The sequence below is a fragment of the Caretta caretta genome, chromosome 5 (genome assembly GCF_965140235.1).
Source record: "Caretta caretta isolate rCarCar2 chromosome 5, rCarCar1.hap1, whole genome shotgun sequence".
Lineage (NCBI taxonomy): Eukaryota > Metazoa > Chordata > Testudines > Cheloniidae > Caretta > Caretta caretta.
In genome coordinates, this window is record NC_134210.1 from 61,728,651 (window position 1) to 62,005,539 (window position 276,889).

The 276,889-nt window shown below is 42.2% G+C and overlaps 4 protein-coding genes and 1 long non-coding RNA gene across 19 annotated transcripts; 2 read left to right on the forward strand and 3 right to left on the reverse strand.

Moving 5' to 3' along the window:
- Positions 1–31,724: 31,724 nt before the first annotated feature.
- Positions 31,725–130,351, forward strand: FAM81B (family with sequence similarity 81 member B). Of its 11 annotated transcripts, none has more exons than XM_048850613.2 (11): positions 31,725–32,086; positions 36,010–36,072; positions 56,982–57,234; positions 64,263–64,381; positions 73,568–73,675; positions 74,643–74,772; positions 78,759–78,865; positions 83,363–83,498; positions 88,833–89,022; positions 123,724–123,795; positions 128,260–128,346. In XM_048850613.2, exons 2-10 carry the CDS (start codon positions 36,032–36,034, stop codon positions 123,771–123,773), a joined length of 1,134 nt encoding a protein of 377 aa, XP_048706570.2. In that variant the 5' UTR covers positions 31,725–32,086; positions 36,010–36,031; the 3' UTR covers positions 123,774–123,795; positions 128,260–128,346. The 11 variants fall into 11 exon arrangements, 10 of the variants coding, with proteins under 10 accessions (XP_048706570.2, XP_048706568.2, XP_074984684.1 ...); XM_048850611.2 differs by lacking the exon at positions 128,260–128,346 and adding an exon at positions 125,295–125,669; XR_012668473.1 differs by lacking the exons at positions 83,363–83,498; positions 88,833–89,022 and adding an exon at positions 129,540–130,348 and having other exon boundaries at positions 128,260–129,217.
- On the reverse strand, positions 96,735–179,126 carry SKIC3 (SKI3 subunit of superkiller complex). 3 transcript variants are annotated; one of them, XM_048850559.2, is made up of 41 exons: positions 179,032–179,126; positions 176,400–176,497; positions 174,326–174,469; positions 172,301–172,392; positions 171,246–171,321; positions 169,704–169,844; positions 167,613–167,711; positions 167,404–167,512; positions 159,480–159,620; positions 157,073–157,174; positions 156,029–156,174; positions 153,837–153,923; positions 153,644–153,747; positions 153,424–153,550; positions 151,802–151,981; positions 150,078–150,202; positions 149,047–149,300; positions 145,056–145,158; positions 138,451–138,627; positions 137,824–137,968; positions 137,592–137,670; positions 137,437–137,498; positions 137,260–137,316; positions 136,107–136,175; positions 134,177–134,251; positions 133,245–133,386; positions 132,118–132,211; positions 126,104–126,181; positions 124,351–124,475; positions 123,466–123,589; positions 117,736–117,957; positions 116,705–116,777; positions 116,258–116,311; positions 116,031–116,142; positions 108,939–109,067; positions 106,577–106,698; positions 104,261–104,419; positions 102,212–102,364; positions 100,272–100,402; positions 99,008–99,131; positions 96,735–97,625 (listed from the first exon to the last, which is right to left on the reverse strand). In XM_048850559.2, the coding sequence occupies exons 2-41, from the start codon at positions 176,487–176,489 to the stop codon at positions 97,548–97,550; spliced, it is 4,704 nt and encodes a 1,567-aa protein (XP_048706516.2). In that variant the 5' UTR covers positions 176,490–176,497; positions 179,032–179,126; the 3' UTR covers positions 96,735–97,547. The 3 variants fall into 3 exon arrangements, with proteins under 3 accessions (XP_048706516.2, XP_048706515.2, XP_048706517.2); XM_048850558.2 differs by having other exon boundaries at positions 179,028–179,126; XM_048850560.2 differs by having other exon boundaries at positions 176,400–176,494; positions 179,028–179,118.
- Positions 179,127–179,277: 151 nt separating this feature from the next.
- Positions 179,278–239,020, forward strand: ARSK (arylsulfatase family member K). 3 transcript variants are annotated; one of them, XM_048850603.2, is made up of 8 exons: positions 179,279–179,699; positions 189,990–190,119; positions 194,679–194,838; positions 214,517–214,799; positions 218,773–218,944; positions 224,483–224,707; positions 237,579–237,803; positions 238,353–239,020. In XM_048850603.2, exons 1-8 carry the CDS (start codon positions 179,523–179,525, stop codon positions 238,631–238,633), a joined length of 1,653 nt encoding a protein of 550 aa, XP_048706560.2. In that variant the 5' UTR covers positions 179,279–179,522; the 3' UTR covers positions 238,634–239,020. The 3 variants fall into 3 exon arrangements, with proteins under 3 accessions (XP_048706563.2, XP_048706562.2, XP_048706560.2); XM_048850606.2 differs by lacking the exon at positions 237,579–237,803 and having other exon boundaries at positions 179,278–179,699; XM_048850605.2 differs by lacking the exon at positions 224,483–224,707 and having other exon boundaries at positions 179,278–179,699.
- A 5,632-nt stretch (positions 239,021–244,652) lies between these two features.
- Positions 244,653–258,760, reverse strand: LOC142072144 (uncharacterized). The gene is made up of 2 exons (XR_012668474.1): positions 258,211–258,760; positions 244,653–245,235 (listed from the first exon to the last, which is right to left on the reverse strand). It is a non-coding gene; the product is annotated as an uncharacterized LOC142072144 (long non-coding RNA).
- Positions 255,310–257,860, reverse strand: GPR150 (G protein-coupled receptor 150). Its single transcript, XM_048851790.2, has one exon. The coding sequence runs from the start codon at positions 257,596–257,598 to the stop codon at positions 256,306–256,308; it is 1,293 nt and encodes a 430-aa protein (XP_048707747.2). The 5' UTR covers positions 257,599–257,860; the 3' UTR covers positions 255,310–256,305.
- Positions 258,761–276,889: the final 18,129 nt, after the last annotated feature.

The window sequence follows — 276,889 nt, forward strand, 5'->3', positions numbered from 1 at the left end:
TCGAGCCTACACTACTCCATGCAGTGAGTGCCGATGCCTACAGGTGGTGTCCAAAATTTTGTGAAAGAAAATAGGACAGTAAAGGGTGACAGATTCAGAACAGATAAATTCAAGAGAATGACATTCATTCCAACAGACAGACTGCTCTACATTCCATGATATTCAGAGTGATACCAACTATGATGAGATCTCCAGATCAGTAGACTCCCTTGGTCTTCTAGGACCAAGCATAAATTTTCTGTAATGTCATCATTTCACTGAAAAGTTGTTATAGTTTAGTTCCATTTTTTTTTTCTAAATAGATTAAATAGTCTAAATTTTAGGGGACATGTGTTGGTGAAATAGGCACTAACAAGAAAATGAGACTAACAAAAATCAGGAAGGATTAGTAACAATTACTCAAATTCAGTAACCTAGTTAAGTTATTTTTTGTACCTCTACCCAATCCGACCTTCATAAGCAGATAATATTTCATACTGCATATCTGAATTAAGTTACAAAATTGGTAACTATCATGATCTCCATTTTATAGAAACTGAGGGTTTCAAAAGGGTTACATATTTTACCCAAGGTCCCACAGAAATCAGTGTTAGAACCTAGGTGTTCTTATTGTGACACGGACGCCTAGTCCACTAGGCCATAGCCTTTCCCAGCTAAACCACATGACATTAAGCCCAATTTATTTTCAGATTTCCCCTCTGACAAATATACATACACACCAAAATACTTTTGGGAAGTTTGTAGATATTATCTGAGCAACAATGGATTTCCCCACCTGATTCTTTCTCGTATTACTACCTTGTGTATAGCTTTGGAAGAATGTCTCCACATTTTTTAAATATAGTGTTTCATTACCTTTCAATAAAAATCTATATTTAAAAAATGTGGAGACATTCTTCCAAAGCAATTTGGTTTCAAAGTAAACTGTTTAAATCAGCAAAACTCCACGTGATTGTCATACCCAATTTCTCTTCCAGATAACATTACATAATTCTTGATAAACTTCATAATGTTCAGCCAACAAATATAGCATAGAAGTTACACACTCGAACTATAAATAGAGTACAACAAAAAATCAATACTAATGCAGTTAGACATGTCTCCAAAAAGATTTAAACTCTCAGTTTCGAGTTGGGGAAAAGGCTGCTAAAATGGCTGAATGGAGTTCTTTCTATTTTCAGTTCCACTGGCTATGTTTTGTTTCTGTCTCTTCTAGTGTGGAGCGGGGAAAGGTCTCAAAGGTTCTGCTTTCCTCAGCCTGCTTCCAGTGCACTGGCCAGAAGGCAAAAAGGGACTGCATGGCTCTCCTTGATCAGGACTTGCAGGCAATGAGGACAGACACAGGAATGGATTTAAGCAGCAGGTCACAACTTTATTAACTTAACACTGGGGAGGGCACTAGCCACCCCACTTCCCCTGACTTTCACATACCATTTAAGTGGGTCCAATGTGGGAGTTATGGGCGGTCCCACCATGTAACCCATAACTGGCTGGTCTCTCTTTTCAGCCTATCCTTAGGATGCAGCACACTTTTCTGAATCTTCTCTCCTTCCTCTCCATGAGGGGGACAGAGGGTACCAAAGGGGCACCTCAGGCTGCAAAGACTTGAGGTCTCCCCTTCTCCTATAGTAGGCACAAGGTCCACCAGCAAAATCCCAGGTCCCTTGTGCTTCTAGGAGCTGGACCTTTTGGCATTTATTTCCCTGACAAGATAGCAAAGAGGAGCTCAGAGGCTCCCCTTTCCTCTGGCTGCTTCCACTGCCCTTTGGTGGTAGGGGGAGGAAGGGAAGGGGAATGAGAGAGTTCCAGGGCCCCCTTCCCATCTCTTTTCATCCTTTTCTCTCTCTCTCTCTCTCTCTCTCCCTCCCTTTCTTTCCCTTCTCTATCACATTTCTTTCTGCCCCTCCTCTCTCCCTTTCACATACTCACAAAGCGAAAGGGAGGGACAGGAAGAGAGGGAGGGAAAGGGAGAGGATGAGTGAGGGAAAGGAGAAGATAATAAGCATGGGGTAGGCCCTGAATGAGAAGGGAGTGTGAGTTAGGAATGAGTGAATCAAAGAGTAGATGGAATAAGTGGGGGAATGAAGTGGGAGAGGCTGAGTTCACAAGTTCTAAATGTGAATGCCGCCAGCCTGTCATTCTGTGCACAGAAAATGTACAGGGATCATTTATAAACATAACTATATACTAAGAAATTGGAATGACATGGCAGTTAGTTAAAGTATGCCACTTCCAACACTAACACCTTTTTATACCTCCTTTGTGTTTACTGCTCAGTTCAGCTCCTTAGGGTGTGAGGCCTGGTCTACACTACGGGGTTAGGTCGAATTTAGCAGCATTAGGTCGATTTAAAAATCACTGCATCCACACAACCAACCTCGTTCCATCGACCTAAAGGGCTCTTAAAATCGACTTCTGTACTCCTCCCCGATGAAGGGAGTAGAGCTAAAATAGACCTTGCTGAGTGGAATTTGGGGTAGTGCAGATGCAAATTGATGGTATTGGCCTCCAGGAGTTATCCCAGAGTGCTCCATTGTGACCGCTCTGGACAACACTTTGAACTCCGATGCACTAACCAGGTACACAGGAAAAGCCCCAGGAACTTTTGAATTTCATTTCCTGTTTGGTCAGTGTGGTGAACTCAGTAGCACAGATGACCATGCAGTCCCCCCAGAATCATAGAGCGTAGAATGTTTCTACGCTCCCCCTACCATCTCCGTCCCTGAGATTATCGCAGATTAGAAGGTGAAAAAACGCACTCGCAATGACATGTTTTCCGAGCTCATGCAGTCCTCCCACACTGATAGGGCACAGCTTAATGCATGGAAGCATTCCGTGGCAGAGGCCAGGAAAGAATTAAGTGAGCGCGAAAAGCGGAGGCAGGACGCAATGCTGAGGCTAATGGGGGAGCAAACGGACATGACGAAACGTCTGTTGGAGCTGCAGGGAAGCCAACAAGAGCACAGACCCCCACTGCATCAACTGTATAACTGCCTACCCTCCTCCCCATGTTCCATAGCCTCCTCACTCAGACACCCAAGAACGCGGTGGGGGAGGCTCCGGGCACCCTGCCATTCCACTCCAGAGGATGGCCCAAGCAACAGAAGGCTGTCATTCAAACAGTTTGATTTTTAGTGTGGCTACAATAAGCAATGTGGCCTTGTTCTTCCCTCCTCCTCCACCCCACCTGGGCTACATTGACCGTTATCTCATTTTTTTTTTAATTAATAAAGAAAGAATGCATGGTTTCAAAACAATAGTAACTTTATTTCAAAGATGGGAGGGTGGTTGGCTTACAGGGAATTAAAATCAACAAAGGGGGTGGGTTTGCATCAAGGAGAAACACACACAACTGTCACACCGAAGCCTGGCCAGTCATGAAACTGGTTTTCAAAGCCTCTCTGATGTGCAGTGCGCCTTGCTGTGCTCTTCTAATAGCCCTGGTGTCTGGCTGCTCAAAATCAGATACCAGGTGATTTGCCTCAACCTCCCACTCCACTATAAACATCTCCCCCTTACTCTCACAGATATTATGGAGCACACAGCAAGCAGCAATAACAGTGGGAATGTTGGTTGCGCTGAGGTCTGACCTAGTCAGCAAGCAGTGCCAGCGAACTTTTAAACGTCGAAAGGCACATTCTATCACCATTCTGCACTTGCTCAGCCTATAGTTGAACTGCTCCTTACTACTGTCCAGACTTCATGAGCCATGGGAGAAAGGGATAGGCTGGGGTAAGTGCGACCGTGCGGTACCGCCAGCTGGGAGAGCAGCCTGAGGCAGAAGCCTCCAGCTCACATGATATTCCAGGCAGGACTGAATCTCCATGAGATGAAACTTAAAGAAGAGAATGACTTGGAGTCTCTGGCTCCCATTCAGTGCTCTAAGAGGAGGATAGCCATGTCTGTCCAGGCGCCCCTGATTGACCTCACTGAGCTATCAGTCCTACTGCACCATCTGCTGCGAAGGCAAGGAGCTGCTGCTGTGTAGCAATGCAGTACCACATCAGCCAGCAGCACCCAGGAGACATATGGTGACGGTGAGCTGACCTGGTTCCATGCTTGCCATGGTATGGCGTCTGCAAGGGTAAACCAGGAAAAAAGGCGCGAAACGATTGTCTACCGTTGCTTTCCCGGGGGCGGGGGGTGACGACATGTACCCAAAACCACCCATAACAATGTTTTTGCCCCATCAGGCATTGGGAGCTTAACCCAGAATTCCAATGGGCAGTGGAGACTGCGGGAACTGTGGGATAGCTACCAACAGTGCACCACCGCTCTGTAAGTCGATGCTAGCCACGGTAGTGAGGATGCACTCTGCCGACTTCATGTGCTTAGCGTGGACATATGCAATCGACTGTATAAAATCAGTTTCTAAAAATCGACTTCTATAAAATTGACCTAATTTCGTAGTGTAGACAAGGCCTCTGAGTTACTTATACTGCCTTAAACTTACATGGCCAAACTCAGACATAAAGTACAAAATGGAGAGTGAGTTATACATTGGTAAATGGGTGTAGTCTAAGTCAGTAAGTCACAGTTTAAGTAAGCATGAGAGACCTAAAGTGGATGTAACAAACAAGACAAGGAGCCGGAAGAAGATATAAATTATACCAGCTTAAAGCAAATTCTTAAACTATCAAACCCTTTTCTGCATTTGATCCACTACCTTCATAATCGAAAGTGTGATGCATTGAGCTCCAGGCTACACAGCTTTCATTGAGCTTTATGGATATTTTGAAGTATTTCTCTGCAGAAATATATTGAAAAGTAAAAAGAAAATTAATTTAAAAAACCAAATATGAGGTGACAGAGTCTCACCAACAAAATCTGCTCTGTAGTTTATTCTCAGGTCTATTTGTTTACAAAACATAATTCAAATCAGACTTAATTAATTATGTTTTGCTTCTGGAAAAAATGAAAAGATCCTCAATTATAACAAGAGTGTTCTTATATTTTAGAAATCAATTTGAGTAAAATGGCATCTAACAACACAATTTTTGGTATATGGTGACAGTGATTAGATGTGTACATGCTAATTAAAATTTCAACCTAATGCTCTTATTGTATCTTATCATTAGTTACTATTAGAACTCGACACTCAGTTGTCTTAGTCTGTGGGCCAAATCCCTCAGTTATTAGTATTGCAAAAATGGAAGTTTTATCAGAGGAAGGATGCATGTTTGGGGTCAGTAACACTACTAGATGCCTTGGAGACAATGAAGGGTGGTCTAGTGTTTATGGCACTGGCTTATGACTCAAAAAAAACTTGGGTTCAGTTCTGTGCTCTGAGACAGGACCACCTGTGTGACCTTGAGCAAGACATTCTGTCCTGCAGTTCCCCATCTGTAAAATGGGGTAACAGTACTTCCCAAGGACATTGTGAAGATAAATACACTAAGGATTATAAGGTGCTCAGAAACTATAGTAATAGGAGCCTTATAAATACCTAAAATAGGTAGTATTTCCCTCGGTTCCAGTTTTGGTATGATATTGCTTAGAGTCTACATGGTTCCTTTTGATGCTATTCAAACATTTTGGTTTATTTTATCATGGTTTACATTTTCAGCTTTCGATAACAAAATCACTTAGCCTCATTAAATGTGAATCAGTATGTGTGTCTCAAAACTTGGTATTTAGATGACTGAAATTTTAAAAAATCAAATTTTTTTTGGCCCCGAACATTTATCAAGCCCTTTTCCCCTTCTTTGTTCTGCCACCACCACTTAACAGCTGCAGTGTTACTTCAGTTTCATCAGTCAAAAGTCCTTGACAGAGTTCTGTGTGTAGGAACATATTAAATCTGTCTCCAAGTGTTCTTTCCACCACATTAGGAACACTCCCAGAGTGTACTGCTCTCTCTCAAACTGACATGAAGACTATTTCATACCTTTATTACTTCAAATTTAAACTACTGTAATTCTCTTTCTACCAGGCTATCAACAGAGTCCACTCACAGGTTACAATCTATATAGAATGTAGCTATGAAACTGTTTTTTTAAACACTATTCCAATAGATGAATAAATTAACCATGCTTTTATCAAATCTCTCAAACACCCCCTTTCTTTTGGGATACAAATACAAACAAAAACGGCAGCAGTATAAAACTTTGGGTGTGTCTACACTTGCAGATGGAGGTGTGATTACCAGCTCAAAGAAACATACTTGTACTAGCTCTCATCAAGCTAGTGTGCTAAACATAGAGTGTAGCAGCAACAGCAGTACCATGAGCAACGGAAGGGGCTAGCTGCCCTGAGTATGTACCAATCCGATACCCTAGAAATGTATTCAGGTCAGTTAACCAATCCCAAGGCTTGCACCACTGCAGCTGTATTCTATTTTTAGCATGCTAATTCGATGACAGCTAGCACAGGTATGTCTCCTCCAGCTGGGAATCAAACCCCCAACTAGAAGTGTAGACATACCCTAAGAAAACATCCCAATACTGATCCCATAAGAACTGCACTTATTTGTAAACTATGTTACATAATCCTTACAAAATAAGCTAAAGTTATACTCGGCAGATATTGAAAGTAAACAACATAATATAATTAGTGTCAATGACATGTTAACAGAAAGATTATCTCTCAGACAACTCCCCTCCCACATGCAATCAGAAGACCATCTCTCCTTCCGTGCACAATTATATATGTATATAAGAGAAAGAGAGAACATGGTGATTCCCAAACTGTGATCTGTGGACTGTTGGTGATCTGTAGATACTTACTGGTAGTCTGTGATGAACTGTCTGGTCACATGATGTTGACTCTGCTTGTCCGCAGCTCAGAGAATCAGAAAAGACGGGAAGCAGAGATAAATAATTAACTCTTTTCAAAAAGAACAAAATACTTATTGCACTGAAGTCAGCTAAGAATACATTTCCCATGTGTAAGCATCACAGGAATAACAAGTGATTGTGAATGGGTGGCCTGTGTATCAGATATGTGTCTTTTTCCATCCCCATGAAAATCTGGCCAAAGTTAGCCAAGCAATATGCCTTTGACAAATCATAGTTTGTATATGCTCAGTAGAGATTTATTTGATTTAGCTGCTAAAGTCTCTGAGAAATCCGTCCTCACAAAGCATGTTCCAGACCCTTACAGCTGCTTTTGTGACCACATTGTGCATACACCTTCCCCACAGAGTGACTCAATATGCTCACTCCAGCCCAGGGCTACCAAGGGGCAAAGCCAGATTGTATTTGTAATGGCTGCTCCCAGCTGCTCTAAGACAGATGGGACTGGCCACTGAAACTGAAAGCAGGGATCCTGTCTCTCCTATGCACTCAGTGATGCCCATGCTGCTGGCCAGGCAGTGCCATGAAGATAAATTAGTTAATGTTTACAAAGCAATCAAATAATTTGCTGATGAATGTCATAGACAAGCCCATGAGGAAATTACTAATACTGTCTTTTTACTAATACTGCCTTAATTACTAATACTGTCTTAAAAAAGATGTGAACAGCATGCAGTAAGGCAGGCCGAGGACCATACACCGAACAATGAAGATAAAACAAAATGTCAAATAGCTGCTTACTAAGTGAGCACCCTCCATCCTGTGCACAGAAGGAGGCAGGGGTCAGGTGTAAAAAAACAGTATGTGAATGTATAATTAAAGACTATTATACTGCATTCTCTCAAGGGGGCCAAATTAAGATTATGCAGGCAACCTTAATTTAGCATTTCCTAACTTCTGAGTGCTTGATTTTGTAACTTAATAATGTTCTTTTAATGTAGTTTTTTTGTGTATATTTACACACATGCATGCAGAAATAGATACATGGCATAAATATGTGCAACATCATTTATTACACAAACACAATAACAGATATGAAGCAGTGTATACTTTCTTGTATTGAAAAACAATCTGTTTAGCTCTATTAATTTGACAATGCTGTCAGTAACAGTGCATCTTTATCCACAGTACATGCCTCATATTTTTGTGACTCACTCATGGTACATAAAGTACTTTTACTGACAGTATTAAGATTATTCTATTGTGAGTATTGTACCATGCATATCGCCCCCTAATGCACACATATAATGTCAGTAATTGCAAAAAATGTTCTTCTCATCTTTTTAGGATTAACCTAGTTTGGAATTCATGTTCTTTGTGTTTCATCAACATTATGGCTACTAATAATAATCCTTTTCAAATGTGTTGTTTGAAACAATACACAAAACTGAAAAAGTGCACCCTGATTTCTATGAGGAAAGGGGAGACAGTGGTATGCAATGCCAAAGGGACCAAATGCATATAGTGCCTGCACTAAATAAAGTGAGAAAATAAGGCTTGTTAGGTAGAGATAAAATTGTGAATAAATTCCTTTCCATCTTGCAAAATAAAACCTTTTCCTAACCTCTTTTTTTTTTTTTTTGGCCCAGTGGCTCTTGGGATTTATTTCTGAGAGTACATAGTGCAAAATCTATTTTCCAGCCCATCTAGTCCCGACTCAATTATATAGCTCAGGGAGGGCAAAAAAAGGTTAGTGATTTTGCTTATATACTATACCCACAACTAGACACATACTGCTAAATTAATTTTCCCTGTCTTCAGTTCATTCTCTATTATGGGCATGTCTACACTTACCTCCGGAGCGATCGATCCACGGGGGGTCGATTTATTGCGTCTAGTGAAGACGCGATAAATCAACCGCCGAGCACTCTTCCCATCGACTCCAGTACTTCACCAGAGCAAGAGGCGAAGGCAGAGTCGATGGGAGAGCGGCAGCAGTCGACCTACCGCAGTGAAGACACCGTAGTAAGTAGCTCTAAGTATGTCGACAACAGCTATGCTATTTTCGTAGCTGAAGTTGCGTAACTTAGACCGACTTAGCTTGGCCCCCACCCACAATGTAGACCAGGCCTATATGACTCAGCATTACGTATCTTAAAGTACATCCTATTGCTAGACTGAAAAGTAAAAAAAGATATAAAAACTGAGGTTTAAATGTAGATTAGTCTGCATCAACCATCAAATACTATTTTTTCTATTTCCTGCAAGTCTTATACACCTTTTCTTCCACTCTCATTCTATTCTAAAATAAACCTCACTCATATGCCTTATGACTTTGAGGAGAAAATTACATTAGATCATAGTGGCACAAAAGTTCTGCTCTAGTTCACAGAAGGTAAAGAGGTACACAGAAACACAGGGTGGAAGAAATCAGTAAGACATGCAGGAGACAGTAGTTCAGATTCAGTTGCCTGAACCCCATCCACTTGGCCACATTACATGATCTAATCATGGAAGAAATTTAACAATATTTCACTTAGCTTTGCTTTCTGAAAGTACAGTTTAATAATCAGAGGAGTACAATGTGCGCTCATGTATTTATTTAATAAACATTTATATGGTGCTGCTCATTGAAAAATATTAGTGCCATGTGCATGGCTAAGATTGTGGCAAAAAAAACCCATTTCTCATTTGTAGGGAACTACATCCAGGTGACCATAAAAATGAACTGGAATTGCTCTAATCATCTAACAAATTACTCAAAAATGTAAGCAGCATTGCACACCTTTGTACTTGACTGAGTACTCCCACGTATAGAAGTATCAGTGTTATGGTGCAATTTTTGCCACAAGGAGGAGTTAATATCAAGTGATTGGGATTTTAAGGGATCACTTTAATGTTCCGATAATTTTCATTAGTACAATATTTTATCTCCAGCTATCAGGTTCCTTGGTCACTACACAATAATCCCTACTTCCATTACAATGGACATATTCCTCAGCTCAGTTTGCTCATTAATCATTAGTACCAGACTGCACTGACATTAAGGTGCCTGACTTTTGTTTATTTGAATGTAAGAAAACCCAACAATTCTTCTATGATCATTACCGCTATCTCGAGGTTTTTTCTTTTTCAATCAATTTAAGAATGATCAGAAATGTTGTCTTTGAGTTTCAAAAGTAGGTTTGCAAATAATGGGCCTACCCCTGCTCCAGTTTAAGGGATTTAAGTACAAGTGTTGCTCCAATTTAAGTATGAGTATTGATATTTATTTCAGCCAGAGCAGCCACAGGCCCAATGTGAATTCAGATATAGTTAGTCATGTATCATGAAAAAATAAATATCATAGGGGTGGAAAAATAAATATGGGTGGAAAAAATCTTAGGTGATTACAAATCATTTTAGTGATTCTCTTTGATCTTTCCTTTCTGTACTAAACTCTCTCTGGAAGCCTGATCCAAAGCCTATTGAAGCCAATTGGAATCTTTCCTCTACCTTCAGGGGGCTTTAGATCTGGACAGTCTTGACTCCTAGAGCTGTCTATAGCCCCAGAACTAGCCTTAACCATCTTTTTCTGCTCCAAGGCACAATCTCTTTCTTTGCTCTTGCATGCAGGGCACAGTTTCTGCTTACAACTGAACAACTTAAAAATAATCCAGCAAAACAGTATTTTCCCTTGTCATTCAGTAAGAAATAATTGAGATGTCTATGCTGTCCCACCCTCTCCCCCTCAGCTACTCACCCCTTCCACTCACCCATTATAACTAATTTCTCTTCTAATTTCCAAGACTTCATTTTCTCTTCTAGGCCCTTCTGTTCTAAGACATCCTTTTGTTTTTGTCACAACAAAACCCCATTTTAAACCTTTTTTTAAAAAAACCAGACATAATATATATGTTCTTTAAGTTACTGACAAAATCTTTCCTAAAATCTTCCCCTCCCCGCCTCGCTCTCATTCTCTCTTTCACATACAGGGTCCACTCCCAATCATGGCTTTCAAGTCTTTCAACTTAGCAGCCTGAAAATAATAAGGAATCATAGAATCATAGGATGGGATGGGACCTCAAGAGATCAAGTCCAGTCCCCTACACTCATGTCAGGACAAAGTATTATGTAGACCATTCCTGACAGGTGTTTGTCTAACCTGCTCTTAAAAATCTCTAGTGATGGAGATTCCACAACCTCCCTGGGCAATTTATTCCAGTGCTTAACCACCCTGACAGTTAGAAAGCTTTTCCTAATGTCCAACCTAAGCCTCCCTTCTGCAATTTAAGCCCATTGCTTCTTGTTCTATCCTCAGAAGTTAAGAAGAACAATTTTTCTCCCTCCTCCTTGTAACAACCTTTTATGTACTTGAAAACGGTTATCATGTCCCCTCTCAGTCTTCTCTTCTTCAGACTAAACAAACCCAATTTTTTCAATCTTCCCTCATAGGGCATGTTTTCTAGACCTTTAATCATTTTTGTTGCTCTTCTCTGGACTTTCTCCAATTTGTCCACATCTTTCCTGAAACGTGGCACCCAGAACTGGGCACAATACTCCAGTTAAGGCCTAATCAGCACGGAGTAGAGTGGAGGAATTACTTCTCGTGTCTTACTTACAACACTTTTGCTAATACATCCCAGAATGATGTTTGCTTTTTTAGCAACAGTGTTACACTGTTGACGCATATTTAGCTTATGGTCCACTGTAACCGCCAGATGCCTTTCCACAGTACTCCTTCCTAGGCAGTCATTTCCCATTTTCTATGTGTGCAACTGATTGTTCCTTCCTGAATGGAGTACTTTGCATTTGTTCTTATTGAATTTCATCCTATTTACTTCAGACCATTTCTCCAGTTTGTCCAGATCATTTTGAATTTTAATCCTATCCTCCAAAGCACTTGCAACTCCTCCCAGCTTCATCAGCAAACTTTATAAGTGTACTCTCTATACCATTATCTAAATCACTGATGAAGATATTGAACAGAACTGGGCCCAGAACTGATCCCTGCGGGACCCCACTCATTATGCCCTTCCAGCATGACTGTGAACCACTGATAACTACTCTCTGGGAGTGGTTTTCCAACGAGTTTTTCACCCACCTTATAGTAGCTCCATCTAGGTTACACTTTCCTAGTTTATTTATGAGAAGGTCATGGGAGACAGGATCAAAAGCTTTACTGAAGTCAAGATAAACCACGTCTAACACTTCCCTACTATCCACAGAGCTTGTTACTCTGTCAAAGAAAGCTAGCAGGTTGGTCTGACACAGTTTGTTCTTAACAATTCCATGCTGACTGCTACTTATCACCTTATTATCTTCTAGATGTTTTCAAATTGATTGCTTACTTGTTTGCTCCATTATCTTTCCAGGTACAGAAGTTAAACTGACTGATCTATAATTCCCCAGGTTATCCTTATTTCCCTTTTTATAGATTGGCACTATATTTGCCTTTTTCCAGTCTTCTGGAATCTCTCCTGTTTTCCATCACTTTTCAAAGATAATTGCTAATGGCTCAGATATCTCCTCAGTCAGCTCCTTGAGTATTCTAGGATGCATTTCATCAGGTCTTAGATTGAAGACATCTAACTTGTCTAAGTAATTTTTAACTTGTTCTTTTCCCATTTTAGCCTCTGATCCCATCTCATTTTCTCTGACATTCACTATGTTGGATGTCCAATCATCACCAACCTTCTTGCTGAAAACCAAAAAGAAGTCATTAAGCACCTCTGCCATTTCCACATTTTCTGTTATTATTTTTCCCCCTCATTGAGTAATGGGCCTACCCTGTCCTTTGTCTTTCTCTTGCTTCTAATGTATTTGTAGAATGTTTTCTTGTTACCCTTTATGTCTCGAACTAGTTTGATCTCGTTTTGTGCCTCAGCCCTTCTAATTTTGTCCCTACATACTTGTGTTATTTGTTTATATTCATCCTTTGTAATTTGACCTAGTTTCCACTTTTTGTAGGACTCCTTTTTGATTTTTAGATCATTGAAGATCTCCTGGTTAAGCCAAGGTGGTCTCTTGCCATACTTCCTATCTTTCCTATGCAGTGGGATAGTTTGCTCAGGTGTTCTTAATAATGTCTCTTTGAAAAACTGCCAACTGTCTTCAATTGTTTTTCCCCTTAGACTTGCTTCCCATGGAATCTTACCTACCAACTCCCTGAATTTGCTAAAGTCTGCCTTCTTGAAATCCATTGTCTTTATTTTGCTGTTCTCCCTCCTACCATTCCTTATAATCATGAACTCTGTCATTTCATGCTCACTTTCACCCAAGCAGCCTTCCACTTTCAAATTCCCAACCAGTTCCTCCCTATTTGTCAAAATCAAATTTAGAAAAGCCTCTCCCCTAGTATCTTTCTCTACCTTCAGAAATAAAAAATGGTCCCCAATACATTCCAAGAACTTGTTAGATAATCTGTGTCTTGCTTGTTATTTTCCCAACAGATGTCCTGTGCTTTGGATGATTTTGTTAGTTTAAAAAAAAGCCTCATCCACCTCTTCTTCTTGATTAGGTGATTAGCTGATTAGGAAGCTCACATCTGTTACTACCCAAATAAATATAAAAAAGTGTATTTATACTTTTGGTTTACACTGGCTTTTTCAGTGACTGAGGGTCCATGGAGCCATTTACAGGGCTAAAATAGCATGAAGCCTGAACTACTTATAACATTTCACTAATCATGAATTAATTACCTGAAGAAGTCCAAATGAATGGCTCTTGGAGGCATTAAAAAACTCATGAAAAGTTTAAATACACATGAATAGAGATACTAGAAACACAAATATAAATACAGGACTGCACACACAAACACACACACACACACACTCTACTAGATGCTACTTACCCTGATGAAATAAGGCACAATGATATGTTGCCAGGAAAATGTCATGTGCCAAAAATGGACTATCACAGAAACATGAATCTGAGGGATGTAAGGACAGTCTACCACTCTGGTGAAACTATATTATTAATGAAAACCCTCAATGATAAAAAACAAACTACTTTTTCCCCAAGAGTATACCTAATCACCATTTAAACCATTCGGAGATGCATACATCATTTTAATATTGCGGGAATCTAGTGTACAGAAGCCCAATCTGAACAGTCCATCTGTTCATCCCCAGACTAAATATATCACACAGGAATCTAAAGTACAGTGCTCAAGAGGAACTTGTTCAAGAAACACATGGTTATTGCAAAGCTATGCCAAGCCCTAGAGAGTTTTCTGAGATACCGGAGATGTGGAGTCCATCTGTCTAAAAATATCTCTTGTCAAATGTACCATGCTTTATTTTATTGTCGTTTTTAAAAAGTGACTGTAGAGTTGTGAAAGGTCTTGGCTGGCAACCTGAGAGATGAAAGTCTCCGTCCACAAAATAGATAGGCATGGTCAGCGACAAGCCATGCTTCCCCACTCTTCCCTATGAATATACCTCACCCTGACCTAAAAAGACTACTTTAAAAGGTTAGCAGTCTGTACCCATTTAAGCTATCTTCTCTGTTATGATTCCCAACAAGAATTCTAACTGTGATAGTGGTATTTTAATATGAAATGGACAGAGGAAATGGATTGGACTCTAGGAAATTGACAGACACCACCATCCTCATTCACACAGACCATTGAACAGCCATCAAATAGTAAAAACTTTTGATCCCTTTCAACCTGGATCAAATTTGAACTAACAGCCTAGAGTCCTGTTAACTGTCCAGTCACCCAATATCATTGTTATGGGCAAAAATATTAAATCAAGCAAACCGTCAGTTCAAACATAGAGGAAGTGGTGATCTGCTGGCAATTGAGAGAAACATAGGAAATCATAGGAAAACATAGGAAAGGGAGTTTCCAATGCACCCCTTGGGATTGCTCCTCAGAATCACTTCAGCCTTCCTGAGCATGTAGTTTTGTAAAAGCCAGAATGGGCCTCATTTTGTGGGAATTCAGAATCTTTGAAAAGCAAATGGCATCCCTAAATGCACACCTGCCTCAGAAACAGTGAGCCAATTGTTCTCAGTTACATTGGTGAACTAACTCCATTGGCTTTGCACTGAGGTAACTCTATTGAACCCAATAGATTTACTCCAAATTTACAAGTATAGCCCAGCATGTATATGGCCTCTTTTCTTCCTCCTTGCTTTTATAACGTATGAGTGGTGGGAGGAAGTGCTGCTGCTCTGAGATACAGAGAAAGGATGCAGTCTATAGTCCTATCCCAAGTTTAAGGGAAACTGGCAAATGTACGTTCTCTCAAGGTTAGTATGCCTTTTAGAATGTTAGTATATCTATTGCTTTTTATTTCTCCAAAACCACTGAAGATCTAATTTCTGAAATAGTTTTTATTTGCAGCTGAAAAACCTTATTAAATAATGATGGATATAAGCATCACAGAAACCAAAATATTCTAGTTATTTGTCTACTTTAGCAACCTTCATACTACCACTCATTGTTGTAGCATCTTTCAATTAAAATAGCTTAGCAAAAGCAAAGTCTCTACCAGACTTCTTGCAGTCTATGTCTTTTTGCCTTTTTAGGTTATAGAAAGTTTTGCTTAGGGTAGGTATTTCTGTGTGTTTGTTTTTAAAGGAGGATGATGTTGTAAATTGTTTTGATAATCTAGTTACAAATCCATTACAGTATTTTGGAGCTACGTTTATAAAGTACAATACCCATAAAGACTTTATCAGTAGCAGGGAGGCAGTAGTGCCAGTCCCAAACGTTCAAAAATAGTAAGTCTAGCCCCCCAAAGCCATGAGGGTTTTTTTTTTTGTTTTTTTTTTTAAAAAGATAAATGTTGATTTCTTTTTATTTGCCTTTCTGGTTTTTGAGCCTTTTGGTGAACTCACTTCACACTTAAGCTTTTCTCTGCAACCAAGAGGCCTAGAAACATACTCTTTTCAAAATGAAAGTTGAGATTCATGGGGTATCTCTACACTGCAAATAGACAACTGTGTTTGGCTCATGTCAGCTGACTCATGCTTGCAGGGCTGTTTAATTGCAGTGTAGATGTTTTGGCTCAGGCTGCATCCTGAGCTCTGGGACCCTCCCATCTCATAGGGTCCAAGAACCCAGGCTCCAGCCCAAGTCCAAACGTCTACGCTGCAATTAAACAGGCCCTTTAGCCTAAGTCAGCTGGCACAGGCCAGCCAGAAGTTTTGAATTGCAGTGTAGACGTACCGATTAATTCCAAGGCCAGAAAGGACCACTGTGATCAGTTAATCTGGTGATTTTCAACCCATGTCCTGTGTGCTGTATGGCCAAATCAGCACACAGCTACAGTCCATGTGACATCCTCAGGGACATACAGGTAGTATATGTATTGTGTGGATGCGTTCCACATAACAAATAGAGAACTGCATATGTAGCCCACAATGGTAAATAGGTTGAGAACCGCTGATCTAGTCTGACCTCCTGTATAACACTGACCACAGGTTAGCAGTCTGTACCCATTTAAGCTATCTTCTCTGTTATGATTCCCAACAAGAATTCTAACTGTGATAGTGGTATTTTGATATGAAATGGACAGAGGACATGGATTGGACTCTAGGAAATTGACAGACACCACCATCCTCATTCACACAGACCATTGAACAGCCATCAAATAATAAAAACTTTTGATCCCTTTCAACCTGGATCAAATTTGAACAGCCTAGAGTCCTGTTCCTCAAAATAATTTTGAACTTCCTCAAAATAATTCCTAGAGCAGATCTTTTAGAAAAGCATCTAATCTTGATCTTAAAATTGCCAGTGATGAAGAATCCACTATGATCCTAAGTAAATTGTTCCAATGATTAATTACCCTCACTGTCAAAAATATACACTTTATCTCCAGTCTGAATTTGTCTCGCTTCCCCTTCCAGCCATTAGATTGTGTTATACCTTTCTCTGCTAGATTTAAGAGCCCATTATTAAATATCTGCCCACTATGTAGATACTCATAGACTGTATCAAATCACTCCTTAATCTTCTCTTTGCTAAACTAAATGAATTGAGCTCTTTGAGTCTACCACTATAAGACATGTTTACTAATCCTTTAATAATTCTCATGCTCGTCTCTGAAGCCTCTCCAATTTATCAACATCATTCTTGAATTGTGGGCCCCAGAACCGGACACAGTATTGCAGCAGTCATACAAATGCCAAATATAGAGGTAAAATAACTCTCTTCTCCTACTCAACATTCCCCTGTTTACGAATCCAAGGATTGCCTTAGCTGCTGTCAGGGTTCCCTCCCCACTCTGAACTCGAGGGTACAGATGTGGGGACATGCATGAAAGACCCCCTAAGCTTATTTCTACCAGCTTAGGTTAAAAACTTCCCCAAGGCACAAATCCTTCCTTGTTCTTGGATGAGTACTGCTGCCACCACCAAGTGAGTTAGACGAAGATTTAGGAAAAGGACCATTTGGAGTTCCTGCTTCCCCCAAATATTCCTCCAAGCCCCTTCACCACATTTCCTGGGGAAGCTTGCGAATGAACTACCAACCAGATAGGTAAACAGGGTGAGCACAGACCAGACCCTTGGGTTTTTAGGACACTAAAAACCAGTCAAACTCTTAAAAAACAGAACTTTATTATAAAGAAAAAAGTAAAAGAAGCACCTCTGTAAAATCAGGCTGGAAGGTAATTTTACAGGGTAATAAGACTTAAAACACAGAGGATTCCCCCCTAGGCAAAACTTCAAAGTTACAAAAAATAGGGATAAACCTCCCTCTTAGCACAGGGGAAATTTACAAGTTAAAACAAAAGATAATTTAACGCATTCCTTGCTATTACTTACTATTTCTGTAATATTAGATGTATCATTTCAGTAGGAGCTGGACTACTTGCTTGGTCTCTCTCTTTGTCTCAGAGAGAACACACAGCACAAAAACAAAGCCTTCCCCCCCCCACCAGATTTGAAAGTATCTTCTTTCCCCATTGGTCCTTCTGGTCAGGTGCCAACTAGGTTAATTGAACTGATTAACCCCTTACCGGTAAGGGGATTCTGTACCTCTGGCCAAGAGGGATTTTATATTACTGCATACTTAAAGGTTGTTACCCTTTCCTTTATATTTATGCCAGCTGCTTTGTCCACAGCATCACACTGATTATCCACTATGACCCCCAAATCTTTTTCAGAGTCACTGCTTCTCAGGATAGAGTCCCCCATCCTGTAAGTGTGGCCTATAATCTTTGTTCCTAGATGTATACATTTACTTTTAGCCATATTAAAATGCATATTGTTTGCTTGCGCCCAGTTTACCAAGTGATCCAGATATCTCTGAATCAGTGTCCTCTCCTCTTCATTATTTACCACTCCCTCAATTTTTGTGTCATTTGCAAACTAACCAGTGATGATTTTATATTTTATTTACGACACTGATAAAAATGTAAAGCGTAGGATCAAGAACTAATCTCTGCAGGACCCCACTACAAACACACATGCTTGGTGATGATTTCTCATTTACAGTTTCATTTTGAGACCTATTATTATCCAGTTTTAAATCCATTTAATGTTAATTTTATATCATTCTAGTTTTTTCATCAAAATGTCATGTAAGTATATTGGTCAAACAACTTTTAGACATCTACATATATTACATCAGTACTATTACTAACCAAGCTAGAAATCTCATAAAAAAAAATCAATTCTAATCCAACATCATGATTTCAGCAGCTGGAGCTAGCAGAATAAAACATTAAAAAATCACGAGACTTGCTAAATCATGAGACATGATAAAAACCAGAAGAGCAGTCATACCATTGTCTGAAGCTTTATGGTCCAATATGCAGGCAGCTTCAGTCCTTGTCTCCTACATCTTCTGTCTGGGAAAGGAATTTCTGCCACTTGCTTTGAGTGATAAAGATTTTTGATTTTGAAGGAAATCCAGTTCCTTAAATAAGATAATTTTTATTGCTAGAATGGCTCACTTTGCTCTTTCCTTGTATTCAGACCAATTTGGAATGCCCAATCAGCATTTCTCTTGTTAGATTGTTACAAATATTTTCCAAACCTGGCGGATGGACATAAGGATCTGTGTGAAGCCAGGACCACCTGCACAGAAGGCCTGTACCCTTGCAGTTCATAGTGTTCTTTCTTGCCACAAGATCAGAATATAATAACCTATGACAGCATTAGCTTCTAATGTAGTCAGTTTTCAATAAGGAGTTCTTTCAATTGGTCAAAAGGTTAGCCTTCCACTAGCTCTTAAATTGTCTTCATTGTTATTCACTGGGTTTTACTTACCATAGAACTGGACAATTATATTCTTCAGTGCTCGGAATACATTCAGATTCTTTCCTTTAAAAAAATATTTGTTTTACAAGCAGCTTTGTATAACTTACAACAGTGAAAGTGCCACATGGGCAGGGAGGGACAGACTCATGGACAGGCAGCATATGCATTCCCTACAGCATATGCATTCCCTTCCAGTAACAGGCAAAGAAAGAGAAATTCAATCTGTATTTGCTCTCATAGCAATAAATAAAAAATAAACTTATGCTTTGATGCTTTATTTTCAGAGAGTTGCTCTAATGAAAGGCAATCATCATCAGTGGTTGACTCCTCCTCATGTCTTTGACCATGCCCCCCAATTGTTGCATCTGTATAGGATGCAGCTGCAGCTAAAGGAGTTCAGTGGAAGTTTTTCCTGACTAAGGATTGCATGATTGGGACTTTCACCAGCTGTAAAAGTGCAAACAGAGTCCTGAATTCAAGTTTGGAGAAGTTAGGAAAAGAAGAAAATGTTTTATTTACTTTGTTTAAAATATTGCTTAACTCTAAAAATATATTATGTACATTTAAGAAAAAGAAAGACTTTCCTTTGTTTTGCCTTACGGGTTGATGAATGTAGTGTTCTATCATCTTTCTGTTTATAAATGTTCCCTGTAAGATTTGGGACTGAATGTGGGGATGAGTTACTGATCATACCTCACCCTCAATTTAGTTTATAGATTAAACAGTGCTTTATTGACACAATCAGGAAGAGCTGACTAGTGTCTTTGCCTCCAAAACGTCCCCTTGCTACCAGCAGTTGATACTGAGTATTGGAGAGAGAAGTATCTGGGATGTCTCTTCAGTAAGTCATTATATTTCAAAATTATGGACATGAGATATCTGGAAATGAAACAGTATGGAGAGAAATCAAGCCCTAAATTATTGTGGTGTAGGCTGTATAGAGGACCTTTCACATCTTCTGGTGAGTTAGTTCTCCAGTTTACTGGGCTGCATCTACACTGAGAAAAAAATGGGACCAGTAACAGGCTATCAGAGTCTACCAGTGTAGCACCACTAAGAGTAGCAGTGATGGAAAATCTAGCATAAACAGACAGATGTCAGATGATATGGTGATAGAAAACATGCCTTACTCACACTACAGCTTTCACTGTTGTAGAACTGCACTAGCAGACTCTGGTAGTGAGTTACAGGTTCCATTTTTTCCAGCGCAGACAAGACCTTAGTGATCAACTAAGGACTACTGCTCTGGATTGAACCATCTGAACTAACAGACGATAACTAGAATCTCTACTCTATAATGGAAAGGAAGATAAACTTAGAGCAGTTATCCACATATAACAAGAAAACAATTTCTAGGTACAGCGATAAGGGAGGTTTGAAATTGCGGGGGGATGGTGGAATTTGCAAGAAATTAATGAATGCCCCTTGTAATTACTGTTTTTCATTATTGATTGAATACTTCCATGTATGTTATGGTAAGGCCATTTGACATAAATTGCTAGCACTATGCTATAGATTTTTCACTAAGGAAAAAAAAATGATGGGTATGGAGGACCTTGAATGGAATGCTGCAAAGAGGGACATTGCAAAACTGTTTAGGTTTTACTGCACAAGGCAATCAGGATACCAGGAAGGTTTACAGAAGGGCTCTACTACATGCTAGTGGAGCACAGCGCCATAGCCGGAGTTATGGAGAAGTCTTTTGGGGAATGGCTGGAGAAAGAGTTGGGCTGGTGAAAGAATGGTTGTACTAACATTGCACAACATGCCCATGACCCTTAGTGATCTCTTTAGCCAAATGGGGTAATCTTTTTCTGTTCATTAGTAAAAAGGCCAACAGTTTAGCAGCAAATCTTTCATTGGCTTCAATAGAAGTAGGATCCAGCAGTAAAACATTATGTCTGATTATGTGTGGCACCAAGGGGCTGTTCTAGCAGACAGAAATAGTAAGAGCACAGATGTGTAGAGCCCTCAAATCTGCTGACATATTCTTTATATCTGTGGATCTCTGCACCCACAGATGCAGATACAAATATCTGTGGACCATATTTGTGGATCAGGTGTGGAAACAAATTTTGTATCCACACAGGGCTCGACAGATGTGCCTCAGCCACAACATCCTTTCCCAGGCCATAAGCTGGAAAGATGGTGCTATGTGGCCTCTATGCCATTCTCAGATTCTCCCTTATGCTAGGGGAGCCTCTGGGTAGTTGGCTAAGCTTGTTTTACGGCCCCTTTTGTGCAACTGAAGCAAAGGTTCTGGAGTAGACTTGAAAAATCAGTTCCCATGTGTCAAAGTTTGACTCAGACTCACAATTTATCAGACCACTCTGTTTTATTAGCAAAGCTGCTCTGCTAATACATTTAGAAGTGAGGCTTGTCTTTTAATTTATACAGCTTACTGGGAGAACAAGTAACAGAGAAGTTACAGACAAAAGAAGAAAAAGATTTTAGTCACCACCCTTCGAGATCCCTGAGACCAGTCACGTATCTTCAATTACCTGCCATCCTTAACAATCTCCTTTAACAGCTTCCAGTTAACTTAACTAATTGCCCTTCACACCTTCCATTCTGATGCCTGCTTCTTAGACGTGCTGGCTCTATCTTAATTGCTTCTCCATTCAAAAGCTAACTGTCCCTACGTGTGCTCCCTCAGATACTTTGTAACATATTTTGGCATGCCCTCTCATATACAATGTATCCAGCATGTCCCCTTATACAACGTTATACTTATACAATGTTATACTTCCACACATGTATTCATTTTTGGTGCAATTTGGTTGTACTGGTGGGTTTGTCCAATTACCACTTGTATGATATATTATTTTTACAATGCCACAGAATGACTTAAAGCTTTTTTAATCCATTCCATTTTTACCAAGATACAATATTGTTTATTATCACCCAGGGATGTTTCTTCTCATCTGCTATATTCCACAAGGGCTTTTTATTTTTATTATACATTCAGCTATTGCTTTTTGGTGTATGTTTGTAAAGATTCCATAGTCATTCTCCATTTACAGCAGCAAAAAATAAAAATCCAGAAAGTCATAATTGTCATTTTGCATTGCTTCTGCTCTAACAGATATTGTCAAGTCTATGAATATTACATAAGGCAAGCAAAACACCTACGGCCTCTGGATGAATTTACTGCTGTGGAGAGGCATAGTCAGTTCGGTTCTCTTATTTTATAACTATCTGTAAACAGACCTCTCAGAGTAGGGCTATCATGTTATAATTTGAAATACATTCAAGGGTCACCCCATGCCAAAACCACCAGCCAAGATTTAGTAATGGTCTGACACAGTGGTGGTATAGTTAAGGAGGAAAGACCTGTGGGGAGGGGGCACTGGGGATGTGTAGGAGGGGAAGAAATGTTGCACCATGATAAAAGGTTATTTAATGATAGCCAAGCTAATACAATGGGTTGTCAAAATAAATAACATAATGGGAATTTATTTAAACCAGAACAAACAGAACTGGATTCCACCTACCTACAAGAACATTAAATGGACAAAGAATATCTATAATAAAAATGTATAATCATTCAAATACACACACCACACACACACACACACACACACTCTATAAAACTTTTTTCAGAGTAGCAGCCATGTTAGTCTGTATCCGCATAAAGAACAGGAGTACCTGAGGCACCTTAGAGACTAACAAATTTATTAGAGCATAAGCTTTTGTGGGCTACAGCCCACTTTATCGGATTCATAGAATGGAACATATAGATAGATAGATACATAGATATAGATATAGAGATAGCTAGATAAGTTGGAAGTTACCATACAAACTGTGAGAGGCTAATTAGTTAAGATGAGCTATTATCAGCAGGAGAAAAAAACTTTTGTAGTGATAATCAAGATGGCCCATTTAGACAGTTGACAAGAAGGTGTGAGGACACTTAAGGAAATAGATTCAATATGTGTAATGACCCAGCCACTTCCAATCTCTATTCAAACCCAAGTTAATGGTATCTAGTTTGCATATTAATTCAAGCTCAGCAGTTTCTTGTTGGAGTCTGTTTCTGAAGCTTTTCTGTTGCAAAATTGCCACCCTTAAATCTTTTACTGAGTGCCAGAGAGGTTGAAGTGTTCTCCTACCGGTTTTTGAATGTTATGATTCCTGATGTCAGATTTGTGTAGATGTGCAGATGAACGAGCCCCTGATGGCATGGCTAATGTGATTAGGTCCTATGATGGTGTCACTTGAATAAATATGTGGACAGAGTTGGCATCGGGCTTTGTTGCAAGGATAGGTTCCTGGGTTAGTGTTTTTGTTGTGTGGTGTGTGGTTGCTGGTGAGTATTTGCTTCAGGTTGGGGGGCTGTCTGTAAGCGAGGGCTGGTCTGTCTCCCAAGATCTGTGAGACTGAGGGATCATTTTTCAGGATAGGTTGTAAAACTGATGATGTGCTGGAGAGGTTTTAGTTGGGGGCTGAAAGTGACAGCTAGTGGCATTCTGTTATTTTCTTTGTTGGGCCTGTCCTGTAGTAGGTGACTTCTGGGTACTCTTCTGGCTCTGTCAATCTGTTTCTTCACTTCAGCAGGTGGGTACTGTAGTTGTAAGAATGCTTAATAGAGATCTTGTCGGTGTTTGTCTCTGTCTGAGGGGTTGGAGCAAATGCAGTTGTATCTTAGAGCTTGGCTGTAGACAGTGGATTGTGTGGTGTGTCCTGGATGGAAGCTGGAGGCATGTAGGTAAGTATAGCGGTCAGTAGGTTTCTGCTATAGGATGGTGTTTATGTGACCATCACTGTCACCTTCAGCCCCCAACTAAAACCTCTCCAGCTTATGCTCTAATCAATTTGTTAGTCTCTAAAGTGCCACAAGTACTCCTGTTCTTTTTACTCTATAACTTATTACTAAGTGTACTTAACTAAATATAACCCTCTAAATAAAGAAACAAATCCATATCTATCTCTGTATGCACAAGCTATTATCTTATGGGTTATTATTCTTTTATTTTTATTTTTTAGTCCAAGGATCTCCTTTCCCCAAATATCTCACTGGGTTCTGTCTAATGCCCAAGTCAGTCTTTGAACCTCTAGCGACTTTCGTGACTTCCTGAGAAGACTGACTTGATTCCAGTGATGCTTGCTTGTGGGGGTGCACATTAGGACAGACCAATTCTGGGATCTCCAGGACCACATGGATCAATGATAAAAGACAACTGGAACCAATGATCAGAAACAAACAGGAACAGATGTTCAGGAACAAGCCATCAAACATGGACTGACCTAATCAGCCAGCTTTAAACTAAATGGGACCCTCTTCTGCATGTCTGTTTGTCCTGCTCAACCTTAGTCTCTTCACTTACTGGTTTCCCTCAATCCTTCTCTCTGCCTTTTCTCCCTCTTCCTTCGGCACTGCACTGCCTGCCTCTGTCCCTCCATCATCTCCCTCTTTTCCAAGTGTCACTTCCCCTCCCTTTGAGGGAAGGGGCCACCTCCTCTCACTTTCTCAGAGGGAGAAGCTACCTCCTCTCCAGCAAAAAGAGATTGCATTTACCCTGAACCCACCCTAAATCATATATCCCCATACAGCGTTGAGTCCCTTTACCATATTTACATGTACATTACTCATATCTAATAGCTGACTGGTCACACTGTCATCTCCCTCCAACACATGCTTACTTAGTGTTGTTTTCTAAGTACTGTCAGGCTGACAGCAGCCCTGCTAAATTATTGACTTCAGTCTGTTCTAGTTATAAACAAACTCAGTGAAATGAAGTACATTAAGTGAGATAGCACAGCTATCACAGATAGGCATCTGTGATTAATGAATAACTCAACTTGTCCATGGAGACTACAGAGAGAAGGCAATATTCTGGCTTTTGTTGTTGTTGTTTTATTTTGTTTGCCAGACACACACACATTGGAAGCAGGGTGGACAAAGCAGTAGTGTTCAGGCAGAGATGCCCCAAGCCCCATTCTCCCTGCGCAATGCAGATGCACGCAAAGAGACTCCGTGGACCACAGGTAATTTATTTAGCAGAGCTCCTTACAGAAGGTCCTTCAGAAAGAAGCAGCATGCACCGCCCCTTGTGCCTGCCTCAGGACACAGCAGCTATGCCAAGTGTGGGGCAAATGGCTAGACAACTCTCCCACCCACCTGGAGCTCCCTCCTTAGGAATGAGGAGAGTCATGGATATTTTAGCCAGGCCCTCTGTGAATGGGTGAGTACATCTTCTGGAAACCCTCTGGAAGGGATGTGGGGTCTGTTCAGGAACACCTCGTTGAGCCAGTCAAGGGATTGGGGGGTTATTGGTGTTGGAAGACAGCTGAGGGTTTTACTGCCAACTGGAAAATAAGTATGTGCAACTGACAGGTTTCAGAGTAACAGCCGTGTTAGTCTGTATTCGCAAAACGAAAAGGAGTACTTGTGGCACCTTAGAGACTAACCAATTTATTTGAGCATAAGCTTTCGTGAGCTACAGCTCACTTCATTGGGTGCATACTTTGGAAAGTGTAGAAGATCTTTTATACACACAAAGCATGAAAAAATACCTCCCCCCACCCCACTCTCCTGCTGGCAATAGTTTATCTAAAGTGATCACTCTCCTTACAATCATAGAATCATAGAATATCAGGGTTGGAAGGGACCTCAGGAAGGGACCTCAGGATAGTCCAACCCCCTGCTCAAAGCAGGACCAATCCCCAATTAAATCATCCCAGCCAGGGCTTTGTCAAGCCTGACCTTAAAAACTTCTAAGGAAGGAGATTCTACCACCTCCCTAGGTAACGCATTCCAGTGTTTCACCACCCTCCTAGTGAAAAAGTTTTTCCTAATATCCAACCTAAACCTCCCCCACTGCAACTTGAGACCATTACTCCTTGTCCTGTCCTCTTCTACCACTGAGAATAGTCTAGAACCATCCTCTCTGGAACCACCTCTCAGGTAGTTGAAAGCAGCTATCAAATCCCCCCTCATTCTTCCCTTCTGCAGACTAAACAATCCCAGTTCCCTCAGCCTCTCCTCATAAGTCATGTGTTCCAGACCCCTAATCATTTTTGTTGCCCTTCGCTGGACTCTTTCCAATTTATCCACATCCTTCTTGTAGTGTGGGGCCCAAAACTGGACACAGTACTCCAGATGAGGCCTCACCAATGTCGAATAGAGGGGAATGATCACGTCCCTCAATCTGCTCGCTATGCCCCTACTTATACATCCCAAAATGCCATTGGCCTTCTTGGCAACAAAGGCACACTGCTGACTCATATCCAGCTTCTCATCCACTGTCACCCCTAGGTCCTTTTCTGCAGAACTGCTGCCTAGCCATTCGGTCCCTAGTCTGTAGCTGTGTATTGGGTTCTTCCGTCCTAAGTGCAGGACCCTGCACTTATCCTTATTGAACCTCATCAGATTTCTTTTGGACCAATCCTCCAATTTGTCTAGGTCCCTCTGTATCCTATCCCTGCCCTCCAGCGTATCTACCACTCGTCCCAGTTTAGTATCATCCGCAAATTTTCTGAGAGTGCAATCCACACCATCCTCCAGATCTTTATGAAGACACTGAACAAAACCGGCCCCAGGACCGACCCCTGGGGCACTCCACTTGACACCGGCTGCCAACTAGACATGGAGCCATTGATCACTACCCGTTGAGCCCGACAATCTAGCCAACTTTCTACCCACCTTATAGTGCATTCATCCAGCCCATACTTCTTTAACTTGCTGGCAAGAATACTGTGGGAGACTGTGGCAAAAGCTTTGCTAAAGTCAAGAAACAATACATCCACTGCTTTCCCTTCATGCACAGAACCAGTAATCTCATCATAGAAGGCGATTAGATTAGTCAGGCATGACCTTCCCTTGGTGAATCCATGCTGGCTGTTCCTGATCACTTTCCTCTCATGTAAGTGCTTCAGGATTGATTCTTTGAGGACCTGCTCCATGATTTTTCCGGGGACTGAGGTGAGGCTGACTGGCCTGTAGTTCAATGTGTATGTGTATGTGTAGTACAATGTGTATGATAATCAAGTTGGGCCATTTCCAGCACAAATCCAGGTTCTCTCTCACACACACACACACACACACACACAAACCCACTCTCCTGCTGGTAATAGCTTATCTAAAGTGACTACTCTCTTTACAATGTGTATGATAATCAAGGTGGGCCATTTCCAGCACAAATCCAGGGTTTAACAAGAACGTCTGGGGGGGGGGGGTTAGGAAAAAATAAAGGGAAATAGGCTTGAATAGAGACTGGGAGTGGCTAAGTCATTATGCAAGGTAACCTAAGTTAATTTTATCAAATTTGCAAATGAATTCCAATTCAAACAGTTTCTCGCTGGAGTTTGGATTTGAAGTTTTTTTGTTGAAGAATTGCAACTTTCATGTCTGTAATCGCATGACCAGAGAGATTAAAGTGTTCTCCGACTGGTTTATGAATGTTATAATTCTTGACATCTGATTTGTGTCCATTTATTCTTTTACGTAGAGACTGTCCAGTTTGACCAATGTACATGGCAGAGGGGCATTGCTGGCACATGATGGCATATATCACATTGGTGGATGTGCAGGTGAACGAGCCTCTGATAGTGTGGCTGATGTGATTAGGCCCTGTGATGGTGTCCCCTGAATAGATATGTGGGCACAGTTGGCAACGGGCTTTGTTGCAAGGATAGGTTCCTGGGTTAGTGGTTCTGTTGTGTGGTATGTGGTTGCTGGTGAGTATTTGCTTCAGGTTGGGGGCTGTCTGTAGGCAAGGACTGGCCTGTCTCCCAGGATTTGTGAGAGTGTTGGGTCATCCTTCAGGCACTGGACTTCAAGCACTGGAGGGGATATAGTAGCTAAATTTTGTGCAGCTACATGTGTGACATTTAATGCAAATTATTTACTAATATGTAAACTCGCTTATTACATAATTTGCTAATTATTCAGCCATAAACTTCATTTTCAGGTCAATCGACCCTGCCCCAAGCATCAGTGGAGGGAAAACACAGAACTTCATGAAACTTGGCAGCATGCTATACCAGGGTGCCTGAGCATGGGCAGCTAGGTTTGTGGGGGTATCTGCACAGAAGATGGGCTTTCTGGGAGGTGGGGAAGAGTGTCTGATGAGGGGGGTAGCTGGTTGCAAGAAGGGAGCCTAGGGCCAGGACTGGGTCCTCTACATTGTCTGTCTCTGGCGCCTCTTGTCTGCTCCTCTCAGTTCTGCTTCCCTGCTCCCATCAGGGAGAGCAGTGAGACAGACATAGCCTCACAGCCTGCAGAGAAGGCATTGCAGTGGTCTCTGTCAGTCACAAGATGAAATTGCAGTCCGGTCCTGCAGGCCCAGGGTTTGCATGAGTATCCACAAGGGGCAGCAGCCTGCATGCATGAGTGCCCTAGAAGATGTGTTATACTTGACAGGTCTGAGAGTGGAACTCTCATAGGAGAGATAGGTGTGGACTAGAAAGCTGGGCAGAGAGCACTGGGGAAAGAAAAGCTACCCTCAATGCTCTGTACTACTTCTTTTGTATTTTTGAGTTCACTGCTTATAAAGCTGCATGGAAAGAATAGAACTGGAGACTTTTTCCCAAATTGGTGTCAATTAGATTAACCTAGAACCCCTCCAATAAATCCCAACTGGGAGAGGGTGATTTGTGCATTCAGCTCAAGGAGGGTGCAACAGGGGAAGCCTCCTGATTCATACTGAGAAAGTAGGGCAATCGGCTAGTTATCTTAGGTTCCTGTACACAAACACAAGAAGCCAGGAAAACAAGCAGGAAGAATTGCAAGCCCTGGCACAGGGAAGGAACTCTAATGTGATTGGAATAACAGAGACTTTGTGGAGTAACTCACATGACTGGAGCCCTGTCATGGGTGGGTATAAACTGTTCAGAAAGGACAAGAGAGGGAGAAAAGGGGAAGGAGTTGCGGTGTATGTAAGAGAGTGGTATGATTGCTCAGAGCTCCAGTATGAAACTGGAGAAAAGCCTGTTGAGAGTCTTTGGGTTTAGTTTAGAGGTGAGAGGAACAAGTGTGATGTCATGGCTATAGCCCACCAGACCAGGAGGATGAGGTAGACAAGGCTTTCTTCAGACAACTAACAGAAGTTTCCAGATCACAGGCCCTGGTTCTCATGCGGGGCTTCAATCTCCCTGACATCTGCTGGGAAAGCAATACAGCAGTGCACAGAATCCAGGAAGTCTTTGAAAAGTGTTGGGGACAATTTTCTGGTGCAAGTGCTGGAGGAACCAATTAGGGGCTGTGCTCCTCTTGACCTACTGCTCATAAACAGGAAAGAATTGGTAAGGGAAGCAGAAGTGGGTGGCAACGTGGGCAGCAGTGACCATGAGACAATCGAGTTCAGGATCCTGACAGAAGGAAGAAAGGAGAGCAGCAGAATACAGACTCTGGACTTCAGAAAAACAGACTGACTCCCTCAGGGAACTGATGGGCAGGATCCTCTGGGAGGCTAATATGAGGGGGAAAGGAGTCCAGGAGAGCTGGCTATATTTTAAAGAAGCCTTATTGAGAGCACAGGAACAAACCATCCCAATGTGCAGAAAGAATAGCAAATATGGCAGGCACCAGCTTGGCTAAACAGAAAAATCTCTGGGGAGCTTAAACACAAAAAGGAAGCTTGGACAGATGACTAGGGAGAAGTATAAAAATATTGCTCGAGCATGAGGGGTGTAATCAGGAAGGCCAAACCACAGTTGGAGTTGCAGCTAGCAAGGGATGTGAAGGGTACAAAGAAGGGTTTCCACAGGTATGTTAGCAATAAGAAGGTGGTCAGGGAAAGTGTGGGACTCTTACTGAATGGGAGAGGCAATGTAGTGACAGAGGATGTGGAAAAAGTTGAAGTACTCAATGCTTTCTTTGCCTTGGTCTTCACAGACAAGGTCAGCTTCCAGACTGCTGCATTGGGCAGCATAGTATGGGGAGGAGGTGAGCAGCCCTCACTGGTGAAAGAACAGGTTAAGGACTGTTTAGAAAAGCTGGACATGCACAAGTCCATGGATATGGATCTAACGCATTGAAGGGTTCTGAGGGAGTTGGCTGATGTGATTGCAAATCCATTGGCTATTATCTTTGAAAACTTGTGGCAATTGTGGGAGGTCCTGGATGATTGGAAAAATGCAAATATAGTGCCCATCTTTAAAAAAGGGAAGAAGAAGAATCCAGGGAAACACAGTCTGGTCAGTCTCACCTCAGTCCCTGGAAAAATCATGGAACAGGCCCTCAAGGAATCCATTTTGAATCACTTCAGGAGAGGAAGGTGATCAGGAACAGTCAACATGGATTCACCAAGGGCAAGTTATGCCTGACCAACCTGATTGCCTTCTATGATGAGGTAACTGGCTCTGTGGATAAGGGGGAAGGGATGAACATGATATACCTTGACTTTAGCAAAGCTTTTGTTATTGTCTCCCACAGTATTCTTCACAGCAAGTTTAAAAAGTATGGATTGGATGAATGGACTATAAGATGGATAGAAAGCTGCTAGATCGTCGGACTCAGCAGGTAGTGATCAATGGCTCGATATCTAGTTGGCAGCCAGTAGCAAGCAGAGTGCTCCAAGGGTTGTCCTGGGGCTTGTTTTGTTCAACATCTTCATTAATGATCTGGATGGTGGGATGGACTGCACCCTCAGCAAGTTCGTGGATGACACTGAACTGGGGGGATAGGTAGATATGCTGGAGGACAGGGATAGGGTCCGAGTGACCTGGACAAATTGGAGGATTGGGCCAAAAGAAATCTGATGAGGTTCAACAAGGACAAGTGCAGAGTTCTGCACTTATAAAGGAAGAATCCCATGCACTGCTACAGGCTGGGGACCAACTGGCTAACCAGCAGTTCTGCAGAAAAGGACCTAGGGATTACAGTGGATGAGAAGCTGAATATGAGTCAACAGTGTGCCCTTGTTGCCAAGAAGGCTAATGGCATATTGGGCTGCATTAGTCGGAGCACTGCTAGCAGATCGAGGGAAGTGATTATTCCCCTCTGTTCAGCACTGGTGAGGCCACCTCTGGAGTATTGAATCCAGTTTTGGGCGTCCCACTACAGAAAGGATGTGGACGAATTGGAGACAGTCCAGTGGAGGGCAAAGAAAATTATTAGGGGGCTGGGGCACATGACTTCTGAGGAGAGGCTGAGGGAACTGGTCTTATTTAGTCTGTAGAAGAGAAGAATGAGGGGGGATTTGATAGCAGCCTTTAACCCCTGAAGGGGGGTTCCAGAGAGGATGGAGCTAGGCTGCTCTCAGTGGTGGCAGATGACAGAACAAGAAGCAATGGTCTAAAGTTGCAGTGGGGGAGGTTTAGATTGGATATTAGGAAAAACTTTTTCACTAAGAGGGTGGTGAAACACTGGAATGCGTTACCTAGGGAGGTGGTAGAATCTCCTTCCTTAGAGGTTTTTACTGTCAGGCTTGACAAAGCCCTGGCTGGGATGATTTAGTTGGAGTTAGTCCTCCTTTGAGCAGCGGGTTGGACTATATGACCTCCTGAGGTCTCTTCCAACCCTAATCTTCTATAATCTGCATGTCAGTTCAACTTTTCTCTCCTGTTTCACCACAGCACTGTGATACCCTCTACCCCCGGTGCAATCCTCATTGAACACTTGTGTTCCTACTTGGCCTGACGCCTGCACTGCTGCAAGAGGGCAGAGGCTCCCTGCGCTCTCTCCCCAAATCTAGGGCATCCTCCCACAAAAAGGATGTGAGATCCTTTAACATTATTCTACAGAATCGTCATCAGTGACTGTCAGCATAAGACAAAAACAGCAGCTCATTTTCCTGTACACTTCCTTCTCTGAACAGGCATTTTGGTTACCTAGAAACAAGAGTAAACACAAGTGTCTCAGCAACAGTGATCCAAGAGACTCAGGAAACTTGTGACTCCTGTGTCTTCTACAAGTCCAACAGCCTTTTCTGATTTTATTTTCATTTCAAAATACTGTCACTGCTCCCAGAAATGTGCAGAATTGTAGGGAGTTTACCAGCAGGTATTCCTGGGTAGTTTGCCATTTTTCTGAGCTGCCCAGCGAACTTGCAGATGGACTGATGATGGTATGGGGAATTTGTGTTTGGGAGAGTTTAGCTGTTTCCTTGACAACAGCATTTGGGGCTCCCATGCACTGTGGGACTGAGACAATTAATGGGAATGACTTAAAGAGTTAAAAGAAGAACAAAGAAAATGTCAGCTGCAAGGTAAAGTATGATATCAACACAGAGAATGTATTCTCAATGCTGGACTCACTGGCCTTCCAAAGACTTACAGTAGCTAACATCAAATAGGACAATTACAGTGTTTTTCAATGTCCATCTGGTAGAAAGTGGTTTGGTTATCTTTGTGTAATGTCTACAACAAAGTCAAAGTATGCAATTCTAATATCCTGCTAATATTTTTTCACATTTTTTCCTTCATTATAAGAGAATTTATTTTGTCTGTGTTATGGTTATATGTATGCAATACTATTTAAGTTATTTCTTACAGAAATGGTTAGTGAAAATTGTTTCTCATCATACAGAGATAGAATTTCTAGTAAGTCGCATGCACAGTAAATAAGGTGATACAGTGCAATTAACTGCAAATAAGCAGATGTGGTGAACAGCTAACTGCTACCATATGATTAAATATCTAATAACATTAGAAAAAGGGTTTTGCATTCAAAATAACTCTTGGGAATCCATCTCTTCTGTCACTATGATGACAGGGCTGCAGTGTGTGCAACCTCATTGTCTCTGATGAAATTGCATCTGGATTTACTGAGAGCAGAATTTGTCCCATGTGTGTAGGAGTATGTGTGTGTACACGTCTTTTAATTATTACTAGGCATCTTTACCAGTTGGGTTACTCTTTTTTCTTTTCTCTATGACTTGTGTTAGTTCATGTCAGCCAATAGTTTTCTGCTTTTACATTATTTAATAAACGCTTTTCATTTGTATTCTTTGAAAATGACTTCAGTAGAACCTCAGAGTTATGAACACTTCGGGAATGGAGGTTGTTCGTAACTCTGAAATGTTCATAACTCTGAACAAAACATTATGGTTGTTCTCTCAAAAGTTTACAACTGAACATTGACTTAATATGGCTTTGAAACTGTACTATGCAAAAGAAACATGCTGCTTTTAACCATTTTAATTTAAATTAAACAAGCACAGAAATGGTTCCCTTACCTGGTCAATTTTTTTTTTTTTAACTTTCCCTTTTTTTGTAATTTATGTTTAGCACAGTACTGTACTGTATTTGCTTTTTGGGTGCGTCTCTGCTGCTGCCTGATTGCGTACTTCCAGTTCCAAATGAGGTGTGTGGTTGATCAATCAGTTCATAACTCTGTGTTCATAACTCTGAGGTTCTACTGTACTAGTGTTTGTGAAAGATGCTCGATTGACAGCCATAAAAACTGAGAACCTGAAGACTGGAAACCAAGAAGTGCAAGTTTTCAGCACAACTCCAAAACGTGTCTGAAATCTGCTCATAAGAGCTCTGTCCTTTGTCTCTTTGCTGCCTTCAGAGTGTGTATACTATATATGGAGAGGATACAGTTACATAAAGGTGAAGTTCAATTCACCTGCATTTGAAACTGAGTGTCTTTCTAAAATATATATAACAAATTGTTGTGTTTGCTACCATAGCAGAAAATAATATTTCCCTCCACTGCCACAATTAGTGAGTGGCTTGTTATGCAGAAAGTCAAACTAGATGACCACAGCGGTCCAATGGATTTTAAGGTCAGAGAAGCCAAAGCATCAGGCTCCAAGGAGGTGAAGTGCAGGGCAGATGGGCTGGGGAGGTAAGACCCATTCCCCTTGCTGTCCTGGAACTAGGATTAGAGCATTGGTTGCAGTCTCTATGTTATCTGCCTAGTATGATGGTGGAGCCACTGAGAGATCGTCATAGACACAGATCCCATGGCCTCTGCCCTAGCTTGCCTTTGGCCTTCTCCTAATGCAACACTCTACGCAGCCCTTGGTGAAGCTATCACAGAAACCACTCCTGCAGCATACACGGAACTTGGAGGCATACTGGAGTGGATGCTCCATCAGTTTCTCCACAGACAGTCCCAACCTGGGATTTAAGTGTTGTGGAAGATCTTGCACTAACTCTCCCTAACACAGGTTACAGTTTAGCATAGATGCTTGCCACAGCTAATTAACCCTGCCCCTAAAGGGCTAGTTCATTCTATACACATGAACTAAATGGAATTCCATTGAGCAGTTTTCTTTCTTTTCTATGGGAAGAGACAAAAAAATTATATATATTGTTTGCAACTATTGGTTCAGCCTGGATTTAGTTGTTATTTTACCTAAAATTCTATTCGTGTCTAAGAGCTGTTCTGTTTCTATTTGAGAAACACAGTTAAAGAGCAATGGAAGAAGCACTAAATAAAATAAAACTAAATTCACCTCCTCACAAAAATACAGCTAGATCACAGGGTATTTATAAACAGCTCATTTTAAGGAGGTGCAATGTGCTATCTGAAGGAATTCAGCCCATCAGTGGGATCTGGTTCACAGGTATGTAATGGAACCCAATTGGTTAAAAGTTCTGTAACTGGTCTTGTGCTTTACTCACTGAACTTCAGAGTTTCAACTATGTGCCACAGAACTGGAAAGATGACATCACAGCATCTCCAGGGAAACAGATGCTCATTCTAAGCATCTTTTAGAATGAGGGCAACTGCCTCAGCATTTAATGCAATGCAGGACACCCACTGGTTGATGAACAGGCATACTTCTCTTCCTGAGTTTGAGGTAGAATAGGAAGCCCTTTATTTATCCATTTCCTGATTTTTGAGGGATTAAATTTATAATCTTTAGTTCTTTATTTTAATGTAGTTTTTGCAATGAATTATATGTATCATATTTGTGCACTCTTGTAATAAATGCTTAACTAAAGTGTTTCCTTCTGTCCTATGTATATACATTAGTACAGTATATAATTCTGTGAATGTTTTATGATCCCATTTTTGTTCATGTATATCTCTTTATGATGATCTGTTTAGCACCAACAATGAGCTTAATGCTGTACAATGCGCAAAAGTAGAGATAGCTCAGAGATCATATGGAAGAACTAAGAATAAACCACTTTGCAAATTTTCACTCCCTTTATATGTTGGTAGTTATAAGGAACAATAATTTTAAGGAGGGAATAAGTCTTAATGTGAATACCCAGGGATACATGCCAGTACTATATCAGTATAGAGGTATCAGGTGACAACTCTTAGCCCTAATCAGTTTATCCGAATCGGACAGTCATTAGCTGCTTGGCAGTGAAAACAAATTCAATGTGACTCTTGAGAAGTATTCACGTATTCTCTCGTTAGTCACCTTTGGGTCTAGAGGATCCAGTCTTACCATGTCACAATTGTGAAAGGTAGGGCCAGTTTCTCTTCTATGTCTGAACTCCACTCAGCTCAGGGCAATAGGTGTCGGAGAGTGTGGTGTCAAGAATCTGATTATTGTGGTCTTTTGATTAAAGCAATGAGAACCTGTATTAACAGCCAAGGTGTTTGTAGTTAAAGATTACGTAACTCTTACCCAACAGAAACCAGAGCCTGTTGTTCACTGTGACCTGCAGTTCATGCACAGTCCCTGTATGGAAAGTCACAGCTACACTCTATATCCTTACACAACAACAGCTATTCCACATATTCCCTCATCCTATGGGCTATGCCCATCTATACTACACCTGACTTTGGTGCAAGTAGGCTGCTCTAACTTGCACTACTGGCAACTGAGGGACCAGAGGCCAGTGGAGAATCATGATTGAGCAGAGCTCAGCCATGTCCCCTTCCTGACTTGCTCTGACATGCCTCTTCTTCTAGAACAGGGGATGACATTGGTACAGGAGTTGGCTCTCCTGACTTTGTGCCTATGTTCCCCTTAGCTAGGGGAATTATCTGCTGATCAGATACAGTCAAAGTCCAGCCTTTTGCTCTCCCTGAATGGAAATCAGAAACTGCTCAATACTCTTCTGATTCTGCTATAGCTTCTGGAAAGTTTGCTGTGTCTATGAGATATATATTCGTGTATGAAGCCCTGTCCTGAAATATGGACTGTACAGATTGTAAACTCATTTGAGTCATGTACATGGAAACCACAAATAAACACTTTAACCTTTGCTTTAGATAAGATTTTCTTCAAGCAAAAATGTCAGAGAACTCCACTGAGTTGGTTAACTACCCTGACAAGTAAGTCTGCAATTACTTAAAATCACAACTATTACCACAATTTGAATGGAAGTTTATTCCGGTCAAGTGCTTATTTAATGGATTGCAGAGTCCCAGACATAAAGCACGGTTCACTCTCTTGTACTTACTACCACTGCTGTGGCGAACAGAGAACAATGTAGATTTATTGGTACGTACTTGCTAATTGTGATTGGCGCTCTACATCAATGGTACTTAATCTGTGGACCTTGAATTGAAGAAAGGAAGAGAACCATTGCTATGTATGGCTCAGGTTCTATTGCATGTATTGCCTGTAGTGTATCAGACCATTTTCTTCAGAATGGAATAAAATCACTCAACTGGTTGCTTCCATGGTCCATGTCGCTATGCAAGAGTGGACTTGCCAAGTTCTTTTGAAAGTAAGTATATTAGACTTCATAATCAAATTCTGAATATGTGAATAACGGGAAGATATCATAAAATCATAGAAGTGTAGGATTGGATGGGACCTCATGAAGTCAGAGTCCAGCCCTCTGGTCTGAGGCAGGTCCAAGTAAACCTAGACCATCCGTGCTAGGTTTGTCTCACCTGCTTTTAAACCTTCCAAAGAGAAGGATTTCACAACCTTCCTTGGAAGTCTGTTCCAGAGTGTAACTATCTTTATAGTGAGAAAATTTTCCTAATATCTAACATAAATCTCCCTTGCTGCAGATTAAGCCCATTACTTCTTTCCCTACCTCCAGTGGACACAGAATAATTGATTACCATCTTCTTTATAACAGCCTGTGACAGGGCCACTCATCTCATGTGAACGCCCCTGCCAGCCAAGTGTGTCTGCACCTGCTTTCTCTCAGCTTTGTGATCCCTGTTGATAGTTAAACTTTTTGAGCAAGTTTTCAGTGAGAGCTGAGTCACACAGTCTGTGAATATACAAAAAAAACAGTTCAGATAAATATTGGCTCTCTTTGAGGTCTTCTGCCACCTTCTCTGGGCTTAGGCCACTCCACCTGTGGCTGGTAGAGGGGACCCAGGCCTGCCCACTACTCCGGGTCCCAACCTAGCTGCTTCCTTTTAACTTGCTGTTGCATTTCCCTGGGCCACTTCCCTTCTTAGCCCCAGCATTTTCAGCTTCACCCTTACCTTCGACCTGAAGTCTAGCTTGAGTCCCAGTCATCAGCCAGGAGCACCTTCTTTGCTCCCCTGGCTCCAGCTAGCAACTGATCTGCTCTTGACAGCAGCTTCTGTCACATGATCTTGCTGGGCTCCGATTGGCTGCTTCCCTGCAGCCTCTCTAGGCAGTCTGGAGGACCCACCTCTACTGCTCTTTCCTGGGCATTGTGTGGAAGGACCACAAGGCCTCCAGCAGAGGGCCTCAAAGGACCACCCCGTCACACATCTGTTAACATATATGAAGAGTTTTATCAGGTCCAGACTCAGTCTTCTTTTTTCAAGACTAAACATGCCCAGTTTAACCTTTCCTCATAGGTCAAGTTATCTAAACCTTTTATCATTTTTATTGGTCTCCTCTGAACTGTCTCCAATTTGTCCACATCTTTCCTAAAATGTGGCACCCAGAACTGAACACAATACTCTAGCTGAGGCCTCACCAATGCGGAGTAGAGTGGGACAACTCCCTTCCGTGTCATACATGCAACACTCCTGTTAACACATCCCATAATGATATTAGCCTTTTTCTCAACAGCCTCATATTGCACCTTTTTCTCAATTGCACCAAGAAGGCCTCCATTGCTTTTCTCCTCAAAAACAGTGTAATAATTATCCATGGGTATAAGTTACCACCCAGCCCTTTCTAAGCAAGCATATTTATTCTTAAGGTGAAAACATTACAGAGAAAATATTAAAACAGAAGAATCTACATGCATGCTAATAAGCTTACCAGGGATCACCCCAGATCCAACAAGAGCTCTGGCAGTTGAGCAGTCCCTCAAACTCCACCAAGGAGTTTTTTTCTGTGGTCACAAGTTCACAACAGCTGTTAGCTTAGAACAAGCACACCCATGAATCTGAGTCACGTCGTTATACAGTTTGGGTCTTTGATCTGCAGAGACCAGGAATAGTTAGTTAGCCAGACAATAGTCCCCTATTCAGGGCGAAGCGTCAAAAGGTTGGGTCTTGCATAGCTGAGCATGGTAATTTGCATTCACCTCCTTCCAGATATTTCCTAGAAAGCCCACTTCACTTGGTTTGTCTGGCACATTGTTTAAAATAATCCTTTGACGCTCATAACCCTTCCCAATGTTTACATTGACTATCTTCTGTCTAGAGAAGTTACACGCAATCCCAAAATAATACATAAGCTTTGCATTTTTAATAAATGGAACTCCTAAAACACTTAAACTTAATTCAATAAGGTTTAGTATAACTCAATTAGGTTTATCTCGAATATTGCAGGAAGTTACTATAGGTGGCCCATCAGCCAGCAGAACTAGGTTGGAGTAAGGAGGAATGCACACTGCATCCAAGTGAAAGGAAAGCAGAAATCACTGCTGTGAAGTTTCCTGGAGGCATTGTGCCTGCCTCATAAATGATTCTGCGCACACTTGATTGTGCACAATGGTTGCTGCATAATCCCTCCTCCTCTAGCTAGCTGGAGCCATTTAAAGATGAATAGAAATGAAGTAATCATTGCTGACATGAAGGAAATGCAAGACTGAATCAAAAGTACAAACTGTAGGATTTCTCTTAAATTCTACCCCAATACAGATTTCAAAGAACCAAACAGGATAAATGATTTATGATTTCTCCATGTGAGTGAACTCAGTCATGCAACAACTGAGTGACAAATACTATTTTTCAAACTTGATAAGGAATATCTTTATTTTTTTAAGGATTGTACTAAGCCTCCTTTTTAGCCTTTTACTGCATATTTTGCACGCTAATACTACCAGTAACAATGTGTTAAGTAGGCTGGCCCCTGTGGTTAGTGAGCCACACTCTGATGAAAGATTCTGGTTCAGTTTCCAGGCTCAGTTTTGCCTTCACAAGTGCAGAGAGTAGGGTTGCCAACTTTCTACTTGCACAAAACCGAATACCTTGCCCTGCCCCCTACCCAGCCCCTCCTCCGAGGCCCACCCCGTTCATCCCCTCCTCTCTGTCACTCGCTCTCCCCACCCTCACTCACTCGCTCATTTTCAAATGGCTGGATCAGGGTATTGGGGTGCGGGGGAGGGGCTGCAGGCTCTGGGATGGGGCCACAGGCTCCAGGGTGGGGCCAGAAATGAGGAGGTCAGGGTGAAGGAGGGGGCTCTGGGCTGAGGCCGTGAGTTGGGATGCAGGAGTGGGTGAAGGCTCCTTCTGGGGGTGTGGGCTCTGGGGTGGGGCCAGGGATGAGGAGTTTTGGGTGCAGAAGGGGACTCGGGCTGGAAGGTGAAGCCAAGGGGTTCGGAGTATGGGAGGGGGCTCCGAGCTGAGCCAGGGGCTGGGGTGTGAGAGAGGATATAGGCTCTGGACTGAAGTTGTGGATTCTGGGGTAGGGCCAGAAATGAGGGTGAGGGAGGGGGCTCTGGGCTGGGGCAGGGGGTTGGGATGCAGGGGGTTGGGGTGCAGGGGGTGAGGGCTCTGGCTGGGGTGTGGGTTCTGGGGTGGGGCTTGGGATGAGGGGTTTGGAGTGCAGGAGGGTGCTCCAGGCTGGGATGGAGGGGTTCAGAGGACAGGAGGGGGATCAGGGCTGGGGCAAGGGGTTGGGGCGTGCGGGGGACACTGAGGGTTCCGGCTGGGGGTGTGGGCTCTGGGGTGGGGCTTGGGATGAGGGGTTGAGGGTGCAGGAGGGTGCTCCGGGCTGGGGCCGAGGGATTTGGAGGGAGGGAGGGGGATCAGGCCTGTGACAGGGGGCTGGAGTGTGGGAGGGGCTCAGTAGTGCAGGCTCCGGGTGCTTACCTCAAGCACCTTACCTCAGGCAGCTCCCGGAAGCAGTGGCATGTCCCCCTTCTGGCTCCTATGCAGAGGTGCAGCCAGGGGCTCTGCATGCACAGGCGGCACCACTGCAGCTCCCATTGGCTGGGAACCACGGCCAGTGGGATCTGTGGAACTGGTGCTTGGTGCAGGGGCAGCACGCAGAGCCACCTGGCTGCACCTACACGTAGGAGCTGGATGTGGGAGCCTGCCTTAGCCCAGCTGTGCTGCTGATTGGACTTTTAATGACCCAGTCAGCAGTGCTGACTGGAGCTGCCAGGGACCCTTTTCGACTGGTGTTCCAGTTGAAAACTGGACACCTGGCAACCTTAGCAGAGAGCTACAATTTTCATTCTCCTATCCCTGTGCCTGTAAAGCAGCTGGGCTGGAAGGTGAATTCACTCATGTGGAAAGGCAGCAGTGGTCCTCACAATGCCCTTTGAAGTAGAATGCCCACCACAGAGCTGCACTGCCTAAATCAGTCAATCCCTGTGTCCCGTCACTGAGGATTGCAAAGTTTGGAGCACTGTTTCCATAACATGCTAAAGCCTATGGCAGAAAGAATGCAAAGTTCTGCAGTGACCCAACACTCAGCCAGTAGGAAATCACTGTGACTCTAGGTTTTAATGAGGATTAAACTAGACAAAAAGTAAGATGGAATCACTGGGAAATCAAATGTTATGTGGTACTGTTAATTATGCTAGTTTGGGGGTCAAGGCAATGGACCGTTCATGCACATAAAGTGTTTTATGGTTGGATATCAAATGAAGATGTATTTACTTCTAGACTGAACATTCAAGGTTCATAGGAGTTGAATATAAGGAGCATGTTTATTGCTCATGACTGTGAAGTACCCCATGCTAAATTATTCCTTTTTGGAGAAATGAGAGAAGGCCTTGAAGTAATGGAAAATTGATTAACTACCCCTAGTATTACATCTATAAATATTCCTCTCATGAATTTACTTGATGTGTTTGTGTGTTAATTTTTTCTTCAAACTTGGTTGCCTAAAGTTAGAATTGTCAGAATTCTAGAATTGTATTATAATTGACTGTTGTGGAAATGATTACAATGTCACTGAAGAATAATTTTTAGTTCAGATAGAAAATAAGTAGCAGGAAAGAATTCTAATGAAACAAAAATCTTGTTTTCATGCAAATAAAGGAAGAAATCCAGAATAACATATTAGCAGAATTGCTCCCAATAGAAAATGTCTCAGTTTTCCCATTGTTTTTCTTAAAAGTATTCTGGTTGATAGGTTGGGGCAAAGGTCACTAACGACCCAGGTGAACCCTGAGGTTCTGCTCTCCCCCCGTCGCCCCCCATATTCCAAAGAATATGTGATCTTAATTGATCAGCTGTGTTTGGGATCACAAACATGTACATTTTGGCATCTGTACTCCTTCAATGACATCATGTCTATGATGCCGGAGAGGGTGGGACAACACTACTGATCACTGGGAGATCTAACACTTTCTAGAGATCTCTCAGATTCCTAACTGATGTAGGGAATGCAGTATAGCTGATTCTCTGACATACTCCTTCCTGAGGGATCAGGAGGAGAGTGAGACAGGAGGAAAGATATTTCTTTTATAATAAACCTAATTTTTCACTAGCCTATGCCTTTGGTCCTAGAGTGCATTCCTGAATTCGTATGTCCAGGTTGATTGTGCAATTTGCTGTTGCTTGCTCGCTGAGCCAGTTAAATGAGGTGATGCTGGTAGGCAAAGGAAAGTATTTTGAAAAGCTTGCAGCTACAGTACTGTCTGTTTAATCAGTTCACTCCATGGTCTAGGAGTACTTGTGGATTCCTCACCTATGCTGAGCTCTCACATAGAAAGCATTACGCACAGATGCTATTGCCATCTCTGCTTGACTAGGAAACTCTCTCTCATCGTGGCAGGTGAAGGCCTGGCCTCAGGTATTCATACCTTTGTCACCCTGTCGCTGGATTACAGCAATGCAGTATACTGGGGCATGAAGCCTTCAGCATTTAGGAAACTCATACTAATACAGAATGCTGCAGTGCATCTCCTCAGCAAAACAGGCTACCACAAGCACATCAAAGCTTTCTATGCTGGCTTCCCATAGAATTTCAAATCTAGTTCAAAGTTTCACTCCATATCTTCAAAGTGCTTCATGACTTGGGCCCAAGATATTTAAAAGATGCCAAAAGCTCTGTGATTGAAGGCTGTGGTTGACAATTCCGTTCCTCTGGCACAATGGAACTGTCAAAACAAAAGTAATGCTCATCTGTGCAGGAGACAGAACTTTCTATGGGGATGGTCTGAGAGTGTGGAATGAACTCCCCCAAGAACTAAGGACAATCACAAACCCACCACTTTCCACTCCAAATCCAAGGTGCATTTTGTTGACCTTGCCTTCTCTAACACAGACACATAGCAACAGGTATATTTATATAAAACAACAAAACAAAAAACACCCCCTTCACCACATACCTCCTATAATAGTATCCTTGTGTGCAGTGTAGTATCCTACAAGATACTACACTGCACACACCACTCCCCCTAGGAAGAGGATGACAGAACAAACAGCATGTGACAGAAGTTATTCACATTGTTTAATGCACGACTGGAAGGTGCTCACATACTACAGTGAGCATAGCCAAGGAAAGTGTGGGGCCCTTACTGAATGGGGGAGGCAACCTAGTGGCAGAGGATGTGGAAAAAGCTAATGTACTCAATGCTTTTTTTCCCTCTGTCTTCACGAACAAGGTCAGCTTCCAGACTACTGCACTGGGCAGCACAGTATGGGGAGGAGGTGACCAGCCCTCTGTGGAGAAAGAAGTGGTTCAGGACCATTTAAAAAAGCTGGACAAGCACAAGTCCATGGGGCAGGATGCTCTGCATCCGAGGGTGTTAAGGGAGTTGGTGGATGTGATTGCAGAGCCACTGGCCATTATCTTTGAAAACTCATGGTGATCAGGGGAGGTCCTGGATGATTGGAAAAAGGCTAATGTAGTGCCCCTCTTTAAAAAATGGAAGAAGGAGGATCGTGGGAACTACAGGCCAGTCAGCCTCACCTCAATCCCTGGAAAAATCATGGAGCAGGTCCTCACGGAATCAATTTTGAAGCACTTAGAGGAGAGGAAAGTGTTCAGGAACAGTCAGCATGGACTCACCAAGGGCAAGTCATGCCAGACTAACCTAATTGCCTTCTATGATGAGATAACTGGCTCTGTGGATGAGGGGAAAGCAGTGGATGTGTTATTCCTTGACTTTAGCAAAGCTTTTGATACGGTCTCCCACAGTATTCTTGCCAGCAAGTTAAAGAAGTATGGGCTGGATGAATGGACTATAAGGTGGATAGAAAGCTGGGTAGATCATCGGGCTCAACAGGTAGTGATCAATGGCTCCATGTCTAGTTGGCAGCCGATATCAAGCGAAGTGCTCCACAGGTTGGTCCTGGGGCCGGTTTTGTTCAATATCTTCATTAATGATCTGGAGGAGGGCGTGGATTGCACCCTCAGCAAGTTTGCAGATGACACTAAACTCGGAGAAGTGATAGATACACTGGAGAGTAGGGATAGGATACAGAGGGACCTAGACAAATTAAAGGATTGGACCAAAAGAAGTCTGATGAGGTTCAACAAGAACAAGTGCAGACTCCTGCTCTTAGGACGGGAGAATCCTATGCACTGCTACAGGCTAGGGACCAACCGGCTAGGCAGCATTTCTGCAGAAAAGGACCTAGTGGTTACATTGGACGAGAAGCTGGATATAAGTCAACAGTGTGCCCTTGTTGCCAAGAAGGCTAATGGCATTTTGGGCTATATAAGTAAGAGCATTGCCAGCAGATCGAGGGACGTGATCATTCCCCTCTATTTGGCATTGGTGAGGCCTCATCTGGAGTACTGTGTCCAGTTTTGGGCCCCACACTACAAGAAGGATGTGGAAAAATTGGAAAGAGTCCAGTGGAGGGCAACAAAAATGATTAGGCGACTGAAACACATGACTTATGAGGAGAGACTGAGGGAACTGGGATTATTTAGTCTGCAGAAGAGAAGAATGAGGGGGGATTTGACAGCTGCTTTCAACTACCTGAAGGGGGTTCCAAAGAGGATGGATCTAGACTGTTCTCAGTGGTAGCAGATGACGAGGAGTAATGGTCTCAAGTTGCAGTGGGGGAGGTTTAGGTTGCATGTTAGGAAAAACTTTTTCTCTAGGAGGGTGGTGAAGCACTGGAATGGGTTACCTAGGGAGGTGGTGGAATCTCCTTCTTTAGAGATTTTTAAGGTCAGGCTTGACAAAGCCCTGGCTGGGATGATTTAGTTGGGGATTGGTCCTGCTTTGAGTAGGGGGTTGTACTAGATGACCTCCTGAGGTCCCTTTCAACCCTGATATTCTATGATTCTAACCTATATAGAACAGAATTCAGTCTCCTCCTTTACTGTTTCTCCTTTAGTTTCTTCACGTTGTATCTATTAAATGACCCAGTATGGCCATTGTTATGTTCTTATGTTATGTACTTAGCAAAGAAGGGGGTCTGTCTGGTGGAGGCATTGGTTCGCTTTGTTATAGTCAAACTTGGCATGAGGGATCAAAGACAGCCAATCATCTCAATCATTTAGAAAGCAACACTGGTACTGTTCTAGCCCTCTGGCTGCTCAGTGCTCATGCCCACCACTGTGACTATTCTTGTGTTTCCTTGTTCTTGCTGCCCCTATCTTGCACATATCTTTGCCTCAGCCCTGTCCCTGCATGAGATCTCCCCCTTGCCTTACCCTGCTTGCTCCTGGTGATTCCAGTTTTGACTCTTGGCTCTGGGCTCTCATTCCAGCTTGACTCTCAGCTCTGAGTCCCAGTGTCTGACCTCCACATGACAAGGCCCACTTTACTGAAGCCAACGTTTCTGGCAGGAAAATGGAATGAAAATTTCACCTGTCTTTACAGTTTTATGACCAGAGCCTGTGCAGCCGGATTTCAGGAGGGCTTTGAGTTTATGGCACACGCTTTCAGATATTTTGAAGAATTTAATTAATACGGCAAAGTGGTTTAGAAATATAGCATAAGGAGTTCTTCAGTTTATATTCATTTTTCCAAAAGCATGACCAAACACAGATTGTAATTTCTATTTCAAACCAGCCAGACCAAAAAGATTAATATCAGTGACAATAATTTATGGTAAATGAATTACCAAAATCTTTGACAATTCAAAATCCCATAATAGCTCCAGAATCCAGGCTTTGGATTCTTTGACCATGGGATGGTGTTCTATGAAGGAGGAGTGCTGGGCAGAGACGGGCTCCACCTTACGAAGAGAGGGAAGAGCATCTTTGCGAGCAGGCTAGCTAACCTAGTGAGGAGGGCTTTAAACTAGGTTCACCGGGGGAAGGAGACCAAAGCCCTGAGGTAAGTGGGAAAGCGGGATTCCGGGAGGAAGCACAGGCAGGAATGTCTGTGAGGGAAGGGCTCCTGCCTCATACTGAGAATGAGGGGCGATCAGCAGATTATCTCAAGTGCTTATATACGAATGCACAAAGCCTTGGAAACAAGCAGGGAGAACTGGAGGTCCTGATGATGTCAAGGAATTGTAACGTGATTGGAATAACAGAGATTTGGTGGGATAACTCCTATGACTGGAGTACTGTCATGGATGGTTATAAACTGTTCAGGAAGGACAGGCAGGGCAGAAAAGGTGGGGGAGTAGCACTGTATGTAAGGGAACAGTATGACTGCTCAGAGCTCCGGTACGATACTGCAGAAAAACCTGAGTGTCTCTGGATTAAGTTTAGAAGTGTGAGCAACAGGAGTGATGTAGTGGTGGGAGTCTGCTATAGACCACCGGACCAGGGGGATGAGGTGGATGAGGCTTTCTTCCGGCAGCTCGCAGAAGCTACTAGATCGCATACCCTGGTTCCCATGGGTGACTTTAATTTTCCTGATATCTGCTGGGAGAGCAGTACAGTGGTGCATAGACAATCCAGGAAGTTTTTGGAAAGCGTAGGGGAAAATTTCCTGGTGCAAGTGCTAGAGGAGCCAACTGGGGGGGAGCTTTTCTTGACCTGCTGCTCACAAACCGGGAAGAATTAGTAGGGGAAGCAAAAGTGGATGGGAATCTGGGAGGCAGTGATCATGAGTTGGTTGAGTTCAGGATCCTGACACAGGGAAGAAAGGTACGCAGCAGGATATGGACCCTGGACTTCCGGAAAGCAGACTTCGACTCCCTCAGGGAACGGATGGGTAGGATCCCCTGGGGGACTAACATGAAGGGGAAAGTAGTCCAGGAGAGCTGACTGTATTTCAAGGAATCCCTGTTGAGGTTACAGGGACAAACCATCCCGATGTGTCGAAAGAATAGTAAATATGGCAGGCGACCAGCTTGGCTTAACGGTGAAATCCTAGCGGATCTTAAGCATAAAAAAGAAGCTTACAAGAAGTGGAAGGTTGGACATATGACCAGGGAAGAGTATAAAAATATTGCTCGGGCATGTAGGAATGAAATTAGGAGGGCCAAATCGCACCTGGAGCTGCAGCTAGCGAGAGATGTTAAGAGTAACAAGAAGGGTTTCTTCAGGTATGTTGGCAACAAGAAAAAAGCCAAGGAAAGTGTGGGCCCCTTAATGAATGAGGGAGGCAACCTAGTGACGGAGGATGTGGAAAAAGCGAATGTACTCAGTGATTTTTTTGCCTCTGTCTTCACGAATAAGGTCAGCTCCCAGACTGCTGTGCTGGGCATCACAACATGGGGAATAGATGGCCAGCCCTCTGTGGAGAAAGGTGGTTAGGGACTATTTAGAAAAACTGGACGTGCACAAGTCCATGGGGCCAGATGAGTTGCATCCGAGAGTGCTAAAGGAATTGGCGGCTGTGATTGCAGAGCCATTGGCCATTATCTTTGAAAACTCGTGGCGAACCGGGGAAGTCCCGGATGACTGGAAAAAGGCTAATGTAGTGCCAATCTTTAAAAAAGGGAAGAAGGAGGATCCTGGGAACTACAGGCCAGTCAGCCTCACTTCAGTCCCCAGAAAAATCATGGAGCAGGTCCTCAAAGAATCAATCCTGAAGCACTTACATGAGAGGAAAGTGATCAGGAACAGCCAGCATGGATTCACCAAGGGAAGGTCATGCCTGACTAATCTAATCGCCTTCTATGATGAGATTACTGGTTCTGTGGATGAAGGGAAAGCAGTGGATGTATTGTATCTTGACTTTTGCAAAGCTTTTGACACAGTCTCCCACAGTATTCTTGTCAGCAAGTTAAGGAAGTATGGGCTGGTTGAATGCACCATAAGGTGGGTAGAAAGTTGGCTAGATTGTCGGGCTCAATGGGTAGTGATCAATGGCTCCATGTCTAGTTGGCAGCCGGTGTCAAGTGGAGTGCCCCAGGGGTCGGTCCTGGGGCCGGTTTTGTTCAATATCTTCATAAATGATCTGGAGGATGGTGTGGATTGCACTCTCAGCAAATTTGCGGATGATACTAAACTGGGAGGAGTGGTAGATACACTGGAGGGCAGGGATAGGATACAGAGGGACCTAGACAAATTGGAGGATTGGGCCAAAAGAAATCTGATGAGGTTCAATAAGGATAAGGGCAGGGTCCTGCACTTAGGACGGAAGAACCCAATGCACAGCTACAGACTAGGGACCGAATGGCTAGGCAGCAGTTCTGTGGAAAAGGACCTAGGGGTGACAGTGGACGAGAAGCTGGATATGAGCCAGCAGTGTGCCCTTGTTGCCAAGAAGGCCAACGGCATTTTGGGATGTATAAGTAGGGGCATAGCGAGCAGATCGAGGGACGTGATCGTCCCCCTCTATTCGACATTGGTGAGGCCTCATCTGGAGTACTGTGTCTAGTTTTGGGCCCCACACTACAAGAAGGATGTGGATAAATTGGAGAGAGTCCAGCGAAGGGCAACAAAAATGATTAGGGGTCTGGAACACATGAGTTATGAGGAGAGGCTGAGGGAACTGGGATTGTTTAGTCTTCAGAAAAGAAGAGTGAGGGGGGATTTGATAGCTGCTTTCAACTACCTGAGAGGTAGTTCCAGAGAGGATGGTTCTAGACTATTCTCAGTGGTGGAAGAGGACAGGACAAGGAGTAATGGTCTCAAGTTGCAGTGGGGGAGGTTTAGGTTGGATATTAGGACAAACTTTTTCACTAGGAGGATGGTGAAACACTGGAATGCGTTGCCTAGGGAGGTGGTGGAATCTCCTTCCTTAGACGTTTTTAAGGTCAGGCTTGACAAAGCCCTGGCTGGGATGATTTGATTGGGTATGGGTCCTGCTTTTGAGCAGGGGGTTGGACTAGATGACCTCCTGAGGTCCCTTCCAACCCTGATATTCTATGATTCTATGATAGAAGAGGGAAATAGATTTTCTTTGTGTGTTATAATGCTGAGTCATGGTTTGTTCTTTTGCAGCTGTACAGCCATCTACCCAGTATGGTTCTAGGGTGCAATACTACATAATTAGTAATGGCAGAATAATACTGATATGTTTCAGGAGTGAGCTGTACATTTCACCTTTCTCTGGTTCCCAATGGTCACTTCTTTCAAGTGACAGGCCTACATTTGCACTTCACCCAGGGTGGAATCCCACATTTCACCCCACTTTTAGACTGGATCATCAGGCTTCAGCACCCCAGTTTACCAACCCTTAGTACTTTGACAATACCAGCTGGCTTTGATACATGCCATTTACATCTCTCCAGGAGCTTTGACCAGTTTGAGAATGCAGCTTGTTCAAAACAAAGTGTTATTTATCCACAGAACATAAGCAGAGAAAAAAGGCGTTATCACAACAAAAGCATAAACACACATTGTCTTATCTAAACATAAGCATCTGCTCCTCCCTTCATTTTTCTGGGGATCAAGTTCCAGCCTGCTTTTCTGCAGACTGTCTCCCCTGTCTCATCAGAGGCTCATTTTTAACTGCTTCCAGTCTCTGTTTTAGAGTTCCCACACAAAAATGTCTTGGGATTCAAGCTGGGGTCTTTCTTACCACCTTCCCTTCCCCTGCAGAACCTGTCAAGTCCCAGTTCCATATTAGGGGAGATAAACTTCAAATTATCACCTCAATTGTATGTTTGACTATCAGTAGTCAGGACTGTCTCTGCTCATTAAGCTTTTGGTTCCAGTAATCCCAGGTTAACCAAAACTAATTTAACTTTTTGTTACCTGTTAGCCAGCAACTCAACCACCAAGTGCAGAGATATATACATAGCATCCATAAAATTACTACAGATCTTTCACATTCCTCAGATACCATAGTGCAACAGCTACCCATTATAAAATAAATAATAATAGCTCTTACATAGTGCATTCCATCCAAAGTGTTTACAAAAGAAGTTAGGAACATTATCCCCCACTTTACAGCTAGGAAAACTGAGACAGAGCAGGAAAGTGACTCATCCTAGGTGTCCCAGTAGCAGAGCAGAGAATAGAATAAATATTTCCCCATATAGTTCAAGTCTTAGTTAAAAGATATCTGTAACATGTATTGCTTTCAATCCATCTCTGACTCCTAGTGGGATGGGGACAGAATGGAAATCTCAGTGTAAAAAAATATGAAACGGAAAAAGAGCTGTCATAAATATAAAGGGAAAGGTAACCACCTTTCTGTATACAGAACTATAAAATCCCTCCAGGCCAGAGGTAAAACCCTTTCACCTGTAAAGGGTTAAGAAGCTAGGATAACCTTGCTGGCACCTGACGAAAATAACCAATGAGGAGACAAGCTACTTTCAAAGCTGGGGGGGGCGGAAACAAAGGGTCTGTCTGTCTGTGTGATGCTTTTGCCAGGACCAGATCAGGAATGCTCCTTAGAACTTCTGTTAAATTAGTAAGTAATCTAGCTAGAAATGCATTAGATTTCCTTTTGTTAAATGGCTGGTAAAATAGGTTGTGCTGAATGGAATGTATATTCCTGTTTTTGTGTCTTTTTGTAACTTAAGGTTTTGCCTAGAGGGATTCTCTATGTTTTGAATCTGATTACCATGTAAGGTATTTACCATCCTGATTTTACAGAGGTGATTCTTTTACTTTTCTTTAATTAAAATCCTTCTTTTAAGATCCTGATTGCTTTTTCATTGTTCTTAAGATCCAAGGGTTTGGGTCTGAGTTCACCTATGCAAATTGATGAAGATTTTTATCAAGCCTTCCCCAGGAAAAGGGGTGTAGGGCTTGGGGGGATATTTTGGAGGGAAGATGTCTCCAAGTGGTCTCTTTCCCTGTTCTTTGTTTAACATGCTTGGTGTTGGCAGCATAGGGTTCAAGGACAAGGCAAAGTTTGTACCTTGAGGAAGTTTTTAACTTAAGCTGGTAAGAATAAGCTTAGGGGGTCTTTCATGTACCCTAGAGTTCAGAGTGGGGAAGGAACCTTGACAAGAACCTTGGGTTTTCAATTTGGCATATTGAGGAATTTCCATCAGACTCTTGGCAAATGACTAGATAGGTCATCAGAAAGATAGGTAAATGAAATAATAAAGCTCCAAATATCAAATAATTAATGTCTAACCAGCAAGCTCTCTGAGATTTAGTGAGTGGAACTCTAAATCTTTCTCTAGTCTGACAGCTAATATGTCAACAGGCTTTATTAGAGTTTCATTTTCATATAATTAACAGGAGCCACTTTCTTTGTTAAACAAGATGATCTGTGGGAAACAGCAATGTATTTATAAAACTAAGTAAGATTTTAAATAAGTCTGACCGACAGTGCAGGATTCTCAATCAGTCTTCTGTGACTTTGGTTCAGCAGCCACTGATAAAGCACAGCATACACAATCTCAAGAAGTCAGTTTGATATTTAAAGTTTACAGAGCACTGACTGACAATAAATGTTTACTTTCAGTGCTGTTTCATGTTTGGCAATGGTTGTGTTTATTTTTAAATCCTCATTGCACAGCTAAATGTAAAATAGCTTTTGGTAGAAACAGCCCAGGAGCCAGAATATCTTTATAGTCCATATGGTTGTAAAATTTATTGTGGATTACCCTTAGGCACACATCAATCAGTAAACTGTCATCTTTGCATTTTCTATATTGACAAGCAGGACAGTTGAACTTTCTTCTCCTCCTCTTTCTTTAAGTTATTTTTATATCAGGACATTTATTTATAGCAATCTAAAAGCAAAGATCACAATAAGGGAAAATGCATCTGATTTCTTTCCAGATTACTATCTGGCTATTTTTCTTTATTATTAAATTACAGTTTTCAGCTTAAATCATGTTATAGGGTACTGTGCCTATGCCATTGTGGTTAAATTAAGAGACACATAATACAAGTGGTCTTTTGGATGAGATGTATATCCAAGGTTCTGACCCACTTGCAGTAATTAAAGATCCCATGGGACTTTTTACAAGAATAAGAGTGTCTTGACCAATTCCAGACGGGGCCTATCCATGAGTCCATTTCAAAAGGATATGATATTCTTCCTCCCTTCCAGCTCTAGACAACTGCATAGTTTTGCTGCATGCTCCTAAATATCTGGTTCATTCCACCCCAGGGATGGTTGCATTTCAGTGTGTGTGTGTTTCTGTGAATGATTCCTTGGCCACAGTCTTGTGTTCCCACATCCACAAGCAGCTGGGCCCTGAATCACAGTAGAATTAGCACAGTTCTTCTGTGCAGGGTAATCAGGTAGGTGGCAAGCCTGAGAAAGGTGGCCAGGCTGCAATCATTGTAGACCATAGAGCTGTGTTCTGTGGGGATCAGGACACCATCTGCAGCAGCATCAAGACGGTTTTGTGTCTGTGAATAGACAGAGGTATAATTTATACACACACAAATATCTTCCATCTCTGTGCAAAGCCCAAGTCCTAATTCTTTGTGTGGGAGCTCTTCACAGGCCAGGGAATGGAATCTTCCTCACAGGTGATTCTAAAGCAGCTGCATGTGTGGAGATTAGTAGTGGACCCACATAGCTGCTCAGATACCATGATGATGGACCCAGCATAAGAACCTTGAGGTAATCAAGACAATTATGCAATATGGTCCCCGTTTTTCACTATGACAGTAAGTGAGAATTGTAAACAAGCCAGGCCTTTAAAATGAATAAACTTCTCGTACATGAAGAGGTCACTACAGAAGCAGACCTGATATCAGAATCTGTCCACAGTAAGGTAAATGAAGCCTTGATCCAAGGCCAAGTTTTATTTGGATTGATTTTCTTTATTGACAAAGGTAAGCTAACAAAAGAGACATTAACCAGAACAAGTACAAATTGTGCAAGTCCAGAACAGCTACCAGTTCTGACCACACTATGCATTATGGAACAGTTCTGCATTAAAACTACATTGTTTCATTGTTGTTCTGTTGGGCTTTATGCAACTGTGTGAGTAAAGTTAAGATGAAGTATTGAACGCCTCACGGGACTGGTAATGGGACATAAGGGGGTTTACTTCCAGGTTCCCAGTTCAAACCCAGTCAACATCAGTAATTACTAGAAATGTTTTCCATTTGAAGGCTGTTAGGGGGTCTTATGTGAAAAGAGTTCGGGATCTCAGTCCAGTTTCCAATGGAAAAGTGTCAGCATTAACCAAACACGCACCATCACAATTGACATCAATTAGCACCCTACAGAGGCACAAGGGCTGAACTACCCCTCTCAAAGGAAGAGATTGTCACTCCAGGTAAGGGCTGAGGCATAATGACAGGACAGAGAGAGATAGCTTGCACAGCTACTGCCCAGACTGCACTTGTTCTGCAGATAAACAGCAGACTCTAGTCTTCAGGGCTGTCAGACTGGCATTTTTTAAAAATAAGAACATTGTGATACGGTGTTTGAAGGGCCGGCTGCCTAGCAGTTAGCATACCTGACTTCCAGCCCATGGTTTCTCTGACCGGACAGCAGGGGTGACTAGTTCCTGACCTTAGGCTGGGAATCTTCTGGCCTTCACCTGAATCTGGGCCTCAGCCCTTGGGGGGGGGGGGTGTAGTAGTGAGACCCCAGCCCTCCCTCTCTACCATGACCTAGCCCAGGGCTCCGTGGGAAGCAATGCCAGCAGGATCCTCTGAACGGAGAATTCAAGTCCACTGCCCTGGGCTACTTCCTACCTATGTCCCTTCAGTTTGCGGCATAGCCCCTATCGTCCAAACAGTCTGTAGTGGCTCAACTTGAGAAGCGCCCCCTCGTAGAGCTTCTGCTGCATCCTGCCACAGCCTCAAGTCCTCTGGGCAGGGTGGATGTAAGCCCCACAATGTCTTGAAAGTCAAAATAGTAAAGTTCACTCACTGCTGGATGCTCCCCAGTCTCCTCAACAGTCTCTCCCGGTCAAGAGTGCTTCTCCTACAGCAGTTGTCCTGTCTGTCAGGCTTGTAGTGATGGCTCCCCTCCAGTAGAGAGGCAGGACTATCTTCAGCCTCTTCACCAGTCAGCCCTAAACTGAGCCAGCTTCTCTCCTTTTCTTCCCCCTCCAGGCCTGCCATTGGACTATCTGGGCCCATAGGCTCTCTTTAACCTCTTTTCTGCTGGTGAGAGGTTTCTCTGATCCATCACACACATTTACAAGAAAAATATGAAATTGTGCCATGCCTTGTATTTCTGTAACCTGCTCAGTTAGGGATGTTCCCCTTGGTCTTAATTTGACACTAAATGAAGGTATAATTATAAAACTTTATTAAATATTTCTATTATTTGTATTATAGCAGCACCTAGGAGCCCAAGTCACGGACCATGACCCCATTGTGCAAGACATTATACATCCTTTGAGCCCTACACACAGTCTATACCATCCCCTATATCACAGTCTTCTCACTTTTCATGGAAAGCCTTATCTTCTAACCAAATAGAAGTTTTGCCATTGCCTTCAGTGGAAGTCAGACTGGGCACCCGGAGAAGATGTACTATGTTTGTCCAAGGTCCACATATGTCTTATTTTGCTAGACTGTGATTTGTGTGTCCATGGGCATTCATGAGACTAACTCCTCCGTTTTCACACACCTGCACCTGCAAAAGGCTTTGTCTTGTGAAGGCATTCTTATGGTTTGCATTGAACGGGTGGATGGGATGTACAAATTATTACTGTTATTCATTATTTGTATTACAGTAGCATCTTAGAGGCCTCAGTTAAGAAGCTGAACCGGGTGTACTACAAGCTTGTGACAATCCCGGTCCAGACACCCCGAAGGAGAACAAGGGATTTAAACCCCAAAGAATAAGGAGTTGAATCGACTGATTGTATAGAATGTTTTTGTGCTATAAAAACATGTTGAGTAAGGTCTTTTATGAAAGCTTGTAATGTTCTAAACTTTAATAATCGGAGGATTTGTATACAGACTATGGTTATGATTTTATGTATTTGTGAATATAGAGAACTGTGCTCATAAAGCTTTGACTGCACCTCACAGTAGGACTGTGAGTGATCAGACCGGTAGAGACACCTCCCAAGCCAGTTGTTTACATGAAACCACTTCAAGTACCCACCCATTGTCCAGCCCAAGAAAGGACAGCCATGGCCCGCTAAAGTTAATGGAAAGACAGACATTCCAGCTCTGAAATCAAGAGGAGTTTTCCACAGTTTGAATAAACATGAGTCACCAGGGACCAAGAGGGAGGAAAACAAAAGGAAAAAAAGCCTTTAAAAAACAGACTTGTGCCTGTGGTTTGACATCCAGAAACTGAGGGACAGTCACTTGGCAGACTCTGTACATGAATTGCTGGATCCTCCCTATAGCTAAAGGGTATGCTGGGAAACAGTTCAAAGGCAATAGGTAACTTGTATTAGAAAAGAGATTTTATCTCATATGGAAGCATAAAGTCTGAGGTTGTGCCCATAATCTGTATGTTTGCTTTCCCTTCCTATTTCATCTCTGAATCTCTGACTTTTCTATTAAATAAACTTTTTGTCTGTTTTTACCCCAGGCAGGTCTCTGTTGTACAAACTGTGTGGAGTGTGTCCCCCAAAGTGAAGTGATGACTGTCAGGCTGGTTTCACACACTGGGGGTGATGAACCAGAGGGGGAACAGTCAGGGTGTGTGATAGTTAAGAACTTGAGAAGGACAGATTTAGGGAGACTCAGGACTGAAGGGCTGTTGGTTTCACCCTGCAAGGAGTAATAAGCTCGTAAGACCTTGGGTGAGACCTTGTGCTTGTGGGGTGGCTATTGGTGTCAAGGAATTAAACCAGAGCTGCACAGAACAAAGGGCCCTAAGATTACTGGACTGGCAGTGACAGAAAATCTTATTCGTCTAGGTGATCCCCAAAGCATCACAGTGCTGTACAAACAGATAAAATAAGACCGTCTAGGCTCCAGAGAGCTCAAAAAAATCTTTCCGAACAAAGGGAGTCACATGTCACTTTGCGCAATGTAGCTATGTTATTCCCACAATCAATAGGGTGATAAAGGTGATATTTTCTCTTGCAGAACAGGTCTCTATCGTTATCAGCTTCTCCCCCCATTACACTCTTGTTGCTCTATGACTTTAGGTATTTATGTTCAGTCAATTTATAGATAGGGCCCTACCAAATTCAGGGTCCATTCTGGTCAATTTCACAGTCATAGGATTTTAACAATGGTAAATTTCATGATTTCAGCTATTTAAATCTGAAATTTCACAGTGTTGTAATTGTAGGGGTCCTGACCCAAAAAAGAATTGTGGGGGGATCGCAAAGTTATTGTAGTGGAGGTTGCGGTACATCTCTGCCTTCAGAGCTGGGCAGCTAGAGAGCGGTGACTGCTGACTGGGAGAGATGCCGCCAGCAGCAGTGCAGAAGTAAGGATGGCATGGTGTGGTAGAATCATAGAAGATTAGGGTTGGAAGAGACCTCAGGAGGTCCTCTAGTCCAACCCCCTGCTCAAAGCAGGACCAACACCCACTAAATCATCCCAGCCAGGGCTCTGTCAAGCTAGGCCCTAAAAACCTCTATGGATGGAGATTCCACCACCTCCCTAGGTAACCCATTCCAGTGCTTCACCACCCTCCTAGTGAAAAAGTTTTTCCTAATCTCCAACCTAGACCTCCCCCACTGCAACTTGAGACCATTGTTCCTTGTTTGGTCATCTGCCACCACGGAGACAAGCCGAGCTCCATTCTCTTTGGAACCCCCCTTCAGGTAGTTGAAAGCTGCTATCAAATCTCCCCTCACTTTTCTCTTCTGTAGACTAAATAACCCCAGTTCCCTCAGCCTCTTCTTGTAAGTCATGTGCCCCAGCCCCTAATCATTTTCGTTGCCCTTCACTGGATTCTCTCCAATTTGTCCACATCCCTTCTGTAGTGGGGGGACCAAAACTGGATGCAATACTCCATATGTGGCCCCACCAGTGCCGAGTAGAGGGGAATAATCACTTCCCTCGATCTGCTGGCAATGCTCCTACTAATATAGCCCAATATGGTATTGCCACCTTTATTTATGTGCTGCTGCCTGCAGAGCTGGGCCCTCAGTCAGCAGGTGCTGCTCTCCTGCCACCTAGCACTGAAGACAGCAGTGCAGAAGTACGGGTGGCACGGTATGGTATTGCCACCCTTACTTCTGTGCCGCTGCTGGCAGAACGCTGCCTTCAGAGCTGGACACCAGCCGCCACTCTCCGGCTGCCCAGCTCTGAAGGCAGCGCAGAAGTAAGGGTGGCAATACTGTGACTCCCTTAAAATAACCTTGTGACCTCCCTGCAACTCCTTTTTGGGTCAGGACCCCAATTTGAGAAACACTGGTCTCCCCTGTGAAAGCTGTATAGTATAGGGTAAAAGCATACAAAAGACTAGATTTCACGGGGGAGACCAGATTTCACAGTCCGTGACATGTTTTTCATGGCCGTGAATTTGGTAGGGCCCTACTAATAGATTAATCTGCTTCTTTAAAAGGTTTATCAGCTAGTCACATTACTCCATCATCTAGGCGGATTTACATGAATGATTATTATCATGGAGCTTGTATACTACAGAACCAGGGCAAGAAAAAGGGAAACTGTTATTATTCCAGTACTCTTGATGTCAAATTTTGATCTTACTGTAACTATTGTAAGATGAAAGTGTAACATGCAGCATATTTCAAACCTAATGTACACTGGCCAGTCTTCAGCCTCATTCAGACATTACCCTGTATTGTGTTTTTCTGGACAGGAGCCAAGCTTTCCTTCCTGCAATTCCCATGATTCCTGGAAACAGAGTGAATCTTCTAGAAAACCGGGTGTCCAGTCAGGAGAGGACCACAGCTGTTCTCTTAGATCAGGCCTTTCGAATCAAAGATGACATTGTTTCTTATCTTCAAGGAAGTAAGGGCCATCAACAAGGGGAGGCAACAGCACGACAACTGCTGGAAAACCACATACAAACTATTACAAGCATAGTTAAGAAGCTCAGCCATGATATAGAGGTAGGTCTGCATTTGTTTTTGGAGCTGGTGGGATTTGTTGCATCTCTAGTTTCCTATGATTCAGTCAGGACCAATATATTTTTCAACTATAGAAAGATACTTAATATTGTATAAGCAGCTAATATTAATATATTTTTGCTCTCCCTGGGAGGCCAGCTACCCACTTCTGCCCCAGTTACTGAGCATGGTACAGTTCTCAGAGGATTTTTGGCCTTCTTAAAAGGTTAGATTTTCTCCTGTGGCTAAGATCTGCCTCAGCAGGGACATCAGGGAGCTAATTACAGTTCCCTGATTCCCGTATGCAAGGAGCATTTACAACTGGCCAGATATGGACAGATTCAGGCCCCATTTTGTTTCCAGAGTGGCACAAATGGCCTGGAAAAGGGAAATAATTTGGCCCAAAGACTCTGCTCATGAGAAGTTGGAACATGCTTGGACTTGTTAAAAAACACATGGAGACATAGCATACAGGTTGGCCTGATGAACAAACACACCCATAGTTGTTTAGGGCTTTGTGATGGGGTGAATTTCTAAAGATTTGTATCCAAACCCTTTAGGGATGGATATCTTTCAGGATCAAGTTTTTCATCAGATTTCTAATCTGTCATTATTTCAGCTGGACCAGGGAACACCCTCTCTCGCCCTCTAGGAGTGCTTGCAGTTCCATGTGAAACCAGGAAATGCAGAGGCTTGTGAAAGTAAAAATAAAACAGTTAATAGAGCTTAAGACTGTGGTAGTTAAATGAGAAGACTGAGAATTTTAAACTATTGAACCCTTAAGAAAAGCTAACAATAAAGTTCTCAGTGGCACTCACCAGACATACGGAGGATTGATAGCAACTCCAAGATTAATTGTACTGAAATTTTCACTTAAAATTCCTCTGTTCCACACTTCAGCACTTGAATTTGGTCTCCAGATTTGCTGCAGCCTAGCTTCCCAGCACACCAAGACAACAGTGCCATGGGGAGACCTTGAAGTACTGGTGCCTTAACTCAAGGGCACTTGGTTCCTTCAGTGCCACTGCCTCAGCAGTCCTGCACCCCAGGCAGCTGTGCTGGAGGAAGCCAGTGTCTCTGCACCAGGGCACTAGAATTTGAAGGTTTCCCTGGCATTGCTACCTCAGCTCCGTGGAGCAATAAAGCAACAGAGGCCTTTGATAGGGCACTTCAAGCCTTGGTGCAGAGCTCCCTCACAACCCAGGCCACCTGGATAGCACCCATCCCTCCATCCAGGCATCGACAAACAAACCACTCATCTTCCATCCCGTATGCTCACTGACCCACCTTCATTTCCCCTGGTGCACCATCAAAATTGTACTGAGACAATCCCTTCCCCAAAGAGCTTACACTTCATTTGTTCTGTTTATAAAGTGCCTAGCAAAAGGGGGGACCTGGTCCATAATGGGGGCTGGTAGGTGCTCCCACAATACAAACATTATTAATTATTATAAGGAGCTGGGGTGAGCATACATATGCTTAAAATCTTCATAAATTATAGCCTTAAAAAAAAGGTATACAAATCAAGTAATTTACCCTCCACCCCCAAAATCTGAGTACTTTAAAATTGTTAAAATCTTGGGGTATTCTGGAATTCATTTTTTTAACTCCACCACAAAATGTAATAGTTACTATTAATTCAGATCTTGGCAAAGGCAACTGATAGGAAGAATTTAAGTTAACAAACTGTTCCCAGAACCATCCTGACATTTTGATGACATCATTAACGATGCTCAGCAAAAGAAGTAACCACAATACAGTCATCAAACAGTTCTGGCTGGTGTTGCATAAGAAACAGCAGGACAAACGCAATCAGTGTCATATGGAAAACAACAAAACCATTAGTGAAAGAAACGCTTAAAAATGATTGAACACTGACTTTGACAAGCATTGAAGAGCTTTCACAGGTGCAGTTATTTGAATATATTTCACTTCCCCAAGGTTGGCAAGTTGTGGGAATTTAATACTGTTTGGAGTCCAGGGAATTAGATGAAGAACTGGAGTAGTGATTTCTCTCAATAAATAGGATATTGGTGCTTTCCATCTTAATAAACGAAAGAGAGATACTGCTTTTGTCAACCAAAGAGCAGGTGTCTTTCATCCAACATTTCATCTTTGTGAGTTTATCACACCACATTTGCCTTGTTAGGCATACTACAAATGAATCATTTGAGCAGTGCTAATGCACTTGAACTTTTGAGAATAACATTTTTCTACCAAAGAACAAAAATAAATGTATAGTCAGGGCTCACTATTTCGGATGCATGCCACGTGCATTGTCACTAGAGCTGTGAAGACAGAATGAAAAGATTGTCATTACATTTTGCTCTCCAAATTTCTCAGCCCCCTCAGTTCTCCCATGCGCCATCTCTCTCGGGCCAATGCTAGAATGCCTCCTTCTGCTGCAGAGATGGTAAAGAGCTGATGTAGCGGCCACTTACGTTAGGGGTATCTTCTGGTGGAAGTAGGGCCCTGATGCCTGCCCTATGACCGCTTTGCACCAATCTAAGTGGTATAAAAAGAGCCACAGGGCAACGATAAATCAGGCCTATAATTTTTTCTGACTGTTTGACAGTGCATTAAAACAAGTCAAAAAAATTTCTGTTAACTCTCAGAAATACATGGGATGAGCTCAGACAGTCAGGGATTCAGAACAAGGGCCATGTGTCTTTCATCTATATCACTTCAACAATGCAACCAAAGTCAGCTCAATATCTGCAATGCATCACAAAAGCTGCCTTCAAAACTTTTGCTAAGTTCTGTGTAACAAAGATAAAACTGTACCCAGCTTCAATAATAATTTTACTGATTCAAAAATGTTGCATTAAGCACTGCGTGTTTGAAGAAGCTCCAGGAACTTGACAACAGGCAAATCTCAAATTACTCTGATTTTACATAGAATGCTTTACTCAGCTCTAATCAATGGATAGCTTGAAAAGTCTGCTACAGTGTTTGCACAGTATGGGAGTTTTCAATGTATGTGTCCTCTCTCCTGCTTAAATTGGAACTCATCCTAAAATGTTTACTCAACTCTGTTAGTTATATCAGACAGCATCAGAGGTGGGGCTGGTAGCACAGTTTCATGTTAAGGTTGCCTGCCAGTTCCCATTAGATGACCCTGTTTTCAGTTACTTATAACTTTGCCAAACCTTATCTGTTCAAGCTCAAATTTCCCATGCTGGGTCTGTGCCTCAGCTTCATATACATATATATACACACACACACACACACACACACAACTTCAGCCAAAATGGAATAGCCACTTCTGAGAACAATGCTAATGAAAAATATGTTGTTTTTCCCATGTTAAAATTACAGAGCTGTGCTTTGGATGTATTAACTGCTATATAATGCTAAGTCTCTGGGAAAAAAAGTCAGGTCCTAGACATCTCATTGACTCATAGATTGTAAGGCACAAAGAGACCATCATGATCATTTAGTCTGTCCTCCTGCATATCGTAGGCCACAGAACTTAACCCACCCATTCCTGTAATAGGCCGATAACTTCTGGCCAAGTTACTGAAGTCCTCAAATCTTCATTTAAAGACTTAAAGTTACAGACCATCCACCATTTATTCTAGGTCAAACCAGCAAGAGACCCTTGTCCTATCCTTCAGAGGAAGGCTAAAAAAACTCAGGGTCTCTGCCAATCTGACCTGGGGAAAATTCCTTTTCAACCTCAGATATAGCAATCAATTAGACCATGAGCATGTGGGCGAGATCCACCAGCCCAACACCTGGGAAAGAATTCTTGGTAGTAACTCAGAGCCCTCCCCATCTAGTGTCCCATCTTGTAGTAATTGGAGATACTTGCTAATAGCAATTGCATATGGGCTATATGTCATTGTCAGCTCTCTCTTCATACCATCCCCTCCAAAAACGTATCAAGCTCAGTACTGAAACAAATTAGGATTTGTTTTTTGCCCCCACTACTTCCCTTGGAACTTCACGTTTCTGATGGTTAGAAACCTTTGTCTAATTTCATGCCTAAACTTCTTGATGGCCATTTTATATACGTTTGCTCTTGTGCCAATATTTGGCCTTAACTTAAATAATTCCTCTCCCTCCCCTGGTGTTTATCCTCTCATGTATTTATAGAGAGTAATCATAACTCCTCTCAGCCTTCATTTTGTTAGGCTTAACAAGCCAAGCTCCTTAAGTCTCCTCTCATAAGGTAGGTTCCCCATTCCTCTGATCAGCCAAGTTTCTCTGCACCTGTTCCAGTTTGAATTAATCTTTCTGTAACAAGGGAGACCAGAATTGCACACAATATTCCAAATGAAGTCTCACCAATGCCTTGTATAATGATAACAACACTTCCCTGTCTCTACTGGAAATACCTCATCTGACACATCCAAGTATTGCATTGGTCTTTTTCATGGCTGCATTATATTGGCTGCTCTTGATCATCCTGTGATCGACCAAAACACCCAGGTCTTTCTCCTCCTTTTGTAGCTTCCAACTGATACATCTCCATTTTATAGGAAAAATTCTTGTTAGTCCCTAAGTGCATGATCTTTCACTTTGCATTGTTAAATTTCACCCCATTTCTATTACTCCAGTTTTCAAGGTTGTTCAGATCTTCTTGTATGATACATCCCAACTTTGTGTCACCCACAAATTTTATTAGCGCACTCTCACTTTTTGTGCCTAGGTCATTAGTGAAAATGCTAAGTAAGATTGGTCCCAGCACCAGTCCCTGAGGAACTCCATTGGTAACCTCTGTAACCAAAAGCATCCCTGTATTCACACTGCACACACCATTGTAATAGTCTTAGCACTAAATATGCTTTGGGAGGTATCATTTGAAAACTGATAACTTGCTGGTCAATAATATTGTGGTAAAATATGTGTAGCAAAATTATATGTGAAGTTATTAATTCCCCCATATAATGTTGCTGGCACATGTTCAGACCCACACAGTCTTGACTAGCCAAAAGTTGTTAAACAGTTCTATCCTAAACAAAGGAATGTGTGTTTACTTCGGTTTACCTATAAGCAGTATACAGGGTCCTTGAGGCAGCAGGAGGGGAAATTACAGGAAACAAGGCAAATCTGTATTTCAGCATACACAGGTAGAAGAAAGAGCATGGAGCCAACTTCACCACCAGACTCCACATCACCTTCTTTATGGTTTGAATAAACTTTGCTTTGAGGGGTAATCCTCAGAAGAGTCCACTTAAAAGGGTGACTGGACTATAAAAGTGAGTATTGGAATCAGGCATGGAGATTGCATAAGCATCTCCCAGATTCCTAGTTTAAAGCTCTTTCAATCAGTAGTGCCAACCTCCTTCCCAGAAGTCTATTTCCCTCCCTGCTCAGGTGGAGTCTATCCCATGAGAACAGTCCTCTGTCCGTTAATGCGTCCCAGTGGTCGAACATCCCCAAACCCTCCTTACAGCACCACTGCCTAAGCCATTGTAATCTTGTCTCATCTTCATTGTCCTGTTCTAGGGACAGGTAGAATTCCACTGAAGATCACCTGAGCTCCCATTTCTTTTAAGTGTCTTTCTTGGCCTGGTGTAGTCTTCCTTAATGCGCCCCAGCAAAAATCGAGCAGTATCATTTGTTTCCACGTGAAGGACAATCAGTGGATTCCTTCCTTCTCCCATTAGGATTCTCTTCAGCCTCAGGTCCATATCCCATCTCTTAGATTCCAAAATGTTGAGCACCCAAAATAAGTAGATTTTTTTACCTTAATCTTTCTGTGCCTTAGTCATCCATCTGTAAAATGGGAGTAATACCACACCCTTACCTCACAGAATGGTTTCTAAAATAAATTAATGTTTGAGAAGCACTCAAGACGTTATAATGATGAGCGCCTTTGAAAAGCACATGAGACAATTAATAACTCTGTCTTCAGAGTAGGGTTTGAATAGAATATAGTAATTAAGGTATGTGCCCACTGTAGCGGGGTAGTCACCCTGCTCCAGCCCTGAAGGGGTTAAAACAGCCCTGAGAGAGGGCTGCCCTGGGGAGCCAATAGTAAAAGCAGCCCTGGAGATGGCTGCAGCTGGGGGAAGAGGAGTTCAGAACAGCTGGGAGAAGCTGAGTGAGTAGATGACCACAGCTGTGGCCAGCTCAATCAGGGGGGCAGCTGACCCTTATAAGAGGGCTGTGGGCCAGAAGCAGAGGAGTCTCACTCTATCCCTGGAGTAGGAAGGGCTAGCTGCTTGGGAGTAAGGTACCTGAGGCAGAGCAGGGCTGGGTAAGGGGAGCTCCAGCCTAGAAAACCCCCAGGCTGGAGGCCTTGTTAAAGGCTTACAGCAGGTACTGGGGCTGCAGAGGTGCAGCTTGGGGATAGGCAAAGGCAGCCGGTCCTATCCCCTTGTCAATGATGAGTGGCCATTACAGACTGCAGTCTGCCCCAGTGAAAGGGGGCTAGATGATGATGACTGGCAGTAGCCACTGAGTCAAGGTGGGTTTGGAGGGCTGGAGGTTCCCCTTAGAGGGGAGACCCAGATTGTGGGTTACTGCTAAGGGCAGAACCCTGAGGAAAAGGGGCACTAGGGTCTGGAAGAGACATGGGGCTAGGGACAGGTGAGACACTGGCCTGCAGAGAGTGCTCTATATGCTGGAGAGCTAATTCCAGATGACCAGCAGGAGGTGCTGCACTGGTGAGTCCTTGCCTTGTTATACCCATAGATTGAACAATGAGGATAAAACAGTTCATGCTGTATGCTTGAATGCACCCTGGGTCCTATGGAAAAAATAGCATGTGATCGTATAATTAAAGACTGAATCATAATGCATATGCACAAAGGGGGCAAATTAAGTTTTAATGGGCAACCTTCACTGGGGATTTCCTGACTTTTGATTGCTTGACTTTGCAACCTTAATGTTCTTGCAATGTAGTTTTTATTTGTCTAATTTAGATAGACACTATAAAGGAGTACAGCTGTGCTGTAGAAATTGAAATGAGAACTTTCAGAACTCCTTCTTTAAAGGATCTTTTGGCTAAGCTTTGAAATATTAATAAATGAAGTAGTTAAACTAAACAAGCTCATAGGATGTGACCTATGAATTTATAGGTTTTGGAGAAACAAATAAGAACAAGAGATAATGTTGCAACAGGAACTACTTTTGCTGTTCAAAGTTTGGACCATAAATACCTACATGGATTTGGAGACCTGCGTGGAAGGGTGGCCAGGTAAGTAAAACATAGTGGGCCTGATTCTCATTTATACTGCTCTAGGTGGGTAAAGGGGCCTTAATGTGGGTATAGGGACAGCCATACTGGTTCAGACCAAAGGTCCATCTAGCCCAGTAGCCTGTCTTCCGACAGTGGCCAATGCCAGGTGCCCCAGAGGAAATGAACAGAACAGGTAATCCTCAAGTGATCCATCACCCATTCCCAGCTTCTGGCAAACAGAGGCTAGGGACACCATCTCTGCCCATCCTGGCTAATAGCTATTGATGGTCCTATCCTCTATGAACTTATCCAGTTCTTTTTTGAGCCCTGTTATAGTCTTAACCTATGGAACTCCTTGCCAGAGGATGTTGTGAAGGCCAACTGTGCATTGTGTGAAGAAATATTTCCTTTTGTTTTTTTTAAACCTGCTGCCTATTAATTTTATTTGGTGACCTCTAGTTTCTATGTTATGAGAAGGAGTAAATAACACTTCCTTGTTTACTTTCTCCACACCAGTCATGATTTTATAGACCTCTATCATATCCCCCCTTAGTCATCTCTTTTCCATGCTGAAAAATCCCATTCTTATTAATTGCTCCTCATATGGCAGCCTTTCCATACCCCTAATTTTTGTTGCCCTTTTCTAAATCTTTTCCAATTCAAGCATATCTTTCTTGAGATGGGGCGACCACATCTGAATGCAGTATTCAAGATGTGGGTGTACTATGGATTTATGTAGAGGCAATATGATATTTTCTGTCTTATTAAATATCCATTTCTTAGTGATTCCCAACATTGTTAGCTTTTTTGACTGCTGCTGTACAGAGTGGCTGTTTTCAGACTATCCACAATGACTCAGATCTTTCTTGAGTGATAACAGCTAATTTAGACCCCATCATTTTATGTCTAGTTGTCTAAATTATGTTTTCCAATGTGCACTACTTTGTATTTATCAACATTGGGCAACAAAATGGCAAATTAAATCACCTAGTTTTGTGAGATCCTTTTGCAGCTCTTCAGTCTGCTTTGGACTTGACTATCTTGAGTAGTTTTGTATCATCTGCAAATTTTGCCACCTCATTGTTTACCTCTTTTTCCAGATCACTTATGAATATCTTGAATAGGACTAGTCCAGTACAGACCTGTGGGGGGCATCACTATTTACCTCTCTCCATTGTGAAAACTGACCATTTATTCCTACCTTTTTGTTTTCTGTCTTTTAACCAGTTACCAATCCATGAAAGGACCTTCCCTCTTACCCCCATGACAATATACTTTACTTCCTTTTACACTGCCAGAGCAGTGTGAAGTGTTTTTAGTGTACATGAGAATTGAGTTCAATGTGTTTGTAAACCTGGTACTGTATTTTACTATGGTGCCAGGCCCACACTCGGAAAGCACCCAGACTGTGGACCTGCCCATGCTCTGTCCAGAGGGTCTGCCCTCACTCTGCCTCTTCTCCCCCGCCACCCCGCCCCAGGCTCCACCCACAGCTCACTCCTCTCTGATCCCAGCCCCCCTGCTCACTCCTCTCTGTCCCTTCCCCACCATGTGAGCAATGGGCAGGGCCTCGGGATGAGGCCAATGGGAGTGGGGGCCTTGGGGCGGACCACAGGCAGGGCCTCGGGGAGAAGAGGCTGAGCGGAGGTGTGGCCTTGGGGCAGAGCTTGGGTGGAGCAGGAGGTGGGGTCACGGTCCAGTACTAGGGCCAAAAAGATTAATCCAGCCCTGGTAAAATATATAATGCTAATGAATAATTAAATCTTCTCAAAAACATAACATTTCAGAGATATTATCCTTGATGTGCTGGCTAGATTTCAGCTTGAATAATTAAATTTTCCCCCATGTAAATTCCCCTATAGTTTCAATTATATATGGCATAGAATTCTTCATTTCCTCTCCTAAAACTGAGAACAGCAACACTACTGTATGACAGCTAAGTACCACTGTGTTCCACCCCAGAGATGGATGCATTTTAGTTGTGGCTGCAGGGATAGCTGTAGTCTGTAAAGTGAATTCAATATTTTGGAATATGTAGATGAGTGTGCTGGGGAAATTTTCAGGGTGCTAGGGAAAGATAGACTTCTTCACCTCAGGCTAGGCTGTAGCAAATATTGCCCAGATAACTTGCACCTAATAAAGAGTTGGCTGAGGAGCTCTCTGGTCCACTGATCTTCATTTTTACTAACACTGGAATAGTGGGGGAATTCCAGAAGACAGAAGGGTGCCAGTATTTTATCAATATTAAAAAGGGTAAGCAGAATGTCCATCTGGTTAGTCTGATATCAGTGGTGGTCAAAAGAAAGGAAAAGCAGATATGGTAGTCAACTGATAAAGGATTAAAAAATAGTAGGAATATAATTAATGTTAGTCAATATAGTTTTATGGTAAACAGGTCTTGTCAAACCTGATTAATCTCTTCTATGAGATTATAGGTTTGGTTGATGAAGGCAACCCTGTAGATGTAATAGACTTTTGTAAGGTGTTTGGCTTAGTACTGCACAACATTCTGATTTAAAAAATACAATACACTATCCAATAGCTATAGAGCACATGATGAATGCATTGAGAACTGGCTAGTGCACAGATCTCAAAGTAAGGGAATAATCATTGAATGGGGTGTCTCTAGTGTGGTTCTGCAGAAATTGGTACTAGTCCTGACTCTGTTCCACATTTTTATCAATGATCTGGAAGTAAACATAAAATCACTGCTAATAAAACTTGCAGATGGCACACAAATTGGCAGGTTGATAAATAACCATGACAGTGTGGTCTGGATTGCTTGGTAATGTAGACTTATGCAAACAAAATCTAAACTGCATTAGACTGCACATTTTCATCTCGAACAATGAATGCAGGCCATGCCTACAGGATGAGCGAGCTGTATTGTGGAAAGCAGTGACTGTGAAAAGGATTTAAGGGTCACAGTGGACAGGCAATTAAACATGTGTTCCTAGAGCAATGCTGTGGCAAGAAGAACTAATGTGATTCTTGGCTATTTAGACAGGGAAGTAGTGAGTACAAGTAAGGAAGTAATTTTACCTGTGTATTTGGCATTGGTGAGACCAGGAATACTGGTGTCAACACTTTAAAAAGACCTATTGAAAAATTGGAGAGGGCCCAGAAAAGAGCCACAAAAAATGATTCAAGGTCTGCAGAAAATCTCTTACAGTGAGACTTAAAGATCTCAGTCTGCTTAGCTTATCAAAGTTTGAGAGGTGACTTGATCAGTGTGTAAATACCTTCACAAGGAGAACATACTGGTCCTAAAGGGATCTTTACTCTAGTGGAGAAAGGCCTAACAAGATCCAATCCCTGGAAGCTGAAGCTAGACAAATGTAAGGTAAGTACAAAATTTTAACAATGAAGGTGATTAACTACTGGAACAAACTACCAAAGAAGTGATGGAGCCTCCAGCTCTTGATGTCTTCATATCAAGACTGGCTGCTTTTCTGGAAGTCGTGCATTAATCAAACCCAAATTACTGGGCTCAATACAGGGACAACTAGGTGAAATTTAATGGCCTATGGGGTTGTCCATGACTTTTATGTGACATATTACAGGGTGGGTCCTTAATTTTGTGGAGTTTTTGTTTTCAGTGTTACAAGGGTGCAGTCTTGGAAAAAAACATTAAAAATGAGCCCCATAAATTGGGGATAGCCCCTGTGATACTCAGGCGTTGAGACTAGGTGACCTAATGCCCCCTTCTAGTTTTAAACTCTAATAATCTATTGTACTTCTAGCCCTGTGGCTTCTCCCAGAGAAGAATCGTACCCCTTCCAGAAGGGGAATGGTCACAAGATTAATTGTATAGGGATGGATCCACTAGTCATCCACCAGGCCTGACAGCAAATGTGTCCCAATTAGCTCCAAGGAGCTCTGTATTCCATGCATCTGCAATCCTCCCTCTTCTCCACCACTCTTTCCTCACTCCCTCACCAGGGATAGAACTACAGTAGTTTGCCAGCATTTGGGGCTCCCAGCCTTTGGAATGAAGTATTTGCCTCTGAGGAAGCCAAATTTTCAGCTTGGCAGTGCTGGAAACCTATTTTCAAAATTGTACATATTGGGCCAGATTCTCTACTAGTGCAAATCAACACATTTCTCTTATAGTCCATGGAGTTATGCCAATTTACACCAGCTGAGATTCTGGCCCATTATATTTATTTGATAAGCAGAAGGTTGCAAAACTCCATTTTTCAATTGCTCAGAACTGTCCTAAAATTTCACTTTGGGGTGAAATTTTCTATGGTTGTACTCCACCTAAAGGTGAATTTTATTTGTTTTTGTTTTTTTTAACTTAGGGGAAAATCCATTCAGCCATATGTGTTAATCAAGGCTAAGAAAAGAATACTTTTACCATTGTAAAAAATTATTGGCACACTTTTTTCACACAAATAACTCAACAGCTGAAGTTGAGACTTGGTGTGTGAATAGTGCCCACTGAGGTATACAGCCACACTTGCAATTTAGCTTGTCACTGCAGTTCACACCTTGCTCTCAAAGGAAACCTGCACAAAACCTTCAAAAGCGAAGTCTGGGAGCTTAAAGTCCTAGCTTGCTAGACACTAAAAATCATGGTCTTAATACAGGCAATGGATTTATGGCTTATTACAACAATCTGTAACCCACCAACCCCCTTTTTTGTACTATGACTGGAGAGGTACTAACAGGCCACTTCACCTTGAATGGTCTCTCAGAATGTGGGTAACTCCTATTCTGACCAATCTGTTCCCCCTTAAATTTAGATCTGAGTACCTTTCCCAGACCTGAAGAACAGCTCTGAGTAGCTCCAAAGCTTCTCTTTCACTAACAGAAACTGGTCCAATAAAAGTGATTACCTCACTCACATTCTCTAATATAGTTTTAAGCAATTGAAAAATCATTTGTGAGCATGCTCACCTAGTAACTGCTGAGGTTTTTCATTAGTGTCTAATCACACCTTGTCCTGTGACTTCCCAGTGCATACTTTCCCTTATGCACCTTGACCAGTATAAGGGCTGCTACCTTTAGACTACTGCTGAATGTTGGACAACTTGCTTGAGGTTTTTCTGCACAGGATGGGCCAGCAGAATAGCTTCACTGTCAGCCTGCTGCAGGTTCTCAACTTCATCTCTCTTCCTCCACAGACTCATGGGTTTGCTCTCCCAGTAGGATCTTTGGGATCCCTTAGTGTTCCACACTCCTCTGCCCACAATGGTGTTTGATCGCTCCCAGAGCTCTCATGGCAAGCACTGTAATCCTGTCCTCTGGATGGAATGATGCCTTAAACTCTGAGCTTTGATGTTAAGCTAAATCCTACCCTTGCAAAGCTTTACATGTGGGATAGTACAATTCAACACCACCCCCTAGGATATTTGTATGTAAATATGTGTTTTCTTTCAGTCAGCCCCATCTTCCTCCTCCTGCCTTATCCATGCATTGATGTCCTAACCTATTCTGCAAGGCTGCAATAGTTACTCCCATGGCAATTTCTGTGATGTCACAACAAGAAGATTCTGACACTAGCTCAAATGGAAAATTAAAGACTCTGCCGTGTGCGACCATGGTCACCCAGAACAGACCATGGAACATATAACTCCTCAATGCCCCATTCACAAATATGAAGGATGCATCACAGCAATGCTCTGCTACTCCAGATGCAAATATCTGCCTTAACCATCTTAATGAAATATAGTTGTTGGTCAACATTTACATCAGACATATGAGGAAGAAGAAGCGGAGTTCAAAGTGGGTGGAGGCAAATTTGCATAGTTAAGTGACTAATTTACTGTTTACTTTCTCTTCACTCCACCTCTTCCCCAAACGATTACCTCCATAATACCTTTTGTCTAATCCAGAAAGATCAGATACAAGATCTGAATTTTCTCCCTCAGTATGGTGTATAAGTTTCACTACTAGCAAATGCATCATCAAATAATTCTTGAAAGTTCTATAGGCATTTCTGAACAACCGGGAAAGCCCACCCCCAGCGCAGAATCCTAGAATAGCAGGGTTGGAAGGGACCTCAGGAGGTCAGAGTCCAACTCCCTGTTCAAAGCAGGACCAATCCCCAACTAAATCGTCCCAGCCAGGGCTTTGTCAAGCCTGACCTTAAAAACCTCTAAGGAAGGAGATTCCACCACCACCCTAGGTAACCCATTCCAGTGTTTCACCACCCTCCTAGTGAAAGTTTTTCCTAACATCCAACCTAAACCTCCCCCACTGCAATTTGAGACCATTACTCCTTGTTCTGTCATCTGCTACCACTGAGAACAGTCTAGATAATCCTCTTTGGAACCCCCTTTCAGGTAGTTGAAAGCGGCTATCAAATCCCCCCTCATTCTTCTCTTCTGCAGACTAAACAATCCCAGTTCCCTCAGCCTCTTAATCATTTTTGTTGCCCTCCACTGGACATTTTCCAATTTTTCCACATCCTTCTTGTAGTGTGGGGCTCAAAACTGGACACAGTACTCCAGATGAGGCCTCATCAACCTCGAATAGAGAGGAATGATCATGTCCCTCGATCTGCTGGCAATGCACCTACTTATACAGCCCAAAATGCCATTGGCCTCCTTGGCAACAAGGGCACACTGACTCATATCCAGCTTATCATCCACTTAACCCCTAGGTCCTTTTCTGCAGAACTGCTGCCTAACCATTTGGTCCCTAGTCTGTAGCAGTGTAGCAGGATTCTTCCGTCCTAAGTGCAGGACTCTGCACTTGTCCTTGTTGAACCTCATCAGATTTCTTTTGGCCCAATCCTCCAATTTGTCTAGGTCCCTCTGTATCCTATCCCTACCCTCCAGCGTATCTACCACTCCTCCCAGTTTAGTGTCATCTGCAAACTTGCTGAGGGTGCAATCCACACCATCCTCCAGATCATTAATGAAGTTATTGAACAAAACCAACCCTTGGGGCACTGCACTTGATACTCCATTAATTGTTGTGTTCCCATTTTGTTTGCTCTCAATTATATACTAATTTCCTGATTTTTAAAATGAGCCCAAGCACAATTGTCATTGTGACATACGTCCATATGCGCAAAAATACAAAACAAGCTGACAAATGTAAACAAGAGACCCTCCCCATAAACATAAAAGTACTCTCCTCAACCCACCAGCAAAACACTGAACAAGGAGATGGACTCTGCACTTCCTTCTGAAGGTTAAATTCTGCCTGTTTTTTTTCTTGCATACTTCTCTGTATAACAAAGCAATGGAAATCAGAAAAGTCCAGAACTTTATCAGATTATTACAAGCCATGAATGAAGTTTACAGAATGAGAAACAGTTACTACGTGCTTCAGAATTTTTTAATCCTCTGCTAGATACAATGGTATAACAGAAACTGTTCCTTTCATTGTACTCCCTATAATTGTAAAATTGAGGTCCTTCAGGATACAGTAGGAAACTTTGGGGCTATATTTATGTCAATAACAAAATGCATAAATTTATCATTTGAGGTTTACTTATTCATATGCAAATAATTTAAATCTCATGGAATTGTAGTGTCTTGGTCTTTTGATAGTCTCTTTCATTGCAGTCGGCACTCTGTCTAGCCCCTCCCTGTCTGTCTGACCAAGAAACAGGAACCTCCCCTTAGGCAACTCTTGTCTTCCTCTTTTATAAACAATTAATTAGATCAACATGTTAAACAGTTTCCTGTTTCCTTATCTTCTTGCTCCAATAGCATACAAGCTTTTTAGTGATCCAATTTTCCTTTCTACAGTATACCTTCAGGCCTGAATCTTTGTATATGTATGCAAAAATGTGCACACATTTTCCACATACAATTATTATGCAATTGTGTGTGCAGCCAGAATAACTGCATCCATAAACACCCTAGACATCTATTTGGTTATTTGCATACATAATCTTGCTAATAATGCTATCTAGAGAGAACTTTTCCTCTGTCAATTTCAAAGTGCTTTAGAAAGGAGGACTCCGTATCCCCTTTTTATAGATGGGGAAAACTAAGGGCTCGAGAGGTGCAGTGACTTGCCCAAGGCCACCCAGTAACCCACTGGAAGAGCCAGTAAGAGAACACACATCTCATGGATCCCAGTCCAGAACTCTAGCCACCAGTTATGCAAACACAGTTATCTTTACCCAATGATGAAAATCAGAACCTTCATCTGCTAGGACTGTACTCTTCACATCTTGCATTAAGCATTCTCAAATTTCTCATCTTTACGTTTTTTCAAAACTCTTCTACTTATTGCTTAGAGTTGGGATTTTGAAAAGGAGTCTAAGGGAGTTAACAGCTAAATGGGAGCCGGGTGCCTAATTTTCACAGGCTCTCTTATAGTATTAATAGTTATGCAAATCCCAGGCTGCATGTTATCTTTTGCCAGGTTTAATTTCAGTTGCATATAGATGTTCTCTCCCTGATGGTCTGACTCTTTTAGAACTCTGTCCTACACATTATAGAACAGAATTAAAACTGACTTGGCTTTCCACATGCCAGCAAAATCAACATTTTAAAAGTTATAGGACCAATCTTTAAGCAGGAACAGCTCTCTCAACTTCCACAGAGTTGTACCCGCTTACACCAGATATAAACTTGATTCACCCTGCCTAGAGTTTTTTTCCCATTAGTTCTTGCTCTCACAAGAAACTTACAACAAATAATTCCATAATCTTTAGATTGTAGATGCTTTGTACTTGTGGCACCTTAGACTAACACGGCTGCTACTCTGAAACCTTTGTACTTCATATTATTCTTGGCTTCGTTTCCAGGGTTTGGGACAAAAAAGCTGCTGACCAAGTAAACAATTCAACAAACTGTAAGAAAGAAACCCTGCTGTCTCTCTAAACGTATGTTCACCTTCTTGGTTGTTATGTAATTGTTCTCCAAGTCAATAATCCCTTTTGATCAAAGTTCTGGCCTACTTACAAGGTCTCTATCTACAATGACATTTCCATTTTATCTAAATGCTCTGGAGGTCTATCACAATATCCAAGAATCATCAGAGTAGCTTTGTCATCTTTTATTTAAACACTTAAAATCTCTCTCCAGACTTTTATCTAGCAACAATGTTGACTCTCCTTCTGCTGTTTCCCTCTGTCTAGTCCTTAGGAAAATAGTTCATTCAAATATTTAAAATGTAGTTGATTTCCTTACTCAGCTTTTATAACATTGCATAGTGTGTAGTGTCCTTAAAGTTCTATTTCAACTATCTTATAAGTACTCTTAACATTTGAATAGAAAAATCCTCCTATAGGGCCAGCTGCTGCAGCCTACAGAGAGATTGTGGGAGTGCTCTAATGCAGAGAAACCGGCATGAATATCCTGCACAAGGGAGGGCACCAACTGTGAAGATGTGGTGCAGGTACCTTCTGCTTCCCCTCCATGCTGTGTAACAGGTGCATTGGCCACCCCTCCCACATTGAAAGACATGCACAGAAGTGGTAGATGTGACTCCACCTGAACATCTTAGGCATTTTGTTAACTTGTATTTAAATACAACAGATTCAAGAGAGGGAAAACAGCACTTTAAAGTGCCTTAGAAGTTAAGTTGATTAAATATTATTCAGTCATTCTATTGTTCAACAAATGTTGTCATTGTCAAATTTTCCCATTTTGAATTGCCACACAGATTTTGGTGAATGCAGTTGAGAGAGTTGAAATAGATGGTGACAAACTGCTTATAAAGCAGTATACTTCTGTCAGTAACAGCACTAAAATTGCTCTTCCTTAGCATCTGCCTCCAAACTAGGTATGCTATAGTCACAAGCTAGAACATCAGTTGCAGCAATGTATCATCTCTGTTCCTAGGCATTTGTTTCTAATGCAAACACAGCAGCACCTGGACCCCAACTTAGCCCATGGGCATACATTTTAGAACTCATTTAACTCTTTAATTGTTGGATTATTTCACTGTACAAAACCTGTAGAACTGGGTCCTCTAAGTTGCCGAGCTTCGTCTGTTTCCATTGCATCAGTGGGAACTCTGCGGTTAATGAGATGTTCAGCATATCAGCCCTATGCTTCACAGTTGCAAATTAAGGGCCAAATGCTGACTGTCTTCAACTCCTGTTGACTTCAATTCTTACAGAAAAGAAATGATATCCCTAGCCAACCAGAACTGGAAGCAGGGTTGGTATCAGAATTATTGTATCAATGTTTGTCTAGCTCAGGGTATCCTGCCACAGTCCGGATGCTACGAGGGGACATGGGGCAACTGAATGGTGGCATGGTGAGGCTAGCAATTGTCTTCAAGTGCAAAAATAACATCATTATTCTATTATTGATACTCTTCATGTTTTGTAGTTAACCTCTTTTTTTTTTTATTCTAGATGTGATGCGAGCATTGCAAAGCTATCTGGAGACATAAATATCATCAGGCACGAGATCCAGAGGCTAGAGAAAGAGATTGGTGGCATCCGCTCTACCTCAGAAAGTTATGCTAATAATTTAGAGATGAAGGTGAGCAGATGAATACAATGAAAATATCTTTTGGCTGTAAGATATGGGATATAAGTATCTTTCTCATCACAACTGCTGACTAATGTTAATGGAGGATGTGATATTGACATTGGTTTATTGATTTGTTTGGACAAGCCCCTTTCCATTCCAATAACATTATACAATAGCATCATGGCAGTGTGTGTATACACACACACACACTAAGGAGAAATGCAAACTAAACAATGTAATCCTGGGATGTGGGGATCATGAAATGCTAAAAAAAATAATAATCCCATTATAATTTGCTAATAATATTTCATTACACAAACCTTAGAGCCTTGAGCCCTTTCTTGTTTTAAAATGCATCTTGAAATTTCAGATCCAAGGACTTTGAAGTTGGAAAATACCACAGGAAACCAGGATTTTATTCTTTAGTTTCAGCTTCAGAAAGTAGCTGGGACAGATCATCACTAATTAGCCATGCAAATTTTGGAACCATTCCAAAGTGCTCTTGAACTTGTCATTCTTAGGGTAAAACTTTCACTTTTGTCAGTCACTTTAGCAGAAAAAGTATTTTCTTCTGCAGTGTATATAGCATGGATGTATGGATATTTTCACAACCAACAGTGCTGTATGGTATTCCTAGCATTTGACCTCTCCTGTCAGAGATTAGCACCCTCAGCTCCCTTTCCCTTCAATACAAATACAAGCTGATTCGCATCCTGCAGGATTGAGTACATAAATAATATCTTTACACAGGGGTAATTTGCCTCTTACCAAGTAATAACTGCCGGTCCCTCCTTCCACCCCAGTGAGTACCCACCATATTCATTAAAGGTTTCTATTTAGATGAAATTTACTATACCTTAGTCTTTAATTTCCTTATTTAAAATAGTCAATTCACTGCATTCTGCATGAATGTGCTTCTATGTAAAACAAGCTTCCAGTCATTTCATATAGTGCAAATATCAGCTTCATCTGCTCCAAGGCAGAACTACCCATGGCAGTTCAGATGAAGATATTTTACCTGTTATAAGATACTGTTTGGAAATCTGTCTCTTTCAATACATGTAAAAACATCCTGCCTCCCTACTAAATGGAAAACGGAACAGGTATATGCTAAAATCACATGAAGCAGCATACAAATGTGTGTTTAAAAAAAAAAAAAAAACCACACCAAGTCAGCCACCTCATATAGAGACATTAAGCAGAAAATGGAACAACAGTGTCCACTGAAGAGAACATATCTTGTCACAGAATGACCCTAAATAGAATTCAGAAGAACAGAATCTGAATGCAAGTTAACCTATTGATCAGAAAACTATATTGGAAAACTATAGTAAAGAACAGAATTATCGGACAACATAAACTAACATGATTTCTTGGGGAAGAGTCAACCTGGTTTTTGTAAAGGGAAATCATGCTCACCAATTTACTAGCATTTTTTTTTGGGGGGGAGGAGGGTCAACAAGCATGTGAACAGGGGTGAACCAGTGGATACAGTGTACTTAGCTTTTGACAAAGTAAGCTGTCAGGGATAAGAGGGAAGGTCCTATCATGAATCAGTATTTAAAAGATGGGGAAACAAAAGGTAGGAATAAATGGTCAGTATCCAGAATGGAGAGAAGTAAATGATGGTGTCCCCCCAGGAGTCTGTACTGGAAAAAATACTGTTCAACATATTCATAAATGATCTGGAAAAAGGCATAAACCATGAGGGGCAAAATTTTCAGATGATACAAAACTACTCAACATAGCCTGATACAGGAGGGCTAGGAAGCAGTGGAAGAGGGGAGATGTATAAACCCTAGGCTAATTAAGGCGTAGTTTCCTGTAGACTAGGGAGAGTTGCTACAGGTTAATTGGAGCACCTGTAGTCAAGTAAGGCCCTGTCAGGAACCTAATAAAATCACCTGCTTCAGGCAGTGAGGGTGTATGAGGAAGGAAAGAGGACTGGAGTTTGGAGGTGCATTGCTGAGACTTGGAAAACCAGAGAACTGAAGGAAGGGAGACCCTGCCTCAGCATCAAGGACCAAGGGTAACCCTACCCAAGGGGGAAGAGGGTAAGAAATCTGTGCACACAGTATTCAAGATGTGTGCATACCATGGATTTATATAGAGGCAATATGCTGTTTTCTGTCTTCTTATCTGTCCCTTCCTCAGTGAGACCCAACATGGTTAGCTTTTTTGACTGCCACTGTACATTGAGTGGATGTTTTCAGAGAACTATCCAGAACATCATAAATATTTCTTTCTTGAGTGGCAACAGCTAAGACAGACCCCATCATTTTATGTCTAGTTGGGATTATGTTTTCCAGACATATAAAATGATGGGGTCTCTTAGCTGTTGCCACTCAAGAAAGAAATATTTATGATGATCTGGATAGTTCTCTGAAAACATCCACTCAATGTACAGTGGCAGTCAAAAAAGCTAACCATGTTGGGTCTCACTGAGGAAGGGACAGATAAGAAGACAGAAAACAGCATATTGCCTCTATATAAATCCATGGTATGCACACATCTTGAATACTGTGTGCACATGTGGTTGTCCCATCTCAAAGATATACTGGAAAAGGTTCAGAAAAGAGCAACAAAAATTATTAGGGGTATGGAAAAGCTTCCATATGAGGAGAGATTAATAAGACTGGGACTCTTCAGCATGGAAAAGAGACAACTAAGGGGTACATGATAGAGGTCCATAAAATCATGACTGGTGTGGAGAAAGTAAATAAGGAAGTGTTGTTGTTTACTCCTCATAACACAAGAACTAGGGGTCACCAAATGAAATTAATAGCCAGCAGGTTTAAAACAACAAAAGGAAGTATTTTTTCACACAGTGCACAGTCAACCTGTGGAACCCCTTGCCAGAGGATGTTGTGAAGGCCAAGAGTATAACAGGGTTCAAAAAAACTAGATAAGTTCATGAAGGATTGGTCCATCAATGGCTATTAGCCAGGATGGGCAGGGATGCAAAACCATGCTCTGAAGTTTCCCAAGCCTTTGTTCCCCAGAAGCTGGGAATTAGGGTGACCAGATGTCCCGATTTTTGGGTCTTTTTCTAATATAGGCTCCTATTAGCCCCCCCACTCCCTGTCCTGATTTTTCCACACTTGCTGCCTGGTCACCCTACTGGGAATAGGTGACAAGGTATGGGTCACTTGATGACTACCTGTTCTGTTCATTCCCTCTGGCATTGACCACTGTCAGAAGACTGGATACTGGGCTAGATGGACCATTGGTCTGACCCAGTATGGCTGTTATGTTCAGAAAACAATGTAATCACTGTGGGTCTTATTTGACTCACCTTAAGTAGTCCTGTGGCTATCAATGATCCTACTCCTATGGATTAAGGTACTAACAGTATATAATGGTGGCAGAATTGGCCCTGTTTAGTTGGGATTACATTTGCCATATACAGTTGAATTATAATTTCCCAGTAGGTGATTTTTAGCTCATGATTAAAGTCTTGCATGAACTTCAAAAAAGCCTTTACATTAGGGCCTAATTAAATTCATCTGCCAAGTGTACTGAACATAATCAAACTCATGATATTTCAAATTTTCTCAGATTTGGTCTCCCAATTTAGGTAGACCTGCATCCTGGATTCTCTACATAAAACCATCATTTAGCATCAAGTATTTGGAATGCTATAAAGAATGCTACCAGTGAATCATCATGCGTTGTAAATAGAGTTGGGAGCCACGATAGGTAGCTGTATATACGAATTTTACCTTTATAAAGGGCTCAGTCCCCACTGACCTCAATAGGAGTTAAATGGTGGTCCGCATCTTGCAGAATCTGGTCCAAAGAGAACAGAGTATACAGCCAGAAGTTTGACTGCTAGACTTTAGCATGCCGTGAAATTACTTTTGGAAAAAGCACTTTCAGTTGCACACCCATCTTAAGTTCAGGCTGATTTCCCAGCTCCTGTAGCAATAATGTGTAGTTAATGTAAGTGCTGATAGTTTGGCTCATGAAAACATTCCCTGTTGAATTTTCATTAGGTAATGCGGCTATTAGACAAGATCGAGACTTCCAACTCTGAGCAAAGCTCTCATTTAAAGACAGTCCAGGGGGATCAACACCATGAATTGCAACTTCTGGATTTCAAGTAGGTGATGGAAAGTTTGGGTTTTTTTAATTATATTAATGCACTCTGAATGCTTTCATCTGATGATGGAGTTGGCATGAAACAGCAAAACGGATTGATTTATATACATGCAAAAATGCTGAGGGAAGACATACACAATACAGTCATCTATTCAAAATATAGAATTGAATAATATTGTTTTAAAAACTAATCCTTAAAATGAAGAGCCACTAAATGCCACCCCAGAAAAAACAACAAATGGAAAAGTCAATGAAGCTTACCATACTCAAAAAGGCACTAGCCACATTTGTTCAATTTACCATAACATTTATGGCTGACTTGCAGCCTGGCTAATGTGGCAGCACAGGGGCGTACAGGAAATCAAGGTACCCCCCCATACCCCTGTTCTGGCTACCCATGCCATTGGAAGCAGCATGGGAAGGGAAACAGGCTCCATAGAGCTGCTACTTTACCCATTTGTGCAGGTGGGCAGGAAGGGTGGGGAATAGGTGGACCTTTAGGTCTGGCAGACACTGTAGCTATGCTAGGGCATCAGGAAATATATGCTGGTCATGATCACCTGCACCTAGGCAACCATCAGTTTTTAGTGGAGTGACCAATTCAGCTTTATCGATCAGAATGAGGTCTACTATAGAATTACCCCCACCTTGCTTACAATACTTTGTGTTAAAATAAATTCTCACATTTTTCTTTCTACACCTTATAAAAAGATGTTTAAGGAGCTGTTCATCCTGCGTTTGTGTGGTTTGGTGGTAATGCAACCTTACCCAGTAGCCCTGTCACAGCTCTAGATGAGCTCCCCCTCCTGGACACTCACTAGACTGCTCTGAGGGGATCCAAATGCTGAATCCCTCCAGAGTCTGAATGGAGCCCAGGCACTGCCCCAGCTCGAGGTGTCTAGGCTCACACTCAGTAAGGATCCCTTACTTAACTTTCTGCGAACTGAGACCCTGCAGTCCCACTGCCTAGCCCAGTGGCTGCTCTAGCTACAAGCAAACTAGGCAACTGCCTAGGGTATCATGGCAGCCAGGCCAAACCTGAACTGTGCTGCAACCCCATGCACCAGGTCACAATGCTGCTCACTCAAATTTTACCCAGCCAGCCCCTCCCCACATCATGATGGAGAGACACTAGGCTAAACTTGAGTGAATGGCACTGCAACCTGGCACTTGGCTCCCCCAATTCTACTACAATCACTGGAAGGCTCACCACACTCCCCACCAAAAAAGTCCAATGCGCCTTTTCTAGGAGGTGGAGGGGAGTCGCACACTGAACTTTTGCCTAGAGGAGGCAGATTGTCTTGAGCAGCCTCTGGACCAATCCTTGTTACCAGTGGTGACACCTCTGGTTCCCCCATAGCTTAAACACACCTGCTAGGTTTACAGTTTGTCTTCAAGGGGCATGTGAGATGTCTACACAACAGACACTTTGCACAGGAGTCTAAAATACATTTGCTCTTACTTAACATGAGAAATTTACAGATCCAGACAAAAATAAACCCTATATGCTTCCCTCCCCTCCCCCTCCAACTCACTCAGTTTCTTTACCACTCTGGACCATTCTTTGTGCTGGTGCCAGGGTCCTCTGGGAGACCCAGGACCCTTCCCCTGCAGTGACATGACTTATCTGAACCTTAGTGCATCTCTCTCTCATTCGCTCACTCTGCAGGCCAGTTTGCTTTGATCTTGGTTGGTCCCACAGCTAAATTGCCCCCACACCCGCACTAAGAAAACACATCCATCTCTTCTCCTTGGTCCTGTGTGACTCTGAGAATTCTTCTCTCTCTCTCTCTTCTCTCCCCCACCACCCCCACCCCCGACCTTTTCAAAATGTTTGCCATCTCTTGCTTTGTCCTCTCTGGAAATTTTCTACTCTCTCCTTCACCAGCCCCCTTCAGAGAGATAGGATATGACAGGTTCTCCTAGGCTTGAACTAACCTATTGTCTCAAGATACTTCTACCTGAACAGGTAGCTAGCAATTTCTAACACCTTTTGAACCTGGTCAGGGAAGGATGTGACACAGCCCACGTCAGCAAGGATGGGAGCCACATGCACCTAGAGGTATTCAAAAATACAGTCCTTTCAAAAGAACCACTTCATATCCTTGATCAGAATTCACAACTTGTACAGGCAAATTCCCCATCTTGTGATTTCAGTTAGCGCATTGATCTGTACATATAACAGATCCTGCCCTTCTGAATTGTCAATTCTAAAGCATGTAATGGTATCTTTGACATAGAATGCCATTCTCCCCCACCATCTTCTGCCCACTCTTTCCTAAATATGAGCTTTAGCATTCCAGTCAAGTGACTCACCCACTCACTTTTCAGTAATACCAATTATATCTCCCCTCCTGACTCCCTTTAAATTGCTCAGGTTGACCACTGTACCATACTATCTGTATGATCTCAATACACTCAGTGTATTTTCTCAGGAGCAAGTAAAAACATTTCCAGGAAAAGCACTTAAGCAACACCACTTGGCAAAAAAATGTATATTATCTCCCTGATTACGATTTGCATTCCAGTGGTACCTAGGGACCCCAATTGTGTGCTAGGTTCTATAAAGCACAATGAAAATACAGTCCCTCACCCAAAGAGCTAACAGTAAAACAAGAGATAACAGGTGGATACAACAAACAGTGGGGAAGCTCAAAGAAATAGTTAGACTAGTGAAACGGTCATAGCATGCCAACTGACCAATCATTGTTGAGGTTTTTTATAGACATCATGCAGAGGAGAGCGTTTTAGGGGGGGCTTTGAAGGAGGCCAATGAGGTAGCTTAGTGGTTGTTTACAGGGATCTTTTATGTGGGAGGGCTGGCAAGGGAGGAAATGTGAAGATGCTTTTTGAAAACTTTACAAATGGATGCTGAAGAATGGCATAGTGGAGGCAAGAGTGGTGTCTCAGTAGTAATATAAAAGATGATGGGTAAGGCAGGGATAAACCATGATGGGCCTTAAAGCAGAGAAGATTAGTTTGTGTTAAAGGGGAGCCAGTGGAGGCATGCAAAGAGAGATGTTACAGAGAAACAATGAGCCAGGAAAATATTTGCAGCAGCATTTTGAATAGCTATAAGTAAGGAAAGACTGCAGGATTATGAGGAAACTTATTGCTCTTAAGTGGGCAGAGAAAATGAATGAACTGATTTTTTTCTGGTCCCTCACCACTCCTTTCTGCAAGCCTATTCATCCCTGGCTTATCGCTGACTATGGGGAAAAACTTGTAGTACAGGATTGTTATCATTTTTCTTGATAAATGGGGGGGGGGGGGCCTCCTCTTTCCAGAAAATGAGTCCATTGATATGATAGAGAAAATTGCTCAAATTTTCATTCTTGAACTTTCAGAACAATCTCTTGCAATTGTTTGTTTTTTTTTTTGTTTGTCAATAACAAAATGACCCAATGCATTATTTAAAATAGCTCTTGATAGGTGTGAGCTACAGGCAAGAACTGATGTCAAATTCCATGTATAGCAAGTCATTTACTATTGCTCTGTTCTTGTTTTCAGAATCTCAGTTACTGTTAATTACCATTATCTCTACCACCAGACTAATAACACTGTACCTGTAGCATTGTTTAAAAAAGTCTCAATTTTTTTAGGATGATATTTGAACTTTAGAATTACAAGTAAATGTGCCTTCCAGGAATGCTTTGTTATAAGCTTCTGTTTTATATTTTGACTGAGGCACAAAAGCCCAGCTGGCTTGCCCCAGAGCTGTGCACTTACTCAGTAGTACCGCTCAAATTAGAATTCCAGGAGTCAGTTTACAGGAGAACAAATATGTCAGAAATTAGCATAGAAAATATTATTTTCTAATACTCTTTAAGGTCAGGTCACCCACAAAAGCTTGGAAATTTACACTTATAACTGAAACTTGGTCCTAAAATCATCTCTGTAATATAGCTCACAATGTACATTATATCACATTTTTGCAGCATAAAAAGACCAAAGTCTAAAGCACACAGCCCCCTCTAACTAGACACTGTTCACAGCTCTGATTTCTGAGCTGTTAGCCTCAATCCCTCTCCCTCTCCCTCCCTTGTCTGCTTTCTGGACTTTATCGTCTGTCTTTTTGGAGGACTTCCAGACTCTCATACGCCCCCAAGGCAAACTGATCTCCTTGTACTCTCACAAGCTTCTATTCTGTCTTTCCATGTTTCCATTTCCAGCTCAGCCCTGACTTTGCTGCTCTTCCTGGTGCCAACAATATAGGGTATGCTCAGCCCGATACTGTAGTGACCACAACCAGTTGGATCCCTGATATGACTAGAAATGGAATAGAACCAATCCATTTCAAGAATAAATTTGATTGGAATGGGAAAATAAACTATTACACGCATTCACTTCTCCAGTCTTCTCCCCCAGATGACAACGTGCATCAGAACTAAGCCAGCCTGGCTTGTTGTTAACAATTTACTCGAGTGACTAAGGTTTTCACATAATATTGACTAAAACTCAGATATATTGCTAAAAGATTAAACCTTCTTAATATTAGGGTGAATAGTCTTCTAAATGACCTCCGGGATCAAATTCAGGACCAACAAAAATGGACAGAAATCCAGCTGAGGCGATCTGAACAAGAACAAGCCTACCATAAAGATCAGTTTCTTAATGCAATGAAGGAGAGACTGGTAAGATGTTTTATAATCCCAGACTGATAAAATAGTATGGATTTCTAGACCTTTCAGACTGATTACAAGAGAAACCCCAAAGATTTGATTCCATAAAAATTTCCAGAGATGCAAAGTCAAAACCCTTAAGCCCCAGAAGCACAACTCTGTCAGTAAAATGACCAAAGAATGGAAATGGACTGGTAATGCAATATAAAATCTTTAGTCTCTATGTTGTCAATTCCAAATCCATCTCACGGTGGTACTGCCCAAAAGCTACCATCTGACTGTTCAATGGTCTCTGTGCTTGGTGCTCTAAGTCTATTTTTCCATTGGACAGTTGTCCACATCACAAAAACCACTACCACATTTGGCATCCTCAGACATTCTCATCAGAGAAACCAAGGACTGAGTGCCTAAGAGCATTCTACACATGTGGTACCTGACAGCCAGAGCTGAGATACGTGGCTGGATCAAAATGGAGAAGCTCATGCTGTTCCCATCCATGCTGAAACTGTGCTATGAATAAACAGAGGACTCCAGCTGTCTCATACTTGCCCCTTCAATGATCATTGTATTCAGACAAAGCATTTTAGAAAATTAAACACAAATAAAAGGTGGGCCACATCCACCATATTATTCTTTAACATTCCTTCCTCTCCATCATCTTAGAAATAGCTGAAGAACTTCAGTGTTTAAAGCTTCAAAATGGTTCGGTAGAACAAACAAATTCTTCCACCTGAAGTCTGGCAAAATATTTTTCCTGAAATCACACTTTTCAGCAGAGCCCCAGGAAGACACGAGGCAAGGGGGAGGAAACAGGGTAGATTGAAGAATGCAGGGAGGATTAAAGGAGTGTGAAACTAAAAGGGAGAGAAAGGGGTGCAGAGTGGAGAATATGAAAGATGAGTAAAGAGGTAGAACAGATGCAGATAAGAGAAGGCTTGCAGGAGTGATAGTAGAATTCCTGGTAATGCAGTACTCCACAAATCAATTTTTCATTTTGTGTAATTGGGCTCAGTACATTCAAAATTACTGCCAAGATATACAATAGACAATGTCCTTCTATGAACTAGAATATTCACCTGAAAACTAATGCAGTACATTTTATATTTGCTATTCCTTTAACTCTGGATACTGTGGGCCCCCAGCATGGATTGAGACATAGTTCACCCAACCATACCAGAACTCTCCTATCAATAGTAAACAGCCCACAGTTCAAAGTACCAAAATTCACATCCTGAACTTACACACTTTCACTTTCACTTTGAGCTCAGGCACCAAAGGTCTAGAGCCACTGTGATTTGTGTAAGGCACTGAAGCATTCTTCAGTATTAGTGCTTAGCTTCAGAAAATCCCTGTTCTCAGGGTCTGGAAATGAAGGTTTATTTTGTTGGACTGATGAATCAAACTTCGAGCATAATACAGCTGGAAGGATGTTAAGGATTCTTTCTTTGCATCCCAAGAACATTCCTGGAGAGAATGCAATATATTTAGCAAACTTCTTCCTTTGGTTCTTACAAACACAAGTCTCAAAGATTGCTAGTGCACATTAAAAATCACATACATGATTTATAGGATGTACAAAATTTGTCTCTACAGAATTTCATAAACATGTTTCAGTTCAAAACCTCCAGCTTACCAAATCTTAAATTTCATAGGAATTAGGGCTGTCAGGCAGTTTAAAAAAAAATCATGATTAATCGTGCAATTAAAAAGATTCATCGCACTGGTAAAAAATAATAGAATACCATTTATATAAATATTTTTGGATGTTTTCCACATTTGCAAATATATTGACTTCAATTACAACACAGAATACAAACCGTACAGTGCTCACTTTATATTTTGATTATAAATATTTGCACTGTAAAAATATTTCAGTTCACTTAATACAGGTATTTTAGTGCAATCTCTTTATCATGAAATTTGAACTTACAAATGTAGGCTCTAAAGATTTTTATATTTTTGAGTGCAGTTATTTTTTGTACATAATTCTACAAGTCCACTCAGACTTCTTGTTCAGCCAATCATTTTGACAAATAAGTTTGGTTACAATTTGCAGTAGATAATGCTGCCTGCTTCTTGAGAACAGGCATTCACATGGCACTATTGTAGATGGTGTTGCAAGATATTTACATGCCAGATGTGCTAAAGAGTCATATGTCCCTTCATGCTTCAACCATCATTCCAGAGGACATGTCCATACTGATGTCAGGTTCTACTCGATAATGATCCAGAGCAGTGCAGACAATGCATTTTCATTTTCATCTGAGTCAGATGCCACCAGCAGAAGGTTGATTTTTCTTTTTTGGTGGTTAAGATTCTGTAGTTTCTGCATCGGAGTGGTGTTCTTTTAAGACTTCTGAAAGCATGTGCCATACCTCATCCCTTCCAGATTTTAGAAGGCACTTCAGATTCTTAAACCTTGGGTCAAGTGCTGTAGCAATCTTTAGAAATCTCACATTGGTACCTTCTTTGTGTTTTGTCAAATCTGCAGTGAAAATGTTCTTAAAACGAACAACAGGCTCGGTCAACACCCACGACTGCTGTAATATGAAATATATAGCAGAATGCGGGTAAAACACAGAGCAGGAGACATACAATTCTCCCTCAAGGAGTTTAGTCACAAGTTTGTTTAATGCATTATATTTTTAACAAGCATCATCAGCATGGAAGAATGTCCTCTGGAATGGTGCCCAAAACATGAAGGCGCATAGGAACGTTTAGCATATCTGGCACTTAAATACCTTGTAATGCTGGCTACAAAAGTGCTATGTGAATGTTTGTCTGTTCTCGCTTTCAGGTGACATTGTAAATAAGAAGAGGACAGCATTATCTCCTGTAAATGTAAACAAATTTGTTTGTCTTAGCAATTGGCTGAACAAGAAGTAGAACTGAGTGGACTTGTAGGCTCTAAAATTTTGCATTGTTTTGTTTTTGAATGAAGTTATGTAACAACAAAAAATCTACATTTGTAAGTTGCACTTTCACAATAAAGAGATTGCACTAAGGTACTTGCATGAGGTGAATTGAAAAATACTATTTCTTTTATCATTTTTTACAGTGCAAATATTTGTAATAAAAATAATATAAAGTGAGCACTGAACACTTGAATTCCATGTTGTAATTGAAAGCAATATATTTGAAAAATTAATAAATTTTGGTGGGTATTTAACAGTGCAATTAAAACTGAAATTAATCACTATTAATTTTTAATCACAATTTTTGAGTTAATCATGTGATTTAACTATAATTAATCGACAGCCCTAATAGGAATAATTGGGAATTGATACTTGAGTAATACATTTTAATTAGTTCTTTTAAAGCTCGGAAAGCTTTTTCTGGTCTTTTGATAAATACACTACATCCTGCTGCAGGGTTCAACATCAAATACATTATTATGATTTGCAGCAGCAGCAGGTATGATCTTGGGTGTGGCAGAGGACATAGCACTGAGTTCCAAACAAAACTCCTATGAAAATGTCCTTGAATTTGAATCCTGAACAAAATGCTTCTATAACTTAGTCTATCCAATCATCTACTGTACTGAATAAATCAAATTTATTTACTATTGATGATACAGTGCAATAGAGAAGACACTAAAAATATTATTTCCAGCCCTATAAAACACAGCAGCTTTTTTCTCTGTAGAGAGATTGTATGAAAGTTGTGCCAAAACATAGTCAACATTAGCCTGAGCTTGCAGCACTACTTTTGAATAGAAGAAATAGGACAGAGCATAGTTTCTCTCTCTGGAGTAGCCAAACTGTCCGGTGGTGGTGGTTGTTTCATGAAAACACAGCTGGAAATGCAGTTGTCTGGGTGGGACTTCGAGGAATCTTCAAAGCAGAACCTCAGAGGGAACAGCAGTGTGTAGCAGGCGATGGAGTGTTCAAAGCTACTCACGAAAGTTCGGATCATATCTTTGGGGGGGTACTTGACGCCAATCAGGATCAGGCCGTAACTGCTAAGCCAACTATTACATCCCGTTGTCCAGGCTCTACATATTTTGAAACAGAGAGGGTACAATTGCTTACTCATCACTTATGTGACATACAGAAGCTGTATGAACATGAGCACAGATTAGGCTCGAAGTTTACATGCGATGGGATGGAACTGTTTAATGAGTGCAGAACAGCCGTAGGTTATTCTGGGAGATGACTCACTTCATCAGCCACCTGTACATAATTTCAATATTTGTACATGCAAAGTTTAGTGTATTGGTTTAAACAAACTCTGGTTAGGTTTCAACAACACTGCTGTTTGTAAACATTTTATTTTTGAGGCAAAGCCTGCCACTGCCTCTGCAGGGTCCCCTGGGAGCAGAACTATGCCATTCTGCTGTGTAAGACCAGGGGATGCTGACCATAGCGTGACACAGCTCTGAGCCACAAGGCTCCCTGTACTGCAGTGTGCAGAGCAAGGGGGAGGTGGCAGAGGGTAGCCACAAAACCCCTCCCTTCATGCCCCCCAGGAGCTGTGTAATAGCCTTCAGAGGCTACTGCAGCCAGTAGGCTTATGTGTGGGAAAGGATTTCTCTCCAGCCCCTAACTGCACATCTACTTCAGCTCTAGACTGGCTACTCATGCTGGGCTCTGGATTTGTTCCTTAATGTTTAACACTTTGGGCTAGGAAGTTTCATGTGAGAGAAGCACAGTAACAGAAAGCTGCAGGGGAGTGTGAATTCCAAGGTGAATCATGGACTAAATCGCTGTTTGTTTGTTTTTTTAAATGCCCCGCACCAGCCTCCATTCCACCCTGTCTCACCCCCTGAATCTCAGGGGGAGGGTTGGAGGACATCCTGCATGGGTATAAGGCTCCAGCAACATTTATTTAGTTAATATTATAATGTCTATGTGGATTTCAAAGGTAAAGAAAACTGCCTCTTGGCTGGCCAGCCTGAGTTAAACCAGTTTTCTGGTGAGCAATGTAATCCTCTGAGGCCCTCTCAACACTGATGGACACATGCAGGGCATGTGTCCAACTACACATACCCGAGTAAGGCTCTGACAGTGGGCAAAAGCTCCAGCAGTGTGGAGCTGTCAGAGCCTTTCCCCACTGCCAAAGCCTTTCCTTGCAGCAGGGAAAGGCTCCGGCAGCAGGGAGGCAGTGGGATATTACACTGCTAAAAACAAGTGTAAACATGGGACTGTAGACTGCTATGTAGGGATATATACTTGAAGGTTCTAGTGTGTCTTTACTCACCTAAGCATTGCCTCACAGTCTACACTGCTACTTATACTCCTGTTAGGTGGGTGTTCAGTGTATGTACTCTATAGACTGCCATAAGTGTAGACCTAGCCTTATTAACTTTGGTATTTATGTGATGTTCACATGATATCTATTTAAAAGGAAGCAGCAGAAAAGAAACTGGAAGAAAACCTTCACCTCTCGCTAAAGCTAGAGAATAATAAACCACAGCAATGTGAAATGGCGCTGAGCCAGGTGACAAAATATGAAAATAAACTGCATGCAAGAATTACTAGATTTGAAAGACAGATCTGGAATGAGCTGGAGGAAATCCAGAATGAATATAGATCAGGTAAGAAGGGTTTATTTGTTATATTTGTATAGGACTGTAACATGCTTCCTAGTCAAATGGGAACAATACCAAAATATGCCTTTCTTCCTTAGTGCCATATAACTATTTTTCAAATAGTTTTTCCTCACTGCCTGTTACTGCTGACAGACATTACAATAGCCCACCACAATCCGGTACTCCAGTTTCCTTTTCCCATGGTGACACTGTCCTTTTGTAGCTTGTAGCTGGAGGCCTGAATCTGGTTTCCAAACTCTGCCTTAGGGGCTGCATCTAACAGTGAGAATCCTTTCTTCCGTCATCAGCTAATCAGGAGGCTGCAGCCTTTCTATTTGCACAAGAACCTTGTTACTGAGATCTTTGCTTGATGATGTGTAGCTGTGTATATTTTCACCTAAGGCAGCAGATAACAAGGTCCTTCTGAAGTTTCAACTTGCTACAAAGAGTGGCACAATACAAATCTGTACACTGATAATTAGATTAAACAGACAGACACACGCATACCTGTTCAGTGTTCTATGATGAATGCTAGTGACATCCACCAGTGCACTTGCAGACCAAATTCTAACCTAGTCGTGTTCTACCACGACCTTCACAGATTTGGACTTGGCTATCTCAAAGACCACCTTACCATCCACAACCTGGCATGACAGGATCTAGCAGGATGATGCAATTAGAAAATTCCTGAATTTAAAAATTCAGATGCTGAAGGATGAGCATTCTCAGCAGCAAGTCCTTGGTTGCTGAACTTCATGTCAGAGATAATCAGGCTAAACCCAAATCCAGCCATCTTCAGATCAAAATGCCAAAACCCAGCTTTTCTGTAAACACTTCCCCAGTAACTCTTTCTTTCCTAACTATCTGGTGGGGATGACAAGAAATAAGAAGAGCAAGAAGAACAGGTATGGAGAAACACAAGAAGAAAGAGCACTTTCTTTGTAATTTTAATGCCGTCTCAATAGCTGCTGTTGATGCTTATACACTGCTGAGACAGTATAAAAGCCAAGATATCTTGGAAATGTCTGAAATATGAGAAATCTGTTTGGATTTTTTATAACTTTAAATACTCTGCAATTACTTGCTTAAATCATATCTGAAGAGCGGCGCTGATCAAATGAACTCCATATTAAACAACACTTTCAAAAGCAAAAAAAAAAAGTGACCGTCTGTCATGCTACCAAGTAGATACTTTATTTTTAAAAAGAGGACGGTTGGCTGGAAACTATGGTTAAGATGTTAATTAGCAAGAAAATCAAGCATCTATTCTGACAAATTTACAAACTAATCCTCTCTGACGTTTGCCCATTTGAGAGAGCCTGTAATTTGCAAACAGGGATGGATAAATCTAATTGTTCAAAACCTTCCAGTCTCTGGTTAGCCACATTACAATGAAATGTTGATAAACTTCCAAGCATACCAGCTTTTTTTAAAAATCTATTTCAGAATTGATAGAACCTATCAACTCTAACCTCTTTCTTTACATATTTACTTGGGATAAGGGGAAGCTCAGATACTACTGTTATGAGGGCCTTCTATATACCTATCTCAAAAATGCATGTATGATTTCCATCAAAACTGTCTTTTTATTCTTAGTGATACCATATAGTGTATTAGAAAGTAGTGACTACTTCCAAGACTCGCTCTCCTTCAGAATTGTTCTCAGTGTTGGATTTCTTGGCATGAACTCCACTACCTGGAGGGGACACACCAAAGCTAAAAGTTTAGCATCCAGTTGCTTGAAATGAAATAATTTTATGTATCCCGACTGGAACTATAGTCACTGTCTGACATTGCCACCTATTAACAGGTGATGAGTTGTCTGAGTCAGACACCAGCCCTCCAGCAACCCTGTCTGTGATGGAGCACACCCCCATCCCAATCAGGAGAAGGCTAATGAGCTCCTTTGGGCTCAATTCATATCAAATAGACACACCTACACAGCCTGCTGTGGCAGTTGGAGAAAGCAAGCTTAAAAAGGACAGCGGGTCACAGGAAGGGGTGGCAACCAGGAGGGAAGGAGCTGCACCTCGCAAGGAGCTGAAAGGGAAACAGCTGACAAACTTCTGCTGCCCCAAGCCTTATCACAACCCCAAAAGACTTTAGAAAGAGGGAAAGGGCTTTGAAGCTACCTGAGGGTGAGCCCTGAGAAAGGCTCTGCCTACTTTACAGTGTTGCTGGCTAAAACTATCATATTAGGTTCTACGTTGGCAACTGATAGCATGTGGGATGATACTCCGCTCCCTTGACTTCAAGGAGAGGCTCTGGGCAAGTGCAGGGATCTCTTGCCATGTTGTCACTTGCAGGAGCAATGCCTCCAAGGGTATGTAAATGTAATTAGAGAATTTCATGAGTCCAAAAGTAAGGATTATAGACTTACAACTCAGTTACTGGATAAACAGTGCATTAGTCATGCTTTTAACAGTGAAACTGCACAACTGGTAAAAGGTAACTTCAATACAAGCAGGACTTCATTTTTGGTTTTTTGGACATCGTATAGAATTCAATTTTCACAGCCAATAAATGTGATACAAGTTCCAGTAATATTGCTATAATTTTGGGAGCACTACCAGTTGTTTGGTGCTGCCCAGTATGCACGAAGACATGATTCCAATACCAAGGAGGTTATCATTTAAAATGCTAAAGCATCTCCATGACATGCAATAAAACAGCTTAGATAGTTAGAATGGCCTGAATGGATTTTAGATTAAATGGTAGCTAATTACTGCAAGGTTGCATAAAAACCTTTGACCATAATTTAACTAAATATACCTATTTTTACACCAGGATTTCAGTCCATTCATGAAGCTCTCAACTCACTCCAACGAATACAGATGACAAAACTGAAACTAGAAAAAAAGAAATTCCAGAAAGACATAAAAAAAATACAATGCAAGGTAACTGAACTTCAGGAAGAGTGAAGTTTTTTCAGCATTTGCCATTGTTCTCTCATCTTAACAGGACTGTTGGCTTAAAAACTGAAACAAAGAAAACCTCATGTCTCCATAGCATGTTACTGCTCTGCTTAAATCATATTTTATAGTAGAACCTTCATGATCTAGTGCAACACTAAAGAAAATCAGTTTTGGTGATTTTTGTCTTGTTTTAATATGTTGAAGCAAGGTCAGTGTGACAAGAAAATAAAGATTAAGGACTGACAAATTTGAAAGGGATATTTCACAAAACATTAGCTCTTATTTTGGGATTTTTAGGATCTACCTCTCCATTTAGTGCCCTGAAATTCTTAAGCATAACAAGCCCAGTTCTGGTCTAAATTATACTTGTTTTACACTACTGCAACTAAAATCAAAATTGGGCCTAATAAATTCTCCTAGTACTGCTCTATGTATATACTTAAGTCCATTAATATTCAATGGCAGTTGAAGGAAGAATAGCAATCCTTGCCTCAGTCTCTCTAGAATATAGCAGAACATTTGGTGCGGTGTAATTCGGGTTCGAGATGAAGAGAAGTTGAGTCATTCAATGCAGCTAAGGAAACTGGTGCAAGTGATCGATCAAAGGCAAGATGATGATTTTTGCATTATCAGAAATATGGTATCTATTTCCAAGCTGCTTTTCTGGTTCCTGGAAAGAAGGTGATGGTTATACCTAGCTTCTTGATCATTAAAGTGGGTAAAATAAAATCTTAAACACCTTTTTATCTGCTTCAACTTTAAAAAAGGGAACAACCCTGAAATAAGTTTACCTGGTAATTCAGGTTCCAGGATTCTGAGGCACTAGTACACACTAAATTTCAGTCCACTGACATCGGAGACAATTTTGCCAGGGTGGGGGAGGGAAAATGACCACAATGCAATTGTGGTAGATACTCTGTACTACAACTGATAAATTCATTGTCTCTGAGCCTCTCTCCAGCAAATCAAATGGGATAGAACTCCGATAATCCTAGTGGCTCTGGTTTTCCATGTTTGTCTAGGACAGTACTCAGGGAAAAGTTCCTCAGGCAGGGGCCCTGCATAGCCTCTTTAACAGCATGGTTGATGAATGGGCCTCAGTACAGATAACAGGAGACTCCAATTCAGTAACAAATATACTTTTCTCGCTGCAAGGAAACCTTCCTTTTCTATGGTATATGCAAAAAAATAGACTCACAACAGGAAATGGTGTAAAGACAAATAGTGACCAATGTCAAATGAATTCCTTCTGTGTTTCAATTTTGGTACGTTTGACTCACATTGGGCCTTGCAGGTAGCACTCTTATGAGACAGGTGTCTGCACTTAACACTTTGCTGCTCCCATCTTGGCAACCCTTTAATAGCACATCACTCTGTGTCACACATATTCAGGGAATAGCAGAAAATCTATAGTGCCACCTGCAATCCTAATATACTTCTACAGACCCTTGCCCAGCTGTCTTCTGAACTCATCCTATAGGGCTCACATTAGTCCCTGCCTATGAAGGTGACACTACTAGGTGCCATAACATTACTTGTATAAGCCATGAAGTTATGGCAAAATATAGGGCCACTGAGGAATTTATTCCAAAGTAGCACAGTATGCCTCAGATGTTTGGATGGATCCAGAGCATCCTACAGAGAGCCTAAACCTGACACAAGGGGAAGACCACAGTTGCAGGTGTGCAGACTGGCTGGGGAAGGCTCCTTTTCCCCTCTATGCCCTCCTTTGGACAAGATTACTCTTGCCTTCATGCTACAGCACAAAGTATTGATTTGCATGATTACATTGCAAGTTTGAGACATTTAGAATTAAAATTTCATGTGAAATAAACATGCTAGATGAGCTTCACTACTGCTATTGCTGATTGGGCAGTTTTTGTGCAAAAAGACATGATCAAAAGCCTTCTTTTCCGCATGATGCAATTTATACTCCGCTTCACAGCCAGCCAAAGGTTCATGGCTGGTCGCAGCTTTTCCTCATTGGCTGGCTTTGTGGAAGGCATATTAGTCTGGCCAGATGGCAAGGCAGATAACAGAATTCAAGGCCCAATCTTGGAAGTTCACATCCAAGAAAAATGTAGGGCTGGGCCTTATGCTTTTTTTTAAAAAAAGAAAGAGTTTGGTCTAAAATGTTATTTACATAGCATTAAGCCAAAAGAGAGATTCCAAAGCTATAGGCAGCGCAGAGTACTTTGGAGTGTCAGATAACCATAACCCTATTTGCAGGACAGGTGGAATTATTTGTTACTATTGTTTTTTTCCAATCAAAACTGTTTGTATTGGTTATAAGGCTGTTCCTATCCTTCACAAATGCTTTGCTTTCATTTAAACTATACAGAATACCTAAATATATTAGATCAGTGTGCTGGTCATGTTTTGTGATTTAATTATGTGTGAAACAATGCTTGAATAAGAAAATCCTATTTGGTGAAAGGATTATTGAGGGGCAATATGCTTTCCACCTCTAAGTAGGAGATTCACAGAGACAGCGTATACAGATTTTTTTTTTAAAAAAAAATTCTCATTAACTGATTTTATTTCATGTGTATATAAGGGACTTTAAGTATCATGGATGATATCCTGGCTCCATTGAAGTCAATGGGAGTTTTGTCTTTGACATCACCAGTGCCAGAATTTCACCCTATTTCTGCTTTAGAAGAAGGCAGTATGCACCACTACATGGCAAACCTGCCTAGGAATGAGTGGACCTGTTTTTCATTCCCATCTCTACCATTGACCTTAGCTAAGACACTTCATCACTATAGCTGTTTCCCCATCTGTAAAATTAGTAAAGGTCTTCAAGATCTACAGAAGAATGAATTGCTAAAACTTGTCCCCGTCCCCCCCCCCAGCAAACCTGGAATTCTTTTGCACAGGACACAGAGACATTTTGCATACCTTTACACCTGGAGGCTGCACACTTGCTTTGTCTTCTATTTCTTGGATTTCATGAATTTAAATTAGAGCCTTCCCTTAACAGTTTGCACATTATCTTCACTACCTACACCTTGCTTTCTTTCTTCAATGTGTATAATAAATTGCTTTGGGCTATAAAATTATCTTGTCAGAAATGTCAACTAATAGTTTCTTCTAATTTGAAGGAGACAGCATTGTTACTTTGAAAGTAACTTTTGTTGTCTGATGAAATGCTAAGCACCATAGCATGCGTTGCATAGTTTTAATACATGAAGAACATCTACAATTGAGAGTTAGATGACTTATTCAGAGTGTTGTTGTAGTCATGTTTGTCCCATGACGTGAGGTAGTACCTCTTACTGGACCAACTTCTGTTGGTGAAAGAGACAAGCTTTTGAGTTAACAGAGCTCTTCTTCAGGTCTGGGAATGGTACTCAGTGTCACAGCTAAATACAAGGTGGAACAGATTGTTCTCTGGAGACCCTGGTTTTGTCTTATTATAACAATTGAACCGACTAACCCTCCTTTGTCCTATGATTGCAGAGGTGTTGCAAGAGATGGTTCAAGATGAAGTAGGCAATTAACATGTGTTAACTCCTTATGCTTAATCTGTTCCACCTTCTATTTAGCTGTGATATGGAGTACATTTCCCAGACCAGAAAAACAATGCAGCTCAAAAGTTTGTCTCTCACCAACAAAAGTTGGTCCAATAACAGTTATTACTGAAGTTATATGTTTGATAACTAATGCTAATGACAGACTGGAGACATTCATTCTCCTATTCCCCCACCCTGACATTAGAATACACATTGTCTTTAGATTTACTGGCTGAGTGAAGTAAGGTCTAACATTCAACTCAGAAGCATTTCTCTGTCTGTTTGCCTGTAATGTGATAAAACTGAAAGGAAGGGAAAGGTAGAGCCTCTCAGGAGTCTGGTTAGCAGAGCCAGCAGCTCCAACCACCTCTAGAATTATCTATAGATTAAAAAAGTGGTTGAGGGCAGACCTTTAAACACATTTCTGCATAACAGTACCTCCCAGTTGATCCTCCCAATACAATTTGAAAGTGATGATGCTGAAAGAAAACCGGATAGACAAAATAAGAACAGTGTATTGGCTGTGGGGGAAATAGGGGAAACAGAGCCTCTGGTATGGGGACACAAACACTGACCGGAAGAATGGAGGACCATGTCATGAGGGCACACAGGGACTCTGGCATAGGGGCAGGTGCAAGGGCAATGGAGAGAGCCCCTGAAAATAGGGGTGGCATACAGAAAGCTTGTGGGTGAGAAAAAAATGGAGGAATAGAAGGAGCACATTAGGCCACAATGCCCTAGTCAGAGTAATTATTAAAATCCTAAATCTGCTGATGTATAAGGTGATGAGATCATCCTACAGGATTATTGCTAAAATGACAACTGATATGAACCACAAAGGCATGGAATTTACAACATTGTCAGTTTAAAAAAAAATCCAAATGAGTGGGCAGAAACAGGATGGTGGCTAGTGATAGTGTAACACTACATGATGTACGCAAGCAAGTTTAAGAGTCGGATCCCTAGTCAGTCCCTGTGGAGTTTGAGCCAAGAACCAAAGACTGCAAAGGGAGAGTGGGACCCTAGAGAGAGAAGCAATTACTCTCCCCTCCCCTCCCCCCGAGCTACATTCAGTCCACATTAACTATCTGACCAATCACCTTAAGGAAAATGTCTTACATGGCAGATTGTGGGAGAAGGAAATAGTAGAAGACCCTTGCCATTCCTCCCTTGAGTAATTTAAGAGCAACAGGCCAGCCAACCTGTTCAAACTTGAAAATTAACACATATTTAAATATACGTGCTGCATATAGTAAGTTCCTAATTGTTTACAACAAAATACTCAGACTAGATTCATTGCATTTTATTTTAATTACAAGTAAGTACAGGGCAGAATTGCATCATGCGTCAAGAATTATCATCATGATTAATCCAAATAAGTCGTCAACAGCAGGGTTACCAAAAAATCATAAATACAAATTGCCATACACATTTATAAATATATCCATGGACCGGATCATTGTGCAAAATCTCAGTTTTACTTATTTATATTTTCCTTGACCAGAGTATGTTGTAGAAATCTGGTTCCTCCTGTCTGCAACCTAATCAGTTACAGTGTTACGTATCTTTTTGCTTCCCACCACTGCATGTGGATTTGCAAATGTATTTGAATTCTAATTGTAATATAATGAACATTATAGAAAGCTTAGATTTCTGCAAGTTACAACAGTTGGGAATAACTTAAAAAATATGAATTTGCATACTACTTTGACAACTTAAGGCTTTGTTTGAAAAAGTAGAAACTTGTCCTGCTTTGCACCACTGCAAGTGCAAAATGATAAGCAGTGTCCATGGGAGGAGCAGGGACATCTGCTGTAAACTCCAACAGAAAAAAAAATGGATTCTCCATTGCAGCAGCATAACATAAATGTATCAGTGAGGAAAAATACACATTAAATGAACTTGAGTTTTGTTTAAGTAAAGGAAAAACAGGTTGATGGCAGTGTCCATCTTAAAAAAATATTTTAAAAGCAATTTGTTTTTGTCTAACAAAAAATGATTTTCACTTAAAAAAAAATATTTGCTGGCAGGTAGTGTGAATTAGGTTTCATGAATTTCCTCTGACTTTTTCCTTCTGGTTGGCCACTGAAAGAAGTCCATGCTAGGCAGATGCTGATAATTTCTTGTCTAGTTCCAGAGATCTAATATCTCCATTAGCTTTGGCATTCGCTACAAGTGCCTGTGGGAAAATTAAGAAAAAAAAAAAAAAAAAAAAAAGTTATTTGATTCCCAAATATTTGATTCTCTCCTATTCAGCTCCCCAAGAAACCTAAGCAACCTAAATATCCAGAGATAAATGGGATATTTCAGTATTATGCAATAGTTTGCTTAATGCCTTAAAAACTAAATTGCAACCACTACAATGCAAGACATCATTTGTTGCTTGGGGCGGAGGTCAGTTTTCCAACTAAGTGATTCACTTACAGGAGGGAAGATACTGAAGATATGAGACCAACTAGGTCATATGGCCTCTCAATGCAGGGTTGCTCCCTGCAGGACCCTTACGGGTATTTGGTAGGTCTAACTTTATATATGATCCATGTGATGGGGCCCTCTCACCGCCTACTTATATAACATTGTCAGGAGGTTTTTCCTGACAGTTTAAGGTTTCCCATTCTGAATTTAATTCTATGACTCCGACTTGAGGCCTTTGTACTATTCAAGAAGAGCTCTCCAGCTTAGAGTTTTTACAGATGTTCATAGGTTCTGCTTGGCACTTCCTCACTCCCTGTGGTCACTTAGCCAAACTCAATTTTTCTTTAAGAAAATCCCTCCTGATCCATACACTAGACATTTTTATGACTCCTCTTTGAGCTCTCGGTCAAACTCTCGCTAATAATGATTGCTCAGAATGGAGTGCAATGAATCCACACTGAAATCATATTGAGAACTCTGTATTGCCAACTCTTTTTTAGCTGGAGTCCCATAATGCTTGTCTAACCATGGAACTCAGAAGAATTTTGCCCTAGATGTGATCTAAAAATGTAAAATGCATTGTGGAGCAGGAACTTTCAACACCACTCCCTTAAAATTCACAGTTAAATATCTTGCTTCTGATATTACAGTCAAAATATGAAGATTTAGAGAGCAGTTCACATGCTATTTTGGATGTGCTGGCGGCATTCACATTTACTCTTTACACTTGTTTTAGCAACATTCAATAGTAATTAAAACAAATCCCCCCCCCCCATTCTGTCTTGACCTATGTCTGCATCTGTATTGGGGCTGACAATCTAAGAAGCATTGCAATACATTATCGTGTAACCTCAATTTTTTACTGTAAGATCTCAGTCTTAAACAAGATGGAAGTGCACAATTGGCCAGCATCCAGTCTCAGTCACAATTAGTTATGCTGACTCTGCCTGACAGTCATGGTGCAGCTTTGATTTGAAGCACTGGCTCCACACAAAGCTGGAATTATATTATGCTTTTGCTTCCCAAATCCTGGAAGGATTCCATAACACACCCCATAAATATTTCTATAAATGGGGACTAGCATAGAAAGCTAGTCAATATGATTGGTATTTGCATACATCTGTATAGATATAGACTGACTCTTACATCTATTAATTCATAATCATCTTTGGCATATAAATGTCTTAGGAGGTACCAGCGTGCAACTGATACTATGGTTTCTGGATACCCAGGCTGATATACCACTCTTTCCAACATTCGACGCGTCTCCCTAGGAACAAAAATAAAATTTAATACCGAGTAATCTCTAGAAATTTGTTGCATTTAACAATTTTCTTCTTTTGTATAACTAATGCTATCCTGGCAAGAGTCAGAATTATTTTAAACTGTATTGATTAAACCAAATTGTCCTCTTAGCTAAAATTCGTACGAGCAATCAAGTGTCTTGCAGCTGATGACAACAGTTGATAGCAATATCACCAATTTTTCTTACGTCTACTTCCCTTCTCCCAATTGTGGGTCCAGCACTGCCTCTCAATGTCCACAACGTACATAATGATGCATAGTTAAGTTTATTTCCCCTTAGGATAATAACTACCCTGAGAGCAATCCTCTACAAGTACACCTGGAAATGTAAACTCTTCTGCTACAAGTAGTAACCCAAAAAATGATTTGTGCATCATGCTGCCCATAAATTCAATAATTTGGGCAGCACTACCCTGTTGAAATCCTAAAAGGCATTTGCTCTTGTTTTATATCAATAATATAAACCTTTAAAGGTATCACACTGCTTTTAGGGAAGCAGTTTCTAGAACACTAGTCCTGTGACCAGCAAAAAGGTTTTTAGTGAAGTGTATCTGTATAACCCGTGTATATTCACACACATATTATAGTCCATCTTTAGTGTGAAACAACTGTTTAATAGCTTGCAACAGCATTATTCAATTTTATGGCAAGTGAAAAGTCAGCAAAGTGACATCCAAGGGGAAATTCAGGTAGGCAGAATATGGTTACCCAAGCTAGAATTTGGCTAGTTCACTGGTACCAGCAATCCTATTTTTGCAAATATGTGCCATGGAAAAAAAGGGGCCAGAAACTTGTTTTGAATCTCACTTGAGACTAGATGGAATGAGTCTGCCTCACTGCTACCATCTCACTCAACCAATACTCATCAGATCTTTTTTGCAAAAAAGTTTAAATATATTTAGTTGATATGTTTTTAAAAAGCTTAGCCAAAAGCTGTAGCTGTCTTTGACACCACAAAAAACTCCAACTATAAAATACTACTGCTTTGGTTCCCTGCTTTCAACTGGTTTCTCAGCTTTTAAAGTTGAACGAAGGCATACCACCTGCACTCAAGTTCACCAGACATTATAAGACAGTGTACCCCACAAAAACAACGAACACATACCTCGCCCCCATTTTGCGATTGTACTGTAGCAGCGCTTGCAGAAGAACAGCCAGTGGGCAGAAAGAAAGTTTCAAGGCTTCAGTTGTTGCCTCCTGAACCAAGGATGGCCAATGATCATTTGAAATGTTAGCCTATCAGCAAGATGACAGCAAGAAAACTTTAATAACTATGTTACTAGCCAAAATGTTTCACTGGGTACAAGATGTTATTTGTTTGCAGACACACCATCTGCACATGATTAGCCTTTAATTCTGCAAGTTTGCTAATTCTTAAGCTTTCCTGTTTGTTAACTTAGATTTCTAAGTCTCAGGGTATAACAGGGCTGGAAAGCCAGAACTGCATTATTTCAGCACTCCTATAGGTGCCTTGCAAAATTCTACTTGGCCATTCATCTGCAGAGTTGTTTTTAACAACATTATTATATTAAGGATGAGCAAAATTTATGACTCTGTACATCGGATGAAAGCTTGCAAGGCTACACTGGAGAGATGAATTTATCCACACTGGATCCTCACAAGTACACAAAGTCGAAAGAGAAAATCATAAGTTAAACAGCAACTCTAAATTTATGTTTATTTAGTGGAGCCACTATTCAGCAATTCATGTTTGCCAAGTCCACTGAATTAGATTACTGGAGAGACGTTAATACATTTAGTAAAATTTTTGCATGACAAAAATATAGATGTTTATATGAAGTTCACAGGTTTTCACTAGGAAACATAACAAGAAACAGATTATTCAAGACTGTAAGAGACAGCAATTATGCTCCTGACATCTACGTGAAATAATTAAAGACAACAAAATGTGCCAGAATTTGCCCCAGAGTGGGTGCAATTTAAGTGGGTTCAGCTATGCTAAAGATAAAGCTGAGAGCAAACAAACCTATGTAATAGAAACTGTCTTGTAAAGTGCTCTGGTTGTGCCAAGAGAATGTGGGTAGCGAAAGTTTTGTTAAAAAAGCTGATCTATTTGCTTCAAAAGAATTTAATCAGCTATGAAGACTGATCAGTATAAAATACACTATAGAAAAAAACAAACAAACAGTCTTAATTATGTCATACTCTAATCTTGTGCAAAATAGTCTGAAACAAGAGAAGGGGTGGTTGGATGTGGCAGGGGTCTTGGGGGGGGGGGGGGTGCCGTTAGAAAGGAGACCGAGGGTTGGATGGAGCAGGAGTCCCGGTGGGGGCTGTCAGGGAGCAAGAAACGGGGGGGGGGGGGGGGGAGGGTCAGATAGGAGGCCGGGGGCTGGGCCATGCCTGGTTGTTTGGGGAGGTACAGCCTCCCCTAACTGGCCCTCCATACAATTTCAGAAACCTGTTGCGGCCCTCAGGCCAAAAAGTTTGCCCACCCCTGTTTTAGGGGGAGAGGTTAGAATGACTTTCCTTAGGCTGTAAGCTCTTCAAGGCAAAGACAATCAATGGGTTTGTACAGCAAACTGCACAATTGTGCGCCAAACCTGACTGAAACCTCTAGGCACGAGTGCAATAAAAATGAAAATAAATTTAAAAAAAAAAACAGTGAATGCAACTCATACAAATGTCACATGTTCAGTGAAGTAAGAGTCTTGAAAGTGGAAGTTATACTAGAGTCAGTTTCTAATAATCTAGTATTAGAAAATAAAGCTTAATGGTTTTAGTTGATTATTCCATATATTTTTTCCTTTAGACAAAATATTCCTGGAGAGAAGTCTAAGAACAATCAATAGTCTTTTAAAATTAGAGTGTATTAGGTTTATTCCCATCCATGTTAGCATGAAATGAAAATATCATTTCTGCTAACTCCTGAGGAGTAGTTCACAAAAGAGAACAAAAAAGTCTTACAGTTTCCCACAGTTTATGGGAGGACTTCATCTGGGAGATTACAAAAAAGATAGCTAACAGCAGATGGCTTACATTTTAAATCAATTCATTTTATAACAACAGTTGTGGTTATCTTACCACACAGATTTCCAGTGCAAGCATAGCTAGCCTGAGCAAACTTGATAACTTCCCGTTCCAGCTGCCCTGCTGGGATGCCAATTGTAGACTCTTTCTGTAACACATCTCTGCTGCAACCATCATTCTTTGAGACTGGTACACTTTTGCCAGCCACTGAAAATAGAGAACCATTACGTTCGGTAGTGCTCGTTAAAACACATCATTCAGGTATTTTTGACTATGTAAATTTAAGTTTTCCAAATTTCATGAATATATTAGGTTGATCTTTACACACAAAATTAGTTGTAGGTCATTTTACAGGTGAACACCTGCTTGAGGGAAGGAGTGTGCAAATTTCCATGCCAGTGTAGCTATTGTACTAAAGGACAGAGGTCTGCTATTTCACAACAGAGGTCTCTTACTAGACACTGCCAACCATTTTGTAGTTTTGTGAATCTGGACATGAACTAGGAGGTAGCCAAACTCATTTTCCACTGGGGACCTCCTAAGCTATCTTTTGTGAAATGGAGCACGCCACCTAGCACTAGATTGCCAACAACAGTTCTATTAGGATGTTGGAAAGCTGTTCAGACAAGTTAGAAAGTTTCTGCCCTTGAACAAGATGTATTTCCTATCTCATGCTCCTGTATGTGAGGAAGTAAAAATATTTAATCTTACAGCTTGAACTCAGTTGAAAATATGTAGTTATCCTTTTTGCCAGACAACACCCTGAACTTCTGCAGATAGAAGGTTCCTTTTGGAGGAGCTACAGATGGGAATGGAATTAGGTGAGTCCGACTAACCTAGTGTTCTCATCCTTCTGCTTGCTCCATCAGCAAAGCAGAGTGAACTCCTCTTACAGAGAGGTTGACAAGGGACTATAACTGAGGCTTATTTTGTACTGACATGAAAATGTATTGGTGCAAAAGAAATCAGGAGTTTGTATATTGTTGCATATATACCCTAGATGTTCCAACATCAGCAAGTCATGCTTGTAAAGAAAGCTCTCCGTTAGGTCATGAAGCAGCCATGAAACAATGAAAGGATCTAGACAACTAATCTTTTCATCTAAAACCTTCCCTAGATGATCCCTCTCCCCTGGTCCTTGGCTACTGGCACATTTTATGACTCTCGGAGTGGAGAGCAGGGGTACAATTCCAAGCACTGTCCTAAGGATTCCTTTTAGAGAGTTGCCTCTATATTTATGCTTGTGAGATTATTGCATCCATCATTAAGCAGTAGAACTGCCTTAAAGCAGTGTCCATTGGGGCAGAGTGGCAGCAACCAGTAGCCTTTCTTCTCCCCAACTGCAGAGTCCTGATGTTACCTAGAACTGAGGAAGGGTAATATGAATGCACAGAGGTGACTCTTGAGGAATGATTACTCTCCTCATATTTTTCTGTGCAAAATGAATAGTACTAATAATGATATAATGAAAACATTCTTATATCAATAATATCATCAGCAGGAGGGGAAGGGTGGGGTTGCTTAAGAAAACAGTCCCTTTTTTGAAATACAGTATTGGCAACTTTAGTTAGATCTTCTCTTCCAGTAATAAGGAAAGGAAAGAAAAACCTTTTTCTTTTTTAAAATGTGTCAGGGAATTGGGTTGTCTTGATGCTCTTGAACAAGGGGAAAGAGAGTTACTCACCTGTACAGAGAGTGCAAACAGAAGGAAACACAGGGACAGCACATGTCCAGTTTTTTGTACACTGTTCAGGAACACGCCTTAGGGTTTTGAGGAATCATTTATGTGTGCCTAGTAACGTATGTTATAGTACATTAAGCTACAATGTTTTACTGGGGACCTGTGATGTGGAAGTCAAGATTGGCAAATATTCACAACATATGTTTACCTAATTAAGTTAACACATAAATTTACACTTTTCCTGCCTTCATAAGGAGGACTATGTACTTTCAGTTCTCTAATAGAGATAATTATCTAGTACTCACATCTCACCAGCTGTTAGTGTGTGTTAGGAAGAGGAATGTTAACTCAGAGTCCCTTCTTCTCAGATAATCCACTGTAATAGGGATGTGTATTGAAACAGGAAGAAAGAGTCCACTTACATGCCACGCTGTTACTGAAGTGGAGTTGGACATGACAGTTTTATGAAGTTCCTCCAAGACAGTATCTGGAAGCTCTTTGTGTGACTGAAAAAGCTGTTTACACTGAACTTGTCTCAAGAGCAGGAACAGATCTGGGTGATCGGGGCAACTTTTTAAACTCTAAAACCAAAAACAGTTATGAGTTAAATGCAAGAAGTTATTAGAAGACATATTTAAAAACCAAGAACATTCTTTTGAATACTTTTCATTTTGTACAGAAAATGTGAGAGGAGAATTGCCCCTCCTATGATCCACTTGCAGCAGACTATTTCTGTGTATTAATCTCTCCTTTTCTGCACATCAGGAAGGTTGCTGAAATCATGGATTTGCACAAGTCCCATAGAGAATCTGTCCAAAGTCTTGCACCTGCCTCACACTTACAGGTGGGGTTAGAAGGCAGATATCTAATGTGGAGGGGAAGAACAAGGAATAGGAGTCTAATGAATCCATGGGGCCCAGAAGCCAGAGGAGAGAAGGAGTCTCAAAGCTAATGTAGAGACACAGGGCCACCATGTGGCTGGAACTGGCTGTAAGCGTATATCCAGGGACTTGTGAGTTCTCAGGACAGCGTCCCCCATTTATTTTGTCTTAGGGGAAGGAGATGCCACACACATGCATACTTCCCCTTCTAGGAATGATTTCAGAATAAAACAGCAGCCATCACATGGTTCTAATAACTGCACTTTTCTTTACATTAGCAGTAAAGTCCCAAAACATTACTTACAGACTGGTTTTTCACTGTCCAAATCAGTACACATTTCAAAAACCTAGTTCAACCCAGATTCTTTAAAGGGTATTTATTTGGAGCAAAAGGTGTATATTGGGAATTAAGTGACTCTATACGTAACAAACATTTTAACAATCGAAAACATTCAAAGCTATTCCAGAGGGTTAAAGAGGCAACAGTCTAGTAGATGGAATTTGATCCCTAGTCAGAGACTGGTATTTTCAGCAATCCTCAACAATTAAGGAATGGTCTCACATAGGTAAATGGTCTTGCCTAGCTCAGAAAAGAAAAACAGAAAAACTGATCTTCACTCCTCAGATAGATTCTTTCGGCAGATCTTGAGGTGATTAGAGCTTTCAAGGACGTAGGGCCTACCTCTTAACTTCCTCCCAAAGGAGAAGTGCTATCCAACCTAAATTTACTAAGACATGAAACCATAGTAAGATTAACAAACATTTTAAAAAAAATGAACTATAGAGATATTTCCCTTAGGGAAATATGTACAGACTAATTCTCTTGTTAACGTATTCCTGTACAGGTAGGTCAATGGATATGCTGACTAAAGGAAAACTGATAAGCAAGAGAATTTCTTCTCTTCAAAAGGTGACATGTCCACTGAACCTTACTCAAGGGCAGTAGCTGACAGTCTTAGAAGAGACTGTGGTTGCCAGAGAGAAGGTAATACATGAGCAAAGTAGGTTGACTGGGTCACCACAGCAACAGCAGCCTTCGTAAAAAAGCCACATTTGCTAAGAATTAGGTGTTTATTTTGGAATGTTTGGTGAATGGCTTATACACTAGATCTATGGGCTGCTTTGCAAATACTTCTGTGAAGGTGGCAGCCTTCTCAGTCCATTATGCACACATGCCACTTCAAAAAAGAAATTTAGTCTTCCTGATACTAGAAAATTAACATAAACCAAACACGCTTTCATAAGATATTTTCTGAATTTTCACCATTTACTTAATTTTTCTTTAGCAATGCAAACACTTGTAATGATTCAGGTGATTCAGTCTGGGGTAGTTTAAATGGTACCTATGACTCTGGATTGCAGTCAAGACTCTGAAAATTGAGTGTGGGCTAGGAAGTGAATAATCAGCGTGACGGAGTACATAGCAAGTCATTCATCCTACAATACAGCCAACTGCATTTCCCTCTGGATAAAATGCCTCTGGAACTTTTGTAAGAATTTATTTTTTGCTGGCATAAGTGTGGAGGGACAAGAAGATAAGCACATGAAGATAGATGGGATAAGATCAAGTTGAAGTAGGTTTTTTTGTGCTATAATGTACTGAACATGGCTGGAGAACAATTATTTAACCAATTTAAATGGTCAGTAAGTTTAAACTGAATTATAAGAACTACTGATAAAGCATAGTCTTTCCTTTACTAAAAGGTGAAAAAAAAGTCAGTTTATGCATTTGGGCTGTGCTCTGCTTGTAACAGACTGTTGCTCCTTTGCTGTTTATTACCATTGCATATGTAATACATAGGAATTAGTGCTCCACTCAAAGTCATGAAGCAGCAACTACAGTGGTAGTAACCATACCCTTGTGCAGAGAGCCTCAGCTTCTGTAATTCTACCAGTCTCTTTTAAACCGGTAATAGCTTGACAAAGTGACCAGTCTTCAAGAGCCTGGATGTACTCAGCTGAGAGGTCCTTTTCTTTAGCTGTAAATGTAAACATGCATTTAAGAATGTATTGCTGGATATGCTCTAGTGCCCTGCCACATATCAGGCTTGAGTCATAGTAGCTAAAGAAGACCTAGTGCATCTCATGATGATAGGTCAGACAGGCTAAGTGACCACACTCCCTGGTATTTTTATTACATACATACACACACATGCACACACACACATGGCAAAACAGACTTAGAAAGCGAGCACGGTTTTTATTTTGTTTTAAAGGTAGGTATCAACTTGTAGGGTTGATAAAATAAGTGAAGCAAGTCCATTTTTCAAAGTAATAAGAAAAAAGTCAGTCAAATGTTAGCCTTTAAAAAAAAAACAAAAAACACGTAAGCCCTTTTAGTAAGGGAGGCTATAGAGACAATGAACAAAGGCAGGCTATCCCAGATCAAAAACTTCTTTAGCATAAAGTACATAATGTATCGATTTATTTATTTAATATCAGACCACTGTAGAAGTACTGAAAATAAGATGTTTTCAAGCCAGGACACCTGGGAGTTAAGATTCTGTAAATAATCTTAGTTCTGACCCTGTATCCTTTGTTTACCTACCAAGGATACTAGTATTCAGAAGTATTATAGTGAGAACTTAAGGAGCAATTTGTGAGTAATTATCAGCCTCTTTTCCATTTGTGAATTGTCCCCAAAAGCTTATGATTTTCTCAAATGCATTACGTTTGCAGAAGTTTGGTAAATAATTTTGAACAACTTTTCGTCTATAAACAAAGCAGCTCATTCAGAGTGTTTGATTTTCAAAATATGAGTTGAGTTGGGTAGTGCTCCTTGGACACAATTTATATGGTTTTGTTTGTGTTCCAGGGTTGGATAAGTACCTCTTAGAATCAGATTTCTGGCACAAAATTTTGCTGTTCGTAAGTTCAAAATTCTTTTTCAACAAATATTTTACTATTTACTCAACATTCACTCAATATTTTTCTTAGCAAAGTTGTTTGATAGAATAATCATAGAAAGCCAAAAAACAGCCATTTTTTAAAATTTGGAACAAATAGTCATAGAATATCTGCTCATACTACTGCACAACTATGCTATTTTTTAGACAGTGCTGTGAATTCTACACACGCTTCACTATGGTACTATGACTGTGGTACTCTAGTCTGGTCCCTCTTCATAAAATGGCCACCAATGTCAGAGGTTTCATCAGGTACATTTCTGAAGGATGGGATCCAAAAGCCATATGGGGAGGAGGTAGAAAAGACTAGAACCTTCAATCTCTTTAGAGGCCCAAGGAGATGGGTTTTCTGGTTCCTAGCAGAATGGTAGTTGGGTTTACCTGGTATGGCTTCAGAAATCTGCTACTGCCTCAGTTTCTCCTTCCTCCCAGTTAAATCAAACTACATGCTGCAGGTGTTCTCACTAACTCTCCCCTTTTGAATTATGTTAATAAATCAGACTCCCAAAACTACCATCCAGTCTTTCCTGCTGGCTCACCATCCTTGGTGCAGGTTTTAGGCCTGTCTTGCTGAGCTTCTTCTCCTAGCAGGCCCTTGCTACCTGCATGTTTGTCTCCCAGGCCTACCTAGGAGCCTAAAGAGTTACTCAGCTTTGACCTCCTCACTAACCCTTTCCTGGATGTTCTTCCTGATTTTGTAGGCTTGGAGCGAAGCACTCATTTCAAGGTCTGTACTCAGTGAATGATCACAGGCTGCCATTATGTCTCCCAGCACACACAGTACTTAGTCACATGCTCCCTGTCACGTGACCCTTATATTCATTCTCTCTCCTTGGTAGACTAAGTCTAGCATACGTGCAGCTGAGCCCCAGCCCTGTGACAATCCATATACATATTAGAAATAAGAAGAGAGTTGTTCGTACTCTTCACCATGAGCCAAAGTGATCTATCAGATAGGTAAGCTAGACATTTTCTCCTTAAGATTGTCATTATCTATTCATTATTTAAATCCAGTTAAACCAAAAGTGTGTGTCCGGGAACATCCTAATTTATAAACAGGTTAAACACGTGGCAATGCCTTTGATGACAAGCAATATTAGGCATTGTTTACTATTACGAAGATCAGTTGCTTGAGCGTCACTACCAGCCTGCATTTAACTAGTATAAGTGAGTTATGTTTTTCTAAGCAATTTTCTTTAGATTACTGTTGAAGACTTTACAGGACAAACAAAAACAAAAACCCACAAACCAGAAGTATTAAGTTTTTTCCCTCTTAGAAAAGTATGAAAATTAAAAAGGTTTGTATAACTTACTTTTGGCTGAAACTGTGGCTACAAGTGTCATTTCTAGGTCTCTTCGCTTAGGCTGTGTGTTGTTCAAATAGACAACAGTATTTTCAGCATGGCAGGCACCCATTAGCACTGCCCATGTAGCAGGATCATCTGAAAACATTTTTTTAAAAATTGCCCATATATTCAATATTATCAGCATTCTATTTACAGGAGTCTTCAACTGATATACTATTTATCACAGCAGTCAAGGGATCCATAAAAAATTATACAAGACAAAAATAGTTAGAATCAAGTAAAGAAATCAATGGGATCTTTGGTTGGGTGAGGGGCCTCAATAACTTCGGAAAAAAAAGACAGGGCATAAACCTCTGTCTTTGTAATCACTACAATAGTCAGACCTAATTCTGTTCTCAGATGCAAGGGAGCTAAATGAGAGTTGCACCTGTACGTTAAGTGACATTTAATGAATCACTGAATTGTATTTCATTCTAGTTTTATAAGAAAGGGCTAGAAAATAAAACTTGACAACTAAAGCACCAATTATAAAAATTACACCACCACATTCTCCTATACTCGCTAGTACAGTATTATATTATGCGAGAGCACGTTTTATGGGACTTTACTAGAACTCAAGTCTGCTTTCTTGTAGATACCACAGTGACTGTTGCTTTTGTAAGAATGATATTTTTCCAAGTCTGATGGCTTGGTCATTTCTTTCACCATCAGAACACAGCTGATCATAAGCATCCCCCACTGGTGTTGGAGAGAGAACAGTTCATCAGTACTATGTAGTACTGCAATCCAGAACAAAAAGGGAGAACAGTGAAGTGAGGGTCCTAAAATGGCATGGGAGCATTAAGGAGGCAGGTTGTTAAATCTTTAATGAACATGAAATTAAAACAGATATTTATCATTTTATCTAAAATATTTAGAATGTGTTTATGCTAAGTCAGCTTGCCAGCACATAAATCTCAGACACAAGGGAAAAAGGGGAGTAAAGATGCCGCACAGCAAGCTTCTCTACACCCCTTCACCAATGCACCTCAAACATGTCTTCATTCCAAAGAGGCAGTCTTGTAAAACGTTGGTCCACACAGTGTGAATTTTCAGTCCTTGGCAACAGGTGTGCTAATGGTAACTATTTTGTTTTTTTTTTAAATAAACTACAGCATGGGCACATGTCCACCAGGAACTGGACTGACAGCACCAGTCATTTTGCTTATGACTCCAAATTGATCTGTGCTTAAGCCAATGTCCTAAGGTAAACATTTCCAAATTTTTAATATAAACAGTGCAACTGAGATGATCCCAAATGTGTGCAAGACATGGATCTCTCTAGATAAGTTCTATTGTACATGAGAGATAAAGATGTAGGACAGCCGTAGGTTTATTTTCTGATGTAAGAAACTGATTAGGAGAACGTTAGAAGTACTCTACCAAAGAAACAAAATTTTTGCAGACTATGATTAACCCTTTAAAAGTGCCTTCTGTTTAACGTCTGTGAAACTATTTGATATCTTCAATTTTGCCAAGCATCCTTGTGTAAAATTAGTAACAATTAGTCCCACATTACTGAGGGGGAATGGAGGCACAGAGAAATTAAATAACCTACAGATTGTGAGCTACAGTTTCGCAGAGCAGGGAAGACATCCAAGCCAGACCCAATCCTGCTGCAATCCTATGCACTAAACACAAGAATCTTTACTATAGTGAAATGAAAGCACTTGGGCCACTGCTAATCACTTAAGAACAGATTTCAAAGACCTGTTGCCAAAAATTGCATTCCTGCTTTCTGCCTGCACAAGCACAAATCTAGAATGTGGTTTTTTCAAGCTACATGTTTACATCACTTTTTGACAAATGACACTTATTAAAAATGAATTTTTAAAAATAATTTTCTTTGAATAATTGAGGTACGTTAGGGAATCTCACTGGTTTGGATAGTTAAATTAAACTGGACGTTCATTACAAAATATGCACTACAGAAAACAGTCCAGCATTGGCAGAGGGAGATCTTTTCCGCCCCTATTAGATTCTTTGATAAATTTGCTATAAGTAACAAGACATACAAGAACATATACCCTGTCATATCATGGTCATACCAAGAGCATTTCATTTAACATTGTATCTATCTTCCTATGCAAAAAATGCCATCTTTTCTTCCTCAGCTGTACTGAAATAACTGTCCTATGCAATCTTGTGAAAAGGGTATTTTAAAAATGATTTTAATGATGTGGGATTGCAAGTTTCCAATATTTACTTTCTTTCATAAATGCAGGCTAGTCACCAGACACATAAATGGGAAGTCTTCATCTTAAGTATTAGGGTTTTAACATTCTGTTCAAGATCTGTACTTGTCCGAGATTTAATATCAGCTATTTGAAAGTTTATTAGTGATAACAGATGCATTAGGGATGACATGGAAAATGGTTTTCATTTTAAATAGAAGTTTTATCTAGGCCTTGGGGAAATACTTAACTATAAAATATTTTAAATATCATTAGAAACTTGCAAAGCTCTAGCACAATTTTTTTTAAAAGCAAATTCTATATTTAGCTAAATATTAAATAAATTTTATTCTACTGGAAAGTATTTGACTTTGAAGAGGAATTTTCAAAATGTATGTTTTAGTAAATGTATTGCTCAAGAGAGATGCTAAATTAAAAGCCTGGAATTCTGTGCTCAGCAGGAGCATGAAAAAGTATGACCAGTAACATTACAAGTTTCACCTACTCTTAATTGTTTAAGCCCTGCAAAGGCGGACCTTTAGGAGTGAGAAATTAGTTCAGTCTCTATGACCCAATCCATCTTCAGCTTCTGCAGAGACCACCATAGGTGGTCATCTATTGTGATAATTTCACATAGACCAAACACATTCATATGAAAACTACTTGCAATCCTTGCCAATAAGGGAAGCACTGAATATGCACATTATTTCTAATTTTGTACTTTGCAAGTACTCCATTCTATGTAGATTACTGATTCAGACAAAGGCTGAAATATGCCTAACAGGAAATACAAGGTGTTTGGGGAGCAGGGAGAGAAAGCAATACAAGTAATTTTGCTCACTCCCAGTTGTTTTAAGAAGTGAAGTTGCATCCAACATCTTAATAGGATTTATATTTCACCGTAAATACATTTACAGAAAAGAGCTAATGGCTTACTGTGCAGTTATATTCTGGAAAGTGACTAAAATGACATTGTAGAGTTCCATTTTTGTTGGATCAATGGCTAAAAAACACGTTTCTCAGTTTACACATAGGATAAAAGTCTTAACGACTCCAAAATTCCTTAGTTGTCAGCTCTGCAAACTTCCCCTGAGATTGGAAAGTCGAGCTTTTATTTCTGAATCATGCATGACCACTAGTGATAAGTATTCTACAGACAGAACTTATAGTTTTATTGATGAGTAAGCACAAAATAAAGCAGTCAGATATGTTGATGGGCTCAGTAGAAAAAATACTTTATAGATTCTAAGATCAGAAGGGACCACTATGATCCTCTAGGCTAGGAGTTCTCAGCCTCTTTCCTTTCTGAGCCCCCCCCGCCATAAAAATCCCACGGCCCATCTGTGCCATGACAACTGGTTTTCTGCATAAAAGCCAGAGCCAGCTTTAGGGGGTAGCAAGCAGGGCAATTGCCCAGGGCCCCACACAACAGGAGGCCCTGTGAAGCTAAGTTGCTCAGGCTTCGGCTTCAGCCCCAGGCAGTGGGGCTGAAGCCAAAGCTCAGGACTCCAGGCCGGGAGGGGACCCGTGGGCATAGGCATAGTTTTACTTCTATTTTGGGGTGACAAGGGCTGGCAGGGCTTGAGCCAGCTCCACACAGCAGCGTCGAGGGAGAGACCGCCACCCTCCACCCCGACTCACTCAGGAGGCCACCCCGCCTGTCTGGGCTGTAGCAAGAACACAAACCAAAAAATACAACTCAAAGGGGGGACTCCGTTCAAAAAGTTGGAAAACTGCTCAGGTACAGGGAGGGAGTAGCTAGGGGCTGTGTGAAGTGATGGGGGTAGCTCAGGGGCTGTGTGCAGGCAGGGAAGTAGCTTAGGGTGCGGGCAGGTGGTAGCTAGGGGCTGTGTTCCCAGTGCAGGTCCCAGCTTCATTGGGGGAGAAGGTGCGCTGGGTCTGCTGGCTTCAGCCCTGCACTGCTCCCAGCTGGGATGGGGGGAACCGCCGGCTTCAGCCCCCTGCCACTCCCAGCTTCAGCACCGGGGCTTAGGACACTGGGTTTGAGCCATGGGGCTCTGTAGCCCCCCTGAAAGGGCTCACGGACCCCCAGGGGGCAACAGACCCCTGGTTGAGAACCGCTGTTCTAGTCTGACCTCCGGTACAACACAGGCCATAGAACTTCCTCCAAATAATTCCTAGAACATATATTGAGCTGGATTCTATGATATCTTTTACATTAAGTGCTTGAGAAGTTGTGTGTACTAGCAGCAATATCACTGAGTCCCAGAGAACCCTTTTAGATTAGGCTACATGTTAAGTGTTATTACAAAGAAGGGAATGTTTTAAGACACTCCAGGGAATATAGTTTCCTTTGCTTCATAATGATGGAATTTTGTATAGTTAAAACTGTGCACTTATTGCAGTGTTTCCAAACACTACCCAGAGGTTATGGCATAATATTTTCCTTTTGTCCAACACTTGTGAAGAACCTGCTTCTCCCTGAACATCACTGTATATTCTGCAATCCCAGAACAGCTCCACATTTTCAACAAACGTTTACCTCTGTCCCATACAAATCCAATGTTCCCACTTCAGTTACTGTATTAAGGTTGCAAACTCAGGCACTCAAAAGTTAAGAAATTCCAGAATCAAGCATGTCTTGGCAACCTTAATTCAGCCCCCTTGTGTATGTGCATTATGATACAGTAATTACATAGGACCCCTGCCTCATTCAGTGTACAGAGTGGACTGGTGCTCACTTAATGAGCAGCTATTCAACGTTGTGTTTTCTCTTCACGATGCAACATGTGGGCCCCATGCCACACACTAAACATGTATAACTTCCTAGGTTTTTATTTTTAAACCAAACTGAAAAAACTAATTCCATCAAGTAGCACTGTATCAACAACCACATGGTTCAGTAGGGGTGGAACCTTAAGATCCACTGCACAGACCTCTTAAGTTAGTAGAAGTAGTAAGTTATCCTCTGTGGACCAGCATTTGGGGGGGGGGGAGCAGGGGGCCAGGGACACAAACTTTGCCAGTGCGTTTCACAGATATTGCTATGGGCAGAGGAATAGTGCAACTCAGGAATTCTATATTCTATTCCAGGCTTTGGAGGGGAGTGTGCTCTAGAGGTCAAACTTTCAGGGCTTGCCCTTCTGCCCTGTTCCCTCCATCCTGATCTCTGTACCGTACGGTCTCTTCCCTACCCCTAACTCCTTGTCCAATCTCGTTCTACTTGCCTATCCAATCCCAGCCTCCGCTCTTCACGGTTAACCATCCTGCTTCCACTCTCAGTGTCTCTGCCTGCTCTCCTCTGTACCCAGTCTCAGACTACTTGCCACAATCTTCTTCTTTCCCTCCCACCTGGTCGCCTCTGTATTCAAATTAGATTGCTTCTTCCTCCGGGCTGCCAAGGTGTCAGCAGGGAGATCACAGGAGGGAGAGACACTCTGCTCTCAGTTCCAGTGCCCATTCTAGAACAGTCTAGCTTTGCCCTTGTAGTCCTGAGCTGAAAGTAGCATACTAAGTTGTTCTGTGGGGATGGTGCCTGCAAAGACCAGTCAGCACTAGAGGCTCAAACATGCTCAGAGAGGATGAAATCTTTCTTGATTTTAGAAGCTAAAATGTCCATAATCTCTATGAGCAAGTACAAACTGGGTTTATTCTAGGTTTTATAATTTGACTGAATTTGGGCAAGTTTTCATAGGGATGGCAAAGAGACACATCCAATCACACAAAGGCCACTACCCTGCCAAGTTACAAGTCCTGGACTTCAAAGCACAAGGTGCTCACTTTGTTGAAAGAAAGGATCACCAGAATTTATTTTTTAAATGGGAAAAATGTATTTTCTCTTAATCCCATTCTCAGAAACAGCTGAACTGTTCCGGCTGAAATTTTCCAAACTAAAATTCAGCCTACAGGCAGATACTCACTATGGAAAATTTAAGACAAATGGGTAAAATTTTGACAAGTCATAAGTACCTGAAAACAGAGTCTTATGAGAAGCATTGGGCAACAAAGTTAACAGGCACCAGTATCAGACCCGCCTATACAATTATTTGCATTATCATAGTGCCTACAAATCCAGGTCATGGACCAGAGTTGCATTGGGACAGTGTCTAATGCCCCAGGGAGATCTCCATTTACGTATAAGACAAGATATAACAGATGGATACAGACAGACAAAAAAACAATAAGACAATATTGGTCAGCATGACAGGCAATGGTCTCAGCACACCAGCAGCCTACACTGTTAAAGTTTTTGTAGGCATCATAGCAAAGGAGATTTTTGAGAAGGGATGAAGGAGGACAATGAATAAATACTGGAAAATGAAACAAAGCTCCAGAAAGTGTCAAATCATCCTATATCTGTGAGAACGTGATAAAAAAAGTTTTTCTTTTATGCATTACGTTAATGCATACCACAGCATTAACACGGTAGAAGAAATTTAGCATTTTGGTATTTGACTTCTGAGTGCTTGATTTCACAGTCTCAACATTAGTTTTGCATTTACTATAATAACAAAGATTGCAATTTGCTAATAGGACAGCTGCTTGTAGCACTAACCAACATTCAGTAAATTAATACAGTATTTGCAATCCAAAAACTCTAAAAAAAATCATGAATAGATCTTTCCAGGTCAGTGCAGCAGGTTATATATAATTCATTGAGCGTCCGAATTTTGAGACTGGTGTGTGAAACAACCACCACCACAAATCTCTTCTCCTATTGGGAGATTAAATAATTTCCAGTGTTGTTAGAGTGAGCCTCAACTTCAGCATTTACCTAGCCCTTGATGTGTTCAAACAGTCCCTGGAAAGCTAATTCTATTTTACTTGATCAAAGGCCTCTCCCCGAAATATTACTGGAATCCTAACAAATAGAAGTTTAAAATAAAAATCGCAGCATGAATGTTTGTGATAGAGTAATGATCACCTGGAAAAAGATGTACTGCCTTTTGGATATCCTTCAGTGCATTGTTTTTCTCATCTTCAGCTGAATGACATCCCACCGCCAACTGATTAACTGCAGTATGCAGCAGGGCTTTCTACACATGAAGAATAAGCAACATTAGTGTGCTTCAATATTACTTTATAAAAAGCCAAAACGTGTTCACTTTAGGATTATTTATTGAATTAAAAAGTCTGAAGTGAAAAACAAACCTTTCCATGGTTTAAATCAAGCATATGAGCAACATTTCCTGCCACAGCTCCACCCTAAAAGAAAAATATTGAACAGATTACCTCACTATTGTTTAATGCTGGGGTTTTACGAGGGATGTTGAAATGACAGGATCATGCTTCTGATCTTGACCTTGATCAGCAATATGAACTAATTTTACATTCAAGTATTTTCTCTTCCAAGCTGATGCATAGTGTTTTTATTTATTTTAAGGGGAGCATCACTGCTTTTGTTAAAGCATACACACAAAGAAGGCAGTTGTGCATTTCTGACAAGTTGCCTGCAATTGTGAATGCAATCATAATAGTTGTTCTTGTTAATTAGTGCACAATAGCATATTAAAAAATTGTAATTACTGAACTCTACTCAAATATATGTTGCTTAACACATGGTCAAAGCTTAATACAGGATAACTGCAACACACTTACCTTTGCATTATGTGGCGTATACAGAGGAACAAGTCGAGAGAGAAGAGACCAAAGAGCAGGATCACCTGGGTTACTACAGAAGAGAGTAAGGATATTCAGATTTGCATTTCCTACAGAGGTGTACTTAGCCATGTGAATCCTGCTCGTCACATCTCTGGATAGGCATCTACCTTCAGACCCGCTACTATAATCAACGCTTACATCTGTAATCTTCTTAAAAGAAGTTATGCAAACAGCTTCCATGGTTAGTGACTTAAAGCGAACAGACATATACTATTATAGATTAGATAGATGGTATTCTCCCTAATGTATCACTGTCGTCAAAAAACAGGGACATGTTATTAAAGATCAGAAACCTACTCTGGGATAAGGGAATTTAAGATAATCTGGAAAGAGAGAAGAGTAGGATAACTGTCTGAAACATATGAGAGGTGACAGTACAAGTTGGTAGTTGTTAATGGCATAACCAAAAGCAACAGCTTGAAACTTAACCCCTCCCTCCCACACACATTTAAAATTAAATCAAAAAAACATTTAGTTAATGGACTCAACTGCCTAAGAAACCATTTAAGATTACATTAGATAAAACCTGAGGGATCATTGCAGAGAAGAACCTGTTACAGTGCAGACATTTCCCAGCTTTATCGGTAAGTTTCTACTGAACAATGCAGAGAGTTGACAATAAGCACACAGAAGTTTATAGTACACATGCTGACCATAAGTAGATTTATAACTGTGTACCACAGTGTAATGTGTTCCTAAGAGTAAAACAATTTGATCCCATAAAAAGATATTATGACAGTATTTCAAAAATGCAAGAATAGAGGCAGCTTCTGCCATTTGACTTGATCTAAATGAATTACATTTTTCACTCTTAACATACCTAGAGACAAACTCTGGTATCTTGTAAAAGGGTAGATATTTGCTTAGTAAGTCTTGTTCCAGCACTCACAAAGTTTAAAAAGGATAGGTTTTGCATGGGAGGGTAAAAGTTTAATTGCCATTAATATACAAAAATGCAGACCACACACCTATGGACAGCTTTGGAAGCTTGCCTCTGCACTCCCACATTTCTACCTTGCAGCGCATACACAGCAGATGTAATAAGGCATCTCTCATAAACGTTATCCTTGCTTTTTGTGTGCTTCAGTAATTCTTTAAGTGCTGCTGTTGCAAGTGTAGCATCCTGCTTTGCCAGACCTAGGGTGCACAGAGCCTGCAGGCTTTCTGTAGTAAGTTCCTTTAATATAGAGCTATAAATACAATGGAAAACAGGTTATTATGTAATACAATACTAGCCTCAAGTACAGTTTGCAGGATTTGTCATCTTCTTCCACTTGTCATAGTGTTGTAAGTGCTGGTTAAACAACAAACAGCAATTTACTCACAAGATTCACTCCAAATTGAAACTACCTCTTCAGAGCAACAAAACATCCTCTTTAGCTCACAGTATGTTTGAATTCCTAATCCAGCAATAATAATGTGGCGCACTGAATTAATACCCTCTCATGATAGGACTCTCAAACTCAGTCCTACATCAATATTCTTAAATCCTGTGGAGAAGATTGAGTACAATGGAGTTACGTGGGTTTCAGCTTTTAAAGCTCATGACTACTGCTTGGCAAGCATCAGGCATGTTTAGTTGTCTTTGTTTAAAAAAAAAAAAAAAGAGTAGCCATAAAAAATGTCTGGTAATGGAGTCAAATATCTCCTCAACCTTATGCATCTACTTTCTCCTGAAGCAAAAGTTTCTCCCATAGTATACATAATCTTATAAATATAAACTCAGTTACTCATACTAAGCAAACGGATTTTTGGGGAGGAGGTTTGCTCCTCCTCCCCCCCCACACACACACTCTTTTTTGAGGGCATGGCAGTATCTGACATCTGATGTAAATAATTTTGCTATGAGAGCTTTGATTTAGATTCCCTAAAGTAAAAAAGATCCAATCTCTGCTAGGAAAAGAATTCCCTCTTACATAAAATTGTGCTTCAGGTAGCTGTAGAATTTCTGTATAATTTTCCAAGATCATCTAAGTTAAAATTAATTGTGTTTGAGTAATAAAATCTGCACAGAGCTAGCATTCTGGGTACAGGATATATGCATTTCCCAGTTAAAAAAAAAACAAAACAAAAAAAAAAAACACAGATGAAGGGGGGTGGGAGGGGAGGAATATTTACATCTTCTGTCAGTATCTCATATTTAGCAAAAAGAAAAGGAGTACTTGTGGCACCTTAGAGACTAACCAATTTATTTGAGCATGAGCTTTCGTGAGCTACAGCTCACTTCATCAGATGCATACCGTGGAAACTGCAGCAGACTTTATATATACACAGAGAATATGAAACAATACCTCCTCCCACCCCACTGTCCTGCTGGTAATAGCTTATTTAAAGTGATCATCAGGTGGGCCATTTCCAGCACAAATCCAGGTTTTCTCACCCTCCACCCCCCCCACACAAATTCACTCTCCTGCTGGTGCTAGCCCATCCAAAGTGACAACTCTTTACATAATCAAGTCGGGCTATTTCCTGCACAAATCCAGGTTTTCTCACATCCCCCCACCCCCATACACACACAAACTCACTCTCCTGCTGGTAATAGCTCATCTAAACTGACCACTCTCCAAGTTTAAATCCAAGTTAAACTAGAACATCTGGGGGGGGGGGGGGGGGTAGGAAAAAACAAGAGGAAACAGGCTACCTTGCATAATGACTTAGCCACTCCCAGTCTCTATTTAAGCCTAAATTAATAGTATCCAATTTGCAAATGAATTCCAATTCAGCAGTTTCTTGCTGGAGTCTGGATTTGAAGTTTTTTTGTTTTAAGATAGCGACCTTCATGTCTGTGATTGCGTGACCAGAGAGATTGAAGTGTTCTCCGACTGGTTTATGAATGTTATAATTCTTGACATCTGATTTGTGTCCATTTATTCTTTTACGTAGAGACTGTCCAGTTTGACCAATGTACATGGCAGAGGGGCATTGCTGGCACATGATGGCATATATCACATTGGTGGATGTGCAGGTGAACCTACTGACCGCTATTCCTACCTGCATGCCTCCAGCTTTCACCCTGACCACACCACACGATCCATCGTCTACAGCCAAGCTCTGCGATACAACCGCATTTGCTCCAACCCCTCAGACAGAGGCAAACACCTACAATATCTCTGTCAAGCTTTCTTACAACTACAATACCCACCTGCAGAAGTAAAGAAACAGATTGATAGAGCCAGAAGAGTTCCCAGAAGTTACCTACTACAGGACAGGCCTAACAAAGAAAATAACAGAACGCCACTAGCGGTCACCTTCAGCCCCCAATTAAAACCCCTCCAACGCATTATTAAGGATCTACAACCTATCCTAAAGGATGACCCAACACTCTCACAAGTCTTGGGAGACAGGCCAGTCCTTGCCTACAGACAGCCCCGCAACCTGAAGCAAATACTCACCAACAACCACATACCACACAACAGAACCACTAACCCAGGAACTTATCCTTGCAACAAAGCCCGTTGCCAATTGTGCCCACATATCTATTCAGGGGACACCATCACAGGGCCTAATAACATCAGCCACACTATCAGAGGCTCGTTCACCTGCACATCCACCAATGTGATATATGCCATCATGTGCCAGCAATGCCCCTCTGCCATGTACATTGGTCAAACTGGACAGTCTCTACGTAAAAGAATAAATGGACACAAATCAGATGTCAAGAATTATAACATTCATAAACCAGTCGGAGAACACTTCAATCTCTCTGGTCACGCAATCACAGACATGAAGGTCGCTATCTTAAAACAAAAAAACTTCAAATCCAGACTCCAGCGAGAAACTGCTGAATTGGAATTCATTTGCAAATTGGATACTATTAATTTAGGCTTAAATAGAGACTGGGAGTGGCTAAGTCATTATGCAAGGTAGCCTGTTTCCTCTTGTTTTTTCCTACCCCCCCCCCCCCCCCCCCAGATGTTCTGGTTTAACTTGGATTTAAACTTGGAGAGTGGTCAGTTTAGATGAGCTATTACCAGCAGGAGAGTGAGTTTGTGTGTGTATGGGGGTGGGGGGGATGTGAGAAAACCTGGATTTGTGCAGGAAATAGCCCGACTTGATTATGTAAAGAGTTGTCACTTTGGATGGGCTAGCACCAGCAGGAGAGTGAATTTGTGTGGGGGGGGTGGAGGGTGAGAAAACCTGGATTTGTGCTGGAAATGGCCCACCTGATGATCACTTTAGATAAGCTATTACCAGCAGGACAGTGGGGTGGGAGGAGGTATTGTTTCATATTCTCTGTGTATATATAAAGTCTGCTGCAGTTTCCACAGTATGCATCCGATGAAGTGAGCTGTAGCTCACGAAAGCTCATGCTCAAATAAATTGGTTAGTCTCTAAGGTGCCACAAGTACTCCTTTTCTTTTTGCGAATACAGACTAACACGGCTGTTACTCTGAAACCTGTCATATTTAGCAATCTGCACTGTACCATGAATACATATATGACTACTGCAACTCCATGCTATAGCAAAAGGAATTAAGGGAGACAATTTGTAGTCCAATCAGTAGATTAGTTCTGCTGTTGCACATGCTTAACTGTATGCATTGCACTTTCCATGAAGCTGTTTTGAGGAAACACGTGCAAGGAGGTTAGGAAATTAAAATGAAATGTATGTGCATTAGTCACTGCTGGTGAAACTTTAGAACCAATTTGGAAGGAAAATTGGAATACAGAATCAAAGCCCAATGAAGTATTGCTTTTTTTTTTTTTTAAACTCAAAATAATTTTCATCTCTATAAAGAATATTCTAAAAAATTAAAAACAATTAACTATATTGCTGCTTAAATAAGTACAAAAGTAGGTGTTATCTAGTAGTTTTATAGAAAGCTTTGAATAATAGTAATGCAGAAGCAGAACTGCTTTCCATGAAGAAGTAGGAGAGCTGTAGGGAGAAAAACTGGTGCAAAAAACTACACATCACAAGAGACTGCACAAATTCAAGATGTTCCGATATAAGAGAAAATTGCTGCAGTATCATCTGATCAAATTAAAAGGAAACAACTATCAGAATATGGAATTATGAGAATTCATTTATTTGGTGGTCACATCCTAAAATTGGAAATAAATATGAATATAAAGGAGACGCTGCCTACTGTAATTTAGCAATGGAATATGAAAAGGTTCCTAAACATATTGGTCCTATTGTTTTGTTTTAGTATTGATGATTTCACTGGAGGTCAAAAATTTAATATCCTACTTCTATGCTGTGTTGCTAAATCAATGGAGGAAAAACAATCCTCCAACATCCTGGTTAACCAAATTTTGTGAACTACAGATGTAAAAATATACTTATTTTATAAAAAGCACAAAAGAATAAGTAGAACATTTAGACCTTTTGTTTCTTCTGACTCCATCACAAGATTACAGTTATACTCTAATATCAGCTATAGACACCAAATATGTCTAATTATGTGAAATTCTTTTTTGCAGGTTTTTGTGTTGCCATCAGTCTACTATATGGGTGTAAAACCCAACAGTAAAATTTAAAGTCTTGACAGATTTCACTTTTTATAATGTTACATGCTTCCAGTTAAAAATGATGCATTTCCAGAGCATTTACTAGTTTTCTTTAATGCTAGTGACTAATGATATGTAGGAAGCACTCATTGTTGAAATTTATGTTAAAAATAGAAAGAACACTTTCGTGACTAACTAGAAATAACATTTTCCTACATCATATTAATCATCAATTACTCAGGATTTAAAGCACCAGGTCACAGACCTCAATTATTTCAGTAACTTGAGGATTTGCTGGCAGGATAGAGATGGTCAATATGGCCATGTTTCCGACACAGTATTCTTTGGTAAACAGGGAAAGTAATGTATCGTGGGTAGCCATGTTAGTCTGTATCCACAAAATCAACGAGGAGTCTGCTGGCACCTTAAAGACTAACAGATTTATCTGGGCATAAGCTTTCGTGGGTAAAAAACCCACTTCTTGCATCTGAAGAAGTGGGTTTTTTACCCACGAAAGCTTATACCCAAATAAATCTGTTCGTCATTAAGGTGCCAGCAGACTCCTCGTTTTTTTAGGGAAAGTAAAGTCAGCCACTCTGCTCAACACTGGGGACTGAAATGGTAGAGGCTAATTTCTGGCTGCCAACTGCCCAGTAACAGACCAGGCACTTTTTTAAATCTTCAAAATCCGGAAAGATAAAAAACCACTTACAAAATGCAGAGGTGAAACAGGACTGCTGATCTTTAAGTGAAATCTACAGAATACTACCATGATGCTATGTGGTGTTTACAGCATTATTCTTTGGGGGATTTTTAATTACTTAGGTTAAATTTTTATTAAGAAAAAGTTACATTTATTATAACTGCACACCACACACACACTCTTTTCCTAAGGATGGAAGACTTTAAACTCTCTGAAGAAAATTAAGATAGCAACTTGGAACTTATTTTGCAAGGAATGCCACAGAATAGGAAATTAAGTTTTGAACAATATCTTAGTTTAAATTTAAAAACATCTTACACAGCAAGCCACTCAACAAATGTGAAGACAAGTACTACTGGTAGGTACATTACCACTGCTTTTAGATTAATTTACAAAGCTGCCTTCAGTGTTTGTACCTCATTACTTTTGGGCTAAAAAAAGCAAGCCCAATAAAAACTTCCAAGTTAAAGCTTCTAACAGTACTTTCAAATTCTGACAAGTTCTCTCTCTCACACATACTGATGCTACACCATCCACATACCATTTAAACAGCAACGTCTTTGCAGCATCCACTTTGTTCTGTTTGTACTCCATTATTGCAAGGGCAGTCAAAATATGGGCTTTGTCTTGTTCAGATTCAGCAAGAGACAGGGCTCTCTCATAGGCTGGGAATATTAAATTAAGATAGGAATTTAAAAAAAGCAATCAAGAGATTTAAAAGCATTCTGGAGTGACAAGATACAGACATGTATATGCACTATGAGAGTCTTTAGTTACATGATCACATTTTCCCCTACAGGACCCCTGCCACATTCAGTGCACAGGTTGGACATAAAGGGGCAGAATTAAGGTTGCACAAGAACATGCAACTGTAAGTCTGGCATTTCCTAACTTTTGAGTGTTTGACTTTGAAACCTAAATAATTTTCATATGTAATGAATGCTAAAAATTGTTGAAAAGTGATAAAGGAACATCCAGGAAAGGAATGCGTTCTCTTGATGTTTCAAGATTCCCTGCCCCAAGCAGCAAAAATCCATTTTTAAAGTTTAGCATCCACCTTTGTTCATAATACCTTTATTTCCCTACCCTCGCATACTGGATGTAGAGAGTGAGCAAGTACTGGTACTACCACGGTGTCCTGCCTTGAAAATGTCAATTGATATGTAAAAGATATTTTTTCCAGTACACTGCAATAGCTCATGGCAACTTTCTGAGTAGCAATCTGGTGATTATGATGAATTTTATATGAAAATCTGAAAATTCTCTGCCTTTATTATACCCCATACTACCCCAATGCGTGCATAAGTTGGGACAGAATGTGTCAGTCAGGAGTACAAAGTCAAAAGGGGTAAGTGTTCATCTAGAAAATGCCATATTCCTTTAGGGTCAGGCCATGTACTGTACCTTTGTTTAAACAGACACTTACCTTTAATGCTGTCTTGTAAAAGCCCTTTCTTGAAGTAAGCTAGTGCAACTCCTACGATGTCCTCTAACTCTGAGAGAGGAGTGGACATGTAAGCCTGGATGGCCTTGTCATATTGACCTATGGCACTAAAAAAAAAAAAACGCCCCAAATCAGCTTTGAACTGCAGTTTTAAGCAGCCCCAGTTCATGATCTGTACAACCATCAGCTAAATTCACTAACGCTGCCTTTTAGAAGCCCAGTATATTAAAAAGAAAGGGGTTGAATTTTGGTTTTAAGAAATGTAGAACTATTAGTGTACCCTCAATCCCTTCATTCTAGGTGGATGAACTTATTGTTAATGTGGATATTTGCAATCCCATTTCACTTACGTGAAAGCTTCAAGTCCATGTTACTAGCTCAGAAATACAACATTTAGTCAGATTTGCTAAATAAATAGTTACGGCTTGTTGGAACTATCTGACGTTTGTATCAACATATGAGCACACTAATATTAATTGATCACACATACTATCCAGGGAACGATATTATAGTGTGATACGAAAAGATACTGCCTAGTGATTTCTATGAGGGAGGAGGAAGAATAGATTTGGCAATCTTGCTATGAATAAGACCATCATAGCAGAAATGCAATAGGACTATTTACTAAAGTTCATTAACAATCATGAGAACTTTGTACTCACACAAAAATGTTGCATCATTTTGAATTCTTTCTGGAAGACCAGAAATGACCACACTCACATACAATACATGCAACTTGGAATGAGGATGTTGAGCATCACAACACTTAAGTGAATTTCTTTAGTCTACCAAGATGCTCTTAGAAAAATATGATGGGAAGACATGACCTCTCTAGGATGAGGGCACTGGTTCTATCACTCACATTGAGGTCAGGGGTAGATATTTCCTGCCTAAAAAAAATTTACTTCTAAAACCTTGCTTAACAGAGCTGAAGCCACCACAAAGGAAGCAGTTTGAAACTGTCCTCCGACGTCAAGATTCTCTCCATCCTATGCCCCTGAGATGGAATCAGAGGACTAGTAGACTGTTCTGACTGTTGAGGCAGACATCGTAAAGAGAAGAATAATCTGTGCCATAGTGCTGTTTACAAGAACTAGTTCAAGTCAGTCAGCATGACCCCAAAAGGTCAAAGCAACAGCACAGCTCTGCTACAGGAGCAACCCTATCCTAGGAATACTAGCTACAAGGTGCCACTCTGTGGGGATTTCTCACATAACCTGAGACTCCAATATGGGCAACCTCCTGGAACTTTTGGACACTGATCTCAACAAAAAAATTCTTGTTTTAAAAAGTAGTGACAACATACAACAGCTAACTACTCACACTACAAACTGGATTACCTGCAAAAAGAAAGGGAATAAATTCCAAGTCAGATGGCAGGTAGAAAAACCGAGAGAGTTTGAGCTTCCTTCTGCAAACTACATAAATAGAGACAAGGAATGCTAAAGTTAAACCTAACTGTTGAATTATTATGGGTACAGCTCAGAGTTTTAAGAGTGGGAAACTGAAAGCAATTTAATGAAAGTACGTATAAGATAGTGAAGCTCTAAATTTTGTGCTGCATATGATAAAAAATGGTTTAAGATTAAAATGAAAGTTAAATAGGAATAGCTTATCTGCCATAAAGTACCCATTAAATGAAGGATGTGGCCATTCCTTGTTCTGTGGTGGAATTTCTCCAAGTAATACTGTGATATTGCAAGAGGTAACAACTTAAACAAAAAACACTGCTTACCAGAGTGATCTACCATAATTTTGCATTGCTATGTTATACTTCTCTTTATCTTCAGAGTTCTTCAGCAAGGAGACCGCCCTTGAAAGTGACCATAAAGAATGAGTAATTCACAAATATGCCCAGGAGTACATGCAAACAGTTGTTATAATGCGAGTGTGTGTCCATAAAAGGCCTGCAAGTTTATGCCCTTATTTCTCTCAAAATAAGAGATTACTCAAGATTTACCAGAAGGATTCTTTTGCTTATTACGGCCAGTGACTTATCTACACTGTAAGAGTTGTCCTGTCTCTTTAATAATGGCTTAAAATTACAAAATATTTGCTGTGTTCAGTGACCACTACTGCATCCATGTTATCCCCCCTTTTTGGGAAGAACTGTGTTTATACATTGTTTTAACAGTAGAGACAATGCAATGATACCTCAGTTTCCACAATCATATTGAAAGATTCAATATACTGCAAAGTTCTGTGGTAATTTCCATGAGAAGCATTGATTAATTTGCACTTCTTTGAAAAAAATACAGTTACCTTTTTCCGTAACTGGTGTTCCTCGAGATGTGTTGCTCATGTCCATTCAACTTAGGTGTGTGTGCGCGCTTGTCACATGCACTGGTGCCGGAAGTTTTTCCCTCAGCAGTATCCATAAGGAACTGGCTCTGGTACCACCTGGAGTGACACACATATGCGCCGGTATAAGGGGCACCACTGGCCCCCTCCACCCTCAGTTCCTTCTTGCCGGAAACTCCGGCAGCAGGGAAGGAGGGCTGGTGGAATGGACATGAGCAACACATCTCGAAGAACACCAGTTACGAAAAAAGGTAACTGTCTTTTCTTCTTCGAGGGCTTGCTTATGTCCATCCAATTTAGGTAACTCCCAGCAGTACCCCTGGGAGGTGGGTAAGGAGTTCACGGACATGTAGATTGCAACACAGCACTGCCAAACCCAGCATCATCCCTGGCCTGCTGTATGATGGCATAGTGGGCCGTGAACATGTGTACTGAGGAACACGTCGCAGTTTACAGATGTTCTGAAATCGGAACGTGTGCCAGGAAGGCTGCCGAGGATGCCTACGCTCTAGTCAAGTGGGGTCTGATGACTGGCGGTGGAGGGACTCCTGTTATCTCGTAGCGGGACCAAATGCAAGAGGTGATCCAGTTAGAAATCCTTTGCGTGGACACTGGGAGGCCCTTCATCCTATCAGCTGTAGAGATGAAAAGCTGAGTCAACGTACAGAAAAGTTTTATCCCATCTAGGTAGAAAGCCAGACCCCTTATTATATCCAAAGCGTGAAGATGCCTCTCTTCACTAGTCTCCTGGGGCTTAGGGCAGAAGACCAGAAGAAAGAGGTCCTGGCTCATGTGGAAGGCGGACACCACCTTGGGAAGAAAAGTTGGTTGGGGCTGGAGCTGGAGCTGGAGCTGGACCTTGTCCTTATAGAAGACCGTGTACAGCAGTTTTGAGGTCAGGCCTCACAACTCAGAGACTTGCCTCGCCGACAAATCACTGCCACCAGGAAAGCTACCTTCCAATGATAAGTGAGATAGGGAGCACAAGGTCAAAAGGTTCAAAGGGCAGACCTGTGAGCCTGGACAGAACCAAGCTGAGATCCCACTGAGCGGCCGGGGACTGGACTTGAGGAAAGAGTCTCTCGAGGCCCCTAAGGAACCTGACCGTCATGTCATGGGAGAACACAGTCGGCCCCTGGATTGGCGGATGAAAGGCCAAAATGGCCACCAGGTGCACCCTGATAGAGGAGTGCGCTAGGCCCTGGTTCCTTAAATGAAGCAAGTAGTCTAAGATCAACTGCACTGAAGAATGCGAAGGGAAGATGCCCCATTCGGCCGCCCAGCAGGAGAACCTCATCCACTTTGTCAGGAAGGTCTGCCTAGTCGAGGGCTTTCTATTCTCGAAGAGGACCTTCTGGACACCATCCAAACAGGCCCGTTCATCCGGGTTCAGCCACGCAACATCCACGCCGTGAGGTGGAGGGACGCAAGGTTGGGGTGCAAGAGTTGGCCGTGATCCTGTGACAGCAGGTCTGGTCAGGGCCAGGAAGGGATTGCTGACAAGCTTGAAAGCGTCTTACACCAGTGCTGGCAAGGCCACGCTGGGGTCATCATGATAACCTGTGCCTTGTCCCTCTTGATTTTCACTAGGATCTTGCTGATGAGTGGAATTGGAGGGAACGGCAGGAGGAAGACGTTGGAGAGGGAGACCTTGCCCAGATCCAGTCTGGAGCAAAACCTGTGGCACTGTTTTGGCACCTCTGTTCTGCCTGGTGGCAAACAAATCCACTTGGGGAGTTCCCCACCTCTAGAAGATCATGCCAGCTACCTCCAGGTGGAGCACCCACTCGGTGAGAGGAGAAGTCCCTGCTTAGGTCCCTGCTTAGATCTGCTAGCACGTTCCTGGCCCCCGGAAAGTGACATGCTTCTAGATCAGTGGTTCTTAACCTGGGGTGCGAGATGCCCTTTCTGGGGGTGTGAGACATGCCAGATTTTTTTAGAAGGTAAATCACCCCGAAAACACAAATTAACCACAGGCACGTTAAGTACAACTACTTTGTTTCATCAAACCTATGTATTAATTAATTAACATTATACATTTAACAACTACTGTAATATACAAACAAAATATATCTAGGTTTAAAGAACTGACCTACTCCAATGATTTTTGATAAGGGGTGCGAGAACATATTTTGATAACCAAAGGGTGCAGGCTGCAGTAAAGTTTAAGAGCCACTGTTCTAGATGGATTCCGTGGTCGATGTGTAAGTCCCAGAGATGGAGTGCCTCTTGGCAAAGGACCGAGGATTGCGCTCCACCTTGCCTGTTGATGTAGAACATCGAGGCTGTGTTGTCCGTAAGGACTCTGACCACTCTGCCCAACAGGTGAGGTAGGAAGACTGTGTATGCTCGGCACACCACCCTGAGCTCTTTGACGTTTATGTGTAGCGTCGTTTCCTCTGGGGACCACATACCTTGGGTCTGGACTCGGATGCAGAGGTGTGCCCCCCCCATCCGAGGCATCTAATACCAAGTTGACTGACAAGGAGTGCTGATGAAGACAACTCCTTCCAGGAATTTCCCGGGGTCGGTACACCACTGCAGCGAGGTAAGTACCGTCATGGGGATGGTGATCTTCCCCAGGTGGTCCCCGGACTGGGAGCAGACTGTTGCCAGCCATAGCTGCAGGGTCACATCCAGAGCCTGGCGTGGCACACCACATATGCACACACCGCCATGTGACCTAGTATGCGTAGGCAAACCCTGGCCGTGGTCAGGGGAAACGCAAAGACTTCCGCAATTAGGTCCGTCAGTGCCCTAAATCTCTCCAGCGGCACGAACGTCCTGGCGCAGGTCAAGTCGAGCACCGCTCCGATGAATTCTGTCCTCTGAACAGGAACTAACATGGATTTGTCGTCATTCACCAACAGGCCAAGGCAATGGCATGTGGCTAGCAGCACAGTGACGTCCCCTTGGACTTGCCCTTGACAAGCCATCGAGGTACAGGTAGATCTGGATACCCCGACGTCAGCCGCCACCGACGTGCACTTGGTAAATATCCGTGATGCTACTGCTAGGCCAAATGGGAGGACTGCAAACTGCTAGTGGTCTGGACCTACCATGAACCAGAGGAAGTGTCTGTGTTCCTTGAAGGAGGCGATGTGGAAGTACGCATCTTTCAGATCGAGGGCGGAGTACCAGTCTCCTAGATCCAGGGAGGGGATGATGGAAGCCAGGGAGACCATATGGAACTTCGGTTTCACTAAGTAGCGGTTCAAGCCCCGCAGGTCTAGTATGGGCCACAGATTGCCTTTGGCTTTGAGGCTTAAAAAGTATTGGGAATAGAACCCCTTGTTCCTCTACTCCACAGGAACTACCTCCACCACACCCAGCTGTAGTAGACCCTCTACCTTTTGTATGAGAAGATTCTTGTGAGAGGGGTCCCTGAAGAGGGATGGGGAGTGGGGGTGGGACAGAAAGTAACTGAAGGGTATAACACTGTGCCACCGTATTGAGGACCCATCGATCCAGTGTTATAGACGCCCACGCAGGGAGGGGGAGAGAGAGAGAGGGAGAGAAAGAAAGAAAGGCGGCTGGCAAACAGAGGGGAGGAAGCATCCAGGGTACAGTCTGGTAGGTCACTCTCAGTGTGCCCTCAAAACGTGCGCTTGCCTGTCTGCTTACTGCGGGTTGAGCCCGTCTGGGATGTAGACGGGGGCTGTTGACCAGGGTGCTTCTTGTAGCCCCTGGATCTTTTTTTTTTTTTGGGGGGGGGGTGTCCTGGTGAGGGTGGCTCCGCTGTCTGAGGCTTAAATGGCTTGTGGGCGAGGCTGGGGATGTACAAGCCCAGTGCTTTTACGGTCATACGGGAATCTTTCAGGCCATGGAGCTTAATGTCCATCTGTTCTGCGAACAGGGTGTGCCCATCAAAAGGGAGGTCTTGCATTGACTGCTGAGCCTCCAAGGAAAGACCAGAGAGGAACAACCAGGAAGCCCTGCGCAATGAGATGGCCGATGCTATGGTATGGACAGCTGTGTCTACAGCGTCTGATGCTGTCTGGAGAGCTGCTCTGGCTGCAGTCAAGTACTCATCCAGGATTGCCTGGAACTCCTTCCTAGAAGCCTCAGGAAGGGCGCTCTCGAACTTGGTCATGGCCTGCTACATATTAAAATCACTGTGGCCTAGTAAAGCCTCATTGTTGGCCACCCACAACTGTAGACTGGAGGACGAATAAACTTTATGCCCAAAACAAGTCCAGTCTCCTTGAGTGTTTATTCTTAGGAGTAGCCCCCAGTTGACACTGTTTCTCCCTGTGGTTGACCGCCTCTACCACTAGGGAATTGGGAGCAGGGTGGGTATAAAGGTACTCGTGGCCCTTGGATGGCACAAAGTACTTGCACTCTGCCCTCTTGGAGATCGGAGGCAAGGAGGAGGGGGTTTGCCAGAGGCCATTTGTAATTTTAGTAACCCCCTCACGTAGGGGTAAAGCTACCCTCACTGGGGCCATGGGGCAGAGAATATTAAAGAAGGCGTCTATGGGTTCCTCTAATTCCTCAACCTGGAGGCCCAGGTTGGTGACAACCCTCTTTAGCAGCTCATGATGTGCCTTAGCATCATCCTGGGGCACCTCATGCTTAACGAGTGGTACCAGGATGTGGAGAGGGATCAGGAACTAGAGCAGGCTTGGTGTCATGAAGATGTAGCCGCACGTGGTGATGCTGCCCTGGGGGGATTGGCGACAGTCCCGGGAATGGTACTGTCGGTCCCTCAGCCTGTCCATGCAGCGATTCCAGTGCCACAGAGATTCCAGGTGCTGACTCCGAAACTCCTGCCGGGGGTGCGTACTTCCAGAGGTCTGCACCCAGTTGCTGGCGAGCCATGCCTCGAGCCTCTCTGTCCTTGTTCTAGGTCTGGAGACCAGATAGGGCTATGAAGCTTCTGCCTATCGTGGTCAGAAGCACGTCGGCTGTGAGAGGACGACTGTTCATGGGAACTCCCCTGCGATGGGAAGTGCTGCTGGAAAGGTGGAGACTGTGGTGGTCCCAACGTGGGTTTACCCTGGGACCGGCAAGAAGGAAAGGCGAATGGAGGGGGCCAGTGACGCCCTATATGCTGCAGCATACACGCACCACTCCAGGAGGCACCAGAGCCCGTCCCCTATGGATACTGCTGAGGGAAAAACTTTATGCACGGGTGCACCTGGCAAGCACACACCTAAGTTGAATGGATATGAGCAATCACTCGAAGAAGAATGTTATGTTCTAGTGAATGAAGAACATTCAAACAGATATTTTACTGTAGTTTTATACATTCTGACTAACCTTACCATCTCAATAACAGGAGCTAGAAACAGATCAGACATCCAGTGTCTCCCCTTTAAATGTGATTAGTTAAAATGCATTGGAGGAAACTGGCAAACAGTGTTTAGGGAAAGAACAAACCCATCTCAGATTTTTCACCCTAAGGGTACATTTCAGCACTTAAAATCTGTTCCGTGTATAGGTTACCTTTGATAAGCATCTGTTGCCTGATTTTTCAGTTGCAGATATTCATTCAAATAACCCAGCATCGTGAAAGCAGATGCATCATTTTGAATTCTTTCTGGAAGACCAGAAATGACCATACTCACACACAACGAGCAGTGAAAAAGCATCAGGGTCATATGGTGAAACATATTACAGCAACATGTATTTTTCAAAGCAACTTGAGTTCTAGCTATCAGGTGCCCACTGAGGTCCCTGGGAGTCACTTTAGCACCCTTCACACAACACATGGAAAATATATCTATCAAAACCCACCCCATCTTCAGGCTAGTTCAAGAGAAGATTTTAATTCATATGGCATTAGTGTTATTGCCCACAAGAACAAGTTCCATTTTACCAAATAGTCTATGTATTTTAAAATTTCTCAAACTGACTACAAAGAGACAACAACAACAACAACATTAAAGAAAATGACATCTGAAAAGGTTCAACTTTTTACAGACTTTACCAAAATATAAATTGAATATCAAGGTTTTAGCTTCAGTTGTACTGCTTTGAAGTCATGTCTATTAAAATGAAACAGTACTGAAAAGTATTAATTTAAAACTTCAAGTGGGATGCTAGCAGTTCTTCCTAGAACATAGTAACACCTCTTTCAATATCTTGTATAAATGAATTATACAAGAAAAGATTAGGATTCTGCAGTTAGAGCCTCAGAGTTTTATTCTGTATGCAAAATTCACCCAATATTAGACATATTCTTGTCAACAGCACAAGTTCAGTAGTCAAAGTGAGTCTATTACTGGCATCGTTTAAGGACAAGTCAGGCAAGGCCTTGATCCTATATTCCTTACTCATCTCTTCAGGGAGATTCTTTCTTGAAGAAGGAGAGCCAGAAAGAATTCAATCTTATTGGGGTCATATTTTCATTATGCATAAATTTAACAAAAACAAAAGATACACACACGATACATTTTCGTTGTCTGCTTCATGACTCAGAAGAGCCTCCCCAACCACAAGATTTCATGACCAGCTCAATTTTGGCAAAAGTGATTAAGTAATAGCTAAGACATATTCATGCTGAATATGCTTTTTAGTCAAACTTTTGACAGATATCAAATGAAGTATTTTAACTTTAAGATGTTACCTACCTGTGTATTTGCTCAAAACCACATGTGCTGCCGGAATAGCATTCATTTGAACAATGTTGTACCGATACAGCTCTGTTTCTCTGTTGGTTTTATCTTGCAGCGTTGAGCACACCCAATGAGCATAGCCTTTTGCTCCCTCAGTCTCAAAAACAAAACAAAACCACCACCACCACACACACAGGCATCATTAACTGCTCAACCAACAATACGCAAAAAAAGAAATCTCTCTGTTCTATAGCACACTAATCTTCAATGAAGAGTGGTTAGGTGTAACATCAGATCAGCATTTTCCTTTTACTACTTAACAATTGTGTTTTAGGTGACTGCAATTCCAATTATAAATTCTTCTTTTGAATATAAATGTAAAAAAAGTTTTATCCATTCACAGCAGACAGATTATAAAAGGAACAAAAATCATCACCACTCAAGTCCATTCTTTACTCTTCGGGCATAAGGGAATTTTCTACCACAAAGGTAAAGTTTGCCTGTGCAGGACACAGCGCTTTCTTGGAGGACTGGTCCAAGACTAAGGAACAAACTCCTACAGGAGCTAAACACCAGTGCAAACCTCACCATCCTCTACTCCTAATGCACTTCTACCTGGTCTTCTCTCATATAAAACACACAGTGTACATATTAAACAATTCTCCCCATGGAGAGAGGATGAGAGAAAGAATAAGCCACATATGACATATTAGTCCAATTGCTTAAAACGCCACAGGAAGGTGCTCAGATACTACAATGATGAGAGTGGTATAAAAACCTATATCAAGTAGAATACAAAACATGAGAGATAAGGGGAATTTGAAACAGGCCTCTAACCTTTTGACTTTAATAAGATAAAATATGAACTTTTATCACATGCCTTTCCTTAGTATGAAAAAGGCTAGTTGTTCAGAATCTGCTAATGAGAGGACTGTTTAAATACTTACATGCATGCTGAGTTCAGTGGTGTGCCTAAAAAGATCCATAGTTTCATAGCTGCCTACAGCCTCTGCAATAAGAGCCTACAGACAAGTTTAAAAGAAAAAGTTGATTAGGTACTGTAAACAGACAAGAGTTTCCTAATCATTATTCCCACTTAAAGGCTCTTCTTGAGAGGCAAGAATTGCAAAGTACATAACAAATGACCACAAAAATCTCATAAGCACCTAATGTAGTGCATTTTTACTTTAAAAAAAACTCTCAAGAGATCTTTGTGAAACCCCCAAATATACAAAGAATGGTAATATTACTGCTACAAGAATTAAAAAAAAATCACTATTAAAGAGTGTGTAAACTTAGATGAAGGAATGGAACAGATTGCTGCATTTGAAGTATCTATAGAGTAAAACAAAGAACTTTTACTTTGTAAGTCCTTCACAAGCAAGGATTCTCTTTACACAGCACCCATCAGAATGGGACCCCAATCCTGACCTGGATTTTGGGACACAGCAATAATATAAATCTTTACCACTTCTCTCAACAGTTCAGTTTCACTTATGCACGATTAGCAGGGCAGCAAGGAAAGGTTACAGAGGGTACTTGTAATGATGGGAGGGGAACAACAGGACAAAGAGTAGGGTTGGGAATGTCTCTATGGCCACACATATTCCTCCTTTCCTTTTTCACTCCTGGAGTCTCAAGTGGCAACCATGATAGTGAAGCTTGCTCTAGTAGCCAATTTTTCTCCCAGAGTCCTCCTTTATGGACTACAAAAGGGAACGATGGGTACCACAGCCCACTCTCTTATTGTTTTGTTCAGCAACTAGGCATAATATCTGACACCAATTGTGGTTCAAGGATATGCAGTTTTATACTTTTTTGTTTTCAATTTTTTTTTAAATCAGGCATTCTCTCAACACAGTCCTATCTGTAGGCCTTTTTGTTTGGACTAATTCACTGTATTTTGCCTTTGCACCTTTCCGCCTCCCATCAACATTTATTATGACTTCTTATGACCTTCCCCTGACTTTTTATAGTTGAGCTCACAATTAGGGTACATTTGTAGGCCCAATTATCACAGTCACAACCACCCCCATGACAGTAACATGCAGGTGATTATAGAGGCCTCTTTGCCTTCTCTGCTCCTGCAAGATGGCAAATGGAGACTTAAATTTATATCTTAATATTCAATGCAGTGGTGGCAAATTAATGTTCCATGTGGGAGAGCTACCACTATTATGAGAACTTTACATTTGCGGTCTCTAAATTACTGAACTTAATACTACACAAGCAAGTTCTTTTTTTCCTCCTCCACTGTTCTTAGGAGCAGTTCCATTGACATCAACGAGAGTATTTGTATGACCAAAGGGTGCAGGATTTGACCCATAAACACTACTTCTGTTTAGCAGCATTATGGACTGACTGTTCCAAACAGGTGACTGGGGGATACCAGTACTCCATCATGATCTCTTGATATGGCTGCTAGAGTGTCTTAATACTTGAGAAGGTTTTTAATCAGAATGTCCAGGGGAAAAAAAGCACTGAAAACAGTACTCTATCATTAACCATGATACTAATAAATAAATCATCATCATCATCATCATCATGTATCATTAGCCAATTTCACTATACTGCTCCTTCCACAGTAAGTAACAGACTACAAAAATAAGTTATGAAAAAAAAACTGATACCGAACACAGCTCCCATAATGGACAAGAAAACTTTGTGGAAACTTTAGAGAAAGCCAAAGGGAGTAATAGGAAGGTTGAAGTGGCCTTTTTCTGTTTCAAGGAGACACACACAAAAATGTAAACTGAGACTTAATTTTAAGCACACGCTTGAATCCCAGTGAAGTGCTTTGCTGGGTCGGTGCCGAAATTCAATATACCTTGTTAAAACCTACTGAAACCCATGCTATGAAAGATATTGATATCTTACCTGTCCAATCCAGCACATTAAGTAAGATGGCTCAAGGGACTGAGCTACTTTGAAGGCTTCATGAGCTTGCTGTAAAAGCACATAAGAAATCAGGTACATTACAGTGAGTCATTTAGCACTATAAGCCAAAAACCTGCTGTTCTAGATACTGAAATACAGAAACAATGGTGTAACTATTTATATGGGACAAAAATCAAATCACTAAAAATATCCAATGTGGCATACAGAACAGCAGTGTAATACCCATATAAAGTATTTCAGTACCACCTCACGCTTTAACAATAGGAACACTCACCTCCCTCCTCCCCAAACCTCCTCCTACTCCCACATAATCAACAGCTATATTTACTATGGGGGGAGGGGGAATGAGAGGAATGCAAACTTCTAGTAGCTGCCACTGCTAGAAATACAGAACTTTCTCCTCTTCATAAAAAAAAAAAATGTAGCTCGCTGAGTTCTGGAAGTACTCATTCTTTGACTCCACATTTTGCTTTGAACTGTGTGTAATCTCAGCATTCCCATCATAAAAATCAGATTCTGAGCATTTAACAGCTTTGCAACAAGTTTTGAAAGCTTCAGAAATTACTAATCCCTTTTTAAAGAAATCAGTTTCTCACATCGCAAATTTAAAAAAAAATAAAAGCAGTGATCAGTTTCTGTTCTGCAACTGGGATTGTCACTGTCTCTTTCTAAACTATGCTCTGCTCCAGTCAAATGGAGCAGCAAATACAAGTCTAAATAAATTTTAAATTTCATTTAAAGGCACTCTTCTTATTCTAGCTTTCTCTTGAGCAGAAACTATAACTGAATTTTTGGCAAACAGAATTTGTATGTTTGATTGCAGTTTTTGTCCCTTAAAATTGCATACACTATAATTTTGATTTCATTAAACTGTCTGAAAAACCAAACCTGTGCTATTTACCAGAATATTGAATTATTTCTCCTAACTGAAATCACTTGTTTCAAACAGTATTGAATTCAAGTATGTGATTTTGCCTTTAACTCTTTAATGGTACAGCAGATTGAATTTTATAAACTGGCAATACTTTTACCTTAAACAGGAGGGTGTGCTTTGCTGTTAAAAAGCATTCTAGAATTGCATTAAAGTAACACCTTTTCAAAAAGCCATCATTTGAGGAGGAGGAATATTTACCTGAATGTTTTCAGTTGCTAAGTACAAAACCCCCAAGTTGGTCCAGGCAACAACATTCTATGCAAAATAATTAAATACAAAAATTAAAGCCAGTTTATTACTGTATTCAAAAACAGCTCCATAAAAAGAATCTTGAGTGCCCATTTGAAACAGAGAGTAGCTGCCTACAGCACTTACTATTTGTTCAGCTTGAACAGATTTGATGAATGAATGTTGAGCAAGAGCATAATTCCCAACACCTGAAAGACAGAAGATTAGATGTAACTGAATTTTGTTAACAAAAGCAGCCAAGCTGCCCTCTAAATTAGCTGCACAGAATTTTAGAGACTTACCACTGCAACAGGCAACCACACCAAGTGCATTCCAATAGAGATGGTTTTTACTATCAAGCCTCACGGCTTTTTTGAGACACTGGAATGAAGAGAATTAACTTTGAGTTGTTATAGCACATTAGACTTTAACCACTGTTTTGTCACAATTTTAGGTTACACTGAGCACAAAGTGATCCTGAAAGTGACAGTGTTTAAAAAGTGTCACTGAAGATGGCAGAAAGACACGCAATACCTGTAAAGATTTCTCTAACAGTTCACTGATCTCATTTGTGTCACTATCGGCTGCTGTTAGGTGTTGTGCTTGACGATAGTAGTTTATTCCAAGATCACACCATGTGTTAGGTGAGGACATCAGTTTTAATGCTCTGCCATAACACCTACAGAAATATGAATCACAGAATTGTTTTATCCCCACTCATTCCACTTAAAAATAAACCACTGAACTGAAGCCTGCCTTCAGAGGTGCTCTGAAGTAGAGGCAGACAAAAATGGTCACTAACAAGTTACAAGTGGGGAAAAAAATGTCAGAGTCTTTATGCTGAATTCAGGCTAGTATTCTGTGGCAACATTTTTAAGTTAGACTGCTGTCTGAAACTGATCTGGGGTTATGAATTCCAGGGGGGAAAAAGTCATAAGAAAATTGATTAGGGAGCAAAGTGAAGGGTGTGATGGTCAAAGTGTGCACAATTCATTTATCACAAAGTTCTGCAATTTATTCCATGCATATCACTTCCACATACGTATGCTGGATGCATATTGATTTAGTATTTGAAATTTTTAGCCTTCCAATCTTTTTAGTCTAGAATAGTTAAGATTTTAGTAGACTTTATATGATGAAGCATCTCATAATGATTGTTACCTTCCTCCCAAACTGAGGAGCTCACTTTTCTTCAGCATTTGTTTGCCTACATTCTGACCAATAAGGGATCCCAGAACTTTAACATTCACTTTGGATGATGAAATAACATGCACGATAGTACATGCATCCCCAAGTAGTTTCCAAAGGCAAGATACATCAGGACGATGTTTTGTCGCTCTGCAAAATAAGGTATTAATTTAAATAAGTTATTTAAGGTATGGCAGTCCTCTCCCTTTTTCAGAAAGAGTTTATTCTGAAATTGAGGGAAAGTTTAAAATGAACACGAATTGTTTGAGTGAGAAAGATTGATATAAATTTTTCCTTTCTGCCCCTCCAAATAACGTGTAAAAAATAAAAAAAATAAAGAGACACACATATGTAGAACAAGAACAAAGTTAAAACTGGTCACTTTCCCCTCAACTATCCATCATAACTAAAAAAAAGTGAACGTACCTAGTTTGCAGTAACAAATTACAAGGAAAAAGAAGAGGAATACTTTTGGCACCTTAGAGACTAACAAATGTATTTGAGCATAAGCTTTCATGATGCATCTGATGAAGTGAGCTGTAGCTTGTGCTCAAATACATTTGTTCATCTCTAAGGTGCCACAAGTACTCCTTTTTGCGAATACAGACTAAACACGGCTGCTACTCTGAAACCAGTCAAATTACAAGGAAACACTCAGAATGACCTCAACTCTGAGCTTCCCCAGAACAGCTGGTCTTCAATATATCTTTGGGTTGCTTTCTACCATTCAAAAGCATGGACTGAACCTCTGAAGAGAGGCCCAACTCAAGACCAGAGGACCACTGAGGCGATCTGGTGAAGAGGGTGCTTTGTGATCCTCACTCAAGCTGTCAAAACCATTTAGAGGAAGGTGCAAAGCTGACAGGTTACCACAGAAGAAGCTCCCTTTCTTTGAGGTCTGAATCTTTTTCTAGGAGGCTCCACAGGACTTGAAAAAACCTGGTACATTTAGAATGGAAAGGGTCAAAAAAATTGAGCTGTCTATGATTCACAGAAAATGTTCAGTGTCACCAGTTGAAAAGCTTAAGTCTTCAAAACAGTATTCTGAACTTTCCTGGGGAGGCCAGAAGATTGCAGCAAACCAGTGGTTGCTACTGACCATGAGGCCATGCCAGCAGCATCAATTGAGGCCTACAGAGAAGTTTTAGTTATAAACGGACCCTCTGAAATGAGGGCTTGAAATTGTTCCCCTAGTTCTTGAGGCAGATGATTGAACTTGGAAAAATATGATTTCAACAATTATTCTATCAAGACCTGATAGTTTGCCACCCAAAATTGAAAAGCAGCGGACAAACAGCTCTTCCGACCAAGAAGTTCTAAACTTTTGGACTCCTTGTCTGAGCAGGTGGGCCTGGAGTGAGCTTGACCATGTATGCTGTTAACTGCATCCACCAAGAATTTGGGGCTGGGATGAAGGGGGGCAAAAAACATTCCAGTCCCCTAGCTGAAATGTTATATTTATTTGCCCATTTGCTGGTATGCACAATGGCGACCAGTATCTCCCACACTTTATGAGGCATTATTGTCACCAGCCCCTAAACAGGAACAACCTTGCTCTGGGGGTGGAATGCAGAATGTCCGCCAAAGAACGTTTAGTCTCCTGAATTTCCTCCAATGGAATTTGGAGGGATTCAGACAGTCATTTCATCAGGTCCTGAAAGGCCCTGCAGCCATCTGCATAGGAGGATGGTGGTGGCAGCAGCAGCATCACTGCCTCACTGAGGGAGGAAGAGGACTACTTATCTGATGGGGGTGTACTGTCCTCAGCTGCTGCCTCCCATTCCAAAGTCTCCTCCTGGACAGGGAGTTGTAGTAGTACTGGTGGCTGAACTTGTGGGACCAGAGGCTTCTGCGGGACCTGGGGTTCTCTAAACAAGGTCTCTTACAAGAGGGTATCCTATAAAACAGGTCCCTATACGGAGCCCAAGAATTCCAGTAGGTCCACTGTGGTGGTAGGTTAGGAGAGGGCAAGGGTGGTCCTACCAGGAGTGCTGAGAGCATTCACTGGGCTCTGGTACGTCCTCCTCACAAAATATCTCCGAAGATATGGGAGTGAGGCAGAGCCCAGGTCAAAATCCTCAGTGTCTGAGAAATTATCTCCCATGTCCAGTGGAAGGGCTCTGATCATCATCCTGAAGCAGTACCAGAGGTCAAGGTGGCACTGGAGATCAGGATCCCACTCCAGAGTGAAGAGAGTTGGTCACCAGCAGGTGTAGCAGTACCAGGGAATGACTATTCCCCTCAGGGAGGTAGAGGCCAGTCTGAGTGCTCCATATGGCTATGAGAAGGGAGCAGTACTGAAGTTTAAGATAGGCTAAGAAATCTGGAAAAGCTTAGAGGAATCATTGTGCCTGGAAATCTCTGCTGCCTCTACCAGGGTAGGCACTACTCATTGCTGTTTACTGGAAGACCTCTTGGGGCAGTATCAATGCTTCACTATTGAAGTCCACAGGAGCCTCAGCAACACCCATGACGGAACATGAAGTCTCCTTGAATCTAGCTCAAAGAAGTGACTTATTCCTTCTTCTAGAGTTTCTCTGTGAAATCGGGCTCTTTTCTTCAAATGCACTGTTTCTGAAGCTGCCTCTGGAGCTCTGGCAGTCACTGTTACAGCCTCAGATGATGAGGCAGATGTATATGGGGGGAGGAGATTTGAACAAAGAGAGCTTTAGGGAGCACTTCAGTAAGAAGAGCTTCTATCTATCCTCCCTCAGTTTGCAAGATCTGGTTTTGAACCCCATGCAGACCTAGCACTTTGATGGGAGTGTGAGACTCTTCAAAGCACTTGAGGCAGCTGAAGTCCTGTCACTGAGGGGGAAAGACCTTTGGCAAGTCTGATGGGGTTTGAAACTCATGGCCTTTGGTATAACTCAAACAGGAAGTACTGCAAACAACAAAGCAGCCTGGGAGAGGGGAACCCAGCACAAAACTATGGCTAAAAAGGAAAATAATAATAACCCTCCCCCATGCGTAAAGATACTTCTAGAGAAGCAGTGGACACCGCAGAGCTCCATCTGGAGACAACAGCAGTTGAGAAGGAATTGGATCGACAGCGGGTCTGCCCTTCCCTATACGCCCTTGCACCAAACTGCATAGCATGTAGGTTTGGACCCACAGACACTGCTTATAAAAGCCTCCAACCAAGAGTGCATGGGCATTTGGATCCTACAGTGAAACACTCACAGGGACAACACTGGGGTTATGTAATTTATTGTTGTTTTCTATAGTCTAAAAAGGAAGAGACAGAAAAGAAACTGTGTGTGGTATATGGAGGAGGTAAACGGACCATATATTGCCATCTAGAAAGTAGCAAAGCCACAGGTGAAGTTTATCAGCAACAGATTCACTGAAGTAAGCTGAAGAACTTGTGACAATGCCTCATAAGTGCCTCCTACACAAAGAAGAACACTGGGAGTCTACTCCCATAGCTGCTTCAGGGAGATGGATAAGGCAGATGAGTCATCCAACTAGAGGAAGAGAAGCTCAAGACCACTCCTAACAGACTTAGACTGATTTACAAAGCAGTCTTGCTTTGACCCAGTATGAGCAGGAAAGAATTATACTCTACTAAAGTAAGGGCTTATCTACATAGTGGGGGAATGCACTCTCTGGGTGTGCGATTTCTAAAGAACCCCAATATGTTGAGCTGTGTAGACTCTGCAGGTGTGCGTTAATGTAGTGTTGGCTGAAACACTATCATGTTAAAGCACACCAGGGAATCTTTAGCGTGCACCAGCAGGGTCTACACAGACCAATTAATGCACAAGTTAGGGTACTTTAGAAATTACAGCCTTGTAGAGCACATTAGCCCACCCTGTAGACAAGCCCTACATGCTTTTTACTTTCCCTCTTCTAGACCATGCCAAATAACTATATTAATGTCCACATCTAGAAATGCATAGAATACATCCTGCTATTGAATGACATATACTGCTGGCAGGTAGACGAAGATGGGATGTTTTACAGAATCCTCTTCTATTGGGAGATCACCTCAAAAACAAACAAACAAACCAACAGCCTTCTATGGCAGCTTCATGGAAAGAAACAAGATTAGATGTTGTGACATCTAGAAATTTAAGGTCATAAATTAAGAGATGGAAAGGGCAATAGGAGTGGGCTCTTTTCCTGTTAAAAGTTTTAGGTGATGATGTTAGGGCTCGATTTTAGACTGATGTGAAAGGTCACATAACCAAGCTAAATCCATTTATTAAATCAAAGATTCATCAGAACAATATAGAAAGGTTGATACTTTACTAATCTGGAGAAAAAACTTCAAGCAGTTACATTTTCACTCTGTTCCACTCATACCCCTCATTACAATACAGGGAGAAAACTCCCCATATTCCAACATGTCATTATTACCTTATCTTTTTTGCACCTGCTTTTCAAGGCGCTTGTTTGCCACAACAACAGGGGCTGCAAGTGCCTTAAAACCCTGAAGTATCTCACTGGCCCAATCAAGGAACTACAGTAACTCCTCACTTAATGTTGTAGTTATGTTCCTGAAAAATGCGACTTTAAGTAAAACGATGTTAAGCTGGAGCACCCAGGGGGAAAACTGGCAGCTTCCCGCCCCGCCCTCCCGCCCCAGCTCACCTCCGCTTCCTTCCCAGCGCTTGCGCCGCAAAACAGCTGTTTCATGAAGCAAGCCTGGGAGGGAGGGGGAAACATGGCACGCTTGGGGGAGGAGGCGGGGCTGGGGAGTGGATTTGGGGAGGGATCCAATGGGGCGGGGCTGGGGGGCAAGAGCACGCCTGTGCTCCCTCCCCTGCCTCTTGAACACTGCAAGCCAGCTGACTGCTGCGGGCAGGGGGAAGGCGCACCACTTTCTCACTCCTCCCCCCTGCCTGCAGCAAATCAGCTGGCTTGCGACATTCAGGGGGCAGGAGAGTGCGGGGAGGAGTGAGGACTCGGCACGCAGCCTCCCCCCCGCCTCTTCCCGCAGCAATCAGCTGGTTTTCAGTGTTCAGGGGGTAGGAGAAGTAGGGGGAGCCTGTGCACCGAGTCCTTGCTCCTCCCCCCTGAACACCGCAAGACAGTGGATTGCCGTGGGCAGGAGGCAGAGGGGGAAGGCACTGATCCGCGGGGTCTGCCAGTGGGCGGGAGCGTAGGGGGACTGCCAGCTGTGGACAAAGCAGGCAGCCAAACGACCTTATAGTGAAGCATTGCACAACTTTAAATGGAGCATGTTCTGTAATTGAGCAGGGAAGTAAGATAGAAACAAGGTTAAGTGAGAGGACGTTAAGTGGGGAGTTACTGTACACAGATAAGGCTCCTTTAGTATAGTACATGGGCATAGGCTGCATATGCAAGGGCCACAAGAGGTCTTGACTGAGATGGGGGAACAAATCAGTATAGCATAAGAAATGGTGATAGGAAGAAAAGAAAGTACTCCATAGACAACAGCTGATATATAAGAGTAATTGAAGACTGTAGTTCAATTAATCTTTTGAATGTAGCTTTTTATTCCATAAATACAGTCACCTGGGCACCTGAATTTTTTTTTGGGGGGGGGGGGGGTCGCTATGTGTATAGGTGAAATTATAGCCCACTGAATTCAGTGAGAAGTTTTGCCATTTTCCTCAGTGTGGCCAGGATTTAAGCTATGGTCTTTAACAAAATGGTTAAGAGTAGTTTCAGCAGTAATCTGTAGGTAATTCATTAGTTTCATTAAAAGTGAACTACAGATGAAAATCTTAGCTCTCCCACAAGAATTTCTGCTGTAGCCTCCAGTATGCCTCAAAATTAGAAGAAAGTGAGGATGTAGCATGAGGAATGGAGTTTGTTGATGTACAGGAGATTTAAATGATTTTATTGTTTTTATTTTTAAAGCCTACATTGCTGGGTGTAAACTTCAAAACAGAGCTGTGCAGCCCTCCATTATTAAAACAAAACAAAACAAAAACACAAAACACACACAACAATCCCCAGTCCCATATAATCCTTCACATTCTTTTTTAACAGGAGGCTCCACCTCAGATCAGATTCTTTCCTGAGAGCAGGGAGGGGTTGTTTCAGACAAGTCTACAGTCACAATGTATGATTTAAAATGAAAGACAAAATTAAAGTCTGTTAAGTTTGAGAGAGAAGAGCATGTTTCACCAATACCACTCTGATCTGAACAGTATATTACACAAGGTAAACCACCCTCAGTTTGGAGTACTGGAGCAGTGAAGACTGAAAGGACCATAGAAAAAGACTGTGGGTAGGCACACACAAAGGGACAAAAAACACCCATCTCCCACCCCCAATTTTAGTAGTTATTACATTTCCACATAGTTCTCCCCAGTGTTCTGCAAGGATGTCATTGTTGCTTTTTAATCAGTCTCTTCACACTATGACAAGAAGAAATTTAAAAACAATCCTATCAATTGTTAAAATTTTCTAATCACTTCATGTGGTCTGAATACAAGATGCATCATTCATGCTACTTCATAAAAATACAAAATAAAAATAAAAATAAAATTTCATGCTAGATTAGTTTACTACAAATTTTTTTATCCCAAGTTTAATTGGAAAAAAAAAACACCACACAGGATCTTAATTAAGACTTACATACTTGAACATGAAGTACTAACCGTGTAAAATATTCAAGTGCTTGTTCTACATAATCTAGAACTTTCCCATCAAGATAGTCTGCAAGAGCAGCCCGTGCCATCATGAGATAGCACTCTCCCAGACCTGAAAGGAAATTAAACATTTAGTCTGTGAGCAGGAGAATGACTTGAAGGACACCTTTATATAGTTAAACTCAAAAATCCAAGTATTATGGCACAAAGAATATTTAGCAGGTCAAAGAAGCATAACTAAGCAGTAGCATGCTTTGTAGCTTCTGCAGGCCTACCTTACTATACACAGAAGGAGCTCCTTGCATCCCTCCATTCCACTGCACAAGGTCCCTGTGTATTCTTGTATTTCAGGGATTCCTTGAACTCCCCCTAGTCTCCCACCATTCTAAGGTCCCCAATTTCCACCTGCCAGGGACTGTGCCCCCCTCCCATTTGCCATCCCATGGCAGGGGCTGTATACGTGCCCCCATTCCCTTCTTCCCCTCCCCAAGATTACTAATTGTCTGGGAGACAAGTCATTCAGGGCATCATCATGTTAAATTCTAATGGGAGGATGTGCAAAGATGAAATGGGATACGATTATGCTGGGACGAGTTTGATCTAGACCACTGCAGAAGTGCTTGAAGCTGTGCTTCAGCTTAACAGCAGGCAGGGGCTCTGTGTCTCCCCTGTTTGGTTTTCTGATTTCTCTCTAAAATCTATAGGGTTCCAGCCACTGATGCCCAGAACATTCCCTGAAATTGATGGATATGGTGCTCAAAAGTTATCGCATTACATGAGACACGCCACCAAGTTGAGTACAGGCATTTGCATGCTTGGCTGGCAATAATATGACATGCTCATCTTTGCAGGGCTTCAGAAGGCCCTCTTACCCACGTTAGAAAGTAAGCTGTTACCTACCCTGGAAGAATACGAACTGGAGAATTACAGATACACACAAAAAAACCCAAAGCCTAAATAGTTTAAAACTAGACTGTTTAAAACTTCAGATTTGTTTTTAATGTCCATTAAAACACTTGGGAGGAACCCTCTTTGCTAAGAATCCAGCCATTCCCACCCATTCACCTATGGGCAATAAAAAGCTCACAATCCACATTTCAGCTATCAAAGTTCTCCTCCAACTCACTCTCAAAAAACAAAACAGAGCTTGAAATTCCTCATATTTTCAGAGGAAAATACAAGTTCTTTGTTTTGTTTTTTTTAATGAAAAGCACAGAGAGTCAGGCTTTAATATACAAGAGCAAAAAGACCAGGCACAAACCACCTCTTCCTCCTCTTTGTAATGCAGTGATTTTTGCTCTAGGATTAAACACAAGTGGAGGTGGAGGGAGGAAAGACGTGAGGAGAAGGGTGTGTTTTAATCAGGGCTTAATCGCAATTTTAATCCCACTTAATAAATTTCAATTGATATTCTATTGTTTAATTATTTGGGTTTTTTTTACATTCATATATATTTTATTCTGTGTTGTAAATTAAATCGAAGTGTATATTATTTTCTATTACAAATATTTGCACTGTAAAAATGGTAAACAAAAGAAATAATATTTTTCAATTCACCTCATACAAGTACTGTAGTGCAATCTCTGTTGTGAAAGTGCAACTTACAAATGTAGATTTTTTTGTTACATAACTGTACTCAAAAACAAAACAATGTAAAATTTCAGAGCCTACACGTCCTCTCAGTCCTACTTCTTGTTCAGCCAATCGCTAAGACAAACAAGTTTATTTACACTTACAGGAGATAATGATGCCCTCTTCTTGTTTACAGTCTCACTAGAAAGTGAGAACAGGGCATTTGCATGGCACTTTTGTAACTGGCATTGCAAGGTATTTACGTGGCAGATTCTAAACATTCGTACGTCCCTTCATGCTTCAGCCTCCATTCCAAAGGACGTTTCCATGTTGATGACGCTCGTTTTAAAAAAAAAAAAAAAGTGTTAATTAAATGTGACTGAACTCCTTGGGGGGAGAATTGTGTGCCGCCTCCTCCTCTGTTTTAATAACATTCTGCCATATATTTCATGTTATAGCAGTCTCGGATGATGACCCAGCACACGTTGTTCATTTTAAGAACACTCTCACTGCAGATTTGTCAAAACACAAAGAAGGTACCAATGTGAGATTTCTAAAGATAGCTACAGCATTCAACTCAAGGTTTAAGAATCTGAAGTGCCTTCCAAAATCTGAGAGAGACGAGATGTGGAGCATGCTTGCAGAAGTCTTAAAAGACCACCACTCCAATGTGGAAACTACAGAACCCGAACCACCAAAAAAGAAAATCAACCTTCTGCTAATGGCATCTGACTCAGATAATGAACATGCGTCGGTCCACACTGTTTTGAACGGTTATCAAGCAGAACCTGTCATCAGCATGGATGCATGTCCCCTGGAATGGTGGTTGAAGCATGAAGGGACATATGAATCTTTAGCGCATCTGGCACGTAAATATTTTGTGACACTGGCTACAAGAGTGCCATGAGAACACCTGTTCTCACTTTCAGGTGACATTGTAAACAAGAAACAGGCAGCATTATCTCCTGCAAATTGTAACCAAACTTGTTGGTCTGAGTGATTGGCTGAACAAGAAGTAGGACTGAATGGACTTTTAGGCTCTGAAGTTTTACCTTGGTTTTATTTTTGAATGCAGTTTTTTTTTTGTACATAATTCTACATGTGTAAGTTCAACTTTCATGATAAAGAGATTGCACTATAGTATTTGTATTAGGTGAATTGAAAAATACTATTTTTTTTTACAGTGCAAATACTTGTAATCAAAAATAAATATAAAGTGAGCACTGTACACTGTGTTGTAATTGAAATCAATATATTTGGAAATGTAGAAAACATCCAAAATATTTAAATAAATGTAATTCTAATATTGTTTAATCACAGGATTAATTTTTTTTAATCACGCGATTAGTAACTATTAATTTTTTTAATCGCTTGATAGACCTAGTTTTAATTCTAAGTTTTAACCCCACCTACCAAACTGAGAATCTTTTAGGTTTACCTGCTAGGGCTCAAGAATATCCACCATTTTAACTTTTTGTCTGCTAGTGCCCAGTGAGCGCTGCTTGCTGGTCAAAGTCATTTTTCCTCTCTATACAGTACAAGCTGTCATAAAGGGAAGGGTAAACACCTTTAAAATCCCTCCTGGCCAGAGGAAAAACCCTTTCACCTGTAAAGGGTTAAGAAGCTAGGATAACCTCGCTGGCACCTGACCAAAATGACCAATGAGGAGACAAGATACTTTCAAAGCTGGAGCAGGGGGTAGAAACAAAGGTTCACTCTGTCTGTGTGTTGTTTTTGCCAGGAACAGAAAAGGAATGGAGTCTTAGAACTTAGTAAGTAATCTAGCTAGATATGCGTTAGATTCTGTTTTGTTTAAATGGCTGATAAAATAAGCTGTGCTGAATGGAATGTAGATTCCTGTTTTTGTGTCTTTTTGTAACTTAAGGTTTTGCCTAGAGGGATTCTCTATGTTTTGAATCTGGTTACATTGTAAGGTATTTACCATCCTGATTTTACAGAGGTGATTCTTTTTATTTTTTCTTCAATTAAAATTCTTCTTTTAAGAACCTGATTGCTTTTTCCTTGTTCTTAAGATCCAAGGGTTTGGGTCTGTGTTCACCTATGCAAATTGGTGAGGATTTTTATCAAGCCTTCCCCAGGAAAGGGGATGTAGGGTTTGGGAGGATTGGGGGGGGGGGGGGGGGGAAGAGACGTTTCCAAGCAGGCTCTTTCCCTGTTATATATTATTTGTTAGACGCTTGGTGGTGGCAGCAATAAAGTCCAAGGGCAAAAGGTAAAATAGTTTGTACCTTGGGGAAGTTTTAACCTAAGCTGGTAAAAATAAGCTTAGGGGGTTTTTCATGCAGGTCCCCACATCTGTACCCTAGAGTTCAGAGTGGAGAAGGAACCTTGACACAAGCATTTCCCGATTTAGAATTTGGTGCTTCAATTTCAATCTTACACTAAGTTAAAAATCCATCTTTATTACCTTTGAGTGCAGGTACATATTCTTTTGACTTCTTTAAGATTTGTTGGTATTCAGCTATAGCGTCTTTATACCTTCCTAGAATCTGTTCAATTGATGCAGCCTTGTAAATACTGTATATCGATTTGGGATTCAGCTCACTGGCCTTTGTGAAGGACTTCAGTGCCGTTGTATAGCCACCTCTGCTCAGGTATGCCTCTCCTAGAGACTCCCAACAGTTGGAGTCCTTTGGATCTGCCCTTAGAGCTGCCTGCAAGCTGAATATGTCAGGAAATAAAAGACAGTTACCTAAATTCAAATAATAAAGTAGAACATTAGTTAATTTAAAATGTAAAATCTCTTCCTTGCATAAATGTATCCATTTTGTCAAGAGACATGGACATATATGAAATGATATAAAGTATCAGGGGGTAGCTGTGTTAGTCTGTATCCACAAAAACAACAAGGAGTCTGGTGGCACCTTAAAGGCTAACATTTATTTGGGCATAAGCTTTCGTGGGAAAAAGATAAACAAACACTTCTTCAGATGCATGGAGTGAAAATTACAGATGCAGGCACTATAATGACACATGAAGAGAAGGGATTTACCTCTGAAGAAGTGGGGGGTTTTTACCCACGAAAGCTTATGCCCAAATAAATCTGTTAGTCTTTAAGGTGCCACCGGACTCCTTGATGAAATGATATAGTTTTAGGTTTTTCTTATGTAATTTTCATCCTCCTATAGCATATTACACAATGTAATAAATTTCAAAGTTTTGGCTCAAGATCCTATGGAGACAAAGCTTTATAAATTATCTCAATGAAATCTGATTTCTGACTACTGCTCTCAAGCTAAGTTTTTCTGTAAAAGGAGAAGGGTAGACACTATGACTTTATAGCATTTGCTGCAGCATCAACTGCAATAAGCCAAATCTCTTAATAGGGAGATTTGCTTTGTTATTTAAGCTGTCTTTGACCTAAGTACATTTTAGAGAATAAACTGTTTGACTAGCACTGTGTGGTCAATAGCTTAACTCAATTACTAGTTCTCTTACTCAGCCACTGCTTGAGAGTGCTGACCGGCTCTCAGGTAGTAAAGTCCACGACGAAGCCAGGCCCACTTTGCTGTACCAGCACTTGCTCTTTCAGTTACTGCAGTCAAGATTGCCAGAGCAGCCTCCTAACAAAACCCCAGAATATCAGATTAGATACATTTACATGTACGTGCAATATAAAGAGAACAAATCATTGTTAGTGATTTGCATTTGTCTAACAAATTAGTTAGTATACTACTCCTCAAGTATTGGAGACACAGGTCAGTTACTTTAACAGGGAAAACAAAAAAGCCTATATTTCTCCAGAATCACTCTCATATCAGACAATAGTTATGGACTATTGTCTGGGAATGGGCCATGTTTTAGTTTTGTTATTTCTTTCACAAGGGGAATAATGAGACTGACTTGCATGGACTGATCTTAAACTTTTGTTCACCCCTCTTTTATCAGATCTCTGGAAGTAAGGGAAACAGAGGATGGGGGGGCAGAGGAAAAGATGGGAGAAGAATTATAGAAAAACTTTCTATCAGCTGACCTTACCACAATAGAAAGGTTACTACTGAGGCAAGGAACAATTTGTCTCCTTCCTCTGTGGCCTCTGCTAGGCATTGCTGCTTTTTAGTCTGTTTTTGTCTGTTGGAGACCTACACAAACATGGGTCACTTCAAAAGTTCCACTGAAAATTCTAGCAGCTATGCAGACCCTACAGTCTAAATTTGATTTGTTTGAATCTCAGATGAGTCTTGTCTGATCAGAGGCATTAGCCTGAAAACTGATCCCTAGTTGTTTGGGAGCAAGGGGGTAATCATTAAAGATCTAGAAGACAAGAACAAACACACACTCACTTTGAACCTGTGCTTAAAATTAATCTGTGACAGATAAGATGGTAATGCTTTTGTACATTACTAAATGCTCAGTTTTCTAAGAACATTAGACTCTTTAAAGGGCATGAGTTATTTGAAAGACTTTGCAGTTCACTGAAGTCCCATACCAAATCTGATTCTAGTATATATTCTAAAGACAGTTTATTTTTCAAACTTCTCCCTATTAACAGTTTCATCCACCTCAACTAGAACAGGCAGATAACTACGACATCTCCTGGGAGCTGGAGGGAAAAGAATAAAGAGATCTGTTCAAAGTAGGGAAAATAAAGAATTACTGAAAGCCATAGTTACTGGCCCTATATCTGAGTTCCTATCACTAAGCTTCCAGAGTTCTATATTGTTTTAATGAAATTATTAAGAGTGGGGTTTTGCTTTTTAAAATAAAATAATAAATAATAATAATAAGAAGAAGCTACAAGAGTTGACTAGGTGGGCAAAGAAGTTCATCTAAAATAAATATTCTGTGGTAGGATGTTTTGGATTGTTTGACTGAGTAGTTTGTATGGCTGACATGAGGTTTTCATGTTTGCCAATTAACCCTAGCAGATCACCGGTCCAGATAACACCAGAAGGGAACGTCACACTCTCCCACCTCCAAAATCATGCTAATTCTGGGGCTCAGAAATATTATGTCAAGTTTTCTTTCCCAAAAAAGTTTAATCAATATTTTTAAGTGGAGAAGTCAAGCAGGCCTGAAGCTATAACATTACTAAACAATGAAAAAGAGACCAAGTGTCCAGTCTCAAAACTCTATGTATTTTGAAGACAAGAAAATCTGTTGTTCTACAAGTCACTTCAAATTCGACCATAAATGCTCAAAAAGTGTTGGATATACAATACCGTGTCTCCAAGTTCCACACTTAAGTCTACAGCTGCTGCTCCAGCTTCTCCATCAGTTCTATCTAGTTCAAAAGCCTTTTTATAGCAGCCACGAGCCCTGCTTTTGTCTCCAGCTACATCTCTGTAGTAATGGCCTAAATAGCAGAAGACGCTTCCCATGTAGCTGTCCAGTTTTGCAGCCTATGAACAAGCACACCAATGGAAAAGAATAGGATGCATTTTGAAGCATAATTATAAATACACAAGAACGAGTCCATTGATTTATAAATATTTACACAACAGAGGCCATATCGAACCAAAGACATACATTACTTGTGAATTTCTCATGTAGCATCAAAGGTAATATATTAAAGCTAGGCAGAATTTTGAAACAAAAAAAATACTCAGTTGTTTCACAGAGTTTACAGAGGGTGATAAATATGCCAAATGCTTGTGAATGTTGCACATCAGACAAAACAAGTTGTGAAGGGAACATTACAATCCATTTTAATAAGCATTTAGTGTGTTGTTACAACAGTAAGTTAAAAATACTGTCATTTTTCTAGCACTATGCTTGTAGTTCTGCTGCAAGCTGACTTATTTTGTTATGTACTAAAGTTTAAACAATCTTAACAATGGGAACTTTAAGTATGTGCTATTGTTTAGGTCTGAAAGACCACACCCAAGCAGCAGAGTGACAGTTTTGTAGTGATCAATTATTAAAAGTGTCCTTTTCATATTGTGCAGCATACAGCACAGATATCAGACTGGAGGCAGTAGATGAGGATGCCATTCTTTCACTCTTCACTGTTCATGTTGGAGCATATAAATGCTCTTTTCCTAGCCAGAGTAACAAAAAGAAATACCCCTATACGCAGGGGGTAAAAGACTGTGGTTTGGGTATATTTAAAAAAACAAAACCCCCAAAAACACAAAAAACAAGTCTGTTGGAAAAACAAAAAAACAAAACCGTGGTGCATCTGTCGACCAAGTTTATAATCCATGACAAAAAACAAGAATGCAGCATGCTCGCCATGTCCCTTAAGTGAGTAGTGTGCATCACAAGCATGCACACATTCATTTCTATATAGGAAAAAAACAAGGGGAAAACCCCAGCTTACTTGCATCAGTAGCTCCCAACCTTTCAACTTGGTTATCCAACTTAGAATTTCCCAATCCTCCTTTTTTGTCTCTCCTGCCCCTTTGCCGCCGTCCCCCCTCCTCATTTTTTCAGCCTCCACTTTAAATTTTCCATTCTTCTTTGCTTCCTTCCCCACTTTCTGAAGCGCATGCGCAGCTCAGTCTGGACATGCATCAGCCTGGACTGCATAGCCCAGGAGAAAAGATAGGTCAGAAGCTGCTTCCTAAGTCACTACCATTAGGCTGCATTAGGAGCCTCTATGAGAGGAAGGTGAGGAAGCGGCAAGTAGCTTTCAAGGAGTCACATGGTCCCAAGAAAAAGTTTGCATGGAGATCCATTTTTCCCAGCTTCCACTTTTAATTTGTCCCATGTGCAAGCTTTCCAACCCCTCAGCTTGTGAAACATTAGATATACATTTAGCCCCATTCCAGCCAAGATATTTTCAAATTTAGGTTTTATAATAAACAGTTCCACATGAACATGTTAACAGTGTTTTTGTTACCTTCAGAAACTGAGTGAGAGCTTTCGTTTTATCTTTCCTTATTTCTTCACCCATGAACCAGTAAGTGAGTCCGAGGTGGTAATGGTACTCTGCAGTTTCAGCTTTTCTTTCAATCGCTCTTTGAAAGCTAAGTAAAAGAGGAGGCACGGGAGGGGGGAAAAGGTCATATAAAACCTTAAAGAGTTCCCTGCTGCCTAATAAAGGCACACAGAAAACCTACCTTCTCTCTGCCTGTTGATAATTCTTTTGGGTATAATGAATCAAACCTTCAAGAGCATGGGCTTCTGCCAGGTGCAGGTGGGACAACACAAGCTGTTGTGCAACCTGCCAAAGGATATGTTTTGATTTTATTTTCCCAGTTATATACAGGAATAAAAATAGTTCAATTTAAAAGAAAAAAAGAATAAAATTACCTTTGAAGCTTGATCAATCAAACCTTTGTTCAGATAAGCCTGACCTTTGAGAGCTAGAAGCACTGGGTCATTATTTATATCTGAAACCTAGAAAATAGTAAAACACTAGCTGAAACTTTATTGAACCCTACAACTGGTAGGCTATTACTCAGCTAAGATATTAGACCTATCTCCAGGCATAATAGAAATAGTAAATATATTAACTCTACCCTCTGTGTCCCCAGATAATGCTAGGAATCTGTGTTGAATGCCATTCACAATAGAATTATTCAGTACATACATGAATTTAAGTTTTGGAGGGGTTATTTAGATCCTTGAAAGTTATAACTAACTGGCCTTTGTTCTACTGACTCATCATAGCCAAGAAGTATGTTACAGCTTGTAGATCAGCAAGTAAAAGGATTTTGGGTATAGAAAATATTACACACACAAAATGGTAGAGTTATTTTAAAAATAAGATTTGCATATCTTCTCTCAAGAAGCTTAATGTAGCATTAGAACAGATTTTATAGTTGTGGATTTAACCATTTTAAGCAGATGTTTTTCGGGGCCGAGTTTCCAAATAGAAAATCAGACAGCAAGATAACTGAAGATAAATGCTACAGAATAGTTAATATAAAACTTAGTGGAGCTATCCAAAGTAAAACCTGCTTCGACGGGTTATCTTTGAAAGTCAGCTATGCATTTCTGCTTGTGTGTCAGCTGTCAATTCCCTGTTCTCCCCCCAAGATATATGGTGATACACATTACACTTCTCAGGGCAGGACTGAGAGTCATAATAATATTAAACATGCAATTTCACATTGATAGTGCACCTCCCACAGTTTAAAATAATCTTAAAAGGAAGCTTACATATTAAGGGAGAATTTCATTAGTTTAGATAGGAGCTTAAGTGACCTTGGACGGAGTGGTTTCTGTGGAGTGTAGGGAGCAAATGGAGGAGATCAAGGCCAGAGGCGGAAGTCTAAGCAGTGAGTAAAACAGCATTCACTAAGATTTTGGAGACAAAAAGCAAGATGGGATAGTAAAGCAGCAAGCAGGAGCTGTCCCTCATTCTCTCCTTCCTGTATTTGTCACAATAAGTGAGAAAAAAAAAGGAGTGCTTCAAGATAAAGTATACTTAACGTTTTTCCACTAAGTCAGAGAGAAGTGAACTAGAGGAAACAGAGCTAGACTTTAAGAAGGACCCAGAGTGAATGTGAAGTTTTCTCATCCTTGTGATTTTTCCAGAACAAGATATTAGAACAGGTACTGCTGGACTCCAGAACATTTGTTTAAGGCTAGATTGGCAACGCACAGTAAATGTTGGACATACTAACAGCCACATGCCAACCTTTCACACATCCTCTATACCTGTCAAACAGTGCATGTATTCTGGAATTCCATATTGAGTGCTCTCTTTAAGTGCTGCTATCTTTCCTTCTCCAAGCTTGTGTATTTTAGGAGTGCTGGATGAGCTGGTATTAAAAGTTCACAGTAAGAAACTGCAGTAGCTATAGGGGCCCAGAGTATTATTCTGAGAAAATGGAAATCTGCAATTCCTCCCTCATACATAGACTGGTTTGGTGAGCTCTCTAGTGCTGCCTAAATGGACAAAAAAATGACTGTCTAATAGAAATGCTTGGAACAAATGTGAGGATGTCTGGTCACATAACTATTACGATACTTTTGCAGTTGAGTATATATTAATCCCCAATACACAAAGTGAGAACATAACCTATCTATTTAGTCACTTTAATAACTGATGCTCTGTGTGACCTCTATGGGCTCGGGTTTGTTTTATAAAACATAAACATTGAATTTTGTTTTTTTCTTTGGTTTTTCCATCTTGTGCATATATATGTTTTGTTTCATTGTGTGTTCAGATTAAAACAAAAATAAGGGACCAGGGATAATAAGGTGCGAAAATGGAGGTCATCAATGAGACAGATTGAAAATTTAAAGATTGATAGTAGAAGAGAGACTACCAAATGAGAGTTGAAATGACTAAGAATATGGAAGGTGAGAATGTGGAAAGTAAAAGAGAGAAAGAGGGAGACAGACATGTTTTACCAAATACTGTTGATATAAAATAATTCTCTGCACTGGGAATAAAATAAGGGGAGTGGGAAGGGGAAACATCCTTTGATTGTGAGTGCAATAGGAAGACAGCTTGATTTTCTTTAAATATACCTATATCAGCCAAAAAATACCTGCGCAAGAGTGCTAATGGCTTCTTCTGCAGTGTCAGCGCCTGCTATTTTAATAAGAGCCTCTGCTTTCAAACGAAGGGCAAGGTATTTCTGCTGTAGATTGCCACTATCATCATCATCATCAAGTTGTCCTGATATCTTAAGAGCTGTTAAAAATGAAAGATTTCACTTTAGTTCCATGCTTGATTTAAGAACTATCAACTTGACATTTTGTTAAGCTTACTTATTTAAGTGTTCAAATTTGACAGAGCACCCTCTATCATACCATTTTTCTTAAGATTTTTTTTTTTTAAAGTGTGTTACTTGGTCTTTTCTGTTCCCCTGTTATTTAACTCTTTTTAGCAAGAGAGCAATTAACTATACAAGGAAGAATGTGAAATTGACTGTCGACAAGGTGCTAACATTCAGAAGAAACTGAAAGGAAAAAAAATACTTTATTTTCTTTTCCAGTTATAATAATCTTGTAACTTACTAGGTACAAAGTTTTCAGACATTTTGAATGAACAGTGTCCCTTTAACAGCAAAATTTAGCTTTCCCTTCTCTGTGTAGAGGGAAATTCAGGTGGAAATCAAGATTGAACTTAGTATCAGTAATTGCAGTTTTGGAAATTACTCCAATAAATAGCAGCTTAGAATCTCAAAGGATCAAGACAGTTTAACAACTCTAGAGCTTGAACACCACAGGAAGATGGCCATAGGTAAGATGGACTTGTGAATACATCTAGCGAGATATTATTTTATCCTTCAATTGCACCAGGCCTTTTCAGAGGGAAAAAACCATTCATGCAGAGTACCCTTCTATTTGTAACCGTAACATTAGCTTCTTCAGTTGGCACTCCCACAAATTATTTTACATTTTGAGGAGAGAGACCTTATTAGCCTTGGAATCAGATTTCTTAAGATAGTTATAGTTCAGAAGCACAATATAACTCACTTCTTTGTATCTGCTACAACATAAGCCAACAACATGACCATATTGTTTTCTAATCTAATATAAAGTGAAAGATTGGGGACTACTACTCCTTTCAGATACAAGATAATTACCTCGATTGCAGGAAATAACAGCTTCTTTGTGTTTATGCATTTTCATTTGCGCCTCAGCCAGATAATACCATGCTGCTTGACACTGGCTGGTCTGCTGCAAACCTAGAACAAATATTTTTAAAATCAGTTATCTGTTTAAAATAAATCTTGGGGATACAGATAGCCTTAGTGGGTATTTGAAGTGGTTGTACATTACAGGTCTATCACAAACACACCACCACAAATCATCATGCTCAGTGGCACAGAGACCCAAACAGAGATCTTTTTATTTTAGTTCAGGCTTATAACATTATCTTGCCACTTATAATTAACAATGAAATAAGGTGGAACTAAAAAGAGTGCAAGGTTCGCTATTATGACACATTCAATATTTTCACAATATTCTTCCTATCCAGTAAGAAAATAGGAGAAAAAGGCAAGGAATTACACAACACTATGGTTTAAGATATATTTTCATTTTGAATATAAAAATTTCCATTTAATGGGAGATGAGGATCAAAATCTCCTGGACTGCTCCAAAAGTTTCTCCTCAGATCTTTGTCCACTACTAAAAGATCTACAGATGCCAATACAGCATGAGCTCCACCCAGGTCTAAAGGCAGACTGAAAGAGATCAAAGAAATTTTAGGACTTAGATAATATTAAAACTATTTCACCATAACCTCCTCACTAGCCTTCCTTAAAAATGGAATGTTAAAAATCTGGTGATAATTGAGAAGTTCACTGGTGTTTTGAGATTTAGTCACCCCTCTCTGCCCTCCCGCCTCAATAAAATTTGAGCTAATCTGTTCCTGAAAAGCGTAAGTACCTTGATTGTCCACTGGTATCTGTCAGCAATAGATTCAACTTTCCTTACTAGGCCACAGTCTGAAGTTCCCTCAGAGCCTCTATGAGCAAAACTAGATGAAACCCAGCAGACAGACGCATGGCATTAACTGTATTCCCCATCCCACACACAGTGTTTGTTTTAGGGGAAAAAAAATGTAAGGGGATATTTTGAAGGGGAGGGGGCAGTTTAGCAATGACTCAGTTTCACTTGCTCCATTTCACTCATTCTTTCCCATATTAGACACTTTAACTAGATGAACCTGAAATTTGAATTCATGACTAGGGCTAGTTGTAGTATTTTCAGTTCATGGTCAAAAACAGTTAGATGTTCAGGAATTCCATTTTTTTAAAACCAAAAAAAAAAAAAAAATTTTTTTAAAAATCAGTTTTATGTCAAAAGTCCCTACATTCTACAGAAAACTGGGGTTTTAAGTGAAGGTTTTTTGGGGGACAAAACAGTATCAGCTTTCTACAGAAAATTGGTTTTATGTCAAAAGATATGAATGCCTGAAAATCTGTGTTTTTGGCCAAAAAATGAAATATTTCAATAGGATATGCCACTATGCCTCATGGGGGTTGTAGTTCAGATGCCACAACTCCCCGTTCGTTTCTATGGGCCAGGCTCCACAGCCAGACATCATCTCCCATGACACACCATAGTCTCTTCTCGTGTGAGGAGAAGTAGTACATCAGAGGAATCCCTGGCCATAGTTCATCATGGGAGATGTAGTCTGACTGGGGGTGAGAGGCACCCAATGATCATTCCCATAGGCACACCACTGGTATCAGTAAATTGAAATATTTCAGGTTTCCAGTCAAAAAGTTGAAAATTTTCGGGGGGGGAGGGGAGGGAAGAGAAACCCTTATCGTCCAACAACCTCTAGTCATGACCCATTTTAAGAGAGCCTTTTACATCTGAGTGCAACCAAGCCACTAATAAATAAGATATTAGTTTAACATAAAACTTTGCAGTAGTTATAGCTGCTGTATAAAAGCTTAAAGATTCTCTTTCAAAGGCCAATACAATCATTTTTAGTGTAAATATACACATACAAAAGTTTTTAAAAGGACACCATAGCTTAATAGAAAAAAAAAGAGTCACATCTGAGTTTGTTTTTAATCTATTTTCATAAGGCTACTACAACTGAAAGATTAAAAAAATTATGGTTTACTTTATGCATTTGTATACCACAGAACATAGTCAATTTCACTGTTTCTTTTGTACAATAGGCATCCTCTGCCCTTGGGTTTGTGTAGGATTTGACTCAGCAACAGGGTCAGAGGAAAGAAAAGAAAGAAAGAACACACACACTTATAGAAACACTTCAGAATTGGCAAGAGAACTTATAAGCAGATGTAGTAACCAAAACAACTTAACTCTTTTTTAAAAAATTGGCTAGATTTCAAGCAGACATCCCTCTAAATTTACTGCTCGTTTTACCTAACTACAAAATGTTTAGCTGATTCCACTTTGAGCACAAAGCATAAAATAAATCTAGTATAATTTAGCAGTTGTACCTAGTAGAAATATTAATTACTATGCAACACGTTATCCATTCCTTTTATATTACATGTTTACCTTCAGTTAAGCTCTTGACAGCTTCTTCATATTTTTTTTCTTGGAGGAATTTGATACCTAAACCAATAAGGCCTGGGCTGCTACTTGAGTCCATCTCCATAAGCCTGCAACAACAATGCTGAGCCTCTTCAGTGAAACTGCCTAGTATCACAAAAAGAAAATTTCTTATAACCACAGCTTGATGGTGCATAACAGCCAAAAGTCACAAGAAGATTTAACAATGTATTCTACTCAACAGATTTAGAAAGAAATTAATTTACTTAGCCATCAGACCTAATTTGGCTGAATTTTTAGTAGCAGTTTCCTACCATACAGTAATTTCTAAAACTAGCAACCAGTTTTCAGAAGTACTATACACACAGAGTCAAGAAACACTACAACTACTTAATGCCTCTGAACCACATACCAAAATTTGTAGGCCTGAATTTGGAGTTAGCCACTCAGGTTAAATTGCTAAAGGTCATATCCTCATCAAGGGAAACTACTTTCTAGGTAGGCCTTTCAATTTAGCACAGCTGAAGATCCCACCTGCTACAGCTAACAACCCAAAATTAATGCTTGCCTGAATTCCCCATCCCATAAGTCCACTACAGAGGACCTTTCAGTCTGACTACATAATGCAATTTGAAAGCATAGTTAGGTGAGAGAGAAAGTGTACAAGCATGAGAATTACTCTGTAGCTTGATGTTTTGAGCACTCAGGTGGGAGACCCAGGATCCAGTTCCCCTATTCCAATTACTTTTTTTTTTCCACCAAATTATTTATTCAGTGGAACAGCTTCAACAGGAGAGACTGGGGGAGCCCTACATCAGAACATCCTATAGCTTAGTGATTGGAGTACTCATCTGAGAGGTAGCCAATTCTTGTTCAAATCCCTTCTTGCCCTCAGGTGGACAGAGGACTCCCACATCCCAGGTGAGTCCCTAACTACTGAGCTAACAGTTTTAAGGGAAGGACTCTCTTTCTCCTCCCACACCCCAAACAGCATGGGTGCCTAACTCCAAAAGAGGGTCTGCACCTGAGAATCTCAAGCAGAGGGAGGTGCTTCCCTGAAACCTGGACTTGGCACCTATCTCTGTGAGATGGGTAGGGCTTAGCACATACCCCCTCAGATTGGCATTTCCCAGTGGTTAGCTTAGGAGGTTCCCTGCCTAGCATGCTGAATTTGTGAATCCCATTCTAAAGCATCTCTTCCCACTCATTGTATCAGGAGTTTAGGCACCTAACCCAAGCTTTGTGAATCCAAGTGATTTCTAGGTGCTTTAGTTTCTTTGTGAATATAGCCCTTAGTTTCTTGTTCCTTCTCCACTTCCCAAAGGACCTAACAGCAAGTTCACTCCTGGTGGTCTCCTAAGGCACTATGAACAAAGGAATGCCCAGTTTAATGCCAAAGGAAAAAGGAGTGAACTACACAAATGCTTGTTAATCAGTAATTACAGTGGCTTGAATGCCCTCATAGCAGCCAAGTTTCAGTTCAAAACACTTGTAAAAATGGACAGCACGTACAAACATTACTGAACCAGAGGCCTTCACTACAGCACAGGAGAGGAAGAAAGAAGCCCATGCCATCTCACTTCAGGAATTTCACTCAGGAACTTGTAACTAGACAAATACTCCACTCCTCTATTTTGCCATTGTGGTAGATGTGAAACCATGGACGTATAGAAACTAGTCAAAAGACTAGTTAATATATTGAGATGTGCCATGGGATTTGTCATAAGTGTGTGTATCTATTAATGCGAAATATAACTTTTTGAGCTAGGGATGGTAGTCTAGCCCCAGCAGGGAGGGTTACAGAGTCTCACCCCCTGAGAATTAAAATGGGAGGGCGGGGGTTATTTACTGCAGATTCTGGCACAGATAAACAACTCCTGAGGAAATATCATACTAGTTCAGACCGGGGTCAAGAGGCCGAGTAGACAAAGAAAGACATAAGATTGTAACCAAGAGGGCAAAATGCTACTGGAAAGGTTTGAAGGACTCAGAAACTGAGCAGGCTGTCCTTCACGTGGAAGATGGGTGACACCTAGTTAAGCTTAGTATGCACACAGACCAGTAGTTCTCAACCAGTGGCCCACTTGCAGCCCAATCAGCACACTGCTGCGGCCCATGTGACATCCTCCAGGCCATACACGTAGCATATATATTGCATGGATGTGGCCCACATAACAGAGAGCTGCATATGCAGCCCACAATGGTAAATAGGTTGAGAACCACCAGTGTAGACTGTTTATTGATTATATATGGATTAGTGAGAAGCATCAACATATGAAACTATAGGTAACAAGGTATCTGTAGTTGCCACCCAAACCTAAGAGAGAACAAATGTCATTTTTTTAAAAAGCATATGCATCTGCAGAACTTACTTTACTGTGCATATTTCAGGACTTACTACCACTTTAAAATTATCCCTGCAGTCTCTTTTCTGTGTGTGTGCTGGAAGGTTATTGTCAATCCTACATGAGCTACAGGCAAGATTAAACTTCCCAAGCGATCAAGATGACTTTCCAACCTGGTCTAAAACCATGTCATTAAGGTAAAATATTCTAAGAGTCACTGAAATAAGATTCATGCTGTGTATAAACTAAGCAGCACAGTTAAACCAAAGAAGTTTGTGTGGTGACTCTCCTACTTTATGGTGCAGTTTGTTATAGACAAGAATTTATTTCTACTACTTCAGTTGCCAGCTGATTGATAGATTGTCCATTTTGGGGATCGGTTAGCAAATCAGGATGTCAGTGATATTTCTCATATGCATACACAACCTGTTCATCTTTAGTTACCAATACAAAAGGGAAATAAAATTACTGTTAGAAAATTGCAGCCCTAGTGGCACAGTAAATGAATTTGTGCAATCTTTTAAACGAAAATACAGCATCTGTGTTTTTCCATGTTTGTGGCAGCTTTGAAGTTATAAGCAGACTTGGGGAAGGAAGGCAGAGATCCATAGTAGAAAGCAAGACACAGATGTAATAAACAGTTAAAAAAAATTGAAGACAGATTAAAGTAATTGTTCAGATGGCTGTACATGCATCTTGCATTTCTGCATGGTATTAACGGAACATAGATTTTTTTAATACATATATAAATACATATAATACATACATATACACACACACCCTCCCCAAAAACATCTATTTTTAGAGCATATTATTTTCTGACCATGAGCATTTCCTATTTGTAAAACTTTACATAATATATGTTTTTAAAACATACAGTACAAATACTTTAAGTCAGTGGTTCTCAATTGATTATACATTTTGTTACCTGGGCTGCTGAGGCCGGGCAGCAGCAGCCCCATCCCCGATCTCAGCACGCGGGGCAGCCGGCTGCCCACCCTGGACCCCATGGGGTCAGCCGGCTGCCCCAGACCCCGGACCTCCTCCGCACAGCTGCCCCAGACCCCACCATGCAGGAACGAGCCAGCTGCCCCAGATCCTGGAGCTTGCAGGGCCAGGCAGCTGACCTGGATTCCCAACCCCTCAGGGCCCACCAGCAGCCCCGGCCCCAGATTCCCAACACACAGGGCAGGCTGGCAGCCCCGACCCTGACGTGCTGTGTGGCGGGGCAGCCCAGCCAGACCCCTCCATGCCGGGTAGCTGGGAACCTGGTGGACTCAGGGCATTCGGGCCGGCCTTTAGCACACAGCTGAGCTGGGCCGCAGCTGTGTGTAATTGGGCCGCATGTGGCCCAAGAACCCTTGCTTTAACTACTTCCCTTTCCCATACCAAAATTTGGTCATTTAGTGATGGGCGAGAGCCCTACCATTTCTTCTTGTGCTAACTATGAATGAGGTTCAGTATCTGTTTTCATTCATCTTCATAAGCTGAATCATATTGACTTGGAGACATCAGCATACAAGCCAAGGCAGGAAGGAAATAAATGTACTTGTCCACAACAGAACAGAAAACAGTGATGGATGGCTTTGAAACAGCTGAGTATCAGAGAAAACAGATGCCCAAGCATTACAGTAAATAAGCTTATGCTGCAAAGTGACTTAAGGCTTTTCATAAATACTCAAATTTTTGTTTAAGTTAAGTAATAATTAGGCTGTATACTGCAGAACATACATAAGGAGCATAAGTCAAATGAGCAGCGCTGTTTTTAGAGGGCCTGGAAAGAAGCCACATTCTATAAGATTGTACACACAATATCACCAAAAAAAATGCCAACTCCAGTAAATTTTATACACAAGTGCTGGAAAATAAAGTCATGAAGATTCAGCATATAAGGGCAGGTCCAAATTTAAAACAGTGCATCGACACAGCTGTGCCACTATAGCACTTCAGTGCAGATGCTACTACACCGACAGGAGAGCTTCTCCCGTCAGAGTAGTTAATCCTTCTCCATGAGAGGCAGTAGCTATGTCGATGGGAGAAGCCCTCCCATTGACACCGAGCTGTCTACACTAGGGGTTAAATCAGTGTAAAAAATATGGACTTTTCACACCCTTGAGCGATGTAGTTATATCCATGTAAGTTTGTAAGCCATTGCTAAAATCCCAGCAGCAGCAGAAGCAGGTACTGACTATTCAGGGGAAGCCAAAACTCAGGGTAACTGCTCCCTTAGACTACTTTACAGGCTGTAATCTCACTGAGAAATTCTCAAGTAGAAGGGTTCTGCTGGGATAGCTAACTATTTCATGCCTTTAAAAATGAATCCAAGATGGGTACCTTGTCTCCTAGACCAAGCTAAAGCTTGGTCAAGATCTCTTACAAAAAACTTATCTTGAAATTAGATTATTAAAAATGGAAATTTTAGAAGTGTGTAGCGTTAAGGAATACTAAACACTGGGGCCAACAAATCTATGAGGGATAAGAAGGGCTACATCTTATTAGTGAAATCCACCCCGTTCTTTAAATTACTCCAAGCAAAATTCAATCCGCCTTTAGAGATTACAGTGTTCAGGATCCTGGGAATTTGCACAAATATTCATGGGAGAGTGAAGGCTGTAGGTTTAGATCTTTGTCTAAAGGGAGTAATTTTTGTATACATATTTCCCTATGCAACAACTTAGATGGGGCAAACTGGATTTTCTGAAAGCAGAAATTTCTACAATTGGTAGTGTATCAATCACCAAAATGTTGCATTATCAATTACAAGAATTATTTAACGGACGATAAACCCATAACATTTTGAGAGAGACAAGTTGTGGCACCTCAATACCAGAAGAGTGAAGACAAATTTGAGAGATTCTAGTGCTAGATTCAAAATTTCTAATTTTGATAATTGTACAGAGATGGGATTCAACTGACTTCCCTGTTTCTTTAGCTTTAACACTCCAGAGCAGATCCTGTACTGTATTTGAGCTGTACTTGGCACAGCTCAGAAGAAAAGTGGAGAAAAAGGTGGCACTAAGCCACATTCATGTTCCCCCAGTTTTGAGGCTGGTTGACAGCATAAATCATAGCCCTAAAGTCATTTAGGTTATTAGGTGTTTAAATATGGATATACAAGCCTTACCTTTAGACACCTATTTTTTTAAATCTTGGTCTAAGTTTCTATGATTGTTCATTTATAAATTATATATTTGTTTAACCTGGATTAGACTGTAGAAAATGGAAGCATGGTCTAAACAATACACCTTGTAAAACTCGTTTAGATATTGTGTGCTGTATTATATTGTGTGATCTTTGAAGTGTTGACCGTAACCTCTTTACAATGTTTTATGTTCTACAAATAAGTGAACACATGCTAGAATTTGAGTGCAGTTTCAAGTCCACATCTTTCTTAAAGTGCAAAACTATCAGCTTAATGACAATTTATGTATAAATGGACTGCAATGTAGTATCGGCACACTACAATAAAGAAATCACTGTTTGATCTTTACATTTAGGCTATACAGTGTATTATATGTGGTTCTAGGAGACCCCAATTGCAATCAGGGTCCCATTACTTTAGGCACAATGCAAACACCTAGATAAAAGACAGTCCCTTCCCCATAGAGCTTATAATCTTTCACAACAGACAAAAGGTTGGAGGGGAATCAGGCACAGTGAAGTGAAGTGACTTGGCCAAGGTCACACAGCAAATTCCAAGGCCAGTAGGAATTCCTTTGGTCTCTGAACAAGTTCACCACTGGCCTAGGATCAGTAATTCCATTGAATTTAATGGAATAACTGTAACTGAAATGGATGTCTGCTTATTCCAGCAAGGATAAAGAGAGAACACTGAAAACCGTTAAAGCTCAGGAAACTATATGGTTGGATAGTTAAGATTCATTTTACCAATACTGGTCCAGGCACATAGAGATGAAAATAATAAATGACTCTTTGCAAGGAGGAGTGAATTCAGCAGTTTTGGGCCTGGTGCAGATCCGTGCATTCCATAGCAGCCAGCCGTATCTATTTTGAGATGGAACTTCAGCTTTAAGATGCTCAGGAAAGTCACAAAGAAACAGAATGAGCTTAACAATTCCCTTCTCTTTGTTTTAAAGCATAGAAGCCTGATTACATATTTGGGTTCAGACTTATGTTTAATTTATTGGAATGCACACATTCTGATTGTTCTGCTGTGATACAATAGACTATGTACTAGCACTTCTTGCAGATGAATTATGCTTGTTGGTTTGTTCTTGCTGGTTCCTCTCCACTGGGTTCAATTGTTTTAAACACTGAAATTAAGAGTTCTGTATTACAATTTTTCTGCTGCTGTATTACTTTCATGATGCCTAGCTCCCTGAAACTTGGTACTATAAGGCATTCTTCCACTCCTAACAAAGGAAATTATACAGCTTTATTGTTTAAAAAACACAGGAATTTCTGTATGGATTCTTGGCATACACTTCTACTTAGTTTTTGTGTGACATTCCTGGTCGATATGACTGTATATTTACAAGTAGTGCTTTTGGGGGTGTCCAACTTGAAAGTCACTTCTGGACCCTTTAAGGTATCAGCTGTGACACCAAAAGCTGACACATTTAAAATCACTATTCACTTATAGGTTTCAGAGTAACAGCCGTGTTAGTCTGTATTCGCAAAAAGAAAAGGAGTACTTGTGGCACCTTAGAGACTAACCAATTTATTTGAGCATGAGCTTTCGTGAGCTACAGCTGTGAGCTGTAGCTCACGAAAGCTCATGCTCAAATAAATTGGTTAGTCTCTAAGGTGCCACAAGTACTCCTTTTCTTTTATTCACTTATAGAATATTAATGCAACAGTGAGCGCTCAAAACTGAAATTTAACACAGTTTCAAACCCGGCAGTGTGGAAGACTGCATGCTGCCTTCTTAAAGCATATAACAAACAAACCTGTTTTTAAAAAAGACCCCTCTCCTCCACTTCACTGAAACACCCTAAAAAGCCCCATTTACTGCCCACCCACCAGGAAGTCTTGTGGAAAAAGATTCATGAATGTTCCTACCAAGAGGAAAGGGGTATACTGGTTCACCAATTCTCTCATTTTAGCCATCTCCAGAGCTTTGGTTTTATTGTCACCATCCTTTCCACCAAAGACAAGCAAACAGGATTCTCTTCAAACCTCATGTAGCTAACCTTCACTTATCTAGAGAGGCTCCTTTTGAGCTTCGTGAAGCACTCTTCCCATGGGACTGAGTACACTGCCAGCAAAGGAATCAAGAATCCAGAACTGGTCTTGAACAAAGAATACTTATTTTTTAAGAAGTCCTTTGATGCTACAGTAGTACTAAGTTTCACAGCTCTGAGACACTATAGTTTAGAACAGAACTGTCTTCCTCTCCAGGGTGGTAGAAACATAGCACCTAATATAGACAATGTATTTGTGTTGAAAAGTGGTGCAAGTTGCCTCAAACTACATCTTCCCTCAACAAAGTGAAGTAACAGATCTTGAAAGACTGGTTCCCTTTTTTATGAGAAGGGCTGGGGGAGTGAAGGGCAAGACAAAAGTCACAGTGAAAAGATACAAGATTTGGAACAACAAAAATGAACCAAAACCATCCCACTCACCTGACTGAATAAAGTGCAAGCAGAGCACTTCTAAAGGATAACTCATGGTGGGATACAAAACCATCATATCATCACAAGCCTTCTTCAGCCTGGCAGTCTCATGAGGAAACTTGAGGAAAAAAAGTCAAAGCAATTTATTTAGCTATTCATGCAGTATTATTAGATGTTATTTGTGTTATTGAAGAGACTATAAATTAAACTGTTCTTACTTTTGACAAACACTGAATGAAGTTTTTATAAAGCTTTTGGTGGTCTTCACTGGGAACCGTGTCTACAGAGTTCACTGCATGTTCAAATGCAGTAAAAAGCTGAAATAAGAAATTGGTAAGTGTACAACAGTGTGAATTAGCAAGAAAAGCTACAAATAGTGAACTTATGAAATTTAGTCACTATTTTGGGTAACTAAACAGGGTGCAGTATACCATTAACATGATTATAATATGTTTATTTGGCCCCACTGTGCCCAGGTGGTCCTTCATAGAACTTCTGTTGTGCAAAGAGCAAAATACATAACAGGGTGGTTCTTCATACTCAAGTATTATTCATGTAGTGTTCAAAGCCTGGTAGTAAGTGTGCTACTAGTTGAAGGAGGTAAACAATCTAATTCATGCAATGGTATAAGATATATACCAAAAAGAGCGCACATGAAGCACTATCCATTATGACAGCTATGAGCTTGAATAACTTATTAAATATTGGTATGCAAGTGTTCATTTTGATGCTCCTATTTTGGGTGCCTTTAAGATAGAACCTTAACACTGCCAAAATGAATCTAAACTTTTAAAAGTAATGCATCACAGAAGATTTTTTTTTAAAACAGCAGTTATGTAAGACACTACATTACAGGGGCTTTTCAAAAATGTATTCTTCCATCTCCAATAAATTCTCCTGATTTAATTTCTATTACCAATATTCTGGGACACACAGTGTGTAATATTTTCAAAGGGTCTATGGCCCAGGACCACAATGTTATTTAGGCTCCCAACTTCCACTGATTTCAGTGGAAGTTAGAAGGCTAAATACCGTTGTGGATCTGAGCGTAAGTGACTTAGAAACCTACAGGCAAAATTTTCAAAAAGCCTAAATCCCACTGAAAGTCAATGGGTCTTGGGCTCTTCATGTCACTTAAGCACTTTTTAAAATTTAACCCAAAGTCTAGTTGCCTGTATCCACTAAGGTGTTTAATGGCTATTTTGCTTCAGTCTTCACTAAAAAGATTAATTGTGACCAAATGCTTAACACAATTAATATTAACAACAAGGGGGAAGGAACACAAGCCAGAATAGAGAAAGAATGGATTAAAGAATATTTAGTTAAGTTAGATGTATTCATGGTCTGACGAAATTCACCCAAAGGTACTTAAGGAACTAGCTGAAGAAATCTTGGAACCATTAGTGATAATTTTTGAGAACTCATGGAGGACGGGTGAGATCCCACAGGACTTTAATGCTTTAAAATTTGCTTATGTCACCAAGATGGGAGGGGTTGCAAACACTTTGGAGGACAGGATTAGAATTCAAAATGAGCTTGAAAGACTGGAGAATTAGTCTGAAATCAACAAGATGAAATTCAATTAAGACAACAGTAAAGAACACTTCAGAAGAAAAAAAACCACAAAATGGTGAATAACTGACTAGCCAGTAATACTGCTGAAAAGAATTTGGGCATTATAGAGGATCACAAATTGAATATGAGTAAACAACGTGATGCAGCTGAAAAAAAGGCGAATATTCTGGGATGATTTAACAGGACTGTCGTAAGAAAGACACTGGAGGTAATTGGGCCACTCTACTTGGCACCAGTTTTGGGAGCTATACTTTAAAAAAGGTGTGGACAAATTGGAGAAAGTCCAAAGGAGAGCAATAAAAATGATAAAAGGTTTAGAAAACCTGACCTATGAGGAAAGGTTAAAAAAACAGGCATGTTTAGTCTTGAGAAAAGTGACTGAGTAGGGACATGATAACAATCTTCAAATATGTTAAAGGCTGTTATAAAGAGGACAGTGATCAATTGTTCTGAATGTCCATTGAAGGTAGGACAAGAAGTAATCAGCTTAATTTGTAGCAAGGGAGACTGAGGTTAGATATTAGGGAAAACTTTCTAATGATAAGAATAGTTAAGCACTGGAATAGAGAGACTGTGGAACAGCAACATTGGAGATTTTTAAGAACAGGTTAGACAAATAGCTGTCAAGGATGCTCTAGATATACTTGATCTTGCCCAGCATGCTGTGGGGGATGGACTAGCTGACCTCTCAAGCTCTCCATTTCTATGATTTGAGTAGGAGGGAGAAACATTACCAACTGCTGTGTCTCATTATCTTGATTCTGTGTACTGTCTGGCAGTAATTGGATCAGCCTCTTCCATAGCTGGTGGAGCTCAGCATTATCTGCACCTTCCTCCTGTTTTATCTTTATCAGTTTGTGCCATGTGCGAGCCACCTGTCAACAGGAAAGAGAAATGAATCATTCTGTAACTCATTTAAAAATCTGACACCCAGTGTGATCACGCCAATTTATTTTAACCCCTTGCCAATAAGATTTACAATTTCCCAACTTAAGTGGTTGGAAAATAGCATTAGCACTTAGCAAGAGACAAGGGCTAATGAGTGAGTGTTGGACAAATTACTACACATTGCTGTTTAGTACAGTCAACAGAACTAGTGGTATTTAAGCAGTTTAGTACAACAGATGTAGCTGATGGTCTGTAATTGCTCATTTAACCTTGTATAACAAAATACTGCTGTAAAGAAACCTTTCAAATGTTCCTTCAAAAACTCCATCATAATAGAGGAATCTGCATTAACAATAGGTCTGATATTACCCTACATGCACTGTGTAAGGTAAAGAATTCGATAAACCATACTTCTGATGACCAGTTTAAAAAAGAAAATAGCTCCCCAGGCACTATTATCTTTTCCAGCAGCGAAGTGACTCTGCATTATATTCAGACAGAGAATGGAATACCTATTAAAATTTGAGACTGTTAACAGAAGTGAAACACAGAAAGTATCAAATAACCACAGTGTGGCTCTCTCTCTCTCTCTGGTGGCTGGACCACATAGAGGAAGCTGAATTTATGAGTCTAATACTGGCTTTGAGATACCAGAGCTGGATTTTAAGGCTCATGAGCCAACAGCAGAGGCTCATGCTTTTAGAACCTGAGATCCCAGGTTCAATCCCTCCTACTACTGAGCAAACTATGGTTTATGTTTTACATCTAGGTTTTCAAAGGTTTGTCTGCCTTGCAAACAAAATAACAAACTAATAATAATCCTTGGCAAAGAATTTTTGCTATGAAACTAACATTAAAGTTCTCAAACTTCAAGGAATCGAAATACTCCCAAAAAACTGGAGTAGATGAAAAAGTACTGTAGAAAAAATAGTATGTCATCATTTAATTACAAACTGTATTATAATGCATAAGCACAAGAGGGCAGAATTAAGGTTGCATAGGCATCCTTTGAGCTGGCATTTCCTAACTTCTGAGTCCCTGAGTTAAAAAAAAAAAAAAGTGGAAAAATATTCAAATGCTTGACTGCAACCAGAAACTAACATTTTAATGCAATTTAGTTTATATGACACAACATGTCAACACGGTGAATTTCAGAACATTGTATTGAACAAAATGATTGCAACTTCCTTTTAATAAAAGGTAAACTAACCATTTCTAGGATTGCTTTTTATGTTAAGACATGTCAATTCAATAGATTGCCTCTAAATTTAGTGGTAAAAGCTGGTCGGAGAACAGAGGTATATAATTAAGCTAGATGAGTTCTCGCTACAAAAAAAAATATGAATAATTTGCATAGGAAGAGGAGAGACAGTAAATCAGTAACTGACCTCTAGGTACTTTTTTTCTTGGTGATACAATTCCACAAGTTTCCTACACACTTCACACCACTTCTGCTTGTCAGTACTAGAAGAAGATGGGGAAAAAAAAACACAAAAAGGCCAGGTCTGTTTTCTAACAAATATGGAGAAATGCATTCCTCAAGACACACTGACAACTTGAAATCTAGACATTCTTTTTCTTTTTTAAATGAAAGCATTAGAAGTTGCTGCAGATACTATATGTGCCTCCAAGTTCTAATGCAACTATTGTGAATTTTTTTAGAATGTTTTTCTCTTGCAGTTACTGTGTGAAAAATCTACGCAAACTGTATATAGTCAGTTTATCCTAAATGCTGTCAAATGCAAAAAGTAAACAAACTGGAACAAAAGTATTTTCCATTAATCTTTCAATTATAGTTATCTTAGATGTTACTTGTAACAGAAGTAATTAAAAATGTTTAAAAAGATGTATGATTTATAAGTTGACAGTGTCCATTAGCCAAAACCAAAATCACAAAAACAAAGCAATAAGAACACTTCAATCAGTTGAGGAAACTGGTGACATACAACCAAAGCTAGCTTTGTTTAGAACTGTAATGGGAGATGAAATTCCCTGTGACCATAAAAATTGTGAGTACAGGTACTAGTGATATTTATGCTAACCATCAACATCAACTGAGAGTTATGAGATTTATAAAGTTCATCCATCTATGCACCACATTAAGTCAATGGATACAGTCATGACACCAGATACTTAATGTCAATAGTTTAGATAATATTTATTCCAAAAGATTTCTTCTTATAAAAAGACAATAGGAAAGTGATAATTTATCTCTATCCCAACTTCACATTATAGAAAACCACTAGGGGTGACAAGGCCTTACCTCAGATACAACATGAGTATTAGAATTAGTTACTATACACAGGTTTCAGAGTCGTAGCCGTGTCAGTGGCAGATTATCACATGTATCAGTGATGGCATTAAAACTGGATTTTTTCTAGTGCAACTGAAATTTTAAGATAACATGTTGCAGTGTCATAATTTAATCTAAAATATTCTTTACCTTTCATAGAGTTCCAAGAGCTTTTGGTAAACATTGAACAAGTTTTCTTTGACATCTGTTTGGTTAGATTTCTCATACAAATTTGCTAATCCCTAAACAAAAGTAAAATGTATGTTAGATTTCACATCTGATATTTCCAAGATCATTTTAAGGCATGCAGTCTGGCTGTGCCCACAAGAAACCCAATGCCTTCAGTGCAGCTCTACTGGGATCTGTCTGCTCAAATCTCAATGCAGGATCAGAATATAATGTTATGCTGAGAGGTACTGGTGATTGCTTAGATCAGAAACTTCTTTGAGATTGGGTGCGAATGCATTCTTCAATTAACAAAACTGTCAGAGTATGTTAATCACAAAGCTCCTGTCCAAGTATTTTCAGACTGTTGGGGCAGAGATGGTCAGTAGTGTGTTTTGTAAAGGGTGGGGAATGCAGAACACATAGAGCCGAGACAGTCAGCCTGAAAAAGCAGCTGAAAACAGTGTCTGCCCCTGGAAGAAACCTGCAGAGTGGTTTTTGGATCAGGGTGCACGCTGAGAAGAGTGTACTTGGTGCTGTGAGCAAAAGAACTGCTTTCTGCTACACAATTCCTTCCATGTTCAGAGACATTTTCTTTATAAACAAACAAAACTGCATCAGAGAAATACCTGACTATCACCAATTTTTCCTCCTAACTGGAACATCCCTTGGACCCCAAACTTCAACTAGCTGCTTGGGTAAAAAAGGGGGCTACAAAAACATGGCAGTATTTCTTCACACAACGCACAGTCAACCTGTGGAACTCGTTGCTGGGAATTCTGTGAAGGGCAAAAATATAATGGGGCTCAAAAAGGTTCATGGTAGATAGCTCAATCAATGGCTATTTGCCAAGATGGTCAGGGACACAACCCCATGCTCTGGGTGCCCCCAAACCACTGATTGCCAGAACCTGGGCCTGGACAATATGGGATGGATCACTCAATAATTGCTGTGTTGTTCATACCCTCTGAAGCATCTGGCACTAGCCACTGTCGAAAGACAGGATACTGGGCTAAACAGACTCTTGTCTGACCCACTATGTTCTTAAATATCATTTACATTATAATAAAAGATCACTGTATTTTCTTAAAACGATTTCTGAGATTAGTGAAGTGGAACACAGACTACCTGAACACAGTTAAGTAAAATCATATTTTAACACCAGTCAATGGACAACAATAAAGCATCTTAAATTGTGCAAGACTACAGAAAACATTTTTGTCTCAGTAAGTTACTGTTTTGTACTATCTTAAAAAAAGCCAGAGCCTGACTGGCTGATGAGGATTCAATTAAGGTAAATTCAATATATGTCCAATTGTTGCATTTAAAAAAATTAAAATTACTGATATTAAAAAACCTCTTTATTAAGTTACAAAACACTAAATATTCCCTTTTACCAGACACATGAATCAACGACCTAGCCTTCAGCCATATGCTTCATGATGTGCCCTAAGGGCACTGGAATCTAATATCACAGCACACGTTGTAGATTATCACTTGCACAACCATCTTAAAGAGTGTCTATTATTGTTGCCTAGGACCATGGAAATCAACAACATAGTCCAATTTTCACAACTCTGTATCAGAGGCTGGGAAAAAAGTTATTGTGCACAATGTTCTCTCTTATAGAAGAGAAACACCAAATTAAATTTACTGAGTCATGAGCAAGGGAACTAAGAAAGCACCTAAGGGGGATAAGCATACTTTTTCTGTTTGTTTGTTTTGTTTTCCAAGGAAATGAAACATATTTATCCATTAGAAGACCTATCATAATTTAAATATAATGAAACCAAAACTTGCCCTCTTTTACACACATGCAACTCCCATTGGTTTTCACATTGTACATACAAGGAGTCAGATCCGCACTGGTATAATTTGTTATATGACAATTTACACAACTTGAGGATCTGCCCTAAGAGTCAAATGTTGATTGGATCTTGTTCCTATACTTAAGAACACAGTAGCTTATTTAATAGGAAGGGTAAAGGGGAACTAGAGTCGAATACATACCTGCCATGCCAGTAGCTGGCTGGGTTCAAGTTCAGCAGCCTTTTTGTATGCACTTTGGGCCTGATCAGGCTGCTCTAACTCTGCAGCTGCCAGGCCAATAAACACCCAGGCATTGTAGTTATTTTTCTCTTGTTTCAGCACTGCCTAAAAATGTAAGAGTTCAAATGAAGCTAGTGTACTAAATGTGTCTTACAGACTCAACTACCGAGTTTGATTAATCAGTTTTCTTACTTTCTAGAATAAAAGCTCCTGAACATACTAGTCTGGTACACAGTGAATTTTATTTATTAGGTATCTATTTAACAAGATGTTACTTTCTGCATAGTGATAACATAAGTTAGAGCATTAATAAAAGGTTAATGTTTTAATTGGTAGCTTTCTCTAGCAAGAAGAAACTGCATATGGACAGTCCTCGTGACACAGGTCTCAGTAACTGTGGTCATTGAAGGATTCCTCTAAAGTCTGTGGTTAGAAACAGACTTTTGTCACAGTCATCTGAGAATTAATACAGTAACTCCTTGCTTAACGTTGTAGCTATGTTCCTGAAAAATGCGACTTTAAGCGAAACAATGTTAAGCGAATCCAATTTCCCCGTAAGAATTAATGCTAAATGGGGGGTGGGAGGGCTTAGGTAAATCTTTTTCGCCAGACAAAAGACATTATATACATATACAGTATAAGTTTTAAACAATGTAATACTATACTCAGCAATGATGATTGTGAAGCTTGTTTGAGGTGGTAGAGTCAGACGGTGGAAGAGGGTGGATCGTCCGGCTGCTCCTCTTGCTGAACTTTCCCAACTCAAAAAAACACATCTAGAGATTGCTGTTTTGCTTTATTTCTTTTTTGTTGGTAAATTTCTTTATGCCAGTTTGGTGCAGTTTGACTCACAGCTGTGACTAGGTAAGTGAATATCCTCTGGCCCCAGAGCTCTGCTGAGGGTGTGGGCCAACGACACCCCACTCCTAGGCCTGCAAAGTCCTCCCCATGCAAGCTCTGTGGCTTTGGGCTCAACATGGGAGCCAGGCAGAGCAGGCAAGCAGCAGGACAAAGGAAGGGACAGTGTGCTGCATCCTATCCCCAGCACCCCATGGGGATGTCTCTGCTGAGCAGCAGATCACACAGCCTGCACCAGTTAGTCACTGAACACCTCCCACCCCCTGAGATACTGGTGAGACCAGTCATCTCCTAAGGGAGCCAATCTGCCAGGTTGCATGGTATGCTTGGGACACACAATGCAGAGGCACTGGGCCTCTAGATCCCTGCAGAGCTGGAAACAGCCATGGGCTTCCGGGCCCAAAGGCGCTGACTTTTCAAACTGCCAGGGGGTGCTCTGCCCCAGGCCCTGCCCCCACTCCACCCCTTCCCCCAAGGCCTCATCCTGCTTTCACTCCACTCCACCCCACCCCGCCTCTTCCCGCCCAGTCCCGCTCCCTCCCCCAAGCATGCCATGTCCTCCCTCCTCACCTCCCTGCATGCTGCGAAACAGCTGACTGCAGTGGGCAGGAGGCACAGAAGTGAGTGGGGAGGCACTGATCCGTGGGGCCTGCTGGCAGGTGGGAGGCGCCGGGGGTGGAGGGTGTTATAACCGAACACTGTGCAACTTTAAACGAGCATGTTCTCTAACAGAGCAGCAACATAACAACGAAACAATGTTAACTGGGACAACTTTAAGTGAGGAGTTATTGTACCCTCTGCTTCGCGTTTAAGCACATGCAACCGAAAACTGATCTCCTTTTCTGGACAAGCTAACATGGGCAACTAATGAAATCAACATCACACCAACCCACAATATCTACCATCTAGCAATAAGATCCAGTGTGTGAACTGAAAGGGTGGCATTTGTCTGACTCTGGTGAACTTCACCTTCATTCAAGAAAAGAAGACTGATCCATCGGATTTTAGTGATTACCCCACAGCAAAACATTCACTATGAACACTGCCAAGATGTGTACATTACTTAGTATGTATATTACTGCAGAAAGTATAGAGTACAATTCCAGTAGACAGAAAATAGTAGGGCTTTTTATATGTACACACAATTAATGTTTATACAAGTGGAAGAATTAATTACCTTGCAATGTTTTAAGGCTTCTTTGTATTCTTTATTTCTTATTGCATCTCTGGCACTTTTCAGTGCTGCCTTCACCTCCTTATTTGACATTATTACTGCTAAAGTCAAAAGGACAGAAAATTAGTTTTAAGAAAAGACATTTATATCAAATACTATTCAAAGCATTCGACTTATATTGCATTATCATACACAGAGAAAACATTTTAGCAAATGTTAACAATATGTTCGCTGCTGTACAAGTATAAGACAAAATCCCTGCCTCAAATAGTTATCAATCCAGTACAGACAAAAAAGCAGTACACAAATAAAAAAAATGTATATGTGATAGTACACCTCTAAACCCCAATCCCAAGCACATGCATCATTTTTAGTATGTGAGTAGTCCCACTGAAGTTATTGGGACCAATCATGTACTCAGATGTATCATGAAGTGAGCTGTAGTTCACGAAAGCTTATGCTCAAATAAATCGGTTAGTCTCCAAGGTGCCACTAGTTTTCCTTTTCTTTTTGCGAATACAGACTAACATGGCTGCTACTCTGAAACGAGTAATATGGAGATTTACATGTTTCTGTGTCATTCACATTTTAAAGATTTTCCCAACACTTTTTGACCATACCATTCTACCAAGATCACTGAGCAACTTCAAATTCCACTTCCTAATGTGGGAAAGAACACTTCATAAGTTTGGAAGGGATATGTGCAGGAATGAAGGAAATATTCAAGTTTGTTTTTGTAAAAAAATGGAAACATAAACAATAAAGTTAACAATATATTTTGAAGTTTACACATAGTATCATTTAAAGCACATACATGTATATTTAAGTATATTGTACACACACATCAGTCTGATACACACATTATTTACACTCACTCTAACACATGCATTAGAAAGCGTACATGATTCGGATGCAATTATCGTCATTGCCAGGATGGGGAGAGTGGCAGGAAGGGGATACCCCAGTGTAAAAGGATCTATGTCTGAATGAGTAGAAAAGAAACACTATACTGGGGAGCAAGGGTCCACTATGAAAAACTGAATAGAAGTCAGTAACAGCCGTGTTAGTCTGTATTCGCAAAAAAAAAAAGGAGTACTCGTGGCACCTTAGAGACTAACCAATTTATTTGAGCATAAGCTTTCGTGAGCTACAACTCACTTCATCGCGTGCATACTGTGGAAAGTGTAGAAGATCTTTTATACACACAAAGCATGAAAAATACCTCCTCCCACCCCACTCTCGGGAGGAGGTATTTCTTCATGCTTTGTGCGTATATAATAAGATCTTCTAAACTTTCCACAGTATGCATCCGATGACGTGAGCTGTAGCTCACGAAAGCTTATGCTCAAATAAATTGGTTAGTCTCTAAGGTGCCACAAGTACTCCTTTTCTTTTTGTGAATAGAAGTCATATATTACTATTTATTTATTTATTTATTATCTAGCACAGTCACAGACCAGTGAGACTGGAAAGATAATGACTCTATACTCTGGCAGTTACTCCCTGGATATGGGTGAACTAAGTTCAAGTCCCTGCTTCTGAGCAGAAATTTTAAAACAGATCTCCCACATCCCAGGTCAGTAACCTGATCACCAGGTTACTGGCTACAATATGGGGGGGGGGGAAGATCTCCAGTTTTTCATGAAAAGGGCTGACCTGGCTTAGGTGCCTAACTCCAGGAGTGGATCCCAGTTCAGATCTGTGATGCCAAAGTAGAGATAGGCCCTCTATCTCTGGCCTTGAGTCAGGCACCTAACTCACTTTGAGAGATGAGGGTTAGCCCCCAGGCTTCTCCTTGGCATTTCCTACTGCCAGATTGGACAGCTCCCTGCTCAGCATATTGGTATTTGTAAATCCCTTTCTTTGGAGTCTAACTCACCCCATGCATGGTATAAGGAGCCTGGGCACCTAACTCAGGGCTAAGGATCCCACTTGGCAGCAGAGTGCCTAAATACCAGGTGTTGCAACACTGACTATAAGCGTGTGTATGTCTTTACGGGGGGGAGGGGGGGAAACACGACACAACTCCCGTGGCAGCAAGTCTCAGAACCCACTGTACAGATTCAGGCTTGCAGGGCCCGAGCTACAACGGTAAAAATAGTAGTGTGTAGACATCCCTGCTTGGATAAGCCGAACATCTGCACTGCTATTTTCAGCGCTGTGGCGTCAGCCCATCACGGCTGTAGCTCTGGGCAGGCTGCAGCGGCGGGGGGGGGGGGGGGGGTGTTGCAGTGTACGCTCCCCCCGTCCCTTTGTGGATCTAGCGCTAGCCCCCCCCCCGCGCGGCCGCTCTTCGGGCTATTTCGCCTTCCCTGCCCAGAGCGGAGACCTTTCTTCTCCGCTGCCACGGCAGCCAGCGGGACTGCCCTGTTACGCCACTTCACCAGCAGCTGCCGCCCACGGGGCCCCAGGCCTCCCACTCAGCAACGCGCACCGGCCCCGCGGCACCCTCCCCGGGCACAGGGTCCCCTTCCACCCACGGACCCTGACCGCCCCGGCTTAGCTGGGGAGCGCTGGGCCCACGCAAGCCTCGCGCAGAGCCACCGCGCCGCCCGCGGGGGGGGCCAGCAAAGTCCCTCAGGAGCCGCCAGCGGCCCCGCCCCCTACGCCCGCTCCCCCTGAGCGCTTCACCTGCCTCCACCTTCTGCCTCAATTACCAGCCACCAACTCCCCGTGCCGCGGCCACCCGGCTCGGCCGCGCAGGCGCACTGACTCGGTTACTACCCTTTCCGCGGGAGGGCTCTTGACGCGGCCCAGCACGCAGCTATCTTACCGTCCTCCCGCTCCTGTGGCATGATGGGAGTCGTAGTTCATCCCCCCCACCTCCCTCACCGCCTAACCTCCGAGGCATGATGGGAGGTGTAGTTCGTCGTGGCCCGCTGCGGCGGGGCCTGATGGGCGCCGTAGTTTGGTCTGCTGCGGGCAGAGTCACGGGGTCTTGCTCTCAGGCCTCGGGCAGGGGCCGGCCTGTCGCCGGGCCCTGTCAAAGCGCTGGGGCGGGCAGGGCTGGCTCTAGGCCCAGCCCTCGCTCAGTGGCTGCAGCCTGGCTGCCGGGGAGTGCTGCTCGCCCTGCGGCTGTGTGAGGGGCCGTGTGCCCGGGGACCTGGCCCTGGGCTAGGGGAGAGGATGAGGGGGCGGTGCGGAGAAGGGGCCCGGACGGTGGTGCTGGCGGCTCTGGTGCTGCTGCTGCTGGCTTCCACCCGCTGGGGAGGTGCGAAGGCGCGTCCGGCGGCTTGGCGACACCTGGGCGCGGGCAGCAGCCAGAGAGCGCGCAACGTGGTGATGGTGATGTGCGATGCCTTTGTAAGTATCCCACCAGAGCCTCCTGCTTCTCCAGGCCTCTGCTCACAGGGAAAGAGCCTGAGCAGGTATAAAACAGGTAGCACCAAATATTAACCTGGTGTTGCCAGCTTCTGTAGAGTCTGATGAGTTTGGGGTGCCCGCTGCACTTCAGAGACGCTTGTGCAATGTGACCCAAGGCAGTGTGTGCCTTGGTGTCAAATCGTCTTCGTCTCATGCTGAAATGGCATTTCACATTCTGAAATTTATTTGGGAGCTGTTAATGGGTCACAGTCAGGGCTTGTGAAAACACCTTGTCCAAGCAAGGACCACAATCCCAGTAAAAAAGAGGATATGTTAATACCCCAAGAGCTGTCCAGCTGCATCATCACTTCTGCTTGGGACCATAAAGACAGGGTTGCAATTAACTGAAAGACTTTGTATTTTTGAGCTTAAAGAAAGAGTCAGATTTTTTCTCAAGATCACACTTCTAAAAAGAAACCTGTTATTTTAATCAGTTAAAAATAATCAAATTATGTGTAACTGATTTCTGTTATCAGTTATGGTAACCCTGGTCATGATGTAACAGTAGCAGTGAACACTGCAAAACAGAAATGTAAAAACAATGTATATGACCTGTGTTGAAAAGAGAAGAACGCTCCTACCAATAGGAAACTGTAGGGAGCAATCAGAGATTCTTGGGCTATATAGCCTTTAGAAATTATAAGAAATTCAGGTATCGTCCACCACGGGGAAATTAATAGAATTATTCCAACCAATGTAAACACAGGTTCAGCTGAACTGGAGGGAATCATGGTACTGGGCCCAAGCCTGTTTTTATCACTGTGCTTTCATCAGCTTTAACTAACGTGGTAAAAATACCAGAAGCTTATCTACACTATATGTCCGCAGTTCAGCTAAAGTGGTGATAAAGCTGATGAACATTTTTTGTAAATGCCCCTTGTGTCCACAATGGCCACAGACATAGGCACCAACTGCATGGGTGCTCTGGGGCTGGAGCACCTACGGCAGCCCCACCGATCAGCTCTATGATCAGCTGTTCAGGAGGTGCTGAGGGGGGGAGCGGGGGCAGGAAGAGTTGTGGGAGAGGAGGCAGGACAGAGGCAGAGTGGGGGCTTGGTGGAGGGGGGGGTCCTAGGGTGGAGCGGGGGTCAAGCACCCTCCGGAAACTGATGCTACAGTGATGAATGCAGGGGTGAAAGTAACTTAAGGGACTTACCGGTACGCAGGGCAGCTGTGGTCCTGAGCAAGGTGGGGAGGGTGGCTCAACTGGAAGGGGCGGGGCCGTGGGCAAAAGGGTTGGGGTTGGGGCCGGGGCCGGGCTCCCCCAGCCAGCCCTTCAGCGCAACCTGGCAGCGATTTAAAGGGCCTGAGCCTCCCAGCTGCTGCCATCACCGCAACCCGAGTTCCAGCCATGATTTAAAGGGCCCAAGGATGATTCTGGGCCCTTTAAATCACTGCTGGGAGCCCAGGACCCTTTTAAATTGCCAGGCCCCTGGGAAGCTGCCCCCTGCTGGTACGGTCGGCTGTGTATTGGCTCTTATCGGTACACCATACTGGACCGTATCAGCTTGCTTTCACCTCTGGGTGAATGTGATCTAACAGTACAGGTAGATAGAATAGGTACAATCAGACCCTTGAATTAATTATTTATCATCTTTAAAACTTTATTTCATTTAATCTTTATTTACTTCATAAATAAATATCCTTTCTTATTTATGGTAGATGGCAGCTCTTTTGGGGAGCAAACAAATCTTTGCAGTTCATTAAAACTGCATTGCAGTCATAACTTGATTATTTTGTATAAGAAAGTTTGCATAATCTAAATTCACATTTTTATTTTTCTCACTTCGAATTTTATTTATTTTATTTTATTTTGTAATTTTCCTCAGGTTCTTTATTTAATGTTAATCAAAGGACTAGGCAAGAATTTGTTTTTTGAGGAGTGTGTAAACCTTACCCTGTTCGTATTCATTTAGAACTCTGCTGCAAAAATCATTTTCCTTTCTTGTCGCTTTGCCGGGATTATCTGGGTATTTTCCACTTAATCATTTCCCTGTCATCATGGGGGCCTCAGACACTGGTGCACCTTGGTCCCTCATATTCACTCCCTGTGACACATAATAGTCTCATCTCCTGTGGGCTGTAATACTTTGATCTAATTTCAGTTGTTGGGTTTAGTATGTGTTTGGAGGGTGGTCTTGGTGGCCTGTGATATACAGGAGGTCACATTAGATGGTCTGGTAGTCTCTTCTAGACATAAACTCTCTGATTCTATATCATCCCTTTCTTTGCATCCCTTCACTGACTCCCACATTATCACACCAAGCATAAAACACTTGTTTTCACTTTCAAGGCCCTTCATGGTCTATCCCCATTATATCTCTCATTTGCTATCTAGATGTCAACTCCCACTTCTGATTGGCCCATGATGCAAGCTTTATTACATTTTTAAACAAGTCCCCTCTCCGTGCTCTCTCCCATGCTGCTCCCTCTTGCTTAGGAGGCGATCTCTTTAAATGTCCGCAAAACAAATAAGTTTTTCTCCTTCAAAACCCTCCCTAAAACTTTTTTCTGTGATGCCTACGAAAAACTTGACAACAATGCTGGTGTCCTGAGATTATGACCTATCATGCTGACCAACATTGTTTCATTGTACTCTATTTTGTCTGTATCCATTTATTTTCTCTTGTCATTGAAGCAGGGACTGCCTTTTTGTTCTGTATTTGTACATTATCTAACTCAGTAGGGTCCTGCTCCATGACTAGGGCTCATAAGTGTTATGGTTATAGAAATAATAATAATAATAATAATATAAAAAATTTTTGTGCTTGTTGCCTGTTTAGTCCCAGATTTCTTTTTCCCCGAGGGGACTATATAAGACAGTGAAACCATCTCCAGTATAACTGAAATCAGAATTTGACCACATATCTTTGAAGGCACAGAAACAGTGTAGCATGAAAAACACAATATTCTTTCGGCTGAGTAAAATGTTTTTGTGGATCTCTATTGTAAGGCCAAAGGCAGAAAAAGAAGTTATGATTCTGTTTTAGTGTATGTTTGCCCTCCTGTCTAAGTATAGCAAGTTGTAAAATACAATGTGAAATATAAATGTAATCATAGTGTTAAGCAATTATTTTTAACAAATTAAAGATTCTTTCAAAACTGAGTATCTACAGATCTTACATTCTCACAGTTATGTCACTGTAACTCTTACATCTCTATACTGTACATGCTTTTTCTTCGGCCATCACTGACTCAGATGCTAGGGAATTGTCTCTATCCATTTTACACAGCTTATTCTTTTAAAGGTGAAATGTCAGAGAGTCTAGGGCCCTGGTCTTGCAAATGCTTGTGACTAACTATTCAAATGAAGCCAGGATCAAATCCTATCTAAAAACTAAATCTTTGTGCACTGTGAGAAGTTATGTGTACTGTTTATTGATATCTGGTGTAGGAAGAGTCTGAAGGACATTTTAGGTTGAAATTCCACAGTGAAGCAGAGTGAGAGCTTTAAGGATGATGATAATGGTTCCCTTTTCTAAAAAAGTTCCTTGTGCAATGTTAGAAAAAAGAACTTTGCCTTGATTCCTTACCATTGTCACATGACACACATCCGTAGATGTAAATTACTAAGGTTATGCTTGAATAGGAAAAAAGAGTGGAAGTTCAATTTACCATGTTATTTCTCTGTTTATGAGATAGTATTTCACTGAGTAATTATTTTCACATAATAGTTCTGAATTCTAGAAAACTATCCATTAAGAACCACTGTGCACTAACTTACTATTTTTTGGTATGCTACAGCATTGCCCAAATAAGGATCGGGGCCTTATTGTGATTAGTGCTGTACAAACATAAATACATGAGTAACTTCGCTCCCATGAATTCAATAGGACAACTCTCATGCTTGAAGTTACATGTGTGTAAGTGTTTGCAGGGCAGGACCATATAGTGAAAGACAGCCCTTTCACCGAAGAGCTTACAATATAATTTAGGACAAGCTGCATCAAAACACCCTGAGAGTAGAGAATATAAGCACAACAGTGAAAGGAACAGGTGGATACCTACACTAGCTATGTGCACAGTTAGTGGGATTTAAGTCATTTGAAGTTTTCTTTTGGGAAAGGAGGGAGGTTTGGTTTTAAGGTATAAATAAAGAAATATTATTGATAAAAGTTGTTAAAGAAATTGATAAAATGGGCCATTTAAACATTGCAGGATACTGTTGTGGGCACCATTGCAAGTTGCAGTAAAAGTGAGAGAGCTGCAAGTGGGGCTGCTACTCCCCTTCCCATCCAGTGGATGGGCAGATGTGGGGAATCGGTTTTGGGGTATGGCCACACACAGTGTGAGCTGGAGCCAATTCGCACCGGTTTGCTGGAACCGGTTGTTAAGTTTAGAAGTACTTTTAGAACCGGTTGTCCCTCATGGGACAACCGGTTCTAAAAGGGCTTCTAAATTTAACAACTGGCCAAAAGTGGCGCCTTATGCACCAACTCCGTGGGTGCTCCAGGGCTGGAGCATCCACGGGGAAAATTTGGTGGGTGCAGAGCACCCACCAGCAGCTCCCCACCAGGCCCCAGCTCACCTCGCCTCCACTCCGCCTCCTCCCCTGAACGCACGACCCCGCTCTGCTTCTCCGCCCTCTGCCCTCCCCCCCCATTTCCCCGTGAATCAGCTGTTCACGTGGGAAGCCTGGGAGGGCTGAGAAGCAAGCAGCAGCTTCGCACTCAGGCCCAGGGAGGCGGAGCAGAGGTGAGCTGGGGCGGGAGGGGGCACAGCACCGCATCTGGTAACCCGGGGAGCATGCAGGGGAACCGCTCTCTGCCCCAGCTCACCTCCGCCTCCCTGGGCCTGAGCAGGAAGCCACCACCTGAACAGCTGATTCGCGGGAAGCGGGGGGGTGCAGAGAAGCAGAGTGGGGCGGCGCGTTCAGGGGAGGAGGCGGAACAGAGGTGAGTTGGGGCTGGGCGGGGAGATGCCGGTGGGTGCTCTGCAGACACCAAAGTTTCCCCGTGGGTGTGCTCCAGCCCCGGAGCACCCACGGAGTTGATGCCTAAGGCGCCACTTTTGATGTGATCAGTGGCGGGAGCGGCCGCTCCCCCAGCTACGCTACCCCACCCCTAGGAGCCAGAGGGACCTGCCAGATGCTTCCGGGGAGCCGCCCCAGGTAAGCACCTCTGGGACTCCCCACCTCGCCCCCTGGCAGGTCCCTTTGGCTCTTAGGGGCGGGGTGAGCACCCACTACGGTGGCCCACGAGACTCTTCTGCCCGGTTCTGGGGGCAGTCGGGGAGGAGGGTGGATAGGGCAGGGGTCCCGTCAGGCTGGGGAGCCCCCTGGAGTGGCGCCTCCATGGCGCTCAGTATATGATCCTCCTACCTGGCGCCCTCTCAGTTCCTTCTTGCTGGCTACTCCGACAGAGGGGAGGGGACAGGTTTGGAATGGATATGAGCAACACATCTCGAAGAACAACAGTTACAAAGGTGAGTAACCATTTTTTCTTCTTCAAGTGTTTGCTCATATCCATTCCAATTAAGTGACTCCCAAGCCTTACCTAGGCAGTGGGGTTGGAGTTAAGGAATGTTGACTGTAGCACCGTTCAACCGAAAGCCATTTCATTGCTGGCGTGCCGGACAATGGCGTAGTGCGAGGTGAAGGTGTGCACCAAGGACCAAGTCACTGCCCTGCAGATTTCTTGGATCAGTACCTGGGCCAGGAACACTGCTGACAAGGCCTGGGCCCTAGTGGAGTGTGTACATGAAGCCATGTGGCCAAGGGGATTCAGTCATCCCCTTGCTGTCGAGGTCGGGAATCGCTGAAGGCCTCGAATGATGCCTGTGATAGCTTGGAAACAGGAGTCCAGGAAGAGGGCCCGCACCTGTACAGTGTCCAGCACTGCCCCGATGAATTCGATCCTCTGGGTCAGTTCTAGCGTCGACTTTGCTACGTTGAGGAGGAGAGCCAGCCGTTCCAATTTAAAGCTGACCAGGTGGAGGTGGGACTGCGGGCCCCGAAGCAACCAGTTGTCGAGGTAGGGTTACACTTGCACCTGCTGTCAACAGAAGAAGGCAGCCACGACCGACATACACTTGGTAGACACTCAGGGGGCGGTGGAAAGGCCGAGTGGAAGGGCCATAAACTGGTAATGTTCAGAGTTGACCACGAAGCACAGGAAACGCCTATGTGCTGGATGAATCACTGTGTGGAAGTATGCATCCTTCATGTCGAGGGCAGCATACCAGTCTCCAGGATCCAGAGAAGGGACAATGGTGCCCAGGGAGACCATGCGGAACGTCAACTTTACCATGAATTTGTTGAGCCCATGCAGGTCCAGAATGGGCCAGAGGCCCACTTTGGCCTTGGGGATTAGGAACTATTGGGAGTAGAACCCCTTGCCCCTTAGTTCCCACAGAACCTCCTCTGCCGCCCGCAAGGCGAGGAGCACCTGAACTTCCTGATAAGGAGTTGTTCGTGAGAGGGGTCCCTGAAGAGGGACGGGGAAGGGGGGTGGGAGGATAGGTAGGAGCAGAATTGGAGAGAATATCCTGCTTCCACCATTCAAAGGACCCAGCAGTCTGAGGTTATTTGGGACCATGCATGGTGAAAGTGGGATAAACTATTCAAAAAGGGTGGGGAAGGATCCGGGGGGAAGTCTGGTACGCTGTCCTCAGGCGTCCCTTCGAAAGGCCTGCTTGGAACCCGACGATGGTTTGGTCAGGCCCTGACCTTGCCCAGATCAGGTGTTGGAGGGCTTCCTCGTGCCATTCTACCCCCGCCTCCTGTAAAAATCCTACCTCGTCCGAGGGGGGTAGGAGCGCTGTTGCAGCTGCTGGAGCTTGAAGTGCTTCTGCTGGGTTGCTGGGGTGTGCACACCCAGGGACTTCATGGTTGCCCTCGAGTCCCTAAGGCTATGCAGCCTAGAGTCAGTCCACTCCGCGAACAGGCCCTCCTCGTCAAAGGGCAGGTCCTGCAGCATCTGCTGAACCTCAGGAGGCAGGCCAGAGGCTTGCAGCCAGGAAGTGCACCTCATGGCAATCCCCGAGGACAAGGTACGCTCGGTCAAGTCTGCAGCTTCCAGTGAGGCCTGTAAAGAGGTCCATGCCACCGTCTTGCTCTCGTCAACGAGGGCCCCAATCTCCTCCCTGGATTCAGGAGGCATAAGCTCCTTGAACTTCAACATGGAGTTCCAGGAGTTAAAGTTGTAGCAGCTCAGGAGTGCGTATTGATTGGCAATCCTGAGCTAGAGCCCACCCGTGGAGTACACCTTGCGGCCAAACAAGTCCAGCTGCTTGGTGTCCTTCAACTTGGGCGCTGGGGCCTGCTGCCCGTGCCTCTCCTCATTCACAGCCACAACCGCCAGTGAGCAGGGCTGCAGGTGCATGAACAGATAGTCGTACCCCTTCAAAGGTACAAAGTAATTACATTCAACCCCCTCTGCCATAGGGGGAATGGAGGCCGGGATCTGCCGGATGCTTTTGGATGGTCTTGATGAGGAGCAGGGCCACCCTCGATGGACCTTCCGGGGCCAAAATGTCCACTACCGGTCCCTTGATTCCACTACCTCCTCGGCTTGCAGATTCATGTTGCATGCCACCTTGTGCAGGAGGTCCTGATGGGCACAGATGTCTATGGGGTGTGGCCCAGAGCTTGAGGTGCCCGCCACAGCCTCGTCGGGGAGGAGGACTAAGAGGCCAAGGGGAGGAGAGGGTCATCCTGACCCCTCTGTTCCACGGGGGCCCCGATGCCCTGCGTCGCCGACCACAGGTCCAGGCTCGGGAACCAGAGTCAGAGGGGGTCCCAAGATGGGGACTGCGTACCTTGGACCTGGTGGTACGCCCAGAACTGCCACTGGGTCCAGAACTGCCACTGGGTGGGCCCTTGCAATGGTCCTGCCCCCACATCAGGGCGGCCACGGTCCAACCAGCAGTAGTCCCATTCCGAAAACTGCGACCCCGTCTCCAAACCTGAGGAACGAGATCCGGATCTCAAGGGCCAGGGTGGGGCCGAGCGGATCTGCGCTGGTAAGCGGCATCGAGGAGAAGGAGAGCGGTGCCGCAAGGCTGGGGAGTGGTCCCGGGACCTGGAGCGGTACAGGACCTGGAGCAATACTGTGGCCTGGATCTGCACCAAGACGGTGAACAGCACCGGGATCGGTGCCAGGTCCAGGACCTGCTCCGCAACATCGACCAGCGATTGGGAACGCCAATGCAATCCAGAACAGCTCCACGATGGGGAGCAGCGCCAGCACTACAAGCGGTTCCAGGACTGGGAGCGGTGCCGAGGCTCGGCCGACAGTGCTGTCGGTCAGATCAACGCCGGCTTGCCTCGAGACGGTGCCATCCTCTGAGGCATCAGAGGCTTGGCGTGGAGCAGAGGAGACTCTGGTGCTGTCATGGCGATGAGATCCCTTGCAGCCACAAAGGTCTCCAGAGTGAAAGGGAGCTGGACTTCCACAACACTGAGGGTTGGGGAGTCCAATGGCTCCAGACTCAATGGTTCCCCCAGCGGGGCCGAAATTGACAGTGTCATGTCTATGACCTTCACTCCTGGGTGCTGCCCTCCGCGACGCACCACAGTGGCCGGTTCCAGGGGGGTGGGTCTCTGTGAAGGAGAGCCACCCATCTCCGGCTTCCAGTGCCGGAGAGTGGGAGCAGTGCCAGGTCGATGTTGCCGGCTTTGGTGCGAGGGAGCGGCGGTGCCGCGGGTCTCTGCCAGAGTCCATCCGCAGTGCCGCTTCCACTACTACTGCTGGGGCACAGCGCACCGAAGAACTTGGTGCCGGGTCTTGCCGTGTCGAAGGAGGCTGGAGTCTAAGGGTCTCCTCCATAAAGAGCTGCTTTAGGCGAAAGTCACGCTCCTTCTTAGTCCAAGGATGAAATCCCTTGCAGATCTTCCACTTCTCAGCTTGGTGAGCCTCCCCCAGATACTTTAGACAAGAGTCATGGGGGGGTCGCCTGTTGGCATGGGCTTGGAGCAGGACCTGCAAGGCTTGAATCCCGGGGACTAGGACATGACAGCCCCAAAGAAAAAACCCCAACCCAGTAAACCCCCCCAGTAAACTCCCCAACCCTGCTACCACTAACTATAACAAAAACAAAGAACTACCAACAAAAGCAAACAACAACTATCTACAAAAGCTAGGGAAACTTGGAGAACTTGTAGAGCAAGATGCCACAGTTTCAATGACCGTCATGGGCAGTAAGAAGGTACTGAGGGGTCAGCAGGGTCATATATTGAGCACCATGGAGGCGCCACTCCAGGGGTCTCCCCAGCCAACCTGACAGATGCTGCTAGGGGGAAAACTGTCCGACAGCCATGCATGCGGCACGCGCGTACACCTAATTGGAATCGATATAAGCAAGCACTCAAAGAAGAACAAAACTTATTTTTATCCCCGGTTTAGTTTTAGCCAACTGTTCTTCATCTTGGTGCTTGTCTCATTCAGGCACCAGGCAACTGAAAGATGGTGCTTTCTATGTTTGATTTGAAAGAGCTGTAGACTTGGGTATTGTCTGCATGCTCAAGTATTGAACTTCAGGGTATCTCACTTCTCCCCTAGGAGTTTAGTATATATGTTGAAATAAGGTGGGAATAGGATTGAACCATGCAGTTCTCCTAAAGGTTCTGCCCACCATGACATGCTGAGATACGTCTGCGAAGAAGGATTGAAGACAGCTCCATTGACTCCAACCACCCGTACCAGGTGTCTTAAGCAAGTCAGCAGCACCTCATGGCCAGTGTCAAATGATGCTGACAGATCAAACAGCAGAGATGTTTGCCCACTATTCATGGCTCAAAGAGATCATTTACCAGTGTGACCAGCAGTGTTTCTATGCCATTTTATAATCTGAAACATGTTTTGAGATGAAGGGTGCTAGGTTATTGGTAGAGATGGCTCAGATGTTGTAGAAGATGGCTTCTTAGTCATCTTGCCAAACATGAAGATTAGACACCAGGGTGGTAATCGGTGAATCGTGTTTCAGAGTTTTCCAGGATAATTCATTTTTGGAAGGTGCCAGATTTAATGACTCTTTATAAGTGCTGAGTATTATTATCCTATGTAGTTTGCACGAGGATTTTATTCTTTGCACAGTTTACAAGATCAAAACTAAGTACAACTCTTGGACAACCAAAACGTGGATGAAGTTTGTTTCAGTAATTCCTAGAATGGTAAATTTGCCATGTACTATAGCTTTGGGTCATTTTCATAATATTTTATTTCTGATTATTAAAGAAAATGTTACCATTATCAATTTTAATGTTTTTAAGTACCTTCTGTTTGATTGCAGGACGGAAGGTTGACATTTTATCCAGGAAATCAGACCGTGATCCTACCTTTTATAAATCTCATGAAAAGATATGGCACTGTGTTTCTCAATGCCTACACCAATTCTCCAATATGTTGTCCTTCTCGTGCAGGTAAGACCATATTAAAAATCTTATTAAGGGAAATAGTAAGTACCAGGGGAGAGCCGGTTTAAATGTTCATTAGTGATGGACAAACCTCAGAAGGCATGAGCTGAATAAGCCCCCATTTTTAAACGCTTATTTGAAATTATCCAAACTTTCTGAGGTTTTATCCATTTCTCTTTCCCCCCCCTCCTTGTCTGCCTCCCATTCTTCTTCCTCCCAACCGCATTCTTCTCTTCCAACTTCTCAATCCCCAAGCCATTGCAAACTTTTCACTCAGGTTCAGTACTTCTGAAAACCTTTAAGGATTCCAATGGACTTGTTTGTCCTCTGCAATGTTGATCTGTGGCTGCATTCAGGGCAGGGCTGGGACTTCCCAGCACAGAGATACTTTCTACCTTTCCTACTGCCTAGAACACATATGAAATGCTAACAACTGACCGAAACTGATGGATGGCCTTTAACTTTGCCTTGAGACATCAGCTCGTCTAACCAGTTATTCTCAAATATCTTGTATTTTCAGTAGTTATTACCTAAATATGATAGTGTTTTTTAAACTTTTTCTGTTGTTTCAACCAGTTATAATCAGAGCCCTCTGTATTGTGAAATTCTATGACTACAAAATTTGCCATATTATACACCATTTGATAATAGTTGTGCTTCAGAATCCAAGTTTTCATTTTAATAAGTTTCTAGCCTTTATTGTTGTGGAGGAAACCTTTCACGTATGAACTAAGTGTAACCAATCTAGTGATGTCTGTGTGAGTCCACAGAGGGACTGAAACAGTAGCTCTGAGAGGAACTGATTCATTCATCTCCCCGAAGTATTCACACTGAAACCTAACACATTGTAGATTATGCCCCTGATTCAGAAAAGCACTTATATGTATATTTGATGGGGCACAGAGGCCCCATACTGGCAGCAAAGGAAAACTGACTGGCTCTTCACTAGCAATGATGAGAGGGTTAAGAGAGCCTGTGGACTCAGTTGATGCTGCCGTTACACCTGTACCCAATGCAGCCAATATCAGGCGTGGAAAGGAGAGCTAAAAGGAGAAGAACTAATCCAATTCAGGGCTGACCAGGGAAGCCTGGTTCAAGCTGAGAGTTTAGGGCAACTTTCTACCTGGATGAACCCTTTGGTGGATGGAACAGCTAGGTCCAGGAAAACTAACAGAAAGGGACTAGCTGTTCAGAGCAGGAGAGCAAGGGTCCTCCTGAAGATCCCAAGGATGATCCTGATTCTGAGATCTGTTTTCTTTTCTGTTTTGGGTTCTGACAGAAAAAGTAGGGCTTGAGCATGCCATAGCCAGAGAGCTAAAGCACCACGATACCAAATCTGTGAGGGGTGATGTCTGGGGACCCACAGTAGGGGTTAGCCGTATCCTGATGGTCAACATGCTTAACGTTAAACTTATGAAAAAACCACTGAAGTCAAGGGACCAACTCACACTTAAAATTTAACACGTTTAAGTCCTTTGCTGTTTTGGGGCCTTTCTAAGTAAGGCATATTATTTTTACAATCAACAAAAAATGTTTCTTTTCTAGGAGAAGAAACTAAAGTTTCATGATTGTGCCATGCTTAGAATAGTGGGACCTTGGCCCATGACTGGGGCTCCTAGGCAGTGGCACAATGCAAATTAAAAAATAATTATTAGATCATGTAGCTAAGAGTCAGGAGACCTGGATTCTACTCTCTTCTCTATTGTTGACCTACTGTGTGAATTTAAACAAATAATTTTACCCCTCTGGACTTCAGTTTCCTTATCTGTGCAATGAGGATAACAACATTTCTACATGATCCAGAGGGACTGCATATCTTAATTAATGTGTGTTGAGATCTTTGGATAGAGGATGCCATGGAACATGTTATAAAAGTACAAAGTATTAATACTATTATAGGGCTGTCAATTAATCGCAGTTAACTTACACGATTAACTGAAAAAATTAATTTTGATTAATCGCAGTTTTAATCACACTGTTGAACAATAGAATACCAATTGAAATTTATTAAATATTTTTGGATGTTTTTCTACGTTTTCAAATATATTGATTTTAATGACAAAACAGAATCTGAAGTGTACAGTGCACACTTTATATTATTATCTTTATTACAAATATTTGCACTGTAAAAATGATAAACAAAAGGTATTTTTCAATTCACCTCATACAAGTACTATAGTGCAATCTTTTTGTCATGAAAGTTGAACTTACAAATGTAGAATTATGTATAAAAAATAACTGCACTCAAAAATAAAACAATGTAAAACTTTAGAGCCTACAAGTCCACTCCATGCTACCTCTTGTTCAGCCAATCACTCAGACAAACAAGTTTGTTTACATGTGCATGAGATAATGCTGCCCACCTCTTGTGTAGACAGGATCACAAGATATTTACGTGCCAGATGCACTAAAGGTTCATATGCCTCTTCATGCTTTAACCACCATTCCAGAGAACGTGTCTATGCTGATGATGGGTTCTGCTTGATGTCGATCCAAAGCAGTGTGGACTGACGTATGTTCATTTTCATCATCTGAGTCAGATACCACCAACAGAAGGTTGATTTTCTTTTTTTATGGTTTGGGTTCTGTAGTTTCCACATTGGAGTGTTGCTCTTTTAAGACTTAGAATCATAGAATATCGGTGTTGGAAGGGACCTCAGGAGATCATCTAGTCCAACCCCCTCCTCAAAGGAGAACCAATCCCCAACTAAATCATCCCAGCCAGGGCTTTGTCAAGCCTGACCTTAAAAATCTCTAAGGAAGGAGATTCCACCACCTCCCTAGGGAATCCATTCCAGTGCTTCACCACTCTCCTAGAGAAAAAGTTTTTCCTAATATCCAACCTAAACCTCCCCACTGCAACTTGAGACCATTACTCCTTGTTTTATCATGTGGTACCACTGAGAACAGTCTAGATCCATCCTGTTTGGAACCCCTTTTCAGGTAGTTGAAAGCAGATATCTAATCCCCCCTCATTCTTCTCTTCTGCAGACTAACTAATCCCAGTTCCCTCAGCTTCTCCTCAAAAGTCTCCACCTAATCATTTTTGTTGCCCTCCACTGGACTCTTTCCAATTTTTCCACATCCTTCTTGTAGTGTGGGGCCCAAAACTGGACACAATACTACAGATGAGGCCTCACCAATGCCGAATAGAGGGGAATGATCACATCCCGTGATCTGCTGGCAATGCTCCTACTTATACAGCTCAAAATGCCGTTAGCCTTCTTGGCAACAAGGGCACACTGTTGACTCATATCCAGCTTCTCGTCCACTGTAACCCCTAGGTCCTTTTCTGCAGAACTGCTGCCTAGCCACTCAGTCCCTAGTCTGTAGCAGTGCCTGGGATTCTTCCGTCCTAAGTGCAGGACTCTGCACTTGTTCTTGTTGAACCTCATCAGATTTCTTTTGGCCCAATCCTCCAATTTGTCTAGGGCCCTCTATATCCTATCCCTACCGTCCAGCGTATCTACTACTACACCCAGTTTAGTGTCGTCTGCAAACTTGCTGAGGGTGCAATCCACACCATCCTCCAGATTATTAATGAAGATATTGAACAAAACCGGCCCCAGGACCGACCCTTGGGACACTCCACTTGATACCAGCTGCCAACTAGACATGAAGCCATTGATCACTAGCCATTGAGCCCTATGATCTAGCCAGCTGTCCATCTACCTTCTGAAAGCATGCTGTACACCTCGTCCCGCTCAGTTTTTGGAAGGCACTTCAGATTCTTAAACCTTGGGTCAAGTGCTGTAGCAATCTTTAGAAATCTCACATTGGTACCTTCTTTGCATTTTGTCAAATATGCAGTGAAAGTGTTCTTAAAACAAACAACATGTGCTGGGTCATTGTCCAAGACTGCTATAACATGAAATATATGGCAGAATGCGGGTAAAACAGAGCAGGAAAATACAATTCTCCCCCAAGGAGTTCAATCACAAATTTTATTAACACATTATTTTCTTAACAAGTGTCATCAGAATGAAGGGACATACAAATGTTTTGCATATCTGGCACGTAAATACCTTGCAATGTCGACTACAAAAGTGCCATGCGAATGCCTGTTTTCACTTTCAGGTGACGTAAATCAGAAGCGGGTAGCATTATCTCCCATAAATGTAAACAAACTTTTTTGTCTGAGCGATTGGCTGAACAAGAAGTAGGACTGAGTGAACTTGTAGGCTCTAAAATTTTACACTGTTTTGTTTTTGAGTGCAGTTTTTTTGTACATAATTCTAAATTTGTAAGTTCAACTTTCATGATAAAGAGATTGCACTGCAGTACTTGTATGAGGTGAATTGAAAAATACTTTTTCCTTTGTTTCGTTTGTACAGTGCAAATATTTGTAATAAATATAAAGTGAGCACTGCTCTGTGTTGTAATTGTAATCAATGTATTTGAAAATGTAGAAAACATCAAAAATATTTAAATGTTAGTCTATTATTGTTTTATAGCACAATTAATTGTGTGATTAATCACTATTAATTTTTTTAATCACTTGACAGCCTTAATTATTGTTCTATAAATGCATTGACAAGCATTTGTTTCTGACTTGCTTTTTTCAGCTATGTGGAGTGGCCTCTTCACTCATTTAACAGAATCTTGGAATAACTTCAAAGGTTTAGATCCAAATTATACAACATGGATGGACCTGATGCAAAAGCATGGCTACCACACTCAGAAATATGGGAAACTAGATTATACTTCGGGACATCACTCAGTGAGGTAGGCAATGGATATGTTCCTCTCTGGTATGGCATCCATAAATGTGATTAAATGTGAATAGATCATGGAACAACAGATTGACCATGGCTTATGGTTTTCAATTAAAAGGTCACGTTGATTTTTTTTAAAGAAATTCTGTTAGAAATGTATGAAGGGTCCAGTCCTGCAAAATGTTAGGCCCGGGCATACAGTTACTCGCATGAAGAGTCACATTGACTCAAGTAAGGGTATAAGGGCACCGAATGACCTTTATGCCTGTCATAGGTGCAAATAATTATATTTAAGAAATCTCAATTTATACATCTCTGATTTGTCCATTTGGATACAATCTGGATAAAACTAAATTTTTAATAATATTTTTTTAAAACAGCTTCATAAGAAGATTGCAGTGTAGCTAGCCCAAAATAATTTGATTTCATTGTGCTTCTCACCAGAATTCATCCATAAATCCTAAACATGTTCTGCTGAATTTTGTGCAATGTATTTATTCATTTTAATTGGCAAATTCAACTTTATTTCAGTTCTTTGTGTAGGTCAATTTCATTTTGTTATGGTAAATTAAAATAAAATACATTATTTAGTACAGAGCACTAATTACAGTTTTCATAGCTTTACTTGGTAAACAAGGGACCAGTGCTTTAAGATGATAAAGGCATAATCCATCTCCATTAAATTCTGTCTGAATTGTCTACAAGAAGGATGATTCATTTAACTGAATCACACAAAAGGCTAAAAAGATTTTAAAGTCCTTTCATTTTTTTTTTCTGATTTAATTACATTTTTTTTCTTTTAACAAACCAAAGGTATTTTAGGTGTCAACATAAATAACAAGTACAAAAATTACTATATGTTTCCAGCACATGGATTTTTATGCCACATAGCCAAATCAATAAATAATAAATAAAAATGAAAGGGAAAAAGGCAGGGGGAAAGAGATGGAGAGGAGAGGGAATAAAGAGGAAGGCTATAGATTGATCTCCTGTCTTTCTTTCAGGCATCCTGCAGGGATTTTTTGTTGATCAGTTCTAGGAAATTGACCCAAATAGACTCAGCTTTTTCTAGGGCTTGCTATCTATTGTATGTGATGCTGTGATGGTGTGGACTAGGTCCAGAGGTGCTGTGCTGGAGGCCTCAGGGTCCTCAACACATGTCCCAGGAAAAGAGCAGGAGAGGAGTCCTCCAAGCAATGTAGAGTAGCTGCAGGGGAAGCAGCCAATCAGACAGGCTGCAGGGAGCAGCCAGTTAGGGCCCAGGAGAACCATATAAAAAGAGCTGCAGAGCCAGAGACAGTCAGTTTCTTGCTGGAGCCAGAGGAGTGCAGGGGGGGTGCTCCTGGTTAGCCAAAGGGAACTGCAGCACCATGGACTGCTCAGTACTGGCAAAGACCAGGGGCAAGAGGAAGAGCTCCTTGCTGGCTGCTGGGCCTGAACATAAAAGATCGTTGAGGTAAGGGTGAAGCTTTGGTGAAGCTGGGGCTATGGGGAAATGGCCCAGGGAACTGAAAGCTGTTTTATTAAAGGGCATGGTGGCAAATGGATGCTATTCTTTGGGTCCCTGGGTAGGGACCCGGAGTAGTGGGTGGGTCCAGGTTCCCCCCCCCATAGGCCACTAAGGAAGTGGCCTACAATTGGACAGCAATAAACCACAGAGAGGGATCTGAACTGCTAAGAGGCCTATCCAAGGAACTGAGGGCAAAACCATTGCCTCCGGGGAGGAAGTTCTGGGGCTATGGCTCAATACCAGGGCTGGGACTGTTTAAAGACTGCAAACACACCTGACCAGAAAGGAGTTCTTATATGAAGTGGGTGCCACACCATTACAGATGCCTTTCTTTGCAGACAGGTCTGCCAGTCCGTTAAACCTGCTGGGGGGAAAAATGAGGGGGAAGGGACAGATTTATTTTTCCAGTGTAACAAAATTTGACCTCTCACAGCCAGTACAAGCCATTCCCTTTGGTATGGTGATAGCCTCCATTTGCTGGGTATCTGGCCCAGTATAGTATGCAGATGTCTGCTTTTAAGGTCAAGTGACAATTCTAGGATCTTATTAATTCTGGTTTAAATATCATCCCAGAAGCTGGAAACAATAGGGCATGATCAAAACATATGCATGCTGGCTCCTTAACAACCCCACTCCCCCCACACACCTCAACATTGATCACTGAGGGTAGCTTTAACTTTGTGAAGTGCTTGGGGCAACCATGAACCTAAACATGATTTTTTGTTGAAGGAGACTTAATTGGAGGTCCACGGTTGCTTCTTTAATCTCTCATGTTGTTCTATTTCACTGTGGGATTAAGATACTTATTGCCAATTCTTTGTTCCATTTTTGCATCACTTCATCTATATTAACTCTCTGATGAGTAATTAGGAACTCATCTAGTGTAGCTGCCAGTCTGGAGAAATAGTATTATTCTCTACAAAATTTGGCAAGTTCTGGCGCTTCAGACAATACAAGTTCCTCTGGGCCGAACTGTGAGGTGAACAAGTGACAAATTTGAATATGTTGCCATATTGCAGTACTTGATACATTATATTCTAGTTGGAGAGAAATTAAATGGTGTGATCAGTCCTCTGATATTAATTGGGATATAGATAGTATGCAGCGTTCCATCCACATTATCTTCTTCCACGCCCAGTTTGTAGCATGGGATTCCCCCAGATTGGGTCCTCTACATGAGATGAAAGATGGCATTTGTGTTGGTGTGCTTAGTTGGTCCATATGTCCTTTCATATTTTTTGTTTGTAGTCACACAGCAGCCATGCTAATGTTTGTAATCCTGTTGTGTTGAAGGCTGACTAGCCTAACTGTTGCATGCTCCATCTGTGAATGGGATGTGCTAGAGGGAAGGGAAATTTTAGCTAAATTATATAAAGACAGCTGCATCAGTCTTAAAGGAGGTTGTCTGTTCATCAACTTCTCTAGAATATGATCACTGAAATCATTTTTTCCCAGCATGAAAGAGCTTGAGAGATATTAGGATTGAAGGTCACTTCAGGCAGATTGTATTGCTTCCTTGGTAGAGTGCCCAGAAGCTGTTTCCCTATAGGCTGTCTAAAGTCTGTTCTAGGTCTTGCCTCAATGCCTGCTTGAACCTAAATATCTGAAATATTTGGGCGGGGGGGAAGCAGACCAGAAAAGTTTTTGCTAGCATTGAGATGTTTTAAATCTCCCCATGTCCTCAGAAAATTTTAAATATGGTAATATGTTTCCAAATACAATACAAATGTTCAGTGAGAGTATCTATTGTTGCTGCAAAGTTTTTCTGTAAAGAAAAGTTTTTAATGAAAGCAAGCCATGAAAAACAGCAGAAACTTTAAGGAGCCAAACATCTTTCACAGTGATAGTCAAAATACGACATAAATAGGTGGAGTAGATAAAACAGTGTCACTGTGGCTTCCCCAAGTACATATAAAAACTGCCTGTTTTGCAGCTTTTAATATGGTACACAATTTTCCTGGTTTCTGATTATGTCCACTGTTGAAATGTTTAATGTTGCTAGCACTGAGATTTCTCTTTCTTTTCTACTAAACTAATATCTCAGAATTTCTCTACCCTTCACTCCCTTCCTTATCTGAAATGAGTAATCAGATGTTGAAAGGAGACTTTGGAAATTATTAATACTTAGCATTTACACAGCAGTTTTCATCTTCAAAGTGCTTTGTAGACATTAGCTAGCTAATCCTCATCTGAAGTAGGTAACCCATTTTACAGATGAAGGAACACAGATTTTTCAAAGTTCAGGTTCTGTACTGGAAAGAAAGGGTGATCCTGAATGAAGACTCTACAGCAAAATCTTGTGTTGCCAATGAGAACTTTCTTTAGTGAATTAAGTCCGTAATACATTGTACTTAAACTTGTCTTATAAATGCATGTCTCTCTCTTTGTGACTCTTTACATAACTTGTCATCTGAACTATCAATATATGTCCCCTACTGTATCTTCAGGTTTTATCATTACAGAACTTCTGATGCATTTGTCTTTCTTTTTCAGTAAGAAATAGATACATGTACAGTATATGTAACAATATGTACTTGTAAAAGGATTAAAAAACAAACCTTTTTCATTTTTGGTGCATGATTTAATTCCTCACTGTGCCATGTTAAGAGTTGTAAAACTAATTGTAAAGGAAGAAAACTATTTACGTATTGTGACGGGGCAAGGCCAGATGGCTATAGGAAAGTAGTGGGAGACAGATATATTAGCCCCAGGCTAAACAAATCCCTGTTACAAGGGTAAGCAAATGGCAGTTGCTCCAGGTCAATTAAGACACCTGGGGCCAATTAAGATCCTTCCAGAAAGCAGGGAAGACAGCTAGGTTGATTGGGACACCTGAAGCCAATCAGGGGCTGTTTGAAACTAGTTAAAAGCCTCCCAGTTAGTTAGGTGGGAGCATGTGTGTCACGAGCTGTAGTAGGAAGCCACGCCGCTGGAGAAACAAACCCTAATACAAACCCTATCAGGCACAAGGAAGGAGGCCCTGAGGTAAGGGTGATGTAGATATTGAGGAAGTGAGGGCTGCTGTGGGGAAGTGGCCCAGGGAATCATACTCATCCTGTTTCCAAAAAGTCAGCTACCAAAAGCTGCTACTATCAGGGTCCCTGGGCTGGAGCCCGGAGTAGAGGGTGGGCCCAGGCTCCCCACTCCCCTTCCCAACTAATCACTGAGACTGGGAGACAACAGAGACTGTGCGAGGGAGGATAACTTCTCCTCGCCTCCCTTGCTGGCTTATGATGAAAATGGCTTAGTAGACTGTGACCCTTGCCTCTAGAGAGAGAAGGGCTACGTGGAGGGTCACAGTGAGCCTCTGAGGCTAGCGTAATCCGCCAGGAAGCGCGGTACCCACTGAGACAAGGTTGGAGCTTTGTCACAGTATGTTTGTATTTTTGTAGGTTAAAGATGTGCATCACTAACTTGTTGAGTACTGCGGTTATTCATACTTTTTAAAAGGCATAGCTGATCTTAACTGTATACAAATACCTCAAATGCACCTTCACTGAATCTTCCTTTGAGAAAGCAATGTTTCAGAGTTTGTGCAATGTAATGCAAGGAATAAATGATTATGTGGATGATTCATTCTTTTGCAGACGTGTCTAGAATAAAATTATTTAAGGCAAGTGTAAATTACTTTTGAAAGATGAAAATTTTCTGCATGGCTACATAAGGAGGGCCAGGACCAGATTCTGCCCCTCATCTGTCCCCTTTGTGCCACTCTTGGGTAGAGGTATCCCCACCTGTCATTCAAATGGAGTTATCCATTCTAAATCCAACCTCTTGGTTCCTATCTCTGGGGGAGAGAGTGCTTTGAAGTCCAGGTGATCTCCAACCAGCATAATGGGCTCCTTAGAGAATGTTGCAAGACAGAGTAGTCCCATGGCGCTCTAATTTATACTAATTCATGATAGAGGTTAAACTGTTTTCTAGCTTCCCCAAAGATTATCAGAGCACAGAAGTGGCTATGGTGAAGAAAACTTGGTCAGACCAACAGATCTGGTGTTCAGATTTAACATTGAATCCCTGTTCTTGCTCCCAGAGCCAAAAGTTTCAGGAAGATTGGGGTCTCATTGCAAAGGCTTGAGTGCAGAAGGGTGTAAAATGAGTAAAATACGTTATCCTCATCACTATTACAGATGATCCTTTACACTATTGCAGGGCCAGATTAAGGCAATTATGGCCCCCATGCACCCCCCCCACACACACACACAGCAGCGGGAGGGGGGGTAACCCTCCCACCCCAGAGAGAGAAGTAGTGGTTTGGAGCCCCCTTAACACCAGAGGAGCATTAGCTGGAGTCCTCTTCCCCTGGGAACAGTATGGTCAGGGTAGGACCTGAATACTTACCTCAGCAGCCAATGTTTATCTGCCTCAGTGGTTGCGTGAGCAGGCACACTGAATTTTTCTCCTTCTGCCATACAGTCTTGTGTTGTTGTGATGTTGATGAAACAGCCCCTAGGCAATGGATCTTGATACGTAGGGAAATTCAGAGCTCTGAGATACTGTTTCAGGGTGTCCTCCGATTCGGGCAGATGTCACTACATTGGTTACAGTTAGGTCACATATTCAAGCTTTTTTTGGTAGCCATTAGGATTAGTAACTTCTTTATGAAAACTGAGAGTCTGATGTAATAACACGGCTCAAGGCGCTGTAGACATAGTCCTATAGTGCCTATGCCTCAATCTCGCCGTTTGGAATTCCTCCTTCTCTAGGGGAAAGAAATGAATTTGTGTTAACCTGCTGCCAGTAGAACTATTTTAGTATAATCCTTTCAAATTCTGTTTTGAAGAGTAGGATTTTAATTTCCAGATTTGGTTACTGTAGTATGGACACAATCTAGAAAAGCTTAATGACAGTTTGACTAGATAGCTAACTAAAGTTTGGATAATTGAGAAACTTTAATTTTCTATGGTGAAAAAAAATCATGGAACAAAAAACATTAATTTGTTGCTTTTGTTACTTTCTGCCTTGCTCTAGAGTCCTTTATGAAATTTCATCGCTGCCTGTTCTGTTCAGCTAAATAAACCCTAAAATGCTCAGGTTTGTCTAGAACAGTTAAGAAAGAAGAAGCCAACATATTTAAATTTATTTAAGAAAAAGAAAGCATGCAAAATTGATATACAGAGGAGATTATTATTATTATTGTATATATTATCATATATATAACATGACTAACATGATTGTTTAGTCACCCGGAGCTGAATTTTCAGGAGCTTGAGGTAGATTCAGTAGTAATACAAAATATTATACAATCAGTGGTTCTGCACTGTCAAACTTGAGTAACATAGTGGTGAATCAAGCTCAGTGATTTTAGTCAATGTTTATCTTTGTGGTTTATGCCCTGAACCTGCTACGCTGAAAGCCTTTTGCAAGTTATTGAGCCTTCTCAGATTTCTATTTAGTGGTAGTTGAGGGGGATCAACACATCACAGGATCAAGCCCTTACTGTTGCTTGAACAAAAGTGGGTGGAGGTTGAGAATAAATGAAAATAAATACATGTTGAGTCAGCCTTTTTAGTGTATACGTAAGTGGAATTTTAAAATTTAATACTTTTCTCTCTAATTGAAAACTAAAACAACTTCTATGGTTTTTTGTTAGAGAAAAATGTGTATCTCATTCTAATTGCATCTATGTAGACATTTAAAAAGTCTAACTAGCCAATTAAATAATCTATAAATAGTGTGGAATAAATATAAGGAAGGTTACTGTTGCATGTTGAGTTAATTAGCGCAGTCCTGTTGCTTTGGTTTCCTGGTAAAGAGAAGGCTTGCAAAGAGAAACAGAGCTGTCCTCTCAGTATGGGATGTATGACTGTTAAGCTCAATAGACATATGGATATTTTAAAAATATAGATTTGATCCATACAACATGCAGTTGCTTCTGTTTTGAACCACGGAGCAAGAGTTTGCCCTAAACATATATCTAGGTTTGGCAGAATTTGACTTTTTTATATAATTTTTATGGATATCAATGTTTATTTTTAAACTTTTTTTCAATATTTATCTATTTAAATTTTCACAGTTGTGGGAAATGTATTGCCCCCCCCCCCAATATTTAAAGACGATTCAAAAAGTCAAAGCTTTATAATTGTTAAAACAGAAATTGTCAACATCACAATGTCAAAATATACAAAGTAAATATCCTTAAATCTAACTCTGAGTACTCAACCAGCTTTTTTCTTTTACTTTGCCTAGTTGTAAATGTTGATTAACATCAACGGAAGTATTTTTTCAGTGGTTTGTGTATGTATGGTGAAATTGACATTTACCAACATTTACCAACTAAAAATCTAATCCTTCCAAGCCTACATATGTCTATTAACTGACAGCTATCTGACAAAGAATATGGGCTGTTAGTTTTCTTGGTACTTTATTTAAAAAAATTAACTTCCATTTGTCCTAGGAAACTGTTGCAGTTAGGGCGTTGATAAGAAAAAATAATCTTTGCAAATGTGAAGTTTCCATTTCTTAAATGTGCAGGAAGTATGTGATCATATACAACGATATTAAATGGTTTATTATGAATGCATCACAGCATGATCCTGGCAGCTACCAGGCACCTGTCACTGCTGCATGATTAATCAGATTTGAGGAGGATGCTAATAAAGGGCCAGCTCTTCAGTTAAGAGTTCTCCCTTGAAATTAACAGAGCCATGCCAGTTTACACCAGTTGAAGATAGATTGCAGAATAATCATAGACTCATAGGACTGGAAGGGACCTTGAGAGGTCATCTAGTCCAGTCCCCTGTACTCATGGCAGGACTAAGTATTCTCTAGACCATCCCTGACAGGTGTTTGTCTACCCTGCTCTTAAAAATCTCCAGTGATGGAGATTCCACAACCTCCCTAGGCAATTTATTCCAGTGCTTAGACACCCTGATAGTTAGGAAGTTTTTCTTAATGTCCAACCTAAACCTCCCTTACTGCAATTTAAGCCCATTGCTTCTTGCTCTATCCTCAGAGGTTAAGAAGAACAATTTTTCTCCCTCCTCCTTGTAACAACCTTTTATGTACTTTAAAACTGTTATCATGTCCCCTCTCAGTATTCTTTTTTCCAGACTAAACAAATCCAACTTGTTCAGTCTTCCCTCATAGGTCATGTTTTCTAGACCTTTAATCATTTTTGTTGCTCTTCTCTGGACTTTCTCCAATTTGTCCACATCTTTCCTGAAATGTGGTGCCCAGAACTGGACACAATACTCCAGTTGAGGCCTAATCAGTGCGGAGTAGAGCAGAAGAATTACTTCTCATGTCTTGCTTACAACACTCCTGTTAATACGTCCCAGAATAATGTTAGCTTTTTTTGCAACAGTGTTACACTGTTGACTCACATTTAGCTTGTGGTCCACTATGACCTGTAGATCCCTTTCCGCAATACTCCTTTCTAGGCAGTTATTTCCCATTTTGTACGTTTGCAACTGATTGTTCCTTCCTAAATGGAGTACTTTGCATTTGTCCTAATTGAATTTCCTCCTGTTTACTTCTGACCATTTCTCCAAATCATTTGGAATTATAATGCTATCCTCTAAATCACTTGCAATCCCTCCCAGCTTGGTATCGTCCGCAAACTTTATAATGACAGGTTTCAGAGTAACAGCCATGTTAGTCTGTATTCACAAAAAGAAAAGGAGTACTTGTGGCACCTGAGAGACTAACCACTGTAGCTCACGAAAGCTTATGCTCAAATAAATTGGTTAAACTTTATAATGTATATGTGCATGTGCGATCTCACTGTTTAAAGTGTAACAACATACCTTTTGGGGAGAGAAAGGGCTAATGAACTCTGATCGTGTTACAGCCCCTTGAAAGTTTTATAATACAGAATAATCAGAACATTACATTAAAGGTGAAGTTCACTTGTGTGCAGAGGGCTAGCATAAGACCTGTCCACCATTTTGTAAGCTTAAGTGGGCTACAGGCCTTCTGCTGGCCCTCTGTGCAGGGGAGAATTTCATCCTAAATTACCATTTGCACTCTTCAGGAGTTCCAGGTTCACTTCTATTCTCCAGGCCAGCAGGAGATGGGAGTTCTGTGGAAACATGTTCTGGACATACGAGGATTCTTCTGGCCAGTTAGGGAGTGGAATTGATTCCTGTTATCTCAGCAGTTTTCCCAGATTTACAAGCCCAAAATAAAGGACTGACCTTGGGAGCCAAATTCTTACATTGTCTGTGAAGCACTTTGTTGTACTGTCAGTAGCCCGCCAGTCCAGCCCAGCTACCTGCAATTTTAAAGTAATACATTGAATTACACATTTAATTTCATAAATACTGTTTAGAATAAAGAGAGTGTGTGTGTGTCTACATTTTTTTCTTTTGAGAACATTTTCAGGGAAACAGATGTCTTAAAGATTGTTTTCCTTTGTGGACAATAATATTTTATTAAATAACACAGTGACAGTCAGGGTCCAGACACCAGAAGGGGTCTGAATCCCAAAGAATGAACAATCGAATCAACTTGTATACAATGTTACTGTGTATAATATATCAATTAAGATCATTTATGAAGGCTTGTAATGCTCTGAATTTGATGATCCTTAGGAGATGTGTATACAGGTTATGGTTATGAATGTATGCATGTATATATATGCAGACATTTGTAACTGTAACTAGGATGCAATCACAGCATTACCTCATAGCTGTGTGGGGAAGCAGTCAGGCAGGGAGGGGCAACTCTCAGGCTTGCTATGTCCACGAAACTAACTCCAAGGACCTAGCATTGTACAACCCAGAAAAAGAGCATGATGAACATAAGAGCGGCCATACTGGGTCAGGCCAAAGGTCCATTTAGCCCAGTATCCTGTCTTCCGACAGTGGCCAATGCCAGGTGCCCCAGAAGGAATGAACAAAACAGGTAATCATTAAGTGATCCATCCCCTGTCGCCATTCCCAGCTTCTGGCAAACAGAGGCTAGGGACACCATCCGTGCCCATCCTGGCTAATAGCCACTGATGGATCCTATCCTCCATGAAGTTATGTAGTTCTTTTTTGAAGCCTGTTATAGTCTTGGCCTTCATTATATCCTCTGGCAAAGAGTTCCACACACTGACTGTGTGTTGTGTGAAAAAATACTTCCTCTTGTTTGTTTTAAACCTGCTGGCTATTAATTTCATTTGGTGACTTCTAGTTCTTGTGTTATGAGAAGGAGTAAATATCACTTCCTTATTTACTTTATCCACAACAGTCATGATTTTATAGACTTCAGTTATATCCCCCCTTAGTTGTTTCTTTTCCAAGCTGAAAAGTCCCAGTCTTATTAATCTCTCCTCATACGGAAGCTGTTCCATACCACTAATCATTTTTGTTGCCCATTTCTGAACCTTTTCCAATTCCAGTATATCTTTTTTTGAGCTGGGGTGACCACATTTACATGCCATATACAAGATGTGGGCACACCATGGATTTATATAGAGGCAATATGATATTTTCTGTCTTATTATCTATCCCTTTCTTCATGATTCCCAACATTTTGCTTTTTTGACTGCCGCTACGCATTGAGTGGATGTTTTCAGAGAAATATCCACAATGACTCCAAGATCTTTCTTGAGTGGTAACAGCTAATTTAGACCCCATCATTTTATATGTATACATGGGATTATGTTTTCCAGTGTGCATTACTTTGCATTTATCAACATTGAATTTCATTTGCCATTTTGTTGTCCGGTCACCCAGTTTTGAGAGATTCTTTTGTAGCTCTTTGCAGTCTGCCTGGGATTTAACTGTCTTGAGTAGATTTGTATCGTCAGCAAATTTTGCCACCTCACGTTTACCCATTTTTCCAGATCATTTATGAATATGTTGAATAGGACTGGTCCTGGACCATTAAAGTTAATGGAAAGACACTGAAGCTAAAAAAGAAAACCCTAGTCTTGCAAAATTTAAGGAAGGAGGGAGTTTTCTCTGCTTTGTGTAACCATGAATTGCCATAGTCTCCGAGTGTGAGAGAACAAAAACTGCAAACCCTTTTAAAAGAGAACATGTTTAAAGTGAAGCATATCCAAAAACTGAGGACTAGCATGTAACCAAGCTGCTGTCTGAAACACTGGATCTTCTCTAAGACAGAGGGCATGTTGGGAAACTGTTCAGAGGCAATAGGTAGGGAGTATTCGAAAAGGGAGTTTAACAAATATAGAATTATAAAGCCTGAGGTTGTGTATTCATGTTTATTTTCTGTGTAACTTGTATGTGTTTGCTTTTTCTTACTATTTCATCTTTGAAGCTGTGATTTTTCTATTAAATAACCGTTTTGTTTCTTTTTACCCTAAGCAGGTCTATATTGTGCAATCTGGGTGGAATGTCCCTGCCCAAGTGGACTGATAACAGGGGGGCATATTTCCTTCCTTCAGGGATCATAGAATCATAGAATATCAGGGTTGGAAGGGACCCCAGAAGGTCATCTAGTCCAACCCCCTGCTCGAAGCAGGACCAATTCCCAGTTAAATCATCCCAGCCAGGGCTTTGTCAAGCCTGACCTTAAAAACCTCTAAGGAAGGAGATTCTACCACCTCCCTAGGTAACGCATTCCAGTGTTTCACCACCCTCTTAGTGAAAAAGTTTTTCCTAATATCCAATCTAAACCTCCCCCACTGCAACTTGAGACCATTACTCCTCGTTCTGTCATCTGCTACCATTGAGAACAGTCTAGAGCCATCCTCTTTGGAACCCCCTTTCAGGTAGTTGAAAGCTGCTATCAAATCCCCCCTCATTCTTCTCTTCTGCAGGCTAAACAATCCCAGCTCCCTCAGCCTCTCCTCACAACTCATGTGTTCCAGACCCCTAATCATTTTTGTTGCCCTTCGCTGGACTCTCTCCAATTTATCCACATCCTTCTTGTAGTGTGGGGCCCAAAACTGGACACAGTACTCCAGATGAGGCCTCAGCAATGTCGAATAGAGGGGAACGATCACGTCCCTCGATCTGCTCGCTATGCCCCTACTTATACATCCCAAAATGCCATTGGCCTTCTTGGCAACAAGGGCACACTGCTGACTCATATCCAGCTTCTCGTCCACTGTCACCCCTAGGTCCTTTTCCGCAGAACTGCTGCCTAGCCATTCGGTCCCTAGTCTGTAGCTGTGCATTGGGTTCTTCCGTCCTAAGTGCAGGACCCTGCACTTATCCTTATTGAACCTCATCAGATTTCTTTTGGCCCAATCCTCCAATTTGTCTAGGTCCTTCTGTATCCTATCCCTCCCCTCCAGTGTATCTACCACTCCTCCCAGTTTAGTATCATCCGCAAATTTGCTGAGAGTGCAATCCACACCATGCTCCAGATCATTTATGAAGATATTGAACAAAACCGGCCCCAGGACCGACCCTTGGGGCACTCCACTTGATACCGGCTGCCAACTAGACATGGAGCCATTGATCACTACCCGTTGAGCCCGACAATCTAGCCAGCTTTCTACCCACCTTATAGTGCATTCATCCAGCCCATACTTCCTTAACTTGCTGACAAGAATACTGTGGGAGACCATGTCAAAAGCTTTGCTAAAGTCAAGAAACAATACATCCACTGCTTTCCCTTCATCCACAGAACCAGTAATCTCATCATAAAAGGCAATTAGATTAGTCAGGCCTGACCTTCCCTTGGTGAATCCATGCTGGCTGTTCCTGATCACTTTCCTCTCATGCAAGTGCTTCAGGATTGATTCTTTGAGGACCTGCTCCATGATTTTTCCAGGGACTGAAGTGAGGCTGACTGGCCTGTAGTTCCCAGGATCCTCCTTCTTCCCTTTTTTAAAGATTGGCACTACATTAGCCTTTTTCCAGTCATCCGGGACTTCCCCGGTTCGCCACGAGTTTTCAAAGATAATGGCCAATGGCTCTGCAATCACAGCCGCCAATTCCTTCAGCACTCTCAGATGCAACTCGTCCGGCCCCATGGACTTGTGCACGTCCAGCTTTTCTAAATAGTCCCTAACCACCTCTATCTCCACAGAGGGCTGGCCATCTCTTCCCCATTTTGTGATGCCCAGCGCAGCAGTCTGGGAGCTGACCTTGTTAGTGAAAACAGAGGCAAAAAAAGCATTGAGTACATTAGCTTTTTCCACATCCTCTGTCACTAGGTTGCCTCCCTCATTCAGTAAGGGGCCCACACTTTCCTTGGCTTTCTTCTTGTTGCCAACATACCTGAAGAAACCCTTCTTGTTACTCTTAACATCTCTGGCTAGCTGCAGCTCCAGGTGCGATTTGGCCCTCCTGATATCATTCCTACATGCCCGAGCAATATTTTTATACTCTTCCCTGGTCATATGTCCAACCTTCCACTTCTTGTAAGCTTCTTTTTTATGTTTAAGATCCGCTAGGATTTCACCATTAAGCCAAGCTGGTCGCCTGCCATATTTACTATTCTTTCGACTCATCGGGATGGTTTGTTCCTGTAACCTCAACAGGGATTCCTTGAAATACAGCCAGCTCTCCTGGACTCCTTTCCCCTTCAAGTTAGTCCCCCAGGGGATCCTGGCCATCCGTTCCCTGAGGGAGTCGAAGTCTGCTTTTCTGAAGTCCAGGGTCCGTATCCTGCTGCTTACCTTTCTTCCCTGCGTCAGGATCCTGAACTCAACCAACTCATGGTCACTGCCTCCCAGATTCCCATCCACTTTTGCTTCTCCCACTAATTCTACCCGGTTTGTGAGCAGCAGGTCAAGAAAAGCGCCCCCCCCCCCCCAGTTGGCTCCTCTAGCACTTGCGCCAGGAAATTGTCCCCTACGCTTTCCAAAAACTTCCTGGATTGTCTATGCACCGCTGTATTGCTCTCCCAGCAGATATCAGGAAAATTAAAGTCACCCATGAGAATCAGGGCATGCGATCTAGTAGCTTCCGTGAGCTGCCGGAAGAAAGCTTCATCTACCTCATCCCCCTGGTCCGGTGGTCTGTAGCAGACTCCCACCACTACATCACTCTTGTTGCACACACTTCTAAACTTAATCCAGAGACACTCAGGTTTTTCTGCAGTTTCGTACCGGAGCTCTGAGCAGTCATACTGCTCCCTTACATACAGTGCTATTCCCCCACCTTTTCTGCCCTGCCTGTCCTTCCTGAACAGTTTATAACCATCCATGACAGTACTCCAGTCATGCGAGTTATCCCACCAAGTCTCTGTTATTCCGATCACATCATAGTTCCTTGACATCACCAGGACCTCCAGTTCTCCCTGCTTGTTTCCAAGGCTTTGTGCATTTGTATATAAGCACTTGAGATAACCTGTTGATCGCCCCTCATTCCCAGTATGAAGCAGGAGCCCTCCCCTCACAGACATTCCTGCCTGTGCTTCCTCCCGCTTTCCCACTTACCTCAGGGCTTTGGTCTCCTTCCCCCGGTGAACCTAGTTTAAAGCCCTCCTCACTATGATGATGAACCGGAAGGGAAATGTCTGAATGCCTTGTTGTTAAGAACTCAGGGAATAGATTTGGGGAGACTCATGACCAGAAAGGCTATTGGGGTCACTCTGCTATCAGTAACTGAGTGGGTGGAAGTCTGGGTGAGGCATTGATTCTTATTCTTGTCTACTGAGATCTGTCAGCTCTGAGCCATAGCATTAAGGCACCCAAATTTTCAAGGCAGGTGGTGACAGAACCCTTTACTTGTCTGGGTGATCCCCCAAATGTCACAAACACCTTTCTGCTAAAGATCGTGAAATGCTTTAGAAACTTCACCACATGCTTTTGAGGTCATTTAGGAACATTCTGTATCTGATCACAGTGACCCTGCCTCTTCCAGTTTGCCAATGATGCCTGTCTTGATGACTCATTGGCTGTGCTTTGAATCCAGCGTGGAACATACAGATGGAGCATACATCCTGGGCTAATATACGAATCAAAATTTTAAAATGTTTGTCCTATCATGCTGTGTGCTAGCCTTGCTCAGTGACTATGTAATCTCATTGATGTAAACTTGGTCCCTATCCTCACCTTCACACTGCTTTGTGACCCACATTATTGCATCATATTTGAAAGTAGATTGTACGCTTGTTTTGAAGTAGGGGTGTGTCTTATTTTTTTCTATGAGCCACTGAACAGAGTTGAATGCTCTGTGGTGTGTTATATAGGGATCACATCAACAAGCACTGAAATGGGTTGGAACATGTCAGGTGTTTAACAGTGCTCAGCAGAAAACTGTATCCAGTTGCATCTACATGGGAAATTTGTAGCAGAATGTAACTAATTTATGTTTAATTTGTCCAGGACATTGGGACTAACTGCTGTGCTTCCAAAGAGTGACTTTTTAATGACTGACCCAGTTCTTCATCTTATCCAATAGACTAGAGTGTCAATTCTTTGATATTGTGGACAGTGACAGCTGCTGGAAGCCAGTTGCAGCTCCCAGGTCCCTGACTGTCAGGCTCCAGCAGTTAAGAAGGCACTTCGTTGTTGTAACTTCCACCTCTGATGTAAGCTCTGTAATGCCACAAGGAGATCAGGTGTAGGGGAGCTTAGCTATAGCACACCCCCTTCTTCTGCTGACTGACTCCTATCAGACCCTCAGCTCACCCAATAAGATCTCCTTCCTGCTTATGCCAGAGATATGCAGCTGGTGTAGGAGGCACATATACTGCCTCCTCCACCTTTACACCAACAGAGATCTCTCTCACACACACACACACATGAAAACAGCGACCAACAAACATAAATCATGACGCTTTTCAGCTGTTTGAAAAAATTCAGTACTTATATCAAAAGGAAATAATGAGGAAGGTTATAATGTAGGCATTGGCCAAAATTTCCCAATCAACACGGCTGCTTGTCGGATAGCTGCTACCCTTCCATCAAAGTACTGTAGTGACTACATTTTAGTAATGTTGTATATTTATAATCGTGAGGCCCTTTTGAATGAAAGGTTGTCATAAACATAGAGATAAGGGTAGCATAAAATCCCTCCAGGGCAGCTCTACTGAATCGCTTTACCTGTAAGGAGTTAAGAAACTCAGTAAGCTAGTTGGCACCTGACCAGAAGGACCAATGAGGAAAGAAGATACTTTCAAATCTGGGTGCGGGGGGGAGGATTTGTTTGTGACTCTCTTTGTTTGCTCCCTCTCTGGGCGGAGAGAGAGACCAAGCAGGTACAATATCTCCTGAAAACATGCCTGAAATGAACGATCTAAAATTACAAAAATTGTAAGGCAAGGAAATGCGTTAGGTTATCTTTTGTTTTGGCTTGTGAATTTTCCCTATACTAAAGAGGTAGTTTCATTCCTGTTTTGTAACTGTGAAGCTGAGCCAGAGGGGAATCCTTTGTGTTCTAAATCTTTTTATTTACCCTGTAAAGTTACCTGCAAAATCAGGATGGAAGGTGTGATTCTTTTACTTTTTCTTTATAAATAAAATTCTTCTTTTAAAAACGTGGTTGATTTTCAGTGTCCTAAAGAAAAGGTTTGATCTGTGCTCACATTGCTAACCAACTAGTTGGTATATTATTCTCAAGCCTCCCCAGGAAAGGGGGGAAGGGGTTGGGGGAATATTTTGGGGGAATAGGGACTCCAAGTGACCCTTTGCTGAATTTTTGTGTAAATCACTTGGTCGTGGCAGCAATACCGTCCCAGGACAAGGAAAGGAATTTGTGCCGTGGGGAAGTTTTTAACCTAAGATGGTAGAATATAAGCTTAGGGAGTCTTTCATGCAGGTCCCCACATCTGTACCCCAGAGATCAGAGTGACAAGGGTGCTATAGACATGTAAGAATTTTATTTAAAATATTTCAGTTGGGACCTAAATTACTTGAGTGGCCTTTTATATGTTTTCACTTATACAATAGTAGTGATTCCAGCTCTTAAGATTTTCTCTTCATTATTAAGCAACATTATATTTCTGTTTCCGCTCTCTAAGTTGTTATCTTTGGAGTACCATCTGTCAGCAAAGGAGGTATAATCCTACTTCTTTCTCATTACGAGTGTTATAAACAATTGTTTAATATTCATTTCAAAACTTTTAAATTCTTGTTAGTAACTCATTTTCCACCTGAACTCTGACATCTGATTATTAAGTCTTTGTTTACAGTTTGTGAATCTCTCATGTCTTCTTTGCAGAGAAGATGACCCCTTTAAACAAATCGTCTGATTTCTTACTGTGGTTTAATTAAAATTGTATGATGTATTATAGCAGAAAATACATATTTCTGCCTTCAATTGGTTTAACACTTCATTAGTATTTCTTCCTTTCAATCTGTGGATAAAAATATAGTTAATGGTGCATTTTATGGGGCATAGAGATTGCCCCATTTATTTCTCCGTCATCCTCTTTGTTGTAGCAATCCTTTCTCTCCTTTTTTCTCTTTCTCTTTCTCTCTCTTTCTGCCTAAAGATTTGTCTTCCTTTGGTACCTGTCAATACTTCTCCCCACTGCTCTAGTACTGGAGAGTGACCTGTTCCATTCCTTTTCTCTCAAGCCCCAAACTAACTTTATCTGGATGGTCAGACTGGCCTACATTTTTCATATATATATATATATATATATATATATATATAAATCAGTGTTATATTTTAAGTTCTATATTACATTAAATATAGTAAGCAATGTGCACAAAAAAATCTAAACCATAATTGCACACACCTCTTTGTACAGGCAATGGATGCCTAACTATACAGTATGCAAGAAAGGGGTGGCAAAAATCAAACTGACCGCTTAAGTCCTCCAAACCAACCCCTGCCAGCAGAAATCCTAGTTCTTTTCTTCTTCTAGGGAACAGGCAGGCTCTCCTGTAGGCATCAAGTAAGGGAAGGAGCAGCTTAACCAAGTTCATAGAGCACTTACCTCAGAGCCTTGAGTCAGAGCAACCAAACTTAGTCAGAAAACAAGTCTCTAAGGCCCAGATTCAGCTAGTGTCCCAGGTCCTGTAACCTATAGCAGCCAGCTTGGCTTCTCATCCCTTTCTGTCTTGCTCAGCTTTCTTTTATTTATATACAGTCCCGAGGTAGGACAGCATGCTTTTTCATTGCCCTCCTGCCTGTTTTGGCCATAAATGGAAGACTGTCCTGTAAAGGGGTAGTACTCCCCATCACACTGATATTTTGAAAATTAGGTTCAATAAATATTATATCTCCTACTGAGATAAATTGTGATGATTAATCTTGTTAAAATGGTTGTGATTAATTCAGTTAAGCATAACAAACATTTGTTTATCTTGGAAGTGCAGATAACTACACAAGATTTAAAAAGACCTAAAACTGTTTTATTGATAAAAGTGAGATACAAAGGTTTTGCTAAAAGTTAAGAACCTATTTGTAAAATTCCAAATGAGGAAGAAAAAGTACATGAATGTTCTTTAAAATATAATTGGCACTATACTTTAACAAAACTATATGGCTAAAGTCCTGAGGAATCTGCTGCTACATACTTTCTTTTATCATTCCTTGAATGACATGTAAGTTTCTAAGATGGAGTGGCACTCTCCAATCTTTGTTTATGATACTTCTGGTGTCATTTCCTTTCTCTGCCAGAGTGATACATCTGTAGCTCGATTTCTCAGGATTTTAGAGATTCAGTAATTGTAATTGTCTGAAAATCTGGCTCAAAACATATTTGATCATGAAACTTGTTTCATTTATGCCTCTTGGGGCTCCATTGCCGCCTCCACCTTTCTCTGATAATGTTATCATCTGGAGTCAGCGGGGTTGCACAGGGAAAGTCAGCAGAAGATTTGGTCCAAAGTGGCAGTGTTACAAAAAGTGGTATAGTAGAATCCAAAATAAAACGGTATGGTTTCAAAAGATGTGATGCTCTAGGTGGTTGAAACAGTCCAGTGGAAAATAAGTTTACATAATAAAATTTCAAGTTAGATGCAGCAGATAGAATGAGCGATGAAGCCATAGCAAAAAGTGAAGAGAATCCGTTAAGTGAAGATATGGTAACAGGGTTTGGAAGTGCTGTGTCTAAATGTTCATTTGCCAAAGTAGAACTGGGAGATGGATCAGAGGCAGGAGAAAGAGCCCTATGGCATGAAATGACCAGGAATAAGAAAAAAAAGATTCAGAATTGGAAAAATATAAACTAAAGCAATGAATATATAGTTTAGCTCTTGGTTATTTCAATCTAATAACACTAATATTATATATAGAAATAAGTAAATAAAATGAAGTTGCAAATTTAGAAAGATGTTTAGATATTTTAAAACTGAGGTGATGTTACTAGATGTTTAGTGCATGAAAAGAGAAGGAAATGCTTTCCACCCAATGCAGTCTTGTATTTTCAGTAACCGTGTAGAAGCTTGGACAAGGGATGTTGATTTCCTGCTCAGACAAGAAGGCAGACCCATGGTGAATCTTACTGGCAACAAGACATTTATGAGAGTGATGGAAGAAGATTGGCAAAATACTGATAAAGCAGCAAGTTGGATAAGGAAAGAAGCCACTAGCTTTAATCAACCATTTGTTCTTTACTTGGGGTTAAATTTACCACATCCATACCCATCACCCTCTACAGGGGAAAATTTTGGGTCTTCTACATTTCTAACATCTCCCTATTGGCTTGAAAAGGTATGTGAAAATGTATAGAAACTTAAATCAAAATGAATTTGTAACTGCATTTAGTATGTACATTACCTTATTTCGCACCTTATATAATTCACATCAGACTTGGGCTCAGGCCCAGTTCTGATATTATAGTGCACTGTAAGGGAATCTGTGGATGAGATGTTAAGCACACTTCTTAAGGTTGCCCATGTAGAAGTGAAAAAAGAAGGTGACAACTCCAGTCTCTCTTGGCCAATATTCCCTGACTCGGTAAAACCATTTCTGATTCCAAAAGGAGTGTATATTAAACTGGACACTTAATGGTGTTTCTCTGTACAAACTTTGCACTCCTAGTCTCTAGCTCATTGTTTTATAAAGCATTTGGTAGCAACTTGAGCACAAGAGATGCTATATAAAATCAAATTGTGTCTGAATTCTGTGCTGACAGGTTGATCTTAACCCAGAATGGCTGCAAAGGTGCTAAATCAATGCCTTGCACAATGCAAATTTTTGTCTTTTCTGTTACCTGATGCTTTGATTACTAATCTAGCTCTTTCAGTTTTTCATTCTAATGCTAAGAAAAATCTCTCTGCTTCCATGTGTAGGAAATCAGCAGATTCCTTCTCCCAGAGAGAATGGTGTGAATAATTTCTGTTTATCTGCCTCTTGTATTGTCCACAAATGCAGTCTTACTATTGTCACAAAACTCTCTTGATTAGTTACCATGGCTCCCGCTGCCTAAATGACAACAAGATTTCACACAATCCAGTAACTCAGCAGTAGGCTTTGAAGAGACTTTACATTTATCTGCCCAGTCTTTACTACTGGGGTGCTGTAAAGTCAGTTTACCTATGTAATTTGATGGGCCACCTCTTACCATAATATCTGATACCCTTTCAAGCATTTAAAAATAGAAATAACAATCACACTCTTTCTTCATTCTTTACCTAGGAAAAAGTAGTTAGATTACGATGAGGTTTTTTAAATTTTTCAAAAATGTATTATTTTATTTTGAGTTGTATGTGAGAGCACCATGTTAAGGGAAAGCAAAGTCAACGAGATGTGTTTTTACATTTAGTTTTGAATGCAGGAAGGCCTGTGGTCATTCTGATCTGTTACAGGAGGGAGTTACATAAGATAGGGCCAGCTCCTGTGAAGATTTTTTTTTTCCTGGTTTTACAAGCCACCCTCCATTTGTTGACTGTTTCATGGTTCCAGCTGAACATGGTTGTCATGGTTATGAGGAAAGACATGGTCTCTCAAGTAGCTAGGAGCAATCTCCTGGAGATCGTTGAATATAAGGACAGAGACCTTGAATTAAATTCTATCTTCAAGGGGGAGCTACTGCAGTGTGAAGCATCAGCATGATGTTTCTGGTACCCTGTGTTGCTAAGCAGATGGTCTGCTGCATTTTGTAGGGAGTGATGCTTTTCCAGGGCACATGGCTTTGTTCCTAGATATGAGTTGCAACAGTCAAGCATAGAGATCATGAATTTAATGAAAAAAGAAAAGGAGTACTTGTGGCACCTTAGAGACTAACCAATTTATTTGAGCATGAGCTTTCGTGAGCTACAGCTCACTTCATCAGATGTTTACCGTGGAAACTGCAGCAGACTTTATATACACACAGAAATCATGAAACAATACCTCCTCCCACCCCACTGTCCTGCTGGTAATAGCTTATCTAAAGTGATCAACAGGTGGGCCATTTTACAAAAATGGCCCACCTGTTGATCACTTTAGATAAGCTATTACCAGCAGGACAGTGGGGTGGGAGGAGGTATTGTTTCATGATTTCTGTGTGTATATAAAGTCTGCTGCAGTTTCCACGGTAAACATCTGATGAAGTGAGCTGTAGCTCACGAAAGCTCATGCTCAAATAAATTGGTTAGTCTCTAAGGTGCCACAAGTACTCCTTTTCTTTTTGCGAATACAGACTAACACGGCTGTTCCTCTGAAACCTGTCATGAATTTAATGGATCACTATTGTCAGGTCTAAGTTCTTTAGGAAGGAGTTTAATCTTCTGGCCAGTCACAGATGTTGACTTAATGTGAGGGCAGAGGTCCTTGAGTAATGGGGAATGTTCTAGAAGAACCACCTTGTTTGAGGAACTTCTCTCTCCCTACTGGAATTCCACTCTTGCCTGAATTCAGCTGGAGCCAGTTTCTCATTTCATTTAGACACTGAGAAAACTTGGAGCGGTTGCTGTTTACATTTAATGTCAAGGAGATAAAGAGCTAGGTGTTGTCAATGTATGCTGCTGGCATTTCAGACCTTGTTGTCTCACCAGCTCTTTTAATGACTTCATATAAATGTGTTGGATAATATGGGAGAGAATACTGACTTTTGTGGGAGATGAGGGCTTTGGAGATGTTGGCATGAATGGCCATAATTTCTCTAGGGTTTGGTCTGAGAGGAAGAAGTTAAGGCATTTCAAAGTGTTTCTGTACCACCCAATAGCCTCTTAAAGGTGGGACAATAGTATTTGGTGGTTAAAGGTACCAACTGCTGCAGAGAGGTCTAACAGGTTGAGTGTGGATGTACTTCTCTTGTCTATGGACAAGGATTCATTCAGCAGAGAATTGCTATCTCTGCAACATGCCCTGGCTTGAAACACAATACTGTCAGCTGATAGGTGGAGTTGGAGGCTGGTTTTGTTCTCTTCTTAATTAGCCTGATAATAGTGTATTTAATCAAGAAAAGGTCATGGAAATGACATCCCAGTGACCAGTGGCACCTGTGCAGAGTCTTTAGCACTAGCTAGAGTCTGGGGAGCTCTCTCCACTGCTGAAATCTTCTACCTCTGATGCCTCAGCTCCCCATCAGCATTAAATAAATGAGCAGTGGAGGCTCCAGATGTACCTTGCTTGTCCTCTATCAGTCCCACAAATTCTGTCAAGATGCCACTACCACTAGGACACATACATACATATTTAGAATCTAAAGTCATTAGAGCCTGTGGAGTTTTCTCTCTTGTGGTATTTTCATCAAGAATAAAAAATAAATTCTGTTGATTTTGTTTCTTAGGATGATATTTACATGCTGCTATAAATACTCACTGTACAAGCCCTGACATATCAGTTTTGTTAACTCATTTTGAGGTGCCAAGTGTTCCTAGCCCAGTCTCCATTGCCTTCCTATACTGCATCTAAGCCTCCCAGGACCTGCTACTACATTGTGACCTAGGACTTGTCAACCCTGCCTTCAGCTGTGATTATTAATTAGTAAGATCATGGAAGAGTTAATAAACTACTTTACTTTGTTTTTCAAGTCATAGAGGTTTCACATTGCCTAGTTTGTAATTCACAGTTCTAAATATTTAGAAATAATTCTTGATCAGTAAAAACAAACATTTTAAAATCTGAGTCGAAAGGCAATGCTTATTTTTATATTCAGGGTCCAGTTTGCAAATGTGTGTGCCTAAATAGAACATCTCCATTATAGACGATGGCATTTAAATTGGTACAAGGCATCAAACTGGCCTAACTGCCAATCTGAGCATCCAAATGCCAGAATTTATATATCCAGTATATATTTGAAAATTAGACTACCCATGTGAATTCTTTTTCCAAGATACAAATTTCATGCCAGCTCTTCTGGAGATTTTCCCAGAAAGAGTAAATTGCCATGTTGATCTATTTTCCCAGATGACACCTAGTCCTTTGGAGGCACATGGTACAACATTTTTCTTTTATGTGGTGCTATGCCCACACTTCTGAGATTAGTTACTGAATATAGTTCTAAAAGACTGGGTCCTTAATCTGTCTTTTGAGATATCAGCTGGCAGGTCACATGCTGCTGGGTCCTCCTGTAGTTTTCCAGCTGATTTTTACTGGTGTCCAGGCTCTTCTTTGCAAGGTGGTGATTGGATATCTGTAAAAGTAACAGATAGTAAGCAGGTGCTGCATGGACCACGGTTTGAGAATTTCTGATTTAAACCCATTGTAAAGCATTAAACTCGCTTGCCAAAATAACTTAATTTACTCTTGTTTTTAGGTGACATATGAAGCCATTAAAATTCCAAAATGGCCTCCTCTTTCAGACATGCACCCAGTAGATTATTATTCTTCTTACACCAAGAATTGCACTGGGCAGTTTACAAGGAAAGAAATCAGAGATATCAGAGCATTTTATTATGCCATGTGTGCTGAGACAGATGCCATGCTTGGTAGGTAATCTTCCAGAATAATAATACAGAAAAGAGATTTGAAGCTGTTAGTAGATAACTCTGATCAGACTAGCCTTTTGTAAAGAGTTATTCAAGGCAAAATAGCTTCCTACATATTGCATAAATGATGCATGTGCAAAAGAACTGGATGGCTTAGAATATTGCTGTCAGATTTGGAAGGATTAGAGTTTTGGGTGGTAAATGTTGATTTCACTGTACACATACAAACTGATGAAAAAATATTTCAATTGATGGTGATCAAAATTTACAGGTAAGCAAAGTAAGAAAAATCATGCTTGAGAACTTATTGAAGGTTGATTTAAGGACATATCTTTGTATATTTTGACATGTGATATGATATTTTCTGTTTTATAGGTTTTAAACTTTTAACTTTTTGATATCATTAAATAATTGCCTACGGGGGCCCCTTCCCCACTGTTTTTCTTGCAACTGTGAAATTATCCATAAAATCCATAAAAATAGGAAAAAAATGCCTAAACAAACATTGACATTACCTGTTGAAGTTTGTTTTTTTTTAAAAAAGAGTTCTGCCAAGCCTACTAATGGACCATTTTACTGAGTGTTCTCACTTACCAGTGTGAATTCAGACCAGGATGGTAATTGTATGTTGAAAGGTTTCAGAGTAACAGCCGTGTTAGTCTGTATTCGCAAAAAGAAAAGGAGTACTTGTGGCACCTTAGAGACTAACCAATTTATTTGAGCATAAGCTTTCGTGAGCTACAGCTCACTTCATCGGATGCATACTGTGGAAAGTTTAGAAGATCTTATTATATACACACAAAGCATGAAAAAATACCTCCTCCCACCCCACTCTCCTGCTGGTAATAGCTTATCTAAAGTGATCACTCTCCTTACAATGTGTATGATAATCAAGTTGGGCCATGTCCAGCACAAATCCAGGTTTTCTCCCCCCCTCTCCCCCCCCCCCACACACAAACTCACTCTACTGCTGGTAATAGCTTATCTAAAGTGACCACTCTCCTTACAATGTGTATGATAATCAAGGTGGGCCATTTCCAACACAAATCCAGATTTTCTCACACACACACCCCCCCCACACACACACAAACTCACTCTCCTGCTGGTAATAGTAAATGGTAAAAAAAACTATGCTGACAGCTTGTGCCACACGCTCTCTAAGAAACTGCGGAATCACCTGATCAACATCCTCTACAGCAAACAGGGAAAGATTAATAATGAGCTCTCAAAAATGGATACTCTCATAAAAAACCAACCTTCCACACAAACTTCCTCGTGGCTGGACTTTACTAAAACTAGACAAGCCATTTACAACACACACTTTGCTTCTCTACGAAAGAGACTAAACTTTCTAAACTACTACATGCCACAAGGGGCTACAGCAATGATTCCCTCAACCCACCCAGCAATATTGTTAACCTATCCAACTATACTCTCAGCCCAGCAGAAGCAGCTGTCCTATCTCTGGGCCTCTCCTTCTGCCCCTCCACCCCCACGAACATGATACAGTTCTGTGGTGACCTGGAATCCTATTTTCGACGTCTCCGACTCAAGGAATATTTCCAACATACCTCTGAACAACATACTAATCCACAGAGACCTCCCTACCAACACTACAAAAAGACGGATTCTAGGTGGACTCCTCCTGAAGGTCGAAACAGCAGACTGGACTTCTACATAGAGTGCTTCCGCCGACGTGCACGGGCTGAAGTTGTGGAAAAGCAGCATCACTTGCCCCATAACCTCAGCCGTGCAGAACACAATGCCATCCACAGCCTCAGAAACAACTCTGACATCGTAATCAAAAAGGCTGACAAAGGAGGTGCTGTTGTCATCATGAATAGGTCGGAATATGAACAAGAGGCTGCTCGGCAGCTCTCCAACACCACTTTCTACAAGCCATTACCCTCTGATCCCACTGAGAGTTACCAAAAGAAACTACAGCATTTGCTCAAGAAACTCCCTGAAAAAGCACAAGATCAAATCCGCACAGACACACCCCTGGAACCCCGACCTGGGATATTCTATCTACTACCCAAGATCCATAAACCTGGAAATCCTGGACGCCCCATCATCTCAGGCATTGGCGCCCTGACAGCAGGATTGTCTGGCTATGTAGACTCCCTCCTCAGGCCCTACGCTACCAACACTCCCAGCTACCTTCGAGACACCACTGACTTCCTGAGGAAACTACAATCCATTGGTGATCTTCCTGATAACACCATTCTGGCCACTATGGATGTAGAAGCCCTCTACACCAACATTCCACACACAGATGGACTTCAAGCCTTCAAGAACACTATCCCCGATAATGTCACGGCTAACCTGGTGGCTGAACTTTGTGACTTTGTCCTTACCCATAACTATTTTACATTTGGAGACAATGTATACCTTCAGATCAGCAGCACTGCTATGGGTACCCGCATGGCCCCACAATATGCCAACATTTTTATGGCTGATTTAGAACAACGCTTCCTCAGCTCTCATCCCCTAACGCCCCTACTCTACTTGCGCTATATTGATGACATCTTCATCATCTGGACCCATGGAAAGAAGCCCTTGAGGAATTCCACCATGATTTCAACAATTTCCATCCTACCATCAACCTCAGCTTGGTCCAGTCCACACAAGAGATCCACTTCCTGGACACTACAGTGCTAATAAACGATGGTCACATAAACACCACCCTATACCGGAAACCTACTGACCGCTATTCCTACCTACACGCCTCCAGCTTTCACCCTGACCACACCACACGATCCATCGTCCACAGCCAAGCTCTGCGATACAACCGCATTTGCTCCAACCCCTCAGACAGAGACAAACACCTACAAGATCTCTATCAAGCATTCTTACAACTACAATACCCACCTGTGGAAGTGAAGAAACAGATTGATAGAGCCAGAAGAGTTCCCAGAAGTCACCTACTACAGGACAGGCCTAACAAAGAAAATAACAGAACGCCACTAGCCGTCACCTTCAGCCCCCAACTAAAACCCCTCCAACGCATTATTAAGGATCTACAACCTATCCTGAAGGATGACCCAACACTCTCACAAATCTTGGGAGACAGGCCAGTCCTTGCCTACAGACAGCCCCCCAACCTGAAGCAAATACTCACCAGCAACCACATACCACACAACAGAACCACGAACCCAGAAACCTATCCTTGCAACAAAGCCCGTTGCCAACTGTGCCCACATATCTATTCAGGGGACACCATCGCAGGGCCTAATAACATCAGCCACACTATCAGAGGCTCGTTCACCTGCACATCCACCAATGTGATATATGCCAGCAATGCCCCTCTGCCATGTACATTGGTCAAACTGGACAGTCTCTACGTAAAAGAGTAAATGGACACAAATCAGATGTCAAGAATTATAACATTCATAAACCAGTCGGAGAACACTTCAATCTCTCTGGTCACGTGATTACAGACCTGAAAGTCGCTGTTTTACAACAAAAAAAATTCAAATCCAGACTCCAGCGAGAAACTGCTGAATTGGAATTCACTTGCAAATTGGATACAATTAACTTAGGCTTGAATAGAGACTGGGAGTGGCTTAGTCATTATGCAAGGTAGCCTATTTCCCCTTGTTTTTTCCTACCCCCCACCCCCCAGACGTTCTTGTTAAACCCTGGATTTGTGCTGGAAATGGCCCGACTTGATTATCATACACATTGTAAGGAGAGTGATCACTTTAGATAAGCTATTACCAGCAGGAGAGTGGGGTGGGAGGAGGTATTTTTTCATGCTTTGTGTGTATATAATAAGATCTTCTAAACTTTCCACAGTATGCATCCGATGAAGTGAGCTGTAGCTCACGAAAGCTTATGCTCAAATAAATTGGTTAGTCTCTAAGGTGCCACAAGTATTCCTTTTCTTTTTGTGTATGTTGAAAGATGTTAATAGCGTTAAGACCTGGTAAAAGTCAATGGATATGCTAAGCACCCTTCATTCAGGCTAAACAGTGGAGCAATTAAATAGCCCTTTGTTTAATGAAAGCTGAAACAATAGAAGCAACTGCCCAAGACACAGACATCATGGCAATGCCAAAGTAGAAACTGAGCCATGTGACACAAGTGGTTTCCTGGCAAGCAATTGCAAATGTAGGGGCTGGGGGTATTGATTAAGTGTCCTTGTGTGTGAAGGAACCAGAAAAGAAGGGAGAAGGCAAGCAGACTACAAAGAAGCAGAGTGAGTGCGACCTTAGGAAGAAGTCATAAGAGATCTTTTGGGAAGAATACTCACTGAAAAGTCAAACTTAGATTTCTGCACTAGGAGATTGTCTCCTGATTGTTTTCTACTGTGTTCAAGGAAACAGAACTTTGGTGCAATCCTATTTATTTACAAAGATTCTACACAAACAGACACCTGACTCCTCTCATTATTTCTTCTCCAAATGGAAACAACCTAGCAAGGCCCCAAATATTAGCTAACTGCTTGGGCTAACAGGCAGCAGTTGTGACTATGAAGTAGACAACAAAATGACCTATGCAAGGCTCCCATGTTTGTCCCTGGATATAATAGCAACATATTGAAAATTACAAGAAAAAATAAGTTAAATCTAAATAAGCATGCAAGTTTTCCATGGTTTGTTGTAAGATAGATAGATATGCAAATCCGCCTTAATTTACTGTGTTTTGCTTCTTCACTTTAAAAAGTGTTATCTAAAGAACAAGAATTCTCAATAAATAGAAGAGTTACTTAAATGATTTTTGTGATGTTAGAATGATTAGGTCATATATAAATGCAAAGGACCAATCCTGTGGGTCACACAGGCCTCTCATGGAGAAGTAATCAGGCCTCCCAGGACCTCTGATCCTGAAGCGATCATGCTGCTGCAATACATGGCGCAGGGTAGCTTTCGACTAGAGCCCCTTTTCTGTAAGGTACATGATTTTAAGCATGTGAGTAGTCTCATTAAAGTCAGTGGGATTACTCATGCTTAAAGTTATGCATATGTAGGTAACTTGCTGAACCATGGCCATCCCTTCTACCGTGCTTCCATTGATCCTGCCCCTCTTTCTCTCTCCGTTGCACAAATCTGAGGCTGCAGTAGCTCCTGTGGAGGTACATGCACAAGAGAGAATGAAAAGCCCAGTGACTGGGATAGAGTGAGCGCTCAATCAGGACCCACAATATCCAGTGCTTTTGGTGGGGGCCTCTGCTGTCCCAGTTGCCCTTGGTATTGTTAGCTGCAATGGGATCCCATCCAGAACTGTGTGTGGCCTCCTTTTGTGAGGAGGGAGTGCCTCTCATCCCTTCAAGATGTCCTTGGTGGTGGTTCAGCCCCATCTCCGAGGCTGGGATTCACAGTCCCCAGCAATCTCAGACTATAATGGATATTGCAGTGAGGGGTGGAGTCTCAGGCTTTGCTTTCAGTGGGAAGGAAAGGAGCTCCAAGGCCTTTGAACAGCACCCCAGTTGCTAGTAAGGGCCCGCTCCCCTCAGGATTTGCATGCTGCTCTGCAGGTGCAGAAGCTTAACACAGTATCTGAACATACTTTTTTCAAGTCTCTCTTTTGTTGCAGGTCAGATCATTTCAGCTCTAAGTGATACAGGACTTCTTAAAAGAACCATTGTTATATTCACAGCAGATCATGGAGAACTTGCTATGGAACATCAGCAGTTTTATAAAATGAGCATGTATGAAGCAAGTTCCCATGTTCCTCTTCTAGTTATGGGGCCAAGCATTAAAGCTCATCATAACCTATCAAATGTGGTATCTCTTGTAGATATTTATCCAACTATGCTTGGTAAGTAACTTGATTCTATTTGAAATAACTGAAACTTTGAGATTTGGGTATGAATTGGTGGTGGCAATAGTAATAGCATTATGTTTAGGGTTCTGTTGTGATAGGTGATATACTAACATAGTAAGATATGATGCCTCCTCTGAAGAGTTTACAGTCAGATTTAACACAAGATCAACAAGTGGTGTAGGGATTAAATAGAGGGATTGAAAGAAGTGGGATAAGGGTAACTGTGATAGGAACATGTGGTCACAAAGACTAGCAATGAATGCAATCCATTCGTTTCAGGTATTTACATTTTTTCCTCTTTTTTTTAGTCTTAAGATGTAAACACACAAGAAATGTTATGGATCTCAGTAATCCCTACTACCTACCTACTTGACCATTGACTGTAAGCATCACAGTACAAGTGGGTCCTGAGAAGGGATTTCAAGTCCAAGTCAAGGTAGTGGCTTTACTTACTAGTTTGAGGACGATATTCCATTTATAAAGGGCAGCATGGCAGAAATGTAAAGGAACTTGTGAAAGAAGTGGACTAATAGGAAGATTGAGGTGGGCATCATGAGCTGAGAGGAAGGTCTAGGAGTGATGTAGTAAAACCACAAGAATGGCTAACTGGGAGGCATAGTATTATGAAGCTTCTTGAAGATGAGGACAAGAACAGAATTATCAGACACAGATGAATATGATTTGTTGGGGAAGAGTCAACACAGCTTTTGTAAAGGGAAATCATACCTCAATCATTTATTAAAATTCTTTGAGGGTGTCAACAATCATGTGGATTAGGGTGATCCAGTCAATATAGTGTACTTGGATTTTCAGAAAGCCTTTGATAAGGTCTCACACCAAAGGCTCTTAAGGAAACTAAGTAGTCATGGGATAAGAGAGAAGGTCCTCTTGGATCAGTAATTAGTTAAAAGATAGGAAACAAAGGATAGGGATAAATAGTTTTCACAATGGAATGAGGTAATTAGCGGGGTCCCTCAAGGATCTGTAGTGGGACAAATGCTATTCAACATGTTCATCTGAAAACAGCATGAACAGCAAAGTAGCAAAGTTTGCAGATACAAAATACTCAAGATAGTTAAGTCCAAAGCTGACTGCCAAGAGTTATAGGGGGATCTCACAAAACTGGACGACTAGGCAACAAAGGGCAAATGAAAAATAGAAGTGTAGGACTGGAAGGGACCTCAATAGATCATCTAGTCCAGTCCCCTGCACTCAAGGCAGGACTAAGTATTGTCTAGAGACTATCCCTGACAGGTGGCTGTCTAACCTGTTCTTAAAAGCTTCCAATGACAGAGATTCCCCAACCTCCCTAGGCACTTTATTCAAATTCAGTGTTAAGTGCAAAGTAGTGCACACTGTAGTTGGGATGATTTTTTCCTCATGGGTTCTAAAGTAGCTGTCACCACTGAAGAACGCGGTTGGAGTCATTGTAGATAGTTCTCTGAAAACCTCAGCTTAATGTGCAGCAGTGGTCAAAAAGGCTAACAATGTTAGGAACCATTAGGAAAGGGATAGCAAATATCATAATGCCACTGTATAAAATCCATTGTACACCCACACCATGAATATTATGTACAGTTCTGGTCACCCCATCTCAAAAAGGTTGTAGGAGAACCTGGAAAAGGTTCAGTGAATGGCAACAGAGATGGTCATGGGTATGTTATGGCTTCCATAGGAGGACAGACTAATAAGATTCAGGCTGTTCAGTTTAGAAAGGAGACTATTAACAGGGAATGTGATAGAGGTCTATAAAATCATGAATGGTGTGGAAAGAGTGAATAGGAAAGTGTTATTTACTCTTTCCAACAATATAAAAACTGCACATTGTTCCCCAAATCCTCCTACCATCCACAGTCAAAACCCTTAAACATGTATAGATGCACACTGAATCCATACTTAGTGCTTGCCTGGGGATGTTGGGCAAAGCACATGTTTGGCTTTGAGCTACACCTCTACTCACCCATTTCGTAGTGTGGATACAGCAAAAGCAAAAGTACCTGGGATTGTGTTTAGATAAGCCTCCACTGCCATTCCCACAATTCCCAGTACCTGCATGCTCTGGCCCTTTAACCTACCCACTTCATTGTCACCCACTATGTACCAGATGCAACTGCTGGTTTATACACAGTTGCTCGGCATTTAACCCTTCATTTCCATGCGACCTGCTTGTTTCTGCATAGCTCAACTGTGCCTAATAGGAAGAGGCACATCATCAGCATCATGTTAGGTGGCTGCAGGAGTACTCCAGAGTTCTGGTTAACCTCTAGTGTGAGTACAGCAAGCGTTATGAGTTTGGGAGGAGTATCCAGAACATCCACGTATGAGAGCATCATGAAGAAGCTGTCAGAGATGGGCCTAACTGGATTGGAGTGCAGCACAGGGAGCACATCAAGCACTTAAAGCTGAGGATGGCAACAGCAGATCTGGCAACTCCCTATCTATATGCCCTTTCTACAAGGAGTTTGGACCGGGTGCTTGCCACTGCCCTAAGGTCAGAGCTCACCGTCCTTCTTGACATACTTCCGAATGCAGATCATCTTACTTTCAGACCAGAGGAAGGGGGTAAAAACTCTGGGGATGGCACTGGCTGACATCACAATGAACTCCCGTAAACAGATTGTGGAGCAGGAAGCCCAGGATCAGTCCATGTGGCCGGATGGGTGAGTGGGTGTCCTGGGTGAATTTTCAGAGGATCTGTTCTGAGATCGGCCCAGGGAACAGTCCGGAGAGGAAGCAATGCGGGACCAGGAATTGGATCCATAGTCTGGTAAGTGCAACCCATCAACTTTATAATTACCATGTGGGAAATTGTAGCATAAGAGTGGGATTTCAGGATTATGACCAATAAAATCATTGTTATGGAGGATATTACATGGGATGGGTTTATCTTTGGGTGAGGGCAAAAGCCACCCTGCTTTCTCCACATCATGTGTGATCTAAAGTGATTCTAAGTATTGCCCGGGGTGGGAGGGTGATTTAAACATATATCTAGTGATTCTTAACTATTTTTTAAAAAGAGTAATAGCAAATTATGAACAGTAACAGGCTGAGCAAGCATGATTACATATCTTTCAATATACCACTGTCTGCAACTCAATCACCCCAGTAGCATTAAAGTATTGTCCCAGACAGTATGGATTATAAATCCCACTGGCTGCATTAAGTACTAAAGTCCCTTGTGGACTTCAGTGCTTGGCCATCTGATTCTGTCCATTCACAGCACGCTGTCTGGGCTGGGGTTGGGAGTGAAAATCAGTTCTGCTCTTCAGAACTCTCTGCATCCTACTTCAGCCTCCTGATAACATTTGCCTGAATTTTCCCCCACTTCTGGAAGATGCTTGAGAATTTTTCATACAGGAGAAATTCAAGCGGGTTTGTAAAATTCCTGGGTAGGCAAACTTCCAGTGGCTGCCTACATAACTAACTAACCCTCTCCATGCTTTGATCTGCTGTTCAATCACCAGGCAACCACAAAAATCTCCCTTGCTTAGATAGATGGGTTTCTGCATGCAGCCTGCAAAATTTGTTCGTCTTTCCAAATAATAATCTCCTCCAAGGCTTCCCTGGCCTGAAAGAATATTGAAACTACTACTGGTAACAGAGCCCTACCCTCACAACCACCTCCTGACATTTTTTGTAAAATAACAGTTAAATCTGAAAATTTTACCATGGTTTGTCTTTTGTCTGGGAATGTTGCTAGAAGAAGCTTCTGAATACATCAGTGTATGAAGATGATGAAATAAAAGCATATCAGGTTGAAAAAAGTTTCAAACCTTGGCCTCATTTTGATGCAAAACATAAAGTGGGACGGATTCTTTCCTTTCTCCCAGCCCTCTGCCTCCCTTGAAAAAAGTAATAAGCTCTTTCATTTTCTTGACAGGCATTTCCACTTCAGCTGTACCAACATTACCACACTGGACTCTTGGGGATAGAACCCTTAACCAGCACAGGAAGAAAAAACGGTCAGATGAGATGTTCTGTGACATGCGGTACAAGAGAGAAAAATACCAAAAAGCAGAGGAGTGGGAAGAAAGAATGCTCACCCAATTCCTCAGACATGAGCAAAGGAAAAGGGCTCAAGCCTAGCTTCTGTTAGACCAACAGTTCACCATGATGGCCAACAGGGTGCAGCTGCCAGTATCCGCACCACAGCCACCTTCATTTCCAGCTCTGCTGTTGGCTCCTGTACCATCACCAGTGCTTGCACACTCTTCTCTGTGGTACCACATCTTGCAGCCAGTGCAGCGACTGGCAAACTCAAACTGACCAACCAGTGACCAGCTCTACGAATTGGAATGGGCAGATGTACACTATGTACTCCACCCCTGTACAGTGCAGTCACCATGTTTGGCCAGGGAGGAGAAAAACAGGAGGCACACTTGACATCTAGTTCCACTACCAGCAAGACTGACTGTGGAGCTTGGACTTCAGTTAATTGTACTGCTTCACAAACCATTAGCATTTTATTTAACTTTGCACATTTGTCAATAATTGTTTATGGCCAGTGAACTGGTATGCTTGCAATGGCTTTACTATTACTTTGTTTTGTTTTCTTTGGGTTTTGTTAATAAATGGTTTGGTCGCACAATTAGTTGGTGTGTGTGAGTGCATGGAAAAGGAGGAAGAGTCAGGAAGTCGTCTCCAAAGCTTTTGATAAAGTATCAGTCTCTTATCACATAAAGCCAATATTAAATATACAATAGCAAACCAGGTTATACATCAGTACAGAGCCTTTCTGCATCACAGGTTCCCAGCACAGCATCACTGGTCCATATCCACTCACCCTGAGATGCTAGATGTGGCACGAAAGGCATCCCCATTTTCTCATGCTTGCCTGGACCCATTCCTGGTGCTGATCAATGCACTTTCTGGTTTCATATATCAAGTCTGCATATATCAAGTGTCTTAAGACTGTTCCATGTGAAAATTCTTACTTTTAGCCTTGCAGTGTTGTGTAGGGCACAGCAGGCCACAATAATTTTGAATGGTATTGGCCACACAGGCATCCAAATGTTTTTTGGCAATGCCATCTTGACTTCTGCCTGCCAAATGTGCACTCCTGTAACTGCTAAGCATATAATTAAACCTTCTTCCGCCAGGTCCTCTGAGGTCAGGGTATGGTTTCATGAATCATGGTAAGAAAGGTTTAGCAGGTTCCCCTAAAATAAAAGTAGACAGACACCCCATTGGTAACCATGCCATTTAGAAGGAATAAGGTCCCTGCTTGTGCAAACAGGTAAACACCAGATATCCTCAATACCCTAGCATCATGCACCTGTCCTGTATTTCCCATGTTGATGAACCTGCCGTTGTGGTAGTCCAAAGCCTGTAGAACCAGGGAGTAGTATCCTTTGTGGATGACATTCACTTGCCTCTTTTGGCAGGCAAACTATGGGCACATGCATGCCCTCAACGGTCTCAGCAGTTTGGGAGCCCCATTCTCTGAAAGCCAGCTATTATTTCAGACACATTAATTATGCCCATTATCTGTGGGCATACTACTTGTGGACTGGTATGGCCTCCCTCATTTGCATGTCCTGGTGCTGGAGGGTCAAGGCAGGCTCCACACCCAACTCCATGAAGGTCTACAACTACTTTCAGAAGTGCTGGAACCACTACTGGTTATCCCAGGTCTGCATGGTGATCTGATACCACCACAATGTGCTACTTGTTCTGCACTGGAAGCCCCAGCCTACATTTGGGGAAACTGCTGCAGTTGCAATAAGAATCTGGTCTCTCCAGTCTGCCATGAATATAACCTCCTTTGGGTCCCACTGCCTTACATATTTCAGAAACTGCTGCTGAAATGTCATCCAGAATCTCACAGAACATGTACCCTGATGCATAAATACTTCAACCACCAGCAGGAGCAGCTCAGTTGATGGAATCCATGACATGGCCCCCCCAGCTAGAATGAACAGAAGTGACGAGTGTGCAGAGCTAAAAGTGTATCAGCTAAATGTGTTGGCAAGCTAAAACCACTTCCACACAGGAGTCTGGGAAGAACAAATGCTGCCACAATATACCACAAATCCTAGAATAGCTCCAGTTGGTAAAGTGCTAAGAACCGTGGGCTGTGTTCCCAGAAATCTTAGTGCCAAACACATGTAACTGCCATGCTAGTGTGGATTTGGCTACATGGGGTAATGGGCACATGGACACTCAGGCAGGCTTAGCTAACACGTGCCCATATGCGTGCAAACCAGGACACGGGCGCTGTAGACATACCCATAGAGACAGGCTGAGATGCAGCATTAGATGAAGGGAAATAAGTCAGGAATGGGACAGTAGGTGGTAGGTGAAGTTACAGAGAAAGGTTATAGAAGGGACAAGAGTAGCCCTAGAAAGTTGTAGCCCTGTGAGACTCCACTAAAAGTGGAGGATGGGAGGAGGCAGATCCACTAGAATAGGTGCTTAGAACCAGAAGATAATTATGAAAGCCAAGGGAATAATTTCAATATTTCAAGAATAAGAGGATATAATTACTCCTGTTGACACTGTCAAAGGCCAACAAGGCTGAAGATGAAGTAGATCTGGCCATAAAAAAAATCTTTCAAGATTTTGGTGAGAATAATTTTAGTGGAACAGAGGAGATAGAAACCAGATTGGAGAGGGTTTAGAGTAGAGATGAAGGAGATGAATTCAAGGCAATGGTTGTAGATGCCACATTCAGTGAAATTGGAGGAGAAAGAAAGAAGAGAAACCTGCAATGTGGGGAGAGGCAGGTCTGGTCAAATGTGGGGTTTTTGAGGAAAGAGGAGATGAAGGCACGCTTGTATTTTGAAGGAAAAGGCCAGAAGATAGAGAAATTGAGGAGGAAAGGAAGGCAAGCAGTGAGATTGGGAGCAAAGTAGGTCAGGAGTTATGAGAAGATGGGTTCACTGTGCGAGGTCCTGAACCTGAGCCTGCAGGCTGCTGGCACATCTACAACCTGCCTGACTTCTGTACTAGTGACCAGAGAATTGGGACCCCTCAAGCCTTCCACTCCATTAACAGTACTGCCCACAGAAACCTGACTGGAGAATCTCTGGAGTCCCTGATAGGGCTGGGTTCACTAGTTAAGCCAGATGAGAGACTAGAAGTTGTCTGTGCAACAAAGTGGATCCTGGCTTGCTTCTGCTACAGACCCTGCCATCCACTGCCTCATTTCTGGCATAATCTGTGCTTCCTAACTTCAACCCAACCCTGTTCCCGGCTCCTGCCCTCAGCCTCATTCCGGTCCCTCAACTCTTTTGCCCTAGTTTCTGACTGCTCTAGCTCTAACCTTATTCAGCTTTTTGGCTTCTGACTCTTGGCTTTAGTTTGTGTTTCCAGTCTGACCCCAGCTCTAATGCTAGGCTATGGTTCTATAGCTTCAGACTTTCAACTTTGACACCTGGCTCTGGATCTGCCTCTTGGCCTCTGGTTCCTGAACACTGCACTGACCACCAAACCAGACCACCCATGTCCTGGGCACTGACACCAGTCTTCCACAGACCCTGACACACTGGATCAAGCAGAGAGGTTAGAGGAGAGCAGATGAGACCTCAATGTTGAGCGAGCATCTGTCTTGGTGAGTGGGAGAGTTGATCTAGCTTTGAAGATCAGACTTGACAGATGATGAAGCTGGTAGGATGAAAATGGTACATGGTTATGAGCTGGAGAGCCAGGTGTCAAAGTCAGAGAGGAAAGTGGATGGGGAAGAGTGGGGTGGACTCTGACAGCAACATTGAGGGGAGAGGAGAGTCAGAATGTTGTCCAATGTTGTGAAAAGGGATAGGAGGGAACAGGTAGAACTGGCAAAGTTGTTGAGAGATAAGAGGAAAAGAAAGTACACAAAGATGAGAAAGCACCTCCTTATAGTCTGTTGTTTCTCTTCTGTTCTACCACTTCCACTTCTCTCATGTCCTCCTATCTCTCTGCCCTCAACATATTTCTCACATCTCATCTCACTGTTTTGTCGCCCTTTCTCCTCTGCCCATTGTTGTCTTTTCCTTAATTAATTGCATATGTATTAAAAGTGCTGACCTGCCAGCATTGTAAAGTGACTGTGTTCAAAGAACAGGTACAGCAACAGAAGCACAGTGCAAACACACCAAAATTTCCCTTTTAATTGGTCTCTGAAGAGACCCCATTCATGGGTGAGAAGATAGGTCAGTTTTCATGCTAAATGAAGCCTGGGACTCTCTTTAGTGCTAATTGTAATAGCAATTTTTGTGATCTGAACTGTTGTACTGTAGATACAGGGTGAGACCACCAACACATTTCACATTAGATCATCGAACAGCCATCAGATGGTACTGATAGTCAATTCCTACTGGAGACTGAAGTCTCTCAATCCTATGACCAGTCCCCTGTGTCATCCATTTCCACGATATGGTGCTTTTTGTAACATAGGAACCTATTCAATAGGGATTAGACTATGACACGTAGACCTTCAAAACAGCCTTCAAATTATAACTTTTCAGTCACTTTCACCTTGATTCAAATTCTAACTTGGGACTGTGGAGGAATTGACTCACTGCTGGCATGCCCCCTCATGGCTGGACATGGTATAGTTGATCTGTCATACAGTGACGCCCTGCCAATGGCTGCTTCAGCCCTGTGGTGGTCTCTCTTGCGACTCAGCCCTGTGGCCAGGTCACACTTTAGTCCCGCTCCTTCTAGGGAACAGAACAAACAGTCCAATGTCCACATGAAGGTCTTTGGCCCTGATTCTGGGCCCCATGGTCCTCACATTGTTCTCCCAAGGCTCTCCGTCATCATGTCCCCTACTCAGGGACTTCATGCCATCTTCCCTAGTAGTTGTTTTGAAAACCCACAGTGCTGGGTTCCAGTCCAGATACCCTACACCTGCGGTCAAGATCTGCTCCCAGACTTCCTGCTGCTTCCTCCCTACACTTACCACATCCTCTTTTTTTAGGGTGTCTCCCCACAACCTCTCTAAGTTCATCCTTCTTTTGGGACCTAGATTTGCAAGGCTTTCTCCCTTGGAATCCCCCCAACAAAATCTCAAACAAAGTACCAATTTAAATCAACTTCTGCCCTCCTCTGGCTTAATCCGTCATCCCTCTTATATTTCCCTTATTATTGCCTCACTGAATGCATCCCAGGAAGTCCCAATCCTGCCCTTTTATCAGGACTTACCACTGGAGCTTGCTGCTCCATGTCTCTTCTAGCCTCCTGCCAGACTTCCCTATTCCAGCTTTCCCCATGGTCTTCCTACTTTACCCTCTCAGTCTCTCCACTCTAGAGTCCTAGAGAATGACTGCAGAGTTTCTGTCTGCAGCCCCCTTCTGGTCGGTATTTCCTTTATTTGTAGTCATCTCTCAACTCCTTTCCTAGCTGGACTTCAGACATATTTAGGCCTGGTCCACAACCCAGATGCAGCCAGATGGCTTAATTGTCCTCTCAGACCAACATCAGCCCTTTCAGAGCCAGGATAGGATATATACCACCTTAGGGACTGGATGTAAAAGAGCCTGTGTTCCAGATTTTGATCCCAAAAATATATTAACAGATTTTAAATCCCTCCCTTCTTGGTTGTGTCTGTCACTCCCTCCAAATAATTTATTGATCCAAGTGTTTTAAAATCCTTCCTTTTCAGTCTTTCTTCTTGAAGTTTGTATTTTTAAAGCTCTCTCCTTCCTGTTCTCTGACTCTACTTCTGCCAATTCCTCCTTCCTGTAATCAGTATGTCAAAAATAGAAACATAAATGAAGTAGAATTAAATTATTCAGGTGACTAAGAAAAAAAATAAGGAAGAAGCATCTCAGTCATCTTTTAACCTTTCCTTTCTGGCAAGTGATGAAACAACCCATGCGTCTTTGGCCATTACAAATGTAATTGCTTGGCTTATATGGTCACAAGGAAATATACTCTCTTCTCGAGATACCATCTTATCTAAATACTTCGTTTTCTGAGAAATTGGAGATTCACTCCTTGCCTGTCTGACTGATTTGAGGGTAAATTGCCCTCAGTACAGGATGGTACAGAAGGTCTTGAGTGACCCTGGCAGAAACTCTGTGTTAGGCATAATTTCCCTAAGATTTGAACTTTAGTTCCATCCTTTAACAGGGTGGGACATGCACTTCCCTCCAGGTGGCCTCAGCTTTGCTGGTCAGCATGGAGGTGGTTTGAGGGGTGTGGCCCAGCCCCATGGGGGAGGCTACAGCTATTGAAGATGTTAGCCTTGAACACTTCTTGATCTTAAAGGAATGCAGTGATTACAGTTCCCACTCCTTGCACAGAAGTGTAAGGCAGCAGGGCTTATATCCCTTGTGCACTCATTTAGGGCTGGGCATAGTCTGGCCCAAAGACTGTCGGTTACTGGTTTACAAAGATACCACTTTTCTTCCTACTGCTAAGTCCTACTGCTGCCTCCATGAAGCCGCCTGTTTACCATAGCAGGATGCAGATCTATAGACTGATGCACAGCCTACAGAAGCAATTTAACAAAGCTAGGAGAGGAGAAGAAAGATGTTAGATGCTAATAAGAAAAAAAAGTCACCAGTATGGGCTATATACATACAGTAAGTGCCATTAGCAAATGAAGTGACTACTCCATGTACCTGCAATAACCTGTGCATAAAACAGGAGATACACTACTGCAGGCCACTGTGAAATGGAAAACACAGAGTTATTAATGACACATAGTATACTGTGTTTGGGGGTATGATAAAAATAGTACTACATTCTTAATAGACACTTTGGTGTTTAGATAGCATGGGTGATATGGGTGCCTCCTAGAGTATCAATGCATCTTTGCGCACTCCTAATCTAGGCCTGCTCTGGTGGCTGGAGAGTCCCCTAGTATAACTTAGCTCTTGTGGGGAAGCCTGAGTTATGGCAGCCAACCTGGACTGCACCCTGCCCAGAATCCCTTTTGCACCATGTGCTGTTATATTGCTTCCCAGGGTTATGACTCTGAGGCACCTAACTACTACTTGCCCTTGGTGTGAAGCAGTCTTGTCTGTGCCTGCTGAAACCAGCAGCCTCTGGCAGCACAAGCACTGACTTCCAAGCCTCTGCAGGCCTTACTTTCTCTGTGCAGGTAGTGATAGGCACACACCAACCACTTAGTTTCAGAGCACTCCTCGCAGTATCAAGGCCCTTAATCCACTGAATACTCACTCACAGAATTACCAGGCTCACAGCTCCCAAAGGAACAGTACACATCATCTTGTAACATGCAACCCTGGATCACCACTTCGGTTGATATCACAGCACTTAAACTTATTCTTGTTTTCACTATAAATATATCTATTATAAAAAAAACAGAGATTCAAGTGATAGTGAAAAGAAAAGGAGTACTTGTGGCACCTTAGAGACTAACCAATTTATTTGAGCATAAGCCTTCGTGAGCTACAGCTCACTTCTGTGTGGCACCTTAGAGACTAACCAATTTATTTGAGCATAAGCTTTCGTGAGCTACAGCTCACTTCAGAAGTGAGCTGTAGCTCACGAAAGCTTATGCTCAAATAAATTGGTTAGTCTCTAAGGTGCCACAAGTACTCCTTTTCTTTTTGCGAATACAGACTAACACGGCTGCTACTCTGAAACAAGTGATAGTGAGTAAGAGAATTAGAAACAAATAACATATTAAACAAAATTATAACACCCTGCAGAGTGTATAACTAACAGATTAATTTCTTGTCTAAAGATGCTTGTCTCACCTAAAGTTCTCTCCAGTGTTTTCAACCAAGTCTGGTTGAGACCCTTTTTCATGAAGCAAAACTGCTGTCCTTTTTCTTCCTCAGTAAATTGTGCCCAGGCATCTCCTTGTCCCTACCAAAATACTCAGGCAAATGTTTGAAGAACAGCTCTGGATAGGGTTCTTCCACCCCATTTTTTCTCTTCCTGTTAGTTTCTTTCTCAAATCCCCACAATTCTTCATTTGTATTCAGTTCAGACTGGTGATAGGAAACCCACTGTGAATCAGACAGTACTTAATTTACATGTAAACAAATGGATAAACATCTCCTCTCTGACAGGAAGCCTGTTTTTCACCTTTGCTCGTGACCAGTCCCTAGCCACAGACATTAAGAAGACATTTTCCATATATATGTATACACACAACTCCTTACATAGTATCTGTACATACATTTCACAATGATACTGAGTGACACCAACTTTTATTCAAGATCTTGCATTACACTGTTTTGCTGAGCTATAATGTAAATACCAGAGGGAGGAGATCCTGTAACCCCTATGTGCCCCTTGTCAGTTGGCACTAAGAGGTTCCTGAGTCAAAGCTGTGGCCCTACCCTTGAGAGACCCCTTTTGCTCCCCACCCAACTTCCAGCATGGGATTGCAAGGAGATGGGTGACCTTGGGTGAATCACTTCAGCTCTCTGTGCCTCCGTTTTCTCATCTGTAAAATGGGAGTAGTGATACTGACCCTTTGTAAATAATTTAATTTACTGCTGAAAAGCACGATATAAAAGCTAAATAATATTAATGCAGTGCCTGGGCCAAGTGAATCCTCCCCCAATCCCATATGGAGTTTTTAGGGCCCCTTTACGTTGCTCTGGTCTTTTCATATGGCATAAAGGGACCAGAGTGTTCGTGGATATCACCTCAGACGTACAAAGACAAAAGAGCATGACATGAACTGCAATACGGGCCCTCTAAGATGGAATTCACATTGCTGTGACAACCATATTTTAGAATTTCCTTGCTTGTTGTTTTATGCCTCAATAATCTTCCTTTTAGTGAACCTCTGTGTTTCTGTTTCCTAACAGGAAGTATAATTAGAGGGCATGGTTTAACACACTAGTATGGTCACTGTTCAGATAACTAATAATTTAGTGTTTTGATATAACGTTCATTATCATTACTAGAGTTAATTAAAAGAAGGCTTAACTATGTTTATATCTTTGTTCAGATATAGCTAGAATTCCTATCCCGCAGAATCTCAGTGGATATTCCTTGATACCATTGTTGGCTGAAATGGCAGAAGATGAAGTTTCATCCAGAAGGCTGCACCCCCCATGGGTCCTGAGTGAATTCCATGGATGTAATGTGAATTCTTCCACCTATATGCTTCGAACTGACAAATGGAAATATATAGCATATTCAGATGGGCATTCAGTACCTTCTCAGCTCTTTGGTATACTAACCACGTTTCTTCACTAGATATTTTTAGGTTTCAGAGTAGCAGCCATGTTAGTCTGTATCCGTAAAAAGAAAAGGAGTACTTGTGGCACCTTAGGGACTAACAAATTTATTAGAGCATAAGCTTTCGTGAGCTACAGCTCACTTCATCGGATGCATACTGTGGAAAGTATAGTGGGGACATTTTATATACACAGAGAACATGGAACAATGGATGTTACTATACAGACTGTAACAAGAGTGATCAGGAAAGGTGAGCTATTATCAGCAGGAGAGCGGGGTGGGGTAGAGGGGGGAACCTTTTGTAGTGATAACCAAGGTGAGCCATTTCCAGCATTTTACAAGAACAGTAGTGGGGAAGGTTCCCCCGCCCCTTCCCCCTGCTCTCCTGCTGGTAATAGCTCACCTTTCCTGATCTAATAAATTTGTTAGTCTCTAAGGTGCCACAAGTACTCCTTTTCTTTTTATAGATATTTTTAATGGTTCTGTTTTTACCAAATCATATCTTGGCAAATTGCGCTTAACTGGTTTTTGTTTGTTATAGATCTGTCTGCTGATCCAGATGAACTAACAAACATAGCTACAACATTTCCAGAAGTCACACATTTCTTGGACAAAAAGCTTCGCTCCATAGTAAACTATCCAAGAATCTCTGCCTCTGTGCACAAGTACAACAAGAAGCAATTTATCAACTGGAAACAAAGTTTGGGACAGAATTATTCCAACGTTATAGCTAATCTCAGATGGCATCAGGACTGGTTAAAAGAACCAAGAAAGTATAAAGATGCAATTCACAGATGGCTCCAAATGAACACTAATGAATAAAGTAACTGCAACAAGGGATTATTGACTGCCCTTATAGTAACAATTTTTATTAAATGAGCGCAAGGAACGCACTCAGGAAATGAAAATATGCAGTTGTAATTGCAACACTATTTGTTTGCTAATTTAAAATAGCAATCCATGAAAATAAAGCTCGCACAAGCTTTATATCCTTGTTAGCAAGTTAAATGTTTGTTATATAACTGACCATGATACCAAACCTAGCTCCCATCATGTAAAATTTAATATCTGTGGGGGTTAATCAATTTTTAAGAATACATGGGAAGGAAGTACACATACATCAAAATTGCTTTCTATAAAATACTGTGTATTAAGAAAATACCAAATGTATTAGCCAATTAATATTTAAGCAATAAAATGCAAAGCAGATTTTGCATGTGTAAGGACTAATTAAAAACTGAATAAAGACCTCAGGATTTGATCCAGTGGGATACAGATTATAGTGAAATATCCTAGTATCCCAATAGATTTTAAAATAGTAATGAAAAAGATTCCCCAACCCACTCGCCCCACACACACACACCAGAGAGGATGTAGAGCATCAAAAAAGGGTAATAACTAGTGTTGGTCTGAACAAAAATTCTGAGGCTATGGTAGGTACCTGAATAAACAACTAACTCACTCACTGTCTGTGACGGGTTGGATCACAGTAACCCCGTTGAGGCTGCTAACTGATGTGCTAAGACTACTTCTGCCCCTGCTTTCCCTGCCCTCCCAGCTTGGGACTTCAGCGCCCAGCCTGGTTTGAGCCAGACCCGCTAGCCTGCTGCAAACCCAGACCCAGGTCTGAACCACGTCCCCTAACAGTTCTAGTCTTAAACTGAAAGCAGTTAAGAAGTGTTCCTGTTTTTAACACTCAGATGCCCAACTCCCAATGGGGTCCAAACCCCAAATAAATCCATTTTATTATACAGGGTAAACTCATAAATTGTTCACCCTCTATAACACTGATAGAGAGATATGCAGAGCTGTTTGCCCACCCCCAGGTATTAATACATTCTCTGGTATGTATGTAAATGATGTAAAAAATGATAAGTAAAAAATGATTTTATTAAATACAGAAAGTAGGATTTAAGTGGTTCCAAGTAGTAACAAACAGAACAAAGTGAATTACCAAGCAAAATAAAATAGAACACGCAAGTCTATGTCTAATACAGTAAGAAAACTGAATACAGATAAAAACCTCACCTAGTAAGCTTCCTTTTGCAAACTAGTCACCTAGTCTGAGTCCAACAATCACTCACACCCCCTGTAGTTACTGTGCTTTGTTCCAGTTTCTTTCAGGTATCCTTAGGGGTGGAGAGGCTATCTCTTTAGCCAGCTGAAGACAAAATGGAGGGGTCTCCCTGGGGTTTAAATAGACTTTCTCTTGTGGGTGGACTCCCCTCCCTGCCCCTGTGTAGAATCCAGCTACAAAATGGAGTTTTGGAGTCACATGTCCATGCACGACTCAGTTTTTATAGGCAGCAGCCATCACCCACCTGCAATCTTGAATGTCTCCAGGAAGACTTCTTATGTGGATTAGAGCCTTCCAAATCCATTGTGCGTTAAGTGCTTCTTGATTGGGCATTTAACTTGCAAATTCCTTTCTAAAGAAGTTGACCAAATGCCTTACTAAGGTTATTTAAAATCAAACAAGTATACAGTCAATATGCATAACTTCAAATACAATAAAGACACATACATACAAATAGGACGAATAGATTCAGTAGATCATAATCTTCACAGAGATATGTTACATGGCATATGTAGCATAGAACATATTCCAGTTATGTCATATATACATTCATAAGCATATTTCCATAAAGCCTTATGTGGGGCACTGTCAGACTCTCTCTCTCTAAATATGTATGTGTATACACACACACACACAAATTACAGGTTTCAGAGGAACAGCCGTGTTAGTCTGTATTCGCAAAAAGAAAAGGAGTACTTGTGGCACCTTAGAGACTAACCAATTTATTTGAGCATGAGCTTTCGTGAGCCACAGCTCACTTCATCAGATGTGTACCGTGGAAACTGCAGCAGACTTTATATACACACAGAGAATATGAAACAATACCTCCTCCCACCCCACTGTCCTGCTGGTAATAGCTTATCTAAAGTGATCAACAGTGGCCCACCTGTTGATCACTTTAGATAAGCTATTACCAGCAGGACAGTGGGGTGGGAGGAGGTATTGTTTCATATTCTCTGTGTGTATATAAAGTCTGCTGCAGTTTCCACGGTACACATCTGATGAAGTGAGCTGTGGCTCACGAAAGTTCATGCTCAAATAAATTGGTTAGTCTCTAAGGTGCCACAAGTACTCCTTTTCTTTTTACACACAAATTAGAGACCTCTGGTTCTCTTTCCTCTCCTAATGAACTTTGATGGCCAGTTTTCAACTTCTGTTTCTGGGGCCTCCTATCCAGTATGCAAACTTTGCATATAAATTGCAGAGCAACAAATAGCAAATATAAACACCAATTTTTCTCTACATGTGACAGGAAACTACAAAGCACGAAAGCCAATGTTTGTGAGTAGACCTATTCATTAACCATCAACTGTATGCTGTGCACTGTATAAAACAGACAGTCTGCCAGGAAATCTTACAGTCTAAGGTACCAATTCTCCATGCAAGTGGACACTTTCACCTGTATGCATCTGATTGCAGAATCAGGGACTAAAAGATAAAAGGAAGGAGATGTGCTGCAATGGGAATCCCAAAGAAAAGATTAACTTTGAAAATGTCAATATTTTTAAATCACTTCTAGTAGACCTTACAGAAAATAATCAGTCTTACAAAGAAATGGAGCGTAGGTAGGAAAATTGACTGGCAACTCTAACCTACTCTGTTTTTTTAATGAAATACATAATTACATGAGCATTTCAAAGTGCACCTTATTCTTTAAGCTAATGTACATGCAGCTGCTATTGTAACTATTCAAGATCACATTATGCTTCAAATTTAAGAACTCTTGGAATAGGAATCCATAATAAACATTTCAACAGTAAAATTAAACTGGCAAAGATAAACATGAAAATACCATCTGCTTTCTGAGATTAAACATTTTACACCTATTCAGTAACTGAATTGATAGACTGATTTACTAGATGTTTTAAGTGTGGTGTTTTAAACTATAGTATATCGTGATTTTGCTTCCATAATATGTTAAAGCTGATCTTACACATCCCATTAGTATTTCCCCCTCAGTTTTTATTCTGAATCAAAGATTTTACATTAATAGTGCAAATGAATCTGAGCAGTGCAGTGTAAGTTATGATTCTTGTTAAAAATGAGTACAATGTTCAAATGGTGATGAAATCACTGTCAGCAAAACTAAAAAACAGAAAAGGGATCAGATCTGAGGAATATATTGGAAACTAGCTATATGACTTGAGAAGAATATTCACACATGAATGCCTTGGACTTCTCAAGACTTCAAGAGCAAAGGGAATTACAGTGTTCAAAGATCTGGAAAAGGGCAGTATACTGTACAGTACATTCCAAAATAAGAATGATCACAAGCCTTTATTCCAGTGGTATCTCATTATGTATCATTTAAAGAAATTATAGAGAAGGGAAAATTATGTAATCTGAAGACTTTGTGGACACAGCAGTACCTTTCAAAGCTGGTGAGCCTGCTTCAAAATGTAGTTGTGGGTAGGCATTCTGCTCACAGAGGGGACCAGTCTGTGGCACATTGTGTGCTACATGAGGGAATAAGGCACCCCGTTTACTCCCTTGCACCAGCTTCCTGGATCATAGGTAGCAGCAAAAAGGAGCCTTTTCAGGGCTGCGTCATCTCCATGTAATTGAGCAGGACTGGGCACAGCAGGAGAGGGACAATAGGATGGGGTTGGGAATACCAATCCTCAGTGTGCTGGCTACCATAGGCCTAATACAAGGTACTTCCTCTGTGGAGGAAGAGGAAACTGGGAGGCAAACTGTGACTGAGGGTATGTCTACAGTACAGAATTATTTCAGAATTATTCTATTCAAATTTTCAGAAGCGATTTTATACATTCGGTCTTGTGTGTCCCCACTAAAGCGCGCGAATTCGGCGTAGTGTGTCCACAGTACAGAGGCTAGCGTCGAATGTCGGAGCGGTGCACTGTGGGTAGCTTTCCCACAGTTCCCGCAGTCCCCGCCACCCATTGGAATTCTGGGTTAAGCTCCCAGTGCGTGATGGGGCAAAAACATTCTCACAAGTGTTTCAGGGTGTGTGTTGTCAGTCGCTCCTCCCATCATGAAAGCTAAGGCAGACAATTGTTTCGCGCCTTTTTGGTGTGCAGACGCCATACTGCTTTCAGCAGACGAAGCTGCACCACTTCTCTCCTGGTACTATGACTCCACCTTGCATTTCCTCTCGTCTTTCTATGTAATCTCTATAAGTATCTACTCTTTCTCTTCCTCGTCGACCACTTCACCATTGTGAACTGAGCAGCACAGCTTCCGCCGCCAACTCTGCTCTCCCACTCTTGCCGCGCTACCAAGCTTCTCCATGTTGTCTGTCCTGGGCTCCCGCCTCTGTGAAAGCTACAGAAGACCACCATTTTCCACCTTTTTTTGGCTATCGTGAACCGAACAGCACCTCTTCTGCTGCCACTCTGCTTTCCTATGTTTCGCGTCCTTTTTCCAGGATTACCTGTGCAGGTGCCATAGCGCGGCAAGCATGGAGCCCGCTCAGATCTCTGCTGCAGTTTTGACCATTGTAAATACCTCGCGCATTATCCAGCAATATGTGCAGTACCTACAAAACTGGGCGAGGAAGCGACGACACCGCGATTATGATAGTGATGAGGACATGGACACAGACATTCCTAGAAGCATGGCATGCGGCGATTGGGAGATCACGGTGGCATTGGACCAGGTTCATGCTGTGGAACGCCGATTCTGGGCCCGGGAAACAAGCACAGACTGGTGGAACCGCACAGTGTTGCAGGTCTGGGATGATTCCCAGTGGCTGCAAAACTTTCATATGCGTAGGGCCACTTTCATGGAACTTTGTGACTTGCTGTCCCCAGCCCTGAAGTGCAAAGACCCCACAATGAGAGCAGCCCTCAGAGTTGAGAAGCGACTGGCCATAGCCCTGTGGAAGCTTGCAACGCCAGACAGCTACCGGTCAGTCAGGAATCAGTTTGGAGTAGGCAAATCTACTGTAGGGGTCTGCTGTGCTGCAAGTAACCAACACAATCTTTGACCAGCTGCTATCAAAGGTAGTGACTTTGGGAAATATGCAGACCATTGTGGATGGCTTTAATGCGCTGGGGTTCCCTAACTGCAGCGGGGCGATAGACGGAACTCATATCCCTATCTTGGCCTGGAACACCGGGGTAGCCAGTACGTAAACCGCAAGGGGTACTTTTCCATGGTGCTGCAAGCACTGGTGGATCACAAGGGACGTTCCACCGACATCAGTGTGGGATGCCCGGGAAAGGTGCATGATGCTCACATCTTCAGGAACTCTGGTCTGTTTGAACAGCTGCAGGAAGGGACTTACTTCCCAGACCAGAAAATTACTGTTGGGGATGTTGAAATGCCTATAGTTATCCTCAGGGACCCAGCCTAACCCTTAATGCCATGACTCATGAAGCCGTACACAGGCACCCTTGACAGTAGTAAGGAGCAGTTCAACTATAAGCTGAGCAAGTGCAGAATGGTGGTAGAATGTGCTTTTGGATGTTTGAAAGCATGCTGGTGCAGTTTACTGACTCGGTTAGAGCTGAGCACAACCAATATTCCAATTGTAATTGCTGCTTGTTATGTGCTCCACAATATCTGTGAGAGTAAGGGGGAGACTTTTATGGTGGGGTGGGAGGTTGAGACAACTCGCCTGGCCGCCAATTTCGCACAGCCAGACAACAGGGTGATTAGAAGAGCGCAGCAGGGTGCGGTGCGCATCAGAGAAACTTTGAAAGCCAGTTTCATGACTGGCCAGGGTATGGTATGACAGTTGTGTTTGTTTCTCTTGAAATTACCCGCCCCCTATGTATATGAAAGGAAATAAAGTCACAATTGTTTAAAAACTGTTCTTTATTATTTGTTGCACAACACATTGAGAGAAATCAGAAGGTAGACCGGGGAAGGGGGGGTACTGAGGGAGAGGGGTGGAGGAAGAGGGAAAGACAAGTCCAGAAACCATATCAAAATTACGGATATGCCAGCTTTCTGCTGCTTGTGCAATCCTCTGGGGTTCAGTGTGTGGGTCCCCGTAACCGCCTCCCCTCGCCGTGTTCTTGGGCGTCTGGGTGAGGAGGCTATGGAACTTGAGGAGGAGGGGCTGCAGTGGCAGTCTGTGGTCTTGCTGCCTTTCCCGCATTAGATCCACCATACAGCGGAGCATGTCCATTTGCTCCCCCATGAGCTTGACCATATCATCCTGCCTGCTCTCATTGTGCGCGTCCCTCCTCTCTTTGTGTTCATTTAATGCTTTCCAGGACTCCGCAATTGTTTGCCTCTATGCATTCAGCTGGTCCCTATCAGTGCGGGAGGACTGCATGAGCTCGGCAAACGTTGTCCCGAGTTTGTTTTTTTCACGTTCTAATCTGGACCAGCCTCTGGGACGGAGTATATAGGGGCTGCGTTGAAACATTTGCACCTGCGGGAGGAGAAAAAGGGAGAGTAGTATTTTAAAAGATACATTTTAGAGAACGAAGGGGACACTTTCTCAATGAAACAGGCAATTCATAGTACACAGCACATGTTCTTTCTGTACAAAGTCGCATTTTGCCTCATACTGAAGTGCCTGCCACTTTGGTGTGAGTAAGCCATCACACACAGCCACGCAACAGAATTCAGCTTGCAGGCAGCCATGGTAAACCCTATGGACATGTGGGGTTCTGCTTCTTCCGCATTCATTTCAATGCTTTCAAACTGCCAGGCCCCCTTTCCCATAGCAAGCAATGCCTGGTGCGTTTGCCATATAAAAGGAGGGTCCTGCAGGCTCTCTGGGATGATCGCTTCATATAACACCCTCCCACATACACACCGTGTGGCTCTGATGAGGCTCTGAGCAGGGATGAGCCTTTTAAACTAAACGCGAACAGCCCAGCGTGGCTGGGTTTCCCCCCATTCCCCACTGTGTGGCTCTGAACAGGCTCTCACTCACCAGAAGTGCCTTCTGCAGGGTCATGGTCCGGGAGCCCACACTGGGAGTCGGGGGAGGTTATTGGGTCCAGCATTAAGAATAGTTCCTGGCTGGGGGGGGGAAACCGGATTGCCCACTTGCCGCCTGTGCACTGTCCTCCTCCTCCTCCTCTTCATCCTCCAATAACTCCTCCTCCTCACTCCGTGCAACTCCCCCCTTGCAGGTGTCCACGGACAGTGGTGAGGTAGTGGTGATGTCACCCCCCATAATTGCATGCAGCTCACGGTAGAAGCGGCATGTATGGGGCTGTGACCCAGACCGCCTGTTCGCCTTCCTGGCTTTTTGGTACATTTGCCTGAGCTCCTTGATTTTTGTACAACACTGGTCTGTGTCCCTGGAGTAGCCTCTTTCCGTCATGGCCCTGGAGACTTTAGCATATGTATTTGCGTTTCTTTTTTTGGAACATAGTTCTCCCATAACAGATTTGTCTCCCCAACATGTGATGAGCTCCAGTACCTCCCATTTGGACTATGCTGGAGCTCATCTGCGAATCTGGGACTGCATGGTCTCTTGCGATGGTGGACTGTGCTGATGGTGACCAAACAGGAAATGAAATTCAAAAGTTCCCAGGGCTTTTACTGCCTACCTGGCTAGTGCATCGGAGTTGAGAGTGTTGTCCAGAGCAGTCACAAGGGAGCATTCTGGGATAGCTCCCAGAGGCCAATAACGTTGAATTGCATCCACAGTACCTGTAACCCAGAACTGCAATATCAATTTTAGTGCTACTCCACTTGCCTAGGTGGAGTACAGAAATCGGAGTAAAGAGCCCTTTAAATCGAAAAAAATGGTTTGGTCGTGTGGACGGAATCCGTTTTATTTCGAATTAACTCGGCTAATTCCAAAATAACTGTGTACTGTAGACCAGGCCTCAGAGTCATAATGTGCCTGTTGGGTTATTCCTGGGACAGCAAAACTATGCACTTCCCCTTGACTGTGGCAACCCCACAAATGAGTCCCAAAAAATTACTAAAGTTGAGCAACTTGCCCTCTCTTGCCATCCTAGTGCCCAGCATCCTGATGTTCTTGTTTCTTTATTAAAGAAACAAGGGCCAAGCAGTTTTAAGAAGGAATAAACACTACTTAGGGGGAGGGATAGTGCTAAAGGAGTAAGGACAGAAATTAGGATGGAAGGAAGATCAAGGGGAACAGATAAATAAATGAACACCTTAATCTTACAACAATAATCAGACGCTCCCTGAAATAATCACATTCCCTCTAGTAACTAATTATAATCAATATGCCTCAAAAATAATATAAAGGTAATGGGGGTATACCCCCAGTGTCTACCCATCAGTCTCAGGCAGATGGAATGTACACACTGCCCTGTGCACTGGGGCACTTTTGGAATGAGCAAAGGAAGGTGAACTTGAAGTTACAGGGAAGTTGCAGGCCTGACCTTTGTTGGGAGCACTGTGGTGCTGGCATACCCTTTCTGCTCCATGTAAGCCTTCTCTTGGCTCTGTATACACAGACCAGCTCTTAACTCACCCCCTGGGGCTTTATTAACTAACTTTGAGAAGTGCACATATTACTCACAATTGTGGCATCCCATTGTAAGGCAGGCAAATCACTCACTGGGTTGAGCAAGTCCTTGTGTTGATCAATTCTTAGTCTTCCCTCACCTTCCAGTACGAGGGAGGCTAGAATCTCCTCTCCCTCTGAATAGGGACCTTTGGTTGTGTTCCCACCCAAGACTTTCAGTAGCCAAATGATTTCAGGGACAGGTAGTTGAGGGGGGATGCCCCCTAAGAAGCTGGAGGCTTTTGGTCAACTGGTTCTTTGGGAGGAGAGTCAAATGGAGTTCACTCTCCAACTCTGTAGAGAGCAACTGAGGGGCTGACTCTCCTGTTTCTGGAAGCTAACCCCTTGGCACCAACTCTCTTGCTTTAAACATTGTGCCTCTCTGGTCGGTACAGACATTTCAGGGCCTGCGTTTGCTTATCCTGGCATGTCCACCTGTCCTATGGCCCAGTAACATCTCTTCTTTCAAGCTCTCAAGGATAAGACAGCAACCCAAAAAGTGAGTCAAAAGAAATTATATGCAGCAGAGCTACAATTTTGTGTTTTTCTCTATAAAAAAAAAGTTACACACACAAAAAATGAACAACACCAATCACTGGTTTAATGTCCTGTAATCTCTATACTTGTATGTTATCAACCAAATGCTATGTAAAAAAAAACAAAACACTTCTTGTAGTTTATAAGTATAGTGTCTTCCTTTACCACATACTTATTCTAAAACTAAGGTTGTGTATCTAGTTTGGTGTTTCTTCTCTTGTAACATTTTAAGAAATCAAAGTATTTTTTAAAACAAAACGCAAAAGCAAATATGTTGGCTTCCATAAATAAATTATTTAATCTCCTTTGGGTCTGAGCCTTCTTTCTGAAGCACTGGGAGGAGAAAAAGGAAGCACTTTAATACTCCCTCTCTCCTTACACTAGATACCCAGCATAAACTCTGCTTGTACAAAGTTAAACCAATTTAACTTCAAAAGTGGTTAATTTAATAGTGTATGCTATATAACCTGTACACTATTTTCACATCAATGTTAAACATCCGCACTACTATTCTTGCAGTCCAAGTCAAATGAACTTTGCAACACATGGAATTTAAGGAAATAGTAAAGGACAAATTCTGTTCTTGGATTCACAGGCATATCAATCCCCCAGGTGAACATAAAAAACAACCATACTGGCCAAGACTAATGGTCCATCTAGCCGGTACCCCTATCTCCTGGCACTGGCTGGTGCCAGATGCTTCAGAGGGAATTAATAGAACAAGGTAATTTATCAAATGATTCATCCCCTGTCATCCAGTCCCTGCTTCTGGTAGTTAGAAGTTTAGGGTCACCCCAGAGCATGAGGTTGCATCCCTGACCATCTTGCTAATAGCCATTGATGGACCTATCCTCCATGAATTTGTCTAGTTGTTTTTTAACCCTGTTATACATTTGGCCTTCACAACATCCTATGGCAGTGAGTTCCACAAGTAAACTGCATCATGTGAAATACTACCCCCTTATCTTTGTTTTAAACCTACTACCTATTAATTTCATTGGATGATCCCTAGTTCTTGTTATGTGAGGGGGTAAATAACACTTTCCTACTCACTTTCTACACACCATTCATGATTTTATAGACCTCTACCATAGTGGTTCCCAAATTAGGAGCGCCGCTTGTTCAGGGAAAGCCCCTCGTGGGCTGGGCCGGTTCGTTTACCTGCCTCGTCTGCAGGTTCGGCTGATCACAGCACCCAGTGGCCACGGTTCACCATTCTCGGCCAATGGGGACTGAAGGAAGTGTCGTGGGCCGAGGGACATGCTGGCCACCCTTCTCGCAGCCCCCATTGGCCTGAAGCGATGAACCACGGCCAGTGGCAGTAGTGATCGGCTGAACCTGCAGACGCGGCAGATAAACAAACAGGCCTGACCCACCAGGGGCTTTCCCTGAGCAAGTGGCGCCCCTGGTTTGGGAACCGATGCTCTACCACATCCCCCCTTAGTCCTCTCTTTTCTAAGATGAACAGTCCCAATCTTTTTAATCTCTCCTCATATGGAAGCTGTTCTCCACTTCTAATCATTTTCCCTACCCTTCTCTGCACCTTTTCCAATTCTAATTTTTATTTATTTATTTATTTGGATGGGATAACCAGAACGGCAAGCAGTACTCAAGGTGTGGGCATACCATGAATTTATATAGTGGCATTATGATATTTGCCTGTCTTATAATCTATCCCTTTCTTAATACTTCCTAACATTCTGTTAGTTTTTTGACTGCCACTGCACAGTGAGCAGATGTTTCCAGAGAACTATCCAAAAGGATTCCAAGAGCTCTTTCTTGAGTGGTAACAACTAATTTAGACCCCATCATTTTGTATGGATAGTTGGGATTATATTTTCCAACATACATTACTTTGCACTTATCAACATTGTGGGAGTGGGAGGAGTGGTAGATACGCTGGAGGGGAGGGATAGGATACAGAAAGACCTAGACAAATTGGAGGATTGGGCCAAAAGAAATCTGATGAGGTTCAATAAGGATAAGTGCAGGGTCCTGCACTTAGGACGGAAGAACCCAATGCACAGCTACAGACTAGGGACCGAATGGTTAGGCAGCAGTTCTGCGGAAAAGGACCTAGGGGTGACAGTGGACGAGAAGCTGGATATGAGTCAGCAGTGTGCCCTTGTTGCCAAGAAGGCCAATGGCATTTTGGGATGTATAGGTAGGGGCATAGCGAGCAGATCGAGGGACGTGATCGTTCCCCTCTATTCGACATTGGTGAGGCCTCATCTGGAGTACTGTGTCCAGTTTTGGGCCCCACACTTCAAGAAGGATGTGGATAAATTGGAGAGAGTCCAGCAAAGGGCAACAAAAATGATTAGGGGTCTAGAACACATGAGTTATGAGGAGAGGCTGAGGGAGCTGGGATTGTTTAGCCTGCAGAAGAGAAGAATGAGGGGGGATTTGATAGCTGCTTTCAACTACCTAAAAGGGGGTTCCAAAGAGGATGGCTCTAGACTGTTCTCAATGGTAGCACATGACAGAACGAGGAGTAATGGTCTCAAGTTGCAGTGGGGGAGGTTTAGATTGGATATTAGGAAAAACTTTTTCACTAAGAGGGTGGTGAAACACTGGAATGCGTTACCTAGGGAGGTGGTAGAATCTCCTTCCTTAGAGGTTTTTAAGGTCAGGCTTGACAAAGCCCTGGCTGGGATGATTTAACTGGGAATTGGTCCTGCTTTGAGCAGGGGGTTGGACTAGATGACCTTCTGGGGTCCCTTCCAACCCTGATATTCTATGATTGAATTTAACCTGCCATTTTCTCACCCAGATTAGTGAGACCTTTTGTAACTCTCTGCAGTCAGATTTGGACTTACTATCTTGAGTTAGTTGGCATCATCTGGCATCTCACTGTTCACCCCTTTTTACTGATCACTTATGAATATGTTGAACAGCACACATCCTTGGGGAACCCTATTTACCTCTTTCCATTGTGAAAACTGACCATTTATTCGTACCCTTTGTTTCCTATCTTTTAACCAGTTACTGATCCATGGGTGGCCCTTCCCTCTTATCCCATGACCAATGTTCCCTTTAACTTTTTCCACCTATGTGTGGAATGAATTTTGTTATGTGCACCAATATCAAGGTAATGTGTGGATGTGCACCACCAGTAGAAATCAAAAACCTAGATATAATATATATATTTAAAAGTTACCCTAGGGATAATGACTCCAGCCAGGACAGGTTGGGCATTTTAGAACTCACTACTCAAAGAATTAAATTTAAGCATAAGAGTAATAAAAATTATGAAATGCATAGACAAGTCAAAAAAATAAAATAGCACTTTGAAAGAATAAAATTACAGAGAACATATGTGCATTGCAGGAAGTATCATGAAGTAACAACAACAACACAAGTATGTGTTGGAAGGTGAGTATGAGTGTGTGTGTATATACATGTGAGACACAGAGACAGTGTATGTGTGTGTGACAGCATGTGTGTGTGTGAGACACACACTCACACCTCTCCCCTCCATGACCCCAAGGCTGGGGCTGATGGAGAGAGCCATCTCTCCCGTCCCCGCCACATCCCCAGCTGGAGCTGGGGGAGAGAAGCATCTCTCCCGTCCCGGCCGCAGCCCTGGCTGGAGCTAGGGACAGGAGAGAGGTGCATCTCTCCTGTCCCCATTGCAGCCGCGGCCGGAGCTGGGGATGGGGGAGAGAGGCATCTCTCTCCCCCCAGCCCTGCATTCCCCAAGCTCCCCCAAACGCCCATCACCTCACCCCACTGCCCCCACCCTCCACATTCTCCATGCTCACCTGTGTGTGCACCTGATGTGCATCCTTTGATGGCCTCGTGAGTGCACCTTCGAGGGAACACAGCCCATGACTGCCTACTGTACTTTGTTTAACAGCCTTTGGTCAGGGACCTTGTCAAAGGCATTCTGAAAGTTCAATATACTACATCGACTGGATCACCCTTGTCCACATGCTTGTTGACTCTCAAAGAATTCTAATAGATTGATGAGCCAGAATTTTCCTATACAAAAGGCATGTTGACTCTCCCGCAACATATAATGTTTATCTATGTGTCTGATAATTTTGTTTTTACTATAGTTTCAAACAATTTGCCTGGTACTGAAGTTAGGCTTACTGGCCTGTAATTGCCAGTAAGGTGGCAGAATTTCAAGGCTCAGTCATGATTGGTGAAGTTGTGCTGAACATGATTTAGTCCACCCTACCCTCATAGCTAAATTGTTTACACTTTACAGCACTGGTTCAACTACAACCATAGTTAATACCCCTTTCCAAGAGAAACTATGTTACCTAGTATAGACAATGCTTGCCGCAATGTGGTTCCTTAGAATTCTTTTTAACAGCTGGGCTCCATCTACACTGTTTTCAAAATGTAAGCACTTTTCTAGGGAGAACCATGTTTAAATGTCATTTTCTAGGAAAGAACTAATCCAGTTTTAATTGGCACAGAGGGAACTTGTCTGGCAGGATCTATTATTATTACTGGTTACTTGTTATCGCAGTAGCAGCTGGACACCTCTACTGAAATTAAGGCTCCAATGTATAAATGCATAGCAAGCAGGGTGGATAAAAATGAATGATTTTTTTTATTTAAATCAGATTTTTTGGATAAAATACTTTTTGAGGAAAAAACTTATCTAAAGATACTTTTAATTAAGTAACATTATAAAAGATATCTCATCATGGAATAGGGATTATAAATTCTAATTCTATAGTATGAGACAATATATTCATGTAATGTTTAAGAGAAGTTTTGCAAATGAGTTCCAAAAATTCATGGATTAGGGACCCAATCTTATGGGGTTCCAGGAGCTTCTGTATAGATTATTTAGGTTAATCTTTCTATCTACCCAGTGGACTCAGTGCTCAGTCTAGAAGATACCATCAGAGATGCCTGGTTTTGCCGTTCTCAAACTGTGGATTTGTGTCTCCAGAGGTAACATGCTTGTTAACAGCAAAAATATTTTTAAATAAATAAATAATATATAGAGGTGAGAAATAACAGACCTCAACTGTATTGTCTTTCTGTAAATTTGTAAATACAGAGTCAATCCCTTACCTCTCTCTAAAGCTGCAAAGTTTCAAAAAGTTCAACGAATAGAAGATTATTGGGGGAGGACTAGATCTGGACAAGGAGAAGAAGTCTGGAGATAAATGAGAAAAATGAGGGACATATGCTTGTTTTGTTAAAATATTATATGTTCGCTGTTGAAGAAAAAATCCAGAATACTTAACGCTGTTGTTTTAGTTAAATAAAACAATTTAAATGTCTGTCTGGTGATGTTCTCCTCCAAATACAGCATGACAAGAAAATCCTCCAAATATTAATAATTAACCCGTTGAACTGGAGATAGTTCACCTCCCAATGACTTCATAAATATCTGCTTCAATTACCTTTGGTAAATGAAATAACCAAACAAACATTCATTTTCTGATATAGCTCTAAAACTAATCTGAAAAGTTCTCAAAATAAATCAGTTTAAAAATGTACCTTCTAAAAATAAAACCTACATCTATCTCTGAGTTGTGAAGAATATGTATTAAGGTTATAACAACTAACAAGAATGCACTTTTATGTAGAAATCCATGATTAAATCGAGTCTTCCTGACTAGTGATTTAAATCATGAATTAATTTAATCATGATCAATTTGATTTAAATCAAATCCACCATGATAGCAAGAGATGGTCCCTGCATGAAAGGATATACAATCTAAAGGGACAAAACAGACAACAGCAAACAGAAATACACAAAGGTACAGTTACTTGCTCAAGGTCACTCGGAAAGTTGGTGGCATGGCCAGGAATAGAGCCCTGGTCTCCTAAGCTCTAGTTTAGTGCCCTATTCACTGGACCATGCTATTCTATTGTGCATTATGAAATTGCCTAGGAGGACCAAGTAACAGTTCTGTAGAAAAACCGATGAAATTGTGAACACGCAACTGGAATCCTAGCATACATTAGTCTTTCCCCCACTAGAACTTCCCACTGTGGCTAACACCAGTGCAGCTCCACAGGTGAGAGCTCAAGTGTAGACAAACTGCCACTGTTTTTTTTAAACAATTGCATGATTTATATTCCATTTCAGCAGCGTTAAACAGTGTTAAATGTGGCAGTTGGAACCTTGTCTATATTAGTGCTCCCACCATCATTACCATCAACAGAGCTGTGTAGAGTGGCCTCCTCATGAGCAGGCGGGGCATAGCAGCTCTCCTTCATTCTGGCACCCTCTGCGGACATTCATGATGTTAGTCTCTCTTCCAGGGGAAAACAGCCCCTCCCACTATGCCAGATTCCAGCCCCTGGACCCTATAACTAGCAGACAAAGTCCCACTCAGTATAGTCCCACTCTTTGCTGCTGTTTCCTTTGTCTTCTTCTTACCCAACCTCTCTCAGGCCATCTTCCCCACAACTTCTGTGGGTTGACCCTTCTTTCAAGGCTATGATCCCTGGCTTATTTTTTCCTCCCCAGGTTTCCTCCCCACCACCTCTTTGTTCCTAGGAAATAACTACACCATCTCTTACTACAGCCCACTTCTGCTCTCAACTTCCTGACTTTCTGTTAACCAGCTTGCTCTCACCAAACTGGCTTCATGATCAATTAAGCCTAGTTCTTCTTCCAGGAGCAGCCAGGTAACATAATTAGTCTCTTAGGCCCACATTAATCCTTTCAGGGACTGTGTGGGGTTCACACACCATTACAGGCCATTTATGTGGTAGCAATAATGGGAAGCATTAGGAAGGAAACAGACTAGATACAGCCTAAACAAGTTAAAACTTGTGTTCAAAATTACCACCTCTTGACCCCAGCAGTATATGAATGTGACTTTAAGGCTTCTCTACACTACAATTCCAATGAAGTTAGGAGAACCAGTAACTATGTAGCTCCCAGTTGTAGCATCAGTGGGACCTTCCAAGTCCAATTATGGAATACTGTTCAGGTTCCATCTACAGGAATCAAGTTGTCACTATGTGAAAGGACAACCCTTGTTATCACTAGGTCTCAGAATTCTGTTGTAATTATAGTAAAGATGGAAGCCACTTCTAGCATGTTAGTAGTGTTGATGTATATACCATGATGTATAATGTGCTATACGATACACAATTCACATTCAACTCAATAGGAGTTTTACCTAGCTATCTGAAAACAAGATTTAGCCCTGTGTTTCACTTTCTTTGTAGTGTGAACAGGGCCCAAAAGGGCACCTAGAAAATATTCAATTAGCTACATGGGTATTTGCCAAATCCTAAAAAATAGGAGGGATGGAGCCAATTATCTCATTAAATGAACTCTATATTACTGTTCGTTAGGCAGGCATATAAAGAAATTTTAGAAGACTTTTGTCTTTTGCAAGGTGTGTTTTGTACATGTAGATTTCCATTACACTCTACCCACACAACCCACTGATTCAGTCTTCATTGCCGATTATTAACACATTCAGCAGCTTATCCTACGGAGTCCAGTCAGATTGAAACAAAATGGAACCATTACTTTTACATTGTTTCTTTAAACAAAATGTCACTTCATATACTCATTGATTTTATTTACAAATGGGCTACCACTAAGTCCACAGAGTGCAACAAAAAGATTCAGAAGGCTTTGTAAAGGTTACAAATATAGAGCTATTCATATGTACAACATTCAGTCAGTTTGCATAGCAACAGCAGCCCTGCTGATTTTTGCACTCTTCTCCTGTAAAAAAAAAAAAAAAAAAAAAAGACAGAAAACACAAAGGACAATGCTATGGTTAAGGACATGAAAACACACCTCATAATACAGAACCTTATCCTGGCTAGTTTTCAGGAGGCTTTCAGTTAAAGGCTTTCTGAAATTCCTTCCCGCCTATACATATCTGTATATAATTATAAAGTACTGGTGCGCTTTTGAAACCCTATCTTTGAGCCCCACATCCCTAAGGAACAAGGAGACAGCTACTTCAGTTGTAATAAAAATATTAAAGATGCAAAATACACAGTTCAGCTTCTATAAACCACATTACATCTAGTCATCACATGGCTACAAACAGTGATGGAATGAGGCTTGTTCCCCCTGCTTGGTTAGGGAATTGAATTTCCCTCATCCCAGGAACACAAAGATCAGTATCTTGGGAGCATTCTGAACATGTAAGGAGCCTCTCATCAGAGGCCATTAACTTTAAACCCCATCTTTGTAGTTATTCAAACTCTGGAAAAAGAAAGAAGGGGAAGTTGGAGAGATGATTGAGAGGAAGGGTATGGGAGAGAAACAGGAAGAAGTGACACAAGAGAAACTTGGCAGAAAAGTAATGGGAAGAGAGAAAGGCGTGCGCGGGAGTGACTGGGGGAGGGAGGTGACAGGTGAAGGACAGGCTGGGCCGATGACCGGGCACTGGGCCAAGGAGGATGTTAAACGATATCGTTCTCTGCCCTCGGTGGCCTGCTGCTTGCTCCTGCTGCGGTGGGTGCCGCTTGGCGGGCTCTGTCCCCCGCCCCGAGGAAGGCTGATTAGAAACCGCTCTCGCAGGCGGAGGTGTCCTCAAGCTCCCGGGAGTCTGAGCCGGGCGGCGGCGCTGGGGTGCAGAAGGCGGCGCGCTGGGCTCCGGGGGGCGGCCCGTCCTTCGGGCGGTGTCGGTGCGGGGCGCGGTGGTTCGGCCGGCGGCGGGGCTCCCGCTCGGGGCCGGGGCAGCAGCAGGTCGGGCCGGGCCCCGCACTGCAGAGGCTCCTCTGCAGACGGCGCGCCCAGGGCCGGTGGCTCTGGAAGAGCAGATAGGCGTAGGGGTTCAGCGCGCTGTTGGTCACCGCCACGATGCCGAGCGCGGCCCGCGCCTCCCGCAGCCCGGCCGCGGCCGGGGCCTCCCCGCCGGGCCCGAAGGCCATGCTGAGCTCCAGCACGAAGCGGGGCAGGCGGCAGAGCGCGAACAGGGCGATCAGCACCAGCGTCAGCTGCAGCGTCTTCACCCGAGCCCGGGGCATGGGGCAGCTGGCGGCCGGCAGTCTGAGCAGCAGGGGCCGCGCGGCCGGCAGCCCCAGGCGGCGGCGGCCGCTGCCGCCTACCCCCCGCGCCGCCGGCGGCTTCTCCTCCTGGGCGGCCCAGAGGGCGAGGAGGATGCGGCCGTAGGCCCAGCACAGCAGGCTGACGGGCGCCAAGAAGCCGGTGACGGCCCCGTACACGCCGTAAGCCTGGCCGTGCCAGCGCGGGAGCTGCTCGAAGATGCTGAGGCAGCGGCTGCCCCCGGGGCGGGAGGCGAGCCTGAACACGAAGGCCTGGGGCAGGGCGAGCAGCAGGGCCAGCAGCCAGCCCAGCGCGGCCAGGGCCCGGGCGGGCAGTGGCGGGTCCGCCGGCCGCCTCACCACGTGGTGCCGCTCCAAGGCGATGAGCACCAGCACGTTGGACGAGGCCAGGAGGCCGGAGCCCTGCAGTAGCTTAAGCAGGCGGCAGGCGGCGTCCCCCGCCGGCCAGGCGGCCCCCAGCAGCTCTGCCGCCAGATGCGAGAACAGGGCCAGCCCGCAGCCGTAGAGATCGGCCAGCGCCAGGTGGGCGATGAGGAAATCCATCTTCCGCCGCCGCCGGCCCCGGCCGCAGCAGCCACAGCAGCAGAGGCGATGCAGCACCAGGCAGTTGCCCAGCAGCCCCAGCAGCAGGATGGCGGCCGCGGAGATCACCTGCACCTGCCGGCCAAGGGAAGGCCAGCGCCGGTCCCCGGGGGAGGAGGAAAGATTCAGGCTCCAGCCTGGCTGCAGGGCACTCGAGAGGTTGAGTTCCGGGGAAAATTTGTCTAGGCTGAAAGGGTCTTCCATGGCTCCCAGCAGAGTCCCAGCAAATGGGGGGCTGGAGTCTCGTGCAGGGCAGACCCGGGGTCCCAGGCTCTCAGCGGCCCGGTCCCTGCACGCCTCCCGGCTCGACTCTGCTCTTTGGGATACAAACTTTCTTGGGAAGCAAGAGAAAGGATTGCGCTACTGATGAATGCGCTTCCCGGCGACATATATAGGGGCTTTGCCTGTCATCTGGCACACAGAGAAGGTGGGCTGTGCATGCACACCGCAGCGAGCACGCCTATTATCTCCCCCCACCCCCCGAACCAAACAGCCAATTTCTCCCATACCACCTACTTAGGAACGTCTTCCCCAACCAAGCAATTAGCTTCTCACCCCACCCTAACAAAGCAACTATAGTACCCCTCCCCAACAACACAGTATCCCCACCCCCAGATCCAATCGCAACCATCTCCCCGCATCCCTGCAGTTTAGCAACCATCTCAATTCCCAACACCTGAACCAAGCAACAGTCTTTCCCCCCCCCCCCCCACCCCATCCCAAAATGAAACAGGTGTGGCCCTCACACGGCCCATACAATCGCCCGCCAGCCTCCATCTCCTCTCCAGTCCTTAACCAAAGTCTTTATTAACGTACCGGCGGTGAACAGATCCGAGCGCAGTCCGAAGTGCCCGCAACACACCTTCAAGCTCTCGCTGCCCTGCATCACCCAAAGCCATTTCCACCTCTGAGTTCTGTCTCGAGACTGCAGTAAGAGGAAGGGAATCTCGGACGGAGACAGCTCAGGCATCTGACCCGGGTTTTTAAACTGCGGGGCAATTTCAACAATCTTTCATACCAGACAAAATAAAAGGATTCTCAGTTCTGGGCTGTGTGTTGTTATTACACAGCCCCTGAGCGCAGCGTAAACACGAGGAAGTGCTAAAGAAATCAGAAATAAAGGGTAATGTGGCATCTTGTTTTAATCAAAACAAAATGAAGCTAAAAGCTGTTCAGGAGTCCCATTTATCAGAAAGCAGCCTGTTGAGCGCTTGCATTCTGTAGTTAGTGTCGTTTCCTGATGAAATACCAATCACCACCACATTGTATTTCCATGGCAATGCTTTGTTCAGGCATCTTTCAAAATATTTTCTTTTTTTCAACAGCAGTTCCTCCCCTTGGTATGATATGAAATATTAACCTAGAAGGGTAGGAAATTGAAAGGTTTTATATAAATGAGCCATTACTCATGTGAACTGGTTTGTGTTTTGATTCAAAGAACAAATCTCTCTCTTACACCCAATCTTTTTTAATAAAATTTCCACCAGATGGCACTTGGCTGCAGGGACGCCTCCATTCAACATAAGATAAAGTGACTCAGAAAATGCTAAAGAAAGGAGCCAAGTTCTTCATAAACTATTGAGAACAAACCAAATAACACAATCGGTTTAAAGTAAAAGGGGGAAATAACTTTTCTCCTTTTGACTCAGAGTTTTTACTTAATCTAATTGACGATACCTATAGCCTTTTGACTCTCAGAGATTAATCTAATTGCATCCTACAGGAGCTGGCAAATTGTGGGTTTGGGATGGATGTCCACACTTTGATAACTAGATACTGCCTTAGGAAATCACAACATTTTTTCAGCATGTATTTAGATTTTCATTGGTGCCCTGATCCCATCCCCTGGGTGCTATTCACAGAGATGGGTGTACATATTTCATCGCCTGAAAAATAGACTTAAAGCTCTTCAAAGATAGACACAGCCACAAACAACATTGGGGGCCAAGTGAAAAAAGAAATGTCCTTTCAGTCATGAGGTGCCATCCATTTTCTTTTCAAAGTACATGAAAAGTAAAACTCTCGAATAAACAAGAATAGCACCATCATATTTGAACCAAACATCTTCTATACTTACACTACCCACGTGACTTTGATTCACTTTAACCTGATAGTCAAAGGACATAAAAAAATATTGTAGCTATGCTGCAGAAGAACACGGTAATCAAGGGTCCTATCGTATGTGGGCCATTGACTTCAAGGCCTGTTGAGGACACTCCACCCATCACCCATCTGGCCCCCAGTGAGAGAAGGCATCGAGTAATTCAGCTGTACAGTACCCAACCAGGCATCAGATACAAACTGCACTTGGAAATAGGAACCTATCTAAGACCATTCTGCAAAGAGCAGGAAGGGGTCTGAGCTGGATGAGCATCCCAATGTGAGAAAATGCTGTGAATTATCAATCATAGGAAGATCCAACCTGTCCCAGTCAGAAGGAAAGCTGTCCACTTGTTTGCTCTCAGGTGCGATTCAACTAGTTAATTTTACTGACAGTAGCTTTGCTTCTGTTATTTCCTGTACATGTAGTATGTGGTTAATGAGACAGTCAAATGCTCTTCAGGTTCGGTGACTGTTATAATTAAGGGGTATGTTCACAGTTAACTCAGAAGCCCCTGGGAGGAAGGGGTTGTATAATTAAGTACCTCCTCCTAGTTGGATGATAAATTATCTGTGAGCATATGACCTGTGAGAGGTTACTGCTACCTTTCTGTGTTGAGGAATGTATTACATGTACACCGCTGCTCTATTGGGGCACTAAATAAATAGTTTTTGAACATTTCAAATATATACTGTACCAGTAAAATGATAAGACATTTATTTGGCTTTGTAAAATGTTTAGGTGTAATTAAAAATAACTCATTAGTAGATCAGTACAAAACTTATCAGATGCATATATGGAAATAAAATGGCCTAGTATCAAGGAGTATTACCAATTATGGTAAAAGAGCTCACTAGTGTGCCAACTTTTTTAAAAAAGGGGGGGTTTGAAACCATTACTGTCAGGAGATTTCCCACAAGATGTGGATCTGTAACAAGCAGGCTGGATTGATTTAAATAAAAGGGATTTAAAGCACCATTTTCAATCCTGATTTAAATCAGCAAGCAGGAAACTGTGACTAAAAACAAGGATTTTAATCATGTTTTGCATTTTACTTTTAGTTTTTTCCTAAAGAAAGGTTGATTCTCATTAGTTGGTAACCACTAACACATGTTGATTTGCAACTAAATATAGCCTTTATGCTAAATTTGGTGCTTCCTGTTTCTAACTAGGAGTATACACTATAGTTATACACATTTATTTAAGCAGTTGTATAGCTTAACTTACATTTATTCAGATACTTAATTTTTGCATTTTTATTGTATTAGAAAACAGTGAATGATCCATTTCTTATTATTAGATGATTATTATTAGAAGCCTGGGAAACAAGCAGGGAGAACTGGAAGTCCTGGCACAGTCAAGGAATTATGATGTGATTGGAATAACAGAGACTTGGTGGGATAACTCACATGACTGGAGTACTGTCATGGATGGATATAAACTGTTCAGGAAGGACAGGCAGGGCAGAGAAGGTGGGGGAGTTGCACTGTATGTAAGGGAGCAGTATGACTGCTCAGAGCTTAAGTATGAAACTGCAGAAAAACCTGAGTGTCTGTGGATTAAGTTTAGAAGTGTGAACAACAAGGGTGATGTCGTGGTGGGAGTCTGCTATAGACCACCGGACCAGGGGGATGAGGTGGATGAGGCTTTCTTCCGGCAACTAATGGAAGTTACTACATCGCAGGCCCTGCTTCTCATGGGAGACTTCAATCACCCTGATATCTGCTGGGAGAGCAATACAGCGGTGCACAGACAATCCAGGAAGTTTTTGGAAAGTGTAGGGGACAAGTTCCTGGTGCAAGTGCTGGAGGAACCAACTAGGGGCAGAGCTCTTGACCTGCTGCTCACAAACCAGGAAGAATTAGTAGGGGAAGCAAAAGTGGATGGGAACCTGGGAGGCAGTGACCATGAGATGGTCGAGTTCAGGATCCTGACACAAGGAAGAAAGGAGAGCAGCAGAATATGGAGCCTGGACTTCAGAAAACCAGACTTTGATTCCGTCAGGGAACTGATGGGCAGGATCCCCTGGGAGAATAACATGAAGGGGAAAGGAGTCCAGGAGAGCTGGCTGTATTTTAAAGAATCCTTATTGAGGTTACAGGGACAAACCATCCCGATGTGTAGAAAGAATAGTAAATATGGTATGGCTTAACAGTGAAATCCTTGCTGATCTTGAACACAAAGAAGAAGCTTAGAAGAAGTGGAAGACTGGGCAAATGACCAGGGAAGAGTATAAAAATATTGCTCGGGGATGCAGGAGTGAAGTCAGAAGGCCAAATCACACTTGGAGTTGCAGCTAGCAAGGGATGTTAAGAGTAACAAGAAGGGTTTCTTCAGGTATGTTAGCAACAAGAAGAAAGTAAAGGAAAGTGTGGGCTCCTTACTGAATGAGGGAGGCAACCTAGTGACAGATGATGTTGAAAAAGCTAATGTACTCAATGCTTTTTTTGCCTCTCTTCACAAACAAGGTCAGCTCCCAGACTACTGCACTGGGCAGTACAGCATGGGGAGAAGGTGGCCAGCCCTCTATGGAGAAAGAAGTGGTTCAGGACTATTTAGAAAAGCTGGACGAGCACAAGTCCATGGGGCCGGATGCGCTGTATCCGAGGGTGCTAAAGAAGTTGGCGGATGTCATTGCAGAGCCATTGGCCATTATCTTTGAAAACTCATGGCAATCGTCCGAGGTCCCGGACAACTGGAAAAAGGCTAATGTAGTGCCCATCTTTAAAAAAGGGAAGGAGGAGGATCCGGGGAACTACAGGCCAGTCGGCCTCACGTCAGTCCCTGGAAAAATCATGGAGCAGGTCCTCCAGGAATCAATTCTGAAGCACTTAGAGGAGAGGAAAGTGATCAGGAACAGTCAGCATGGATTCACCAAGGGCAAGTCATGCCTGATTAATCTAATTGCCTTCTTTGACAAGATAACTGGCTCTGTGGATGAGGGGAAAGCAGTGAACATGTTATTCCTTGACTTTAGCAAAGCTATTGATACGGTCTCCCACAGTATTCTTGCCAGCAAGTTAAAGAAGTACGGGCTGGATGAATGGACTATAAGGTGGATAGAAAGATGGCTAGATCATCGGGCTCAGGGGGTAGTGATCAATGGCTCCATGTGTAGTTGGCAGCCGGTATCAAGTAGAGTGCCCCAAGGTTCGGTCCTGGGGCCGGTTTTGTTCAGTATCTTCATTAACAATCTGGAGGATGGCATGGATTGCACCCTCAGCAAGTTTGCAGATGACACTAAACTGGGGGGAGTGGTAGATACGCTGGAAGGTAGGGATAGGATACAGAGGGCCCTAGACAAATTAGAGGATTGGGCCAAAAGAAATCTGATGAGGTTCATCAAGGACAAGTGCAGAGCCCTGCACTTAGGACAGAAGAATCCCATGAACTGCTACAGACTAGGGACTGAGGGGTTAGGCAGCAGTTCTGCAGAAAAGGACCTAGGGGTTACAGTGAATGAGAAGCTGGATATGAGTCAACAGTGTGCTCTTGTTGCCAAGAAGGCCAATGGCATTTTGGGATGTATAAGTAGGTGCATTGCCAGCAGATCGAGTCACGTGATCGTTCCCCTCTATTCGACATGGTGAGGCCTCATCTGGAGTACTGTGTCCAGTTTTGGGCCCCACACTACAAGAAGGATGTGGTGTGGAAAAATTGGAAAGAGTCCAGTGGAGGGCAACAAAAATGATTAGGTGGAGACTTATGAGGAGAAGCTGAGGGAACTGGGATTATTTAGTCTGCAGAAAAGAATGAGTGTGGATTTGATAGCTGCTTTCAACTACCTGAAAGGGGGTTCCAAAGAGGATGGATCTAGACTGTTCTCAGTGGTAGCAGATGACAGAACAAGGAGTAATGGTCTCAAGTTGCAGTGGGGGAGGTTTAGGTTGGATATTAGGAAAAACTTTTTCACTAGGCGGGTGGTGAAGCACTGTAATGGGTTACCCATGGAGATGGTGGAATCTCCTTCCTTAGAGGTTTTTAAGGTCAGGTTTGACAAAGCCCTGGCTGGCATGATTTAGTTGAGGATTGGTCCTGCTTTGAGCAGGGGTTTGGATTAGATGACCTCCTGAGGTCCCTTCCAACTCTGATATTCTATGATTCTATGATTCTCTGGCTTGTGCACTGCTGCCTCACTCTAGGTGTCCACCTAATTCCTTGAGCAATCCCTGAACTGTGGAATACAGGCAGATAAACATCAATCTCGCATGCAGGGCCCAATCCACTTGGCATACTCAGAGGCTGCCTGCCTAGATCAGGGCCCATTCAAAATCTGTCTGGAGGAAGAGGTGCCACTACTGTCACCCACCTTATAACTTTTAGCACAGTGGGTAGAGCACTTAACTGGGATGTGGTGACCCAGATTCAGGTTCCTTCTCTGCCTGAAAGGGAGCAAGAATTTGAAGAGGGGGGTCTTCTAGTTCTCAGGACAGTGCTCTAACCACTGAACTATGGGATATTCTGATGTGGGGATGCCACATGTACAACTAAAGGCCACCAGGCAGTCACCCCTTCTGACCCACCACTGCACCTCCTGCTCCAGCCATGGTATGTGGAGGCAGGCGTCTGACTCATTCTCACAAAAAACTACTTAGGAACCTAAGCCACCTGACTCCAGGAGACAGGTTTCCATTCATGGATCGCTAAGGAGAGATAGGCACCTTCCTGCAGCCTGGATGTAGGTGTCTATCTCTGTGAGGGGAGAGGTTAACCCAATCAAGGTCCAGATACCCCAAAGGAAGAAGAGGAGGTTTAAACTCTAAAAATAACCATTTAAGCTAAATGATTGCATACTGTATTATTGTACTATAAACGTGTATCAGGTAAGTCTTTTGTGAAACTTACAATGTTCTGAATGTGATGGTCATTATGAAATATTTATACAGACTGTGGTTGTAAATGTATGCATTTGTGTATATAGAAAACTGTGCTCATAATCAGTACTATACCTCACAGCAAGGCAGTGAGCTGTCAAGCCGGGAGGGGCACCACCAAAACCAGTTGTTTACATAAAACCAGCTTCAAATAACTATCCATTGTCCAACCCAGCAGAAAACAACAATGAACCATTACAGGTAATGGAAATACACTGAGACAAACTTGACATTGAAAAGAACATCCCAGCTCTGAAGCCAAGAGGGAATTTCCCCACTCTGAATAACCAAAGGTAACCATAGACTGTGGGCATGTCTACACTACAAAGTTAAGTTGATGTAAGGTAGCTTACACTGACCTAAATATGCAGGTGTACACACTGCAGTGCTCCTCCACCGCTTCAATGCGCCTGCTAAACTGACGTAATAAAACTCCCTGGACAAGAGGTATTAAGCATATCGCAACGTCCTTAGAGCGATGCAGTGTCAGTGTAGATGCTATGTGGCTTATGTTGCCATAAGGGACCTCCAGGAGGTGTCCTACAATGCTCACCATGACCACTCTGGTCGCCATTTTGAACTCTGCTGCCATGCAGTCAGGTACACAGGTGAATGCCCCTTCCCCTTTAAAGCCCCGGGAAGTTTTGAAAATACTCTTCCTGTTTGCTTGACCTGGAGAGCAATTGCCCAGCTGAATATGCTGCCTCCACTCAGCAAACTCACTCCTGCCTGGAGTACTCGAGAGGTGGTGAATCTCCTGGATCTGTGGGAAGAGGAGACTGTGCAGTTACAACTCTGCTTCAGCCACAGGAACTTTGATGTCTGTGGCCAGATTGCTCAGGGTATGGTGGAGAAGGGCTATGACAGGGACATGCTGTAGTACTGCATAAAAATCAAGGAGCTGAGGCAGGTGTACCAGAAGGCAAGGGAGGCAAATGGCCACTTTGGTACAGAGCTGCAGACACACCACTTCTACAGGGAGCTGCACTCCATCTTTGGCAGTGACCCCATCTCCACTGCTAAGAGCCCCTTGGATACTTCAGGAAGGCTGGAGTCACTGGCAACCAGAGTGAACCCAGAGGACAACATGCTGGGCAAAGAAGTGGAGGCAGAGAAGGATGGGGGACAGGAAACAGGGTGATCTGGTGCATAGGCACCGACTCTGTGGGTGCTCTGGGGCTGGAGCACCCATGGGGAAAAATTAGGGGGTACTCTTCACCCAGCGGCAGCCAAGCTCCCCCCCATGCCCACCTCTTCCACCTCCTCCCCTGAGCGCGCTGCTTCCCCGCTCATCCGCCTCCCTCCCAGCACTTCCCGCCCTGCCACTTGGAGGGAGGGGGAGAAGTGGGAACGTGGTGCACGCAGGGAAGGAGGTGGGGAAGAGGCGGTGATTTGGGGAAGGAGTCGGAAAAGGGGCAGGGAGGGGGCGGAGTTGGGGCAGGGACTTTGGGGAAGGGGTTGGAATGGGGGGGAAGGACAGAGGTGTGAGGGGGCGGGGCAAGGGTGGAGTTGGGGCAGGGCCGTGCGGGGGGTGGGGGGATCGAGTACCCACCGGTGGGAGCATAAGTCGGCACGTATGATCTGGTGGTGTGGTGAGCCAGGAATGCTTTTTGACTCCTGGAAAATCTAGCCATTCCTAGCCGTCCAGCACTGGCAAGCCTGATGCATGGGCGGGAACCTCTGGTAAGTACTCATTCTGCTTCAATAATGCAGGGACCCATCTGCTCGTGTACTACTTTTTTAATCAGGCTACAAGAAGTAGTGAATAACCAGTGCAGGAATAGTTTCTATCTGCTTCTCATTCCCCTCTACAGCTTGAGAGAGGGGACCCTGCAGAAAAGTTTGTTTATGCACACTGAGATGTCCCGGGAATCCTCCATAGAGATCTCGAGGGAACTTTCTTGGGGGTGATCTCCAATCCTCTCCTGAAGTTTTCCTGGGAGGGCTGCCTTGTTTCTTCCCCCATGGTATGAAACTTTGCCATGCCACTCAGTGATTAGTTCGCAGGGACCATAGCAGCACACAGGGCAGCAGCATACAGTCCCGGTCTGAAGCCACATGCATGCAGGAGCTGGACCATTGCAGCCTTGGTTAACCTCAGGAGTGAGATAGCAGCTGGTCACCCCAGCCTGTGAAAAATGGTGCCAGTATTCAGTGCAGTAGCCCTATGCACTGGTACTGATACCCTCATGGCTACCCCACACCTTTGTCCTAACTCACCATGGCTGAGACTACCACCATGCTGTGTGAGTGCCAACGGAAAGTGAGAAAGAAGTGTTTGTTACTCGTTTGGGTTAAGGGTGTAAGTGCACTGACAATAACACCTCTGTTATTGTTTCTTTAGTAGCTGCAGATGTGCCTTTGACTGTCTCCCACACAACAGCAGAGCACCTCACCCAGCTAAGGAAAAGAAACTGGAGAAGTAAGGAAGAAATGTTTAAGGAGGTGCTGCAGGCATCTGGTGCTTCGAATTGTGAGCAGAGAGCACGGAGGGAGGCAATCAGTGACAGATTGCGGAGGGATAGTCAGAATAGGAAACAGGCAGGAACAGAGGATAACACTGCTCAGGGAGCAAACAGACACGTTGCGGTTTCTGACTGAACTTCAGTCTGAACACATCTGTGCCTGCCTCCCTCTGCAGCCCATACAGAACTGCTTTCCTGCACTTTCCCGCAACAGCCCCCTCCCCTATTCCTCCTTTCCTCTGGGGCCTCAGCAGCACAGTGAGAGCTGGACATACACCCAGCTCTGAGAGCCTCACTGGCAAATGTGCTTGGCAATTTCCTTTTTCTTCCCCTTTAAAGATACTTTTCCCTGTGTGTGTGAAATTTATGTTACCAATACATAAATAGGTTTGCATGGGTATGGAATAAAACTGAATTTATGGAAAGTGAATGAATCTTTATTATTATCCAGCATACAGTGACTATTGCTGACATTCAGAGACAATACCAATAGGTGCATTTGCAGTGTTATATTAGCACATGCCAGGGGGGTAAAGGGGCTCCAGCTTGCTTGGCCCCTGTCCCTGGCAATCAAGCCTGGGCAGGGAGCAGGCCACCTCCCAGCCAGGCTCTCTCAGGCAGAAGCGGCTCTGTCCCGCTCCCCACCCAGCTACCAGAGAGAGCAGCTGAATGTGACAGAGGGAGGCGCGGGGTAATGTGGAGTGGGGAGAGCACAGCAGGCCACAGGACGGGGTGGGGGAGGCACTGGGCAGAGGAGACACCTAGGGAGGTCGTGTCCTCCCCTTTAGATTGTACCCCCCAAGTATGGGGAGGCATGAGTCATCTATGCCAATGGCCCATTCTTAAAATGCTCCTTCAAAGCCTCCCTAATCCAAATAGCTCCCCATTGAGTCCCTTTTACAGCCCTGGTATCTGATAGCCGCACCACTCCATGCTCCACCCCTGAGGAAACGTCTCCTTTGATTCATATATATTATGAAGGACACAGTAGGTAGCTATAACCATGGGGATATTTTTCTCACTGAGGTCTAACCTGCGGAGGAGACAGCACCAGGGCCTCTTTAAGTGGCCAAAGGCACATTCTACAGTCATCCTGTGCCTGCTGAGCTTGTTGCTGAAGCGCTCCTTGCTGCTGTCATGGTGGCGAGCGTAGAACCACAAGAGCCACCGGAGCAAGGGGTAGGCAGGTTCTCCCAGGCTTACTATTGGCATTTCCATATACCCAATGGTAATCCTCTGTTCTGGAAAGAAAGTCCCTGCATGCAGCTTTGTCATGTTCATCAAGTACCTTCCTTGATTAGCCTGCATTGATGTCAGTGAAATGACCCTGGTGACCCATTAACACTTGCAGGCCATAGAAAAGTAGCCCTTTCTGTTTGTTGGATCATATTAAAGAAGTTCTGTATTAAAATCACAAATGAGTTTGATTCCCCATAGTTTAAATTCCAGGGTATTACTAAATAAGAGGTCTCTTGGTTTTTGCTCTCTTGTTTTTACTGTTTCTCTCCCTCTCTGTGTGAAACTTGCAAGCTGCTAATTGTGTTAGTACATTCTAAGACAGAGTCTGTTCTCAAAGCAATACTTTGTAACAACAACTACTCACACAGAAAGAGACTCAAAGCAATACTCTGTAACAACAGAAACAGCACCCAGAGACTCCCCGCCCTTTTGTTGTATTCATCTCGCTTTGTTAACAATTGTGATTAAAATAGAGATAGAGGATGTATGTGGATGGATGCTTGGTGTGGATAATAACTGAATGATCAGGGAGGTGCCAGCCTAAGAATCCAGTGTCCATCGGCCGAAGAAGGTGTCAAGTGGAAACAACCAGAGGACCCTCGGAGGGCAGACTGGAATCCACCCAACAGCCTCAAGGATGGGAGAACCGAAGAACAAGATAATATCTGGCAGCACGGAGCCGTCAGGAATGTGCTATCTGCTAATTGATTCAGCAACAGCATGATGAAGCAATTCCCATAGACTGGCATAGGAATAAATTCCTATAAAAATGGACTCTAGAAAGTGAGAACTTTGGGGTCTGATTCTGCAAACCAACTTCCAGGAGCATCAGATGAGCATCTGACAAGGCCCTGCTTCCTCCTTGTGTCCAGGCCACCTGGCCAGTGGCTTGGCATGAGCAACTCTAAGGCTGGTAACTATGAGAACAACCTTGCAGAACCTGTGTGTGTGTGTATGAATGAACGTGTGAATAAATATGAAATTGAATGGAATGTTATAGCTATAACTAACTGCTTACTATGATTCTTTCTGTATTCACAATAAATGTGGCATTTTGCCTTTCCCCCTTTAATAAGATCCTGCTGGTTTTTATTTTATTGGTATAACATGTTGATGTACTCCATCTCAAGGTAGTCTGGAGCCAAAATGGGGATATGTGTGCCATCTATCACCCCACCCAATTAGGGAATCCCATTGCTGCAAAACCATCCATTATTTCATGCACATTGCCCAGAGTCACAGTCTTTTGTATCAGGAGGCAATTAAAGGCCCTGCACACTTGCATCACTACAACCCCCAGAGTGGATTTCCCCACTCCAAACTGATTCTCAACTGATTGGTAGCAGTCTGGCATTGCCAGCTTCCTCACAGCAATCACCACTTGCTTCTCCACTGTTAGTGCAGCTCCCATTTTGGAGTCCCTGCACTGGAGGGTTGGGGCAAGCTCTGCACACAGTTTCAGGAAGGTGACTTTGTGCATCCGAAAGTTCTGCAGCCACTGCTTGTCATCCCATACCTGCATAACAATGTGATCCCACCACTCAGTGCTTGTTTCTCAAGCCCAGGACTGATGGTCCACCATGTGCAGCTGCTCTGTGAATGCTAACATCAATCTTGAATTGTTTCTGTCCATGACACAAAACAGGGCAGATACCATGGCATCATCAGAGTTGCAGCTCATGAAATACTACAGGATCAGGCATGTTGTGTTCATAACGCTCATCACAATACTGGAGAGCAGTGCAGGATCCATGCTTTCTGACAGAGGTGGTAGGCAGGCACCTACAGGGGTGCAGGGACTGTTGAAAAGCAGCATAAAATGTACTAGGAAGGCCATGGAATGATGGGATGCAGAAAGCTGCATCATCGGACACTGAACCTGCCACCATGAGGCATTGCAAACCCATCCCAGAATGCCCTGTGGCAGATGGTGGCCAGTTGCACAGTGAGATAGCTATCCACAGTGCACTGCTCTTTGTGTTGATGCAAGAGCTGTTCATGTGGACATGCTCCACCGACACAAGAAGCATAGTTTGGACATGCACCAGTGGTTTAAATACAGCAGTGGCTGTACATCATCGTAATTTAAGTTGACGTAACTCTGTAGTGTAGACAGGCTGTGAGAGAGAGAAAAGAAGGAAAAAGCCTGTTAAAAGCAGGCTTGGAACAGAAGATTTTTATCCAGAACTTGAGGGACAGTTTTGACTCTTGAGGTGGGACGCTGTTCATGAATACTGGATCCTTCCTTTAGCTAGGAATACTCTGGAAAACTGTTTTAAGGCAATAGAAAACGTAACAACATAAGAACGGCCATACTGGGTCAGGTGAATGTGCCATCTAGCCCCATATCCTGTCTTTTGACAGTGGCCTGTACCGGATGCGTCAGAGGGAATGAGCAGAATAGGGCAATTTCGAGTGATTCATTCCATTGTCCAATCCCAGCTTCTGGCAGTCAAAGGTTTAGGGACACTTGAAGCATGGACTTGTGTCCCCTGACTATCTTGGCTAACAGTCTTTGATAGACCTATCCCCCATGAATTTATCTAGCTCTTTTTTTAACCCAATTATACTTTTGCCTTCACAACATCCCATAGCAACAAGTTCCACAGCTTGACTATGCATTATGTAACAAAGTACTTCCTTTTGTTTGTTTTAAACCTGCTATTAATTTCATTGGGTGACGACTGGTTCTTATGCTATATGAAGGGGTAAATAACACTTCCTGATTCACTTTCTCCATATCACTCATAATTGTATAGACCTCTATCATATTCCCCCTTAGTCCTCTCTCTTCCAAGCTTTCAGCAGCTTCAGTCTTTTTAATCTCTCCTTGTAGGGGTATTCCATACCCATAATAATTTTCATTGCTCTTTTCTGCACCTTTTCTAATTCTAATACATCTTTTCTGAGATGAGGTGACCAGAACTGCATGCAGCATTCAAGGTGTGGGCATACCATGGATTTATATACTACAATTATAATATTTTCTTTTTTATTATCTATTCCTTTTTTTTATCTATTCTTTTCTTAATGGTTCCTAACATTTTGTTAGCTTTCTTGACTGCCGCTGCACAGAGTGCATGCTTTCGGAGAAATATCCACAATCACTGCAAGATCTCTTTCTTGAGTGGTAACAGCTAATTTAGACCCCATCACTTTGTATGGATAGTTGGGATTATGTTTTCCAATGTATATTACTTTGCACTTATCAACATTTAATTTAATCTGCCATTTTATTTCCCCATCACCCACTTTGTGGGATCCTTTTGTAACTCTTCACAGTCAGCTTTGGACTTAACTATCTTGAGTAATTTTGTATCATCCACAAACTTTTTACCTCACCATTTAACCGCTTTTTTAGAGCTTCTACATCCGTAGTGGCTAGGATGGTGTTTTCTGGAAGATCATCAAAGGATTGTAGTTTCCTCAGGAGGTCAGTGATGTCTCGAAGATAGCTGGGAGTGCTGGTAGCGTAGGGCCCAAGGAGAGAGTCTACATAGCCAGACAATCCTGCTGTCAGGGTGCCAATGCCTGAGATGTTGGTGCATCCAGGATTCCCAGGTTTATGGATTTTGGGTAGGAGATAGAATACCCCTGGTTGGGGCTCTAGGGGTGTGTCAGTGTAGATTTGTTCCTGTGCTTCTTCAGGGAGTTTCTTGAGCAGATGGTGTAGTTTCTTTTGCTAATCCTCAGTGGGGTCAGAGAGTAATTGCCTGTAGAATGTGGTGTCAGAGAGTTGTCAAGCAGCCTCTCATTCATATTCTGACCTATTCATGATGACTACATTACCTCCTTTGTCAGCGTTTTTGATTATGATGACAGAGTTGTTTCTGAGGCTGTGGATGGCATTGTGTTCTGCACGGCTGAGGTTGTGGGGCAAGTGATGCTGCTTTTCCACAATTTCAGCCCGTGCACGTCGGCGGAAGCACTCTATGTAGAAGTGCAGTCTGTAGTTTCGACCTTCAGGAGGAGCCCTCTACACCAACATGCCACACAGAGATGGACTACAAGCCGTCAGGAACAGTATCCCGGATAATGTCACGGCTAACCTGGTGGCTGAACTTTGTGACTTTGTCCTCACCCACAGCTATTTCAGATTTGGGGACAATTTATACCTTCAAGTCGCGGAACTGCTATGGGTACCCGCATGGCCCTACAGTATGCCAACATTTTTATGGCTGACTTAGAACAACGCTTCCTCAGCTCTTGTCTCCTAACGCCCCTACTCTACTTGCGCTACATTGATGACATCTTCATCATCTGGACCCATGGAAAAGAAGCCCTTGAGGAATTCCACCAGGATTTCAACAATTTCCACCCCACCATCAACCTCAGCCTGGACCAGTCCACACAAGAGATCCACTTCCTAGACACTACAGTGCTAATAAGCGATGGCCACGTAAACACCACCCTATACCAGAAACCTACTGACCGCTATACTTACCTACATGCCTCCAGCTTCCATCCAGGACACATCACACAATCCATTGTTTACAGCCAAGCTCTAAGATACAACCGCATTTGCTCCAAACCCTCAGACAGAGACAAACAACTACAGGATCTCTATCAAGTGTTCTTAAAACTACAATACCCACCTGGTGAAGTGAAGAAACAGATTGACAGAGGCAGAAGGGTACCCAGAAGTCATCTGCTACAAGACAGGCCCAACAAAGAAAGTAACAGAACGCCACTAGTCGTCATCTACAGCCCCCAACTAAAACCTCTTCAGCACATCATCAAGCATATACAACCTATCCTGAAGGATGATACCTCACTCTCACAGATCTTGGGAGACAGGCCAGTCCTCACTTACAGACAGTCCCCCAAACTGAAGCAAATACTCACCAGCAACTACACACCGCACAACAAAAACACTAACCCAGGAATCAATCCCTGGAACAAACCCCGTTGCCAAGTCCGTCTGCATATCTATTCAAGGGACACCATCAGAGGACCTAACCACATCAGCCACACCATCAGGGGATTGTTCACCTGCACATCCACCAATGTGATATATGCCATCATGTGCCAGCAATGCCCCTCTGCCATGTACATTGGCCAAACCGGACAGCATCTATGCAAAAGAATAAATGGACACAAATCTGACATCAGGAATTATAACATTTAAAAGCCAGTAGGAGAACACTTCAATCTCCCTGGTCACTCAATAACAGACTTAAAAGTGGCCATTCTTCAACAAAAACACTTAAAAAACAGACTCCAATGTGAAACTACAGAACTGGAATTAATTTGCAAACTGGACACCATCAAATTAAGCCTGAATAAAGACTGGGAGTGGATGGGTCATCACAAAAAGTATTTTTGCCATACTAATTGCCCCCTACTGTTACTCACACCTTCTTGTCAACTGTTTGAAATGGGTCACCCTCATTACCACTACAAAAGTGATTTTTCCTCCTTTGGTGTTCTACTGTTAATTGAATTCTCTCATTAGACTGACCCCCCACTTGGTAAGGCAACTCCCATCTTCTCATGTACTGTATATATATATCTGCTACTGTATTTTCCACTCCATGCATCTGATGAAGTGGGTTCTAGCCCATGAAAGCTTATGCCCAAATAAATTTGGTAGTCTCTAAGGTGCCACAAGGACTCCTCATTGTTTTTGCTGATACAGATTAACATGGCTACCACTCTGAAAATTGTATAGGTTAGCTTTCCCTCACTATTTCATCTTTGAATCTGTGTTTTTTTCTCTTAAATAAACTTTTTATTTTCTTCCAAAGCAGATCTCTGGTTTTCAAATGGTGTGGACTGTGTGTGCCAAAGTAAGTGATATCGATGGGGCTGGTTTCATGTTTCCAGGTGTGACAAACCAGGGGAGAATGGTTCGAATGTCTGGTAATGAAGAATTACAATGAATTTGGGGTAGGTTTACCATACGTCGATCGGGGTGTTCCTGGACATTGCCTCTTTTTTTACTGTTCACCCTAAGTCCCAGCAGATTTTCCAAAAAACAGGCAGTGTCCGGGGGTTTTGCAGAACAATCATTGCAGCTCAGAAAGAGCCCTGATTGGTCTGCTTCCCTACTGGTCCCTCCCTGCATCCACAGCTGATTGGTCCATTCCCCTGCAGCCACAGCTCCTGGATCTCACCTATCCAGGACCTGGCTCTTAGGCCTGGGGAGGGGGCCCCACAGGGAGGCACTGACTGATGGCTGGCACTGTGTCCTGGGCTTGAACCAGCTGCCCTTCCACCGGAAGAGACACAGCCCCCTACCTCCAGTGAGTACTCCCGCCACAGATACCCGCTCCAGTACCCCCCAAATACTCCTCCCAGTACACACATACCCCTCCAGCATCCCCAAGTACCCCCTCCAGCACCTCCAACTGTATGTCCCCTCTAACTCCCCTGCCCCTCTGGCAGTGTCCTCTTTTTGTGAACCTGAAATATAGTAACCCTAATTTGGGGAGACTCAGGACTGAAAGTCCTCTTGGTGTCACCCTGCAGAGGGTAACAAGACTGGTGAAAGCCTGAGTGTGCTTGTGGGCTGGCTACTGGTGTCAAGAAATTGAACCACAACTGCACAGTATGAAGACCCCCAAAGTTACAGGGCAGGCAATAAGAGAACCCCTTACCAGTCCGGGTAGTCCCCAAAATGTGTCAAGAGGGGCTTAACACATACACCTGACATTGGCATCTCTGCTTGGCTAGTTTAGGTGTCTCCCTGTCTAACTTTTGTGGATAGCATTCTACAGCACCTATGTCATAAATATAAAGGGAAGGGTAACCTTTAAAATCCCTCCTGGCCAGAGGAAAACTCCTCTCACCTGTAAAGGGTTAAGAAGCTAAAGGTAACCTCGCTGGCACCTGACCAAATGACCAATGAGGAGACAAGATACTTTCAAAAGCTGGGAGGAGGGAGAGAAACAAAGGGTCTCTGTCTGTCTATATGCTGCTTTTGTCGGGGATAGACCAGGAATGGAGTCTTAGAACTTTTAGTAAGTAATCTAGCTAGGTATGCGTTAGATTATGATTTCTTTAAATGGCTGAGAAAAGAATTGTGCTGAATAGAATAACTATTTCTGTCTGTGCATCTTTTTTGTAATGTAAGGTTTTGTCTAGAGGGATTCTCTATGTTTTGAATCTAATTACCCTGTAAAGTATCTACCATCCTGATTTTACAGAGGGGATTTCTTTACTTCTATTTACTCCTATTTCTGTAACCCTTCTGCCTGTCAGAGTTGGCAGCAACAAGGGCCGGGTTCAATATATAGGGGATCCATTCCAATAACACAATGCAAACCGGCTCAAGCCCCCACCAGTGACCTGGGACAAATATATACCACCCTCGCTGGGCGCCTCCCAGAGGCAATACTTCCCCTCTTGCAAGCACATAGTCTGAGTGTAGCAAAAAGCCTTTTAATAACAGAGAGAAACAATGTGGCATTATGTTGGGGAAACACCACCAACAGGATTCATAACACAACCCATGAGCAAAAAACCCACCCCAAGCAAATTGGGGCATGCCCCTTTCCCTTTGGTTCTTGAGTCCAGCAACCCCAAATCACCCAAAGTCCCAAAAGTCTCTGTCCCTGGTCAGGGCAGCCCCAGAGTTCGAAAGTTTATCTGTGGAGCTTTACCTCCCAACCTGGGTGGAGATGGGACGGGGGTAAGAGGCACCTAACATGATCTGAAGCTGACTGCCCCACAGCTCCATAGGCCTCCGCTCTGCCAGCCGCCCCACGAACTCCTTCGCTCAGCTCCGCGGCCCACAAGCAGCTCCCGCCGTCCCACAAACTGCTCCACCAGCTGGTCCACAAACTGCTCCACATCCCACCAGCAGCTCATGCCGTCCTACGAACTGCTCCACCAGCCTGTCCACAAGGCACTCCAGCCGTCCCGCAAACTGCTCCACAATATATCTTCAGGCTCCCCCACTACTTAACACAACGCTCAGTGATTTCAGCTCTTAGTCAGTTCAGCTCGTGGTAGTGGAGCCTCAGTGCTAGTGCACTATTAGCCCAAAGTGAGCTCAGCAGCCTGTAACAAGACTCCTAATAGGATCAAAATTAGCTCTGATATTCCACAGTGGAGAGAGGCAGTGCAATTAGCATGTAAGGCCCTCACCAAGGGGCCCATGCCATCAAGTATTAATACTTATCCCCAGCCTCTCTCCATTCACAGAGTTTTAAAACCCATGACCCTTGCCTAGCGAGTTCTCCTTAGTTGATGGTGAGTCCCTCCATCATAACAAAAGGCCAAGTACAGTTCCAAGCACAGTTCCCATAATCAGCGTAACAACAATTTATTCTTCCTGCCCCAATAACAGAGATACTGGGGATCCCACAGCAGCCAAAGTGACCATTTGGGCAGCTATGGCCTCATTCTAGGCGGGGTGGGTGTGCCTATGCAAATGAGATCAGCCCCTGAAGTTCTTTTCCACAACTTGCCACACCTCACCACCAGATGTCAGGGTGGAGCTCATCCTGACACTGCTTACATTTCTATTAAAAGTCTTCTTGTAAGAAAACTGAATGCTTTTTCATTGTTCTCAGATCCAAGGGTTTGGGTCTGTGGTCACCTACGCAAATTGGTGAGGCTTTTTATCCAACATTTCCCAGGAAAGGTGGGGGGTGCAAGTGTTGGGAGGATTGTTCATTTTTCTTAAGATCCAAGGGTCTGGGTCTGTAGTCACCTAGGCAAATTGGTGAGGCTTTTTACCAAACCTTGTCCAGGAAGTGGGGTGCAAGGTTTTGGGAAGTATTTGGGGGGAAAGACATTTCCAAACAGCTCTTCCCCAGTAACCAGTATTTGTTTGGTGGTGGTAGCGGCCAATCCAAGGACAAAGGGTG

What these genes read in the sequence shown, in the direction of transcription:
- FAM81B (XM_048850608.2), top strand. Translation starts at nt 36,032, where the DNA reads ATGTCAGAGAACTCCACTGAGTTGGTTAACTACCCTGACAA. An exon ending in CTGCGTGGAAGGGTGGCCAG is followed by an intron (nt 64,382 to 73,567) that starts GTAAGTAAAACA and finishes ATCCTCCTATAG; the next exon opens with GGCCAGCTGCTGCAGCCTAC. An exon ending in TTGCACAAGAACATGCAACT is followed by an intron (nt 123,796 to 128,259) that starts GTAAGTCTGGCA and finishes GATTTTCACTAG; the next exon opens with GATCTTGCTGATGAGTGGAA.
- ARSK (XM_048850603.2), top strand. Translation starts at nt 179,523, where the DNA reads ATGAGGGGGCGGTGCGGAGAAGGGGCCCGGACGGTGGTGCTGGCGGCT. An exon ending in ATGTTGTCCTTCTCGTGCAG is followed by an intron (nt 190,120 to 194,678) that starts GTAAGACCATAT and finishes TGCTTTTTTCAG; the next exon opens with CTATGTGGAGTGGCCTCTTC. An exon ending in AGTACCTTCTCAGCTCTTTG is followed by an intron (nt 237,804 to 238,352) that starts GTATACTAACCA and finishes TGTTTGTTATAG; the next exon opens with ATCTGTCTGCTGATCCAGAT.
- GPR150 (XM_048851790.2), bottom strand. Translation starts at nt 257,598, where the DNA reads ATGGAAGACCCTTTCAGCCTAGACAAATTTTCCCCGGAACTCAACCTC.
- SKIC3 (XM_048850559.2), bottom strand. Translation starts at nt 176,489, where the DNA reads ATGTCAAATAAGGAGGTGAAGGCAGCACTGAAAAGTGCCAGAGATGCA. An exon ending in TGATTGATCAAGCTTCAAAG is followed by an intron (nt 153,748 to 153,836) that starts GTAATTTTATTC and finishes ATCCTTTGGCAG; the next exon opens with GTTGCACAACAGCTTGTGTT. An exon ending in GCAACAGATGCTTATCAAAG is followed by an intron (nt 126,182 to 132,117) that starts GTAACCTATACA and finishes GTCACTTTCAAG; the next exon opens with GGCGGTCTCCTTGCTGAAGA.